At 33.3% G+C, this 278,020-nt stretch overlaps 8 protein-coding genes and 2 long non-coding RNA genes across 15 annotated transcripts; 5 read left to right on the top strand and 5 right to left on the bottom strand.

The window, feature by feature from the left end:
- Positions 1 to 2,320: 2,320 nt before the first annotated feature.
- On the bottom strand, positions 2,321 to 5,572 carry LOC111504497 (uncharacterized). Its single transcript, XM_074175385.1, has 2 exons — positions 5,035 to 5,572; positions 2,321 to 3,937 (listed from the first exon to the last, which is right to left on the bottom strand). Exons 1-2 carry the CDS (start codon positions 5,557 to 5,559, stop codon positions 3,746 to 3,748), a joined length of 717 nt encoding a protein of 238 aa, XP_074031486.1. The 5' UTR covers positions 5,560 to 5,572; the 3' UTR covers positions 2,321 to 3,745.
- Positions 2,967 to 4,816, top strand: LOC141482316 (uncharacterized). Of its 3 annotated transcripts, none has more exons than XM_074175388.1 (3): positions 2,967 to 3,102; positions 4,024 to 4,271; positions 4,377 to 4,816. In XM_074175388.1, exons 1-2 carry the CDS (start codon positions 2,967 to 2,969, stop codon positions 4,155 to 4,157), a joined length of 270 nt encoding a protein of 89 aa, XP_074031489.1. In that variant the 3' UTR covers positions 4,158 to 4,271; positions 4,377 to 4,816. The 3 variants fall into 3 exon arrangements, with proteins under 3 accessions (XP_074031489.1, XP_074031487.1, XP_074031488.1); XM_074175386.1 differs by having other exon boundaries at positions 2,968 to 3,102; XM_074175387.1 differs by having other exon boundaries at positions 2,971 to 3,102; positions 4,032 to 4,271.
- A 2,076-nt stretch (positions 5,573 to 7,648) lies between the features above and the next one.
- On the bottom strand, positions 7,649 to 92,161 carry Tgi (Tondu-domain-containing Growth Inhibitor). 3 transcript variants are annotated; one of them, XM_023163922.2, is made up of 5 exons: positions 92,000 to 92,161; positions 75,918 to 76,008; positions 18,682 to 19,023; positions 10,515 to 13,227; positions 7,649 to 8,620 (listed from the first exon to the last, which is right to left on the bottom strand). In XM_023163922.2, exons 2-4 carry the CDS (start codon positions 75,997 to 75,999, stop codon positions 12,941 to 12,943), a joined length of 711 nt encoding a protein of 236 aa, XP_023019690.1. In that variant the 5' UTR covers positions 76,000 to 76,008; positions 92,000 to 92,161; the 3' UTR covers positions 7,649 to 8,620; positions 10,515 to 12,940. The 3 variants fall into 3 exon arrangements, with proteins under 3 accessions (XP_023019690.1, XP_074031484.1, XP_074031485.1); XM_074175383.1 differs by lacking the exons at positions 75,918 to 76,008; positions 92,000 to 92,161 and adding an exon at positions 28,107 to 28,334; XM_074175384.1 differs by lacking the exons at positions 7,649 to 8,620; positions 75,918 to 76,008; positions 92,000 to 92,161 and adding an exon at positions 28,107 to 28,334 and having other exon boundaries at positions 10,417 to 13,227.
- An 11,235-nt stretch (positions 92,162 to 103,396) lies between these two features.
- Positions 103,397 to 119,050, bottom strand: Atg7 (Autophagy-related 7). Its single transcript, XM_074175382.1, has 12 exons — positions 118,589 to 119,050; positions 118,342 to 118,537; positions 118,175 to 118,285; positions 115,866 to 116,095; positions 115,601 to 115,813; positions 112,581 to 112,725; positions 112,349 to 112,504; positions 110,330 to 110,518; positions 110,064 to 110,231; positions 108,298 to 108,413; positions 103,650 to 103,947; positions 103,397 to 103,594 (listed from the first exon to the last, which is right to left on the bottom strand). Exons 1-12 carry the CDS (start codon positions 118,780 to 118,782, stop codon positions 103,556 to 103,558), a joined length of 2,055 nt encoding a protein of 684 aa, XP_074031483.1. The 5' UTR covers positions 118,783 to 119,050; the 3' UTR covers positions 103,397 to 103,555.
- A 7,480-nt stretch (positions 119,051 to 126,530) lies between these two features.
- On the top strand, positions 126,531 to 127,956 carry LOC141482351 (uncharacterized). Its single transcript, XM_074175450.1, has 2 exons — positions 126,531 to 126,660; positions 127,730 to 127,956. Exons 1-2 carry the CDS (start codon positions 126,531 to 126,533, stop codon positions 127,954 to 127,956), a joined length of 357 nt encoding a protein of 118 aa, XP_074031551.1.
- Positions 127,957 to 140,059: 12,103 nt separating this feature from the next.
- LOC111511867 (uncharacterized) lies at positions 140,060 to 221,643 on the bottom strand. Its single transcript, XM_074175381.1, has 5 exons — positions 221,373 to 221,643; positions 196,115 to 196,350; positions 190,626 to 190,811; positions 144,035 to 144,185; positions 140,060 to 140,664 (listed from the first exon to the last, which is right to left on the bottom strand). Exons 2-5 carry the CDS (start codon positions 196,341 to 196,343, stop codon positions 140,439 to 140,441), a joined length of 792 nt encoding a protein of 263 aa, XP_074031482.1. The 5' UTR covers positions 196,344 to 196,350; positions 221,373 to 221,643; the 3' UTR covers positions 140,060 to 140,438.
- Positions 174,584 to 175,603, bottom strand: LOC141482315 (uncharacterized). The gene is made up of 2 exons (XR_012465456.1): positions 174,845 to 175,603; positions 174,584 to 174,792 (listed from the first exon to the last, which is right to left on the bottom strand). It is a non-coding gene; the product is annotated as an uncharacterized lncRNA (long non-coding RNA).
- On the top strand, positions 180,889 to 202,055 carry LOC141482314 (uncharacterized). The gene is made up of 2 exons (XR_012465455.1): positions 180,889 to 181,055; positions 201,753 to 202,055. It is a non-coding gene; the product is annotated as an uncharacterized lncRNA (long non-coding RNA).
- Positions 221,644 to 236,032: 14,389 nt separating the features above from the next.
- Positions 236,033 to 256,181, top strand: LOC111514342 (syntaxin-1A homolog). The gene is made up of 7 exons (XM_023170579.2): positions 236,033 to 236,132; positions 236,182 to 236,220; positions 236,273 to 236,414; positions 243,100 to 243,425; positions 254,911 to 255,048; positions 255,408 to 255,518; positions 255,572 to 256,181. The coding sequence occupies exons 1-7, from the start codon at positions 236,100 to 236,102 to the stop codon at positions 255,650 to 255,652; spliced, it is 870 nt and encodes a 289-aa protein (XP_023026347.2). The 5' UTR covers positions 236,033 to 236,099; the 3' UTR covers positions 255,653 to 256,181.
- A 3,701-nt stretch (positions 256,182 to 259,882) lies between these two features.
- LOC111503770 (syntaxin) lies at positions 259,883 to 271,875 on the top strand. 2 transcript variants are annotated; one of them, XM_074175380.1, is made up of 8 exons: positions 259,883 to 260,015; positions 260,104 to 260,225; positions 260,274 to 260,312; positions 260,365 to 260,512; positions 264,770 to 265,095; positions 270,906 to 271,043; positions 271,147 to 271,257; positions 271,725 to 271,875. In XM_074175380.1, exons 2-8 carry the CDS (start codon positions 260,193 to 260,195, stop codon positions 271,791 to 271,793), a joined length of 864 nt encoding a protein of 287 aa, XP_074031481.1. In that variant the 5' UTR covers positions 259,883 to 260,015; positions 260,104 to 260,192; the 3' UTR covers positions 271,794 to 271,875. The 2 variants fall into 2 exon arrangements, with proteins under 2 accessions (XP_074031481.1, XP_074031480.1); XM_074175379.1 differs by having other exon boundaries at positions 259,969 to 260,225.
- The last annotated feature ends 6,145 nt before the right edge of the window (positions 271,876 to 278,020 follow it).

Genomic DNA, 278,020 nt, shown 5'->3' with positions numbered 1-278,020 from the left:
TATTCGGCCGAATCATTCGGTTTAAAAATGAATTTAGTTTAAAAAAACTAAAAAACACGCTTTTAAAGAAAGTTGAAAATATTTTTTTTAAATAAGCTATAAACAATAACGAACGAAAAATACTACCTAGTATTATTGTGAAAAAAAGCGACGGGCGCTAATACAAAAAATATGCCGCAAAGCGCCCACGCTTTTTTCACAATTATACTAGTATTTTTCATTCGTTATTGTTTTAAGCTTATTTGAAAAATATTCTCAACTTTTTAGTTCGATGTTCTTTAAAAACGTGTTTTTTAGTTTTTTAAAACTATATTTTTCATTTCTTAGTTTCGTATGCTATAAAAGCGTGTTTTTTAGTCTTTTTAAACTATATTTATTTCATCTAAACTTTGGGATGAATCAGCCGTATATTGTTTAGAAAAATGATCATTGATTTTTTCCGATTCCGGCTAGGGAGCCTGAAAATCAGCTACCAAGCCCAAAGCAGCAGGCGCGCAAATGAGGGTTACAAATAAGTTAAAAAAATAATTTTTTCAAATGAAGAAATACATGTAAAGTGAGTTCGAATTATATCAAGGAGGTTACGTACAGTGCCATCTGCCCGCGAATAAATCAAGCAATAATGTCGATAATTCTGTCAAAAACAGATCTCGAGCTTGAGAGTTTCGAACAAATAAACAAACATACATACATACAAGTGAAGCTAATAAAAAGCGCGTAATGTAATAAAATAAATGTTTATATAAGTTTCAAAAAGAAATGTGGATTCGATTGAGATTTTAAAAAATGTTGATTTTAAGTTTAAAAATAATATTGGTTTGAATAAAGTTTAAAAATAAATATTGTTTTGATTTGAGGTTTGAAAATAAATGTTGATTTGGAGTTTAATTGCTTTATTTTGTCATCTTTATTCAACACATTCTTTGTAGGATCACTTTGAGTTATAATACAACATAAATCTTACCTAAGAAGTTTCGTCTTTTAGTCCTATATCGTATCGTGTAGCCAAGAAAATAGAAATACCTTCTCGAACCAAAACCGAGTGATTCGACCGAATTCAAATAGTGAAAAAGATGTCGAATACGCCGGATAACGAATACTTACTAAAAGAATACTCGGCACAAACTATTAATAAAATGCGTCAAGTTGATGATCAAATTGTGATATAATGATAGGTTAAAATCCTCGAAATTACGAGATTAAAGTCGAAATTTTGAGTTTGAAGTCGAAATGAGACTTTTTCCTGAGAATAGTACAGCGAACTTGTCACGAGAGGCAGCACTAGTAGTAGGGACAAACATAAACTATTCACATGTAAACACAATGTTATTTATGTAATATTAATTTATGATTTAAAAATATAAATCTGATATACAAAATTATTTTGTGCTAGAATAATGCCAACAAAGCATTGCTGTTTTGCGAATTGTACGTTGGATAATCGATATCCGGAAGAAAACGTGTTTTTATACCATTTATAAAATGTCATATTAATGAGGTTAGATGTAAGAAATGGATACATGCTTCGAGGAGCGTGGATTTAACAGTGCAAAAAATAAATAAATATTCATTTGTATGCTCTAAACATGAAATGAATAATAAATTTTGATAGTTAATTACTTACCATCGATTGGAATGAGATATAACCTCAGTCGTTTATTAAATTATATTTAATTAAATTTATTTCATTACCATCTATATTTGATTCATATTTCACTCGGAAATAAATCTGAAATTCATAATTATTTTAAATTTCTTTTATTACAGTTAGAATCTACCGCTACTCTTTTACTAGAGTCTGTATACTAACCTGTCTATTAATTCACTTTTTTTCCCAGTTACTTTTAAATTACGGCATTCAAGCCAACGTTTTAATGTTACAACATTGTTATAAAGTACAGTTGCTAATTTTAGTTTTGCTTCAGGAACATTTTCTTCTGTTAAAAACATTCTTTTTTAATTGTACTTTACCATATATGTTTATATGAAGATTAGGCAGTGTTTGTCCCTACCGAACTACTAGCTCTGCTAGTGAGTGATTTTTCGTATTTCAGGAAAAAGGTTCATTTCGAGATTAAAGTCGAAATTTTGACTTTAAAGTCGTAATTTCGAAATTACGAGATTAAAGTCGAAATTTCGAGTTTAAAGTCGAAATTTCGAGATTAAAGTCGAAATTTCGAGATAAAAGTTGAAATTTCGAAATTCAAAGTCGTAATTTCCAAGAAACAAATAATAAAAATATGTGGCCCTTCTGTGCTTCCGTTGGCCATTCTGCGCTTCCGTACTTTGCAATACTGAGAAAATTATATTCCACTAGGCAGTAACTAAGGCCGCGTTTACACCGGAGTTATTAACACGAGTTTTTAACAAAAAGTTATGAACTTAACTGAATCGCCAAAAAATTTCTCATAACAAAAGTTAATAACTCGTGTTGTTAACAGAAAATTCCTTGTTATTAACAAGATTTATGTTATCCATCAAGAGTCGGTAAAGATCAAAGGAAATGTGTTATGTTTTGAACAAATGTTAAAAACAAAAGTTAATAGCCTCTGTTAGCGCGTTAACTTTTGTTAATAACAGGTTCCTCTCTTCCCCGCAACCCCTTCGCCCGGCATCCTGCTACACAGAGCGCGCCAGTCGCCCCTCAGTACCACCAACTACAGCAGCAGACGAAACACGTGGAGACAGAGTAAGGTTATAGTTTGTGTGTTTTGTTGCGATTTGGTATTTAGTTTATTGTTGACGTGAAGTGTTTTGTTTATTTTATTGATGGAAAATGAATGGAATCAGGAGCAAGTGATCAATTTGATAGATCTGTATCGCGAGAGCGTGTTGTGGGACCCAACCAATGCTGATTTCAAAGACAAAAACTTAAAAAACTATGCTTGGACAGAAATTGGCCAAGCTCTCCGCATGACGAAAGTTGAAGTTAAGAACAAGATGACAAAAGTGATAGGACAATTTCAATGAGAGAGCAAGAAACAAAAAAGTGGGTCTCGAACCAACGCAAAAGTAAAGTGGTTTGGTTACGAACATCTATTGTTTTTGAGGGACAAAACCGTGCCCAGATCAACGAGCGAGGTGGGCTTGGAGAGAAACGAGGTAAGTAAAATAACACAAATAATTATCTCGATATATATAATTCAATGCTACGTTTTATACAACAAGACACACTTTTCTACTTCTTTATACTGCTTTTGCCAAGGCACTAAACCCTCAGGGCTGTTAAGATACGCACAAAATTCATTCCTTACTAGTTTTGCGATGTCAGATGATTTTTTCGGTATTTTCTTTAATCTAAGTAGATTTTCTGATGGCAAACCAACAATTCGCCACTGTCCAGGAATTAGTTGTACTGTTGAAGGGTCCTCTTGATCAAACGTGCCTGAAGGGGTGTATGTCCCGTTTGACGACTTGCTTCGTCTCAGGAAGTTGTGTAGATGGATACAAGCCAACGCAACCTTTTTTGCACGATAAGGTTAGAGCAACAAAGGTTTTCTTAGTACCCTGAACACGACTGATATAATTTCGAACGCATTTTCCACCACTCTTCTACACCGACAGTGCCGATAGTTAAACACCCGTTTTTCACTACCTTTCTCATACAGCCCAGGATATGTTTTCATAATGGTTCGTTTTAATGGAAATGCGTCATCCGCGACGATAACGTATGGGTCGGGTAGGGTTCTTCTCGGTGAAGGGGTGGCGTTAGGTAGATTTATTGTATTGCTTTCCAAGAACTCGTTCAATTAGCATCGACCAAAGCTAGCAGGACGATACTGAAGAATTCTTTGTAGTTAAAGTAATCACTACTTGTATGTATTGGAGCTTGGAGCATTACATGCTTGCCGTCCATGGCTCCAATGCAGTGAGGAAAGTTCCAGAGTCGGAGATATTCTTTTGCATGGTGTAGCCATTCCTCAGGCGTGGATAGTACCTGAAAAAGACATCTTGGATTATTTTAAATTATTCATTCAAATGGATTATTTTAAATGATTAGTTGAATTTTTGAATTATTTTAAGTTTTTCAGCATGCAGAGGAAGATGAGGACAATCGGGAAACAGAAGATGAGGAAACAGAAATCACCCCAGCCCCGCCTCCCCTAGTCGGCGCCTCACAAGCCCTAGCAGCTAAGCATGCTATGGCACCACCCTAAGCTCCGAAAGCAGCCCAACCAAAAAAACGGAAAACAAACCAAATGATGGCTGAGGAGGCATATGGCGTTATGAATCGGCTTGAGAAGAAGATCGGAGAAAGAGATCACTGTGAGGTAGGAATATTGACGTTATAGTTATGAAATCGTTTTCAATACACAGTCATAACATGCCCTACACTTACCCTAAGAAGGATAAACATAATAATTCCTTTTTTACAGGTATTCGGGGGGAACGTAGCTTGCCAGCTTCGTCAAATAAAAGACCGTCGTTTGCAAATGGTTGCGAAACATCGAATCAATCAAGTTTTGTTTGAAATTGGTATGTCTGAGTTCCAACCGTCGGACGCAACTTCTAACCCTGGAAGTTTGCTAGAAGCAACAAATAGCCCCACGCCAAGCATGTATTCATCCGTGAGCCCGCATGACGCGGACCCTGAAAGTACTCAGCTCAATGCAACGAACATCCTCACTACAAGCGATTTCTGTAGCCTGCTTAACTTTACCCAACTCTAAATACTTGATTTAAACGTTTCTTTCTGTTCAAATACATTGTTTACATGTACTTATGAATGTTGTACACTTGTTTTAAGTTAACATAAATATGAAAGAACAAGGCTTTTGGGTTGTTTGATGCAATTAAGTAGTACCATGTAGCAATTATCAGCAAATCAGCAAGTTATTAGTAAGTGCGCAGTTGCGACACCTATAGGTGAGTAGACTAACTAGGTCGATAAAATAGTTTCCGCGTTATGAATAATGACGGTTTTGAAACTTATGTTTTTTGCATGTTTCAAACTAATATGCAAAACGACAGTTTGATGCATTATGCAAAGTGACAGTACTTTCATTTTAATATTCTGGTATGAAATTCACTTACCTGTACATTTTCTTCGAAGCAATCAATCAAACCATCTAGTACTTGTGGACTAGATGCAAACGAGTCCTCTGTAGCTAAAAACCGCAACGTGACCGCAAGTCTTTCTTTCACTGGAATGTCTTTTCTGTAGTTGGTGTCCTTTTTCCCAATTCTGTGCCCCAGTTGTCCGATCAACCACTCAACATCACAGCTGGTCATGCGGAGAAAATTCTTGATGCTTCCGTCGCACCGTAGCTCGCCTGAAAGAGGGTCACGATCGTCTTCTTGCAGATCATTTAACATATCACTCCCACTGTACACAGTCCTTGCTCTGAGTGACTGTTTCACCCAGTATCTTCTATGTCTCCTTTGAGAAGCGGTAGCCAAAACAACGCACGCAGCTGCAGCGAGCACCACGCCATCCTCTCGCACTATTATCTCACCTAGAAATGCTGGCTGTGCATGATCGTTGATTGAAGATGGCGGAGTAACTTTTAACTTTTGTTGATAACACAACTGGCAGCCAAAAGAAAATGTTATTAACATATGTTACTGACTTTTGTTAACATCAGTTAATAACAAAAATGTTAAAAACTCGTGTTCTTAACTCCGGTGTAAACGCGGCTTTATGAAAAAAATAAAATTACACTGTGTAAATCAATATTTAACTAGTCCAAAATGCATGTACTGGGTACATCTGTAGTATCAAAAATCGGGAGAATGTGACATCTCATATTAATGACATCTGATGGTTGAAAATGCTTAAAAGGCGAAAGTTGCATCAAATATATCTTTTTTTTAAAAACTATTTATTAAATGAAATACCAGAAGATTTGGCGAAAATGCCAATTACATGTACCCAACCATTCCACTATTTTTTATGAAAAATCGTTCACATATCAGACTACTATCACTTCCAATATATATCATAAATATATACTACCATGAATATATTTTTATCATTCCAAAAGACAATCTGTAAGACATTAACTTATTGTTTGTATTTTGTATTATCTTATAAAAATTGTGATATGAAAATAATACTGGTTGTAGTAGTAGTAGTAGGTAGCACTAAGATTTATTTTCTTTTTGACAAATTCACAATTTGTATAAGAATAGTCATGCTTATCCTAGATCATAAAAAAATACAGAAATACTAAAAAATTACAAAGAAAAGTACATAGAAATAAAAACTCTACATACACAACGTTGATATATTAACTACAGCTTATGCACAAAAGCAATAACTGTTGGAATATTCATCATGAAACTCAGCTAGTGAGTAAAAGCACTTTTCTAATAAAATATTCTCCAGTTTTTTTTCAATTCAACTGTGTTGACCGATTTGTGTTTTATAATCACAGGGAACTTTACTAAATAGTTTCAGGCATAGGTGTAAAGAAGCATTGGTTGTCGCTTTGTAGGTATTTACAACAGGGCTCATAGTAATCATTTGTTTGCCTAGTTTTTTTTTGAGTGAATATCTCTGATTTTTATGAAAATATTCTTGCTATTGAATATGTACAAACATGATTCCAAAATAAGTAGACATGGCAGAATGAGAACAACTAATTGTTCAAAAATTGGTCTGCACGATAGATTTCTTTTCTTTCCAGTAATTACCTATTCTAATAAGCATCTTCAAGCATCATTGAGTTGCCCCACAAACACAGTAGAAGCTGCTAAGCTGCGATACAACATTAATATTTGGGGACTTTTTATGATGCTTTGTTTACGATGCTTTGACAGTGACTCCTTCAGTCGAGGTTCTCATCTATAATGATTCCAAGGAATATCGTATTTTTTCTGTTTTTGACAAGTGAGTCATTGACTTGTATCTCAATTCGCGATCAAATTTTTTGCCGAAGATGGAAACGAATTAATTGTATTTTTTCATTACTGAACAGATCACTGGACCCACACCTACCTGATATGGCTTCCACAACATTGGCACATTTCGAGATGAGAATATAATCGTTCTTTTCAGAAATCAATGAGGATGTGTCGGTGGAAGCGTCAAAAATGCTTCATCAGTTTCTTATCGAAGATACTCTCTGTGTTGATAATAATCTACATCAATTAATAAGAGATTTTTTTAGTGAACAACCTGAGCAAATATAGGAAAACCTACTCAGGTCTCTGGATCTAGATGCATTAAACTCTTTGTTGAGGTGACCAAATTGACTCATCTCATTTACGATGACAATATTCAACTATTTTCAAATATAAGTAGAAACTGTCCCTTTTGTAGAAATTAATTCAATTTACACTAATGGCAATTTGTCGCGAGTAGAATAGTATACTTTTTATATGGCATATCAGGAATATTTTAAGATAAGATTAATCTGTGAAGGATATCCTGTTAGATTAGTATTTCACCTAATCCTGGATTGAAATTAATCTGTCTGGTGTAAACTTAATCTATTCAAAATACTTCTACCCTAAAACAAAAGTACTGACTCTTCACACATGTTTCGCCAATCTAACAGATGACTATAAATAGCATTATTGCAGAGCTGGTGAAATTTCGAATAATATGGGAAACAATACTTGATGGCCATTGAAATTTCAACTGAAAGTAGTCTTAGATTACCTAGTTCGAGGTTGATGGTGAAACTAGGCTTGAACAAAACACTTTTTTCAATACAATCGATGATTTATTACAAAAATGAATACATTAAATAATATATGCATTTGTCTGAACAAACACTTTTAAGTTACTCCTATTTGATCTAAATATAAATCATAAATATTTATATTTAACTAATAGTCAATATATACAGCAGAAAATATATACAAGAATTTCAGAAAAAGTAATGAACAAACAACTTAGGATTAAAGAAACTGGGGACATATAAATCTTCAACTTTCAGTGTGTTAGTTTCCTTTCACTTAATCATGCAAAGGATTCTTTTTAATATAATTTTTTATCAAAATTCCCAATGAAAATGGATCATTCATGTATCAAGCCACCTAATTAGACTTGATTTATTGTTCAGATATTTTCCAAATTCTGAACAAACAAATTTGGACTTAAAATTTCATTATTTCCAACATACGAAGTCATAAAAAAGAATATATCAATTTTTGGGGTTGAATACCCTAAAATAATGAACTCTATGGTCATTAGCATCACGCACTGGGTAGATTATGTTGATAACTCAACGTGCCACCTAGGCAGCATCATGGTATTTGCAGTACCGTTAACCAGAATTCAAGTAGATTAATTCTCTCACTAAATATCTGGGCAAAAAAAAATTATATGCAACGAAAATATGAATGAGTTCTGCAATTTGGTTACTTTCCAATGGTTATTATGAAGAATTATTTTAACTTTCAGTTATTTTTCGTTCAAAGATGATTGGCGACAGTGCCCAATTTCAATATTGTATGTGAATATGTGTTAAACGTATTAATTGAGGAACAACAGAATAATATAAATATCTAATTAGTAATAGATGTTTACAGGTAACTCCCTGAAATAGTTTGTTTGAAGGTGGTTGACAACGTTTCGTTGTGCATTTCATCAGTTCGGACTTCCGTTGTCTAATATGATATAAATTGATTTGAAATCCCTGAAAGAAACTAAAAAATATTAAAAAGATACCTTGAATGATATCAATAAAGTGGGAAGAATTACGAAATTTCTGGATCCAATGTGTTATTATAATCCTTGATGAATATTTCCAGAATGAAAGGGATTGGTTTGAATTTGACAGAAGGTATCCAAAAAAAGCTGATATCGTTACCATACAGTGGAATTCATCCTAATACTTATATTTCCAGAAACAGCAAACATTTTCTTCCTAGTTGAAACTAATGGCAGAGATTCAGCTTTCAATTGATGAGAAAGATGAAAACTGTATTTTACAGTCTTGGGAACCTTGGAATTCGTTTATATTCAGCCTGAGCTTATTCTTTCAATAAACAATCTTTGCAATTAATTTTTCTTTCTCGGAAATGATTTGACATAAATATTTCAAAACCCTGAGTGTCACTGTGTCATACTTGTCTGTTCAGTCTGAAGTTATTCCTTCAATGAAAAATCATTGCAACTAATTTTTTCTGGTCCAGAATTGATTTTTCAGAAACGTTACGTTAGGTCCAGAGTGAGTTGGTCTATTTGACCCTTCACCGAAACCCGCAAGGGTTTATTGTGGCTCACACCTATTCACACTCGACCAAATAAACCCAGCTCTTAGGTCAGATGATAAGAGTACGGCTCTGCCGAACTCTAAAAACCTGATAGATGCATATCATCATGGATATTTTATGAATAGTCTTGATATTTTTTGGACGACCATCAGATATATATTCAAAATATACAAAGTACATGTCCTCCACAAATACATACCATACAAATACCTCCTACGATCTTCTAAAAATTTCTCTAAAAATTTTACCTTTATATTCAAAATATTCAAGAGATATTATTTCTCTATGTTAATGATAATCTCTAATATTTGTCGGTTTTTTATTTGGGATTATTACATATGAGACCAAACGAAGGACTGTTTGAAATAGTACCTTTGTCTCTATTCAGGTATTAAAAACAGGTAGTTTTGCATAGGATCAATAACAGTTAGTAGACAGGTAACACTAACCCGTGTAGTTAGGTAATACTAACAGGTAGTGGTTAGGCCACTAGGATATAAAAAAACTAATGTAGTAGTAATAAAAATTAGTCATAATGATCTCCTGAGGACGCTAACTTGGTTATCAAAACGCGCGTCAAGAGACCGTAAATTTTTGTTCTGATGTTGGGAAAGTGTTTTCAATAGATTGCAGTGTGATATAGCCTATAGATGAAATCAGGCACCATGAGATCAAATTTAACAATGAGTCTTCTGTACAACACGCTGTATTCTAGATATTGTAACGTTCCTGACAAATTGATTCAAAAGTAAACAAAACTTCAAGAAAAAGTTAAAGAAATATATAAATGAAAATGAAAGGAAAATTTTCTCCCAACTATTTGAACCCTAATGGAATACAACCAATGTATGTCATTGAACTTATTTGTATTATTTGAATTGTGTATTCGTTATAGAATTTTAGCTGACTTTATATATAAGTTTTAGAGTTGTATATTTTTGTCTATTTACCTGTTAATTTCAAGGAAACAAGTACTTTGCACTTATCTTTAATCACTTGTTCACTTCATGCAATTGTATTATTCATATATATATATATATATAGGTATATATATATATATATATATATATATATATATATATATATATATATATATATATATATATATATATATATATATATATATATATATATATATATATATATATATATATGTTGTTTTTTACTTTAAAGCTAAAGTTAAACATGAAAAATTATTTGCAATGATTTTTTATAGCAGGAACAACTTCAGACTGAACATGCTTAACATAAACGAATTCCAAGCTTCCCGAGGGTGTAAAATATAGTTTTCAACTTTCTTATTTCTGGAAATATAAGTTTCAGGATCAACTCTACTGTATGGTAACAATATCAGCTCGTTTTCAATATCTCCTGTCAATTTCAAATACAACAAACCAATTCTTTTCATTCTAGAAATATTCATATATAATTCCAATGACACATTGGATTCAGCAATTTTGGTATCATCGTTGAACTAGAAAATTATTCTTCAAGTTGATCAATGGAAAAGTATTGAAATTTCGGGAGAGAAGGATACATTCTGGAAATGTTCTTATCTAGCCTATTGGCTCAAAGGATAAATGGGAAAGACAAAAAAAATCTAAATTCTATTTTTGGCTGCATCTTTTTTGTTTGCAGAAATATTGAAAATGTAAATTTTTGTCACAGGTGCCATAGTACTCCTCAACTTTGAAATTTCAAATGCGTACTTGTTTTTTCATAGCAATCTTCATATAATAATGAAGAACCAAAAATTATTATTTTTTGGTTCTTTCCATATATCCTCGGAACCAATAGAGTTAGTTTATTTTATGGCATTATTCAATAATACCTGAAAATAGATAAATTTGGTACAATTCATCCTACTGTCTTGCTGTTTAAAATATCCACATGTATAGACACGAATTTGATTAGCACTATACAGGGTAATTCAAATTCGACCAACAATGAAATCATGAGCTTGTTAAAAATGCTCGAAAAGTATCATAACCAATGTTCGAAATGATGTCTTTCCTCTTGAATACATAAGCGAGCTCGTCGTCTCCAATTAGGACAGCCCTAACAATATCCATTCTTCCGATAAACATGAATTGCGTGATGATATTTTCTCTAAGTTCACCCACTGTGTCATATTCTTGCTCTCCATAGATTCTGTTCTTTAAAGTGTCCCACAAGAAAGCATTAAAAATTGTAAGGTCAGGAGACCTTGCCGGCCACCTCACTGGTCCAGAATTTCCTGACCATCTATTAGGAAAGAAACCAGCAGTTGTTATATTCAACAAGGGGAAACGAATTCTTCGAATTCGTTTCTCAAGAACCAAAGATAGGTTTCCTCGTTCAAAGTATTAGAGAAGAAATGAGGTCCAAGTATTTTGTCGTTATAAATTCCAGCCCACAAATTCAAACGAAACCGAACTTGTGGTCTGACTTCTGTGAAGTGTCGTGGATTATTTTCACTCCAAAAAAGTACTTTCGTTGGTCCAAATAATGATTTTCAAGAAGTTTGTAGGGTCTACCCTATTCGAGAGCCAGCTACAAAATTCTATCCTTCTCTCAGGATCACATGGATATAATTTTTGTGGAATATGTATCTTACAATATTGCATACAATTTTTTAATTCCCTCCAAACGCTCGTCTGTGGCACATCCATTTCTGCCGAGACTTGATGCGATTTGGAAGGATCCGTATTTATCTAAAAAAGTACCAAAAGTAATTATACTTCTTCGAATATGAAAAGAACAATTATTTCACCTCGGCTAATAAGTTATTTCTAATATTTTGTTCTGCTTCAGTACTTCATTATTGGTTTTTGAAACACACCCTACTCCAAACTTCCGAATAATGTTCTATCCGGCTGTTGTCTTTCCGGATATAATTCAAAATAAGTTTGTGCTGTTTTCTTACTATTCCTATATAAATTATAATAAAGTTTCAACATATCTTGTTTATCTTCACTTGAGAACGAGGACATTTCGACTGAAGTATTTGTGCAAACTTATGATGTTTGATGAGTTCTGACAACTAGTGTTTATTACATAAAATTTTTCGATGGAGTCATGACCATCTTAGATGAAGTTGTTTTTTTAAATACCTGTGGTTTCAGAAGAGCAAATCATAACAAATTATACATCAATGAAACAAAATGAGAATCACTATTTTTCTGTACAAAAAACAACATGGCCCATAAAAGAAAGACAAACACGAAACGTCGGATAGTAAATCTGAACATAAAAACATGTAGCCGGAAAAAAGTATCAACGAAAATGTGTTTTTTGTTTTGAGCTATGTTGTCAAATAACGCTAAAAAAAATAAAAACGAAAATTCTGACTTTTCAGTTTTTTCCGGATATTTTCGGAAATACTAGGAATTTTCCAAGTTTCAAACCAGTATTTTGTTGAACGCAAAAAAACGCAACTTTGACCTAATTTAAACTTCGACATATCTCCTGTAGTTTAGGAGATCCCAATAGTGGGGTTCGAATTTGAATTACCCTGTGTAACTGAATATGTTTTTGAAATACATGAATCAGTATGTTTTGACTTGACACCAAGCACTGTAATTCAACCAATCACTTTCCGCTCCAAACTTCTGGTAATTTACTTTAGTGTTGTTGATCATAATTTGTTATTCATAATCGATAATAATATTCAATATAGACCCCAAGAATGAACATTTTCATCAAATCACAACACTATTGCCCTTATTTCATAACTAATGCAATTACTACTGTAAGACTATAAATATAGTAAATGTTATACAATTTCTGAGGTTTATATGGAAACGAGTCCATTTTCACTGGAACTAGTTTTCATTTCGGGCTCTTTTCTGTTTAATTTAGCCCAAGTATCGCCTAAAGCTTTGGCGAAATGATCGTCTACTGATAATCCCGTACTATCCATTAGTTCTATGACACTAGTTGTCGGAGAGTTTTCCACTTTAGGAGGAGACTTTGGAGGAGATTTTTCTTTGGAAGCGTTATTCCTGAAAACGGTATGGTAATCACTTCCTAAGGATCTTCTGAAATGTTCATCTATTATCGGGTCGCACATAGATATACCTGAAAAACAAATAATTCATTTATTACGTCTGCATGTGGTTAAGAAGTGAAAACATAGAAAAATTTCATCATAGTGTGTTCAGAGATTTGTGAGAATACTTCATTTTTTGTTTCACCCCGGTTATACTTGGAATGTGTCGTTTTGTGAGGCAGTTTGACTACTTACCTTCCAACATTAGGACAAAATACAGGACAGTGGAAACATTATTTAAAATATATTAACTCCTATTACCTCTGTAATTTTTTTCAAAATAAATTTTGAACATTATCTGCAAACTGAAAATAGTTAAGGCTTTTGTAGTATCAACTAGTAGTGTTTTGAAAGTTTCAAAAAAAGGATAGACGTCACGAAGTAAATTAAGACTTATTTAAGATTTAAAAGATTATATACCTGAAAGTACAATGTTTATGTGGGCATTTTTAGAAATCAAATTTTTGGAACATTTTGCATTGAAGGTAATCTAAATTGAAACATACCGAAATGTATCAAAGCTATTTCCCGGTTTTTTGGCCGTGGTCGGCAGATTTTCAAGCCTAAAGTTTCGTCTATTACTGCGGTAGACATTATAAGAGGCGATGAGGTAACGGTCGAAGTGCCAAGTTGTTCCCAATGCAGAAACTACTAAGTATGCTGGAATTTGTCTCCGGTTTTATATTATCATAGGTGTTTTTAAATTCTATTGCCCCTCTTTATATTCTTGGATAGTAATTTTGAGTTTTATCGAGTATTACTGTGTCTTCGAATGATATATAATGTGAATGCCTTCTTTGAGAGCATGCTCGGCTACAGCATATTTGTCAGAGAGACGGGTATCTATATTTTTTTTCGTGGTTTCAATGTAGACCGACTCAGCTACAAGGAATCCGGCATATCCAGGTTGTTGCTTAATGCTCAAGGGGGTCCTTAACTGGCCTTAGACTTCCTCTGGTAGTTTTTGTTGGCCTAAACATGGGGTTCACGTCGTGTTTTTCTGAAATTATTTCAGTCTGGTCTGTAACCTGCAGACCATGGCCAAAAAAACTGGAAAATAGCTTGGACACAGTTATCCGCGGGCGTGAAACTTTACATTCTTTGATCACACCAAAATGTATTTTAAGGGATGTACTGATTCCAAGATACTTATATTTGAGAAAAACGACTGACCCTGACCTAAGTTTTTGAAAAAATGATCACTCAAGAGGTGATTCTGCAGAAGTGGTCCAGTAAAATGACCAGTTAGATCTCACAACTTACAATTTTTTTGTGGGGATATCTGAAACCGATTATCGAGGGATACATTATTTTGAATAACTTTAATTTGTTGTTGATTATCCCTACAGAAGCAAAAGCAAATTATTAATTATTTTTAATATTCCATAATCATGTTTCTCGAGAAAACAGAATTTGGTAATATCTAAATTGGACCCTCAAAACAAAAATTGTTGTATTAGTTGAAATTTAATTTGAAACAAATTTTTAGATATTTTGTGTGAAAGGTGGTAACATAACCAAAACCAAGAATGAAATTCCATTCATTTGTTATTAATGCAAAGTCTTTTCAATTCGTAATATGTCAAGTCTGATTTAAAATAATTTATCGTCTGAAAAAAGTACTATGAAAATGCAAACCCAACTAGCAATTTTATATTTCATAATAGTTGTGAAAACATTTTGGAGAAACAAATTATAAAACTGTATTTCTCCCAGAAATGTTTTCAATGTTTTCATAAAACAGCTATAAGTAGAAAATTGGCACCGTTTCATAAAAAACATTATATTCTTTATTAATATTTCGTTAGGCCTTTCAGAAACACTACAAAACAGTTTTATAAACATTTTGGTAGTTATTATAGAATTTTTCTAACACTCTCAAAAAGTAGTTTCGTAAAGATACTTATAAAATAATCAAAAGACAATTTTATAAGAGTTTTTTAGTAGTTCCAAGTTAGCGTTATAAAAAATAATGCAGCCTAAAACGATAATAAAATAAAAAACTGTTCAAAATGTTTTCTTAAAGGCGCAAAAAGTGATTTTGTATTGGACACTAGGAAAATATAATAGATATCACCAGATGAAAACTAACAAATAGAAAGTTTGAAGCCATTTTTAATAATTTCACTTTTGTACATGTGAAACTGTTAAAAACATTGTTTATGCTTCCAAGACTGATGTTTTTAAGGCGAATGAAATTTTTTTGACAAATATATAGCCTATTATTAGAAAAATTTTGGCGCGCCACTGAATTATTCATGTTTCTGGAAAAAAATATTAATTATACAAAAATTCACTCTGTTAACGTATTAACTTTCTAGTTGCAAACTCAACTCAGTTTGTTCTAAATAATATAATCTTATAATATCTATGTACTTTTCAGCTGTAAATATCACCATATGTGCCGTATTTCATATTTTCAACACATCTAATGCCAGTATTCCGAATCGCTATTATTTTAACGTATTTTAGCTACTCAGTTACCCCTATAAAATTTTTAAGAAACACTTAGTTCTAGGAGTGATGGGCTGCGGCAGAGTCGCTATAGATTTCTACAAAAGTACTTATATGAAGATAGGATTACTCACGTATAGTTTAGATAGATATTATCAATCGGGATTTTTTGGCTAAGAATCTTCTTCCATCGATTATAAAGGCAAAATTTCGAAGGTATATATCGACGTATTTTAATCATTAATAACCTTTTGCTGTTTTAGCAAGAAACTGACATATTATACTTAATTACATGACCTGTAAAATCAATGTCAGCAGGGTCTTCGCCAAGGGAGGGATGGGGGGGAGCTTCCCCCCTGCTTTTTCGACTTGAGAAAAAGTTGGGAAATTTTGGGCCGTGAAGATAGAAAAAAATAATAGTAAAAAAATGAATAAAAATTAAAAAAAATAAAATGAGAGAAAAGAAAGGGAGAGGTAATAAGAAAAGGGAAAGAACCAGGAGAAGATTGGGATTTCCCAACATGCATAAGTTGGAGATCCCATACTTTGAAATTCTGAGTTGTTTAAAAACTTCAGAAAAGTTTAATTTCTCCCAAGTAAGACAATATTCCTGAACAGTCCACACATTTTGAAGTGACAATTTTAGAAAATTTCCAACTTTTCGCTGTTTTTTCGACTTGGAAAAGTTGGGAAATTTCGGGCCGTGAAGATAGAAAAAATAATAGTAGAAAACAATAAGCACAATATTGAAACACCTCGACACGTGTTTCGATCACCAAGTGATCATCTTCAAGAGGAAGATGAATCTTCTTCTTGAAGATAGGTAAAAACTTCAGTAATATTCATAACTACACCAAAGGTTCCAAACAGTGCATCATAAGCACAATATTATTTAAGTGTTGTTTCCTTTCATTTGTATTGAATATTCTATACATGGTGGATATGGTGGATATGGTGGAAGACCAAGGTCCTTGGTCCAAAGTAGAATAATTCCCATATTATCATTTTTAAAATTACCAAAATTTATTTTTGTTTGTGCATACCTTAACGAGCATAAGCATTCAGTCAATCTTTGGATAGCTTAGTAAGAAAATTAATATATTATAGTAGTAACTAATCCCTCGGCTTTCATTTTTTCGAAAGTTGGGAAATTTTGCTGGTGGGATTGTGAACATTTGGATTCCCTCCACCCCCTGGTTTTTCGTTTCGCTACGGCCCTGAATGTCAGCTGTTTTTCTTAAATGCTGCATGTTATTCTTGGCACCAGCTAATATATATATTCGTGGAAGCAATTTGATTTTTATAACAGTTGTTTTATTGTTTTGGAATAATAGTAGATATACCATACCATACTAGAAAGAAAGAAAGAAAGAAATGCTTTATTGACTACGATATGCACAATATACATGGGTAACTATGAAATAGTTGGGAAATTATCATTAAAGTGACAATATGGTATTAAAAACAAAGTTGTGTTTGAAAGCATTACAATAAAATACTTTCATTAAAGCTACAGGAAGCAGTTATAAAATAAGCTTGAAATAGTTTTATGAAGATACTACAAATCTCACAAAAAAGTGCTATAAAACTGCTACAAAACAATTCACTTTCATAGGAAAAATATGTTTTTAAGTGAGTTGTAAAAACGTTTCTGTGATAATTTCGTGACTAATTTATAACGGTTTTTAAATTTTATTTTATAAAGTGTTTCTATGACGAATTTATAAAACACTTTCATTGTCTACAACTGTATTGTGTTTGTCTAATATAATTAATCAACATTTCTGGCCAAATACCAGCAAAATTAAACTGTTTCAGCATCATCAAATTATAAAACAATTTTGATGGTTGTGAAGATATCTAATTCACCATCAAGAAGTTTTCTAGGATTTGAAATACTTCAAGAATATTTATTTATTTATATAGACTCGTCATAAAATTAGGGATTAGGATGTCATTCAACGTGAGCTGTCGAATATAAGCAATTCTTACTTTTTTTATATATCATAGATTCTTTTAGAAAAAATATGTGATTCCATTTCAATTTGGATAAATGAAGCACAATGTATCTAAATTGTATCAATAACACAATCCTCTAATATTTACATTGTGGTTTCTCCACATGGTACAACTTCCAGAAGTTTAAGAAAAACTACTCTCTCTGTTTCAATGAGCATTAGAGGTAATAACGTTCTAACTCACGGAAGTAATTAAAAATACAAATCGATGGTTAAGAAAAAATGCATGCTCATTTACTATAGTTACAATAATGTTATTAATTAATGAGAAATTCCAAGCTTATCCCTTTCGATTTCAGCAAATATTTTTTATTTGGTACTCACCCAAAAACTTTGAATGATATTTCGACCTTGAAAATGAACTCAAAAACCTTCCACATGGAAATATGAAAAAAATCCCAAATTTATTAAGCCCCGATTTAAACTTCATAGTCTTTTTGTTTGAAGTCTTTCTCTTAATTTTGGTCTATATAGTAGTCTTCAAGGACCGATCAATTAATACAGAATTATTTTAATCCTAAGAATAAGACCTGTGTCCGTCACACAGTGTTACCAATCAGAAGGTAATCAGGCGATTTGCGCACAATTTCTACCGATGTGGCTTATTCTACACAAATTTTTCACTAAATAGGTGTGCACCATTTAGCCAGATGGATAGTTTGGAAAGCAGCCCGCAAATACTAGGGCACGGCTCTCCGACTGGCAAACGCCACTGGCAAACGCCACCTCGACTATATGGCTAATTCAACACCGAACCCTGCAGCAATGTTTTGTAATATTTGTGAGTTGTCACTTTATGGACAATTCGTGCTGTATTGAACTGAAGTCGAATATATCAGTAAGTGAATTTCGAATATTTTCAACAGAACCGAACAAATCGTGGAATAGCTTGAAGAGAGAAAACGATTGACGAAATCATGGCATGTCTACATGAGCTTCAATATACATCCCGACATCGATGAATTATTAAAACAGAACTGATGGATTCTCGACTGAAAATCTGAAACTCACCCGAAGGTAACTCCTCCCTTGTTGGTGGCACTCCGTTGTGTATGACCGAAGGTCTGTAACTGGATCTGTATCCAGGATTGCTGATAGTTTGTGCATACGAAGGTGGAAGCCCTCTCTGCCTAACAGTCATGTCTAGTGGTGAATCTGGTTGGATTTGCGAAGTTTTGACGCCATTTGAGTTGGCGGCGTTAACTGGTAGATCATAACTGATTGGACTGGATGGATCCGCACCAAACGTCTCTGAATATTTGGGGTCAGATTTCCGAGGATATTCGGGTGGACGTTGCCGTCGCTCTCTCTTCCACTTTGTCGTGTGTTTCGTGTAGGGTTTCGTTCCATCATCTGTAGCAATATAAAAAAAATAGCAATCCTCTAAGAGATCTTATGGGATACTGAGAATCGAATGTATGTCTGGCCAAAAAAAAATAGATGTAAAGTATTATATTGTGTATACTAGTGGTTTTAGTTTAAAACTCCCTCTACTTGGGGGGCCATACTCGTGATACGTAAGCATATTTATTCTAATTATTTACCCCCCCCTTGTCAGCAAAAGTAAGCAAAGCTCTTACCCCTCCTCACATGCTTTCGTATTGTTGTATGCATTTTTCATACATAGGCAATGTGTGAGTTGCCATATATGTAAAAAAGTAAATACCTTCTGTTGATCTAAACCTCCCGCCCCCCATGTAACCATGTAACCAGTTGGTTATTTGAATCGTGGAGTAAGGTAGAATATATATCTACGTCAAATATTTTGACAATTTGGAAATATTGCTTAATTTGAAAAAAGTACACAATGCCTCACAATCTTATGATTAAAATATCATAAAATTTCAAAAGCTTTCTTTTGAATGTTAGTACTAACTGAATAAGCGGTGAATGCATCCATGTGTCCGAGACTTTCTTGTTGCTTGCCCCGTTGCTGACCGAATCAGGTTTTCAGAGTTTGGCAGAGCCGCACTCTTACCATCTGACCTGAAAGATCACTCACCATATAAACTAAGCGGCTTCGTTGAGAAGCTGGGTTTATTTGGTCGAGTGTGAATAATTATGAGCCACAATAAACTCTGGCGGGGTGCGGTGGAGGGTCGAATAAACCCACTCACTTTTGACCTAACCTAGCCATCCGAGTTACTTGATAAGGCTAGATGCATTACCGTCGCGTATTCTCTTAGATTTCAATGAATTTGCTATACTATTAAGAATAATGTTGTAGAATAAAATTAAAAACGTCTTATTATACCAATAAGTTTCGGTTAATATATTGAGAATTCTAAATACTACTAACGTACTCCAAGTTGACAGAAATTGTGCCAAAGTGATTTGATTGTATATACTCAGAAATATTTATGATTGAAAATTCTAAAGTAGGTACTGTTGTGAATCTTTCCCTAAAAAAATAACGCCTGCCGCTGCTGGTCGTCGTAAATCGATTGTGACTTGGGATTGTGAAATCGCGCTAAACTGGACTTGCACTTCGCGATTGTTCTAGATGCCGCGTCGCTTCGATAGACTTCTAGAGACTTCCCTATCGGCATCGAGATACTTTGTTTACCATACATAAACACTAACAATACGAAGATCAAAGAAGTCTAATTGACCGTGTGTGTTCTAATAAAGCGATAGACATTTGAGTATTAGTAAGTTTCTGTTAAAGTGTTTGGGTTGTACTGTCAGTGTAGCAGTGAAATTAATTTGAAAACGTAACATTACTTTACTGAAGCGCTAATCAATCATTAGCATGTCCAACTCTGGAGAACATTTTCTAATCGCCGGCGTTAAGAAGACATTTAGATTCAACAATTCGTGAAACATCATTAATGATTTTTTGGAAAAAAAAGTTTTTGGCTTTCTACTACTACATCTTGATACAAAAAATGTGGGAATCTTCCAAAGAAAGGAAGTTATCAATTTTAAAATAAGTAACTCTGTACTTGGATGTGTAGATCATGCAAAGAAGTAACTTTCAGACACAAACTGGAAGAAAAAGCCCTCCTGAAACAGCTACTTTCATATAAACATTGAATTACACGAAAGAAACATTGTTTCGAAACAAATACTTTTATATGAACACTGAATTATACAGAAGTCACTATTCTCTACTCAGTTTGTATTCCAAACATTCGTTATGAAATAAAATCAGGTAACATTCATAGGAATTCTACATTAAATGAATGGTAAAAATTGCACTTATATGGAACACTGACATCCTCACTGGTAGACATCGATGTTTCGCCGCAAGACACTTGCCTTAGGCTCATCAGTACCAATCTGGATATCATTATACGAAAAAGCACACAATTCATTCATGAATTACGGTTTTTATGTCACGGAATAAGTTTGATCTACTTATGTCATCGATGACATGGTAATGTCATTCATTCACGTATTTGATTAAATCCCAGCAAACAGGAATATTGTTTAAATAGAGAGGGTTATATTTTTAGGAGTGACTAATTTTTTGTATCAAGATGAAGTAGTAGAAAGCCAAAAACTTTCTTTCTCAAAAAATTAGTCACTTCTAAAAATATACCTCGGTTAATTTGGCAATAAGTTCAGCAATAATTCGTTTTTTTTATTCTCTTTCCCGAAACAGTGAAAAATGTAATTTGAAGGCATCATGAATATTTGAAAGGACGGAAATTATAGAAAATAGTAGAAACTAAATGAAAAATCCGATCAGGGGGCGGTATACCTCTGTCAACGTTTTAATCAGACACCCTGCCACCTTTATATTTTGTTATAGTGTTAACAAAAGGAAACGAAGAAATATAGCAGTGACGAAATCAAAAAACCGGCCGTCGGAGGCGGTACAGATCCAGCAATATTTTTATTAGAGACTCTGCCACTTTCATATTTTGGTATCGTATTAAGAAATGGAAATAAAAAAATATGTCAGAGGTGAAATAAAAAAACCGGCCGTCGGGGGCGGTACAGATCCAGCAATATTTTTATTAGAGACTCTGCCACTTCCATATTTTGGTATAGTGTTAAGAAATGGAAATAAAGAAATATGTCAGAGGTAAAAGCAAAAAACCGGCCGTCGAGGGCGGTACAGATCAAGCAATATTTTTATTAGAGACTCTGCCATCTTCATATTTTGTTATAGTGGTCACAACTGGAAATAAAGAAATATGGCAGAGGTGAAATCAAAAAACTGGCCGTCGGGGGCGTTACAGATCCAGCAATATTTTTATTAGAGACTCTGTCACTTTCATATTTTAGTATAGTGTTAAAAAATATTGCTGAACTTTATTGCCAAAGTAACCGAGGTTAAAATATAACCCTCTCTATTTAATCATTAATGAATATTTGAAAAAATATCATACTGAGTATGATCCTTGTGGTACACCCGACTACATCAAAAACGTTATTATTCGATATCTTTGCGAGCTGAGAGAGGAAATAACTTTCGTGAGAAATGAATCAAATTTGATCTAAAATAAAACAAGTGTCAACAAAATGCCCTTATTGAAAGGGAGTTTATCTGAATGAACAATAATTCGTCTGAGTGCGTAAACGAGAAACACAGCGCATAAATTAGTCATGTTCCTAGGTTTTTCATTAGAACTTCAAAAGTGATATGTTTTAATGATCTTCCGTGACATCGTTATAAACGTAAGATGACCTACGAAGGTTGAATAGAACAGGTATAAACGAATCGAGTTCCAAGACTTAATGGCTTCACTCTCGGCCACTCACATCCGACATCCTGTAATTAAAAATTGGAATTTCACAGTGGCAGTAGTAGCACACGAAATATTTTATTAAGTATGGGAATTGCAACAACCGGCGGTTAGGAGCATTATACGGATTAGCTGGTTCGAAAATGAAAACCCGTTAACAGTGCGCCAGAAAATCTTTATAACTGGTCATACATAAGGACAAAAATGTGATATTTATTGATAAAGATATTAATGAAAACAATTTTTACCGTTTATTCAGAGAGAATTCTAAGTAATCAGTGGATTAAAAAATTTTTCTCACTGCAATTTTTGACAAATCGCTGCATAAAATGCAGCGTGTCACATCAAGCTTCCATTGCATGACAAATTTCAAAGTGATATTTTGGTAAAGGCTACGACATCTACCCTTACGAAGATGCCATCTATGGGGTTGACAGAAGACTCCATCCTCGAATATCAAAGATAAACGAGGCTCTCCAAGGCGATCAGCTGCAAAGCCAAGCCTCGACTTCGATCGCCGAAAGAGATTCGTCCTCGGAAGGCAGCTAGATGGACCTTGGAAAATTCTGGCTGGTCGTTTTTAGGACAGTTCAGTGGTTCAGCCTAGAACCATTGATGAGACTTGCTGAGTCAAACCAGCGCTGTCTGGTGTTGGATCACAAGTCTATCTGGTATTTTGATGGTCACTCCATTCGAGATACAATAAATATATTCGTTGTTGTATTTGGAAATAGGTAGATTCCCTCACAAACCATCATTTATCGAATTTTAAGAAAGTTCGAAAAATGTGAATATGTTCAGAACTGCCAAAATTCCGATGAACCACGTGTAAAGCCAATAATTCAAAACCATCAAAACAGGGAAGCAATTAAATTAATATCAGTGACCGAATTGTCCGAAATATTTTGAAAAGGAATGGTTACCGTTTTTGTAAAGTACAGGGAATTTTTTTCGGCGACCACATTAGACGAATGGGATTTTGTTGTACCATGATGGAAAAATAAAATAAATTGATTCGTTTTTGAAAAACGTATTATTCACAGATGAGTTATCATTTTCTTCAAGCAAAAAACACAATTCATCCAATGTTAGATTAGTCTCGGGAAAATCAGCGTCTAAGTATTCCTGTTCGTACTCATTACCCAAAAACACTCCCCTTCTTTATCGAAAAGCGTATTCCAACATTTCATCTACTTCTTATTAATTTTAGAGACACTTGGCTGGCTGGATGGCTGTTCAAGTTACAATGCATGATCAGCGATACAATTTCTCCTAAATACGTTTCCTGGCCGATTGATATCTACACGTGGTACGATCAAATGACCTCCCAGATCACCAGATTTTTATCTCCGAGAAATTTCTACTTCAGTTTTCGGAAGTATAAATTTTTACTAGTTTAAAGAACATTTTTAGTTCATTTTTCAATTCAAATATGTATTTTATTTTCAAAGCCGTAATGGCATTTTTTGAGAATAGGATAAAAAATAAGTGAAAAAAATGTTTATGTTGAACGGTTTTATTGCATTATTTACGTAGTATTTACATATTTTCTTAGGTTACGCTACGCCCTACGATTTCATTATTTTTTTATCTGATCAATACCGTAGATTGCTGAGAAGAGTGGTGTGATGACTGCTACCTAGGGCCTTTCGAATTATTTTTCAGCTTTTAATGTTATGTACATCATTACTATCTTTTTTAAATAAAACCATTTTAAATAATTTTTTTTAATTATTTTTTTTACAAGTTTTTAGTTTAAAATGTTTATCTCCCCTAATGCTACATAGTTCTCAGCACATTTTCACCTTTTACCTTAACTTTGGTGGTGTATCGCTAATGATGTATCATTTTTTTTCCACCTTAACGCCACACAGTCCTCGACACGATACAAAATCTAGGCAACCGATTCCGAGTTGACAAAGTTTTTTGTTTAGTTTATATTAGATTTGCATCTTTTTCAAAGTGTACTATATTCTACTAGTCATTTGAAACCCATATTGATGTAAATGTGAAAAAATATGTAATCCGCCATTTTGTAGCTGCGGCCATCCCAATTCTAACCAGGATATATTTGAAAATTTACAGTGTCCCCATACATCTTTGTTGAGTTTATTGATTTGTTAGAGAATCATTTCAGTTATCTATTCCCACAACTTTTGGTGATGCAAAATGTTGGAAAAACTATAAAAGAGCAATGTTCAACAATCACATTTCTTCATCCGATGAATTACTTGTTATTGTTGTTTGTGAGAGTGCGGATTATTTTTTCCATTAAGTTTACAAACCAACAGTTTAAATGCTGGAAAACATCGACATCATGGATATAATGAAAAAATATTTTTTTTGACCAATAATTCCCATTTTTTCTATTATACATTCCAGAAATGGATAAGTTTGATTAATCGGATCACAAAAAAATAATGACATTTTTCCCATTCTGTCGAAAATAAATAATATACCAATGATGCAAACTAATAAATTGATGGATGTAGCCGTTACTACGTGGTAGGAAATCATAATGAAGAAAAGAGAATTGAAACTTTCTATGTTTTTACCACTTTTATTTGTAACTAACGTTACTGCAGTTTCGTCCTATAAGGACATTTTCGTCCTATAAGGACATTTTCAAACTTATACATCAAAGTAACAATGATTTATTACATTAGCCTTTATATAGCACCCCTGTAGAAAATAGTAGAGGTACTTGACTTGAATTTACAATTTCCAATGCGGATGTGCTAATTTGAAAACCGGTGAGTAAACTAAATCGATTTGATCATTCAACAGGTTGCACCCGCAATATTTATGCTTGTGAATTTCCAATGATTCTAAATAATTGAGTTTGTAACCCTTCCTTGCATAGTGCAAAATTTCCGTATCGTTTAGATTCGGGAACTTGTTGCATGCCAAGGAATGGTTTGAAAACGTCGAATCATTTTTTCTTAGTCTGAAGGATCTTTCATGTTCAGCATACCGTTTTCTGAAATTTCGACCACATTGCCCCACATAAACACCATTACACTCCGGACACTAAAGCTTATAAACTCCAGATTTCTCCAACTTGTTCACCTCATCTTTGACATTGAAAAGGAAATCAGATAACCTGGCATGTGGTCTGAATGCCACCTCCACATTGTTTTTTCTGAAGAATGTCATTCAAAGAATGACTTATCTACTTTTGAAACTATAGAGGCCTAATTAATTATTGTTTTGTTTCACAACTCTCATAACCCCTTTTTTGTACACCTGTCATTAAAAGTGACATTTTTATTGGTTTTAAGAGTAGTAAAAGATATTCACAAAGTAGCATGTAAAGAAATGTTGACACTAGTGTTAAACTAAACAAAACATAAGTTTTCAATTTTCAAGAAAGTTTTATTATGAACAATAGATATAGATACAATTAAATTCTGCTACAAATGTAGTATATACATTAATTACATTATTATTATTATTTATGAATATTACATGAGTTTTTTCCCAACACCAAGTCGCTATTTTTACACCTCGACACGTGTTTCGATCACCAGGTGATCATCTTCAAGAGGAAGATAAAACAGTTTTATCTTCCTCTTGAAGATGGGAAAAAACTCATGTAATATTCATTACTACACCAAAGGTTCCAAACAGTACATCATAAGTAAATTATTAGTTATGAACAATATTATGAAACATATTATGAAACTGCTAAAATTAATACCTTGCGATGTTGAAGAGCCTTGTGATATATTTGTTCATGGGCATTAACATTTACTTCTTGAAGTAATGCTGTAACGCTGGAGCTAGCTGTTGGTACTATTCTTTCAGCAATAGCCTTTTTATAAGAAATAGATTGATCGATGTAACCCTCAGCTACTGTTGTAGACTTCCATCCTCCGTGCTTTTTAATATCCGTTATATTTTCTCCTGATTCTGCTAGTTAAGAAGCAGAAGACCTTCCGAAACAGTGACCTGTATATTCCTTTGGTTCCGAGAGGTTCAGAAACTCTTCAACGGTAGAGGGCATTTTCCCAAAAGTAATTACCTATACCAACTTGATTGGCACTGCATTTATAATTCAAGTATTTCGGAAAAAACGTTGATGATTGATAATAGAAGGGCCGTAATGCAACGTATTCATTAAAATAGTCAATGTTTTTGCCAAAAATGCAATTTTGTACTTAGAATTTGAACAATCAATGATATATCCATTAATTTAATGTCTTCTATTGATGAATGGCACAGCTCTTTCCGCCGGCAGGCTCCGTATATTCCGAAAATAGTAGTAAGATTTTATGATTTTTTTGGGCCTATAACTTTCATTTTCCGCTTTAAGAATGCTATGACCTTGAAACATTTGCTTGTAATAAAACCATATTTAAAGAGCGCACTCGACTTTATCATTGAAAACTTGCTCCACATAGTTGCCAAGTTCCATATTTTTGATTTCTTTTCTAGATCGGCTAACGAGACGGTTTCGCTGAAATTTCTATCGACGTTTTTAAGTCTACACAAGCTAAGAAAATTAGAATATGCGATGTCGTACTGCTGAGCCGATTTTTTTAGTAATTGAAGTAATAGAAGCTCTTTTGCAGCCTCTTCAATATCGCAATATTGTTCTTCATTATGCAAGACATTAAACACCAGCAAGAACTTTAAACGCGACTTCGCTACGCTCATTTCGCAAACTTTTTCACTCACAAAATAAAATCTTACTTTCAACAATCATATCATAAATAGGTGCTAACTTAAAAAAGCTGTCATGTGTTTGAAATTACATTTCCATTGTTAAAAAATTTTATACTTTCCATTGAATTAAACTAAAATAGATTTTTTGTTACTTGTATCGTATTGTACTTGTATCAAAAAAATACAATTAAGTAGTTTGACAATGTAAACTATTTACTATCTTCAATAACAAGAAAGTTACTAATGACGTGCATCTAACTTGGATCAGCTTGTATATATTTTTTGTTTTTACTCTCGAAAGTAAGTTACGGCCACTACGACTCTTTATGGAACACTTCCTCTTCCACTTGAGGCAGTGTAATGGCGCCCTAATCTATTTCCTCACTTTCTATAATATATGGTAGAAAGTCAAAAAGGTTTTTTCCCAAAATGTAATCTTCCCTAAAAAAATATTTCTTTCTCAATACAAAATGATCCTATACACGGATTGAATTGAATAATTGCATTAATGTTTTTTCCATCCGGAACAGATTTGTTTCTACCGGTGACATAGGCAGTAAAATTTTTGCAAGGATTGAGTGTGTTGTCGGTCAAAGCTATCCAAAAAGATACCGATGAGGAGTTGAAGACTTCAGGTTTTCACAAGAAACTTCTAGAAGTCTACTTGGAGATTGAAAGTTTCGTTTGTAAGTGAAATTTGATATCAATACTTTCTCACATATTACGTCGTGTAAGGCTTCTTTGAGGGAAATCTGTTTCAATGCGAAAAACTGATTTGAGTGTATTTCAATGTTCGTAATTGAAAATAGTTGTTTCGTATGTATCTCAAAAAGTTTCAGTTTTTACTGATGTATTCATTTTTTCTTTTCTTCGGTAATCTACACTTTTTAGGAATATATACTGAGAATAGAAAGAATACCAAAATATTATTTTATTTTTCAACAATATTTCTAATATTTTTTAAAAAAGAACTGAACAATTATTTGAATAAACTATTATACAAATGCCAATTTAGGCACTTAAAAAAATATTCAAAATGACAAATAATAAATTTATAAATTATCCACAAACCTTGATTCAACCACGGTTGCCAAAATACGGTAGTCGCCTTCTCGTTTTCCTGTTCCTCAAACTTTTCTCTTACTCTCATCATCAATGAAACTCTGAGTAACTCTTGAATGAACTCCGGATCCATACTAGGTATCCCGACAGAAAAAAAACAAACGAAAGAAGAAATCGTAAATCAAGTGACCCGTCGATCACGAACAAAGGAGAACAATCAATTGACGCACTTATCACATTTTCATTATTTATTTACACACACGCGGCCATTGTAGCACTGCATCTAAAGAAATAGTAAGCGCGAAGAGATTTCATTCATAAGATTCTGGCCAGGTAGAGACGGGACAAGGCAGGTATCCGTAATTAGTTTTTTAACCGAGTCGGACGATACGTCGCTAAGTCAATGTTACGTAAAGGCTTCTTTGGTGTGGTGCAGCGTTTTTGACCAGTTCAGCGTTTTTTTTTTGTTTATATCGTACCAGTGGCGGAAGGAAAGGATATATGTTTATGAAACTTAGAATTAGTATTCCGCTTATGGATATTTTATTATTTTTAGCTCCGTTTGCCAAGAAACGCACTAACGACTGTATAAACGTTAGCCAAGCATCACATCACAAGCGTGTTTAGTAATTTGGTCACAATAGTATTATTTAATAGGCCAATATTGGCCGCCTGTTGGTCGGTGGTTCAAGCCCCAAGCTGAACGATCGATTTTCATTTCCTATCGTCCTACACGTGTTAGGAATCACACGTTAAAAGGTAAGACCTCGTTAGTCCTTAGCTCGCACAAGTTTCGACTTGCGAGAGTTGACGTTCGTAGGGGTGCGACAACTGATTAACGGAAAAACAAAAAAAACAGATGTATGTTAATTCGGATCAGTTGTCCTCATCCGATTGCGCTGAAATTTTACATACAATGTATGGATAGCCAAGTGACGTCATTCTTCATCCAATATGGCGGACTCCCAAACATGTTGAACTAAATATTTTTCAAGCATCCTTCAAAATAAAGATTTTGCTTGAAAGAATGCGAAGAAAATGACAGAATGACGGAAAACAAGATAACTCCCATACCAATTTTTGTCCCAGATTTACCTGTGTGAATAAACACGAGTACAATATGTAATTGATCATACTCTAAGAACGAAAAGATAAAGTAAATTTCTCAACAAGCTTTTGAATTATCACTGAAATTACTGTCCAGTACACATTAGATTGTAGTACTAATAATTAGTTTCCAATGATAGTTTCAAGGAACTTTCAAATTTAAAATTGAGATAACACTGAATCGATTTACGTTTGATCGTAGTATTACAATTGAAAAATTGCCTGTTTTGAGATTTTTCGAGCCCTTCAACTTCTAAGCACTATCTTCCTCCATAGAGTGGTTTGCTTTTTTTACGGGGAATGCCCAGTTCGGTAAATTATATAAGAAAATGGCAAAAAGTATGGAGAAGTAATAAGCAACTATAAAACGATAAATGTCGTAGTTTCAAGTGGAAGAACAATCAAATCTAATGGGATTGGATTCCAGATGAAAGAACATTACTGAGACTCAATATACTGTTCTCAACCACACCATTTTTCTGAAATCTGAAGTTGCTTTTTGATGGATCCCAGAAGTTTGCGATCATTGTTTATGATTGAGGAAATATGGAAATCGAAATTCAAGTTTGTTTCACAGATAACTTAAGACCTAAATGTTGAAATCTGATACCTATCATATCATGATATGGCATTTAACGTATAAATATGATCATACAATTTTAACAACACCAGTTGCAATAGTCTCTTTGGAGAATTGAGTATCAGCATAAGAGGTAATATATGACAGTGGAAACAAATGACAATATTATGGATACATTGAAGAGTAGAGACTTCAAAGTGAGAGCCTTGGGGAAGGCCAGATATTACTACCACTTTTCTGGTCATCAGATTATACAATCTAATGAGTTGAGTAATTTGACAACAGCATTTGAACGATCTTGATCGGACAAAGTTAACTGGCTCAAGATTAAAAGTTTATGATTGACCTTGTCGAACGCTTTGGAGAAGTTCGGGTAGTTAGAGCCTACCTTTAACCCATCTCCACAGGTAATTGATACATAATACAGGTAGTATTTTCCTGACTGCAATTAATATTGCTATAAAATGTTAGAAAATAGCTTGGTTATTTGGTATAGTTTTCTTCTTGTTTTATACAATCAGGTGATTTTTTGAGGTAAATTCGGTTTTGAGAACGAAAAGGGATATTTTTATATAGTAAAGCTGAATACTCGTAGGTACATTATTTTTTCAACTTATTTGATGGACAAAATTTTCAAATATAACTAATTACTGACTATATAATATGTTATTTTTTCCAATAGTTTATATTGATCAGTAACTTTTTGGAGTAAATTGTGTAACAAATCTGTTTCTGTGAAAAAATGCCTTGTCCGAACGGAAACATAAATGAGGTTGTTTTATGGATTCTGGTGTCTAGCCCATTTTTAAACACATACTATTCTCAACATCTCGTTCTCTCATTTCCTCATAACCTTATACGGATTGAATATATGTTTGTCTTATTGTTGGGAATTTTCTATTGAAGTTCAACACTCTTCTCGACGCGCGTTTTACCAATCAAGTTGGGGTCAAGATTGTATTGAGTATATTCTTTGAAATAGTTTTTTGTGAAATTGAATGAAGCTTGCCGATCCATATAGATGGTGATTTTCACAATGAAAGGTTTACGAAACCAAGACACATGTTACGTCATACAATAGCTTCTCTGAGCAGACAGTAGGGAAGCTATTGAATACATTTAATTTTTTCATTGGTTTTTCAATTTGTACATAATATTTATGAATAGGACGTGTAACAGTAGTATACTTCATGAAAATTAATAACACAATCCATGATAATACACGATTTGCACAAATGAGAATTGTTCAATTATCATCATGGATAGATTGTCTATAGATTCAGTTTGGTTTATTTTTATATTGTGGGAGGTTATTAAACCAGAAAAGCTGTATGAAGTAATTTGTGAATATGGAATGCCAGGCTATTGGTTTTGATCCCATGCCAGAAGTTGATAATGATCGGAGCTGATTTTTTTAATAAAGAAGCAATATCTATTGACAAAGTCGACACATACAATTTGACTGTAGGAAAGGAATGAGTTGTTCTCTCAAAATTTTTGTTTTTAGTTAGATTATTTCTTTTAAATTCCAATTTTCTTCGTCCCAGGTGATAGAATCTTTCAAATGGACTAGCCACGAAGCCATACATTACAGGCAGATATGTCTTAAAACGAAATACCTAAGTTTATTCACATTGAAATATTTGTCGGCACTAGCCCAAATCAAGAATGACGGAGGTATGCAGGGAGGAATGATACATTTTCATCTTTTTATCGGCCTTACAGTATATTTTCACCTTCCACAATCTGAAAAATCATGAAAATCGTAACACATTCAATAGAAAATAAAGAAAATTATCAAAGAACAATTCGTTCAGGCCAGTCTCAACTCCCTACATAGTAGGTTAATGGACTGACACCTATCAGAAAACAACTACTCCCCTGGCTAATACCACGAAGGGCGTTGGATTATATCCGACAGGTGTCAGTGCAGGATTCTTCACAGAAGTTATTCCTGCATATGCTGTTGGCGATACAACTGCCGCGATAGATTTTCAATTGTGGGAACACACTTGCAGACCGGTTTCGGGCTGTTTGGTCACTCGTTAGTGCAAGGTAGTGTATATCATCAACATAAAGTCGATGATTTCCGATAATTGAAAATCAAATTCCGTCAGAGTATCATTCCTCGAACTAAGCTGAAGCATACAAGAAACAACAGGTTTGTCGTCGCCCCATCTGTTGGATTATATCCGACAGGTGTCAGTGCAGGATTCTTCACAGAAGTTATTCCTGCATATGCTGTTGGCGATACAACTGCCGCGATAGATTTTCAATTATTGGAACACACTGCAGACCGGTTTCGGGCTGTTTGGTCACTCGTCAGTGCAAGTAGTGTATATCATCAACATAAAGTCGATGATTTCCGATAATTGAAAATCAAATTCCGTCAGAGTATCATTCTTCGAACTAAGCTGAAGCATACAACAAACAACAGGTTTGTCGTCGCCCCATCTGCCTGTGAACGAGGTAACCAATTGCATATCCGAAATTTGCCCAATTCCTCGTATAAGGAAAGAAAACTTTCACATATAGTCAGTGAGCATACTTGGAGACTGGCTATAAATCAAATTATCAAAGAACAATTCGTTCAGGCCAGTCTCAACTCCCTACACAGTAGGTTAATGGACTGACACCTTATAGTATCAGTCCCGAAGAAGCCATTGTATAGCTAAACACGTGTTAGGTTTTGTAAAATTGTTTAGTGAAAATCTCACAATACAGTGGTTTTTAAATACGTTTTCTATATAATTGCTTAGCTTTGTGAAAAATATTTTGTATTCACGCCGTAACTTATCGGGGCGAACTAAAAAGTTTGCCCTTTCTACAGCTCTAAAGTTCTCCATTACAATTTCCATATTTTTTTTTCAGTTTGTGGAAAGTGAACATACCCAAAGAAAATTACTTTCGTTCGAAATTTTCATGTTGTTTGGTTCGAAGAAATTTGGTGTGCCGCCTCTGAACTAAAGTCTGTATATGGTATTTATACCAGGCATGATTAACATCCATCCCGTACGAGTTCGTCCCACGGCAAAGACGGAGAGAGCGACTGTTTCAGCCCATTGACAAAAAATGTATAGGATTTTTCCGCTGCATGCAACTTCCTGCTATGAAATTAGTCGATTAGTGTTCCAAGGAAGGATGGGGGTCTTGCGAAGAATATTTGTCCAAAACGTATTAATGTTGTGATTGGTAATGACGCAATTTATTTTACTTATAGATATATACAGAAAAACACTTTATTTATTATAAAAATTATCCTATAGAATTTAAAAGTGTTGCGATATTTTTTCAACCACTCTCGCCTCGGGAAAAACATAAAAATTATTACAATAAAAGATAAAACTCATGGTTACATATCTAAGACAGCAGAAGAAAAGCTCAATATGATCTAGGTTGAATTCGTACATCAATATACGAGTATATTTCTATAAGACATGTTCTTCAATACACCCTTCATATATTCCACTGATTGATTTGATATGCTCAAGAAGAGTTCTGTTCTGTTCATCGGAATATTTCAGGCTTTTTAAAACTGAATGGTAAGAATTGTATAACGTGGTATTCTAAAAATATTTCCAACCCTACATCTTCTTATTAATCAAATTTTACATCCCTTCTTGAATACAATATTGAGTTCACCATCAAAACTATCAATATAATATTATTTATTGAAATATCCTTGTTTTTCAAATGCCGCTTTTTCAAAGTCAGAGAATTACCCTGGATTTTTATCGTAAGGACTTACTTACCTACTTTCTTCACTAAAATAGTCAAGAAAAACCATATTGTTCGAGCTTAATGGTATCTTGTTGGCTTCAGGTCAATTTAAAATATAAATGTTTTTGAAAAATCCTTAAGACGCTATAAGAGCGGTGCCTGTGCGTTCTCAGGGAGTTTATTCCTCAATAACGCAGTTCTCCAAATGAAAGAGTTCTTAATCAGTGAAGTTCGAGATGTAATGAGTTGAACCTCAAAACGATGAGCAGCCACAGTCCGTCGCGAACTTCTGATATGTACCGCTCTTGGTGAAATCAAATGTGTCAAGTCACACGATGAAAGGAAAAACCTCGTTAATCCTTAGCTCGACTTCTGAGGGTTGTCGTCCGTAGGGGTGCGAACGCTGGTTAACGGAAAAACCGATTTTAAACAGATTTTTTTAAACTTGAACACTTCCCGTGAAAGTATGCATAGAAGAGAGACAAATCCTCAACCTTTCTTCGATGTTTCAGACTATCAAGGTTGCAAGTGATGTACGCGTTTCCAATCAGGTAAATGGGTTTTTCTGGATGGAATCCAGCAGCTTCATGGTATGCTTAAGGGCGGAGCTCCATACAAGAGAACAACACTCCAAAGAAGGTCTGATCTGAGCTTTATGAAGCATCAAAAGTTGCTGAGGTGTGTACAGTTTTCTGGATCGGAACAGTGTTCCAAGATTTTGAGAAGCAGCATTTGCATTTCCAGCGACACGATTGTGCCAAGATATATTGGTGTTCATTTTAACCCCAAACAAACTTATCGAAGCAGAAGCATTATTATATTCGAATCGAAGACATTTTTCTCTTTGGAGAAAACCGATGCCTGAGTTTTCGTGGCATTGAATTGAACTTGGTTACTTTCACCCCAATTCGAAATAACCTCTAGATCCTCTTCAAGATATGCATCTTCCTGCTGCCGGTAAAGATGTGCATCCGCATCCAAATGGAATGACTAGACAAATGTGCTGTAGTCAGAAAAGCAATATATTGGATTTTTGTTTTTTTCAATAAGTCGTTGATATACAATAAAAAAGAGGATTGGAGACAATATGGATCCCTGGGGAACACCATGATGGTAAAAATATACGACGGCCACTTGCAAGGTACGTTCTTTCAGGAAGCTATCCGACACATAGCATCGAAGTTTTGCCAGCACACCCTCATGCCACACATGGTCAAATGCCTAAGAAATATCAAGCGCAACAGCCCTTGACTCTCCATGTTTCTCGATTGCGTTATTCCAAATATGGGTCACATACGATAAAAGGTCGCCTGTTGATCTTTGTTTCCGAAAGCCATATTGATGATTTATTGATATTATTATTTAAGGATATGGTGGTTGACGGCTTACTCCATGATTTTTCATATCAGTGACATCAAAGAGACTAGACGTCAAAAAGTAATTTCCGGCATTGTGGATTCTAGTGTGAGAATAGTGTTCAGCTAGTAGATTTGCTTTTTCTATGGCTGTTGTTTCAATGGAACCATCCGCTTCTATTAGTGGTGGAATTGTGGATTTTGTAAAGTTCTTTGTCTTCATTTATTCGAAGTTTGCAGCTGTTGCGAGCATCAACAAACCTAAATCGGTTTTTGGCACTGGAATTTTTACGCCTCTGCCGTTAGGCGAGATTTTTGGAGGCGATAGTTCGCTCGCAATTTTTGTTGAACCAAGGTTTTTCGTTAAAAGTTCGTTTCATTGATGATAGAATAATTTTCATGGATGATAGAATAACTTCGGTGACTTCAGAAATACAAGTTGATAGATCATTAGAGCTGAAACAAATATATAGAAAATTTCGGAAATGTCTTGCAGCAGATCTGTAATGCCAAACTTTGCGCGGCTTAGAAAAGTGTAGACCTTATTCGTACAAATTCGTTCTTGTGAAAATTATCTTTGTTTCGGATATTCAGAGTTTCCACAAAAAGGAAATATATTTACCTGAATTAGGATAGTCCTGGAATATATTCTTCATTTCTACACTTACATGCACATGTGTGCAAATTTGTAATAAAACGAAAAAAGGAAAACAAAATTACCAACACAATGAAAAACGTTAACCAAATCAAATTCGCAACTGACCCAAACAATCATCAAGTCGACCTGAGAAATATTTAGCCTACTCTATTGACCATATGAATAATAAATGATTGTGATTACTTCCTTTCTCACTAAATATGAGAAGGATAGGTATCCTTGCTCCAATAATTTCCTCGGCTTCATTTCAGGCGATTACTCTTTCCTTGTAGCTATCAATTTTATTGCAAAGTTAGTATACATCATCCAGACATAAAATTAAAGTTGTGACCTTAAGAGTACCTACTCTATTCAGTCCAATCATTGAAGTAGAAAATACGGTGATATTGTTATTTTACCAAACAAAACCATTTTGCACTAAAATTTGGATTCAACTTCTACAAACCTTCTACTTTGGAGTTGTGTCTCTACCGAGACTTGCTTCAACCCAGGGGATGGATGCCACCGTTGGGTGGGAACAGTTTTTATTGAAAATAAGTCAGGGAAGTGATTGACTAATTCTATGGAACTTTTGTTGTATACAGTTTTTTTTCCTGAAAATCAATACCTTTCGACTTATTCGCGAGGAACAGTGTCAGTTTTTCAACCAATACACCCACAGTTTTTGACGAATAACTAAAAAAAGTATTTTATCGCAGAAATAATTTCAAGTAAAAATGTAGCTTATGAAAAAACAAAGAGAATGGTGTATTTATAGTGTCTGTACACCCAATACAAACAGAAAATAGCATGTTGAAAGTAAGTTCTTATTCGTCGAATGCCAAAATTGAAAGTTTCAATGTCGAGTAACAAAAAAAATAATGCATTTTTCTGGGAGAACTCATAAATAATTTTTCCATGCTCTGCTCAAAAAAAAACCTTCGAATTGGTTCCTAGCATCAAAACTAAACAATTTTCTGATTGATTCGGTCGTTACTTAATGAAGATCCATAGTAATTTCAAAAACTAAACAAGTTATAACGCATATAATGGTGGGCCCTGTTTTTCTATCTACTCGATGAAAACAAAACCACCCCCTACTTACTACCCTATTTGATAATAATCGACACGATTTTAGAATTTATTGTATTCAAGTTCTTGTAATATACTCTGGAAGTGTGACCGGTTACAATGACTCAGTTTTGAAAAAAAAGAGCCTAAAGTGAAAAAAGAATTTTTGTAATATTTTTTTTAATAACTTATAAAATGTCAATTGCAGCATTGATGAATACATATTATACCTATATTTTGCGTATGATAGCTGGTTTTTGAATTATTTTTAAGAAAAAATTATTTGAAGTCAGATAGTTTTAATACTAGTCTTTCATTAAAAAAAATTAAGGTTTTTTCAAAAACTAAAAAAAAAGTGTTAATAAGTTTCCTTTAGGAAATGCATTGGTTTTTAGTTGCTTTACGTTGAAACTTACAATTTTACCATTTGACGAATAAGAATCAGCATTCAACAAGCTATTGATCCGTTTGTATTATGTCTGCAGGCACTTTAAACCCACAAGCCTTCTTGGTGTTTTTTATATAAGCTACATTTTCATAGATTTTTTTTTTCGATAAAATACTTAATTTTCGAGTTATTCGCGAAAAACTGTCTGAAAACCTGAGTTCTGTATCTATAGAGTAGAGAGGGTGAGTGTAGGCCCACAGCACTTAGGCCACATGTGACCCATTGATCATCCTCCCAACGAGTTGTCCATCCTGTCCTTTCCAGGAAGGTGGACAGGTCACTGGGAGACATCTCCCAAAACTTGAGTTGTAATTGGTTAAACAATTTACACTTTCACGCGCGTATGAAAAGTACTTCAGAAAAAACTTTATTGAACAAAATTTGCTTAGAATTAATCAATCTATCTATTCCAGGACTCCTTTCGAAAAAACATTTTCACTCCCGAGAAAGGGTAGCATTCACACCCAGGGTAAAAGCAACCCCCCGATACACGGTCAATTTTGAGTAGAGAATTTGCTGTTTGGCGAAATTATTCGGGAAAAGGCAACTGACTGAGATGATTGGAACTATCATGAAAGAAATACCATAACAACGTATTATTTCCGCCCAAGGCAAACCACGTATGGTTTGGGGGGTATAAAGCCTTTCACGAGGGTTCAGATTTTCGGAGTTTGGCACATATATATCGACTTTGTAGATCTTCGAATTCGGTGGTATGTACTGAAAGATGGAAAAACTTCTGTCGTGAAATTACACCAGAGCTATTACACTTTTTATCAACTAAGTTGGTGGTGAACTAATTCTGAATCAGATTTTCAAAAGCATCCAGGAATTCTAAACTTGCATCTTTATACAAAAAATATGGGAATCTTCCAAAGGAAGAAAGCGAGCAATTGATTTCAAAATGAACTCTTTACAAAGATGTGTAGTGGAACTCTTTCATATAATATATTATGTAGCAATCCTGTGAATGATATCTGATTCAATTCCATAACGAATGTTTGGAGTACAATTCGAATAGAAAAAAGTTTTTTTTTTGTATAATTCAATGTTTATATGAAAGTAGTTGCTTCAAAAAGGCTTTTTTTCCAGTTTGTGTCTGAAAGTTACTTCTTTCCATAATCTATAATCTATACATCTTTGTGAAGAGTTCATTTTGAAATGAATTTCCACATTTTTTGCATAAAGATGGAGAAGTAGAAAGCCAAAACCTTTCTTTCCCAAAAAATAAATATACTTTAATTCTATATATTATATTCCATTTTCCTATAATTTTTTTATAAGGGGACTATTTTTTTCGCCACTTATGAGATGACTCGGCCACTTGCAACTCCAGTAGAGGTTGACAATCGCTTCAAAATATATTAATGGTGTTGGTGTCGTTGTCTTTTTGAAGCTCATGAAATTCTTGGGAATTCAAGTGATGTAAGCTTTCACGTGACGTCACATATTAGTCACTTTTCCGAATCTTTTACTAAATTAAACTTTACAACATGGCGGATGTTTTTTACGAATTGTATACACTCCCATTTTCATTTCAATTAATATTATTACTTTTCATTTAAGTCTAGCAGTACAAAGCACCCAGATTATGGGCAACATATTTACTGAAATCTATAATATCAATACCGAAAGTAATCGAGAAAGCTACAGATAATTTTGAGTAATGGCGATTTTGATTATGATATTTATAACTAGAATTAGAAAATACAACTGGAACCTCTGGCGTGAAATCTATAATCTATAATCTTGCAAATAATTTGGCCTAAAACTAGTTGTTTTCTTGGTGCTTCTCGTGGAGTTGCAAGGGGGTACGGACTGCTCCTGTAGGGATTTTCGGAAATATATGGAAATCACACTAATCTCAAGCGACTGATAAATATAATGAAGGTAAAAGTAAAAAAAAATCACGGTACTGGATGGGAAGAAGACGCGACATCTGGTGACCTTCACCGTCACCAGATTCACTGCCCCTTGATTTTTTTCTGGAGGTACCTAAAAAGTAACGTACATAAAACACAAATAGCGTCGTTGGAGAATTTTCGAGAATTTTATGGGCTTTAAAAATACTTCTTAGTCGACATCAACACCATTTACATATTTTGGAGTCGTCTCATAAGCACCGGAAAAAATTGGATGGACCCCGGGTTTCTATATACCTAGGTTTCTGAAAAATATTGGAACAGCATCTGTTAACTGTTTATTTTTATTTGGCTGTCCTGTACCCTAAGAGAATCTCGCACTTTTAGTAATATAACATATATAGAAATATAATAAATAGTGCACGTTAGTAGGAAATTAGCCAGTAATTGCTAGATAGTGTTGTTAATAAAAGAGTGATCCATGGACTGCTTAGAATGGATCGTCGATCATATTTCTCATACTACACTTTATCATTTCCAGACTTCCGAAAGCATCCTAATTTCAAGAAATGATACTGAACTTTTTGGTCTACGAAATCGTATATGCTCCACGTTCTCATTGAAAATAGTTTTAATAGCTCAACATCCGCCATGCATACCCCTGCCGGGTGACGTGTTGAATGACACCTCATTTTAATGTGTGTTCATTAGTGCCAAAAGGATGTATGACACTGAACACACATAGTATCTCGGAACCTTCAAGATACCCGTTGACATCTCTTCGTAGAAAGCTTTATGGTGGTGAAGCGCGGCTCCGTCCTATTGGACCGACCTCCTTTCTCTAACTACTTGTGGGACCTTTTATAGGCCATCAAGTAATAAAATAATCCGACCATGAGCCAACAAAAGAGATGGATGTCGACCAAATTACCCCAATTGTCATCCCTGTAACATCGGATGAAAATCAAGAGCCTAGGAGGTTAGATATTGAACAGCATGTCTCATGAATCTGTATTGAACCAAATTCTTGATCAACAGAAACAAAACCTCCGTCGGGAGAGGAACCAAACTTCCAGCACTTGCTTCCACTAAAACGATGATTAACACACAGTAGAGGCTAAAAAACCCTTCATGGCCGAATTTAATGTATCGTCAGGAATAGCTGATTTATAGAACATCTGACAACTTCCAATCAACTGGAATCTCGTCAGTAAGCCATTGTGACTGCCGTAGAGGATATTGTAGAAGATGGCCCTCAGGTCCATTTCAGAGCTTCATATTAATTACGGCATGTATGGCTACACCTTATATACCAGGATCGATAATTTTTGAAACAAAAAAAAAATACAGTAGAATGAAACCCATTAGAAAAGGAGGGGAATATGATAAAAATGAAAGGAAAAATAAATTACGGGCGATCTGAGTTCGGGAAGTGGGAGGGGGTGAGTTTCTAAAGGGTAAAAAAATGGTTTATCTCGATTTTCGGCAAAACTACAAGTCCTATGTGAAAAAGTTAAATGACAAAGTTGTAGGTGATAAAAAGATCTACAACTTTTGTATTCACAATTTTTTCACATAGTCTCAAAATGTATGTAAAAAATGTAAATAACCAAGTTTTTGATTTTTTATTTTAATTTTTTTCAAAAAAAGCACACAAACTTTGAAAAAGCTGATATTTTGACGCGAGAATTTTCGATTGAAAATTAGGGTGCTTTTTTGTTATTAAGTCAAAATAAGGTGAAAAAACAAACATTTCTATTCAAATAAATTACAGTGTATTTGGAACATAAATAGATAAGTTTTCACCAAATTTCGTAGAATTTTTTTAATATAAAAAAAAAACAAAACCTTTCCATAGGAAATCGACATAAACAATTTTTCCCATTTTTGAAGGCTTCAGCCCTAGTCTATTAGAGGATCAGGAGAGCGTCTTCTTCTGACTGGTGTGCAGAAGATCTATCTTCCAAGCCACACATTTGTGTTGCTTACCTGATGAATAGATCCACTCAACTTGGACCTACCTACCCTGATTCAACATTCATCACGATCATTTTCATTTTTATTAATTTAAAAATTGAAACAATTTATGTTAGGAATCACACACGTTAAAAGGTAAGACCTCGGTAATCCTTAGCTCGTACAAGTTTCGATTTCTGCGTAGGGGTGCGACAGCTGGTTAATAGAAAAACAGATTTAAACAGATTCATTCAGTTACGGATAACTCTCCACGCCTTTTCGTTTTCATTTATTTTTATTTCTTTCTACTTTTCTTCTGTTGTATAACGTTTTTTCACTTATGCCCTCCACGATGTAACAATATTTACCATTTAATTTTCTGATATGAGTATCGTCGACATACATATTTCTACCATATTTCTACTATATTAGTTTTTCCATTTCGGTTTCTGTTTTTTTTTTGGTAATATTATTCATTGTTGTATGCTGTCTACCACTCATTTACAATTTTTTCCAATTTCATTTTGACTCTCTCCAATATATCTGTCCTCAACTGACATTTGCTTGAAAACAAAATCTAATAAAGAGGAATGGCTATTATTCCCTGAATAACAAACTCTTATACTGAACACAATTTTTATTTTTTCAGATTGTGGAAGTTGATAATTCTCAGAAAGATCCATAGAAAACACTTTCGTGATCGTAACATTATTTTTTCTAAACAAAATAATATTTCACCACCACCGTGTTTTTGTAGCTGTGGAAACTTTTTTCTTAAAAGATAAACATTTATCAGAATTATAATATAAACATCTTCGTTTCTCCTTAGAATCGATTCTGTAAAAAACGATGTTTTTATTTCATATGTACATTTCTAAAGAAATCGAAACGTAAGCAAATGGCGTAATGAAGAATTACTGCGACGAAAATTTTAATCTGATAACTAACTTCTACAAATTTACTTTCATTACATAAAACTCAACTGAGGTCAACGTACGAGTTGTCTGGCTGATTATTACAATGACATTCATTCTTGTAGATCTCAAATAATCTCCAAGTCATGCTAAGATTTTTTTTTCAGAGATAACTTTCTAACGAAAAGGTACTGTGAAGATTTTAAGAGAAAGTATATCAAAAAGAAATTTTATAACATTTTGAAAATCGTAATACGTAAAATTTTCTGAGGTTCTTTGAAATTTTTTTAAAATCGATAGTATACTATGGATTACTATTTGAAAAAAGTATTCTGATAATCTGATAAGTTTGTGTCAATTTTTCGTTTTTTGCACGAATAAACTGTGTCAGACGAAACTTCATGTTAGGTTTGAAAAGTTGAATGGAATGGCTCAAAAGGTTATTTAAAAATGAGACAATTGTCCCAAATTTGTTAGTTATAATTTTCTGACCAAAATTATAAATGCAAATGAAAACTTGAATGGTACCAACCGTTCCATATTTATTTTGGGTTCAATACAAATTCGGAGAGATTAGTTTTCGAGAATGAATAGTAACAAATCTACTGCTAAATATGAAAATGATCTGGCATCACTGACCGTATAGTACAAGGAAACGATATCTGTTTCTGTCTGTCTATAGTGCAACCTACCTTCCAACAGTTCACCTTTAATAATATAGTTAGGGAGTTAACTAATTTCGTTATTCAATAATCATTTCTGATTATTGATTATTAATATATATATATATATATATATATATATATATATATATATATATATATATATACAGTGTGTCCAAGATAAGGATCCTAAGCATGGGAATCTCAGTACCTGTTGGAGATACAGCTTAGGTTAAATTAGGAAAAAGTTGTGTTCTTTAAAGCTTATTTACATGCCGTTTTGAAACTTGAAGAATTTTCATGGCCTGCTGAGATATTTGGGAAAAACGAGAATTTGACAATATCAATTTTATTTTTTTCTGACTTTATTTGAAAAGATATCAAAAAACGAATAACACTTTTTCATTGGCACTTTCAAGGTACTACACGATGGTATTTTTAGTTTTTATATCTGACGTTTCGTTTTCAAAAAACCATCATCAACTTTATTTTTTTAAATAGCCCGAAAAAAAAGTACACCCTGTATCTGATTCCATTTTTTATTACGAATTCAACGATGTAACACATGCCATTGTTTTCTTTTTAGTTTAAGGGAAAATTGCATTTTTTCTATTTTTAAAATGTATTTTTAAGTAGGTTAATAATGATTTTTTTAAAGTAATGAAAACAACAAAGAAATTAACGCATTTTTTATTTAATTCAAAGGAGGTGTTCAAACAGGTTTCCGTTATTTTCCAAACATAAGTATGATCTTCTAACTGTAGAACTTAAAACATTACGTAACATCTCTGGTGTAATACTGTTAAATGCGACAGTTACACATTCTCGTAACTGCTGTTCAGTTTCAAAAGAATGTTGGTAAACCCGGTTTTTAACAAAACCCCATATGAAGAAGTCTAGAGGAGTTAAGTCAGGGGATCGCGCTGGCCAAGACACTTTACTAAAGGTTCCAATCCACCTTCCAGGAAATCGCTGCGAAAGATACTCTCGAACTTGTCTAGAATTATGTGCAGGAGCACCGTCTTGTTGAAACCAACAGTTATTGACCTGTGCCAGAGGTAAATTATCTAAACAGTCTTCTACATAGTTTTGCAATAAATGATGGTATCGTTCGGCGGTCAAAGAATTATAGTAAAAAAACGGACCTAGTATTTTAGTTCCTAAAATTGCACACCACCTATTAAACCCAAAACGTTCTTGATGTCTTGATATTTTCTTAACACGCAGATTTTGCTGAGCCCAGTAATGCGTATTGCGGCGGTTGAAGATACTATTATTAGTGACCATACTTTCGTCGGACCATATTATTTTTGAAGGGAAATTATAATCTTCTTCACACGCGCGTGTATACCATTCGCAAAAATTTCGGCGCCGTTCGAAATCCCCTGGTTTAAGTCCTTGGCAAATCCTAAATTTATAGGGGTGATATCTATTTTTACGCAAAATAAATTGAGCTGTGGATTTGGCTACTCCTACATTATTTTCGATTTGCCTAGTTGATATTTCAGGGTTCTCAATAACTGCTTGTAAAACATTATTTTGGGCTTCTTCTGAAGATTCCTTTTTTCGAGATGAAACAGGCTTTTTAAATGAACCATATTCTTTTAAATTTCGAGCCAGCTCTAAGAAAATGGACTCACATGGCTGCTTTCTTTCTGGATATGTATTAAGATACATTGCTGCTGTATTTACAGTATTTTTGTGGCACAAAATGTAGCACGTTAGCATGTCAAACTTTTCTTCATGGCTATAATGCTCACCCGGCATATTCGACGATAATAACACAATATTATCTATTCAACAATAAACAATAATAACGACAACAGTAACAATAACTCTAAAAACAACAACTCGACAAACAGGCTAACAACAACGACAATTACTATTTTATCGTGTAATTAAATAATATTTGACAGGCTCGGTGACAGGTATTTACGTCAAAGCATTTGTTTGCAACGCCTACTTAAAGATTTTTTTAAAATTGAAAAAATGTAATTTTCCTTTAAACTAAAAAGAAAACAATGGCATGTGATACATCGTTGAATTCGTAATAAAAAATGGAATCAGATACAGGGTGTACTTTTGTTTCAGGTCATATAAAAAAATAAAGTTGATGATGGTTTCTTGAAAACGAAACGTCGGATATAAAATCTAAAAATACCATCGTGTAGTAACTTAAAAGTGCCAATGAAAAAGTGTTATTCGTTTTTTGATAACTTTTCAAATAAAGTCAGAAAAAAATAAAATTGATATTGTCAAATTCTCGTTTTTCCCAAATATCTCAGCAGGCCATGAAAATTCTTCAAGTTTCTAAACGGCATGTAAATAAGCTTTAAAGAACACAACTTTTTCCTAATTTAACCTAAGCTGTATCTTCAACAGGTACTGAGATTCCCATGCTTAGGATCCTTATCTTGGACTATATATATCCTTATCTTGGATTATATATATATATATATATATATATATATATATATATATATATATATATATATATATATATAATCAATAATCAGAAATGATTATTGAATAACGAAATTAGTTAGCTCCCTAACTATATTATTAAAGGTGAACTGTTGGAAGGTAGGTTGCACTATAGACAGACAGAAACAGATATCGTTTCCTTGTACTATACGGTCAGTGATGCCAGATCATTTTCATATTTAGCAGTAGATTTGTTACTATTCATTCTCGAAAACTAATCTCTCCAAATTTGTATTGAACCCAATTTAACCTAAGCTGTATCTCCAACAGGTACTGAGATTCCCATGCTTAGGATCCTTATCTTGGACACACTGTTTATATATATATATATATATATATATATATATATATATATATATATATATATATATAAACACACTGTACATATATATATATATATATATATATATATATATATATATATATATATATATATATATATATATATATATATACCTTTTATGGACACATTGGGGTCGCAATCTGGCATGAACGCGGTTGATCGAAACCAATTTGACACATTGGGACCATGGACCCAATGATTCCATGTATTTTCTAGCATAAACGCGTACTATTGGGATCACAAGGCGGGGCTAGGGGCGGAGCTTGATTAAGAAAAATTAATATATATTCTACACATTCAGACCATTTAATGCTGCGTTGCCAAATGGTCCAGTGTACGTGTATAATTAATTTTGAGCTATCATTACATATTTATGAAAATGTTAATGTTGCTTTCAAACGAAGATGATGATATTGCATGAATAAAAACGTTTTTGATACAAGGTTTTATAAAGTCGCGACATTTGTTTTGCTATACAATAGCTTAGTCAGGTAGAGATGATTCCTGCTTGAAAGCTATTTTGTAATTGAGAACGTTTTATAGTGAAAATCTGTCAGTGAACGGTATCAGTAAATTTTGAAATCAATTTTCATGAAGTATCGATCAGTTATATTCAATTTTTGTTATATTCACAATATTGGAACATTCATGCTGTTATTCTTGAATGATAATTTATACATTGCTAAACACAGGTTGTCGTCGAGGATCCAGTGAAAAAAGTCAGTTTTCATCTCGTTTTGGACAAATATTGTACGTGAAAAACGAAATGTCGAATTTTTTTTTTCAATCTTTGAAATATTGAATCCTATCATACACGTTAAAAACTTTTTGGAGTAATGGAGTAATATGTGAGTAATTGGAGCTTTTGTTAGGATATAATATCCGTATCCAATAAAAACTGATAGTAAATGACTCTGATCGCCCCTCTTAAATAAATATTTTTCCACGAACTAACTTATACTTGATCATATTCCGACAAAAGCAGTTATCGCAGGAAGTAATATTAATTATTTGAAAATTGCTTTCAGCTGTAACATAATTTTTGAAAGGTTTACCTTATTTTTTCATAGACATATCAATAATATAACATTGTCACATACGTACCGCGTGAAAACAAATCTATTAGATAAGTCAAAATAATATCAAAATAAGATGTATTTTAGGTGAATGGTAGGTATGTGGAGAGAAAAGTTTTCGGTCACCGGAAATTGTCCGTGTTTTGAATTTTCCACCCTATATATTTTAACGTTGTTAAAAGAATACTTCATTTATTTAGAGTCATATTTAATATTCAAACTATGTGGATATAATTGAACGTAATCTAACCTAAGGCCTCAGGTGATACCAGAAAATTACAATCGCAAAGTTTTAGTGACAAGTATGATAGATAGAAATAAGACAAGTTGGCAAAATTACAGGGCAGTGTCTTGTATGGTGATAACTGGTTGACAACCACTTTTCGGAAAAAATTGTTTTTCCCTCATTCCCAACTATCATACTAGTCACTAAAGCTCTACAATAAATTTTTCGACATCATCTCAGATAGTTAGCGTTCGATCAAGGCCATCTAGATGCAATGTTGAAAGTGGCTTTAAAAAATTAGGCAGTGGTAGGACTTTATAAAGTTTCACATTCCAATTTCTCAAAGTCGTTAATGAAAATTAACGTACAATTTGGTATAAAACTTTACCTCGGCTAGCTCGCGTCTAATTGCATAAAATATTTTTTTACAAAGCGAAAATAGGATCATGAAAAAATTTAAATACATATTGGAGGCGGGGACAAAAGGTCACTTCAAGTTCACTAAAAAACTGAGATAACATAACAAATAAAGTTCACAATAATGAAGAGTTTCGATAAATCGTGTGAAATGGAGAATATATTTATACTTCCAGTTGAAAAGTGGTTTCAACGATGTTGTAATATATTTTAACTTATTTATAATTCGTACTATGAAAATTATATTTCAGAACCATTTTCTCTCGTGCCAAACTGACAGCTTTTTATTTATCAAAAAACTATTATACCGTTTCCTAATAATCGTTTTCTATTGCGAAATCGGCTACATGCACAATGAATAGGAACATAAATGCAAATAAATGACTTATGATGCAAGTTAATAACGTGGGACTATGTATACAACATTTTTAAGTGGATACGTTAAGAATTAAATACATAATCACTACAATACTTGCTTTTCGAAGAATTCGAAGCAAATGTGACAAATCAAAAATAAATGAATTACATTTTTATAATCTACCGCTCAATACATATACCTATCTAGGCAGTGTTAAAAAGTATACCTGTCTGTCGATTTGGTCGGTTTTCAATTTTTGGATTTTTTGTCGATTTTACAACTTTCCAATTATTTTTTTAATTTTCATCGATATATACACTTTTTAATAAATTTTCAACTTTTTTCGACTTTTGTCATTTTGTCATCGTTTCAACAGTTATTCGTTCATTTTCATTTTTTTGGCGGTAATACAATCTATCGTCTATTTGAATTTTTTTTAAATTGGGAAAAAATAAAAAATCGAAAAAAGATTAAAAATCGCTAAAAAATAGAATAATCAACGGAAAATTGACGAAATGAAAATTGGAAAATCGACAGAAAACTTGAAAATCAACAAAGAATCCAATAAATGAAAAAATCTACGAATGATTGAAAATATCGAAAAAATGTCAAAAAACTACCAAAAAATAGATGAAGGGTTGTTTGATTTTTGAACCGTTTCTTATGTTTGGTCGGTTTTTCAAATTTTTTATTTTTTCTTCATTTTCTGTTGATTTTTCAATTTTTCTTCGATTTCAAAGTCTTCGTTTCTCGTCAATTTCACAATTTTCAACTTTTTGTTGATTATTCTATTTTTGAAGATTTTGAATTTTTTTAATTTTTCATTTTATCAAATCGATAAAAAAAATGAAGGATCGAGAAAAAAATCGAAATGATAATAGTGATCAACATTTAAATACTTATAATCAGCAAAAAATCGAATAATTGAAAAACCAAGAGTCAAAATAAATCGAATGAAATATCGAAAATATTGACGAAAAATCAAAAAGTAAATAAGAAATTGTAAAATCGGCATTGTTTAGTTTATTGTCGATTATACAATTTTCCGTCAATTTTACAATTTCTCTTCGGTTCAACAATTTTTTCACCGAGTTGATGATTTTTCATATCGATCTCCCGATTTTTCCGTTTCCGATCAGCTTTGTCAGTAAGTTTATACCTTGGACAATAAAGTATATTTGACTTTGACTTTTCGCCAATTATTCGATTTTTGACGATTATTTGATGTTTTCAGTTTTTCAATTTTTCTTCATTTTTTTGAGAAAATCTATCAAAAATCGATAAAAAATGTAAAATCGAGTATAATCAAAAAGTTGAAAAAAGACAAATAAATGAAAATCAATAAAAACTCTTTGATGAATTGTAGTCGCCGAAAAAAATGTAAAATAGATGAGAAATGAAAAACAGGAAAACGGACTATTGTTTTTGATTCATTTTTATGTTTTATCGGTATTTCAAAATTTCACTTTTTTGTTTTTTTTTCTGTCGATTTTTCCATTTTTGTCGATCTTACAGCTTCTTAATTTTACGATTTTCCAACGATTATTCGATTTTGATGATTTTGCGAGAAAATTGATGAGAAATTTGTCAATTGACGAACAATTCTAAAAAGAGAAAAAACCAAAAGGAAAGAAAAACAGTAAAATCGATAAAATAATTGAAAATTCTACATGAAATCGAGAAAGTGACAAAAAATTCGAAAAAAATTGGCGAACAATCGAAAATGAAATGGAAAATTATAAAATTGAAAACCCGACCAAAAATTGCGAATATTTGAATGACACACATGACAGTGCAAATATTTCAGATGAAGTACTCTTCAATTTATTTGCTACAGCAGCAACAATCACGTGATATATTGCAATTTTATAAAAGTTTTTTCACAAAAATGTTCATAAAGTTTTTATTGATTTAAAGAGTTCTTCACGTGTTTCGTCTTAATTTCCGTCAGCCCTAATAATTTAACAACCACAACTTTTAACCTAATTACTTTTGCCATAGTCTTCTTCCAGCTGTTGCCAGTTCCATCAATTATTAGAGAATATTTGGTTTTTTTAACATCACTCACGACATTCTCTGAGTCATAATTTTGAACTCATTTTTCAAAAATATCATATTTTGCATTCTTATCACTCAAGCAACTAAATAACTGTTTTTGGAAGACTGAACATTCGTGAAATTATTGTAGGCGGGGATGTCGTGGAACGTATCAAAAACACCCAGACTAATGGTCTAGAATTTTGAAACCGAATCTCTAGCTGAAGTTTTGAATTGATCCCTAGTATGGACTCATCAGTTATACCTGATCCATAAAATTTATCAGATCAGCCATCTCTAGTTCAATTTGTGATCTGTTTTCAAGAACACTTATTGTTTAGTAACCTCAATATGAGTCCAAAAGAAAGCAGGTAATATCAGTACAATAACCTCTAGAGACAACATGTACCTTGAACAAATGAACACGAATAAATTATCGATGGTTTTGATAACGCGGTCCACACAGTTTTTCTAAGATTTATAGTGATTCCTTTTTTTTCTTTCAAATTACATACCTTAATTAACAATATTTTTTTATCGACATATCAATTATGTCTCATTGTCACATATGTATTAGGTAAAAACGAATCTATTATAGGTGAGTCATACCTACAATTTTTGGTATATCAAAATGAATTTTGTTTTAGATAAATGATATCTGAATAGGAAAATTTTCACTTTTCGGTCACTGTCGGTTTCACCAGAAATTGCTTTGGTCTCGAATTTTTCACCTGATATATTTTAACATCTTTTGGATATTTGTGATAATTGGATGGTGGTGAGCAATAATGTGACTAATGTGATATTGTGACTAAAGGGCGTTTTTCGTTGAATTTCAGTTTACTTCTAAAGGTTTTTTTAATATTATGAAATTGACAAATATTCATATTAGGTATATCATTATGTTTTGCAAAACATACTAAATTTAATAAATTTGCTACTCATCGTTAAAATTGCAGCTGCTGATATTTTGTGAGTTGACAAATTGCTTATCCCGAACTTGCAAACTCAAATTTGAATTAGATACTAACAATTTTAAGTGGTTATATGCCTACTACATTTTTTCATTGTTGTCAGAAAATTACAATTGTGACTATTTTTTTGACAAACACTTTCCAAAAACTCTTCGAAAAAATAATTTTTTCCTTATTCCTTCTCAGATTAGTTAAAGTCCGATCTTGGCGATCTAGTTGCAATAATAAAGGTGACTCTGAGAAATGAAGTAGTAGTACTTTTTAAAACTTCATATTCTGTTTCCTCAGAGAAACTCGCATATTATCGGGATAGAAGTACAACTTTTCTACATTGATTCTCCTAGTAGTTACTAGGGTTATGAAAACTGAAATTATGGACAATTGTTATCAACATGAATGAATAAATTGAAAAAAAAACTATTTTTCAGCATGAAATGAAAAGTTTTTGAGGAGTGAAAAATCGAAAACTTGAAGAAAAGGTGATTTCTATTTTTTTTACCAAGATTTTTGGAACAGAAAAATTTAAAAAAATTCAATGTCTGAGGTTTCGTATAGAGAATTTCCATGTTTATGAATTAAATATCACATTGGCCAAGTAATTTTATCTGACTACAATAGAAATAGCCAATGTCCATCATTTCAAGTGAAGGAAATACTATTTTTTTTTTGCTAAAGTCAAGTTCTTATATTAATTCAAGTTTTTGAATAACGTGGAAGTTTGATACGCTCTCCTGGAAAGTCAGGATTCTATAGAACCAAGCCATCGATTCAATCGGGAGAGACTATTCTGATAATAAAAAATTAACGAGTCTTGGATAGAGAAATAAAATATCTATGAAACGATGTATCCCCGATTTTGTTTAAAAAAATACTCTATAGTGTCCTTGTGGCAACAAGTGACGTTACATAAAAGTGAACCTATTTTACGTAAATTTTGTCAGACCTTGATATCTAGTCCCGTTCAAAAGTTAAGAGGGGTAGTCAGTCCATTTACGTACGTGCTGTATATACAAAAATTTCGTAGTCGTCTGTAGAATATTTTATTCAAATTACATAACATGATGCAAAACTCAAAAGTACCAAAATTATCCAAATGAAATAAAAACATTTTTGAAAAATATATCCTCCGTCATCAAGAAAGTAATTTGAAATTCGAAAATTAAATGCAATATTGATGTTGAAAATAAAATTTGAAAACATCTGTTACTACTTGAACTAAATAAACCAAAAATATATTTCCTGTTTTTCAAACTCAAAAGTTCAACATCACTTCTAATATTGGTTATGAACAATTTTCAAAGCGTGCTGTAAATGTGCCACAACCATTTCCGGAGTTCTTCTTTGTAATTGGGGATATTTCTCTATCGCTTCGCAAATTCTTTTGCGGCTTGGATATACTCCCTTCTCAACGTCTTCTCCAAACAACTCTACAAATTTTTTTTTCAGGAGTCGACCAAGTTCGTCAGGACATTCCTAAAAAAAGTCAGTGTCACAACTCAATTTTCCGAGGAAAATTCAAATCCATATGTTAAAAACAAACTGAATAACTATTCGGAATTCAAAATACAGAATGAATGATTTTTTATACCAAGAGTTCTATTTACATTCAAAAGTATATGTTTTATTCAATTTTTCCTAGTTATTAGTTTCAAAATTTGCTTTTTTGTTCAACTTTCTTAAGTAGTATAGGAAAAATTTTTACCAGATGTCATTCGATTCTGAATATCATTTAAATGATTTTTCAAAAAAAAGAAAGGAGGGTTTAGCTTATGTAAATATATTGAAAACTGATGGAGATTTTTCAAATGAAAAAAAGATTTTAAAATAGTTTCCTCAATGAAAGTTTCACAATTTATTGCAATTTTGCAATTAGTTATGCAATAGTAAATTAATCATGTTGTGCTTCTGGAACATGAACATTGCAAGTGTGATCATTGTATAACTTTGAATTTGCGATTTTTTCTTTCCCAACAGCTAGTCTTGAAAGGCTTCAAAATAGATTTCCGTTGGAAAAACCAGAAGATATTATTTTTTAGTGTTCTATTGATAATTTATGTAATTGAAAAATTTGAAATTTTTATTTATCGTCAGATGATTTTTTTCGAATATTGCTAATAATCTGGTTTTGTTTTGTTTTTAAAAAATGGAGAATTATTCTTTTTACTCACCATTCCGCATGACACATTAGATTCCGAAAAACAACATTTCAAATATCTTATAAACCCAAAATTTCAAATGAAAAATTCCAAAAATCATTTTCATGTAGCTTCCAGTAAACTGATGCCTGATTACCATCTCTTTTTTTTAAATCCTTTTCGCAGGATACGTGATATATTCCATCGGTGAATCTAACGAGGTAATAAACCATCACTGAAAAAGTTTAGAACATTGCCGTCTATTTACTTTTTAACTTAATTAATAGAAAAATGAACTTAAGGAATAATAATTACATTAAATAAATACATCCTTTTTCACTAAAATACTTACTGTTTGTTTGTTTGGAAACAGCACTCTCAACACACTTTTTTAATATCCAAGAATATTCAGTAAATGGTTGAAAGGAATAAAAACGTAGTGTGTAACTTCAGATGTACAAGAAAACTGAGATAAAGTAATATCAAACAAAGTCATATATATCACATTGATGCAGAGTTTCAAAGAACCGTGTGAAATGGAAAATATATTTATAATTTCATTTGAGAAGTGGTTTCAATGATTTTTCAAAATATTTGAACTTATATATAATTCCTACTACGAGAATTATATTTCAAAATCAATTCCAGGAAGTAACGTCGTCTGCACGCCCAACTGACAAGTTTTTTTTTACCAAAACACTATTATGAGTTCTTCCAACAGACAACATATTTATGTACCGTTTCCTAAACATTATGGTTTTCAGTGCAGCCAGCAAAATAACTAGGAACGCAATGGCAAATAAATCAGTTATAACAGCGGCGGCTCGTCAGAGGAGCAAGCGAGGATTAGCCTCCCCATAAAATTTGAGGCTATTCATCGCAATTAATTAAAAGATATCGACAAATAATTATGATATTTTTTTTCTAAAAATACTTGGGTATCATTATTTTACCATTAATTTTTAATATAAAAACATAGTATGCCCAGAAAACTTCACTCACTACGTAGTACGTACCTCACTGTATTCTGCCTCAACAAACCTCAAACGCACAGCACATGAACGAATAACGAAGAAACCATCAATCCGAAATAATAAATGCCATACGTTGCAAGGGAGCCAAGCCTCCGACCAGTTTAAAAAACACAAGCTCCGCGAAACCGATCCAGCCAGCGACATACGTCCCGATTTGTAATTTTAGTTGTAGAAATGATAGCGTTAGAGGAGGCTAGCCTCCAGTTGGTCTTCGTTAGTGTTAGACTGCGTTTGATGGGACTGAAAAATATTTCGGTAAATCGTTTTAAGTTTCTCAATAATATCTGTTATTTGTGTATAAAACAGGCAGTATTGTATTATAGTAGTGCTTTTTGGTAATATTTTTAATGTGTTTTCAAAGTGTTTTCTTTCAATTTCAAGGTGATTTCATGTTTTCACTTCCCGGTAAGTTTTTTTTCCATTTATTATGGGTAAGTTGGACGAAATTAAAAAATCTGACGATATAGTCGATTGGTTGCTGAAAAATAATGTTAAGTCTTCATTTCATAATAATACATTTCACATTATTAAAACTCTGGGAAGGCCTCAACCAAATTTTATTTCAATTAAAGCGTCAGATAATCGACAAAATCGAGGATTTAATATTAGTTGGTACGATAAATGCGATTGGTTAACCGGCTCCATTGAACGAGAAGAACTTTTTTGTTGGCCCTGTGTTTCATTTTCCGTACAAACCGAATACCAAACGTGGTCTAAAATAGGATACTCTGATTTAAAAAATTTACCTGGTTCTACAGAAAGACATTTTATATCTAAGGAGCATATATTTTCGTCTTATAAGTTAAAATTGTTTAGCAAACAAAATATAGCAACAGTTTCAGATACTGCTCAAAAAGAGGCCATAATTTCTTTTGATAATCAGGTTAGGGAAAATCGGTCGAATTTGAAAAGTTTTATCGATATTACGATTAATTTGGGTTCCCAAGAATTAGCTTTTCGCGGACACGATGAAACCTAAGATTCGATTAATCGTGGCAATTACAAGGAACTTTTAATGTTATGGGGCAAATATGGTTTACAATTTGGCACTTTTTTAAACGGTAGTGTTTTTTCGGGCACCTCAAAAACCATCCAAAATAAGCTTATAGAAAGTGTGGCATATATTATTAAGGAAAATATAAGCAAGGAGATTGAAAATTGTTTCTTTTTTTGCATGGGAAATTGATGAAACTACCGATATTACCTGTACATCACAGCTTTCAATCGTTTTTAGATATGTCAATGATGGGCGCACAGCTGACGATTTGTTTAATTTTTTAATTCGTACGTGTGACACCTATAATTTTAGGCAAAAGTTAATTACGCAAACCTATGATTGGGATGCGGTCAAGACCGGCCATTTAAATGGTTTACAAACTAAAATAAAGTCCATAGCTCCTCATGCCCTAAATTTAGTTTTAAGTAAAGCGTGCAACAACATAAAAGATTGCCGCGTATTATTTTCAAGTTTTTCTGGATTTTCGGCATTCTTTTCAAAATTCAGCACAAGAAGCCATGTTTTCAATGAAATATATGGTAGCCGAATGCTGCTACGCGTTGAAATTCTACTTCTAGAGCAGTAATTTCAGTGCCTTCAAACAAAGACAAATTGATTGATGTCTTTGATTTTATCCTAAACAGTGACGATTTCAAAACTGACGACCACAATCTTAGGGAGGCGAGAGGTTTCAAATATATTTTAAATGATCACAAGTTTTGTTACTTGTTAGAAATATTTAAATCAATATTTCAACATACCGATGTTGTTTTTTCTATTCTTCAAAATGAATCAACAGATATTAATTACTCGAAACAACGGTTAAACAATATAACAGAAATTTTGATGAATTTTAGAAATAACGATACATTTTTTAATAATATTTCCGAATCAATTGATTTAACTCTCGAACCGACGGTGCCGAAAAAAAGAAAAACCAATTAGACTTACCCAATGAATGAAGAAAAAATGAAAAACTAAAAAAATGGAAAACTCGCCAAGAAATCGATTAACCGACGAAAAGTCTAAAACTCAATGAAAATTGTGAAATCGACAAAAAAGTGAAACATGTTGGATTTACATTCTTTTTTATTTTTCAAGTTTTCGTCGACATTTTTAGTTTTTGTTCATTTTTCGATTATTGGTCAATTTTTCACTTTTTCCATATTTTGTTAATTTTAAGTTTGCTCGATTTTACGATTTTTTGTCGATTCGATAGTTCTTCATTGATTTTTCAAAAAAAAATTAATGAACTAAATTTCATAAAAATCAAATGATCAAAAATCAAAGATCTGTTCAAAATCTGTTTTTCCGTTAATCAGCTGCCGCCTCCATACGAACGACAACTCTCAGAAGTTGAGAAAGATAAGGACTAACGAGGTCTCACCTTTTAACGTGTGATTCCTAACACGGTTGCAGAATCATTCCAGCTTCAACCAGATAAATTCTCTCGAGAAAAATATCTGGTCGAGGCGGGAATCGAACACACGACCTTCCGATGTGAAAGAATAAATCGACAAAAGTTTATAAAACCTACTAGATTCGAAAAATCAACCAGAAGTCGATTTTTGGCGAATTTTTTTTGTCGGCTTTCACATTTTTCTATTTTACATTTATATGGCGGTTGCTCAAACTTTTGTCGATTCTTTCATTTTTATCGATGTTCAAGTGATTTTTCAATTTTCGTCGATTTGACAATTTTTATCTATTTTTCTCTTTTATCAACTTTTCGATTTTTTTTTTGACGATTTAAAAACTCTTCTTCGACTCGGAAAGTTTTTATTGATTTTGAAAAAAACTTGAAGAAAAATTGAAAAACAGGAAAACAATGGAAAAATCTTAAAAAAATTAAATAATCTGCGAAAAATCGAAAGATCACTGAACATTCACAAATTTTTTTAATAATCTATAAAAAATTGGAAAATCGATAAAAATAGAAAAAAAAAACAAAAACTGAATTTCTCTTTTTTCTTATATTTTACGAGAATCAAAAATTGAGATTTCAATGGCAATAACTCAAAATTGAAAGAAGCAAGCAGTTGACTTGTTCCCTGTCTTACATTCCCTGCTTTATGTATTTTTCCTTTGGATATTGAGATCCTCAAATCTTTTCAAATGGAAAAATGTCACAAACATTGTGATTTTCTTTCGATATTCATTTGGTATTTCGAAAGAACGAAAAAAAAAAAAAGTAAAATAGATAAAAAATTGAAAAATGGACGGAAAAACTGAAAAATTGACGAACACTAGACATATCGGCAAAAAAAAACGAAAAATAAATGTTAAATTATAAAATTGACAAAATATTGAAGAATTGAAGGATCGGAACGATCATAAAATAAAAAAATTGACGATATTTATATTTTTTCGGTTTTTTATTTTTTTTCAATTTATTTATCAAAAATAGTTGAAAAATATTTAATGCGCCAAATATTGTGGAATCGACATAAAAATGATAAATCGAAAGAATTGAAATGTCCAGATAAAATATAAAAATTGAACAAAAGACCAAAAATCAAGAAATTGGTGAGAAATTGTCGAATTCACTTAAAATTTCAAAATGGACAAAAATTGAAAAATCCACCAAAAATTGAAGAGTAGACGATTGACAACTTTTATTGAACTTCTGATTATTCTTATTCCTTCATCTCCAAATTTTTCGTCAATTTTACAATTTTAAATTTCTCGTTGATTAATTATTCGAGTTTTTTACGATATTTCAATTATTTGTTAGTTTTTCATTTTTTCTTCAACTGTTTAAAAACATGTCTAATCGTCGAAAAATTGTTAAATGAACAAGAAACGAAAAATCACCAAAAAACGAAAAATGGAAATACGATAAAAAGTTGAAATTGAATGAAACATTTAAAAAAAATAAAATATGAAAAAATGGAATAATAAAAGAATGAAAATAAAAAAAATTGCAATTATTTTGACATGTTTTTCAAGTTCAAAGGATCACAAAATCCAGAAAAGAAAAATTTACAAAGCGGTGAATATGAAACAATCAGTTCCAAAAATTGGAAACAATTCAACTGTAGTTGTAATGGATGCTTTTCATTTTGAGCCACGCCATAGAAATCTCAATTTTCGATTTTGTTGTTATTAGAATTTTTGGAATTTTTTTTTTTCTATTTTCTGGCGATTTTTCAAATTTTTGCCAATTATTAAAAATTTTTTACATTTTTTTTCATTTTTCATTTTTCAAGTCGACGGAGAATTGTTGAACAGAAAATCGAAAGGTTGAAAAGAGACGAAAAACCGACGAATACTGAAAAAATTACACAAATATGAGGAGTAGCTGGAAAAATTATTATTGAATAGACAAAAAATTTAAAATTTGAAAACCAACAATGGATAAAAAATGGATCAAAAATTGACTTTTGTATAATTTTTCGTATCTTTAGTAGATTTAACATTTTTCAGGAAGCTCCTCAAATTTTTGTCAATTTTTCCTTATTGATTTTAAAATTTTTCTTGAATTTGTAAATTTTTGAATAATCCCTCATTTTTATACCAAAAAGAGATAGAAAATGTTTGATAATGAAACCAAAATGAAAAAAAAAAATTGAAAAATCATTCAAAAATGATAATAAATAAAAAATCGACAAAAATTTGAGGTGGCTGAAAAAATGTAAAATAAACAAAACATTCAACGACAAGCAGTAAAATGTATGAAAAGTCGATTTTTTCTGGTTTATTTTTTCTATCAATATTTCAATTTTCTTCATGCATCTATTTCCTGCCGATTTTTGATTTTACAATTTTTTGTCGATCGATTTGCCAATTGTCAATTATTTCTTTCTTTCTCTTTTAATATTGCCAAACAACGACAAAAAATTGAAAAACAGAAAATTTTCTCAAATATCCATTTTTCAACACTTTTTCTAAAATTGAAGGAGAAATGAAATCACTACACAGAATATTGAAAAATCGTCAAAAATTCGAATTATGGAAAAAAGTCTCATTTCTTATTTCTTCATTTTTTCCTCTTACATGACTGAACATAGCAATTAACAAATAACTAACCTAGATAGAGAATAATAAATAGACAACAATAAATATTATTGAATATAACTGGCCAATATTTGATGAAAATCCATATTAAAACTTATTAATACAGTTCATTGTATGATTTTCACTAAAAGGTATTAATAACTCAAAAAATATATTTTTATAAATCTCTCCTGAATGGGAGTATGTCATAAGATATCTAATCTACGTGGTTCATTTAGATAAATTACACCCCACAGTATAGCACAGAACTAAGTTTTATAAAGCTCCTCTCATGCACGTTTTAAAATGTGAACTTTTTGCACGCCACTGTGAGGTACCAAAAATAAATAATAACATATAACTTGAATTGAAGGGGTTATATTTTTTAGGAGTGATTAAATTTTGGGAAAGAAAGTTTTTGGCTTTCTACTACTCCATCTTGTACAAAAGATAGAGTAGTAGAAAGCCAAAAACTTTCTGTCCCAAAAACATATAACTCTGGTCGAAATTGCAAAAAACGTGCAAATCGTCAAAAATTCATAATTTGGTAGGTATTTCGAACCTTTCAGTAGGTTTGCACGTACTTGTTGCACGTAAATTGTTGAAAATAATTGTAGTTTATTGGATAAAAATGCAAAAACGTTCAAATCATAACAAAGAACTCAAGAAATGATTGAGTAAATTTGCAGCTTTCAGTTTGATTTGGAAATCAATGTTTTTCGCAAATATAATTTTTTATTACTCAAAATATATATTTGGCTCTCTGCAAAATTGCAAACAAAACAAAAACTACGTGCAGTTTGATTATGCTGTCATTTGTTGGAAATTGGAAGCACCAATGTCATTTCACCTTGATCACCTTGATAGGTATAGTAAACGGATATATAATGTTTATAACTTTTCATTTCATTGTAAATATATAGACTTTATCAGCACCAATCACAATCGTCGGCCTCTGATCATCTGTTGGTACACTGACAGGTAGGTATTTGGGGTTAAAAAAAGTTATTGATATTGTAGTGACTATTGAACAATGAGAAAAAACTTATAATAAGAGTTTACGAGATACAGGGGAAACATGAAAAAGTGCAATTTTTTTCTCTCGAGGCCTTTTTTTAGTTTTTCCTTCATGAACTCTTCCACTCATTGAGGGTTTTTTTCACCGTTCAATTTGTCATCATTATACACAACTTTCATTTCATTCAACCGACTTTCTATTTTCCACCGCTTCAGAGATCTCAATATGTATAACATATGTCTCAATATGTATAACAATATGTCTGCTTTTCCGCCGTTCGTTTCTTTCCATCATGGAAAATTTTCGATTAATTTGTATGTCTGTATTTTGGCTTAATTAATTAACAATTTGAGAATATTTTATGGAATTAAAAGTAAATCAAGCAGTGAAAGTATTATTATTATTGTTAGTGCGATAAAATGAAGTTCTTACTGAATATATTTCCAAAAAAATTTAAAAATTATTATGTAATTAGATAGAAAAGGTTCATTTTGAGAAAGGGTCGCAACTGAATATTCTTTAAAGGTCTTCTATTTATCACTCACGAAAGTGAGTGCAAACTTGCTCAATTATTCCTATGGTAATGGAGGTTCTTTGTTAGATTTGTACGTTTTTTGCATTTTTATCTAAGAAACTACAATTATTTTTAACAATGGATTTTTTAAGTGTGTTCCCATAAACGCAAGTACGTATAATACCTACTAAAACCTTCGAAGTATCAAATCATGCACTTTTGCCGATATGCACGTTATATGCAATTTTGACCATAGTTATTTATACGTTATTGTGACTTTTCGGTGACTAAAAAATGTTTGGTATGTCACAGTGACGTGCAAATTCTTAAAGTACACTTTTTGTAATTATAACACATTTGTGCAAAGTTTCAGATCGTGCAATTATTTTCAATTCCTAATCCCCATTGACTGGCCTATTGTACACTTTCATAGGTATATGTCAAATCACGACATGACTGAAAATTACTGAAATTCTTAGACGATCCGAACTTGTATTTCCGAGTAAACTAGTCATTGTGATATAATCATAGGTCTAGAAATCACAATACGTGCCTATTTTTCATACAGATCAAAATAAAATTATATTTAGGTACTCGCCAAAACACATACAAACACACAAAAACTCACAATGGCTATAGCTTAGCAACCAAATAAAATATAAGAAAAAACAACTCCCATAATAGGGTGAGGGAGACAAAATGATGTATTAGCAAATTTTTTTTCATGGCAACCCTCTACTTGTGATTCCTTATTTAAAAGCTGTTAAAAAATGTTCTTCAAAGCCCTACAAAGCTACATTCGATGTAGTAGTTTTTGGTTTATTAAATGAAAGGCTTTTTATTTAAATTGAAATTTTATTTTCTATTATTAATTCAAGAATTTTAAAAAAATATTCTTATCACCATCGTAGTATTAATATTAAGTATTATTTTTGTTTCTTTGCACCTGAAAAAATTTGTCTTCGTTAATAATAAGTGAAAGTAACAAAATAGGGTGTTTAAAATATTCGTTTCTGAGAAGTATTTTCGTATTGCATTTTTTACTTTAAGACGGGAAACGATACTCTTATTATTAATACATTTGATTTTTATTTCCATACGTTTCACAAGAGAAACAACAACAATAATGTACACAACAGCTGAACGGGTGGAAATGATTTTTATTTATGGTAGAGAAGGTCAGTATTTGTTGAGGACAACTACAGTATATAACCAGATGTATCCGGAGAGAAATGTAAGTCACGTGTACATTCGCCAACTGGTAGCAAAATTTCTAGAAACTGGTACATATAAAATGCAAATCTTTCTAGAATTTGGTGACGCTGGCCCCTACAGAAGAAATGAATTTTGTGAAATGATGACAGCCAGAATTATTGCGGAGACTCTGCTCATCAAAAATATTTGCTTTAGTGATGAGTGCACTTTTTATTCAAATGGGCAAATAAATAAACAAAACTGTCGCTACTGGTGTGACGAGAACCTACGACTATTTGGAAGATGCAATTATTGGTCCATTATTCATAGAAGAAAATTCAAATGGCGGAATGTATGCTCACATGTTAGAAATATCTATCGAACCTCGGATGGTTCATGAATTAGAGAATCAGAGAGACATACACAACAATTTATCTTCAAAAGAAAATTCATTATATTTTTAAGAGGATGGGCCACCTCCTCATTATGTAGTTCCAGTTACGACAATGGTAAGATAATAGTTATGCTAATAAGTGAATTAGAAGAAGAGGTCCTATTGAATAGCCTCCTTGATCCACGGACCTATCTCCTCTCGATTTATTTCTCTAGGGCCACCTAAAATCTGTTGTTTTCAAAACTTAACCTGACTCAATAAAGCAACTGAAGGAAAAAATAATCCAAAAATGTCAAGCTATTTCTAGAGAAACATTTGCCAATATAAGTCGAATGTAGTTTTGTACAATTGAGAAGCATTTCTTAAGAGCTTTCAGATAAGCTGTCACAGTTGGGGGTTGTCATTTAAGAATATAAAGTTGGGGTTCCTGGGAGGAAGGGTAAGTGAAAACAAAATAGCTATTACATCATTTTGTTTCCCCCCTCCCTATTATAGAAGTTGTTTTCAGCGATTTCTTATATTTTATTTGTTTGCTGAGATATAGCCATTGTACGTTTTCTAATTGTCACCCTGTGTATGGGTATATGATAAAAAACGTAATTTCCGTTGACTGGTATTCATAGTCCAGTTTCATTTCAGTAAAAACCGATTCCAATACTCAATATAACAACCCAGTATTGAATCAAGTAGTGTCACAATGCAATTCTAATGATTGGCCAGACAATAAGCTGACTGAAATTATTCTTATACAGTAGTTTGCAAAAATATTCATAACGAATTCATCAAGAAGTTAATTTATTACAGAATAATAAAGGTGGAATAATTTTCGAATCAATATATATATATCAATATTTTAATTCAACGGAAATGGGGATATGAAATAAAAAATATAGGAAATTTACACATTGGGTCCATTGATTGATATGGCAACACTGCTAGACCTCAATCTGTAGGTTTTCTATCAAAACAAAACTATAGTCACGCCCCTTCGGCAAGGAAGGGGAAATGACCCCGAAGATCCTAGAGTAGGTATATATATATATATATATATATATATATATATATATATATATATATATATATATATATATATATATATATATATATATACAGTGTGACCCATTTAAAATGGAACCACCCCTGTAGAATGTGCATTTTTCAATCAATCTCAATTTTTTTTTATTGAAATATTAAGCATGAAAAACTGTATCTTGACACTAACTTTCACAATTTTAGTTTCATTTCCAAGGCACTCTATGGTTTTTTTTGTTTGTCAAAAACGGCAAAAGTTTATTAGGCAATTTTTGTTTTCAAATTTGACTACACCACTGGATTCGTAGTCGTTATAAATCAAAACTGTCAAATTTTCATTAAAAAATATTTGTTAACAACGAAGTTACAACAACTTCAATTTTGGAAACAAAGTATTTGTTTGTAATTTTTATTCAGATTATAGACATATTTGAGATCTGACAACACTGTCATCACCAAGTAAAACACCAGTGAATTTGTACAGTGAAAATCCGAAGTCAACAGCTCAATGCGTTCTACAGTTATAACTCCTGAAAATATGGTAATGTGAGAGATTTGTGATGCAAGCGTTTTGTAATAAAAATCTGACTACGCCACTGGATTTGTGGATAATATTCCCTTAAAATCATTCATTTGAGTGTAGGTTACGAGAAGTGTATTCTAGAATAACAGAAAATTAAAAATTCATTTTCAAGTTATGCAGTACTTAGTACATTCTTCCGCATAGCCGCTAAAATCAAATTGATTTAAAGCATGGAAATCATTTATTCAATAATAAAACAGAGAGCAGGACAAAAATTGTTCCCTGTAAATTCTTCATAACTCAGCTAAAACAATCTTTTAGAGGAGATATCAATAATTTGAGGAAGCTGAACTCATTATGCAAATGTTTTATAATAAATCAACAGTAGGCTGTGATTTTGACAGTTAATCATAAATAAAATAATAGTTGTTAGTTACGTGCATTTAATAATGGCTTTGCAATTATCATTAGAAGAAAGAATTGAAATTGTGAGCATTTCTGGGGACAATTATCATAGTGAAAGAGAAGCAGCTAGGATATTTAATCACAGACATCCAAATCGACTTCCCATTGACAGAAGCACCGTCAGAAAAATTAACAAAACATTTAAAGAAACCGGTGCAGTCAGCAAACATATTTTAAAAAATAATCACCGAAGAAGAAATTTAAACGAAGGTGAGGTTTTAGATTATTTTAGAAACCACCCAAACAGAAGTTTACGAGTCGCCAGTTTGGATTTAAACTTACCGAGAGAGACTATTCGACGATGTCTTGAACAAAACAAAATGAGAGCATTTAAACCTAAATTTCTTCACTCTTTAAAGGCGGGTGATGAAGTGAAACGTATGGAATTTTGTTTGTGGGCACAAGGCGAGTACCTGAATACAAGAAATTTTTTAAACTGCATAATGTTTAGTGATGAAGCTTCTTTCAGCACCAATGGGGTAGTTTCATCGCAAAATGCTCGGTATTGGGCTACGGAAAATCCGCACTGGATCATAAATTGTAAAAGTCAATATTCCGAAAAAGTTAACGTTTGGTGTGGTATAGTACAAAATAGAATAATAGGTCCATATTTTTTGATGGAAACATAAACGGGCAAAATTTTTTGGAATTTCTAAATAACCAATTATCGGACGAAATAGATGAAATGCCTCTTGCGGAACAAGTAAATTTATATTTTCAGCTCGACGGCTGTTCCGTGCACAATTCGAGGATTGTTAAAGAGTGGCTAAATAACCAGTTTCCAAATCATTGGATAGGACGAGGTAGTGACTTAATTGAATGGCCACCTAGATCGCCTGATCTAACAATATTAGACTTTTTTCTGTGGGGTATTCTGACACAAAAAGTATACAGAACAAGACCAACGAATCGAGCTGAACTCATGCAAAGGATACGACAAGCTTGTGCCGAAATTACAGTTCAACAAATAAGAAATAGTGTAAACAATATTCGGAAGAGATACGATAAATGTATTGAACTTAATGGAGGTTTGGTAGAAGCCACAAAAATTTGAATGTTTAGTTTTAAATCAATGTTTATTTTAGTATCAGTTTTTTCTTAATGGCAATTAATTGTTGAATAAATACTTTGAAACTTGTTTGTATACATTTTGTTTTCATCAGCTATAGAAGAAGGTAGAGTAAGTTCAGAATCTCATAAAATGTGATTTTCCAGGTGCGCTGTTACAAAAGTACTATTATTTATTATTGGGAAACTTCCAAAAAGCTTACAAGTATGACCATTAATACTTCAAGATTCTATCAAGATTTGGTAAAAGCGCAATTGGGAGATCCCATGACATGAGATTCTGAACTTGGTCTACTACTGCGTAACTTGAAAATGAACTTTTAATTTTCTGTTATTCAATTATTCAATTTTTATTTTAATTTTCACTTCTCGTAACCTACACTCAAATGAATGATTTTAAGGGAATATTATCCACAAATCCAGTGGCGTAGTCAGATTTTTATTACAAAACGCTTGCACCACAAATCTCTCACATTACCATATTTTCAGGAGTTATAACTGTAGAACGCATTGAGCTGTTGACTTCGGATTTTCACTGTACAAATTCACTGGTGTTCTACTTGGTGATGACAGTGTTGTCAGATCTCGAATATGTCTATAATCTGAATAAAAATTACAAACAAATACTTTGTTTCCAAAATTGAAGTTGTTGTAACTTCGTTGTTAACAAATATTTTTTAATGAAAATTTGACAGTTTTGATTTATAACGACTACGAATCCAGTGGTGTAGTCAAATTTGAAAACAAAAATTGCCTAATAAACTTTTGCCGTTTTTGACAAACAAAAAAAACCATAGAGTGCCTTGGAAATGAAACTAAAATTGTGAAAGTTAGTGTCAAGATACAGTTTTTCATGCTTAATATTTCAATAAAAAAAAATTGAGATTGATTGAAAAGTGCACATTCTACAGGGGTGGTTCCATTTTAAATGGGTCACACTGTATATATTGAACATTTGGGTTAAAATCTTTGAACGGTTAAAGTCAGCCGGGTTTACGCTGAATTTGAAAAAATGTAAATTTTTTTGTTCGGAAATAGATTTTTTGGGGTATAACATTTCTAGTAAAGGAATTCAACCAAATCAAGAAAGGGTACAGGCCATCGTTGATTTTCCGGTCCCACGAAATATTAAACAACTGCAAGCTTTTCTTGGAATCGTAAATTTTGATCGAATGTTTTTTGAAGGTTTTTCTAGCTTGGCTGAGCCCCTACACTGGCTGTTGAGGGAAAAAAATAAATGGTGTTGGGGCGAATCTCAACAACGTGCGTTTGATGATTTGAAGGAGACGGTTAAAAAGCGGATATTACTGTATCATCCGGATTTTAAAGAAATGTTTTATTTACAAACCGATTCCAGTGACTTAGGTTTGAGAGCTCAACTTTTCCAAAGAATTGAGGGTGAAACCCATGTAGTGGCTTACGCCAGCAGACTTTTATTACCGCGTCAAAGGGCCTACGCTGTGTCGGAAAAAGAAGCTCTAGCGATTATTTTTGCACTCACCAGATGGAAAGTTTATTGGGCAGACATTTTAAAATATTTACTGATAATAAGACTTTAATTTATTTGAAAACGTGTAGGCTTTTATCCGCCCGTTTAACTCGGTGGGCATTGGCTCTTCAAATTTTTTACTTTGAAATTGAATATATACCGGGCGCACAAAAAATGGTAGCGGACTATCTATCTCGAAGTCCTGCGGAAAGACTGCCTGTCCCCCCAGGAAAGTGTTTTAAATTATTATCCCTTGTCAATTTCCCGGAGCACATAAAAAAGAAAATCGCCAATATATCGAAGTTTCAAAATGAAGATCAAAAACTTTCTTTGATTATACAGAGTGTACGTCGAAAAGATAATAAGATGAAAGATATATTATATTCAAAGACATTTTATTATTGAGGCGAAGTGATAATGAGCACCACTTATTATGTATTCCACAGGAACTGATTCAGCTCATCGTTAACTGTTATCATGGAATGTTGGGACATTATGGTGTGTTTAAAGTATGGACAGCTCTGCGCAGACACGTTTGGTGGCAAAATATGCATCGGGATGTTCAGTTCCTGAACTGAACACGACGGCGACAACCATCCCTGCATTCCCGATTTCTATTCGTCACCGTAACATGACTTCAAATTTAATTTTATGACTCTTCAGCCAATCATAAAACTCGGTTAATAAAAATTATCCAATACGAACCGCCAAGTCTACAGTCCACGTGGACTAGTTCGCTGCCAGTTCATTTTTATGTATTGGTATTTTTTGGCCTTTGAGAGTGCCGCCAACTTTAAATGTGCCCAATATTTACTTCGACTATACCAGTATGGCCCGACTTCGTGCTTCACAAACACAATATAAAAAAGTTGATATAATTCAGCTGATAACACAAGGAAGTTAGTCAGGTCAGGTAGTTTGTCACACATTTCAAATCTGTTAATACCTTTTTGAACAATGGAAGTCCAAAACTCTAACATTGATTAATTGATTACTGTTCCAGTTCTAGCCAATATAAACAACCAAAAACAGATTTCTCGTCTAGTCCTGGATTACTGTAGGTCGACCACGTCAGGGTTCATCTTCGAGGCTGAAATCTCCAGAACGAAATTTCACAAACTAACGTCGAATAGTGCGTTCATTAACACTATCATTGCCAAATACCTGGTTAATTATTCGGGCTATTTTGGCAGCGCTTTGGTTCAATTTGAATTCGTAACGAAAAATTGACCAAAAATCGCTTAACGGCATCATATACAGGGCTATTCAAATTCGTTTCTGTACATGGGGATTTCGTAAACGATAAGAGATAGAGTGTCGGTTAAATTGTGGCAAAGTTGCGTATTTTAGAGACCTATTCAATGATGTCAAAAAATCGAATATAGCTCTTTTGGTTCTGGAGATATACAGGAAAAACAAAAAAATCCAAAATTATTTTTTTGCCTATATCTTCTTTATTCGCAGACATATCGAAAATCTGTCCACATTTTCCTATTGTCACTTGATGTGGGCTATCAGAATATGTCCATGAATCTTTTATAAGGGGGTCATCTGACTTGGGCCACCCCCATCTTTGAATTTTTAAATACGGACATGTATTTTTTGTTGTAGTTTTTGGATCGTAGACGTTCACTTCATACTGAAAAATTGAATTTTATTTTATATTTGAGGTAATATTTGATTATAATGGGATGAATTATTCCCTTTCAAATTACGGTCCTGAAAATTGGTTGACTGAGTTAAATAAAAACACATTGGCAACTTTTACATCTCCCTATGTACCATAGGAAGTTTTTTCTTCATTTTCAGGTACCTATTCATTTTTTTTCATATTTCCATTGCTCTGAGCGTTTTCTACAATGAGCTTTGAATAAGAAAACCTTTTATGATTATCCGAAACATACCTACAACAAAAATATATTATATGTGTTTTGATAGGCAGAAAAAGAAATGATAGCAATAATAACATCCAAAACTAACACTATAATTGTAATGAAAATTGAAATGAAGTAATTTATATACACAAAAAAATTAATGGCCCAATAAATGTTCGAATTGGAGTCCTTCCATTTCGAGACAAATACTGGGCCAATGTAATGGCCTGCAAGATCAACAGATCTTACTATTTCGGACTATTTTCTATGGGGGACATTGAAAAATAGGATTTACGCTGGCAGAGAGATAGAAAATGTGGAAGACTCGAGATTGAGGATTTTGAATGATTTCGCAACAATGCAGCAAATAATAAGGGCAATAAATAATTTGAAAAACTGGGTTCAAAAATGTCTCGAAATGGAGGGACTCCAACATTTATTGCGCCATTGATTTTTTTGTTTATATAAATTACTTCATTTCAATTTCATTACAATTATAGTGTTCTTTTCGGATGCTATTATTGCTATCATTTCTCTTTCTGTATATTAAAACACATATAATACATTTTTGATGTAGATATGTATCAGATAATCATAAAAGATTTTCCTATTCGAAGTTCATTGTAGAAAACGCTCAGAGCAATAAGGAAAATATTAATAGTTACCTAAAAATGAAAAAAAACTCTCGAAAAACTCTACGGTACATAGGGAGACGTGAAAGAAGTTGCTATTGTGTTTTTATTCAACTCAGTCAACCAATTTCCAGGTCCGTAATTCAAAAGGGAATAATTTATACAATTCTAATCAAATATTACCCAAACATCCCGAAATATAAAATTTAATTTAATTTATCAGTAAGAAGTAAACGTTTTTTGTATCGTTGACGATACAAAAAATATAACAAAAAATACAGGTCCGTATTTAAAAATTCAAAGATGGGGGTGACCCAAGTCAGATGACACCCTGTATAAAAAATTCATGAACATATTCTGATAGCCTACATCAAGTGCCAATAGCAAAATGTAGACAAATTTTCAATATGTCTGCGAATAAAGAAGATATAAGCAAAAAAATAATTTGGGATTTTTTGGTTTTTCCTGTATATCTCCAGAACCAAAAGAGCTATATTCGATTTTTTACATCATTGAATAGGTCTTTAAAATACGCAACTTTGCCACAATTTGTCCGACACTCTATCTCTTATCGTTTACCAGATCCCCATGTACAGAAACGAATTTGAATAGCTCTGTATAATAATAAGCTATAACAAGAAGCAATAAATTAAAATTTCCAAAAAAAAATTTACAGCATCAATCTACAGAGTACAAAATTCTCTATCTATCAGTACCTATATACCATTAATATTTATTGAGATATGGGGCTACAAAAACACGACATTTAAACAGACAAAACTTTTTGAAACAATCTAATAGTTTGAAAATCACGTACAATCTTTTTGATATCAGTTCTGAAAAAAGAAAATTAACTTCAAATTGCATCGCACTAGCTGTCTCTTTCCTACGTAGACGCGAAATTGTATGTTGCAAGAAGAAAATTGCGTGAATGTAAAGCGACCTTAACAATGATAATTTAGGTCAGGGTATTACAAGGCAAAGTTGTCATCGCCTATTGGTGGAGTAAAATATGAAAGAGATGATGATTTCGAAAAAGGCTGAAAGATTCTGTATTGCGACATAATAGTACAACATTTTTGATACCAGGTCTGAAAAGAAGTAAAATTTAAACTTGCATCGCATTAGCTGAATATTACTGGAGTCTTTTCCCAACACCAAACCGTTATTTTAACACCTCGACACGTGTTTCGATCACCAAGTGATCATCTTCAAGATGAAGATCAAACTAATCATACTAACAAAGTTATCCTTATTTATACCATAGATACCTCTTCTAGGTACCTGCTTCTTGAGTGTCTTGAATTAATTTCACAATATTGCCTTATCTAATACTCTAAAATTAATTTTACAATGTGCCCTTATGTAATAGTCTAGTAAATCTAATAATTAAAATATTATTTTAACAAGCTATATAGTATTAGCTGTTTCTTTCCTTGCATTCGCGCCTGCGTACACGCGAACTTGCATTTTGCAAGAAGAAAATTACTTGAATATAAAGCGACCTTCATAGTGGTAATTCAGGTCAGGGCAAAGTTGTCATCGCCCAATGGTGAAGTGAAATATGGTAGAGATGATTTCAAAAATGCTGAAAGATTGTGTATTGCGACATGCCCGGTTTTTCAAAAGTTGATAATTGAGAATCGACAGAACATACCTGCATGACACTCGCATTATTATCTATTCTAATTTTGTGCATTCTTCCATGTCTGTTGTAAATTCAATGGAAGACGCTACGTAAAAATGTACCTCTGTATCGCTTACAATGGTTGAATTTGAATTGCAAATTATGTTTAACGAGCTATCTAAGCTTAATTGTCATTAAGGTTGCCTAGTGACTGTGACTTTTCGTCTGTACCATCGACTGGGTTCAAGATCAACACGTGGCTTAAGGAAGAAGCTAACAAATGTTCAAATATAAAATATTTAGTTAATAGTCTTCATCGTTTTTCAATATTTGTTTGGATTGATAGACTTCGTTAGTTATTTTCATTCAATGTCTTAGTGACACGTACTTTAGTGACACTTTATTGTGAGATTCACAAAATCGCCATACGTGCTATACACACTATACAATAGCTTTTTTTCAGGCTTGTTTAGTACTAACTAAATTCAACCGACTGAAACGCACTACAGTAAGTAGAATTTAGTTAGTATTACACACGCCATATAGTTTTGGGATTTTGTGAACTGTTTAGTAAAAATCTCACACATAAAATGTTACTTTGATGTAGTATTATAGATTTTCATCAAGTATCCGTCAATTTCATCACATAACATCAGTTTGATCAAGAAAAAAATGTCGACAAAAATAGGTATAAACTTTTGAAAAAGAAAAGTTTTCGCCTTCTACTTCTTCATTTTTATACAAAAAATGTCGGAACCTTGCAAAGAAAAGAAAGAAGCAGAGTCAAAAATTACCTCTACACAAATATGTGTAGATCATGCAAAGAAGTAACTTTCAGGCACAAACTGAAAGAAAAAGCCTTTTCGAAATAGCTACTCTCAAATAAACATTGAATTACACGAAAGAAAAATACTTTCGAAACAAGTACTTTTATATGAAAATTGACAGGATGACATTCACAGGATTGCTACGAGCAACGAAAAAATTAGTCGAGTTCCGTACACAATGCTGTCTTTTTTGGACCTGTCGAGCACAAATGAGGAGTACCGTGTTAGGAATCCCACGTTAAAAGGTAAGACCTCGTTAGTCCTTAGCTCGCACAAGTTTATCAACTTCTGACAGTTGTCGTTCGTATGGGGGCGACAGCTGCTTAACGGAAAAACAGATTTTAAACAGAATACTCCAAAACCGGTGCGTATAGGTGATCACTCGAATGATTTCATCGAGGTCCTGCTAAATTAGAAGCGCCCGTATCAATTTCCTCTATGAGAAAACTTGCACAAATGTTTATAACTGAATTTACGTCGCTATATTAGCAAAGGAAGAAGTTATTTTCTGGCAAGCACTTGTCATATGTCCGGAGAAGTGAATGTTTCTAATTTTGTTTTGAAATAATTATTTTTCTATTACGCATATACCTACCTCTCCCCAATATTTTTATTAGACTTATATAGATAAATTAAATAGTAAATAAACTGTGTCATCACAATTTCCTCTGTAACTTAACAACAAAATGTTTCATGATTGTTTTTGTGACAAGGATGTTTCAGATTGGAAAGAATTTAATATTGAACCATGAATACGTCAACAGTTCAGAAGAGGAAAAGTAATTCAGTATTCTTCAAAAATTAGAATAATGGGCAGTTTATGCAATAATTTGTTTAACTTGTAATGTTCAATAGATTACTGAGTGAATTTCAAAAAGTGGAGAGATTCCAAGTCACGTTAGTTCACGACGTTTCGATTGTTAGTATCTACAATCGTCTTCGGGTGATGACTGGACTGATTCCTCCGAGAGATGACTATTTATAGGTCGTTCGAGTACTTTCACTTATCCCCGCTTTCCATTTTCCGCTTCACTGGTTCCGTGGGAGATGACCGTTTTGGCGGGAGTTGGCCATTTTTCGCTTGATGATGGGTTTCCATATGTTGCGTATTTCTACGCTGGCTTGGCTGAATACGTTGTTGGACAACATGTATGCCGCTTCCTTGAATTTTCTCCCAAACCAATATTCCTCTCTGTGCAAGATCTCAGCTTGGGACCACTCGATGTTGTGTTGATGGGTCCAAACATGGTCTGCTATTCCTGATTTGCTGGTTTCCCCTCGCTGTGTGTGTTTCTTGTACTCGGCAATGCGAACATTCAATGGCCTCTTAGTTTCACCAATATAGGATTTTCCGCACTCACAGGGTATCTGGTAAATGCAATTCTTGGAATCGCAGTCCGCGTTTGGTGGCCTTGTTTTCGTGAGGCTGCTACGGATAGTGTTACCGGATCTGAAGCAGGTTCTGATGTTGTACTTGGAACCAATTCTTCTTATCCTCTCCGATAATCCTCTGATGTAGGGAAGTGCAAGCACTGGTTGTGACGGCTTCTCTTCCTTGCGAGGCTCCTGCTGTCTTCTAGCCAAAGTCTTTTCTACCATCGCTTTGGAGTAGCCATTCCGTTGAAGATCATCAAGACTCTATTAGACCGTACTTTTGGGCTCTGTAATACGAAGGAAGGTATCGAGAAGGAACTAGACATCAAAAATGATCTTCAATGGAATAGCTACTCCAAAGCGATGGTAGAAAAGACTTTGGCTAGAAGACAGCAGGAGCCTTGCAAGGAAGAGAAGCCGTCACAACCAGTGCTTCCACTTCCCTACATCAGAGGATTATCGGAGAGGATAAGAAGAATTGGTTCCAAGTACAACATCAGAACCTGCTTCAGATCCGGTAACACTATCCGTAGCAGCCTCACGAAAACCAGGCCACCAAACGCGGACTGCGATTCCAAGAATTGCATTTACCAGATACCCTGTGAGTGCGGAAAATCCTATATTGGTGAAACTAAGAGGCCATTGAATGTTCGCATTGCCGAGCACAAGAAACACACACAGCGAGGGGAAACCAGCAAATCAGGAATAGCAGACCATGTTTGGACCCATCAACACAACATTGAGTGGTCCCAAGCTGAGATCTTGCACAGAGAGGAACATTGGTTTAGGAGAAAATTCAAGGAAGCCGCATACATGTTGTCCAACAACGTATTCAGCCAAGCCAGCGTAGAAATACGCAACATATGGAAACCCATCATCAAGCGAAAAATGGCCAACTTCCGCCAAAACGGTCATCTCCCACGGAACCAGTGAAGCGGAAAATGGAAAGCGGGGATAAGTGAAAGTACTCGAACGACCTATAAATAGTCATCTCTCGGAGGAATCAGTCCAGTCATCACCCGAAGACGATTGTAGATACTAACAATCGAAACGTCGTGAACTAACGTGACTTGGAATCTCTCCACTTTTTATTTTTATTTTCTTTTTTCATTTCTTTATTTTTTATTTATTCAATTGCTCTATTTTTACTTGTATTTTATTTCACTATTATTTCATTTCAGGTTTATTTTGGTTAATATAATTGTTATTTTCAGCTATTCATTTTCAATTCTTCTTTTTTAGTTGTTTCAGGGATTTCAAATCATTTTATATAATAGACAATGGAATTCCGAACTAATGAAATTCATCATGAAACATTGTCTATCACCTTCAAACAAGATTACTGAGTGTGCAATCAATTGATGTATTCATAGTATACCAAGTAAACTCTGAGATCATTTCAAATTTTTCAATTAATATTAGGTGATTGGGAATATCATGTTTCAGAAAATACAGAAAAAATAATCATTTCAATATAAACAAAATTTGAAATATGGATTAAATATATCGCATATAGTATATACTGGCTTGTCAAAAAGCATAAAACTCAGTTATTAGGGGATGAAATTATTATAAATGAAAATTGAAAGAAACGGTGTTTTCGCCTATATGCAAATATATGGAATTTATTCATCAGTTCGGACTTCCATCGTCTAATATGATATAAATTGATTTGATATGCCTGAAAGAATCTGTAAAAAAAATTAAAAATTCCAAAAGATTAACTGAAAAAAACAATTTTATTAAGCAAAAAACTGAAATTACAATGAAATAATATACAAGCAGCAACCAAAAAAATTGAACTATTAACACGAGCTAAAAAATTTAAAAAATATTATTAACAAGAAATGAAAATTAAAAATTAAAAGATTTCAAGCGAAGTTATTTCACGACGTTTCGATTGTTAGTAACTTGGTTTAGAATCTTTTAATTTTATATTTTTATTTTCATTTCTTGTTAATATTTTTTTAAATTTTTTCAGCTCATGTTAATAGTTCTTTTTTTTGGTTCTTTTGGTTGATGCTTGTATGTTATTTCATTGTAAATTCAGTTTTTTGCTTATTAAAATTGTTTTTTCAGCTAATCTTTTTAAATTTTTTAAATTTTTTTTACAGATTCTTTCAAGGATTTCAAATCAATTCATATCATATTAGACGATGAAAGTCCGAACTGATGAAATGCACCACGAAACATTGTCAACCGCCTTCAAACAAACACGGAATTCTCCTATATAGGAGAAAATATTGAATAGTAACTGTCCCAGATGTGAGTCTTGTGGTATACCAGATGTATTTGATTAATCGACAGACGTGAAAAAATCAATTGATAATTAATTAGGATTATGAATATTTTATTGACAATTTTTCAAATGAGTGGATAAGTCGAACGAGGAGAAGAAAGTATTATGGTGAAACCTGATGTCAAAGGATTTAGATTACGGACACGCCAAAAAAGTGACTTTAATATTTTTTATATTTATTGCAATTGTCGTAGAGACCTTAATTTTTTAAATAACAAAATACTGCTCATGTTAAGTGCTGATAATATAGCTTTCTATAGGGAAAGTAATTTTTAAAATGTATGCAAACAAACAAATCTTTTCTATTTATGATATTGATTTATATTCAACTTTTGAAAAGGGGGTGAATGAATTAGAAGTGGTGACAATATTGATGCTTGCTCGTACACTGCATTATTCTGACCTTGTTTCGAAACGAATTCTACAGTAAAAAACTTCTGATCAGGTTTCCGATCAAGTCTTCAGATTTCGAATGTGAATATTCATAACCATATGGATCATGAAATCATGCAAAAAATGTAAAAAAATAGTTTATTTTTGATGGTTTAATTTTATTAGGAAAATGTTGGAACAGTGTGAATTTTGTCTAAATTCGGTGCTCCATAAAGGACAAAAAATTACATTTTCCGTAAAAGCCACTAATCCTAGAGTTTCTTTCATGAGGAACACAAATAATTGAAAATATAAAGGGTGAATAATGTTATTATGAACCCCTGAGGATGAACATTTTTCGGATCTTCGTGTAAAACAATCTGGACATTTCTCTTAGTCATTTTACTTCATGGATGAGTTGCAATTAAATCAGTAACGAACGTCTACGACCTCATATTTCTTCATGTCAACAGGAATCGAAGACAAGAGAAAAAATAATCTCGTATAAAGAAGTCAAAACCCAGGATACGCTTCGTGCAAAACTTAATAACGAACGTTAAAATTAAACTGCCAATGAATCATATGAACAAATCTTTCAAAGAGTATGTATCACCCTATATATTCAGTTGTTGTTTCTGAAAATATTCGGGATCCATATATCTTGTGGCATCGTTATTTCAATTTGTGTTTTGTTTTTACGAATTTTAAAATATATTTAAAAATGCTCACCTGAAGCAGAAAACGACTGATTTTCCTGTACCATTGTGGCAGCTCTCGAGAGGACATCCAAGGGAGATTCTCCGCCCTCCATCTCGTATTACTGGAATGTGAATGATAAGTTATCAATGGTACATTCTTGATATTCGATCAAATATTTATAACGAAACTGATAACGTAAGAATTCCGAATAGTAACAGATTCGTAAAGTCATTGCCGGAACAAGATAGAAACATAGAAATGATTGAATAAAATGAGGATTGATTTGACTTATTTCGTTTTAATTGAATAAAACTGACCGATACTTGATGAAAATCCATATTGAAACTAATTAATACAGTTTATTGTATGATTTTCACTATAAATGGTTTTACAAAAACCGCGACACGTGTTTCGCTATACAATAGCTTCCTCATGCGTAAACTAAAAGTTACTTCTAAATTACAACCATTTTATTCCCTAACACATACTCATATGCCTACTTTCTAATGAAAAGATGAAACATGTATTCAATAACTATATGAATGAATTTTTCGAAAGCACCATAAATGTACTTTACTATTGTTACCTGGAAATGAACAGATTCAATAATGGCGAATTAATATTACTGGAGTTTTTTTCCCAGTTCAGTTTCAGTTTGATCGTTCATAAGATATTGAGAGGTTTTGAATTTGTTCATTTCCATACTCTCCAACAGGTAGAGTTTAAAACCTTTCTTCTGGAAATGGTGGGGCTTGTATTCATAGTTGAACTCATGTCCCTCTGTGAGTGGCATATGTTGAATTTATTTTTCCATTCTGAAAACTACTTTTGTGCTCCTTTATGCGGGCTTTGAACGTTCTTCCAGTTTGGCCTATATATAACATCGGAAATGACCCACATGATAATTTATACACTCCCGATTTTTCTGAAACTGAAATTTTATGTTTGATATTCTTACCGTTCATGCCTAAGTTGTTATTGAACGCAATATTTACACCTTTGTTGTGCAGAAAATCTGAAATATTTGTAGTGGGTTGGCCTGAGTAGGTTAAGGTTCTGTAACTTTTATCCTCTTCTCTTCGAATTGGGTAAACTTCGTTTAAAGCTTGGCTGGCACAAAATAGCAGTTTTCAGCAGTATGATCCACAGACCGATAAATGTGCCCTTGTCAGAGGCGAATTTCAATAAAGAACTGAACATAATAAAACAAATAGTCGTCAACAATGATTACGATATCAGTCTAATACATTCTTTATTATCAAAAAAGTTATACAGCCCGGCTTTGAAGGAAGTTTACCCAATTCGAAGAGAAGAGGTAACAACACGTTTGTTTGAAGGAGGTTGACAATGTTTTGTGGTGTATTTCATCAGTTCACTCTTCCGTTGTCTAATATAATACAAATTGATTAGAAATCCCTGAAAAAAATTAAAAACATAACATCAAGTGGGATCAAGCTGAAATCATCCACAAAGAGGAACCCTGGTTTGGGAGAAAATTCAAAGAAGCCGCGTATATGTTGTCCAACAATGCATTTAGTCAAGCTAGCGTAGAGATACGTAATATATGGAATCCTCTAATCAAGCGAAAAACTACTTACTCCCGCCAAACGGTAATCTCCCGCTAAAACCAATGAAGCGGAGAGAGGAAAGAGGGGATACGTGAAAGCACGTGACCTATAAATAGTCAGATCACGGAGGAATAAGTCCAGTTATCACCTGAAGACGATTGTGGATACTAACAATCGAAGCGTCGTGACGTAACTTGGTTTGGAATCTTTTAATTTTAATTTTTCATTCTTTGTTAATAATATTTTTTAATTTTTCAATTTTCAGCGTTTATTAAAATTTGATTTTTTTATTTTTTTGGTTGTTGCTTGTATGTTATTTCTTTGTAATTTCAGTTTTTTGTTTGATAAAATTGTTATTTTCGGTTAATCTTTTTAATTTGTTTTCAGGGATTTCAAATCAATTCATATTATATTAGACAATGGAAGTCCGAAATGATGCAATACAAGAGGATAACAGTTATAGAACCTTAACCTACTTAGGCCAACCCACTACAAATATTTCAAATTTTCTGCACAACAAAGGTGTAAATATTACTTTCAAAACCAACAACAACTTAGGCATGCACATTAGGAATAACTAAGATAAAAATTCAGTTTCAGAAAAATCGGGAGTGTATAAATTATCATGTGGGTCATGTCCAATGTTTTATGTAGGTCAAACTGGAAGAACGTTCAAAGCTCACATAAAGAAACACAAAAATAATTTCCAGAATGGAAAAATAAATTCCACATATGCCACTTATTTAATCACAGAGGGACATGAGTTAAACCATGAATGCAAGCCCTTCCATTTCCAGAAGAAAGGTTTGAAACTCAACTTGTTTGAGAGTATGGAAATAAACAAATTCAAAAACTCTCAATATCTTATAAACGATCAAACTGAATTGAATAATTCGCCATTATTGAATCTGTTCATTTCCAGGTAAAAATTCGAAAAATGTATTCATATAGTTAGTGAATTCATACCTGACCTTTTCAAGTAGATTCATTTATTAGAAAGTAGGCATACAGTAGGTAATATGTTAGAGTATAAAATGATTGTAATTTAGAAGTAACTTTTAGTTTACCCTAGAGAAAGCTATTGTATAGCGAAACACGTGTCGCGGTTTTTGTAAAACACGACTGTGTATTTTGTTTTATTAATGAATTGAATAAATTAACTTACTTACTTTATAGTGAAAATCATTCAATAAACTGTATTAATTTTTTTTTTAATTTTGTTTTACTATTGAAAACAACAAATTTCTCAATTTGCCCACGAGATATCACATTTAAAAGATGCAAAAAGTAAGAGACCAAGGCAAACCTGAGATACAACAAACTAACAGTAAAAGTTACGGGTTGCGAGACAAAAAGTGACACAAAAGTTTCAGAAATAGAACAGTTGAACACCCAAAGAGGGCTTCGTTTTTTTTGCCAGTATCCCAAAAACTATTGCAGATTTTCAATATCAAAATAAAACATCTTCAAAACGAAAAATTTAATAAAAAAAGTCCCACCATTGACATGTCTGGTAATTAATGGACATCTACGTTCTGGAGTCGAACAATAATTTTCTGCGAACGAAAGGTTTTGGCTACCTACAAAAAATGCGAGAAACTTTCATATTAATTTCAGATTAAACTCTGATTAATTCCATAACGAAAGTGGGGAATACAAACTTAATAGGAAAAATTGTTCTTTGTATAATTCAAGTGTAATTCAATGTTTATATGAAAGTAATCTCTTCGCATGATCTACACATCTTTATAATAAAGAGTTTATTCTGAAACAAAATGCCTTCTTCCTTTCATTGAAAGATTCCCACATTTTTTGTATCTATGCTTAAAATATACCCCTTCCAATTTAAACAAGAATAAGACAATTGTCTTATTCCGAAACATATACGTCTGCTATTGAGAATGACAGTGTTCCATGTAAGTGCAATTTTACCTCATTTACATGTGTAGCAATCCCGTGAATGATATCTGTTTCAATTATATAGCGAATGTTTGCAGTACAAACTGAATAGGAAAAAGTATTTTTTGTATAATTCAATGCAAAAGTAGTCGTTTCGAAAGTACTTTTTCTTTTGTTCGGTGTTAATATGAAAGTAGAAGTTTCGAGAGGTTGTTTTTCTATTTATATCTGAAGTTACTTTTTTGCATGATCTACAATTTAGTAATAAGTTTATTTTCAAATATCAATAATAATAAGTTTATTGCCCATCAAAAAACAAGATAATAACAGAAAACAAAATACAAGAGAGATGAAAATAAAAACACTTTGTATTTGATTGCAAATGGCTTTTGGTTCAGACCGCGAATTTGCATTCGCGTCTGCTCTTCCAAAAATGCCGAAAATGTATAAAAGTAAATAAATGAGGGCTTGAAGAGAAGAAAAGAAAATAAAAAAAAGGCAAGGAAAGAGAAGGTAATATAAAGATATAGATATATGAATAGCTAAAACCTGTTTCAGGATTCTCGCCGCGGACCTAGTTATTCTGAATGCTGAACAGATGCTGCTTAAACCTACTTTCAAAAACAGTTCCTGACATGTTAAAACGATTGTTTTCCCATTTATGAAGAGAATTTATTGTGGAGTAGATATTATAGCACTGTATTTTTACGCAAATTCAGGTCATGGATATCTGTTCTATAAGACAAATGTTCATATAAGTAGGGAGGATTCCTATATTTGAATATTTTAAAGAATATGCATGTTGCATGAAGACGATATAAGTATACAGCATGAATCACGGTCGATGGTAGGTTAGACGTTTCTGGAAAACGCAAAGCATGTTTTTTCTGAAAATGTCACCTCTTACATTTCCTTACCTGTTCTATCGATCTTAAATATTTTCCGCATTGCGGCGTTGCCACTTCTGTCAAAAAGTCCTAGCAATTATATTTTTTTAAATAGAACACCCCGTATATTAATACATTTTTGGAATCGCTCTAGTATTTTAATACCTTTTTGTTTATAATGTCCTATACCTATCTCTATCTGTTTTCGAGATAAAAAATAAATTGTGCTAAATATGGTCCAAAACATAGCCTTAATTGAAATTAAGTACATCAGTACTCTCAATTCATGAAAAGTTGATATTTTGATGATAGTTTGGACAAACTCGAAATATTCAAATAACACCAAGAAATCGACTCTATATCATACAGGACATGCTAAAATTACTATTATTTCCATTGTGCATAAAAGTAGTCGAAAGTTCATTTTTTCAAATGAAACCCCCTGTATATTACTCGATAAATTGAAAGATGGTGAAAAATGCTTCAAGATGATATACATGTCCCTATACCTAAATCCTCAAGTTTTCTTAATAAAGCCGTTTTTGTGGAAAAATAGTTATTCACGTTTTACCTACAAGTGTTGAAAGTGGCATTTTATTTTGTGAGTGGGGAAATTTGTATGTACCATACAAATTTTTTACTGCTGATAATAAAAAAATGGGATTTGAACACACGATCTTTGGATTACAAGCCATATGTTACAACTACATACGCCAAGTCACGTAATTTAAAGGAGGATTATTGGTTAGTCCTGAAGGACTTTCTACAGTTGGACTGAATACTACTTCGTCATCGTCGGTAACTTCACAGGGATTTAATATTACCAATAGCACGAACTGCATTTGTGAACTTTTCTAAATGATATTTTGGTAGGTGTTCTGATTGAAGTGTTTCTATCAAAGAGATTTTCAATAACAGTTGTACAAAAAAAAATGTTTGAAGAATTTGATTTCTAGGTAGCCATGGAAATATCAAGCTTATGACAGTTTGGTGACTTTTATAAGTAATTGATAAATGGTTATTGAAGGTGTTTCAAAAAATCGCCAAAAATGAATGCAAATATTGATTATTCAAACGAAGTTCTTATGAAATTATTTATTATACACGGACAGTGTGATCAAATCATTTCCAAAACTTGTAGAAAATTCAACGAAATGTATCCTGAATTAACACCAATGAACGAGAGGAAGTTTGTAAGATTACAAACTAATTTCCTTAACTATGGCTCCATGTTAAAAGCGCCTTCAACATTACCAAAACCTGTTACTTCAAATGAGGACAATACTGTTAACGTTTTGGCATATTTTTATGCATATCCAGAAGCTTCCATTCGCAGTGCAGAAAAAGATTTTGGGTGTATCACATGCTTCAGTACAACGAATTTTGAAAAATCACGGAATGCATCCGTATAAATTTACCGAAGTTCAAGCTCTAAAAGCAGAAGACTTCGAACGTAGAATGCATTTTTGTGAATACACAGGAAGATCGGGAATTTTTGGCAAAAATGATTTGGAGCGACGAATCAAAATTTACGAGGGATGGTATTTTCAATAGAAGGAATAAACATTTTTGGGCTGATTACAAGACTCATGTTACAAAAGAAATGGGCTTTCAAGAAAAATTTGACCTGAATGTTTTCTGTATTCTGAAGAACAATAAAATTAGCTCTTTTATTTATGAAGACACACTGAATGCAAAGTGATATCTCCAAATATTAAGGACGACTGTAACCGATTTTCTTGAAAATTTGCCTATAGAGGAATATAGGAATTCGTGGTTTCAACTGGATGAAGCGCCAGCTCATTCCACCCAGAAAGTTTCCAGGATACTCTTCGACGATCGTTGGTTTAGGCGTTTAGGGCCGTGGGATTGGCCACCGAGAACACCCGATCTCACGCCACTTGACTTTTATAAATATACTTATTCGTTCTGTAAGCTACTTTATGCATTCTTTCTTCAAAAACGGGCAATATTATTAGTTGGTTCACCCAAATATGACAATGTCATATAACTGACGTTATTGCCTGTTTTTGAAGAAAGGATGCGTAAACGTAGCTAAGAGAACGAATAATAGTCTAAGTAAATTAATTGAAAACAATAAAGACAAAACTTCGGTGTCGGATAGATCAAGAGTATATAAGCTGACTTGTGGCTCTTGCCCAAAACTGTATATTGGCCAAACAGGGAGAACATTTTCCCAAAGAATTTAAGAGCATAGAAGTAGTTTTGTAAATAGAAAGACCAATACCACATTTGCAAACCACCTATTAGCAGAAGGACATGATTTCAATCATGAATACGACGTGTTACATTTAGAAGAGAAGAGTTTGAAACTCAATCTTCTAGAATGTTTAGAAATCAACAGATCCAGGAATTCGGGTAATTTACTGAACGGTAAATTAGAATTGCATAACTCCCCGTTACTAAATATTTTTTCAAATGTGGAATTCTGGGACATAAGCTCAGGTAATTTAATTCATTACAAACTTAGGTATTAATTAGGTAATTTAGGTAATAATTAGGTACTTCAAATTGTAAAATTAGGTATATTAAGCGTTGCATATGTAGAATATAGTTAGTAAAGACACATCCGAAGAAGCCATTGTATGGCGAAACACGTGTTACGTTTTTGTAAAATTGTTTAGTGAAAATCTCACAATAAAGTGTTTTTGAGTATCTTTGTTATGGATTTTCATCATGTATCGGCCAATTCCATCATATAACCTATTTCGATTTCATAAGCTATTTCTCAAGTTACCCTACACTTGTAGCCAATGCAAAATATTTGCTTCTTCTGGCCCAAATCTCAAAATACCCATAAAAATTTAGGAAATATTACTAACCAAAATCATTACCTTTAACTTGAGAAAAATCAAAGAAAATACAGAGTAGACATTCAGGTTAAACAAAATCGCATTAAAATCGAAGAAAAATAACGAATGTAATCCAGAGCGTCGTTCTTTAGATGCACTACAAAGAAAACCTCTGGGGGGAAAACTTCTGGCCCCATCTTGATAAGGTACAAATTATCCCTTCTGTTATGAAGGGACATATACATAGTCAGTTGAGCCATACTACTGCAACTGTTATATCGAAGCTATGTTTACCAGGGCTATGTTGCATATGAACCAATTTCAACTATCAACGTCAAAGTATACTGATAACCCGCAACAGAACTTGCACAGAAATGCTGACCACTTGAACGAAGCAAAGTGTGATCATATTTGAAGCATATCAACTTCGAAGGCAGAACTTCCGGACTGACAACAATCTTGATGAATAAGTAATATTCTAATTTCGAGCACCAACCCGGTGGCTGGCACAGTTTATTTGCCTTGCCTTACACAAACAAAGTCAAAGTCACGGACCGCATCGGAAAACATCACAACACAAAGACGATTTACAAACCAACTTATCGACTATGCAGAAACTATTAGATGAGCCAATGACAAAAAAGAGCCTCTGAAATCCGCCACTTTTTATAGGATTGTCTGTTCCTGTGACTCAGTTTACATGGGATCTATCAAACGCATCGAAGTTTTACTTCTCGGACTGACAAAACTTCCATTGAATCTTTAATAAAATATTCTCATATTTTTGAAAACTATCTCTAATAACGTAGATACACCCCAAGTTTATAAGTATGAATTGTATTTGCGAGGCTCTTGCGAAATTTAGTGGTATTTGTAGTAGACGTCAAAGTGCAGCATGTTCTGAAGAAAAAAAAAGTCAAACAATTTATTGACTAGTTTGCTACGTTACTACTATTCTACATTTTTCAACTTCGTTTTTAGGTAGGGTTAGCCGTTGATGTTGGTCAGATTAATTTACCAGTTCATGTCATCCAAAACAGGGCTCTTGTGGATACTCATATAGAATATTCCTGTGAACGAAATGTACACTTTCTGAACCTTGGTACATTCAGAAGTTACCGAAATTTCGAGGCTAGGCATTGATATTTCTTGCTTTTACTGTTAGTGTCTTCAATTAACCTGTGATAGTGTTTAGTCTAATGAATTTAATCAGTATTGCCTCAATAAATAATCTCCACAGGGTTCTAACTATTTCTTACTGTTTTTTGGGTATATAACCTTCCACAATCTGAAAAATATACAAAGCTAAATCAATAGAGAATCTGCTCAAATGTAATGTAATAAATGGCAAACTGCGTAATATAAATCACTGAAGAATCAAGTTAGTCAGAAACTTGTCGTATTTATAGTTTTTGCTTACAAATTGAAAAAAATTAAATTTCTATATTTAACTTTCGGAAAACAATCTTTTTCCGTTTTCCAAACCCAAAAATCACTTTAAAACTTTCGCCTCAAATTGTAAATCGTTTTAATTCTTTTGACATACGTCCATATTACGCAGAAACCTTTTTTTTTTTTGGATGAACTCATCAGTTTGTCCTTCATTACACTACAGCAATTTCTCTATTGATTTAGCTTTGTTTATTTTTCAGGTTGTGGAAGACCATACACAAAAAAAACAGTAAAAAGATTGAGTCCTCCACAAAAAAAAATCTTTCAAATACTAGTTCTAACTATAATATATTAGACAAATGAATATTATTCAAAGAGTTCAAACACTCTCAGAAAAAAAAAAGGGAAAATCCAATTTTCATTTAACTCTGCGGTGCAGAAATGCAAATAATTTTTCGAGCATATTCTTAATCTACAAAATCCTCTGGAAACGATTTTCCCCCCAAAAATAAAATGAAACAGTTTGAATGTAAAATACACTTGAATAATGAATACTTTTTTCAACTTTTAGCGTTCTCATTAAATATTTATGTTGAGTTGCCTGATAACAAAGAACTTTCGTCTCTTTTTTTAAGGTCACGAAAAGTCGGATATATCCATTGAAAATTAATATTGTACAAAGCCATATACGTTCAAGTCTACGTATGGGGATCTCTTGAACGGCATAGAGAATAGGTTACATTATGGCAAACTTTCATTTTTTCGTGAACCATTGAATCATATCAAAAAATATACTTTTGTTTCAGAGATCCCTACTATCCCTACTAATATTATAAGTGCGAATGTAAGTTTGTTTGTTACGGTTTCGCGCGAAAACTACTCAACCCATCATCATGAAATTTTGTACACATGTTCTTGGAGGTATTAAAAGTAACATAGGATACTTTTTATTGATTTTTTTTTATTCAAGATGAAAAAAATTAAAATTATTTATTTTTGTTACATATTTTAACATTTGTTGTTGCAATTCAATAAAACATATTTTGAATTTTCGAAACTTTATCGTATGTAAGTTAAGTGAGTCCGAAAATTCAGGGAGTTAAATCATTATCAAATAAATTAATTTTTATTACGGTATTGATAAGCACTGCAATGAATGTAATTCTTATTGTCTTTATGTACCACAGCTGATTTTCAAAAACTTCATCAAAATTCACACCTGAAATGTGTTGATATTACAATCAGCATAAGTAATATCTTAGTTTTCAGTCAATTCCATAGATGATGTCTTCTTGAGAGATGAGAGAATTGAGTCCAACAACGCAGTCGTTGTTCAGCCTAGCACCCTTGATGAGACCTACGTCAGGTCTGATAGTAGATAATGAATGCTTAATTTTTGGACTCAACCACTGAAAAATATGACCAAATATGAACCGTGTATTGTATGTTATTCGAAAAATTCACCTAAATAAAAGATGACGGCAAAAATTCAGCAGTGAACTGGCACAGTGGTAAAAAACATAAAAAGTTTCAATTCTCTTTTCTTCATTCTGAAAATAAATGATAATGTTAGCCCTTTCATAACTAAACACCACTGTAGGTGATAAGAGAGCTACTTAACTCAGCTCGTTAACGGAAAAACAGATTTTAGCAGATTTTAATTGAGTACCTGAATTTTATTTACCTGTGACAATGTGGGTATGCTAATTTGAAAACCGGTGAGTAAACGAGATCGATTTGATCATTTAGCAGACTACATCCGCAATGCTTATGCTTTTGAATTTCCAAGGATTCCAAAAAATGAGTTTACAATCTTTGCTTGCATAGTGCAAAATTTCCGTTTCGTTTAGATTCGGGAACTTGTGATTACATTCCAAGGTATGGTTTCAAAACAGCGAATCATTTTTACTTCGTCAAAGGACCTTTCATGTTCAGCATACCGTCACTATTACACTCCGGACACTTAAGCTTATAAACTCCAGATTTCTCCATCTTGTCCACTTTATCTCTGGCTTTAAAAAGGAAATTAGGTAACCTGGCATGTGGTCTGAATGCCACTTCCACATTGTTTTTTCTGAAAAAACCCGCAAATTGTCTGTGTTCTTTCACCAAAATTTGTTAGGGTTACAAATTTCTTGATTGATGATTGTTTGATCTGGGAATATAATAATCTGCACGTGAATTTGTGGCTTTGTTTTCTGACTAACTTCTGGATTGCGTATGCGTTGAAACTATTATTACGTCCTATCTGTATCATTGTTTTGATTTTGATATCTAGGCAACGAGAATGCTCTGTGCAACATTAAATTGTAGGCTGCTAATTTATGACTGTCGGGATGGAAAGAATCACTTGGGATTGTAATGAAACAGATTAATTTCTTAGACCTAACCATTACACATCATCAGAATAAATTTGAGTTCAATGTATTCAGAAAACCGAGCTATACAGATATTACAATCCCAAGTGATTCTTTCCATCCCGACAGTCATAAATCAGCAGCGTGCAATTTAATGTTGCATAGAGCATTCTGGTTGCCTTTATCTGCCAACAATCTAGATAGGGAAATTAAAACAATTATACAGATAGGACGTAATAATGGTTTCAACGCAGACACAATCCAGAAGTTAGTCAGAAAACAAAGCATGAAATCTACGTACAGATTAATATACCCCCAGATCAAACAATCAGAGATTAAGAAATTTCTAACTCTAACATATTTTGGTAAACGAACAGAGAAAATTGCAGGTTCTTTCAGAAAAAAACGTGGCATTCAGACTACATGCCAGGTTATCTAATTTTTTTTTGATGCCAAAGATGAAGTGGTCAAGATAGAGAAATCTGGAATTTATAAGCTTGTGTGAGGAGTGTGACAGTGCTTATGTAGGACAATGTGGCCGAAATTACTCAAGACGGTATGGTGAACATGAAAGGCCCTTCGTACTACGTAAAAATGATTCGACGTTACTTATACTTGTAGTGAGCTATTATAGTCCGCTTGGTTTGACCAACACAATTTTCATCTCAATCCTAACAGCTTCTTTCGTAAATTCCAGACTTTTCCTTTTCCATTGTCTTGTCTTTCGGGTTGCTTAACACTTATTGAAATGTACCAGCAGTTTTGAAACCTACTTTCATATGCAATTTGGAGCAGTCCGTTTATTTATTTTGTTTCTTTGTCTTTCTGAAAAGTTGAGGATTTACGAAGACACTATCTGAATTTTTCCAATCAACTAATTTGAAAGATACCTATTTTTTTACTCATTTACTTGATTACTTATTTTCGATATCTTATCTTTCTTTGCCGAAGAGGAACGTGAACAACACAAGACAATGTAGTCTCGCCAATTTTTGTTGTAGACAATGGTGGGAGCTGCCAGGAATATCTATAAGTATTAGTCTTTTTCCTATAAACATCAAATTATAAAGCCTCATCGGCGTTTCTTATAACTAGAACATCCTAGAATTTTCATTTGATACGTGATCTTTATATTTGGGGATCTGTTGCCGAGAAAAAACACAAAATCATCCACGTTGCTTCTATTCGTGTCGAGAATGGCAAATACATCATCCGCTTATCGAATCCAAATCCATCGAAAGTGATCTGAATTTTCTCTTACTTCCATTAAAAATCTGCTCATGAACAAATCAGCCATTACAGGAGGCAACAGGATGTCCATTGTCGTACCCTCATGTTGTTTGTAGCAAAACTTCTTTGAGCTGAAACTTGTAAGTATTCAATCCTACAGTACCAAAAATATAGGGTATGCGAAAAATCTCCAAACAAGGCAAGTCGGTGCATCTCTTTGTATCCGCAACACAGTTTGACTATCGTTGATTCACAATAATTCGCCAAGTGTTATTTCCATTATCAAACACTATCGAATATTTGAAGGGTCTTTTAGAAATCAATGCATATTGTGGTGAAGAAGTGGAAGAGCCCACACAAATTTGCATGAAACAGAATTGCATTTACATACAGTAACCCGTTGTTCCCTTTCATGGCTAACCTGTTCATGAGCGAATTTTAAATGGAATGATATATTCAACATTTTCGACACGCCTCAAAGACTCACGAGAGGACGATGGTAGTCGCCTCCGCTGGTGTTAACAGGTGGTTCTCTGTCTAATAGAGCCTCATTTCAGCATTCAGTCTAAGACTTCCCGCTTCCTGCTGAGGCTTGCGCAAGATTTATCGAGATGTTGCGATTCCGATACCTCATATATAAGTGTACTAAGTGGATGTTACAGGTTTATCACTAGCCCCCTTCCCCTGAAAAAAGTTCATGAAAAAACCAGGTAAGGGTAATTCTGATATCACGAGAATACGTGAATTATCCTATCCAGCTGTTTCATGAGCTACGCGCGATCGCATTCACGCCTATCATGAAGATATCGAGCATTTCATAAACCAGCCCGTGTTTACGGGCTATTTATGAAAGCGTCGTGACGTCCCTCGTCAGCGGGCTTTTCAGCAGAAACAACTTGAAGAATTCATAAGACAGCCTCCTGATATGTTACGTGACCGTCTCAACTTCTACCTGATCTAACAGATCATTCAATCTCAAATACGGACCACCTTATTCTGCAGCGTCTCGAGTCTCCGCAGAGAAGTCCTCTTTAGGCTGCAGAATACGGGACAATCGAACAACATAGCTGGTCTTATTACTTGTTTGTAAATTAGTAGCTTGTCAACACTAAGCTTCGAGTTCCGTACAATGAGCGGGTACATGCCTTTAGCCGCCGGACCCGCTCGTTGGATCGCCAAGATCAAATGTTCCTGAAAACTCAGGGGCCTATCCAGGATAACTCCCAGATATCGCGCGCTCCTCTGCTCGTCAACGAAGTTACTCTTGACTCTCAACTTCCCGAAGATCTGCACGTTAGTAAATTTCTTCGAGAAATTGACGATTTCTGTTTTGTTAGGGTTATCCCCGATTTTATTACGCTCGAAGTACGTCACGACCAACCTGTCGAGGTGTGTGGAGTACCAGTCCAACTGAGGATGCCTATGTACTGAAAGGCATTTGGAAATAAAGTATATATTGTGTAAATTTTATTACTTATTATTTTATTAATGATGTTATTAATTTTCACCAAGAACTACAGCTTGCCAAATGTAGGAAGAGCTTTCTGAATTCCGTTATGGTCCCGCCCACTAGCTGTGCGTTCGTTAGAGGACTATGAGAGCGAGAGAGACAGAGAGAGAGAGAAATAATTCTCAAGTTTCTTCCTAGATTTGACAAGCAGTTTATTCAAATTTTTTTTGTTTATTACCCCGAGTATCGATAATTTGACGATCATCAAATGAATTATAATTTTTTATTAAGAGCCATGATTGCTACTCGAATGGACACAATTCTGATTATCTACCAGTTCTCTTTGTATACCACAATTTATTTAAAAAAAATTCACCAGGTACTTGAATGCGTTGATATAACAAACCTCTAATATTTCCAATGAGGTTTTGCCATTTCGTACAACTTCCAAAAACTTATTATATCTAGCCCTCAATCCGGTTCTCACAGAACAGGAGTCAGGCAGTAATAAAAAATACAGGTTATTGTTTTAGAACAATGAGCTGATATTAACTTCGATAAGAAAATGAATTCATATCCCGTAATCAAAAGCTCACATGAAGTTTTCGAGAGAAGTCGCATATTCCAGAAACCAATAACTCCGACGAATTCTTAGTTTTCAAGATATTGGAGAAATAAACATACGTATCTGATGGTGGTGGTAGATATTTTTCAATTTGATGAATTTCCACAGTAACATTCATAATGTTTCGGGAATTTCATATAAGCATCTTATCATATTAAGTGAGATCCAAGCAGCAGCTCATTTTTCTCAAACATCAATTCACACATATTTTTATTACCGGTTGGAAGTTCAAGTTTTAGGTAGTTGTGCAATAAAAAAACCTCATTGGAAAATTGGAGTTTTGTGATATCAACACATTTCAAGTTTTTTCTGTGGTATATACAAAAAATTAAAATTGCTCCCATTTGAGTGATTATAAGGCCAGTAATAAAAATAATAATTTATTTGATGATTATCAAATTACCGGAACTCTCGAAAGTATCGACAAAAAGTAAATTAAACGATATTATATGAACATAACCGATCCAAAAATTGCTACTGTAAGTACTTATTTGAAATGTCAAGGCCCCAAGCCTGACAACAACATGCATAAAAATTCAATGATCATATTTTGATAAAACAATAAAAGTTCAATTGGAAAAGTATAAACAGATTTTCAATATCTCCAATAAAAAAGATACAATAAAAAATATGAAGAAATTTTTGGTTTTCTCAGTATATCTCCATAACGAAAAAAGCTAGTAACCAAAAATAGACAAATTTGTCACAATTCAACCGATTCTTTATCTCTTACCATTTACGAGATCCCATACATACCCTCGAATTTGAATAGCCATGTATATTGATAAAGTAGGAAGACAGTAGTTATTACCAAAAAAGTCTTGGAGAAGTTCTTTCCATAAAGAATCTTTTCAATAAAATTCAATTATAAGTGCCTTCACAGACTCTGTTTTTTTTTGGAGATATTTACCTTTTTAGTTTTTTGTGTTGTCAGGATATAACTTCAAAATACTCAATGCAAAAAAATAGAACAAAAAACAATTGCGATTTACAGGTCGTACATAATTCAACGTCAAATTTGACAATGAAAGAACACAAACACTATTTTATTCCCAGGCAAACAACGTTATTAACAGTATGAATTTTCAAGACAACATTCTGAAAAATATGTCAAGACAATAGAAATAATATAAAAATAAAAGTGAAAAATTTGTAAATACTTTTCCAGTTGTTGTTCCCGCAATTTTTTAGTTCCAGTAGATTTTTTTTAATAAAAATGTCACTTTCAGTACTAGTCTGAAATTTTGAACAACCTTCTGGTGAATTTACATATATAACTAGTTATTTATCATTTTTGTTAAGAAGTTCCATAAAATGTTTGCTTCTTTTCTCATGACATTATTTTTATGATTTATTACCTTTCTTTAATTGCCATATAAAACGGTAATATATTTATAATCGAGTTATTCTGAGATTATAAATTTGAAAAAAATACACATAAGTGCATGTATACAGAACTTTTTACGTATCTACCAAAGCAGATAGATTTTAACAATCGTATGCGAAATTGGGGAAATTGGGGTGACCCCAATATAAAAATATTTGAAATTCCATTCAGCATAATTGTCAACAGAGAGTTACTAGGTCGGGCAAATGAAACACTAAATATAATAAATTTCTTCCGCTAATCATTTCACGGAAAAATTGTGGACAATAAAAGAGTCTCCTATTAATATTTGAAAATTCAAGGTAATTATTATTATTGAAGAAAAGTATACTAAAAAATTAAATTCAAACACTCATTTCCAGAACAGAATAGCACTGTTCAACATCTTGGTAAGAATCAGTATGATATGAATAAAAAAATTGCACACAGAGGGCAAAAAACCATTACACCCCTAAAATCAATACCCTCACAATTCAATCTAATTTTGAAGTACACTCCACTAACCTTTCGAGTTCTCTTAAATGATCACTAACCAATAATTCATATGAATGCAACTTGAACAATCCAATTTTCGTTTTTTCACAATATAAACTCACTAACAAGCAAAACTGTTAAAAGAATTTGACATTTCGGTCGAACCTGTGAGTTCGGAATGCATGGAATGTCAAATATTTACATTGGCCACCTACCGCAAAACTTGTGAATATAAAAGTCAGGTTCACAATAGCCTAACAATGACTTTGTGAATAGCGTTTTTACGAGGACAAAGTAAGACATGTTATGTTATACTTCACAAAACTGTTGTCATAAAATTGAATCTCCAATGTGGTGAGGAGATACTTCCATAAATACTATCAGTTTCATCACTTGCACCAACATCTAGTGTGATTCAGGTTTTTCAGTCGGTGGCAAAATCATTGATGCTGCAGGCTGTAGAGAATGAGAAGGTAGTTTTGAAAATTTCAGAACGAGAATATGACCATCGACAGAAATGCGATATCAAAACTTTGATCCGTTAACTTTCCTACTTGGTTTATATAGACGAAGAAATGTCTACTGTGCCGGATGCCCGAATTTTAAATAGGTAAATTCATAACGCGTGAAAATCATTGAATAACTACAGAAATACAAATAAACCAAGGGAAACAACTGTTACGAATGTTCCTCAGATTGCCCTATATGTTGATATGTTGATTGACTTTCATATGATTGCAAACATTATGCTGATGCTATATTCACGGAACCGATTTTTCCCAAATGAACACAAGTAGGAACCTCCTTAATTTGTAAAGCGAAATAATGGTTTTAAAATTCAAGACTTGTAACCAACAAGGTGTTCTGAAACTAATCTACTCCAAATAGCAACAAACTTCACAAACCATAAAATTATCTGATACTATTAAGTGCTTTCGAGTTATAATCGATGAAACATTGAAATTTTCCTATCTCGTGAATTATTTTGCCAAAAAACTAAGTAGAAGATGTTATGGATTGAGAATTTTGGACAAAATTACAAATACTTCTATCGCGAAAACCTTTTAATATGCCTATTACTTCTATTCTAGAGTTTGATATGGGATCTTTGTATGGATGCTATATTGCTAATATTTTTATTATTCAGAAAAAAATTGGCCTACAATGAATCATGTGTCACTTAATTCCTCACTATACTTGCTCTATATATTTAGGAATGCATAAAATTTCTTTCAAATAATAGACGTTACTTTGATATGTACAAAATTAATTATACATTCAACACCAGATACATTGAAAAATTTAATATACCATATCATCATCTCTCCTCACTAGAGACAGAAAATCTATATTAGTGTATAAAACTTTATATTCATTTAGCATCAAATATCAAATCTAAGCAACATTCTCGAACATAAAAAACCTTTGAAATTACTGATTCATCTGGAATCATACTCTGTTGAAGAATATTTTCAAAAACTTTTGAATCAAAAACCTACCTGACAACTATTGTTTATTGATTGGCTGTTATATTATTGTATGTACTACCTATATGAAATAAATTATTGTTATTACCTAAGTATAACCACCAGGTCTCCGATATGCAAAAAATAATTGATATTTGTTCAGGTGAACCTCCTATTTGATTCGTTTTATTGAAAATATAATGCGAATTGACCTTAATTATTTTGAAAAATTCTGCAAACATTACATACTGTATTTCATTTTTGTATTGATTGTTGGCTAAAAAATTATTTGCAAAACTGAAATTAATGAACATTTTGGACAAAAAGATGATTCATTCGGGATATTACAAAGCTCCATGGCTAACAAACCGCTTTGATGAATTTGATTTACCTCAGCTTCGCTGAAATCATTATTGCTAACGTCCTAGTTTGAGCGTGCCCCCAAAACACACTTGCCCTGTTGAGCTGCAGAGTTGATTGATTAGTATTGCTAAGTTTAGAGAGATTTCCATATTTGTCAAAAAGCAAGATATGAACAATTGTAGAATAGAAGAATATATTTATTTATTGAAATATTATATAAAACATATTACTAACATACAAATTGAAAATAATTATATAAAAGAACTTAAAATGTAGATATAGTTCAAAATTGAAAATAAAAATTTTAAGTTTGAAAAATAACGATATAGGTATGCTATTAAAAATACATTGCAATATAGGTGCAGCTCCAATACAATGATAAAAAGCAGACTAGATTTAATTTCATTTGATAATTTATTGTATGCATCAAACCCTTTGAAAAATAAAGAATTCATGGCACTTCTCCTATTTGTTCTGCATAAATGCAAATTAGTATGATTTCTTGTGGCATATTTGTGCTGTTCTGAATTTAACCTAACAAATTCAGAAAAATATGATGGTGATAAGTTATTCAGAATTTTATATATAAATGTCATAGTTGAGCAATACAACCGTACAGAAACTCTGGTAACCACCGCAAAGTTTGTAACATAATTCCGATTTCAGTGAATCTATTCACTTTTAGAACAATTCGCATACCGCGATTTTGAAGTTTTTGTAATTGAGATGTTTGATTTAGATTAAACAAGAAAATAATAGAAGCACAGTAATCAAAATGTGGTTGGATAATCGCATTGTACACAGTAATTTTAGACTGAGTGGATAAATTACCAGAAATTCTTGCAAAGAAATATAGTTTCTTAGATATTTTTTTACATATATACTTAATCGAGTTGGTTGCCAAAAAGTAATAAATTATCTAACTGGAATCCAAGATATTTGATACATGACACAATTTCAATGTTTTCATTATCGATTTGTAGATTTATTTCATTTAAATCAAGTTTGTTTCATTTATATTTTGTTGTAATAATCATTCGTTTAGTTTTCATTTTATTCAGTTTGAATTTTTTTGCCATGAAGTACTCATTTACATCCTTTAATGCGACATTCATTTTATCAATTGCTTTATCTAAGCTTGTATCGTAGCATGCCAATAGTGTATCATCTGCAAATAAATTTATAAAATTAACTTTTATAAACAAGTTAAGTATAAGGTAGAAAGCAGAGGTCTTAAAACGCTACCCTGAGGCACACCTATATGTATATCCAATTCCTGTGAGATATTATTTTAAACTCTGACTTTTTGCTTTCTATGGGATAAATAGAGTCAGATAACCATTGATAAACATCACCATCAATGCCATAACCTCTTAATTTTATTAGAAGAATATTACGATCAATTGTTTCAAAAGCCCTCTTCAGATCAAAGAAAAACAGCTATTACAAACTTATTGTTATTAACTTTTTTTTTGAATTCAGATAAAGTGAGTTGTAATGCGGATTCACATGAATATGTTTTACGAAATCCAGATTTATTATTTATTAAAATTCTTTTTTTCTCAACATGATCAAGTACCTGCTTATAAATAGTTAGTTCAAGAATTTTTTCTATAGGCGGTAATGTATTTATAGGTCTATATTCACTGATTGTATTGCCTAGCTTTTGAATGAGAACTATAGTAGTAACTTTTAAAGGATTTGGAATTTTTGGAAGTTTGCAGAGAAGTATTTACAACGTTTAAAATTATATGTCCACATGTTTCAAAAATGACTTTGAGCATTTTGGAATTTAAGATCTCATGAACATCGCTTTTGTTGTCTAGGACTTAACAATTAGACGTAATATTCATTCATTGTTAATATGTGAAACTTGGAAAAAAATTAGGATATCGATTATAATTATTGAATTTCCAATCTTGAACATTATCTATACTATCAACAATTTGCTGAATACTAGTAATGAAGTAGTAGTTAAATATTCGTTTACTATTTCAGTTTTATTATTAACATCTGGTGAAAGTTTTGGCATTTCATGTTTATAAGCTTTTTTTTTCTTGTAATTGATTTAATAAATAATATAACATAGTATCCAACAAGCATATTCAGGTTGTGAAATCATGTAACAGTTGACAAAACAGGTACCTACATGTAAGAAATTAACAAAAAATAAATAATAATTACACAAAGAAACTTTCCCTCGGTTATCTTAAAGATGCGATTTTGTTCCATCCTTTACATAAAAGAGGACGTATGCTTCTCCACTCACAAGCGATTTTGGTGAAATTGGTGACACATGTGAATCGTTGTATTTGTGCCACGCGCCAGTATACGGGTGTCTGCAGTATATGCTGTATAATGTCCTCTGTTAGTTGTCCCACTGTGATTTAAAAGTGCATATACATTATAACAACAGGTAGTCACATTTTCTGCTGCAAAATTGTCCATATCCAATCCTTCTAGAGGAAATTCGATGACATCATTCAATTTGCCTCTACTTTCCGTTGGAGAGAATCTTTTTAAATGTATTACTAAAATATGGGGAATCTTGTGGATTGATAGGGACTTGGTGCATTTTCTCCTTTCCTTGCATTTCGAAAATGTCGGTTTTTCATTTCCATCCAAAGTTTCTTCTCTTGTAAACGAATCCAAGCATTGCCACAAACTCAATTGGTCGGTTCTTTGTGGTATGGAGAGAGACAAATCCCAGAAAGGATCAAATGTTACTGATGAGTGTCCACAGTGTGTGCATTTCATCGTGGATTTCAATTGACCAACGAAATTATCTACAATCTTAGAGTTATGCATCCTCAAATTTGTGAGCCATGACTCTTGTGTATTTCGGCTGTCGCTCAATTTTTCGTCAATCTCCGTTAAAATTGGTTAAGGTTTCTCATCAATTATATTAACGTCTTCATGTAAACCTTCTAAAAGATAACGAAGAAACTCCTGGGCGTCTTGATGGGAATTACCCATGAATCGAGGAGCAAAACTTTGAATCTGATTTTTTAAAGAGGCTGTATTTACTACTTTATTAAATGAATCTTCTGACCACAACTCCTTGATGACTTCTGCAAACGCTTTGATTAAAGCACCCTTCATACTAGAAATACTAGTATTGATATCTTTCATGAATTAATCCTTTTTCAAATATTCCAATAAACATCTCGTATTTGATAAACATTGAATCACGCTGTTCATGAAACAGGTGTTACCAATATTTTTTAAACCATTTAACCCAAAGGTTTTGACTGAAGAATTTATCACTGAACAATCCGAAATAATTCTTTGAAACCCATTTGAGAATTTTGCTGAGAGAAAGTATTTTTTCCATTTCATTTTATTTTAATTGAAAGGGTTATATTTTTAGGAGTGATTAATTTTTGGGAAAGAAAGTTTTTGGCTTTCTACTACTCCATCTGATACAAAAAAATGGATGAGAGAATCTTCCAAAGAAAAGAAGGAAGTAATCAATTTGAAAATAAGTAACGCTATACATGGATGTGTAGATCATGCAAAGAAGTAACTTTCAGACACAAACTGAAAGAAAGTCCTCCTGAAACAGCTACTTTCATATAAACATTGAATTACACGAAAGAAAAAAATTCTTTCGAAACAAATACTTCTATATGAACACTGAATTATACAGAAGATACTTTTCTCTATTCAGTTTGTATGTCAAACATTTGTTGAGGAATAAGAATCAGATATCATTCACATGAGTTCTACTTTGAATGAATGGTAATAAATTGTACTCACATGGAACACTGTCACCCTAACTGGTATACACCGGTGTTTCGCCTTAAGACACTTGCCCTAAGGCTCTTCAGTACCAAATTGGATAACATTACCTATAGAAAATAATGTTATCCAATTTGGTACTGAACAAATTGATTACTTCCTTCTTTTCTTTGGAAGATTCTCTCATCCATTTTTTTGTATTAGATTTTATTTCAATTTCATAAAGTGGTTTGTTATTACCTCTCTTTTCTTTATAAAATTGGTTTTCAGGAAACATGTAAATTTCATCAAGTTTTTTGGAATCAGGAAGAGTACCGAAAAACGAAGCTGCATTTCCCCTTTGGATGGCTATACTAATTTTCTGAATGAGAAAAGATGTGGCTCTTGATTCGTGGGTTTCATCGGTTCCTTTTTTTCCAATTTCATTGATGGAAGATAAGGCTTCAGAGCCAAAAACACCAAACGTTTCAACAGCTATATTGGGCGAAAGATATAATTATTTTCCAAATTCTGATATTTTCGTAGTTTGGAACTTTCTCCTAAAGAGGCAGCAGCACTGGCTTTCGCAGAAGTAGCAGAAAGATGGCAAGTTGCTAATGTATCTACACAAGTAAAGTCCCAAACAACAGATTTACCATTTTTCCATGGAACAAGCGTCATACCATCTGGCCGTTTTCCGTCGTCTCGACTTGTGCCTATGGGTTCTGAAATCGCAGGAATTTTTACTAAGTTGAAGCCCTTTTGATTAGATCATTAATTGCTTAATGGCGAGATAAACGACCAGCGCCAAAACGGCAGCTCAACCCATGAGTACCTGATTCATCCACAAATGCACCACATTTACAAAAGTGTTGAACACACAGTGGTGTACCAAGTCGAAATCCGATGGCAAGTCTGAAAGAGTCGTCATCCAATAGAGTCCCAAGTGATGCTACAGGAACAGCATTTAACCAAGCACCAGATTCTTTCACAGTTACTGCGAGAAGAGGAGCCTTATTTCTTAAAGTGTCAGAAGTTTTCAGTAAAATACTAGTTGCTTGATCTAGTAATGGTTTATTCCATGCCCTCTGGTTTTTCATGTCTTCAATTTTCATTGTTTGGCCAGTTCTAGATTCCCAAAGAGATTTTCCCCGATCAAAAACACAATCAGATAGTGGCTTTGGGTATTGTAAGATGATTTCTATCAGATCGGAAACACTGCAAAATGAGGACAGAAATGATGGCAAAGCAAGTGAAGTGGCTGAACGAATTCCTAATCCTCCTCTAGAAACTGGAAGTGATGCCTGTAACCAAGTTTCTTCTTTGATACGGTTATTAGCGATGAGTTCCAGCATCCTTCTTAATTTGTCATCGATATATTGTAATTCCTGTTCGTCAAGTAGGACTGCACCTCAAAATACGATAATTTTGGAATGGCTAATGAATTCTTCAATAAATGGAATGCGACATGTGTCCTGACATGACACGAAGTGATTGTAATTTTTCTTCCAAACAAAATTTTAAGGCATCATCAGATAATGGGGCACCAAGAAGAAACCAATTGGGTTTTTCAATCACTCGTATACCAGGAGCTATTAGGTTAAATTGATCGATGATGTTAGGGTCCTGTTTATCCAGAAAAATGAGTTCACATTTCTCGAAATTTAGTTCAAATCCCAGGTCTTTCGAATGACTTATTGTGTTACGAAAATTTTCTAATACCACATTTGCTTTGTCACCAATTGAATCATCATCCAGATACCAGCCGTTGCATTCAGTGGATATTTTAGTTATGATATGATGGATAGAAAGACAGAACAATAGTGATCCAAGTGGATCTCCCTGCTGTACTCCTTCTTCGGACATTATAATTTCGTTACCAGATATTAAGAAAGAAGGTTCACTGTACCATTGTTCAACAAAAGGGTATATGTCTGGTATGGCGTTAGCCACCGAATGTAACATGAAATTCCTGTCTATGCATGCATATGAATGCATTCTTAAAATCAAGTTTCAGAAAAACTATTTCAGCATGGGCTACTGCCTCGCAACCACCATTTTTTCCAAATCCAAATTGTTGGGGACGAAATAGATTTGCAAGACTTTCTCGTCTTTTTCTTTAAAGCACCATATAAAATAGGACGTATGTCTTGATGGATCTTTCCAGAAAGAAGCATATTGCAAAGGTTCGTGAAAGAATTCAAAAGATGTTCGCCACAACTACCGGAACTATAGCTTAGCATATCTTGAATATGGGACGGAATATGGCAATGAATCAAGACCTCCACAAGAACCGGTGCGAAAAGATCTCACTGCTCTGAGAACATTTTTGCGCTTGTAACTTCCAGAGGACTATGAGAAGTTGTATACTGTCCAGAATTGTATAAACTTTTAGAAGTTTAATTCTTCCAATGTTGCAGCATCAAATTCAGCAGAACTATCAGTAGAATAGATAAATCTAACAGCTGCTGTTATATCACCGTCAGAGACTTTCGAGAGTATTTGTTTTTTGAGGATGTCATTATAATTTGTATGTTTATCAGAAATTTTGCCATAACAATTAGTCGATTTCGTAATTTTATTATTGAAACTATTCAAATTTTTCTTCACTATTGTTGTGATTGAAATTTTTCGATTATCTTCAGTTCTCTGAATACTGAAACTTTCATGAACAAACATGAGCAAATTTTTCCAAGCAGTGAAAGAATTCCTGGATACACATTCGTTAATAAATTTTGTGAGGGTGATTGCAGAGAGTAACCTTGCAGCCTTCGGAATACGTTTAATAGTATGAATATTTCTTCTCAAATTAGTTAAAAGGATATGAAATGGAACTTCTTTGTTTCCAGGGTCAGATTCTTCCTCGAAATCATTATCGGAATTGGAGTTTTCATAGGAACTTGTAGTATCGATTGATTTAGAATGAACTTTTTGCATGTGGATTTTCAACCCTCGTATTTTGAAAATTTTTCTACATATTAAACATTCTGCTTTGCCACATAAGTTGAGAGTTATTTTTATACATATCTACTCTATCGAAGAAGTATTGTTCTTTTTTAATAAATTTACTACTTCATTTCTCTGTTTCTTAAATTCTTTCCATTTGACATTTCTATTCACCCCAATAGTTTTAATAAAATCCTTACATATCTGATCACGTTGTTTTATTTTATTATGAATTTCGTTGTCAAACCATAGAATGTTACTTTTATAGTGACATACTTGAATTGGTGTAATTTTATCGATAACTGATTGACAGTTATTGAGTAAATTGAAATCTACCTATGACACTAACATCTGTTAAATTCAAATTCCAATCACATAAAATTAAATCTAATTTTATATTATCCAAATTTCGCTCACTAAGGTTTCTATATTTTTTTATAGAAGTGCTTTCATTTCGTTTGTTATTTTTGAGACAAATAGATATCAATGAATGGTCACTTATTTTAGGAGTAGGATGGACAAAACAGTTCGCACAATTATTATTAGTTAGTACATAATCAGAGTCTCACTGTTATTAGTAATTCTGGTAGGATCCAGTACTAGTTGATCAATTCCATATTGCTAAAAAAATAGATTTGATTTTTTTCACATAAAAACTGTTATTCAAGAAATCTAAATTAAAATCTTCTACAAGAATGCAAAGCTTGTCATTGACAAAGATGTCATCTAAGATATTTTCCAGGTTTTCTATGAATGTAGAATCCGAGCTAAATGGAGAATGATAAAGACAACTCACTAACCATTGACACACACCAAAATTTACTCTTATGACCTTACACCAGTAATTGCCTTTTAAAATGTAAATCTTCTTTGTTGAACACTATACTATATACCATCCTTCACATAAATCACAACACCCCCGGTTTGCCGATTTGTAGAATGCAGAGTAATATAAAATGTTTATTTGAATTTGGTAAATTTTATATATGATATCAGTAAAGAGGTGGATATAAAGGTCCTTTATTGTTTTTTTTGTTGTGAAGTAATATTTTTGTTTACTATGGTTGGTTTATTGTTGATAAATTTTATTGTTTTTGAATCGTCACCATTTCTTATGAACGTTTCAAGTTTGGCTTTAATACGTTTAAAATATTTTTGTTGAGTTTTGGTTTGGTCTATCAGAACAAATTCTGATAGCCCAGAATTTGTTCTCTCTAATTATGAATTATTGGTCCAAGTCTCATTTCTTATTATATTCTTTATCAGATCGATGATATGATAAAAGTCAAATCATGTCAATATTTAACCTTAATTGGATTGTTTGATTTGTGTTTCCAATATCTCATGTATTGATATTCAAGCCTCCTGTTTTTAGTTCTTTCAAAGTCCAAAAATAATTTTTTACTCCTTCAAAATTATTGTACACAGGGTGACGTGTATTTACGACGGCGTAATGATGCCAGAGCAAAAAATTTTAGGAACTATCAAATGACAGATAATTACGATGGTGTAGAAAAAAATGTAAATTGACACTTCTCAATCTATTAAACTTGGAATAATGGAAATTATGAATAAGGTAAGGTAAGGTTGTGTTATAAGAGAAAGCCTAAATTCGTATTTCCTAATAACATTATAGAAAGTGTAGTTTAGATTAAACTATAAATTGAAAGATTGAAAAGTGTCAGTTCATATTTTTTAATTTCTCTACACTGGCACCATTACAATAAAATATGTATTCGCCATTCTGGTATATACATTACAACCTTCAGGAGCAACACATAAACACATCTACCTAGCTAGACCAGCAAGCAACCTGTAATGTGAGAATTTTGAGTGGATTGGAGATATCAAATAACTTTGGAACATTCAGTTTCAGACCGCACTTTCAATTAATGTAATTGAAAATTAAAAATTATTACTTTCACTATGTTACTTCTTTAGATTTGAAATCTGGGTTGTGTATGTTGACATTATTATTCTCCACTTCATGTGTTTTGTATACGATCAATATAAGGAATCATGTACTTGGAAAGGGTAAAAGTTTGATTCTTTCATTAATATTAATTTTGAGAAATTTCTGAAACAATAAATATAAAAATTTGGTCTATCAAGCACCCATTATTTTCAGCTTTCTAGGGGTCGATTTTTTACAAGGAATTTGAAAATTCTCTTGTATAGGATATATCTGAGAGAGATTCACATTCAGAATGTTATTTGAAATATTGTTTTTCTGTGAATCCGAATGGTCATACAAATATGGTGGGTTAATTTTTAAATTGGTAATTTTTTTTTCATGTGTGTCTTACAAAATTCGCACTTTTAATATAATGTCTAATTAGACTGTCATTGTTAATTTTTTAAATTATTTATTCATTTCAAAATGGAATCGTGTAGCTAAACATGTGTTGTGGTCTTGTAAACTGTTCAATGAAAATCATACAATAAAACGTTACTTGGATATTTTAAATAATAAATGAATGAATGTCATTCTTATATCATATAAATCTAAAAGTGGTTACTTTCAATGCATTTTGAACATATATATATATATATATATATATATATATATATATATATATATATATATATATATATATATATATATATATATATATATATATATATATATTTTTGAATAACTTCATTAATTATTACATTGAAATATACTACTTTGGCTATATTTGATTGAGTGCAGTTATATTGTTGTTAACAAATGCAGAAGTACATAGAATGGTTACTGTCATCCTTTTGAAATTTGCATAGCAAGTGTGATCATTTGAAGTTTTATACAACTTATCAACTGGGCTTTCAATAACCTTTAAAAATTGGCAAATTAGATGACAAAACATGAGTTACAAACGATTTTTCTTAATTTCAATTGTGCAGATATATTTTTATTGTTATTGCTTTCGAGAAATTTGATACAACACAAAATACTTCAGATATTTAATATAGCAATTAATAAACAATTAATATTTTGATGCAACATCTGAACTTTAAATAATTGCAGTTTCTAATTATAGAAAAAATTAAAAACTAATTCTTTTAATAATGTATAACTTGGTAACATGTACATTTTCTGCTGCTGGGTTTAATCAACAAAATCTTCATCTTCGCTAAATTCCAAAACCTGAAAAAGAAGTGTGAAATTTGCCACCCTATTCAATACCCTATTCAAATCATACATCACCAAATTTGTTTTCCAAGAACATATCTGGCATAAGTGAAATTTCTTCTAGGTGTTTCGAACTATCAAAAACCTTCAGAAGAAAATCTATGCCTTTTGTCTTATATTCTTTTATAATCATTTCAGAACATGCCACACAATTCTTATACTTTGGAGTGGCAGGAATGATTTGATTAACAGGTGACAGAAAGCCTCTTATGGTATGAGGAACAAGACCAAGAATTGAGGAATTTGCGCCTTCAAGATCTTCAATCTTACTTTTAGGAGACGTACTGTAAAAAGCGGGAGCATATAATCTGAAAAAAAAAATTAACAGTAGTAAATATCCGGATAGGCGGCAAAAAACCTTATTTTGAAGAGAAAACATCCAAAAATAATTCAAGTGACTGAAAAAAATAAGGACAATTTCAAACTTATACATTAATGTATAAGTTTGAAAATGTCCTTATAGGACGAAACTGTAGTAACAACGTTAGTTACAAATAAAAGTGTTAAAAAACATAGAAAATTTTAATTTCCTTTTCTTCGTTAAAAATTAAAAGATTCCGAGCCAAGTTAATTCACGACGTTTCGATTATTAGTTCGGACTTCGGGTGATGACTCATCACCCGAAGTCCGAACTAATGAAACCGCAACATAAACTCAAAAATAAAGAATCCCCAGAAAGCTTTAATACTATATGAATGAATGGGGTGCTTATATATTGGATGTTTCATTTATAAAATATAAGTTTGATTGCCTTTGCCACCCAATGTGTGAGAAATTTATTTTGAAAAGTATTGATTGATATTTACAAAAAAAAACAAAGAACTTTCGTTAACTTCAATCTTCAAAGGCGTGATCAGGCGATATTTTTTTTGAAATTTATTTTTTCAAAACTTCCTATATCTTTAAATTTGATACAGTAGTCAAGAAAAAGTATTAGAAAACCTGCAAAAAAAACCTAACTATACTTTTTCACTTTCATCACTAAAGTTTCATTGAGCAGCTAGCACGATTTTCATTAAAAACTGTTTTTTAGCCTGTCTAAATTTCAGTATTTGGAATTCTATGAATTTAGAATTTTATTTATTCATCACTGAAGAATTTACATATACATGTAAGAGAATACATATATACATGCAAAAAAATTCATCGGACTAGTCACAAGGCAATAAAGAAAAGTCAGAAATATACAATTTGGAATATAAAAAAATATACATACAATTAGATTAAAATTCTCTATAATGTAGCAACTGAAAGCTCTTCAATGTATGAGAAATACACATACGTTTGGATTAAAACTCTCTACAATGTAGCGTCTAAAAACTCTTCAATGGAGTAAAATGATTGATTTATTAGATAACGAGTCAGATTATCCTTCAACACATTTGCACTCGCTGAGTTTAAGTGCGGGAATATTTTCATCAGTCGGTTATAGCACCTGATTCCTTGGTATATGTGAGAATCCTGACCAATGCTCAATCTTGAGTATGGCTGGTGGATTCTCTCACTATTTCTCGTATTGTATTTGTGTGAATCACATCTTTTACTTAGGTTATTTTCTTCTACTTTGACATTGATGATAATCAGAAGAATGTAAAGTGAAGGGGCTGTTAAAATTGGGAGTTGTTTGAATATGTTTCTACAAGAGGTTCCACGAGCTACGCCAGCCATACATCCAATTATTTTCTTTTGGATGATGAAGACTTTATTTATATGTACTGAATTTTCTCAGAAGATCAATCCGTAGCTCAATGCAGATTGTACAAGTCCAAAGTACGCTAATTTAAGTATGTTTAATGATATTGTGCCCTTGAGTTGTCTGATAATAAAGCAAATTGTTCTCAATTTATTTGTTATATCATTAATATGAGGTTCCCATGTCATTTTTTTGGTCTATTTTGATATCCAGAAATTTAATGAAATTTACCTGTTCTATTGATTTATGACTCACTCGTATTAAAAAATTCATATCTCGATTAATATGTTTTGTTGTGAATACCATAAAGAATGTTTTTGTAGGTTAACTAATAGTCCATTAAACAAGCACCATTTATGAAAATCATTGCCACAAATGCTTGCTCTGGTAACAGCAATTTTTAAATCATTATCTGATATGAGAATATTAGTGTCATCAGCATACATGACAATTTTTCCAGCATTGGGACATGAGTACACCATATCATTGATAAAAATTATAAAGAGAACAGGTCCCAAGATTGATCCTTGAGGGACACTAGTATTTACAATTTTTTATGTTGATGTATTTCCACCTAACACTACAATTTGTTGTCTCTCTCTGAGATAAGATGCAAGCCATTCATTTGCGACTCCTCGTACACCAATCTGATACAGCTTATCCAATAAAAGATTATGGTCAACTGTATCGAATGCTCTAGTCAGGTCAAAGTAAAGTGCAATGGGATTGTATTTGTCGTTGAGAGAGTCATATATGTTTGTACAAAAATCGCCTATTGCCGTTAATGTTTATTTATTTTATCTGAAACCGTTTTGACAGTTAAATAATATGTGGTGGTGATTTAAAAATTTGTTGATACGATTATTATATGCCATGTCAATTATTTTTGCTATTTGACTCTGTAACCAAACATTACGGTATTTTGTAACATCATCTTTTGATCCTTCAATTTTGAAAATTGGTATCGACTTGGAGACCTTAAGGACCAATGGGTACTGTCCCGAAATGAATGATTCATTTATTATATGAGCCAATGGTAAACTTATTATCTCTTTAACATGACGCACACCTTTCCCACATATATCATCTATTCCAGAAGCAAATTTCTTAGTTGTCTTCATTGTATATTCTTCAATCTCTTGACTGGTGGTGGGAGAAAGAAAGAAACTGTGTTCATAATAAGGAGATAGTTTCAATGTATCAACCTGTGGTTTTGGACAAGGTATGTCCATGAAAAAAGTCACTTAGAGCATTACAGATTTCACTTTGGTTCGATATTATTCTGTTGTTTATAATAAGTTGTTTCACTGTGTTATTTGTTGCCTTATTTTTCGACTCATTGATTATTTTCCAGCTCTCTCTAATTAAATTTTGTGCTCGTTATAGTCTGTCGTTGTTATAAGTAAGTTTATTTTCCTTCACTATTTCATTGTAATAGTGCTTCAAGATTTTATACCTTGTATGTACTATATTGTTAGATGTACTCTTCACAATTTTTGACATCTCACATAGCATATTATGAAGCTCTTTCAATTCGGAAGAGTACCATGGATTTTTATTTTCACTCAAATGGAATTTTCGCCAAGTGAAACCGATGTTGTAGTGATATAGAAGTTGTTGAATTTATTATCTATATTTGATGAATTAAATGTGTCTCCCCATGTTTCTTTCTGTAGTAAAGTTTTAAAAGTCATTAGATTATTTTCTGAGATATCACGTTTGAATATTACTGCATTTTTAACTTTTTCGTAATGTATATAAAACTGACATATTTGAAAAGTATGATCAGATATGTGATTTTCTTTAATTATTTGTTGTTCAACGTCTAAATTTGTGAACATGACATCAATAGAAGTGAAGCTTTTGCTGGTAATTCTTGTTGCATGATTGATATGATTAACCATTCCGAATTCATTGGAAATATTGACTGTTTCTCTGGTATTCACCGAGTCAGTTAGGAAATTGATATTGATGTCACCACATACTACCAGGTAATCTTTACCAGTGTATATATCACATATTAGATCATACAGAAATTACAAAAAAATTTTATCCAATTTGAGTCAGATCTACACATATTACAGCAGCTTTGAAGTGCTTTTCTATATTACGATGAAAAGTCACGACAGAAACAGTCTATGAGAGAAAAGATATTTATTATGCTTTTAATAAACATAGTTTTTGGCACTTGAATATAGTATCTCACAGTTTTTTGCTTAAAACTATTTAGCTTATTATTTTGCTCATAATTGTTCATTCATTTATTTTTAAAAACAGTAAGCGTACACACGTCTATTGACTAAAGTATGAATAAGCTGTTACCCTGAAATACTTTAATGAACCCATTTAGGGAAACTGAGTCAGCAAAGAAATAGCAACCTCTCAAATAAAAAAGTGGTAAACAAATCTTTGGAAGATAATCTAACGAAACACTTTTTCCACATACCCGAACTATAGCTAAGTTGTAATTCATTTGAAAAGAATTAGTTTTAGTCTGAATTACAGTGAAATATTGATGCTAACTTGGTTGAATTATCTACAGTTTCTGGTATAATCTGTATGAAGATTCAAAAAATTTTGAAATCCCATAAATTTCATGTAAATAAAATCCATCTTGTGCTAAAATTAAATACAAAAATTTCAGTTAAAAGTTGAGAAAAAGTAATTTTCTTAATTTCGACTTGTCATTAACTTAGAATATATCTCAATATCTAATGCATCAAATTTTAAAACGTTGAAAAGAGAAATCGATGACTTTTCAAATGAGGTATGGCTTGACCCCCAATTCCAATTGAGATTTAAGGATTGGATTTTATCTGTCAAAGTGTTGAAAGTTAAAAATATGGTCAAAAGATTTCCACCTCCAGTAACATTCGAAGGGCTGGGGCATTTTTTTCAAACACTATGAGAAATGGTCGATGTATATCGATAGGATATGTTCATTTTATATAAATGACGCACTTACCCTTCTTTGTGTTGTAAAATGGAGACTGCTAATTCTACTGCAAGAGCACCCGCTATTTGTGAAACACCTGGCCTTGTCACAGTACACTGTTGGTCTAATGTTCTGTTTTTCATTGACTGAAAATAAATTGTTATTACTCATTTCAGTGGAATTGGAAAAACTTTCACAATGAATAATGTGCAGAAAGTATGTTCTATGAAGATGTGTTGATTTAATTTTTACAACAGTGTAAATGGTCCACAACATTTTTGAAAAAAAAATCAATAAATTCTGAGTTTGAAGTCATTGCTGTTGAAAATTAATAACAATTTTCATCACATGCCGATTTTTTTCCCTGAATTTTGTAACAAAACTCGAAAGAAGAACTGTTTTAAAATTTCAAAATTGGCATGTATATTGAAAATTGATTGGAGTAATAGATATTATTTGGATCTCTGGAATGAAATAAGAACAAATTCAATTTTTTTTGAAAAAGCAATACTTTTATTAAACTTTACTTATATCATATTAATATTCAGCTGAATATATTTTTAGAGAATCAAAAGCTCATATTAAGTTATCAAAATGGCTTTAGAAATAAGAAATCTACTTCTACAGCAATTGCCGATTTGCCCTATACTTTGAGCTCAGCAGGGCATTTACAACAATAGGGAACAAGCACGTTTTTTTATTGTTTCAACTAATTCTGTGGTCCTCATATATATCAAACTGAAAGAAATTTCTTCTAAATTCTGTTTTCTTCAAAATATTCAAATTTGAAAATGGTGTACAATTTGACATCGATTTGACATTGAATTCAAATAACTTCTTCTCCCAATCGTTAGCACCATTTGTGGTTATCTGATGAACAATCAGAAAAGCCTCACTGAGGCAAAACTAATTATTATCAATAATCATACAGTCGACTACAGTAGGTAATGATGAATTATCAATGACTATAAAAAAATTACTTCATATTTCTACCTCATGAAAAACAATAATGATTAAACAATCTTTAGAGATCATTTAATATTCCAATTCTGACAACTGAAAGGTCCCCTCAGTGAAAAATTGGAACTAAGGGAATTAACGATCTGTTTGACCACCAGATGCCATCAGGGTATGTTTTTTATCAGGTCTGAAAATTCAGCACTTTCAATTTTATATTAAAAAGAAATTGAATAATTATTTGTAATTCCAAGCACTATTCACAGTTTTATTGGAGGCGATATATTTGTTACATTCAAAATATTTTGAAAGTGAGGCTTATGCATGTTCCCTATTGAATATGAATATACATTTTCTAGATAAATTTTACTGCATTGGAGTTGAAGGTGTGGCAAACAAATATAATGTTGAAAAGGGAAATTAGTAGCCATGAATCAAAGAGAGTCTCACCCAAGAACAATATATATTAGTAGTACCATATTGATCTTATCTGGGTCCAGTTTAATTCATCAATCAACCAAAGACTACAAAGATTTCAAATTTATAGTAATGAAAATTTTGGATGTTCTGGTGGGTCGCAACAAAAGTTATAAAAACTCGCGGTGTATCTAATTATGATAATCACAGAATTGTGATTTAGTAATGTTGGCAACCTAATGAATTAGGAGTAAGAAAATGATCCAAAAATTTCTGATTTCCGTTTTTCTTAATAGACTAAACAAGTAAGATATTTATTTCAAATATATAAAAAAGATCTTTAAATTTACTCCCCTTCTGATTTTCAAGATATCTCAAATAATTTTTAAATGAATGTTTCAAGTATGTTGTTAGTTACTCACATTTCCTGGAACAGTTACATCATTACAGAAGTAACATCCTAAATCTGCTCCGTTGATTGCCAGGAAACCATTTGGATGTGGTATATCCTGTTGATATCCATTTTCAATGTGAATTCCGTGTCTCATGACTAGATAGGCATCAAATCCCAAAGCAGCATTTATTACTATCTGAAAAATACTGAGCAGTAAACATTTATAAAAAAAAACTATAAAAACATTGTATCATCTGTTACATTTCTGTAAAACAACCACACTGAAATGAATACCTTTTGTTGGGCACTTCCTAACAAAGTTGGGAGCCACCTGCTTTCTCTTGAATCTGTTAATAGAAAAATAACATCATGATCTGCTATCAGTTCGCTGAGTTTTTGAACACTTCCTATAGTACTTTCAACCATACTGTCACCAACAGTGTGACCTGGCATTGGAATGGTAATTTGGAATCCTTTAGCATTCTGAAAACGTTCGAAAAATTATCGTAATGAACATTAATAACTCAGCGGAATTGAATATTTCTGGAGTCATGATGAGTTTTTCACTATATTAAAATCATAGAGATCTAGATCAAGTTTCATCATCTGTCTTTCAGTGAGAGGAACACAGATGAAATAATTCAATTAAATTAAATCTATTCAATTTTCTTATGACTTTCAGAGAAGAATGGTCTTCACTTTTACTCAACATTCCACTTTCAGAGATCACTTTTTTTGAATATAACATATTTTTTCATTATTTGTTCTTAAACACACTAACCTAAATCACTAAGATCTGGTACTTTTGTGACCTTACACAAGAAATTCAAGACTTTTTTGAAGATCACTAGAAACGTCAGTTGATCTAATAACTGCCGAGAAAAGATTTTGGAAACCATATGTTTAGGCAAATAACCTACCCACACAAGCTGAAGGGAAAATTGAACACTTGAGTACTACCAAATATACTTGCAGTTTTTCCCATTAGTCCTTTGAAAAATTATGATTTGTTAACATCAGATTTTTTTATCTTCAACACGATTTCAAGTAGTCTTTTTTTATGATGCTTCATTGAGAAAAGTTAAACAAAATGAGTCTAGTCATTCAGTCATTCAAATCGTAATATCCAACAAAAACTTTCATGAGTAATTTCCCTTTTTTCACAGACTCGCTTTTTTCCGAAATTCAGTACATTGTCAAGTTCTTGAATATTATAGGCAAATTTAATGAATATCATAATACTACATTTCAATAGCCCCATCCTAAGGTCATTTGTAAAAACATCTTGTGTACAGCTACTGTGCAAAATAATTCATCACATCCGATTATATTTGGAAATGAGTTCAATAACCAAATATTCTTATTATCATAACTTAGAATAGACTTCAAAATGTTGATCTTAAATTACTATTGATATTCGTGGAGTGAATACTACAACTAGATTAGATAACTAAAAATCAGCTATTTCAGGGAAAACTCAAATTAATGTTTTTTCACGATTTTGGTAAAATATGGAGGCTTGATTAAATGTCATTTTACTCCCGTTTTTAAATTTTATTATTTTAGCACTAAAAATATTTTTGATGTTGATTTATATATATATAATGTTCAAATATAATATTTTATGAAATAATAATGTTTTTGTTAGTTTCATATTCAATTTAGAAAATCAGGCTTGTGAATGAATAGATTATTTGGGATCTATTATTGTTAATCGTGCTCTAAAGAAAATAACGCCGGCCGCCACTGGTAAACCAATTGTGACGTAGCTAAGAGCGCGCGAATGTATGATGTTGGCTGACGCTCTAGATGTAGCGAGAATAATGCTACCGACTTCGATGGAATTTTGGCGAATTTTCCACCGCATTCGATTACGATATATAAAGGCTAGCCACGAGCATATCGACAGTCAAGTGGAAGTTACAGTGCGGAACGCGAAGCGATCTAGTAAGGCGATAGACATTCGACTTATAGTTGAAGTGTTTGTTGTATTTAAAGTGAAATAAAGTTAAGTTTGATTATTGTTTAGTGTAGTCAATTATTGGTCAACCCACGGGGAAAAACGTAACAATATTGACAATAATGCACTGCAAAAATTGTTTCATTTTACAAGAAAAAGTAACAATTTTAATAAAAACAAACAAATCAATATGTTGAACAACTAGCACCTGTAAACTGTCTCCAACAGTTACCTAGTTGTAGTATGTTGTGCACCTAACCTAATGGAATTTTTCTTTGCAGTTATCCATATTTTGACAAATTTATAATTACCTAGTTGTAGTACTCACCCCACGATATAATTATGCAACTTACCACTCCAGGAAAAATCTTGCTCAAGTTTTCAGCTGCCGCCTGTGACTTTGGCTTCATCTCAACAGAATCCTGATGAGTAAATAAACTTTGTCGAACTGGATTTGAAAAAGACACAGTCGAATTATCAACAAATGTGATGTGCCTCACACCCCATCCCTAGAAATATCAGATCAATACTTATTGAAAGCATGGAAAAAAAAGTTTTGATTGAAGAAATGTTGTTTGAACTCACCAAAAGTGTCCTAGCCACAGAACAGCCCAGAGTGCCCGATCCCAATAATATGCATTTGGTTTTCTTCAATTTTTCTAGATCAATTTCTGGCAAATTACTCCATTTCATCAGTTTGAGATTCAAATTAACAGAGTTTTCAGAAATGCTGAAAAAGATCAGATTTCAAAATAATCTTCTTTATTTTAACTTTTATTGTACTTCAAAATTACAGTGTATTATTCCAATTTCTTTTACTTAAATTAGAGAGAATCGACAACATTTGTATATAAAACTAAAGAAGTTCTTGATTTGAGTATATCAAATAAATATAACGTAACTTTGGTACAGTATGAATCTCATAGAATCTAAATCACGAAAAAGACAATTGAATGATATTTGTATCTGATGAATTAGAACCGATCTTGGAAAAAATAAATTCTACTCTAAGGTTTTCTTGCACCTGAAAAAGCAAATGCGACCCTGAAATCAATGAAGTCGCCCCGGAGCGCCAATTGATTTTCATTGTTGTTTTTATTTTTATCGTTGTTTTACAATAAAATTCAGAGTTATTCAATAAAATAAACTATATCTTGGATATTAAAAACATGATTGCTTCTGAACATAATCCCGAAAAGTTTTTACTATTTCAAAATACTTGCTATGACATTCAATATACAAATCCCAACCTTTCTTCAATTCAAAGTGTTTTTGAATAACGAGGAGCTGAAGGTGAATTTTAGAATAGGGTATCAAACATTTTGGCTGCAGGCTGAAATACCCGAAAAATAGCCTCGCCTCGCGACAGGCCCTGCACCTTGTGTCAGGAACATCTAGCCACTGCAACTGCGGTGGACTAAGGTGTTGAAGACAACATCCTGGCAGGCCATGATGAACCCCCCAGTTTCTGACTTCAGCCCACTCGACCTAAGAAAAGTGAAAGTCAGGCGCTTTGATAAGCCAAGGTCTTCAATGTTATGGAGAAGACCCTTTGTGTTTCTGTAGAAGTGAGGTGAGCGGCTTTTTTATGATTCTTTTGCTAAACAGGTTCCTACTCGGTGACAGACTTGTGATCACCTCGTTCAGTGTCGAAAACTAAACCGAGTTTATCAGCTGCTCGAGCAGCTGCCCTAAAAAGAAATGGTCCAATTCCTGCTCTCTCATGGTCGCGGACCATGCAGAGAAGGGGATCCGAACTTCTAGCGACTTTACAGGCTACATCCAGTACCATTCTATCATGTAGACACTCCAAACTCAAAAGTCCACGGCCTCCCTGTTGTCGGGGGAAGTACAACCGTGGAACGAACGATTTGGGATGCAGACTCCAATAGATATGCATCATTTTTCGCGTCTTTCCGTCGAATTACGCCGAATCCACTTCACTACTCCAAACGAGTTGAGTAAGATTGGAACAGCAAGCATATTTGTTGCGGCAACTTTGTTTTTCCCCGACAGTTCCGATTATTAGATCTGTCCGAGTTTGTGCTGAAACTTATTATTATCATTATTTTCACCGAAGTTTGCGCGCTGGTCAGGCCCTATCCTCCAAAGCCCCGACACATTCGAGAGGGCGCACCAGCATTATCAGCCAACGACTCACTACTTTGAGGTAAGTGATCAAAAAAGACAGCCTTTAACATCTGTCCAGGTAAAATTTCTGCGTTAGTGCAGCAAGCCGGTATGATTTCATGATTCGAGAATAGAGAGGGCATCATTCCACCAGAGACTCTAATAAACAGAAGAACAACCATGTTGACAGAGTGGTCTGGATAGAGTCTGCGGAGTTCGTAGAGTAATTTTCGATATTTTATCCGTTTTTCCTCCTCCTATTATTAGATCTAATCTTCGCATTTTTTGTGGAGTTTCGGGAATATGGTAGAAATGTAGCTGATAAAATAAAGTTTGGGAACCTCTGTTGTAGAGTACTGAAATTTTTGGGTTACTCTTATTGGGATGGAATTCTAAAGATTTAGAGTGTGCCCCAGAATATTAAATAAGTGTTACTGATATTCCATAGATGATCTAACTTGAGCTGTATAAAGTATCAAAAGTTTGTGAGATATTTACAACTTTATATTTTGAAGTAGTATTTTATGTTTCTGTTTAAGCTGCTATTGATATTTTAGCAATATGACTGTGCCCAGACATATTTCTATGCGATATTACACCAGAAAGTTCTTTCATTTTACTATTAATGTAAGTTACAAAAAGAATTTGAAGCTCTATAACTTCTGTTTAATTATCTGCGAGCGCTTTCGACAGCTGGTCATGTTGTCATCCTCTAGGCCCTACTCTATCTGAACGTGTCATCCTGTTGTGTGTCCTTTTATACGGTCCGAACACCTCAATACAGGTACTTCAGGTACTTTAGGTAAACTTGCCTGTATTTGGATTACATCAGGTACTATTCTTTGTGTTGGATCTTCTCTCAGGCAAGTTCACCTAAAGTACCTGTATTGAGGCGTTCGGACCGTATAAAAGGACACATAACAGGATGACACGTTCAGATAGAGTAGGGCCTAGACTGCCTAGAGGATGACAGCACGACCAGCTGTCGAAAGCGCTCGCAGATAATTAAACAGAAGTTATAGAGCTTCAAATCCTTTTGTAACTTACATTAATAGTAAAATACTGAAAATAAAGGAAAATTAGTTGCATCATCCAAAAAAAATAAAATATATATACCACTTGTTGTCAAACTGGACACACGTGTGCTGTGTTTGGCAAAACAATATATTTTGATTTTTGTTATCTATATATCAAAGCCAATTACACAATAATGATATTATGTTAATTATTATTACAACTAATTACACTGGGTCCGGGGTAATCCAACAAACATTTTGCAGAATTATGTCAGATTATAAAGTACTGCCTAAGACACCTTCTATGTATAGTCCAAAATTTGTAAAATAGGAGTACCTTGTAATCTAATAAATTACACGTTGGGCATAATAGTGGTGGCACGGATTAGGCAGGAAAATTAAAATTCGTGATAGTTTCCATTTATTTCATAGCTTTCCACTTCACTATTTTGAACTTACACTGTAGGATCTAATGAATCCTTCATATTCGCTAATCTTGGTCCCATCTTGTTTCTTTCATTTTTTTCCCATCCAACCCACATAAAATTTGAAGTTGATTCCAAAGATGGCATTTTCAATTTATAATGAATGCTATTCTTGCAGCTGATAAGAGACTCATGTCGGCTTATATTGAGAGATATAAAATTTACTACTTCGTTCACTAAAAAATTACTGAAAGGCTATATGAAAATTGAGAAAGATATATGAAGATCAAAAATTTTACCATTCATTCAAAATAAGTAAAATGTAATTTCGCAATTGTGATCCAACTGAATTATTGTCATGACTAATGTTGAAAAAAACGAAATAATTCTCATGGACATCTTCAGGACAAATGTTTTTGATTTGCTTTTCTAGAGAATGAATGTGCACTTCATTGTTTTTCCTGGTTAACAAAAAATAGCATTTGTTTTTGTCGTCCAGTTTCTTGTACTCCTTATAGATTTCAGCTATCTGAAAAATGTAAATCATGAAGGAATTAACGTTGGCAATGTGAATAAGAAACTTAAACATTTTTCTTATAGAAGCAAGTAGGTAAATTTGCTCATATAAAATGGATGTAAGTAATCGTTGAATTTTGAAGGTAGATTTTATGAAATTCAATCGACGCAACATATCAAATATATCAATTTTCTGATACACAAAAAACATCAAATTACTTTGATACAGGTAGCCTAAAAATCTAGATACTTCATGTCTTATAACCATTTGCATTTTCTACTAAATAATACTCTGGAAGAAGGTTCTGCAGCCTCAAGTTTACATGTGTTTTAAATAAAACCTTGCTTTGCAGTGAAAGGTAGAGAACGAATCTCGTTGGCTGATGATGTCGAAGCTTGGGTTTGCAACTTAGCACTTTGGGGGCCTCGTGTATCTTTGATATCCGATAATTGAGTTCTCTGTCGATTCCATAGATTGCGTCTTCGTGAGGGAAGATGCCATCGCCCTTCCTTACTTAGGATTGTCCTTCAAGGACAGTTCATTCCAGCAATGCATTTGTGGTTCAGTACTTTCTTTATAATAATAATGTTTATTCAACAAAGAATTGACAACATATAAGTTTAATCAAATAAACGTATGTACTCACAAAGCAGATGATTACACGTGCGAGAGAAAGACACTACTTAAAAATTACAATAGGGACAATTATTATAATAAAAAAAGAATTATAGAGGGTGTTTATTAAACATGCGGCAAAAAATTAAGGGACTATGCCTTGGACTATTCTAAGGATATTTTGTCCTTCGATGATTTTTGATAGGGCGCTTTGTTTCGAAGATATGGGGCGAAAAAGAATTTTGACAATAACAATTTCCGTAATTTTAAAATTAATAACGTAGCCAAAATGAAAGTATTGCCTGCTGCACTGGACCTACCGAATAATAAAAAATCTAACAAAAATCCATCTGTGAATTGTATTCAACTTTTCCAAATGATTGTCATTCACACCACCCCAACCTGTGATGCTGTAGTTGAGCTGGGTTCAAAGGCGTAGTAGAGTATTTTGAGATGTTTTATATCCAGAAAATCTTTCATATATTTAAATCTAAACTTCTTCATTACACGTTTTATTTGTAGGTCCCATTTCAGATGTTGATCAATTACGATGCCTAAATATTTAATTAACTGAACCTCGGGATTCTGACAGTTTTGACCGATTATCAGAGGTCCCATATCAGGAAATCCATTCGACTATGAAGAGAATGGTAAATACTTGGTTTTTTCAAATTTAGTGTCAGAGCATTATATCTGAACCATTTCTCTATAATCTAAAAATCATCTTCCACTTATGACTTCAAGGATTTCCATAACTTAGATTCATAAAAAATAGCAGTGTCGTCTGCGAAACTCAGAAGTTTGCCTTTTGTTTTTATACTTGGTAAATTATTAATGTCATGATCTATTGAATAACTTTTCAAAATTTTATGAATGTTACTTCTCATGTCATGGTTTTTCATTTTTCCAGTAATTTCATATGGCACACAGTATTTGTGTTAAGAATCCATTTCATAAGTTTATGTTTAGATGAATATTATTTTTCATCAATTTGAATGGTGGAGGCAATTTGTTTTATATTTTTGGGCATAAATAGAATACAATTATCTATCGAAATGTTTTGTCATGTTTCAGGATCATGTTCTTCAGGTATGAGCTCAAGTAATGATTGGTGAATACTTACAATTATTCTTTGGCAGTATAACTGTCTCACATCAAGTATTTCGCTCAATTAAAAAAAAATCTAAAACGTCACTAGCAAATTACTTCACATTCAAGTTTGTTAATATAATTTTTCCAGGTGAAAAAAAAGAAATTCTGAAGTTGACTTAATTGCTGCTGTATGATTTCTCAATGTAAACAAATAGGAGCATTCATAAACCATTCCTTAAAGAGTGTGGTGTATGAACTCTCTCATTGATTTTCATCATAACTTTCTTAAAGTTGAAGATAAAATAAAAGTTTGGTATATGAACTATGAGCTCTTGATATTGAAATAAACGAAATATAATTCAAATAATTTTCTGAGGTACTCACCTCATCATCTGAAAATGTACTTGTTACTGGGCAAGAGTTGACTATTTTGACAATTAATCCCTGTGGAACAGGGAAAGCGAACCAGTAATAGTAGTGAAATTTCTTTAGATCCTATAAAATTGCTTGTTTAATTGGGAGAATATAAATATTACAACTATGTTTCTTACAGCAAATGACAATATTACGAAAGAATTCAACACAGAAGGGTCTTCTAGGGCCTCACCATTTTTAATTTTCAAATAAATGGATTTCCCTTCATTGTTAATGAGTTCCATTTTATCACACTCCCTGAATTGCTCCAGAGTATTTTTATTGAATAATTTTCCATGAAAGGGTAAGTACATGTTTTGTCCTATAAATTCCCTGAAAATGCTTATTATTTCAAATAGGTAATATGAATATTAGCCAACTTACGAATTGAAAGATGTACTATCTACTTCGAGAAAGGAGGTCGGTAATATTTTGTTGGACAGGATGGTGAAGTAACCCCAAACATGTTTCTCTCTTTCATCTAGTTTGTACACCTCTAGTTTCAACTCCGAGAGTTTATTCCAAAAACTTGGATTTATGGACGAAGCAAGTGGAATATAAGAAAGGTTTGAAGTCATTTTATCACTTTACGATATCACAGTAGTAAGGTAAAAATTTTTCAGTTTTTGTAAATGTAAATCCACTTATATCATGTCCATGGTAAATGATAAAGTAAACATATGTCAAGTCATAAAATATTCTGTGGCCATAAAGCGATTTACCAAATGTACAACTGTTAATTACCAAACGCATTAAAACAATCTTTGTAGATCCTTGGTTATAAGTCGTGAAGTTATAAAATAACCCTTGTTTATGTCAGTGTTTCTACATAGACTAATAGATGAATGCAAAGTATCAATCGGTGGACTTACCGAAGAATTTGAGAACTCGCCTTGTTTTCGAGTTGTCAACTGTCAGTATTGTTTCATACTACACCGATCTCAAGAGTTTTCTCACAGAACGATTTCGAAATTATTTGGAACATTCTTTCGTGTGCAACGTCATACAAATCGAATCGCAAACATGTTTGCTTTTGAAAGTACGTCGTCATTTTCACAAAACGACTACATAACCATTACAATGATTAACTTTTGAATGAAATTGAAATATATATATATATATATATATATATATATATATATATATATATATATATATATATATATATATATATATATATATATATATATATATATATATATATATTTCAATTTCATTCAAAAGTTAATATATATATATATATATATATATATATATATATATATATATATATATATATAACAAACTTCATTTGAAAACTATATCACAACATGCTTCGCTAGCACAGTAGCTTTTTCAAGTGATTTGAATACTTCAAGTTGTTCTTTCATTAATATTTATATACTACAGGTAACCATAATTGAGACTACCTCCAAAAAAATTATCTAAACCTCTACCTAAGGTACCTGTTCAATTATGATCACCTGAAGCATATTAGGAATGTAGAATTTTTTAGTTTATTAATTTTCATTACTTCCAAATGATTCAGTTTCAAACTTTTTTTTTCTATGTGCAAAATTTCGAACTCTTCGTTAAAGATATGATTTTCTTCTAGAAGATGATTTAAATATGTTGAATTTGTTTTCTTACTTATATAGCTCGTATGATGTTCCTGGAGATTCGATTCCTTAATGTTCTGCCAGTTTGACCAATATATACCCTAGGGCACGTTCCACACTTTAATTTATATACTCCTGATTTCTCGAATTTGGATGTTTTGTCTTTATTATTTTTAACTAACTTTTCCGCAACGTATTACTTGTTCTATATGCAATTTCAATATATCGTTTCCTCAAAAATGAAGCTACTTTTTCCGTTGGTTGTCCAAAATACGTTAAAGCTCTATAATTTTGATTATCTACCTTATCAATAGGAAAAATGTCTCGAATTGCTTTTGCTTTTGCGTAGACTTTCTTGGCAAGTATTTTGTTTATTAATTCGGCTTCAAACTCACTGTTAACCGCAATTTGCTTGATGCGATCATAATTGAACAGGTACCTTAGGTAGAGGTTTAGGTAATTTTTTGGAGGTAGTCTCAATTATGGTTACCTGTATTAATGTAAGAACAACTGGAAGTATTCAAATCACTTGAAAAAGCTACTGTGCTAGCGAAAAATGTGATATATTTTTCAAATAAAGTTTGTGGAAATGTAAATAACCAAAAAAAGTACTTGATGAAAATACTGTGTGAACGCAAGCGAGACATAAGTGGAACCATCTATTGGTGTGATACCCAAGTCAAATTGCCAAGTTTTTATGTCAGTGTTGGTGGGTTGACCAATAACCGACAACTGCGGTAGCAGAAATTTGGGAAGCTAACCTGGAATGTCATCGGAAAACGAATCCACATGTTTCTAAACATGATATGAAATCGAGAAATGTTGATGCAGTCAAGCTGCTGGAAAATAATTCCATGAAAATCAAAAGATAAATAGATAAGTACTATTCTGATCATTCCCATATAGTCTAATCAACAACTTCAAAAACATGAGAAATAGAGATAAAGGTCCTAAAATTATGAGCGATAGCTCATTCGAATCGGAATCACCTCTAGAAAAATGTTTTTGAAGGATTTTGGTGCAGGTAAAAAATTGAAATTGTTATTAACAAAATAAGATAAAAAAAATGGTATTTAGTTTTTCGTTATTAACTCAAAAAATATTAATATTTGAACAATTTTGCTCGTTAAAGAGGAGGAAATTTCCGATAAAAAAGTCCCGACTCCCAAAACTCTAGCTCCATTATTTATAATTTTAATTTGACGTTGAAAATAGGGTTACGCGCGGTTGTTACGGCATGCGCGCGCTGCCGCAAAAGAGAGTTTATCAAAAGAAATAATTTTTTTTTTATAACATAAAATGTCATTTCAAAAATTTGAAAAAAATCTAGTATCTTCTTAACACTTGAATGAATCGAATCCAGCAGAAAAAAAAGTATTATCACCATTTTTCAAAAAGTTATTCAATTGTTAACTAACAAATTTTTTCCCAATCTCCGTTGGCATAAAAAATGGGATAAAAGGTATAAATAATTGGCCTATAAATTTTAAACTTAGTGGAGCCCTTTTGATATACAGGGTCCTGCAACAGTGGCGCGGTGTTCCATATCTCTATTTAGGAAACAGATAGGAATCTAAATTTCCATAATATTACCTTATTACTCGAGCTCGACAAAATAAAAATATTGGCGGTCACACAGGGTGTTGATTTTTTTCTGGGCGGATCCCAACTGTGTTTTTTCAAATGGCAACCTATATTTTTTATCGTTTTTTCGGTTTCTACATAGAAAATGAAAGACACTTTATGTATATCTTCACTTCGAAAATATTGACGGTTTTCGAGATATCTAGCACGACAGGTTTTTTTTCAATATTCGTCACTCAGAATATTTGAAATTATAAGGTTGTGCCAAGTCCAATTGTAGTTTTTTTTGGTCAAATATTCTACAGTGGTAACTCTCTCAAACGATATATCTGAAGTCGACCTGTGATATACAGGGTATGAAAAACCGCTTGCCACATATTGTAAACAAAAATTTGCAGAATCTTCCTTATTTTAAATGGAACACCCTGTATATTATTGATCCATAAGAAGCGACAACAAAACCTCTACAAATTTCAATGAGTATTTCCTATGGCTAGGTTCAATAGTTTTTCTTAAAAAAGCATTTTTTTCGAAAAATGGTCGTTCTTCCTATTTCTACGCCATAACCTCGATGAAAGACTTTTTTCAAAGCGAAATCCATCTGACCACTGATAAGAATGTATGAAAGATATCTTGTTTCAATTTTGTACATTATAGCGTGTCCTATAGTTTTTCTTATTTTTTATGTATTTTTTCTAAAAATGACAACTCTCTATTGTATCGCCATAATATCAATGATTTTTTTACTGTGAGATCCATATGTGACGGCTGTGATCGAGATATATATTATGTTTATAACACATTTATTCTCTAAATAGAACACCGTGCAATTTCTTCATTTGATGCATATTTTTTGTCCAAGCCTTTCCTTAAAATATCGCCCCATGCCTAAAATTACCTGTTGCTAGATAAACAAATTTTGAATTACACCGCAAAATGTACGTTCTTGAATAATTACAATAATTTCAATAATCTCAAAGTTTGTGCCATATTTTTTCGGTCTAAAACAACCTTCAGCGAATAAAATAAAATTAAACGATTTGTTGAAACTGGATGTATCAATTATTCTAAACATGAGCGCATCAAGCCAGCTACTAATGAAGATAATGAATTGCAAGTTCTTCTTGCTGTTGAAGATGATTCTAGTAGGAGTGAACGACAAATTGGTAAAATAGTGGATATAAGTGAGAAATCGGTGCAACGAGTTTTGAAGAAATATCGCTTTCATCCATCTCATACTACTGTACACCGATTTTGAGAAAAGAGTGAGATTTTGCAATTGGGCCATGGGAAAAATTCGTCGAAACGAATATTTTTTCAATAACATTTTATGGTCGGATGAATCGACATTCCATAAAAATGGATTTTTGAATCGACATAATTACCATTATTATTCGACAGAAAATCCCCACTTATTGAGACAGTGGACTATCAATATAGGTGGTCGATAAATGTCTGGGGAGGTATCATTGGAGAATATGTAATTGGTCCAAACTTTTTTCAGGTACATATGAATGGAACAATGTATGTGCACCTGCTCACTGTTCGGCAGAAGTGAGAGATTATCTAAATGAAGTATTTCCCAATAAATGTATAAGACGGAATGGGCATGTACAGTGGCCCGCTACTGGATTTTTTCTTATGAGGATGCATAAAAAAATATGGTTTACGTCGAGCCACCGAGCCACCTAGCCACCAGCTTCTTCCGAAAATATGCGACTTAGAATAACGAATGCTTTTGGCAGCATTACACCAGCTGTCTTGCGCAGGATAGAACAGTCTTTTTCAAACATAGACTTCAGCTCTGCATTCAAGAAAATAGAAGACATGTCGAACATATTTTATAAAAGTTTCATTAGCAACCGTCATTAAACTCTTTCTTTTTTAGTTTTGTAGTTTATCAGTTGACAAATTTAAATATCTAGAACTTAAGCCCTGAATAATTCTCAGATTTGATGAACCGCTTGTTCATCAAATCTGAGAATAAATCACAAATAATTTCTTCATCTGATTATATGAAGCAAAGTTCATTACTTTCAAAATAAACATTTATCATTGTTATGAATTTTAACCCAGTAAACCACGCGCTTTATTATAAAGCCATACATGAATAAAAATCTAGTAGGTGGTAGAAAAACTGGCCTCATTTCCAAAATCATTAATAAAAAATTAGATTTCCTGTAGGAACTATTCAAACAGAATACATTTTCACCTGAAATGATTTATTTTATAAATATATATAATATTCCTCCGATTATCAACTAAACCAACCGCCACTGTTTTATGGTCCAACTTACTTCAAATGCAAACAAACTCTCCATAACCCCTCATTACCCGCCGCCACCCCTCGCCCATAAATTGTACAGAAAAGAATAGTACGATATCTGCTTCAAAATACATGAATAGTATTGGTATAGGCATGGCAACTCTATGTCTTATTATTACTCTGAGACCCGTTCAAATATACCAAATTCCAATATGTCATCTGCCAATTGTCACTCTCACCAGTCTCACCACAACAAAATTATCTGTTGGTATTTTGACATTTGGTTACCAATTTTTGAAAAACAGGGTTTCCATAGACAAGATAATATGGACTGGTCGTGATGCCACTTTTACATATATTCCTCCTGCGGACCACTCTGTTACAGTTTCCAAAATTTTCACATGGAAATAGGCATGACGTAGACATCATGACGTTGAATCTGATATCTGTAAGTGACGTAAATGCCAGGACGTGAACCTCTTCATCTTTTTTTAGTTGTTGGATTCATTTTTCTGTCTTCAATTACCAGTCCACATTTTTTATTACATCACGAAGTATTTCAATCTACCCAGTTTTTTAGTAGCATCATAATAATGGTTAATTTTAGAACTTTCCTCAATAATTTCTTCATTATTCCAACTTCAAACTCAAATTTGTTTTCTCGAGATTTGACTTGGAAAACCCGACTTCAAACTGTGAATAATGTGGATTGTAAATAAAATCAGTTCAGGTTGGGTAATAAAGAAGAAAACATTTAAATTCTGCGATTCAACCCTTCCAAACCATAGGTTCTAACGAGCCTTTTTCCTGAGAATAGTACAGCGAACGTGTCACGAGAGGCAGCACTAGTAGTAGGAACAAACAATAAACTATTCACATGCAAAACAATGTTATTTACGTAATATTAATTTATTATTTGAAAATATAAATCTGATATAAAAAAATTATTTTGTGCTAGTATAATGCCAACAAAGCATTGCTGTTTTGCGAATTGTACGTCGGATAATCGATATCCGGAAGAAAACGTGTTTTTATACCATTTTATAAAACATCATAATAATGAGGTTAGATGTAAGAAATGGATACATGTTTCGACGAGAGTGGATTTAACAGTGAAGAAAATAAATAAATATTCATATGTATGCTCTAAACATGAAATGAATAGTAAATTTTTCTTAGTTAATTACCATTGATTAGAATGAGATATAACGTTAATCGTTCATTGAATTATATTCATTTATATTTGATTACATTTATATGATTACCATCTATATTTGATTCATATTCCACTCGGAAATAAATCTGAAATTCATAATTATTATTGTTACAACATTCTTATCCTTTACAGTTGCAAATTTTAGTTTTGCTCCAGGAACATTTTCTTCTGTTAAAAATATTCTTTTTTAATTGTACTTTACCACATGTTTACATGAGGATTAGGCAAGGCAGTGTTTGTCCCTACCGAACTACTACTAGCGCTGCTAGTGAGTGATTTTTCGTACTTCAGGAAAAAGGTTCATTGCTTATTATTTATTTCGAAATGGAGTTGAAATCAACCAATCATATTAAATACTGTCAACAATTCCACCCAAAAGTCAATATCAGTATGAAATTGTCACAGTGGAAAATATTGTTTTATCTCCGTGCGTTCCACTAAGCCCTCACAACGATCAAAATGCTCCTTTAACCGTTCCACATAATAACCGCCGTCGTTGTGGTCGCCTCGAAAACGCCACTTATGACGTCATTACTTTCGCTTGCGGCAAGCTCACAACCAAAGAGTACACCAATTACCTGCACTCTTTGCTCACAACGACTCATCTGAAGAGGTGGGTAGAAGTGGACGTTGAGAATATTTTGGCGTATTTTTTCAAATATGACATAAATGTTATCTGCCATATATTTGATTATAACAACGATAAAAATAAAAATAAAAACAACAATAAAAATTAATTGACGCTCCGGGGCGACTTCATTGATTCCAGTGGCACATTTGTTTTTTCAGCTGCAGGAAAATCCGGAAAAACCTGCAGCACCACATCATCTGAAGATCTTGATCGACCAATGTCCTCCCTCTTATAAAGCAAAATGTAGCGTGTCTCCAGAGGCTCCAATAGATTCAATGCATCGCCAGAACACTTCGTGACACGACTATCGTCAAACTTAAACCAATCCGTTTCGTCTTTGACCAAGGCGCAATAATGACCAAATTCAACGCCAGAACCACAGTGAACAAGGAGTGCATGAATATTATAATAGTGGTCTGCTAGATTGAAATGTTCGAACCTTCCAAAGAGTTTCTTGCTTCCGTCAGAGGTTGAGTCTTGTTTGAAGATCATCAGTGTTATTATTAGATTGACTGGTGCCTCAGCTATACTTGTTTCCTTATAACAGTCAGTTCGGCGCATGTTTGGCAATACAGTCGATCATCACCTGTTAAAAATTCCATTTTCAGATGATTTAATAATAAGCTTTGCACGTACTGGTTATTAGTCATATTAGGAAAAGCTAGATGAAGTCATTCGTAATTCATTTCTAATTTCTCAAGTTATCATTATTCAATCTCATAAGTAATCAATATAATAACTTACACATAATGAAGTAAATTTAATAGTAGCATTTAAGGTCTATTCACATTATAGTTCAGGTCACGCTCAGCTCACACTTCACTCAAGCCGCGGTCAAATATTATTACTTGCTTTTAAACGAGACTATTCATACTTGGCGCTTTGCTCACGGTACGCTCATGCTCATTGCTTTCCACGGATATTCTGAACGGACTGTGAGCGAACCGTTGTGCTAGTATGTACAAATGACACTAAGTCGGTGTGCATTTTTCCCCTGAATACCTTGTGTTTCTTTGAGTTAGTTAGGCAAAATGGATGAAAAATTAATAGAATTGGTTAGGAATCATGAAGAATTATACAATATGGGCGACAAATTATACTTTGACACAGCACTGAAAAATAGAATATGGACGGAAATTGCAGAGAAATTAAATGAAACAGGTAAATATATTGGAGTTTCTTTAATGCAAAAATAATTATGATGTAGATACGTATCCATACAAGTATAATAAGATCAATTTATATTTTATTTATTTGCCATGGAACTTTTCCAGCTTCTGTGTTAAAAAACTGTTTAAATATTTCCCTACATTGAAAAGCATCTTCGCCAGCATTGCCTCCTTGATTTGGCAAAGAAAAGAACTGAGACTGCTCTTCTCTACTCTCATCTGACGTATCTATCAGCTGAACCACAGTTAAATGATGCACAATCCCGCAACAAATTATGTAAAATACATGTAGTTAAAATAATTTTGTCGACATTTCCTTGATTTGAATGCAATTTTCTAAAATAAAGACGAAACTTTTGAGCTAATATTCTAAAGCTATTTTCCACTATACGGCGAGCGCGGCAGAGACGGTAATTAAAAACACGTTTTTCCATATTGACAATAGTTTGAGGTTCAGGATATGGTCTCATAATATTCCTTTTCAAAGGAAATGCCGAATCCCCTATTATTCCTAACTTTGAAGTAGCACATATTGCCCCATCGCTATTTTTGCCTTACGATCCTATGTCAACGGCAATAAATTTGTATTGCGCGTCAACTAGTGCCAACAACACTACCGAAAAGGTGCGCTTGTAATTAAAAAAATTCGATCCACTATTTGGAGGGGCCACTATTTCGATATGTTTACCGTCTAGTGCCCCTAAACAATTAGGGAAATTGCATAAGTGTCAAAAATCATTGGCGATCGCTTTCCATTACTCTTTGGTTGGCGTCGGTATGCATTCTTGCAGTAAATTTGATATTATTGCATTGCAAACATCCCTTACAATTTCGTGGACGGTGGAATGGCCGAGGCGATAACTAAAGGCAATAGTTCCTAGTGAGTCTCCTGTTGCTAAATATCTGAAACGAAATAAGAATAATTGATTTATTGGTTGTTTAGGAAAATGGTGAAATTATTTTTAATTTATTTAAATTAACTTTTATTACTCCGACAAATTTACCTCTCATAATAATAATAAAAAGTTTATTATTAGATATCATTTTTTCATTATTTGCAGCTGATAAATGCAAGCAAAGATGGGAGTCACTGAGATCAAAATTTAGAAAAATATGTAAGGCGAATGGAACTACGACTGGTCAAGCCGCCAAGAAGAAGAAAAAGTGGAGGTACGAGGATGAAATGACGTTTTTGTTGCCGCACATGATGGATGAGGCCCGGGTATCGTCACTACAAATACACGATGGAACAGATGAGGAGAATATTGACGGTAACGATGAAGAGTAGGCTGAGGCTGAGGCTGAAATAAATGATGTTCCTGCAGCGCCCAGAGAAGTCGTTCAAAAAAACATTGAAAAGAAAAGAATATCCAGAAAAAATCCTTCAAACACAGAATCTGCGAGTTCAACACTCATGAATTTATTTTTTGACAGTATTAAGGCCACTGTACGCTCCTTTACACCAGCGGATTTCCATACAGTAAAAACTACCATTTTTAATGTAGTATCAGAAATCGAACGAAAATATTTGTTTCCGGCCTCAACTCAATATCATCATTTTGAAACATATTCAGCATCGGACTATAATAGTTCTCTTCCTCTTCGAAATTTTCAGTCTACTACAACAGGTTTCAATAGTAATTATGTAAATCAAAGCCGTCCTCAATCAAATTCCTCATGTACGCAAACATCTGTACCTACACCCCTATCCTCCGCATCCTCTTACTACGAACATTTTTCACCTAATTCACCTCTTTAGGTAAAACCAAGTTTTTAATTATGTTATGTTTTGTTAAGTTCATAATGTAGTTCGTTTTGTGTAATAATGATATATTAATAAAATTATTACTACCTAAACAGAATTTTTTTTAGAAGATTCAAATGACTCAAAATTAAAATCAACATAATAATATGATTAAATATAATCATGCATGTACTGCATGAGTTTATTTTGTAAAAATAATTTTGTGTTTTGACTTACCTTAAGCAAACAGCTAATTTCTCTATTGGTGAAATGGACTCACGAAATGTACTATTTTTTTTCGCTATATCGCTATTTAAAATATATTGAAAAGTATATTTGGTCATACGAAAATATTGAAAAAATTTAGTTTCATCATCTGCAAGACCTCTATACAAAGTAAAAAATTCTCCTTCCGTTTTTCGCTTTTTTAAAATTTCGTGTACCCATATTGCCCTGCGTTTTTTGTTTTCGTTTCGGTTTTCCTCCTCTTCATCATCCAAACATACAGCAATAATAGCTAAATCAGCATTTGAGATCTTTTTTAACATTTTTGATATTAACTAATAAAAAATGTTCTGACCAGACTGGATGTTGATCGTTCAATGTGAATAATATACATATTCTTGATTGTGACCGAACGGTGAGCGAACCGAGACCTAAGCGCCTAATATGAATCGACCTTTAAGAGTGCAATTAGACATGACATTTTAAAAATTTACAGTGTAATATGTTACAGAAAATAAAGTACCTGAAATGACTTTTGAATTCTTCATCTGAATAACGATAAAATACATTCTCATAATACGTGGTCTAAGCTTTCGGTTATCACGATTATACTTTTGTAAAGATGCATTCCACTCTCCATCTAAACTAGATTAACTAGTTTCTGGGCACTATTGCGACGCATCTACAAATTCCAAATTGCCGTATGAGACATTTTGATTACATTCAAACTCAATTTGTTTCATAATTTATACTTCTTTTTCAATTTGCAATTATTGAAACTTATTATTGAGGTTTACGTAACCTCATTATAACTTCTACTACATTTTTTCAACTTTGTCAGTTGTAATTTTTACATGAACGCTCAAAATGTTCCACAATCCATTCCACTTGAGTTTACGACAGTACCTCTCGCAAGCAAGAGAAACGGGAAGAGCGTGATACTTGTGAGCGTGATCTAGGATGGACGTGATCCAGGAACACAAGGATCAGTGATACTTGTGAGCGCTTAGTGGAACGCACGATCTATGGACTACACCAACTACCTCAGAGTAACAAATATTACTCTGAGCCAACTACTAACAGTGCGTTCCACTAAGCACTCACAACGACCACGCTCACGACCACGGTTTTTGCCGTTCCACTTGGTTCTGGGCGTCACAATCATTAACTCAAGTGGAATGGATTTTGGAGCGTTTTGAGCGTTAATTTAAATACACATGGCGCGTTTAAAAAAACAAAACAGAAAGTTGATGAGGTTATGTTACAATTTGTAAGTGGTATCAATAAGTTCTATTAATTGTTGGTTAACATGATTTATTGAACAAAAATTATGTATATACTTTAATTTTAGAGGAGTATTTAACTAAATTCATGTTCGTATATAATAAAAATGCCTTTTACGGTGGCAGTTGGAAATTTGTTGGTGCGTCGAAATAATGCTCCACGAAGTACTAATTTGTCCAGCTCAGATGAAGAATGGAATACAATTTTACAAAAATATAATCGTGAAAAACGAAAACTTAGACCACGTATTATTGATTACGATAATGTAATTACTCGTTATTCAGATGAAGAATTTAAAAGTCATTTCAGGTAAATTATTTTTTATCACTTAATACACTATAGATTTTGAAAATTTTACTCATGGAATTCTTTATTGATCTCTTTAGACTTTCAAGATGTACATTAAATTATTTACATGAGCTGATACTGTAACTGACATCGTCACACATTTAACGTAAACATCAAGATTATTGTAAAATTTATTATTTTTCCAGTATACCTTCACTTTCGTGAGTTTCAGAGTTGAGATCACCTGTATTCTCAGTATCAAGACATTCTTCATTGCTAGAATTATTGTTAAAAGCATCATTAGATAAAGAAAGGTCGTTATCAACATTAGTCGATGTCGATGGTCCTGATTGTTGATTGAAGGCTTTTGTTACTAATTTTGTAGCAAAAACTGTATCTGAAATCAAAATAAGTTTCTTTTGACAAATATATTTTTATTGATAATTAAAGTTGTTGATTCATCAATTTAGGTTATGTTATTGACAAATGATGAAAATATATAAATTGCGATAAATTATAAACTGCAATTATGCTTAATAAGCTTCATTTAACAATAATATTTATCTGTTAACGCACGTTCAGCATCTGCAGGAGAAAGTTTGAGATCCACAACAGTATCTCGTTCGGCACAATAGAACGATATTGTTGTTGTCGCCATGTTTGCTGCTTTTTGTTTTAAAAATTGCGCTCAGTTTCTCAAAACGCTCACATCGGCCCACCTCTTGAGATGGGTCGTCATGAGATAGGCGTGAGCATAAGTAATGACGTCATTAATGACGTTTTCGCCGCGACCACAACGATCGCGGTCGCCATGTGGAACGCCTGAATGAGTATTTTAGGCGTTGTGAACGCTTAGTGGAACGCACTATAACTACTACCACATTGTTTACTATTCTTTGCTATGTGCTACTACTACGGACAGTTCATTTTCCACACCCTTAAGGTTTGTTCTGGTTCTACGAAATTCAGGTTCTAGGACGTCAGGATCATGCGAAGTTGATATAGAGCCTTCTGGTTTATTAAGGATAATTTCGGATTGATGAATCCTCTGTTCTGATTTCGACTGCGAAATGACCCTAAACTGTCTTGAACCCTCCCGAATCGTTCTTGCTGAACTGTTCCCGTTGCTCATGCGCATTCATGTGGAAATTTGTTTGGTCTATTTTCTAGGATGTTTTATTATTTATTTGATTTAAATAATTGATGATTGAGGTTAGATAACATTTGAACTGGTTACAAGGATACACTACATAACAAAATGGACATGATCAACAGTATTTCAGATAGAACCAGAAACCAGAACAATTTATTTTGAGTAGTGGGCGACTAGAAGATCGTGAGAGTTGGGAACCCTGACAAGCGATTGCAAATCATGAAAAAGAGGAGTTTTTTTTCTGCACATTCTAAAAAATTTCTAACATTTCTTGTTAATTAGTTTTATACTTTATGATTCCAAAAATTCATTAAGTTTTGATTTGGTGAAGTGAACCTACCTACATAAAATAAAAATGGATCCGGTGACGAAATCAATTTTAACCAATAAAATCGGTAATTTCACTCTGGGGAAAACAAACTGGTTAGAGTTTGAGGCTCGTATGGAAGATTGTTTTGAAGAAAAGAATGTTATAACCCCCCACTTCAAAAAAGAAGTAATTCTGGATGTCATTGGAGGAAAAACCATGAGAATTCTTAAAGGCATCATCAAACCACTGGATATTCAAGATGTGGAGGTTGATTATGACATGATCACTAAAACACTAGAAACATATTTCTATCCAAATCCAAACAGGTCCTTTTATATAACAAAATTTTTCTTGCGAAAACAAAAGAGGGGGGAAACATTTTTTCAATTTGTCTTGAACTTACGTAAGCTGATGCTCAAATGTAGTTTCGGAAAGGGTCAACATATAAAACTCAGAAAGCAGATATTGCAAGGAGTTGTTCCAAGACTCAAAGAAAAATTCACCAATAGTTCTTCTATACCTTTATCTGAGATATTTGAAATAGGGCTTTTATGGGATAAAAAACAAGCTGGTATAGTTGATCGGCATCCAAGGAACCATAAAGCAAGAAAGAATAAAACTCCCACCTGTTTTAGATGCAGCATGAGTATAAGCAAAGAACATAGTGGTGAACCCTGTCCATTCGAATGGTCAACTTGTTACGGATGTGGTGTTAGAGGACACCTCTCTATTGCCTGTAAATATAAGGAATTCATTTGTCACAATTGTAAAAAACAAGGACATGTTGCTAAGTTGTGCAAAGAAAAGAAAACTAATAACAAAAGTGAAATTACTTCTACAACTTAATATTCCATTCTTCATTGTTATGAATGTGATAGATAATGACAAATGTACCATTTTCAATGAACAGTTATAATTTTAATATTTGTGAATAAGCAGTTTGTTATGTATATCTTTGAGAAATATAATAGAATTTTAGGTTTTATGTATTCATACTTCTGATTCGGAAAACTTTTATGAGAAATGAGTTATCCTTTAGAAATGAAAAATACTTGGTTGTCTTCAGGCACAGTATACTATAGTTCAGGGATGCGGACATGCATGAATTTTGCAGAAACACATTTTTCTTTGAACATTACCTTGACTATAATTGTTACTATTGAAATAAATTCAAGTTGCATCCCAATTTATTAATAACGGAATTTTTAATGACTAAAAAGTTTATTCTGGACTAGCAACATAGTTTCAACAGCCCTCACGAAAGTGATTGTCTCTGGCTATGAAAAAGTACTTGAAGTATCTTTTCTGTTTGATACTTTTATCATTTTCTGAATGTGTTTTCACTTTGAAAGTAGGAGGTATTTGTAACAAATATCAATTTTGGAATTTTATTAAAACCTCATTTAAGAATTTTACGAATGAATCAGAATAATATGCAGATGTCAACCAATATTGCAAATTTTTCAAAAACTTTGAGATATTCAAAATATTGTTAGAGTACCTCCTGATCATTCTTGGTGACGATATCTTGGAAGTGGTCTTCATTTTATAATTCCTTGTAACTATTAAATAACTGTGTTGACAACAAAACTTGTCAACATATAGCGGATCAATTGAACTTTCTAATGTGTCATTTAACCCCCTGCCTCATATGTGTAGAAAAACTATTTGAAAATGATGTTTCTGTCTGTCTATAAACAAAAAAGTAAGATGGTGTTATTTTGATGTTTCATTTGATAGGTAGATTTGGATCTTCTGGTATAAAATGTATCTAAAGAAAACACTGTTTCCATATCAGAATAGAAACAGGAAAACGTGCGTCAAGAGACGATGTTTTTTGTTTCGGTGTGGGGAAACATGTTTTCTTTATATCGATGATTGATTATATTAATTTCTACTCCTGATAGATTTGAATAATCATGGTATCAATAATAGTGTTTCGGTTTGAAAGAAGGAGATATTTGTATAAATAACAAATATTAATTTTCGCAATTTATTCAAACCGCATTTGAGAATTAGTGTTCCAGTCTCGTCTTCACTGAGGGACAATATTTATAAGTTGTTTTTTCAGAAACGTACATTGGAAAATAAAAAATTAAAAAAGTGAAATACAGGTTTCCTAACTATGGTACGAAACTTCACTGGGTGATTCTTTAGGTCGTTTTAAGAAACAAAGTTGTTATGAACATATGTCCGGAGTTGCTTCGTTTCTGAGATACAGGGCGTTGAAGTTTAAAAAAAACGGTATTTATAAAATATTAATATCCTTACATCAATTTATTTGAAATTTTATACAGTTTTTTGAAGTAGTAAGGCGCCGAACTGGATTGAAATTATTAGATCCAATGGCGTGTCAATGGGCACCACAGTCAACAATATTGGGAAAAAAAACAACGCCACTGATTTTTTTATGTAATTTTGAGTTATTTTAGATTAAAGCAACTAAAAATACAACTTTTTTGTCTCTTGTGTCTTCATATCAAGCTTCGTTTTCGAGGAAAAAAAATCACTTTTAAAAACTATCCACATAACAACATACACATAAAATAAAAACCAAAAGTAAATAATAAACAATTTCGACCTTAAAATAAATGAGCAAAATGTCTACCTTCTGATAAAATAAACGACTGCAATTGATTTGTCATTGATTGTCATGACACGTTCAAAAATATCTGGAGTATTCCTTATGACATTTTAATTGTCAATTATCCGATTCCTGAAGTCATTCACATCTAGTGCAGGAGTTTTATAATCAAGAGCCTTTAAATAGAAATCTAGAGGATTAATATCAGGATTGCGAACTGGCCAATTTTGAGGTCCTTCACGTCCAGTCTAGCGATTAGGGTAGGTGATGTTGAGATGCTGACGAGCAAAAACACTAAATCTTGCTGGTAGAAAGAATGGGCCAATTAGGTAGTCACCAATCATTCCTACCTAAACGTTAAGCGAAAATTGTTGCTGAAAATGACTTTCTCTAATAACGTGGGAATTTCCGTCTGCCCAAATATGGTTATTGTGAAAGTTCATAATAGCATCATGTGAAAAATTTGCTTCGTCTGTAAATAAAATATTTGGTAAAAAATTATTATTGTGTGCCATCCTATGAATCAACCACCTGCAAAACAATAATCATAGGTGAAAATCCCGAGGCAGTAGAGCTTGGACCTGTTTGTATGTGATTAGGTATAGTAGATTTCTTTTAACAATTGTCCATACGGTTTGTCGGCTGACTTGCAGCTGCAGTACAATGCAGTGATATAGTAATAGGTTTCTTTTTAGAGCTGTCATACGGTTTTTGGTCTGACTTCCAGTTGCAGTGGAACCTTCCTGATACTATTTGAAGAATCTTCTTTTATCGCATCAACTATAGCTTCAGACGTAGTCATAGTTTCTGGTCATCTACCTTCTTCATTTTTATTAAAAGTCCCAGTTTCGCATAATCTTGGATGTATCATTCTAAATGTTTCAGCACATGGAATTACTCTGTCCTGGTAAATTCTTCGTGCTTTTCGCATTTCCATTTGCTAATTCATAAATATAAAGCGCATGTCAGCAATTTTAGCGTTAGTAAAATTATTCATGATAGAATCACTGCTGACAACTCTGACTTTCACGGATACGACAAAAACTATCACATTCAGCTGGTCTCCAAAGCAGGTGTTCATGATATGCAAAGTGGCTTCAATTTTTATTCTCGAAAACGAAGGTAGATATGAAGAAATCCCAAGTGACGAAAAAGTTGTATTTTCCGCTGATTAATCTAAAAAAATTAACTGCAACAAGTCAGTGGCGTACTTTTTTTCCAATATTGTTGGCTGTGGTGCCCACTGAGACTCCACTGGACCTAATAATTTCAATTTAGTTAGGGCTGAATCGGTGTAAGGATATTTATATTTTACAAATATTTTTTTTTAAACTTCAACGCCTCGCCTCTCAGAAACGAAGCAACTCCGGACATTTGTTCACTAGAACTTTTGTTCTTAAATCAACCTAACGATTACCCTCTGAAGTTTCGTACCGTAGTTAGGAAACACCTGTATATTTTAGGTGCTCACTGATTAAATTGAAAGGTGAATATTTTTTGAGTAGAAAGTGATACAGCTTACTACTTGGTTGAATAATTGTTTAAACTGATTATTCCATATAAAGATGTTTGAAATGTTCCTGCACATAAAAGATGAGTCATTTGTCGACAATTTTTGGATGCAAATCTTGTGAAGACCCTTATTGTGTCCTATAGATGTTGGTTTTCAGGTATCTACACAAAAAAATCAATGAGCAAGAAATCTGGTGGACGAGGACTAAATTCAATATAGACTTTTCTCCTAATTCAGTATCGTGAAATGTGGATCTGATAATAAAGGTCATTTGTTGTTTCAGCAGGATGGTGTTTCTCAGCTTCATACCTTGACCAATCATCAGTATTTAGAACATTTTACAAGCCACTACTACTATTTCTATATAGAAGATTGAATACCTTTTGGGGCCTTTTTTCGTGTCTGTCATACAGTAGCCATTCTGATTTATCTACTTAGAATTCGATTGGGAAAACATTTTATACTCTGACACGTATTTGACAGAAGTACTATTGGGTCAAATATCGCAATGACGTGGAAGAGTTCAAACGATGCCACTTTTGTATCTTGAAGAAAGGACCTGTATCGGGAAAACCAAGAAAGGAGGAGTAAGTCCACGAGAAATCATCAGAGAAGGATACTTTTTATTTGAAATTATAAGAAGATTGCGGCAATTTTCTCTCGATTCGAAATATGCAGTCTTTATAAATTGAATTACACTTTCATGCTCATCCTGCAACATATTCTTAAAATCTTTGATATACAGGGTGTCCCTGGACTTCCTCTTTTCCTCTCGGGAATGTATAGATGGGGTCAAAATATCACCAGTACTTCATATAACTTTTTTTCCTAAAATCCTTCGTTACCAAGTAACGGGCCCTCGAAGTTGCAAAATGAAAAATGTTTTTCTTTGATAACTTTTCAAGTGAATATTCAAAATCATCCAAATTTTGGTAATTGACTAAACAAACGAATTCCTTCGATGAGCTTTCATGCAGGAGTCAGTTGTTTTGCTACAAAGTCAGGAACGGACTACCCCCGATGGTCCACACCCCAAAACTTTGAAATGACAGATATTTTTCAATATTTTTCAACAAATTAAGGTTACTTGGACAATTTTATGAATAAAAGTACTCGTGTGGAAAGTCGATCGGAGCAACGAGTCTTGATAAAAATGTAGTTTCACTCGACGACATCAAACCCAAGTAACCTTATTTTGTTGAAAAATATTGAAAAATATCTGTCATTTCAAAGTTTTGGGGTGTGGACCATCGGGGGTAGTCCGTTCCTGACTTTGTAGCAAAACAACTGACTCCTGCATGAAAGCTCATCGACGGAATTCATTTGTTTAGTCAATTACCAAAATTTGGATGATTTTGAATATTCACTTGAAAAGTTATCAAAGAAAAACATTTTTCATTTTGTAACTTCGAGGGCCCGTTACTTGGTAACGAAGGATTTTAGGAAAAAAAGTTATATGAAGTACTGGTGATATTTTGACCCCATCTATACATTCCCGAGAGGAAAAGAGGAAGTCCAGGGACACCCTGTATTGATTTATGCTTTCATGCTCATCGTCCAACATATTGTGTTATAGGTATGTGATAATTCTGTTTCTGTGTGTTTTTCCGTTAACCAGCGTTAATCAGATAATTATATAGGAATATTGACGATCGCTTTTTCTGTTTTACAGTGGTAACTTTCTTCGTTACTTATCAAAATATTATTTCAACTGGAACACTTTAAAAGCAATAAAATCTGAGTCTCATTTATTTTAAACTTTATTGTATTTTCTTTACATATTAACAATCTGTGTAAATGTATTGTTTTGTATATTCAGGAATAAATAATTGATGGTGATATACTCAACCTAAAAAAATTATTTATGAAATATTATGTACAATGAATGAGTGAAAATAAATGTTGCTACATATAAATACCTACATATAAGTGAACTTATATCCAGAACTTCCAGGAAGATTGTTTTGGTTCTCAATCTCGAAAGATATCTTTTCTGAATGTGACATTGGTTTCATTATATTCATTTAACTTGTTGAAATTACTAGGTACATACATTTGTAACTTGTGACACATACTTACCTATCATCCATTTCTCTTTTTTTCAACTCTTCCATTTTCAATACAAATGCGCTACAAAATGAACACAGACCGTTTAAATATTGGTTGTAATTAAAAAAAAATGAGTTCGTACATATTGATTATTTGCATTTGTTAACTTTCGACTAAATTGCAAAAGTTCTGTACCTACACCTATATGTAGCTTCTTCGAACTTCCTCTTATGTTGATGAGTTCAAATATGGTCTGCTATTCCCGATTTGCTAGTTTCTCCTCGCTGTGTGTTTCTCTTGTGCTCGGCTATGCTGACTTTCGATGACCTCATAGTTTCAGCGATATAGGATTTACCGCTCTCACAGAGTATCCGGTGAATACAATTATTGGAATCTCAGCCCGCGTTTGGTGGCCCGGTTTTCGTGAGGCTGCTACGGATGGTGTTTTCAGATCTGAAGAAGGTTCTGATGCGGTACTTGGACCCAATTCTTCTTATCCTTCCGACAATCCTCTGTTGTAGGGAAGGGCAAGACTGGTTTTGACCGCTCCTCTTACCTGAGAGGCTCTTGCTGTTTTTTTGCCAAAATCTGGTCCACCATCACATCAGAAAAGATCTTCAACGGAATGGTTACTCCAAAGTGATGATGGAACAGATTTTGGCTAGAAGACAGCAAGAGCCCCATAAGGAAGAGAAGTCTTCACAACCAGTACATATACGGAAACACCATACGGAAACACCTCACGAAAACCCGGCCACCAAATGCGGATTGCGATTCCTAGAATTTCATTAACCGGATACCCTGTGAGTCCGCATTGCCGAGCACAAGAGAAACACACAGCAGAGAAACCAACAAATCGGGAATAGCGGAGCATGTTTGGACTTTAGAAAAGATCGTCGCTGTTTTGTTTTCTTGTTGACCAAAACTACTTGATTACAATTTTCTTGAATTTTTCATTTTATTTGTTAAAAAACTCTTATGTTTATGGAATAATTTCATTTTCTCGATGGAGAATCTTTTCTACAGTCTTCAAAGAATCTCTCTAAAAAGGGTGAAAATCCAGGCATAAATTTCAAAATTTATTGAGGTTTTTAAGTAAATCTTTAACTCGAAAAAACTTATTAATCACCAAAAACATAATTGAAAGGAAAATTGCCATACTTTTTTCCCGGCGGATTGTTGTTTATCCAACTTTACAGCAAGTAATCAAATTTTTGTATCCGTCAATATTCAAATTGAATGAGCTGAAACAATTTTTTGTTGAAGCGCCAGCATCGGGGGCACGTGTCAGAGCCGAAGCACTCGTTTCATCCTATTTTCACCGCATTGTCAAAATTATAAATATTAGGGCTTCAGTTCCGAGAGATTTCAAAAACATTTCTTCTTTTTGATAATATTTTCAAAAATTTTGAATATCTTCATTAGTTTTTGCTATAGTATTTATAACTTTTGAAATAGGTATTTATTTTGGAACTGAATAACTTTAGGTGAAATTATTTTGGGTGAAATAATGAATTAAATTATCGTTTTCGGAGAAGGCGACCTCAAAAGTTATGAAATGGAAATTATAGATTAGACTAAAACTGTAGAGTTGAAAAAAGTATTAACTTCTATATTTTCTGACTAGTATTTTTGTAATGAAAGAAACATTTTTATCTCATCATCATTGCTCAATAATTTTCATTATTGCAGACATTGAAAATAATAAAACTGAAACATATATGCCTCTATACCAAATGGAATATTTTTTTCTACGATGCACTGTTTCTGAAATACAACAATATATCAGGTATTATTCCCGTTTTGTGACTAAAGTAACTCCAGAAACAAAAGTGATCAAAACTTTGTTCCTGATAACAAGTTAGTTATTCTTCCTCATATGGTTTAAAAATGGCATTGCAATGACCAAATCGTAAGATATACAAAATTGTCTCCGTACGTCTAGATGATTTGAGGGTTTATACTGTATGTTGCGATTCAAAGGTGTGAATATAGGAGAAATGTTGAACAAAAAAATCCCAACACGTATATTATTGTGAATTATAGCCTCCCTTATAGTCTTCAGGAACGTATAGATACAGAGGGGCAAATTCCCAACCAAGGGAAAGTTAAAAATCCTTCAGGCTGTTTATTTAATAGGTTTGACTCACATGTATTGTTCATTTGATATGGGGATCACTGATTGTCCCAAGATTCCAGAATCACTAGACCTACATCATTTCAACAATAAATAAAGCAATATCTAGCTAAGAATGTATTCATGTACAGCCACTGTTATTAATAAACGATGTCATATTGGGTACCTACTCTACAATCTTGAACAAGGATTGATCATTATGTTATATGAAATTCACAACAACACAACCAAAATTTTTGTCCCATTGCTTGTTCCTTATTTGTGAATAGGCGCTATGAAACAGGCCTGCAGCCTGAAACATAACTGATATTTGTTTTCTTTTGAATACATGAAATACCAATCAAATCTAACTTTCGATAATATTGAGAATAATGGAAATGATAAGCTTTTTTGAAGTTACCTAAATTAATCTAATAATAATATAAATTCCTATTCTTATATCTCAAGGGTAATTGCCATGATGAATTTGAATGATTATCAGTATCAGTTATACTTCATATATTTATTTAAATTATTCCAACTGCGGGAATAATCTATTTTTAAATGTCCGTATTTGCTGAAACTAAAATTCTGTGGTTTGTTGACTCTAAGATGGTTCATGTTTCTTCCGACGTCATCATATATCGGTAAGGATGAATCTTCTCCACTTTGGTTATCTTCCAATTTACTGTAGAGATCGGGCTTGGAAGAGGAACCATACTGGTCGTTACTGTAAAACAAAAATTGAGTGTTTACTGCTCCATAGAACGTATATCAACATTTTGAAAAAAAAACTAAACTAGATTTAATTGTCAGGCTTGTATGGAACAACAACTGTAGGTGTATGAATAACTTGCTAATATATTTTGTTCACGAAATGACGTATTTGGTAGTTTTTATTTCGATTTTCAGTTGGATTTGAACTAGCCTATTGTAATATTATTAAAAAAAATTAGCACTGCAGTACAACCTCGATCCTTATCTGTAAATTTATTTATATATCGGTAACGACTTGCATTCTCTATGTAGATAGATATAAATTATCAAGATCTGTTTGCCTTATCAAGGGCAAATTCTGTTTCCAATGAGGAGAAACCTCAAAACTGTGGTTCAAAATAGGTCATCTATATAAGTTGCATATATCGACTTCCAAGAGACACACAGTGGAGGACACTGATTTCTCCATCTACAAACATTATACAGTTTTCGCAAATCAATCAGCCCAATAACACAATTTTTATTACAAAGGCTACAATAACCAGCGCTTTCATTCAGATTATAGGCAAACCAACAACGTGTCCTGACCAAGATGGAGAATTTGCTGCTCTTCTATAGCTAACAACCAATCAAGAGCTTTACACACAAAGTAGTTTAGCGCTACACATCTCTTAACAGAGAAAATTTTCAAGTACATTGCTCTCAACACTGATATAATTAGGAATCCTTAAGAACACTGAGTTAGACTTGAATTCATATTATCGAGTATAATAAAATGAATGGTATTGGTATATAATAAAATGAATGGGAATTGGTAGTGAGAGTGCTCTCTTCAGTAAAGCACCCTGTGATATATATATATATGAACTATCAGTTACGTTTTTTATAACACGTCACTCTTAACACTGTTGTTTTGCCTCTTTTATTATTATTATTTCAATTGATAAAACATCATATTTCAAAACTCATTATCCTATTCCCGATGAAGACAAATCCAAAAACACAAAAATCATAAAAATTGGTCCAGCCGTTCTTGAGTTTTTCTATTATTATTATTATTATTATGTTTTTTTTCACATTTACCCAACTTTTAAACCTTCCCTGGACTTCCACAAATAATTCAAAACTAAAATTAGCCAAATCGGTCCAGTCGTTTTCGAGTTTTAGCGAGACCCATGAACAGCTATTCATTTTTTTACACGCTTTATATTAGCTTCACCTGTATGTATGAATGTATGTATGTATGTATGTTTGTAACTCTCAAGCTCGGGATCTGTATTGACAGAATTATTGACATTATTGCTTGATTTATTCGCGGGCAGATGGCGCTGTACCTAACCTCCTTGATATTTCTTGATCTATTCGCGCGCTGTTCGTAACTATCGACATTATTGCTTGATCTATTCGCGCTGTATGTAACCTCCTTGATAGGTTGTTGAAAAGAAAATCAAAATAAATAATTATAAGTGTTAGCGAAATTTTGTACTACAGATGAAATATTTAGATATTTAAATATTTTCAATTACCCGTGATTTAGGACGGAAAAAAGTTTTGAACGAAACGAAAGATACATTTTAAAATCTGATTCTATTATTTGAAAGCAAACCAGAATATGGATTTCAACAATGGAAACGTTATCGTAAAATGTAAACCTAAAAATTCAGTTATTTAAATATTTCATAAATATAGTTTAAAAAACTAAAAAACATGCTTTTATAGCATATGAAACTGAAAGGTAAAATATAAATATAGTTTAAAAAAACTAAAGAACACGCTTTTAAAGAACATCGAACTAAAAAGTTAAAAATAAATATAGTTTGAAAAAACAAAAAAACGCGCTTTTAAAGAACATCGAACTAAAAAGTTAAAATATTTTTTTTAAATAAGCCTAAAACAATAACGATCGAAAAATACCAGTATTATTGTGAAAAAAGCGTGGGCGCGTTATGCCACATTTTTTGTATATCTAGCGCCCACGCTTTTTTCACAATAGTATTTTTCTATCGTTATTGTTTTAAGCTTATTTAAAAAGAATATTTTCAACTTTTTGCATCGATGTTTTTCAAAAGCGTGTTTTTTAGTTTTTTTAAAACTATATTTATTTTTATCAACACGCTTTTATTAGCTTCACCTATATGTATATATGTTTGTTTGTAACTCTCAAGATCGGGATCTGTATTTGACAGAATTATCGACATTATTGCTTGATCTATTTACGGGCAGATGGCGGTGTACGTAACCTCCTTGATATAATTCGAACTCACTTTACATGTATTTCTTCTTCATAACATACTAAAAAATGAAAAATAAATATAGTTTAAGAACTAAAAAACACACTTTTAAAGAAAATCGAACTTAAAAGTTAAAAATATTTTAAAATAAGCTTAAAACAATAACGAACGAAAAATACTAGTATTATTGTGAAAAACGTGTGGGCGCTTTGTGCCATATTTTTTGTATATCAAGCGTCCGTCGCTTTTTTCACACTGATACTAGTATTTTTCGTTCGTTATTGTTTTAAGCTTATTTAAAAAAATATTTTTAACTTTTTAGTTCGATGTTCTTTAAAAGCGTGTTTTTTAGTTTTCCAAACTATATTTATTATAGATATATTAGATTAAAGTGTGTATTTATCTGTGCATTAAGCACGCGTATATTCGATATGTCTCAAGGGCCAGCAAATGTAAAATCTACTCTCTTGGTAAATTAAAATTTATACAATTTTCATAGCATATAACATTTATTTTAAAATTGATTATTAATCAGTTTTAATTTCATTCTTATGGAAAATAACGGTCTGAAACACTTGCTTGAAGATTAAATTTCATTAAGACTAACAGCTGATAGCGAGTAGCGAATCAACGTTTTTCTTATTTTTTATTAACCGAAACATCAATAACTTAATGAATTAACTGATTTTTTAATGATTGTGGAATTTGTATTGAAACATTTATTGTTGTTTTTATAATTTAGGATCTTTAGTAATATATTGAAATAACTAGCTAAGATTCTTTAGTTCACTAGCATATTAAAGCCACATTGGAATATTTTCATGTAGTTATATTTTAATCAAATAATTTTTATGAATATTTTAGTACCCAACAATCATCACAGGTATCACAAAATATTGTTATTGATTTTTTACATCTGCCAGCCGTCCCGTGACGGCTTACAATTTTTTTTATTGTACATCAATAACCTATTGAAAAAGACCACATAAATTCAGTATAATACTTCGCTTATGCCTGCTCACATCTTCATCGATACGTAATATGTCAGAGTGGGATCGCTTTCTGAAAAGGAGGAGCTAAACTTCCCTTATCCCGTAAAAACCCTGTTGAATACTTTTGACGTTGACAACTAAAGTTGAACTGACAACTTACCCAAAATCTCCATAAGAAAAGCTCAGACTTCTATCTTTCTTTGGTTTCGGATAAGAAATAGGCAAAGCAACTCTTCGAAATACTCCGTTTCTGTCGTAAATTCCAAAAACTGGATTATCTTGAACTATTCCCTCAGCGTAAGGGCTCACCTCTGAAATAAATGTATAACTATTGACTGAATTGGGCATTTTATATTTTTGAAAATGCAAGGTGATAAATGAATTTTTTCATTATAGTTTCCTCATGGGCTTATGAATAAGTAACATTACAAGTACGTCGGAAGAATAAGTGAGGGTAGGTTTGGGGATTTATAATATTCTCTCAGTATGTACCTACATTCAAAATGTAGGTATATGAAGTTCAACGCGTTATATATCAGGCGAAATAATTCCAATAGACAATGCAGCTTTTTATTAGATAATAATTCTCAGTTATAATTCATGCATTAACGTGTTACAAAAAAACTACAATTAACTACTACACATACGAGTAAAAGCAAACTTATATTCAGTATTCAAACAGGTAAATACATAGAGAGCTTATATGACATTTATGTGAATTTTTGAACTAGATACAGGGGAGTTGGCATGGACTTGAATTGATTTATTGACCGATTCCCGCTATATAGGGTGTTTATTAAACATGAGGCCAAAAATCAAGGGACTATTCCTTGGTTTATTCTAAGGATATTTTGCCCTTTGATACTAATAATTTTGGTAATTTTGAAATCATTAACGAAATAAAAGTATAGCGAACTACACTGGACCTACCTAGTAATAAAAAATCTAACAATTCCGTTAGTAGGTACCTATCATCAACAACATTCCGATTACTAAAAATAGCTGCAGATATTCAATTTGCTGGGTATAACGCAGAAACGATCCTGGTGTTTTTGAAAGAGTTCAGGAGTCGATGTGGAGATGATTGGATTCTTGCATTCGAGCGGGGTAAACGGGGTAGACTAAGAAACATTACATGTAATTTTTGGTAATAAGTTGTTACTGTCGAAATCTTTTTTCGCTATGTATCTTCGAAACAAAGCGCTCTATCAAAAATCATCAAAGGACAAACATATCCTTGGAATAGTCCAAGGAATAGCCTCTTAAATTTTTGCCACATGTTTAATAAAGACCCTGTATAGGCGAATTCCATTCCATTCCATTCTGGCGAATATTATTATTGATGACGTTACTAGAAATCATTTTGAATATACGTTCGAATACGATTGAACTTTAGAAAACACCCACAATATGAATGCTGGCATCATTAGTGAAACATTTCAAGAGAAACTCTAGAACCGTAACTTTCGAAAAAAGATCAACTGGTGAATTGCTTTCTGATATTTCTTTATTACATATGAAATGACTTGGTATTTCTAAATGATTTTATATCGGATTTAACTTATCAAGTTGTTATTCCATCGATATAATCTTCAGTTAGAATTTTCAAATTTAAGTTGGAATCACAATATTTTTAAAGTTAACCATGTATTTGTATATTTCGATTATTCTGTTTTACATATAGGTGGGTTTCCTATAGAATTTTGAAGGATCAGCCAAATCCAATTGAAATCCATCTTAGATATTTTCGTAAATACTTTTATCATGTAAACAGTCTGAAAACCTCAACACATGTTGAGGTTGACCGAGTATATTTTATCGGATAAACGAGCATAGAAAGTGAAAGAGTCGCTGTATGTAAAGAGAACTTGCTCATTGGTACTCGTAGATGTGTAACGCAGGACTCCTTACAATGTAAACTTGAAAGCTTAACCTCTTTATGCCCTGGGCCTAACACGGCAAGGCATTTATTATAATATTTCCTGAGATTTTCTGGCGTTTGCTCAGATACCTTGCGACACCCGACATAAAAGGGGGAGATCTGGAACAACTGATACCACTCCCCCAACAGAACCGGTCACCTTCAGAAGGGGTATTTTTCAGAGCGATTCCCTCAGTTTCCTTCTTTTCTGCATCTCACTATTGCTATTATCCATTGTGCTCAGAAAAAAAACTCCATCAGTCCATAAGGGTCGTCGAAAAGTACACGCAGACTACCGATATGGAATTCGTGATAGGCAAATGTGCAACAGCTCCTTTCAAGAGAGAGCCATACGCCGATTACGGAGATGATGTACACCTCGTAGACGAAAGCATCCTTGACTATCTGAATACCAGAGAGAAGAATACTTAGTCGGGTTGGAACAACGCCAACCACAAAAGGGAATCTCAATAAAGAATTTTTTTCGCGGCAGGTTTAGCACAACCTCCAACAGATCTGGTCAAAAGAATTGTCGCGGAAGAACAAAGCTGCTGCTTCAAATATGTTAGCCGTTCTGATTTTACTTTATTTCTTCGAAGTAGTGAGATGGACTCGGGCGGAGCTGTATCAACTCCACTTAAATACCTAAAAATTTATGTAGGTATTTCTAAAAAAGTTTGCATCTCGAATCGTCTCTCCTGCAAGGTGACCGGGCGCTTTTGAGTTTGGTATGGTACTGGATGGAGTCTGTAAAGTTATCCGAAGTTCGGATCCCCTTCTCTACAAGGTCTGGGACCATTAAAGACAAAGAATTGAATTTTTTTTGAGGCAGCTGCCCGAGGGATAAATGAACTTGGTTTAGTTTTCGACAGATGCCCACAACTCTGTCACCCCGTTGGAATCCCTCAAGCAAAAGGGCTACATAAAAGCCACAGAGATCATTTTACTTCTGTTACTACACAAGGAAAATACATGAGGTCTTTTTGAATAACACTCAAGATTTCGTCTTATCAAAACACATAACTTTTGCTTTCATCAGGTCTAGTGGGCTGAAGTAGTGAACCGGTGGGTTACCTTGGCCTGCCAGGATGGTATATTTAATACCTTAGTCAACCATAGTCGCGTGATGGGTATACAGGTTTCTGAAATCAGGCGCAGGTGCCTAAGAATCTCGTTCATTTGATGTCCAATATATCATTATCGACAAAATATTGTGGGTTCTAAGAAATGCAGAGTTTATTAGAACTAGTAGGCAGACACAAGCAAATAAGCTTAATGTGGTCATGTTTGACCATGAAGGTAAAAGATATTCGTCTTGGAGTTATCAGCTTCGAGTGACAATAACGTCCGAGAAGAGAATGAAAAACAGGTGAAACATTTTTTATTCAAACTCTGCTGACTCTATTAATATCACTCTTTTGAGATAATTGTTTGGATTTATAGGAGTCTTCATTGAAACAATCCTCTTCCTACTCTCGAACCTGCCGAATATATCGCCTTTACTAAGGTAAAAATCTTAGCCGGGCAACTGCAAAAGGCTGTATGTTATTCTTGGTCATTGATTATTTTGATGCCAATCCGCCTCCTTTGTATCGGAGCTTCGGAAAAGGGGCCAACCGTCGAAACCTTTCTAATAATAACCCTAGGTCTGTAGATTCTACTATATTGAAACATGATGTGGATTGGTAAAGTGTTCGTGTGAAAATTGTTGTGCAATTTGTTGAGTGAATTAACATCCATCCGATGGTTGTTTCGGATATTCTGCTACTTCAAACGAGAAAACGGTTGAATTTAGCCATAAGATAAAAAAAAATATTAATTTTAGGACATCTGCTCGGATAGGAGATAACGAGAAAATTTCTGTTTTCATTTTTGTATAAAAAATATTTCAATGTCAAAAAAGGCCAGGAATCATGAAATAAAACGACAACAATAGTCGAATGTTTGATATTAGTGAAGAATGTTAACCATTATCTTCCATTTTCTGAAATTGCTCAGTCCATTGCAATTTGATTTCGATGAAGCCATTATTATTTGTGCACTTTGGTTTAGAACTACTTTCTCTTGGCATCAAAACGAATAAATGCGAGTAATTACTACAATCTCCGTTCTCATTTATTAATATTTATTATTGAGTGGTAGGTAGTTTTTATTTATTATATTGCACAAGACAAAACTGGCAGCAAATAAAGACTTCATAACTTCCTTGATAACTTTCAAAGCAAATCAAATTCATTACCGTGACAAACCAATTGAGTTCCATTTATATGTTTAAAAATGCTGGATAATTTTTTGATAACTATGATAACTCATAAAATTTTCAAAATCCTAGAAATCGGATCTGTTTTCTAGTATATTTAGAATGGAAGGATACAAAAATAAGCATGGGATAATTTTTTTGAAATTTTTGAAGGTATTTTAGAAAATTTTTTAATGTAGCAAAATTTTCTAATGAATGAATGATCCTATAGAGGAGAGAGCTATTTCTATCTGCTTACATATCATTTATTAGTGATACTTGGCGGGTAATGGATGCCACTTTTAAATTATTTGGACTTTAGCAAAAACATTCTGACTAGGAAAGGGCGACGACATCTCAACTTACGAAGACGCTATTGTGGCATATATAGAAACTGAGGCATACATGCAAAATGTTTGTATTATAGTGTCATTGAATTGCTTGTTTTCAGTAAAAGGTACAGAAAAACACGATCGTTGTCAAGTCTTGACTTTCTGAAGTACTGCTCTTGGAAGCCTCGTTTATTATGATACTGTTTATGGTTACAGACTTATGTCGAACTCTGTCTAAAATATTCATAAAACAAATTTTGTTTTTCTATGACTATTGAAAAAAGCGTGAATCTCGTGTCCATTTTCTGTTGAGTAAGAAAGCAAACTCACTTCTCCAAAATAATCAGAGATGCTCAGATTCATAACTCACTACCTTAGAGGCCAATCACAGATGAACAAATTCATAACTTCACACCTGTGTTTCAATTGTTCTCAACCGCACACGGACACGGACCACATATTTGCAGTTGAGGCAACCACAACATTGTGGCTACGTTGACTGCACTTCGCGGTTGACCGAACCACATTTTTGTGGTCGACTTGCGGTCATATAAACCGCACTTGCAGTTGAGGCAACTGACATCAAAAATTGAATGTTGTGTGACCAACATCTGGTGCAAAAGAAATCGTCTTGTCTTAAATACTAAAAAAACTGAGTACGTAAATTTTTATTCTAGATCTATGCCACAAAACCTGGTTATACCAAATGTCCATTTTGCAAAATGTGTGAGGCTTCTTGGAACCCATCTAGATTGTGACCTAAAATTTAGTTCACATATAGACCATGTATGTTCTCAAATAAATAAGGCTTCTTATATGATCTTGCAGGTGAATTATGTGCTAAATAGAGAGGGACTTCTTGATATGTATTACGCTTTCGTCTACAGTCACTTAACTTATAATACGGCATCGTGGGGAGAAGCATCCGACTGGAACAGAGTTTTCTGTGCTCAAAAGCGTATAGTGCGGTTGATCTTCCACTTAGATTATCGGGAAAGTTTTAGAAATTGTTTCACTGAAAATAAAATTTTGACTTTTCCGTGCATTTACATTTTGAAATGTGCCACTTTGGTCAAAAGTGTTCAAGAGGAGTTTCAACAAACAATCAGTAATAGAAACAATAATTTGATTGTACCAATACATCGTACATCATTTTATGAAAAATCACCGCACTATTACGCACAGTTGATCTGTTCAATTCACTACCAAAACCATTACAAATGTTGAGAATTTATGAGGCTTTCAAAACTGGCGTTAGGAGGTACTTGGTGTCGGAAGGATTTTATAGTGTGAAAGGATTCTTAAACAGGTAATTTTGCCCAATTATATTTTTAAATTGTTGGTAATGTAATACTTCTGTGTTATTATTTATTCAACAAATCATAATTTTGTTTTTTGTATATACCTACATATTTATGTGTTCCTTTATGAAATTTTACTTGTGAGACGTGCCTATGTACTTTGTATGACAAAGGGTGAAAATAAATGACTATGACTATGTACGCGGTTGGGTACGACTGCAAGTTTGTGGTTAGTGTACGGCGGATGTCGCGATGGCATCTCGGCGGAGATCAGCAGTAAGTTGACTGCAGAAGTCTATTTTTGACTTTTGTGAACGCCCGTGTACGTGTAGTACAGTATTTCTTATGGGCGGCTTGAGTTCGCTGGAACGCGACTGCAATAATTGTGTGGTCGATCCGACCGCAAAATGTGGCTCGTGTACGGGCGCTCTAATTCAAAATATTTCACAAACGTCAAACCCAATCATTGAACTGGCAGTTTATTTTAATATATAGGGTGTTCCAAATCAAGTCGGCACCATTGCCAACTTCGTCAAATTTCTGGAAAATGAGGTATACAAAATAAAACATAATAATGGAGATGAACTGAAAAATTATATTGAAACTATAAATAATAAAATTGATGGCTAAATTGTGTTGAATGCAACACTTAGTTCAAGAAAAGGGCCCAAATATGTGTTCAACGAAAAGGCGGTGTTTCTGAATATTTACTCGATATTTTATAACTCTTTATTTGCCAAAACAAAGACATTTTTTGTACTAGTGAAAGAAATAAATATTTCCACATAATTCACTCATTTTCAACTTTAGGAAGAAAGGTGATATGAGATTTGTTGTTTGGAATGTTATTACGAATCGATATGCATATGCTATAAGGTGTTCCAATAAAAATAAATATTATTTCATGAAATATTTTGAAAACGCGACTGTCTTTTTTTTGTTTTCGGCATAGAGAAGGCCATTAAAATGCTAATAGTTTGCCCATTTAACCGAATTCGTAGCATCAATAATAACAGAGTTGCCAATGGTGCCGACTTAATTTGGAACATCCTGTATATAGTTTCTAACAAAAAAAAACTAGATTGAGAACGTGAACTCGGAAAGTAAAACGAGTGTACCTTACTAGAAATTTGTAATGCGGTAAAAATATTGATATTTTTCAAAAATTCGTCACTTGATAACAAAATGCAATGACTGCACTTTTTCATTTCACAGACGGAAACGGATTTGGTTGTCGAAACTCACGTTTTTATAACACAAGCGTGCTATCCGGGAAAAAAATTAATAAATTTAAAGCAAAATTTAACCCAATAAATAACAATTTTTTCAATACTGTTTTGGCGCCTTTGTAGGTAGCCTCACCAACATTTCAAAGTTTGTGAAATTTTCTGAGATTGACATTTTGAACGGTGAGCACAAGAAGAACTTGCTAGATTATAAGCTTATAACAATTCAAAATGGCGGAAATTTCAAATATTTTCATTGCGTCAAAATCACACATGAATATTTCTTTCAGTGCCCTTTCCACACGGTGAAAATGTTTGTGCAGAAAATAATATTTTTTGCGAGATATTGCAAATGTTCGCAATTAACAAGCAAAATAGTTCGTTAAAACTATCATTCCAGACGCATCCCAGAGGAGGTTTATTTACGAATTTCATGACCTTTCAAATGGAACATCGATTTTGTTAATTGGAGTGACTATACTGGTAACTAGCTGTCCTATAACTTCAAAATCAATCATACCAACGTAATTATTTAGTTTAGGGACACAGCAAGCTGCAAGCAAAGTTTCAAACGGACATTTTGAAAATGGAGTCAGTGATAATGTTTTATTACTTTCGAACCTTACTTTACGGCGCGGTCGAAACCTCTCAACTGGTAATTTTACTGCCTTCTCAATTTATGATCAAAATTTCTTCTAATTTCAAAGTTGTGTTCCTTTTCATGTATACAGACAGCTGCCTGCAGAGTTTCAAAACGAAATTTTAAAAATAGAGTCGATAGTGAAACTATCCTTAAATCTGCGCCCCTCCCGGCTTTGGCGCTCCAAAAAGTTTAACGCTTATATTGACCGTTTGAAATAGCCTTTTTGCTAATATGCATGGCACATTTTTGTGAAAATTTCGGGCATAAATGTACATAAATAAAAAGTTGGCGAATTGGTTCCTGATCGAGTACACACACATACAAAGTAAATGTGTGTTTTCTGTTAGCTATAAGAATATGTTGGTTGGCATTATCATGGAGAAAATTTCAATGAAGCGATTTTCTGTTTCGTGAATTTTATGCCTGGATGAAAAATGACTGATATAAGCCCCTGGGATGCATACAGGACGTCAATTTCAACCATATATTTTGCTAGTTATTTGCGAACATTCGCTAGATCTTGGAAAAAAATATTTTTTTGCACAAACATACATACTAAAATACATACTCATGAAAAATTTCAACCCTGTAGGTGCAATCATGGCGAAATGAAAAATATTTGAAATTTTTGACATCATGAATTTTTTATTGCTTATATCTGGCTAATAGAACCAAGGTCGATGATTTTTGAAAACAAAAAAAATTAACAGTAGGATGAAACATATTAGAAAAGGAGGGGAATATGATAAAAATGAAAGGAAAACTGAATTACGGGCGATCTGAGTTCGGAAAGCGGAAGGAGGCGAGTTTTTAAGGGTAAAAATGGTTTATCTCCGGCAAAACTGCAAGTCTTATGGAAAAAGTTAAATCGGAAAGTTGTAGGCAACAAAAAGGTCTACAACTTTTGTATTTACAATTTTTTCACCTAACCTCAAAATTAATGTGAAAAATTCAAATAACCAAGATTTTGGTGTTTTATTTTTATCCTTTAAAAAAAATCTACGAAATTCAGTGAAGACTTACCTTTTCATGTCCCAAATACACTGTAATTCATTTGATTCAAAATATTTATTTTTTCACCTTTTTTTGACTTACTATCAAAAAAGCACTCTAATTTTCAATCGAAAATTCTCGCATCAAAATATCAGCTTTTTTAAAAAAAATTATGTGATTTTTGTTCGTCGAAATCTCTTTTTTCTGATGGTTAAAGAAAATATACATTACTGTAGTGAATGTTCTCAGAAAATGCAAAAATCGAAAAAAATCGAATTCGATTTTTTTAATCATTATGTATAATTTCATAAAAAAATGTGATAGCTGCAATTTTATTGAGTTGAAAATTTATTTATTAAATTCTAATTATATCATGTCATAGAAAATCTCATAAAATATAAACATACATGTAAATCGTATTATTGAATTTAGATACTTTCTACATTCTACATTCTGTTTACGTTATTGATTATAATATTTCTGAAAACGTTAATCTTGTCATTTATAAATACCTTATCTTGAATTTTATTAACTTTTTCATTTTTACATTTATAAATAGATTTGATTAATTTCAATCCCTTCTTTTAAATCTTTTTAGCGCCTTATAATGAATTTATGATACTTTTCTTTCCTTTTCCGGTAAATCCAAATGTTGTATCGCAACCAGAAAAACATTGCAGAAATGCAACAATATTTTTGAAGGATTCATGTTAAAAACTATTAGACGTGAAAAATAGATCTCCAGAATCTGGTTTGAGAAAATAAATGTCATGATTATTTGAATTTAATCGATTTTAAAGGACCAAAAGTTCAATATCTTGACTCACAACAATGACACTTTCATTCGTATCTCTGGCAATTTCTATAGAGGTCTTAATTATGTCAGCATCAGCATCTTCTTTTATTTGTTCACAGAAAAACTCTTGTGACTGTACTCTTTTCATTAAAGTTTTTATTATTTTGTCCTTGTTTTTCTCGTTAGATAATTTTTTTTTCAGAAATTGTATTTTTGTGTGGTTTCGATAATCAAAATCTGGAATATTGTCTGAGATTTGTCTATGACTACGTTCTCCTCTTCTAGTAGAAGTAGTTGCTGGTACTGTTGTGACAGTAACTGATTTTTTAATTTTGGGGTAACCATCAAAGACAATATAATTTCAAAAACTACACCTCACGATTTGATCTCCACAAACTTTATTTGAAGAATATATCACAACATGTTTCGTATGCTTCGCTAGCTTTTTCAAGTGATTGATAATGATAAATTACTTGAAAAAGCTAATGTCTTAGCGAAACATGCTGTGATATTAATGAATCGAAGAGGTTTTGTATTAAAGTGTATAATTTTTAAAATTCTTGCAAAGCGCTTTCGACTTTCGTCATCATCAGTGCTCACTTGTCAGGCAACATGAAGTATCAAAATAAGTAAATTGCACATTTGTAATATTTGACTTATATAAAACAAAATAGGCTTATAGCCAAGAAAATACATTTTTGGATTGAGGCCATGTGGTTCGGTCAAAGTATCATATGAAGAAGACCGAACCTCATGGCCTCAATCCAAAAATGTATTTTCTTGGCTATAAGCCTATTTTGTTTTATATAAGTCAAATATTACAAATGTGCAATTTACTTATTTTGATACTTCCTGTTGCCTGACAAGTGAGCACTGATGATGACGAAAGTCGAAAGCGCTTTGCAAGAATTTTAAAAATTATACACTTTAATACAAAACCTCTTCGATTCATTAATTCAAATAAGTCTATTCAGCTTTTCCAAATCTTTTTATGTTGTGATATATTTTTCAAATAAAGTTTGTGGAGATCAAATCGTAAGGTGTAGTTTTTGAAATTACTATGGACATCAAGTAACGGCCGAATCAATCAGAAAAAAAGACTATATAGCTGCTTGCTGCATAATTTTTTTCTACATTGCACAAATATTTATTCATGATCTCTTCCACAACTTCATTTTTCTGCCAAATTACTTTGTGCAGTAAAAATCCACCGTCCTTCAACATGCACTATGCCGTCAGAATGCGTTGGTCTATTCACACTCACAAATAATTCGTAGAGTTGAGATTTTACATTTTTTCTGTGAAAAAGGTACAAAGCTCATATTGTAAATAAGTTCCCATATCTTTTTTTGTTTCGGGTAAACAAAGAACCGAAACAAAGAACGGAAAGTCATATACCAAATAGCGAACGTAAACGGATACACCCAAAAGACAATAGATAAACAAGAAAACAGAATCAAACAAAAAATACAGAACAAGGATCAAGCGACCCCAACAGACAAAACAACACAACGATGGACAGCATTTACGTACGTAGGACACCAAACCAAAAAACTAACAAACGTCTTTAAACCACTAAACATCAACATCACATACAAGCCAAACACGAAGATAACACAAAAAATAAACAACTATGAAAAAGAAGAAGACAAAGACCAAAACGGGATATACAGTATACAATACTCGGACTGCAACAAATTCTATATCGGCCAAACCAAGAAAAAACTGATTCAAAGGTACAATGAGCACAAACAGGCATACATAAATCCAATAGTATATAAATCAAACCTCGCAACACATACCATACAAAACAAACATAATTTCTCCCCACCAGAGAACATAAAACTCATAAAACAAGTGAACAAGGGAAACCGCTTGGACATTTGGGAAAACTTGAGCATCCATAAATTTAACAGTCATAAATCACTTATCGAGGAACAAGTACAAATCAATACACAACAAGACCTCACATTCAATATATTAAACAAAATCGGAAAACGAATCCATATGTTTCTAGAAATGGCATTTCAGGTTAGCTTCCCAAATTTCTGCTACCGCAGTTGTCGGTTGATTGGTCGAACCACCAACACTGACATAAAAACTTGGCAAGTTGACTTGGGTGTCACACCAATAGGTGGTTCCACTTATGTTTCGCTTGCGTTTACGCAGCTATTTTTATTAAGAACTTTCTTGGTTTTTCTCATTTTGTCTTCAATCGAGGACCGCCTGCCCGGTACTGACATGCTCCGGGTTGCCAATGTACCTCTCCGGAATATTAATTATTATATATATATATATATATATATATATATATATATATATATAATAATTGCCCTCTATATATATATATATATATATATACATATATATATATATATATATATATATATATATATATATATATATATACATATATATATATATATATATATATATATATATATAATATATATATATATATATATATATATATATATATATATATATATATATATATATATATATATATATATATATATATATATATATATATATATATATATATCTGTGTTTCTGTACATGGGGATCTCAGTTAGAGTATCAGTTAAATTGTGGCAAAGTTGCGTATTTTAAAGACCCATTCAAGGATGTAAAAAATATTGAAAATCTGTCCACATTTTGCTCTCCGCACTTGATGTAGGCTATCAGAATATGTCCATGAATCTTTTATACACGGTGTCGTCTGACTTGGGCCACCCCCCATCTTTTAATTTTTAGATACGGACCTGTATTTTTTGTTGTAGTTTTTGTATCGTCGACGTTCACTTCATACTGAGAAATTAAATTCAATTTTATATTTCGTGATGTTTCGGTAATATTTGATTATAATTGTGTGAATTATTCCGTTTTAAATCACGGCCCTGGAAATTGGTTGACTGAGTTAAATGAGAACACAATAGCAACTTTCACATCTCCCTATGCACCGTAGAGTTTTTCAAGAGTTTTTTTTTCATTTTTAGGTACCTATTCATATTGTTTCCATTGATCTGAGCGTTTTCTACAATAAACTTCGAATAAGAAAACCTTTTATGATTATCATATATCTACATCAAAATATACTATCTGTGTTTAAATAAGCAGACAAAGAAATTATAGTAATAATAAATAATGCAGGTGTCTAATATTTATGTTTCAATCTAGCAGTTAGGATGTTATGTTGTTTATGTTTCGCTGAATTATTTTTGGTGTAACGGCTGATAGTTAATGAAAATCCATACTCAACACGTCTGTTTGTTTGAATACCCCTGAGGAAGCTTTATTGTTTAGTAAAACACGTGTTGCGGCTTTGTAAACTGTTCAGTGGAAATATTACAATAAAGTGTCACTTGAGTACCCTATATTCTTTTTATAGAAGTAAAAACTTACTCTAGTAAGTTGGAATATCAATCTTTAAACGAGTATGACGAGGGACATTCAAAGTACTTTTCTTCAAAAAACTGAAAGTGTGAGAGATGAGAAATTGAAGTATATGCCTTTTTTAGCGAGTGCAGCTATAAAAGCAATTAGTCTGAATCTTCAAAAACTGTCTCTTCAAATTTCAATATTGTTATGATCTTTGGGAAAAATAATAAGATTTACTAGTTATTTCATAAACGCTTACAAAGGAATGATAAACATAGAAATAAATTCGCCATCAATGTTCGTCCCTGCAGCGCAATTATTAAAAGTTTTTATCTATCACATATTTTAACCTAGGTTTCTGAAATCAAGTGATATTGAGAATATTTTTTTGTAATACTATTTGTTTGGCTTAATTTCGGCCTTAGAATTACTATTGGCTCTGAAATATTCACACTAATGAATCTGTGTGGAATCACTTCTGTAAGTTTGTACTCGAATACTGTAAATCGTTATTTGCCTTTTTGAAGCCAGAAGATATTAACAGGTCTTAAATTTCATTCGTTTCTTTAGAATGTGTTGAAAAGATAATGTTATAATCTTCTGCCGCTATGAGATTTGCGGTTTCATATTAATACACATGTCTAACGGGCATTAAAAATATTCAAAAAAATTCATCATCCTCCAACTTAAAAAACAACGCGTCCATTCATGGAAGACAGTGAATATTAATCAATTTCCTATCATGGTTCGATGTGATGAAAACTGCTTATGAATTTATTACGTAACAAAAAACTGAACCAGCAAGGTAATAGCTCTTATTAAAGATGAATAAAGATGCGGTCGTGTCTGATGGATATCATTGTGAAAAAAAATCGTTTAATTTGAAATTAGGCTAAACAAAGGAATTATCCTAAGCGATTCACTTTTTAAATACAACCTTCAACGTAATGATAAATACTCAAATTTGTTGATGTTTCTTCATGTACGATGAATAATATATTCAGCAATGGCACAATTATTTCAGATGCCATTAAAGAGATGGCGGAATTAGTTGAAGTATTCTGAACTTCAGAGCTTTAATGTTGAATTCAATGCCTAAAATATTGGGGCATTGGCATAGAGGCAATGTTGCAACAGTTTAAGAATGAAGCGAATCAGCGAAGAAAAAACTGCGAGTATACCCATAGTTTTTTTCCAATTCTGAAGATAAGGGCAGATCTTAGCTTCCAAAACGTAAAAATAAGTATCTGTTTGTATAATTTGTTTGGAAGTGATTGACAATGTTTCATGGCGATCTTTATCAGATCGGACTTCCATTGTTATGATTCTATGAAAAAACAAATGAAATTAGAATGAATAGCTAAAATATCAATTATATTAGTAATAAAATGGGAAATGAAAATACAAAAAAACGAATAAAATAATCAAGATATAAAAATGAAATCATAGAGTGAATAAATAAATGAAAAAGAATAAAAATTAAATGATCATTTAACTAATATGACTAATAACCAGTCCGTGCTAAGCTTATTGTTAAATCATCTGAAAATGGAACTATTAACGGGTGATGATCAACTGTATTGCCAAACATGCGCCAAACTGGCTGATTATTATGAGAAAACAAGTATAGCTGAGGCACCAGTCAATCTAATAATAACACTGATGATCTTCAAACATGACTCAACCTCTGACGGAAACATCAAACACTTCAATCTAGCAGTCCACTATTCTAATCTTCATGCAGTCATTGTTCACTATGGTTCTGGCGTTGAATCTGGTCATTATCACGCATAATTCGAAGACGAAACGGACTGGTTTAAGTTTGACGATAGTCGTGTCACGAAGTATTCTTGCGATGTATTGAATTTATTGGAGCCTCTGGAGACACCCTACATTTTGTTTTACGAAAAAGAGGACATTGGCACATCAAGGTCTTCAGATGATGTGGTGCTGCAGGTTTTTCCGGGTTTTTCTGCAGCTGAAAAAGCAAATGCGCCACTGAAATCAATGAAGTCGCCACGGAGCGCCAATTAATTTTTGTTGTTTCATAATTTCATGATTTGTATTATTTTCTCCTTTAATAAAAAGGTAACTAGTTTAGTGATCCAATAGTTTTTCTGAAGAAATGTTGAATAATTTACCCTTTTTTCATTATTTTTCTTTCTGTCATTGATTGAAAAATAGATACCTACCACCTTTTCAGAATCACGGTTTGAGCCATTCGTTTGTTTCATGTCGTTTGGTGTTGGTGTTGTCTCGAAATTTTGGTTGAAACAAAGGGTTTTATTTTCTAATATGCCTAATGGTTTTTAAAATAGTAATATTAATACGAAGAAACTACTTTCCGATGAGTAATTTGATTAAGAACTCATTATTTTTTGTAAAATTAAAACAATAATAGTCGTATAATTTTCTGATTGATTCGGCCGTTACTTGATGAAGATCCATAGTAATTTCAAAAACTACACCTCACCTCATTTGATCTTCATAAACTTTGTAGAGATCAGATCGTGAGGTGTAGTTTTTGAAAAATAATCGTATAAGTTTTGTGGGAGGTATATTTATGAAAATTAATTGTTATAGGGTCCTGAAGAATAATTTAATTAAATTAGAAACGTCGGCAAATTTTTTTTTAGAATTGATCATGTTACCTAACCTCTTTACTCATTTTTATTCTTTTTTATTTTGTACCTTGTTATTTTTTAGTTTCATTGTATATTCATTTCTCGTTTCATTGCTCAATATGGTTGATATTTTAGGCATTCATTCTAACTTTATTTGTTCTTTCATAGATTTTGAATCATATATTAGACAATATGGAAGTCCGAACTAATAAATTTAATCTGTAAAATTTGCTCTCTTTTTGGTCAAACAAAATCATGAAATGCGATAACTTATTGATGAATAGAACACTTTCCTCTGTGAAAAATATATTTAATTCACTCAATAGTCCATCGGGGTGGACTAAAAAGTTTGCCCTTTCTATACGTATGATGTTCCCCATTACAATTTTCATATTTTTTCAGATTGTGGATGGTGAAATTATGTAGATACGTTATATACAAAATTTCGTGTGTGCTATTCGCCACTTGGAAATAATGTGAAAATCACATTGAACCGTATCAGTTAGCTATTCTGTCACTTGTCACTTCACTGTAGGTTAATGGACCAATATCTATCAGAAGACAACTGCTCCCCTGGCTAATACCACGAAGGGCGTTGGATTATATCTGACAGGTGTCAGTACAGGATTCTTCACTGAAACTATTCCTGTATATGCTGTTGGCTGTTAACAGCCCGAAACCGATCTGCAAGTGTGTTCCAATAATTGAAAATATATTGCGGCAGTTCTATCGCCAATAGCATATGCAGGAATAACTTCAGTGAAGAATCCTGCACTGACAACTATCAGATATAATTCAACGCCCTTCGTGTTACTAGCCAGGGGAGCAGTTTTCTGATAGGTGTCAGTTCATTAACCTACAGTGTAGGGAGTTGAGACTGGTCTGAACGAATTGTTCTTTCAGATTTCAGATTTATAGCTCTTCAAGTATGTCCACTGACTTTATGTGAAAAAAAAACTTGCAGATTTGTTTTAGCTATATGTATTCTTCGACTACTTCACCACTTAGACTGTTGTGCCTGAGAAAATTCTCAAATATTCAATAGTTTTTGGTATTGGAATACTTGAGAAGTATTTTCTCCTCAAGTGAAGAAAGATACGATAATGAGAAAAATGTTATCAGGGACACAGTTGAAAGCAGTAGGTATCCTTTGAACCTAGTCTATCAGTTGATTCGGAAACGTAAAATCAGGGAGAGTCTTCGTGAATCTTAGACTTTTTGAAAAGACTGAATCTAATTTTATTGTTGTTCTATACGAACCAAGATTCACTAATGGATTGGATAGAATTTTCAATAATCTGTGTACAAAAGTAGTTTTGAAAACTGCATGTTCACTTCAGCAAATGTTGATAATAATGAATTGTTTATTATTCATCAGTAAAAGAAATGTATATAGTAATAATTGATTATGAGAAACACCACTAACTCCGACAGATCTGGTCATTGGAACTGTCGGGGAAAAACAAAGTTGCTGCTAGAACATGTTCGACATTTTGATCATACTCTACTCGTAGTGAAGTGGCTCAGTAGGAGCTGTATCCCCTCGACGTATAGACCTGAAAAATGCTTCTCCAAAGGAGTTTGCATCCCAATTCGTCCGTTCCACGGTTGTACTTCCCCCGACAACAGGGAGGCCGTTGACTTTTGAGTTTGGAGTATTTACAAGACATAATGGTACTGGATAGAGCCTGTAAAACATCAGGAGTTCGCATCCCGTTCTCTGCGTCGTCGGCGATCATGAAAGAGCACAGGAATTGGAGCATTTTCATTCAAGGCAGCTGCCCAACCGGCTGACGAAATTGAACAAGGTGATCACAATTCTGTCACCGAGTTGGAGCCCATTCAGCAAAATGCCCACATAAAAGTTGTTGCACATAAAATTTTTGTAATTTGTAAATGGCTTATTTCAATCAAGTTTCTGTTCTCAAATTGATTACTGTGAAATGACCTGAACAATTTTTGAGTTTTCTGAAATAATTTTAACTCTGTTAATTCTTTGATTCTTTTGGATGTTTCATATTTTCAAATCTGATTTCGTATTTTGAAATAAACTTGAAAATATTTTTCAGCTTTTTGAAACTGAATATAATTTTTACTTCATGAAATATTGAGTATATTTTCTTGAATATTTTTGGCTTTTGATAAAGACTTGCTCTCATGTGGAACCTTCCGGTGAATAATTACAACTCTGTTCTTGATATTCGGCTCTTCCATTCTTTTCACGTGAAGAGTAACAAGCTGTCCACAACAAACCAATCTAATGCAAACGGATCCGTTGCAATTTTTTTAGGTACCCTGAACTGTAAGATACCAAATAGCAGTACTCAATATGGGTATTAATTAGTCAGAGTTTCATTTGCTCAGAGAGCTCATATTTTAATTTATGAAGTGATTTCGATAAAAAAAACGATAACTCATAATTTTCAATGACGTATTTGTTGAATGATGAAGGGCCAACAATAATTATACCAAGATAGTTATTCGAGTCGACTTATTGCGATGATTTCATTGTAAGAAAGACTGGAATTATTTTGTACTTATATCAGTTTGCTCTACTCGCGATCTTGAAATATTTAGAAATTGTTGAAGATTGAAATGAAACATCTGCGTGTTGGATACGGATTATTAGATTATTTAATAACGAATTAATTTGTTACAATTATCTGCTATAGGTAATCGTAATCAGTGGTAAAGACGTTCCGTTACATTTAACATCTATCTGCAATGAACCATTTATCAACATTCTCATTTCGAGTTTTCAGTAGAAAATTATGTAGTTTCTTTTGTATAAAAATAAACATTTATCACAGTGATTAGCAGTTTTATTTCGTAATGTTTCCATCGATGGATATAACACCGACTGAATTTCTGTTTGATTACCGTGTAAGGAAGTAGTTGAAAGACTATTGCAACGATAATTTCCGTTGAGAAATAATACTGTGCAGTGTCCAGGTTTTGAAATAATTAATTCAATCGTTTATAGTTCTATTTTATTGTGAAGTGATGAAAATATTATAAATGGTAATAATCATATTTCTTTGTTATTTTCAATAGTTAATTCTGTTTGGCTTATGTCATAGATATTTTTCAGCACGATCACAAAAAACCAATAAATGAATTACCACAATCGTGCATTTTGTAATACAAATCATGAAGTATTTCATCAGTAGAAATTCACGTATTAATCATTTCAAATGAAGAACAAGTGAATTAATTAATTTCAAATGAAAATTGAAAAGTTGATAATTTCATGAGCAAATTAATGTGAAAAAAATCAAAAAGTTCCAACAGTACATACAGGGTGAATCGACCCTGACTATTGAGATCTCCTAAACTACGAGAGATAGGTCGAAGCTTAAATTGGGGCAAAGTTGCGTTTTTTGTGCTTGATAAAATACGATTATGAAACTTGGAACATTCCGAGTATTTCCGGAAATATTCGAAAAAAAATTAAAATTGGAATTTTCGTTTTTCTCTTTTTCTAGCATTATTTGACAACATAGCTCAAAACCAAAAACAAATTTTCATTGATACTTTTTCCAGCTACACGTTTTCATGTTCAGATTTACTATCTGACGTTTGTCTTCTGGCAATCACCATCAACTTTTTTTTTATTATGGGCGCCATATTGTTTTTTATATAGAAAAATAGTGCTTATCATTCTGGTTCCATTGATGTATAATTTGTTATGATTGGCTCTTTTGAAATCACAGGTATTAAAAAAACAATTTCATCTGAGATGGTCATGGCTCCACCGAAAAATTTTGTTTAATAAACACTACTTATCATAACTCATCAAACATCATAAGTTTGCCCAAACACTTCAGTCGAAATGTCCTCATTCTCAAATGAAGAAAAACGAGATATGTTAAATCTTTATTATAAATTGATAGGAATAGTAAGAAAACAGCCCAATTTTATTTTGAATTATATCTGGAAATACAACAGCCGGATAGAACATTATTCGGAATTTTGGACAAACACTTGGCTGAGTACAGTGAGTTTCAAAAACCAAGAATGAAGTATGGAAGCAGAATGGAACAAAATACTAGAAATAACTTATTAACCAAGGTAAAATAATTGTTATTTCCATATTCGAAGAAGTATAATTATTTTTGGTATTTTTTTAGATAAATGCAGATCCTTCAAGTCTTGGCAGAAATAGATGTTTCACAGATGAGCGTTTCGAGGGAATTAAAAAAAGTGGTTTGAATTGTTATAAGATACATATTTCACAAAAATTACATCTAAGTGATCCTGAGAGAAGGATGAAATTTTGTAGCTAGCTCTCGAATAGGGTAGACCCTACAAACTTCTTGAAAAACGTTATTTGGACCGACGAAAGTACTTTTCCAACTGTGGTGTTTTAATAGAAATAATGAGCACATTTGGAGTGAAAATAATCCACGACACTTCACAGAAGTAAGACCACAAGTTCGGTTTCGTTTGAATTTGTAGACTAGAATTTATAATGACCGAATACTTGGACCTCATTTCTTCTCAAATACTTTGAACGGGGAAACCTATCTTCAGTTTTTAAGAAACTAATTCGAAAAATATATGGATACGTTTCCTCTTGCTGCTGGTTTCAACATGACTGGTCTCCTCCATACAATAAGAGACCAGTTAGCGAATATTTACACTAAAGATTTCCTAATGGGTGGTTAGGAAATTCTGGACCAGTGAGGTGGCGTGCAAGGTCACCTGACCTTACAGTTTTGGATACTTTTTTGTGGGGCACTTTAAAGAATAGAATCTATGGAGAGCAAGAATATGACACAGTGGGTGAACTTAGAGAAAATATTATCACGCAATTTAATTTTCAGATTTTTTTTTAATTCAAGGATATTGTTAGTACTGTTTTTGATTTGAGACGACGAGCTCGATTATGTATTGAAGAGTAAGGCCATCATTTCGAACAATTGTTGTTATACTTATGATGCACTGTTTGGAACCTTTGGTGTCGACTGTTTTAATTTTCCTCTTTGAACATGATCACTTGGTGATCGAAACACGTGTCGAGGTGTTAAAAATAACGATTTGGTGTTGGGAAAAAACTCCAGTAATATACTTGTTGTAATACTTCTTGTACATTTTTAACAAGCTCATAATTTCATTTTTGGTTTTTGAAACGTACCGTACTAAGCCAATAGTTTGTCCAAAATTCCAAATAATGTTCTATCCGGCTGTTGTCTTTTCGGATATAAATCAAAATAAATTTGGGATATTTTCGTACTATTCATATGAAGTTGAAGACGAGATGAAATAAAATTCGAAGAAAATATCTTTGGGAGAGATTTGTTTTTGGAAAAGAAAGGTTTCTGTTTTTTTTCTCCATCTTTATACAAAAAATATGTGATTGCAAAGGCTATTTCTCAAAAGCTTGGAGCACTGTTTCGAACTAGAAAACTGTTCACCTCAGCAACTTTACTTTAGCTTGCACAAGATTCGACTTCTGAGGGTTATCGTTCGTAGGGGTGCGACAGCTGGTTAACGAAAAAAACATATTTTAAACATTTTTTAAATCTTACTAAAGAAAATATTCTTCCGAAACAACTACTTTTATATTAACATTGAATTATACAAAAAAACACTTTTCCCTATTCAGTTTGTACTCCAAACATTCGTAATGGAATTGAATCTGATATCATTCACAGGATTGCTACACAATATGGTATATGAAAGAGGGGCAAACTTAATGGCGAACGTAGATGTTTGGGAATAAGACACTTGTCTTATTTCCACTTCAGCACCAGTCTGGATTATATTAAAAGATGGATCACTAAACTCATTCATAACATTACGAATTAATGTCACGGATGAGTTAAATCACCTCATGTCACAATGACAGTACGTAATGACGCTTATTTTATTCGATCCCAGCCATAGTAATCTTGTTTAAATTGAAAGGGTTATAGAAGGGGTATACTAAAAATACTAGTTTTCAGAAGAAAGCACTTGTTTTCAAAATACAATTTTTACAAAGATGTGTAGATCATGTTACTTTCAGATACAAACTGGAAGAAAAATTCCTCTCGAAACAACTTCAATATACCTAAACATTGAATTACACGAAAAAAAAAAGTACTTTCTTTCTTCTTTGGAAGTTTCCCATATTTTTTGTATGAAGATGCAGAGGTTGAAAGCCAAACCTTTTCTTTCCCAATATAGACATATTTTACAAGTCCAAATACATAATAGACAGAATTATAACTGACATTGAAGAATATCCTTATAGTTCGTTGTAACAAACACCTTGTGCATTCATTATAATTTATCGGTATTCGACATTTCTTCCGATAGTTGATATAAAAACTATTTGTTTTTCACGAGGAAACTTCAATTTTCATTCTAAACAAGAAAGCTTTGAACAATCAGCAAAAAAATACATTCAAATATTAAAAAATATATTTAGTAATTTCAAATATTCTGATAAAAACAGAAGAGAAGCTGATAATAAGAGTTAATTTTTTTATGACACAATTCAGCAGTATTGATTAGAAACTATCAGGTATTTAAAGATATTGCAGGTCTCCTTAGAACTAATAAGTAATGTTACAATTGATAATATTTCCATTAGACGCATTTAGGATAGAGTGGACGTTGAGTATTGAAGGTTTAATACAGAATTTCTAAATATTAATTAATGACTGTTCAACCTTTGTTGTCTAAGTACAAAGAATAAGAGATTTTCATTGAGGAATTACTCGTTTTCTTCACTTTGTTTCGCCACTTTCACTATGTTTTTAGGTATGGTTTGACGACCAAACGCAAGTCAATGAATGTTTGTTTATTGTACCGTAAAAATTCAAATGAATGTTCTTCGTCTACTTTCTCTAGGATGAACCAGTCTTGATCATGAACAACGTTTTTATTTGTATCGGAATGCCATCTTCTATCACTATTAATAATTTTATTATTTCGGTAATAAACACTTTCGTGTTAAAGATTATATAAATTGTACAATTAAATGTGGATTTTTGACAAATTTTACATCAAATAATCATTAAAAGAAATAATGAAATACTTAGATACTTATATACCACCCAATTTATTCAATTTTTAAACTGATGGCCACTTGCGTCCATAGATTAATTAGGATTGTGTCTTCATTCCGAAATGATTAGACGGCAATCGTCGAAACTTCTTTGACAAATATTTTCTGCAGATGCTAGTTAAGTTCTATATATTTTACTTTTTATATACACTCAAAAATACATCAAAGGACGATAAACCTGGAAACCGTAGAAAGCATTCAAGGCTGCGTATTCCTCCAATCTAGTGCTGAGGAAAATGTTGGTTTAAATACTGACCATCAATTGAGGTATAATTGCGTAGGCGCTTGGTTCTGTGTTAGAACATCAAATGACCAATCCACGGAACTGATTTGGAACGCAGCCTCCACGCCCACCAGGTTTGTCACCACTTAATTGTCACCTATGCTTGTCTTCAAGAGAGAGTGTACAGGAAACTTTTGCTTTCTGACATGTATCTGAACAAAAACTCCAATCAGCAGCCACGATTATTAATACTTCAGTTGAGAGAGGCCGAAGCATCTGTAAAATTTTTTTCCAATCGATATTTAGCTATGTCTGTTTTCACATTAAACAATGGCAGTTATTAACATAGGATATGAATTTTTTACGTAATTTGTTTATCAAATTGTTTTAAACAAATAGAGAAATTCAATATTTTTGAAAAAAAAATGTATGCTATTTTGTTGTCTAGAGATAATGAAGATTAAAAAAAAATTCCTAATTTTAATTTATAATTTAAAATCGATTTTTTTATATTTCGATTGTTTAAATAATTAGTTGAGATATAATTTTGCTTTTGAAAATCATAATTCACACTTTTGAATAGTTTGGCAAAAAAAAATTTTTATTTATTATTTGATTTATTAGTTTAACAATTTGTTATGAAGATATATTGACCAACGTTATATCTGAAGCAGAAAAAAATTATTAAAACAGCTATATATGAAGAAGTGTCATAACATTATTTTTATTTATTATAATAGATATTAGAAAGTATTATAATAAATGAAAAAAAATTTATGGTACTTTTTTATATATAGCTGTTTTTATAATATTTTTCTGCTTCAGGAAAAAATATAACGTTGGTCAATATTTGTTAATAACATATTGTAAAACTAATAAACAATTAAATAATGAATAAACATTTTTTGCCAAACTATTCAGAATTGTAAATTATGATTTTTAAAAGCAAAATTATTTCTTGACTAATTATTTAAACCATCGAAATATAAAAAAATAGATTTTAAACAATTAAAATTTAAAATTGAGATACTTTTTTTTAATCATAATTATCTCTCTACAACAAAATAGCAAAAAAAAATGTTATCAAAAATATTGAATTTCTCTATTTGTTTCAAACAATTTAATAGATAAATTACGTAAAAAATGCAAATCCTATGTTAATAACTACCATTGTTTAATGTGAAAACAGACATAGCTAAATATCAATTGAAAAATAAATTTTTATCAATAATTTTCAGATATTTCATTTTGCAATAGTAAAAAAAAATTATAATTAACAAATTAGAATATTTTTATGAACTCTCATCGCAGGATCGTATGAAGTATATATATAAAAAGGGCTCCACGAAGTTTAAAATTCATAGGCCAATTATTTATACCTTTTATCTCATTATTTATGCCAACGGAGATTGGAAAAAAATTTGTTAATTAACTTTTGAATAACTTTTTGAAAAATGGTGATAAAACTTTTTTTTCTACGGGTCTCGATTCATTCAAGTGTTAAGAAGATACTAGATTTTTTTCAAATTTTTAAAATGACATTTTATGTTATAAAAAAAATGCCGCGCGGAACCCCATTTTCAACGTCAAATTAAAATTATAAATAATGGAGATAGAGTTTCGGGAGTCGGAACATTTTTATCGGAAATTTCCTCCTCTTTAACGAGCTTTTTTCAAAATTGCTTAAATATTAATATTTTTTGAGTGATTAACGAACAACTAAATACCATTTTTTTAAAATTTCATTTTGTTAATAACAATTGCAATTTTTTACCAGCACCAAAATCTTTCAAAAACATTTTTCTAGAGGTGATTCCGAATCGAATGAGCTATCGCTCATATTTTTAGGACCATTATCTCTATTTTTCATGTTTTTGAACTTGTTGCCTGCACACTCTCACAGACAGCGGTAATATTTTTGCCAGATCTTGCGTTTCGTCGACTTACGGGTGTTAATCGATCGTTTACTGAACTAGTGGACTCAAATTTATGGGCGAAGCGCGCGGTACGTTGCCTGCGTTTTTGATAAAACAATTTTATCATTTGCACGTGTTGTCGAATGCCATGGCGATTTGGCAAAACAGACTGAATAAATGACACATAATTTGGCATATGTAGCTTCAACAAGATGGTCGTTATCAATCGTCAAAATTCGGAAATCCATGTTGGAAGACTCGTTACAAGAGGAACTGTCGTCAAAGAAGGTACCCCTGTATCGCGTTTGAAGAGACACAAGTGCTAGGTAGAAAACAAGCTGTTATCCAAAAATTCTAAGGAAGGTGATGGTAATTCAGAAACACAGGAACAATTTCAACGGAAAGGAAGAGGGGGAATTGACAGTAACAAAGTTTGCTTATCTGTCTTGATTGCACATAACTAATAGGAACGCCTACCATGAATTAATTCAAATCGGAAACCCAAAACAAAACTGTATAGTGTCAGCTGTGGGGATAACTAGAGCACTATTGCCTTTGAAATATTAAATGTAGTCATATACAAAAGTTCAGCCATAAATCCTGCGGATCACTGACAATAAACCCGGAAAATAGCTTCGACACTTATTTGTTGTATAATGCGAGTGGCCATCAATAAACAAACCACTGTTAACAATGGTTGCGAGGTAGATATTATTGACTTCACTCTCTGTGAACCAGGTCTATCTGACTTCAAGAAACGAGGGTAAGTGACATAGAAGTTCGACATACTTTGGTGAACCAACAAATAATATCGCTCGTTTCTACTAGCACATAGAATGTATCGGGGCTTCGGGGGATAGGGCCTGACCAGGGCACACTAGGGTGAAAAAAAAAATAATAATAATTGGTTGGTGGTCATTGGTTGATTATGCTGGCGCGCCCTCCCGAATGTATCGGGGCTTCGGGGGATAGGGCCTGACCAGTGCACACTACGGTGAAAAAAAATAAAATAATAATAATAATAATAATAATAAATAAGCAGGGATGGCCACTAACATCCTTGGCCTTTGGTGAGTTGCGACACCACTTACCCGAGCAACTGGTGCAAAACCGGACCGGCAGCCCAGGCGCACCCGGGAAGGAGAACTCTATTCTCCCTCCGGTACCGGCCGTGGGTCCACAGGGCTAACCACCCGGTGGACCCAACACTTGGTTCCCAATAATCAAGGAAGGGGCTCCCACAATCGACCCGCTCGGAGGGGTCAGAGGCAAGGTGGTGGGGCCCAAAACGATGATTTGCCTACTGATGACAACCCTGGCAATGAAAACGGACGTTTTGAGTGGACGCATGAACTAAGAGATAGCCTTATGCATTGCTACGAGAGTAGTGAGCCCGCGCGAAGAGGGTACATGGCGAGATTACATGCTCTGTGGTGTGAAACACATCCGGAGCATGCCGCCTTTTCCGCCCAAAACCTTAGGGATTACGTATCCTATCTTCGGCGGCAGGGCTATATAGCTCCTTTCCAGCCTGCTAACGAAGTGGTAGAAGTGGCAGTTCTACCACCCGTTGGCACGGCTGGAGAGGAGACTAGCACCATACCACCAATGGAGACGACAATCAGAACACGCAGGGCGTTCCACAGGATTAAGCCCCTGAAGCCACAAGAACTGGCTCGTTTGGATGCGGAGGTTCATAGTGTTCTAACAGAAGAGGCTGACATCTGGCAAATCAACACCGCCGTATATAACGTCGTCCAACCGCTTTCCGAATCGGAAGGACGAAATCCCGGCCTTGCGGTTCGGAAGATTGAACGGCGTATACACAAGATGGAGGCTAAAATCACGTCGGCGAGACAACACGCGTCTCGTATCCAATGTGTGATGGATTACAGGGCAGCCAACAGGCCTTTCACGCCCGCAGTGCGGCGAATAGCCGCCAATCTACGACGTATCCATCACACTTTGAGCCAAGGCGTGCTGCTGCCACCAAACAGCACTGCCTTGATAGGATACGAATGCTAGTGGCTGCTAAGAAGTCACTAGTGAGGCGAGCGAGAAGTATCGCGGAAAACCTTAGGTTCCGCGATACTTCTCGCTTATTCCAAGAGCCTCCACGTGTTGTGGATAATCCGCCGAACGCTGATCAGGTGGAATCCTTCTGGAAGGATATCTATGAACACCCGCAGCCACTCAACTTAGACACTCCAGCCCTAGCGCAGTTCGAAGCTTTCAACAGAGAGCTTCAACAGCCTGAGCCAAATGAACTGCGCAACCCGATAACCCCGGATGACGTTCGAAGGGCCCTCGTTGGTTCCAAGAACTTTGCTGCTCCAGGCCCAGATGGGCTGAACACTTATTGGTGGAAAAAACTACCAAGTACCCACCACCATCTGGCCAGAGTTTTCAACTCATGGCTCGATGGAGAGCAGCCGATTCCGGATTGGTTTGTCGAGGGGCGGACCGTTCTTATCCCCAAAAGCGGAGATTTGTCGATTCCTAAGAATTACAGACCGATAACATGCTTGAATTCGTGTTATAAGTTGTTTACAAGCATCTTATATACACGAATACTCACCGCAGTTGACCGAGTGTTCGAACGGATATATGAGCAGAGAGGGTCGAAGAGAGGAGTCGCTGGATGTAAAGAGAACCTGCTCATCGATAGATGTGTAACGCAGGACTCGATACAATATAAGCGTAACCTCCCTATGGCCTGGATCGATTACCGTAAGGCATTTGATACAATTCCGCATGAGCTCATCTTGCATTTGCTCAGATGCCTTGCGGTACCCGACAACATAGTGAGATGCATTGAACAACTGACACCACTTTGGCGAACTCGCTTCACCATAACATCTGGTCAAGCAAGAGTTCAAACAGGGTGGGTCACTTTCAGAAGGGGTGTATTTCAGGTTGATTCCCTCAGCCCCCTTCTATTCTGCATCTCACTATTGCCATTATCCGTTGCGCTCAGAAAGACTCGAGGGTATAATTGTGGCACCCCCGGAAACCGGAGGCACAAGGTCACCCATCTGTTTTATATGGATGATCTTAAACTTTATGCCTCTGGAGAGAATGATCTCCATCAGTCCTTGAGGGTGGTGGAAGAGTACACGCATGCTATCGGTATGAAATTCGGGATAGACAAATGTGCAATGGTTCATCTCAAAAGAGGACGATGCGTGGACTACGGAAAGGATGTGCAGCTCGTAGATGGAAGCATCCTACATCATCTGGATGCCGGAGAGACGTATACTTACCTCGGGGTGGAACAACGCCACTCACAAGAGGTAACTGCAGTGAAAAACTCTCTCCGCGGCAAGTCTCAGCACAAACTTCGACAGATCCGGTCATCGGAACTGTCGGGGAAGAACAAAGTAGCTGCAACAAATATGTTTGCCGTTCCAATCTTACTCTACTCGTTTGGAGTAGTGAAGTGGACTCGGGAGGAGCTGTATCAACTCGACGTAAGGACCCGAAAAATGATGCATCTCTATAGGAGTTTGCATCCCAAATCGTCCGTTCCACGGTTGTACTTTCCCCGACAACAGGGAGGTCGTAGACTTTTGAGTTTGGAGTGTCTACATGACAGAATGGTACTGGATACAGCCTGTAAAGTCGTCAGGAGTTCGGATCCCCTTCTCTGCATGGTCCGTGACCATGAGAGAGCAGGAATTGGAGCATTTTTCCTTAGGACAGCTGCTCGAGCAGCTGATGAACTCGGTATAGTATTCGACTCTGAACGAGGTGACTACAACTCTGTCACCGAGCTGGAACCCGTTCAGCAAAAAGCTCAGATAAAAGCCGCAGAGATCACCTTACTTCTGCGGAGACACAGGGATAAGCCGATGCATGGGGTCTTCTTCAATAACATTGAAGACCTTGGCTTATCAAAGCGCCTGACGTTCGCTTTTCTCAGGTCGAGTGGGCTGAAGTCGGAAACTGAGGGGTTCATCATGGCTTGCCAGGATGGTGTCTTCAACACCTTAGTCTACCGCAGTCGCGTGATGGGTATAGAGGTTCCTGACACAAGGTGCAGGGCCTGCCGCGAGGCGCCCGAGACCCTAATGCACTTGCTATCAGCATGTCCAGCATATGCGGTCTCGGCCTATATACATCGACATAACGCGGCCCTAAGAGTGCTATATTACCATCTACGGCACTCTTACGGTATTGACGAGACATCGGTGTTGCCCTACGCTCCGGGGGATATTGAATCCGTTGTGGGGAATGAGAAGTGCCGAATTTATTGGAACTATTCGTTCCCCACCCTCAGGCTCATACAAGCTAATAAGCCTGATGTAGTCCTTCTCGACCACCAGACCAAAACGATATTTGTCGTGGAGTTTTCAGCTCCTGGCGAGACGAATATCGTCAGAAAAGAGGAGGAAAAACGGATAAAATATCGCGATTTTCTCTTCGAACTCCGCAGACTCTATCCAGATCACTCTGTCAAGATGGTCGTTCTGATTATTGGAGTCCTTCTCTACTCTCGAATCTTAAAATCATACCGGCTTGCCGCACTAAGGCAGAAATCTTAGCCGCACAGATGCAGAAGGCTGTCATTCTTGGCTCACTGCGTTTGCTCAGGGCACATGATTCTCGGACCCAATGATCACTTACCCCACGGTGTGGGGAGTGGTCATTGGTTGATTATGCTGGCGCGCCCTCCCGAATGTATCGGGGCTTTGGGGGATAGGGCCTGACCAGCGCACACTACGGTGAAAAAAAAAATAATAATAAAATATCGAGATTTTCTCTTCGAACTCCGCAGACTCTATCCAGATCATTCTGTCAAGATGGTTGTTCTGATTATTGGAGTCCTTGGTGGAATGATGTCCTCTCTACTCTCGAATATCAAAATCATACCGGCTTGCCGCACTAAGGCAGAAATTTTAGCCGCACAGATGCAGAAGGCTGTCATTCTTGGTTCACTGCGCTTGCTCAGGGCACATGATTCTCGGACCCAATGATCGCTTACCCCACGGTGTGGGGAGTAGTCATTGGTTGATAATGCTGGCGCGCCCTCTCGAATGTATCGGGGCTTCGGGGGATAGGGCCTGACCAGCGCAAAAAAAAACAATAATAATAATTTATTTTCCAAGAGACAAAATGTTGAATTGGAATAGTCAATCAAGTCTAGTAAAAAGGAAACATACAAGGTAGATCTAACAATATCACATTCAGAGCAATGGAATACAAAGACTTGCCGTTAAAAATATATAAAAACATAAAAAAATGCAAAATATAATAGAAACATTAATGACACTATTCCTATGAGATATCTTCTGAAAAGAATTCATCTGTTGAATAAAAAAATCTTCTAACAAGTAATTTTTTTGAGTTGCTTTTTGAAAGTCAATAACGAACAGTTCTTTAATTCATTTGGTAATTTATTAAATGCACGTAGGCCATTATTAGCAGGAGAGCAGAAATGTACTCTATTTTTACAAAGTGATTTTGAGAAAGAGTATTTACTTGATGTATATAAGAATTTTTCACTAAACTATCTCTATTCTTGTAAATATAGAGGCATAATTCGAAAATATATAACGATGGAAGTGTTAAGATTTCATATTTGCTGAAAAATCTTTTACAGCTCTCGGTTCTAGGCACATTCATGATGCACCTGGTAATTTTTTTTGTGCAATGAAAACTTCCTGAGACGTGGTTGACCATCCCCAGAAACAAACACCATGGCGCATACGACTGACTCTCCACTTGTAATATACCATCAGCAATTGAGCATGTGTAAGTATCAAGAGTTATCAAGTAGTTGGTGACAGTAATTGTAGTTCATTCAAATCATGAGTATATCTAAGAAGCACTATTTCGAATTTAGATTTATATTCAACACACCTATAGAAGTTATTGTATGGTGAAACATGTGTTTCGGTTTTTTGAACTGTTTGAGAGAAAATTTCACAATACAGTACATCGTGGATTTTCATCTAGAATCGGTCAATTCCATCACACTCCTACATTCTACATTTTTTTTTTCAGTTTCTTCATTTAGTTTTTTTAATCGATATTGAATGATAGCGATAATCTAGATCAAGGTACTGAAGTAGTTTTTATTTTGCAAATTTCGGTCCATTTCATTCAAATGAAAAAATACACAGGTTGTGCATTTGTTTCAGAATTTTTTTGCAGAATTAAAGTATTAGTCTGTCATCGATCACGATAAATCCGAATTCCATATCATTTCAGGAGGCGTGATTCAATGTATGCCTAAACATAGAAACGAGGAAGACAGCGTTCTTCTATAATTGAAGTGAAATTAACGGTAGATATGGACATATTTTCTGTTATTACCTTTAGAGGTTCAAATGAAACTTTTTGCCCAACAATTTTCATGAAATCTTCAGTTAATTGCCGTTTTCGCTTTCTAAATACAATTCACGTCGTTCACGTTGACTAATTCATCGAACGTCTTCTCTTCATGATATTTTCATGAGTATTACTTTCACTCTAACGTTATGTAGTTTTTTATAATTTTTCTGCTCTTTTCAATCACTGTCATCATTTTCATGATTTCATTCTTTATTTGTTTTGATAAACAGTGCATGCAGCGATCGACTGAAGTATATTTGAGTTAACCTACATTGAACTATACAGGGAGGTCAAATGAAAACAAAAGAGACTGCATCAACATTTTAGAAAAAAACTGAGAGGATTGGAGGTTCGAATTATTCTTCAAAGAGACGCAGTCATTTTTGGCTAGCTGAGATAAAATTCCTGTCTCTTCGTAACACGAATACCCAAGAGAACATTCCTGTATCTTCTTGATAAGAATACCGTTTCACTTGACGAGACAAGGCATATTCCTTTGTGTTGCCTCAACTTTTCTTGACGAAAAAACGTCATTGGTATTCGGAATTTGCACTAACCGAAAAGCTTAGCAGTTATTAGTTTTCAAAGATGTGCCGAATTGACATTTCAAATGTCAATGCTGAAGCCAGCAGGTAGGTATAGTCGAAGTAACCGGTATTGTGACTATAAACGTATCGGCGAGCTCAAAAGCCAAAAAACCAATACAAAGAAATTATGTCGCTGCCATCTAGTCCACGTGGACTGAAGAATTGGCGGTTTGTATTGGATAATTTTTACTAACCGAGTTTTATGATTGGCTGAACAGTCATAAAATTAAATTTTAAGTCATGTTACGGTTACGAATATAATGCGAGAATGTTTATACACTTCGTGTTGTCAATGTTCAGTTCAGGAACTGATCGCGATTTGAGTTTTGAAATTCGATATTGGTGCAGTTATAATCATTACTTATAATTTTTGTTATCTGTTTGAAATGTGACGTCCTTGGACAAGTACTAATAGAAATAAAGAGTGTGTTAACAACGCAGACTTTTTCCTGTGTAGTGATTCCAATAGCAATGGTGAACAATGCGAAACAGAGATGCTAGTGAATAAGATTCGGATGCATTTGAATATTGAGACACGGAGAGTCTACATCTCAAGTTTGGTTTCGAGGGAAACAAACTATCACAAGCAATAACAGATTTGACCGAAATTCCTTTCTCAACTGTACGTAAAATAGTCAAAAACAAATCTTATGAAGACGCGATGTGATATGGGATTACCAAAACTTTTTAAAAAACAATATATGACTGTTACAAAAGCAATGAGATTCCTACAACTCAAATCATAAGGAAGAAGCTGAATACATTCTGGACAAAACTCTTGAAAATTGGATAAAGAAACTAGGATTTAGATTTTAAATAATGAACAAACGTCAAGCAGTTATGGAAAGTAGAAGAATAGTGGAATTGCGTAACAAATACTCAAAACAAATAACTGAATATAGACAAGAACAACGGCAAATTTTCTATTTGGACGAAACTTGATATGACACTCACGACACAGTTACCAAAGGGTGGACTGATGGTTCGAGAATGTATACGCCTAACATGATTACAAACAAAGGATCGCGACTAATCATTGTGCATTGCGGAGGGAGTAAAGGATGGGTTCCGAATTCTTTGAAATTATGTGGAAAAAACTTGAGGAGTGCAATGTTGATTATCATAAGAACATGGAAGCTAATATTCTTGAGGAATGCTTTGAAAACGCATTGATTCCAAATTTGGATGAGAATAGTGTAATAGTTCTTAACAACGCTTACTATCATTCGCGACAGCTCATCAAAGTACCGAATGAAAATTAGAGAAATATATATATATATATATATATATATATATATATATATATATATATATATATATATATATATATATATATATATATATAATATATATATATATATATATATATATATATATATATATATATATATAAATATATATATATATATATATATATATATATATATATATATATATATTTATATTTATATATATATATATACAGTGTGACCCATTTAAGATGGAAGCACCCTTATAAAACTTACATTTTTCAACCGATTGGAATGTTTTTTTTTTGTTAGGTAGATATTCAAAAAGTCTATTAGGACACCAAATATCATGAATAAATCTCAATTTCCAGGGCCAACTAATCTTATTTTTCAAGGTCAAAAATCTAAAAAAATTACTAGCGATTTTTTTAGAAGAACTCTGACTACACCACTGGATTTGTGACATTTTCAAATGGGTAACATGTAAATTACGTTGAAATGCGTCAATCAATAAAAAAGTTATAAAGGAATGAAATTTGAAAAATATGCCGTTTAATCAACCCACCAATTCATGTTCAGGAATTTTATGAAAATTCTGAATACACCACTGGATTCAGGATGTCTTGAAATATCACTGGTCACAATTTCATCGAAATCTGTTCAGTAATAACAAAGTTATAAGGGAATGAAATTTGAAAAATATGTTGTAAAATGAAATTTTAACAACGTTCTTATTACACCACTGTTGATTATTGAAAAAATTATTGGGGTGATTATTGCAATGTCGTACAATTATAACATCTGAAAATCATGATGGTAAAAATAGTCTATAGGTATTTCTCGAAGTGGAGTGGATACATAAACAAGTACGATCAGGAGAGAACTCCTGGTTGATCTTCATGAAAACAATTTCAACAATATAAGACAAGTCTAATGTACTCCCAATAGAAATTATAACGAAAAAAATATGCAATGGATAATGATTATTATCATTCCAGTAGGTAACATCAGCTGTGATTTCTTCCTTTTGTTGAATAGCAAAAAATGAGATTTGCAATTTTAACTGCCTGTTATTCAGAATGCATTAATGAAATAAACAAGTTAGCTGTGACTTACAGTTTCTCATTGCGCATGAATTGTCATTTTGTTAAATTGTCATTTTGTTACGCACCATTAGTGAACTGAATAATTTATGTTTCAAAATAAAAACAGATAATGGCTCAATTGTCAATTCAAGAAAAAATCGAAATTATACGTCTTTCCGGTGATGATTACCAGAGTGAAAGAGAAGTAACTAGAATATTCAATGAAAGACACCCAAATCGTCCAGCCATAAGTAACAGCACGGTACATAAAATAAACCAAGTTTTCAATCGGACTGGAGCAGTAACCACATATATTTTAAAGAACAATATACGAAGAAGGAACGAAAATAACCAGACTATATTAGATTACTTCAGAAATAATCCAAATAGTAGTTTGAGGGATGCCAGCTTAGATTTAAACTTACCTAGGGAGAATGTTAGGCGATGTCTGAAGAAAAATAAATTGAGGCCATTTAAACCAAAGTTTTTACATACTCTGGCACTAGGTGATCAAGAAAATCGATTGGAATTCTGCTTATGGGCCCAGGGCGAGTATCTTAATGACAGGCAATTTTTAAAGAAAATTTTATTTAGTGATGAAGCTAGTTTCACAACAAATGGAGTGATTTCATCACAAAATATTCGCTATTGGGCCACTGAAAATCCTAACTGGGTGATAAACTGTAAAAGGCAGTATTCAGAAAAAGTGAACGTTTGGTGTGGAATACTGAATGAAAGGATAATTGGACCATTCTTTTTCGACGGCAACATGAATGGCGCAATTTTCCTACAATTTTTAAGGAATGAATTTTCGGACGCAATAGATGAACTTCCCCTTGCAGAAACAAGAAATTTATATTTTCAGTTAGATGGTTGTTCCATACATAATGCGGGAATTGTGAAGAGTTGGCTGAATCAAAATTACCCTAATCGTTGGATAGGAAGGGGGAGTACATTAATTGGATGGCCACCAAGATCGCCTGACCTTACTTCACTCGATTTTTTCCTTTGGGGTTATGTTACACAAAAGGTTTACAAATCACGACCAAGGAATCGAATGGAACTGTGCACCAGAATTCAGCAAGCTTGCGATGCAATTACTCCACAACAATTGAGGAATACTTTAAAAAATATTCGTAAGCGATATGATAAATGCATTGAATTGGATGGAAGTTTGGTGGAGGCCACCAGAATATGAATTGCACTCATTTATTTTTCAATTCGGTATCTTCTTGGTTTCTATTTTTACATTGATTGTGAATAAAAGATTGTTTTCCGCTAGTTTTTAGCAATTAGAAAAATGTACTTACAGTTAGTTTTTTGTAGATTCATTTGAAATTATTGACACTAAAGTTTGTTGTGATAAACTGATTGATTGATATGGTTCGACATACATTATGAAATGAAATTGATTCTCCCATAAACGTTTCATGAATTTTATTTGAATAAATAATATTTTGTTGAATATTGCCCCTAATCCAGTGGTGTAGTAAGAACGTTGCTAAAATTCCAGTGAACAACATATTTTTCAAATTTTATTCCTTTATAACTTTTTTATTACCGAACAGATTTCGATGAAACTGTGATCAGTAATATTTCAAGACATCCTAAATCCAGTGGAGTATACAGAATTTTCATAAAATTCCTGAACATGAATTGGTGGGTTGATTAAACGGCATATTTTTCAAATTTCATTCCTTTATAACTTTTTTATTGATTGACGCATTTCAACGTAATTTACATGTTACCCATTTGAAAATGTCACAAATCCAGTGGTGTAATCAGAGTTTTTCTAAAAAAATCGCTAGTAATTTTTTTAGATTTTTGACCTTGAAAAATAAGATTAGTTGGCCCTGGAAATTGAGATTCATTCATGATATTTGGTGTCCTAACAGACTTTTTGAATATCTACCTAACAAAAAAAAATCATTCCAATCGGTTAAAAAAAGTAAGTTTTATAAGGGTGCTTCCATCTTAAATGGGTCACACTGTATATATATATATATATATATATATATATATATATATATATATATATATATATATATATATATATATATATATATATATATAGTTAGCTTCCTTGGAAGGTAGGTTGCACTATATCATTTACTTGAACTATACCAGATAGGGATTTGAGAAATATCGTTAATACTCAAAAAATATTTGCACCATACAGCGTTTACAACTTCTAATCGAAATTCAATTCAGTATATCTTTGAAAATACTATACTTAAACATTGTATTATATTGGTTAGCTCAGCAGTGATACTTGTTGTTTACGAATCATGAATAACTTTGAATTACTTTGTCCTGGTATAGGTTCTGTTAAAACTCTTCCGGGCACTTGATCATTCTCCCAATACAAAAAGACGACCAAAAATCTGCTTAGGAGCATATTCTATTTCATATTCTTCTTCATTTGTCCAAAAATCAACAAGTATCCATATTATCAGTATGTCTACTATATCGAAGAGGTATCAAGAACGAAAACAAAAATGTTCTTCGCAAATTGTGTATGAGAAAAAAGGCGAATATTTATAATGTTACTTTTTTCTCGCCTTCTCTTGTCGAGAGAGGACTACATTGTTTTGTCTCATTTTGACCAAGATGACCAATCTCTTGTTTTGTTGAGACACGAATTCTCGAGCAATAACCATAACGGTCACCAGATTTGGGACCTTTCAATTTCTTTATATGAAAACACAACTATTGCCTTCAGAAGATTTTATCTAAAGAATTGTCGATTAGTAGGTAATGTTAAATAATTATGAAAAGCCTTCAAAATATGTTATATTCACAAAACGAACAGACGAAATTTCAGAATTGAAAAACTCTACTCTTCTTACACTCGTTTTGGGAGCAAGAAGAGAGAAATTATGAATGTTATCAATTTTCTAATCATCGATCCTATCAAGATATCTATACATTGATGAATGCTAGGATGCCTTTTTGTTTCAAAAAATTTTGCATAAACAGTTGATCTGACATTGTTGCAAGATTGTGCTAATGGTCAATATTTCTATTGATTTTAGACACCAATTGAGTCTTGATGAATAATGTTGCCAATACTATTAATTTTCCTTAGAAACAAATAAGTGAGGTTATTTCAAATAAACCGCGGAAGTTGACTTCGTTGACATACTAGGATTGTGTCAAATTTGAAAAATTATTTTTACTGATGATAATTTCGTTCTGTTGTTGGATATGTGGAATTCTAGGTGAAATGAGGCGATAGTGCTTTCTATGTGGGTATTTCAAAAGTGATGTTTCAAGAATAACGTTACATAAGGTAAGGACAATTTGTAAAATATTCAAGAAACAAAATGAACCATGAAGGTACTAACAATAGACGCAAAAGAAAAATGTACATTTCAATATTGATGAAAGGACAATTTGAGTGTGTGAATCGAAATATAAGAACAAGAGATACGTATGATTCTTCAAAAAAATTGAACGTAATTTCTGTCTACCATTAGCCGATCTATATTGACGAATATAGATATGATTTTGAGTTTTTTCTCACTAATGTTCAGTATTCCAGCCTACCAGTCCGGATTTTATTCTTTTTAATCATGACTGAGCCTATGGTCTCAAACTATTTTCATGTTTATACTAAATACCCATACTTCTATCTCACCATTTCATTTATACGATACGGAAGTAAAAAGTCCTCTCCAATTTTACCTTTTGAACGGGATAAGATATCAAGGAATAAGGAAAAAGTTACGTGAAAAAGCATTTTTAGTACTGTTCTATAAAAAAAACTGCGGCATTATTTTTTCTGAGAGGCGAAAGGTAATATGTCTTTTAATTCTCTAAACACACTGTTTTATTTTTTGAAATCGAATCAGCAAATAGTACTTTTATATTGTTTTTGAGAATCTGTGAGAATCTTCACCCCAAATTATCCGAATAAATGTTCAAAATGTTTATCATTGCCTTTCAGACAATAATTAGGTCTGTCTGCATATTCATTTCTTATATTTTGAAATATTTCCGAAATAAATTTGTTACGGACACCTCTTATTCTATGCACGAGTTCAGGAATGTACCTGATGTAGGAATTATGAACTTTCTTGAATTGGCTGGTTGAAGATGGACCATACAAAACATACCTAAGCATAATTGAATATGCCATAACCCAAACCAACTAGATTTAGATTCGAACGAAAACTGTGGAGTTCTCTCATTGGATCTGAAGAAAGCATTTGATACTGGTAATTATAAAATTCTTCTGAAAAAAATGCATAATATAGGTATCCAAAGTTTAGTTTATAATTGGTTTCAAAATTATTCAATGAATAGAAAGGAATATGTCTATATTGACGTAATATTTAATTTCAAAAAATATAATATGTTGGGTATTGCATGGATCGATACTTGGACCTGTTTTGTTTCTTATATATTTCAATTCTTTGGTTACAGTAAATTCATGTTGTAAATTACAAATGTTTGCTGATGACACCACTTTAATTTACAATGAAAATACTGTATAAGAAATCAAAATTAATATTTCAAAAGACCTTGATCAAATATATTTATGACTTCAATGCCATAAAATGTTACTGAATTTTCAAAAATCTTCATATATGTTCATATCAAAAATGTCTCTATCAATTGATTCAATAATTCAATAATGAATAATATTAAATACACTCCTAGTGCTAATAAGTGAAATAATAAGAAAGAAAGCAGCCTCCGTAATTGGAATTTTATTGGAAATAAGGAATCTTGTACCCCTTAAATACCTTAAATTGATTCATTTTTCATTAGTATATTCAAAAATTCAATATCTAGTATCAGTATGGGGATTGGCAACAAATTCCTTATTGAAACCAAATAAAAAACTTCAGAACAAAATTATAAGGTGTATATTCAAGTTGAACTACAAGGAGCTTATATTCAACTTGTGTGAACTAAAAAAAACTATCAGATCTGTCATCCTTACATAAATTGAAATTATGTACCTTCATTCATTTGGTCGAAAATAAACTGAAACATTTAAATCTCACTTCCAAAATCAATGGTGACCAACACAACCATTTGACAAGATATTCAGGCAATCAAAATTAATGAAAATGAAAACAAATATTGGTCAAAATTCCATGTAATTTTTTATTTATCAAGTTTTACAATAAGCTACCGAATGCTTTGAAAAAACTGAATGAACAAAAATTTCAGATTAATTTGAAAAAATATTAATTGTTTGTATAGGTATATTTTCTATTGTGTATATTTATATGTATATGTATATGTATATATATATATATATATATATATATATATATATATATATATATATATATATATATATATATTACAATGTAGGTTTTCACGGATGGTAGAATGTGATGTGTTGTTTTTCCGGGTGTTCATCCGTTGTGTACTATTCGATAGTCGACGTTTCGCCATCATCTCAGATGGCATTATCAAGACGAGTTACTGCTTCACTTCGAGAGGTGTAACTGATGTTAGGTTCTTCGGTTGGCTGCCCAGACCGAAAGAGAGAATTTCCCTAGAAAACCAAGGAGTATATAGCATCACATGCGAGGACTGTGGACAACAATATATCGGTCAGACCAACAGACGTATATCTGCCAGAACCCAGGAGCACAAAAACTCGATAAGAACAAAACAAACCTCCTCTGCCCTCTTTCAACACCATCTACAAACAGGTCACAAGATTGATTTTGAGTCCACATAACAGATAGCACAGGTGCAAAACCCAAGAATTCGACAAATCAGGGAAGCTATCGAAATCGAAAAGCAAGGCCTCATCAACAAAAGGGATGACTCACTAAACATCCCAAGGATTTGGAAAACAATAATTAAAAACAACCACCAAAGACAACCACAAATTGATAATGAACCATCGCAGGTAGGAGAACCGCCAGAAGCCATTAACAACCCTCAGGTAGAAAAACAGGAAGGAGAACTACCAAAAGCCATCAACAACCGTCAGGTAGGAAAACAGGTAACAAATCCATACAACTTACGCAAGCGAAACCATATAAAAACACCACAAGAAGAACCTAACATCAATTACACCTCTCGAAGCGAAGCAGTAACTCGTCTTGATAATGCCATCTGAGATGATGGCGAAACGTCGACTATCGAATAGTACACAACGGATGAACACCCGGAAAAACAACACATCATATATATATATATATATATATATATATATATATATATATATATATATATATATATATATATATATATATATATATATATATATATATATATTTACATATATTCATACAAACATACAGGGTGTTCTAAATTAAGTCAGCACCATTGCCAACTCCGTTATCATTCCGTTATCTTTTCAACAGCCTTCTCGATACCGAAAACAAAAAAATGACAGTCGCGTTTTCAAAATATTTCATAAAATTTTTTCAAATGGAACACCCAATATTTTATCATGCATTTCGATTCGTTAAAACATTCTCAACAAGAAAGCTTATATCACCTTTGTTAGTTGAAAATAAGCAACTTATGTGTAAATATTTATTTATTTCACTAGTACAAGAAATGTCTTTGTTTTGGCAAATAAAACCTCAAGATTGTCCAAATACTCAATTTTGGTGCTTGTACGGTGTTATTACTAACAGCTTCTGGAACACCGAAGAATAATAATCGACTTAGCTTTTATTTATAAACTTATTATATACTGTTTCAATCTAGTATCAATGATTTTTTTCACGTTCCTCATAGGAACACTAGAAACAGAAAATTACTTCAGTCCAAATTTCAACACAAATTTGGACAAATACTCCCCAATTACGAGAATGTGTGATTCTTTCAACAAATACTGTAGTAACGTAGATGTTTTCTCTATTACGTTGAATTCGTTTAAAATAACTATAGAAAGAATATTCAACACATAGCAAAAATAGTTAATAATTGGTTAGTACGTACAAAATTTATTAATTCATCAATTTTTATTTTTTCTTGTATCTGCTGACACCGACTATCTTTGTGACCACAGTTATTAGTGGATGCTTCTATGGGTATTTACCTGTTTGTATCCCAAATTATGAATAAATAAATAAAAAATAAATAAACACCAAAAAAATGGAGTGGGATTTGAACTCGTGAAACCCGTGATCATCATGTCGTACCACTCATTTGACACCATTGAGTTATTTGGTATTAATTTACAAAAGGACAATTTCCATCTTAAAGCCATTCCCCTAGCCGTATTTATTTTGTGAATCAAAACATGTCTTTTTAAAATACTACTAGTTTGCCCATTTAACCGAATTCGTAACATCAATAATTACGGAGTTAGCGATGGTGCCGACATAATTTGGAACACCCTGTATATGTATACTTTTTTTTTTAAGTTCATGTTATAATTTTTTTTGGACTCTGTTCGTACTTAGTTATGTTATAGTTAGTTTTTAAATTATTGTTTTTCCCTACCATAAACACTGTATGTTTCTTGGGATATCAAATCGTTATTATTATTATTAATATTGATGCATAACACAAATTTACTTTCACCTTCGTGGCTAGGTAATTTTGGTGTTCATTTATGATTTTATGCGAATAATATGCACGTCTAATAAATTGATAAACGTGACTTTCCAATGTCAAGTCCATATCTAAAATGACGCCCACGCTTTTGGCTTCTGGGATAACCTCAAGTGCATGATCATTCACTAATACTTTCACAGATTTCCAAATATCATTTCTAAGGCTATGGGTCTGAAAACAATAACATTGGATTTACTACAACTTACATTCAAGCAGTGATCCTAAACTCGAAACTAAAAACATGCAAAACATAAAAAAATTAGAAAACATGCAATTTAACTTCCACCATGATAAGGTCTCGATGGGCATGCAGTTATGCATAATAACAAATTTCCCATTGATAACGGTTTATACTGAGTGGCTATCATTCTATCTCGTTAAAATGAACATAAAGAATAAATCTTTATACACCTCTAAAAGTCAGTCGAGAATTATTTCTGAGACCAGCTATAAATCACTCATGTCGATATATCGTTTTGAATTCTCTGGTATCTCATTTTTTAGATAAAGATCGATTAGGATATCGACTTCGTTAAGTATACCCGTTCTATATTTCTTCAGCTATTAGGAAGCAAATGTTCAGCACCCTTGGTAGTCTTAATAATTTGTCAAAAAGTATCGAACTATTTATGGTCCACTCCAAGTTCAAACAAAAAGTCATAAAAACAAATATATTGAATACTACATGTAGCCTGCGATTTAATTCGCGTGTATAGTTCAAGTAAAAGATATAGTGCCCCCTACCTTCCAGCAGTTCCTCTTTAATAACACACACAACGCGGTACTCACCGCTAGACTCTGTTGGTCACCGTAACATGACTTCAAATTTGATTTTATGACTCTTCAGCCAATCATAAAACTCGGTTAGTAAAAATTATCCAATACGAACCGCCAATTCTTCAGTCCACGTGGACTAATTCGTTGCGGCATAATTCCTTTGTATTGGTTTTTTTGGCCTTTGACTTCGCCTACACCTTTAAGATTACTATATCGGTTACTTCGACTATACCTTCGATTGAAATCTATTTTCCAGAAAACTACCAGGTCGAAATGGCGATCTATATAGACATTTCTGGTCTATCAAACCGAATATTTGAGACATGTTCCTTGTAGCGAGCTGTTGCAGTCCGCTAACTTGATCAACATACTTTTTATCGCAATCCTCATAGCTCATTTCGTAAATCCCAGACTTATTCTTTTTCGACGTTCTGTCTTTCGAGTTGCTCAACACTCGTTGAAATACGAGCAGTTTTGAAAGCTTTTTGTAAAATGAAAATATATAGATTTAGAATCAATTATTTGTTAGTAAATGGAGTATGCGTGATTTAAAAGAAGACAAGTTTTGCAAATAAAATAATGTATAAGCTAGACGAAACAGAACAATAGGATATGTTTAAAGAAAACTGTTTGTTTTCACTGGAAAAATGTAATTTTCAAATAAAATAAACTCAAGCTTGCTTTGAGTTTATTTCTTATAAGCTTAGGCCGAGAAAAGCGATAATGAATTGAAAAAAATTATCAACTTTGTAGAAAATTTTCAACGTCTGTCTCTAGACGATGAAGAGCTGGATTTCCTGCATAATGATTTGAAATTTGATTTGGGCTCTCCAAAAAAGTTTTAGAAGCTGTTTTGGTTTGAGTTGAGAGTGCAATTTAGCGCTTGCCACAGATACATTGGAAGGTTTTGTTCGTGAAGCTTGCAAAAAGCAAATTACTACTGACATGAAGGAACATTATCTAGAGAGTAAAATAGCAAAAAAATCCACCGCCTGAGATGGTTTCACATGTGGAAGTTCCACTCAAGAAGTCTAAAAACCCGATTACATCGGATTTGGACAGAAGTTTACGAGTATCTAATCATACAGTACTTACCAAAAATAAACGGGCTTCGAAAAATACATTAGCAAATAAGTGCCACCAATTGTATCATTCATATGTTCTCCTACATATAAGATTACCAAATGGCTAACAGAACAGTTCAAACTCTATCGATTCCGCAATTCCCTTTGAGTGTCGAAAATTTACACGAATTCATAGAGGTAATCAAAAACATAAGGTTGCGATTTGAATTAGTTCATTCGCTAACTGTTTTGACAAACTTCACGTGTGTATGACATTGGACTAACCCGTTGTCTCTTTTCATCGCTAATTTGTTCATGGAAAGATATGATGAGGAAGGAAAAGTATAGTTGAATTACTTTCCATGGACTTGATTTCGATACGTTTACACGAATAGGAGCAAGGTAGATGATTTTTTGTGTCGTCCCAACAACAAATCCCCAAATATAAAATCCATGTTCGAAATTAAAAAAAAAGAATAGCAACCAGTCCTGGATATTCTAGGAGAAACCGAAGGGGGTATAGTATTTGATGTATTTGAGAAGAATACTAGCACATTCAGATATATCCCTGAAAGCTCCCACCATCGACTAAGTACTACAAAAATGGCAATATTACATTTGTTATACATAGACTGGTCAATTCTTTCGCGAAAAAAAGTTATCGGGGAAATAGCTGATAGTAACGGACATTTTTCAATCATAGTAGATAAGGTAATTAGGAAACAAGAATTTATAGTGTCTTCGTAAATTTTTGACTTTTAAGAAAGACTTAACATTTATAAATCTTTTATAAAAATCAAATTACACCAACGGATCCGAATTTTCGAAATATTGAAAATGGAAGCGGTTTTCAAAACTACTCATACACTTCAATTTTGGACAATCCGAAATACAATCCGATAGTAAAACATTATTTTTTTTTCGAAAGCTTTTTGACAATAGCTGTTCCAATTCCACAATTACACCAATAAACGTTGCCAAACATTTACTAATTTTGGCATATTAGGTATGAACCTATTATAATAGGTACCCATCTCTAAAAAAGTTTTTAACTGGGAAACTGGTACCGGTATTTTTTTTATTGCTTCCAATTTTTCTGGTAATTTGTGTATACCTACCAGCTTTATCTAACACTAACCGTAAACATGAAACACTTTCCTCAAAAAGGGAAACATTGAATTTCCAACCAACGCCCGATATATCCAACGCCCAACGAATATAAAATATTTCCATTGAATAAGAGAATTTTTCGATAAGATTCAAAAAAATTATGAAGAATCTTCTCTAACAAAATCTAATTTAAGGTATTTCGTTATTGTGAAGCTGACAACCAAACTGTAAAAAGTATTAAAATCCGAAACACGTACATGTCGGCATAAATCTATTAACGTTACTTCACTTCTTTGGTAGTCACAAAATGTTTTATCTGCATATCCACAAGTTATATTTCCAGAAGTCACTTTGGAGTTGACATTTAGTTGTTCAAATGAACCCCAATTATTAGGTTCTAAAATGAGATCGTTCTCGAAATTTGTAACGGATATCGTATACAGTGTGTAAAAGCCAAATTCAATTCAATATTTCGGTTACTGTACATACTTAAAAAAATCGAAACACGTCAAATGTGAATTTTAATTTTACATTCTTCAACGTAAAAATGCCACCCCTACCTTCAACCCCCGTCGAATGAATGAATCATGTGGTTACCGAAATTCCATAAAATACACTCAAAAATTGAAATGTAATGCAAAACGTAATGAAATGTAGAATACGAAAAAGAACTATGTATCTTAACGAAGTAGATGCTCAAAATGTTCGCCGCGAACGTCTTGGCAACTTCCTAATATCAAATAAAACTGTCTTCTAACATTATTTAACATATCAGGCGTGACCGACCTAATCGCAAGCGTTATTCGTTCTTTTAAGTCATTCAAATCTGAAGGTTTATTTTTGTACACATTGCTCTTTACATATTCTCATAAAAATAAACCTGATGATGAAAAATCAGGTGAAAGCGCTGGCCATTCAATCGATCCTCGCCTCCCTATCCATCGATTGGGAAATGTTGTATCGAGGTATTGCCGAATATTAACTTGGTAATGTGGTGATGCTCTATCCTACTGAAATCATATCGTATTCACTGGAACTTAAGGGTTTCATGGATCAGGATATAAATTTGCTAAACTTAGAATGACATAATTTTGAAGTAGTGCTAAATAATTATCGCCATTCAAGTTGCCCTCAATGAAAAAGGGACTAATGATATGGTTTCTTACAATTCCTGCCTACGCATTAACTTTTTGAGGGTATTGCGTGTGTTCTTCTCTCATCCAGTGAGGATTTTCCGTTGACCAGTAGCGGCAATTTTACCGATTAGCATGACCGTTACGAGACAAAGTACACTCATCAATAATGGATGATATTGCTATCCAACATGTCTTTCATTTGTTCTTCTATCAAAATCGTATTCCATGAGCTCCTGAGTAGCCATCATTTTATAGAGATGCATTTTATTTTTTTTCTAGTCGATGTTTGGGTTTTCCTCAATCTCAAGCATCACATCTAATTTGAGTTCAACATTTGGCAGCTGTTTTTTTATCTGCCCCACATGACCAAGCTTGCGAAACTGCTTCTCTATTGATATATGGGCAGTAAATTAGAAAATTTCTCATGAAAATGTTATGTTCAGGTTTTATCGACGTAACCAATCATTTGTAAAACTGTGATTTTATGCATTTCCGTTAATCTAACCATTTGTCAGACTTCAAGTTAACGAACTTTAAACTTAAATTAAAATACTGACAACTGATGTAACATACAAAACAAGTTGACAAGACGTTTTAAACTAACGTTGCTACGGAAATTATTTAGTTTTTTAAAGGATAACATCTAAAAAAACATTGCTATGGTTTTACTTTCTTATTATCAATACCTCAATATGAAATAAGTTTTGAGTACATTGCAATGATTTTTGAGTATATTTATCGAATATCGGTAACCACATGATTTTAATTTAATTTATCTTAATTGTTGCAATAAATTCGAAAGCAATAATATTTTTGAATAGAGAATGAAGAGACCTTTCGAACAATATATCACAAGCAAATACTTCCTATTTAAAAAATCGGGGGTTGTACCTGTCATTCGACAGGGGTTGGAGGTAAGGGTAGCATTTTTTCGTTGAAGTATGTCAAATTATAATTTAAATTTGACGTGTTTCTGGATTTTGTTGAAATATGTACCGTAACCGAAATAATGAATTTATTCCATTTGGCTTTTACACACTGTACACTCGTTCTATTTATCTTTCACGCATTTACTTTTGTCAAAGATTTTAAAATACTCACATCAGACTGAAGAACGCTCACTTGTTAAAATATCACATTGAAAAATATTCTACAATTTGATAAACATTTTTTCATTTCTATTCCTTGTAATTTTACGAAAGGTTATGAGAGTGTTCACGTATTTACCTGGCTCGTATTCTTCCATTAGTCTTTTTCGAATTGGCCACTGCATTTCACTGGTGGCTCTTCTGTTTTTTCTCTCATAGTTCTGAATTTCTTCTATGTCAGCATAGTTTTCTTGTTCACTCAGAATTGATTCGAAATTACTGTCTTCTGTCAAGTAAGGTGCCTGTTTTGATATATAAGGTGGTCCTGGAAATATAAGAGAGAACAATCAATATTCTATATAGTTTATGAGACAGCAACAGTTTAGAACAGTTCTAAAAAAATTTTTCTCGCAACTTTTACTGCAGATTAACAACTCATAGAATGAGTTAAATGATATTGTTATGAATAATTAGGGTTTTGGAAAATGCAACTGAAAAATATGGAATGTATACAGGGTTTCAAATTCGATCCTCACCATTGGGATATCGGAAACTATGAGAGATACGAAGATGATTAAATTGGGACAAAGTTGCGCATTTACCTGACTAACAATATGCGGTTGAGAAAGTTCTGAAATTCCGAGTATATCCGGAGATATCCGGAAAAATAAATTGCAGTTCTACATTGCCACATTCTCCCTGCTATTTAATGGTGTTTGCAGATTTGATATCCGACGTTTCGTCTTCCGGCCACCATCATCAACTTTATTTTTTCTTATGGGCGCTACATTGAATTCTTTCTGGTTTGAATAGAACCAGCCTTTAACTTTTCAATGATGTATTATAAGTTATCATTCTTTTTCGAAAAATTGTAGATATTGAAAAAAATGAATTCTTATCATAATAGGCTTTGACTTTGATGTTTCTAAATTTGACTTTCAATTTGTTACAATCAATGACATTTTGTTATTGTAGGTACAATTCATTGAATTTTTGGTGAAAAATGGCTTTCACGAATGAAGAAAAAAGAGATGATACAAATTTATTACAAATACGATAGAAACAGTGTTAAGACATCGGAAATGTATTTAAACATGTATCCCAAAAGAAGACAACCACATCGAACTATGTTCAAGTTATTGGATCAAATTCTCATCGAGTTTGGTTCATTTGAAAAGCCGAGGAAAAAATACGGAGACAATAAGATAGACATTGTGTCCTTTTCAATAAAAACTAATAATTTGCAGATGAACATGAACCCGGGGAAAACTACACGTCAAATTTTCTCCGAAGTGAGTAAATAAATGGTCATATAAGTGCTTGGAGACATCTTAAAAAAGCGGTATAAAATGTTAAAAAATAAACATATCTCAAAAATTTAATCCAGGTGATCCCGAAAGGCTATTAGAATTTTGTAATTGACTAATAAGAAGACCTGATTTTCCTGTTTTCCTGGAAAATGTAATTTGAAGAGATGAAAGCATTTTTACGAATTATGAGATATTTAATCGAAATAACGAACACATTTGGAGCATAAACAACCCCAGACAGTTCCGAGAAATTCGACCTCAAATGGGATTTAGTATCAATGTGTGGGCAGGAATTCACAAAGATAGAATTTTGGGTCTCATTTATTTGACGGAATTCTGAATGTTGAAACCTATCACCAGTTTTTAATGTCGATTTTCGAAGACTATTTGGATGATCTACCTTTGACTAACTATGGATAGGATGTAATGGGCCGGTGAGGTGGCCAGCAAGGTATCCAGACTTAAGTGTTATGGATACATTCTTATGGGGTAAACTGGAAAATAGAGTTTGTGGTCAGAGGGAATTTAAAAATATTGACGACTTTCAACACAGCATTGTTGGAGAGTTCGGAAGATTGAGGAGGAGAGAAATTAATCGTGCAGTGAATAATATTCGAAGAAGGGCCCAGTTGTGTTATCATGAACAAGGCCAACATTTTGAGCATTTGCTGTGATTTACTTTTTTTTTACATTTTAGTTAGGTAATTATTGTTTTGTTCAAAGTTCTATTTCCATTGAAAATGACACAATGTCTAATTTACCTCATACACACCTCATTTATCAAATTTTGATTGTTGATTCTGTCTCCGCATTTTTTCATTGGCTATTCAAACGAACCAAACTCGGTGAGATTTTGATCCAATAACTTGTTTTAAAACATTTACGATGTCCTAACACTATTTCTATCGTATTTGTAATAAATTTGTATCATATCTTTTTTCTTCATTCGTGAAAGCCATGTTTCGCCAAAAATTCAATGAATTGTACAATAACAAATTGTCATTGAGTGTAACAAATTGAAAGTCAAATTTAGAAACATCAAAGTCAAATCATATTATGATAAGAATTAATTTTTTTCAATATCTCCAATTTTTCGAAAAAGACTGATAACATATGAAACATCATTGGAAAGGTAAAATCTGGTTCTATTCAACACAGAAAGAATACAATGTAGCGCTCATAAGAAAAAATAAAGTTTACGATGGTGGCCGGAAGACGAAACTTCGGATAGCAAATCTGAAAACACCATTATGTAGCAGTAAAATTGAGCCAGAAAAAAATAAAAACCATTTTCCGAAATTTCTGTTTTTCGGATATCTTGGAATATACTGGGAATTTCATAACTTTCTTAAGGGCATATTGTTAGTTAGGTAAATGTGTGAATTGAATGAGTTGAATAAGAAACAATACAATTATTTGTAATATAGCCTACTGTATATAAAAAATAGAAGCATTTAATAAATAATTATGAACATAAATATAATATTAAATTACAGTACTTTCATAGGTATATTTGAGTGAGAAGTGCAACGGTATAGAAAGAAAGTATAACATATTTTGAACCTAGGATAACTATTGTCTTTATTTTTTTATAAAAATGTTGTGAACGATGTCCCTATTAATATTGAGAACATACTTTTTGAAGATGTTTTTGAGTAGGTTAATATTATTTATTATATAAATGTAGGTCTTGTACATGTCCGGTAAGAAGTTGAAGATTTTCTCACTGTGGTATTTATATGAGTGTTGACCAATGATTTTTTTTGTTGCGTTCACTTGTACATCACCCTTTGATTTGGTGCGGATATTATAATCGTGTCTAATTGGTCGAAGTGTCATTTTGTTTTTGTAGATATACAAGATTAAGTTGTACATGTATATTTGTCTGATATCGAGTAGCTTCGAGACAATGAAGATTTGATCTAAAGAATAATAATTTTTTGTGGTACACGATTTTGAGTATTTTTCTCTGTAGTACCTACTTCAGCTTTCTTAAAGTGGATATCAATAATTGAAATAAAATTCAGCTCTGCATAATATCGGTTTTGGTTTCCATATGCTTGGATATTGACTATACGTTTTTGGATTTTTTTTAGGATTTAGAGTGCGAGTATGTGTATTCAAGTTGTAAGTTTTGATTGTTTTTCATTCTCGAATAATGGTTGCATGAGAAAAGCGAAGCGATTGTTATTTTCGGCGAAGCTAATCGCAATTATCATTGAGGCTGTGAGAATGTTCAAATCGCCCTATTGATAGACATTATTTCAAATAGTGGAAACATTATATAAGATATGAGAAATATCTGTTTTTCGAAATTTCTGTTTTTCGGATATCTTCGAATATATTGGGAATTTTAGAACTTTCTCAACGGCATATTGTTAGTCAGGTAAATGCTCAACTTTGCCCCAATTTAACCATCTTCGAATCTCTCATAGTTTCTGAGCTCCCAATGGTGAGGATCGAATTTGAAATACCTTGTATACAGGGGATGTTGAAGAAAATATATAATTTGAGTAAATCAAAATAGGGAAAGAAGTTACAAGAGGAAAAGCTGAAATTACATACCGGTTCAATGAATACTTCGTGTTTACGAATAAGCAAAAAATACGTTTAGGAATTTATGACAAAAAAAAAGTATGAATTAGAAGAAATAGGATCATGTATACGACACCTGATTAAAAAAATTAGATTTTCATAATGAAAAATAAATATTAATTGAATTTTGCATCTTCCAAATTCTTCAAACCCATACTTTTAGTTTCAACCTTTGAATTATTTTATAATTGATTATTGAATTTGCATGCATGTTATAGTATGTTTGTGTATCAAATTGAATTCATACCTACTGGTGTTGTATGTTGAACGTTTTTTCATCACGTTGTTTCAAAAGTTTTGTCCGATTTCATGTTATGTGTTTTTGTAGCTTTATATCTCGATAAATATTTATTTCACTGTGTCGTGGTGTATACTGGTCGATAGAGAATTTTGTGCTTCAAACACTAATGCTATTCATTTTTTTCAAAGTTATATTTTTACCTCTTTTCAGCTTATTACTATATGTCGTTGAGCGATGTTCATCCAATTTTTCTCTACGATTTCGAATTGAACCAAAACACTGCTGAAATAGCCCGAAAAATTAACCAGGCATTTGCCGCACTGTTCGACGTTGGTGTGCAAAATTTTTTTCCGAAGTTTTTAGCGTCGAAGATGAGCCCCGAAGTGGTCGACCTACATTAATCCAGGACGAGTATTTCAGGACCCTGGTGGAGATTGACCTATTACAAACGGTGCGTGAGATGGTGGAAGAACTGTGCATCATCTCCCATGCGGTTTAAAACGTCGGTGTCCACGTTTTGACGATTGACAGAAATTGTCACGTTTCGAAGTCTGTTCTTTGCTTTTGCGCAACTAAAACAATCCTTTTTTTTGGATTGGATCGTCACGTGTGATGAAAAGTGGATTCTCTTCGACAAAGGCAGACGTTCAAGATAGTGGTTGGATATCGATAGGCCACCCAGAAACTTTCAAAAGGCGAACACACACTGAAAAATTACCATGGTTACTGTATGGTAATCAGCGCCTGGTGTGATTTACTATAAATTTCTGTAACCGAGCCAAACTATCACCATTGTGAGGAAACAGAAGAGATCCGATCTTGCTTCACGACAACGCTTGCTGCACGTTTCACAAATCACCGTTCGAAAATTAAACGAATTAAACGTCGAAGTTTTGCCTCACCTACCATATTTCTTAGACCTCTCGCCAACCAACTACCTTATTTTCAAGCACTTCGATAAATTTCTCACCGGTAAAACCTTCGCCAATCAGTACCAGGCAGAAACGGTCTTCGTCAACTTCATCGAATCTCGAACATACGATTTTTATGCCGACGGAATTGATCGTCTTGTGTGATTCAAATGGCGCTTATATTGATTGAATTTGATAAGTACTCACTGAGATATAACAGTTTATAATAGAACTAAAAAAACGGACAAAACTTTTGAAATAAACAAAATCTATTATATATGTAATGCACTCGTGATAATTTGGTTGGTTATATGTACATAGGAATATTATAATTTTGCAAAAAAATGTATTGCTGTTATAAATTGTTTATTCACTCAATCTGAACACAAAATTATTGTCTGAGTGTTTTCTAGAAATTGTACCCACGTAGGTACTAGTCATTAGACTTCAGTGGTTCTGAACCAGTAGAAACTTTATGATACGTCCTAGTTTCATTCAAAATAAGTGAGGAATGATACATTATTCTTGATTCGAAAAAAACTCCTAAATAACTGAATATTCTCGACTTTACCTGGTTTCTTTTTTCCTGGAATAAAATCAAAAGAGTTCGTTGCTTCTGCGAATTCTCCACTACTACCACTGGGACCACTAGGGCTAGAGCTGAGTTCCATGGAGTCCAGGTGTTCTCTTATATAGGCATAGTTTTCCAAATCCCAGGGATCGATGTATCCTTCTTTTTCTTGAAAAGAATCATCTGTATCATTTTCTACAGGGCTCCAATAAAATGAATCGCCTGGCATACTGAACCTGCAAAAAAATATGGACCTAATATAATGGGCTTATAGTACGAAGTAGGATAAAGTAGCTTAGTATAAAGACTAAAGATTCTCTAACAATAACGGAATTCTGTAAAAGGTGTGTTAAATTAAAAAAAAAATATGATTTAATCATCAGATGAACATCAGGAACAAAACATTCGAATAAATCAATAGGATTAACATCGTAGTGAATATTTGTGATATAGAAATGGAAAAACCGAAGGAAAAAAGCAATACTCCTTGCACCTTCTGGAAGGTGAAATGGTTGAATATAACTAAGGTAATGAACACTAACGAAATCATCGAGTAATAAAAATACCATAATAAGTGAAAATGGACAACGTAAGGTAACTTGCAGACAGGCGTTGACTGAAAAAAATTGTAAATCTCCCTTGAAAAATTTAAAGGGGTAGTCTTAGAAAAATTCATAAATATATTAATATTGAAAAAAATAAATTGAGAAATACTTAGCGTAGGAGAAACTACATAAATAAGTACCGTTGCAAACATTTCCACTACATATAAACTCTTAAAGACTGAGGGCGGATAACAGAAAATCAATAAATATAGTTTAAAAAAACTAAAAACTACGCTTTTAAAGAACATCGAACTGAAAAGTTGAAAATAATTTTTTTTGAATAAGCTTAAAACAATAACGATCGAAAAATACTAGTATTATTGTGAAAAAAGCGACGGGCGCTTGATATACAGAAAATATGGCACAAAGTGCCCACGCTTTTGTCACAATAATACTAGTATTTTTCGATCGTTATTGTTTTAAGCTTATAAAAAAAAATTTAACTTTTTAGTTCGATGTTATTTAAAAGCGTGTTTTTTAGTTTTTTAAAACTATATTTATTTTTAACTTTTTAGTTCGATGATCTTCAAAAGCGTGTTTTTTAGTTTTTTAAACTATATTTATTATTTTGATTTCTTTTGAACAACCTATCAAGGAGGTTACGTACAGCGCCATCTGCCCGCGAATAGAACAAGAAATATAAAGTATATTACATACAGCGCCATCTGCCCGCAAATAGATCAAGAAATATCAAGTAGGTTACATACAGCGCCATCTGCTCGCGAATAGATCAAGCACTAATGCCGATAATTCTATCAATACAGATCCCGAGCTTGAGAGTTACAAGCAAACATGCATACAATGTTACATACATACATACATACAGCTGAAGCTAATATGAAGCGTGTAATAAAATAAGAAAAAAAGATAAATATAAAAAATTGGCTACACTTGTTCAGGCAACTCGATTTCTACGTAGGAGTGCGAAAAACTAACCTGAGAAAGAAACAAAAATTGAAGGCACTAGAAAAAAAATGAAAATTATCATTTGATTAAGTGAAGTAAAAACAATTTTACATTATCATACAAAAGTGGGGGGATAAATCAGAATAAATAAGAGAATTTCTAAATCTGAGAACAATCACTGAATAATAATAGAGTCAAAGAGATTTCAGACCGATATTCATTTCGAAAAAAAATCTATATTTTACGAGCAATGACAATTCGAAAAAAATATTTTTGAAACAGTCTCTTCGTCGGATGATTGGACAATATGAAAGAACTGTTTTTAAGTTGATAAAACAGTTTTATGCTATTAACGATGTAATGATTCCATTGTATTATCTCGGTATTACCTCGTTAGTAGTCTCTTTTTTTTAGAAAAATTGCCATTCATACATACATTTATGTATGAATGGTTCACCCTTAATTTCATCTCTCACCTCGGGGGAGCAACCCATTTCAAAAAATTCAAATAGCATGGGATATTGAGTGAGAGTTCATTCGAAACAAGGTTATATTCCCTATTCAAACCTGCAAAGCGAATGAAATTTGCTTCATTTTGAGGATGTAGAGTGTTAGTACGGGTATTCAGGTTGTAAGTTTTGATTGCTATTCATTTTCGAATAATAGTTGCATGAGAAATGCGAGGCGATTGTTATTTTTGGTGAGGCTAATCGCAATAATCACTGATGAGGCTGTGGGAATGTTCAATGAACGTTTTCCAAATCTCCGTATTGATAGAAATTATTTCAAATAGTTAGTGGAAACATTTTATAAGATATGAGAAATCTGAATACTGATCAAAGAATGTAAACTTTCACGTTAGGAGATAACTATGTGAAAGCCATTTTCCGGGTGTTTTAGCCGTGGTCTGAGTTCAGAACAACGGGAGCACCAACTCGAGCACTACGATTGTTACCACATTGTCGTTGAAAATGTCTACCGCAAAAGTAGACAAAACGTCAGCCATAAAAACCTGCAAACTACGGCCAAAACACCGGAAAATAGCGTTCACGCACTTATCTGAATACTGTTTATGAAGGACGATGGATCGGTCGCCGAGGATCATATGAAATTGCCTCCAAGATCATCAGATCTAACCCCCAAAATCTAGGGGTTATCTAAAACCAAAAGTATACGAGACTTGATGACCCTATTCAGAGGTGGCGTGCGCGGATTATGGAAGTGTGTGCAAAAATTAGTGAAGAAACTTTGCAAAGCGTCAGAGCTGAACATTTTGAGCATTTATTGTAATAAAAGAGAAGTTTAGTGTTAGTTTAGTTGCCTTCCTTCTTGTGGTATTTTGTTATTTTTAAACATTAAAAGCTCAACAAGTAATGAAGCAAATGTTAACTTTTTTACGCAGTTGAATGGAGAATAACACATCCTTCAAAAGGTCGTGCAATAAACAATATACAATAAACAAACAGATTTTCTGTCAGCTCTCCAAGATGAAACCTGGCAGATTGTTTTAGAGAAACTCTGTATTAATTAAGTTCTTCCATTCAAATATCTTTTATTTTAATCTATTTTTTCCGCTTGAGAAATGTCGCATTTACAACCCAAAGAGTAACTGGGTCTCTAACGAAGTGAGAGCATCTAGCGAAAATTTGAAAAATCTCTTTACTCTAAAAAACACTTATCCAGAATTCATTGGAAAATATATAATGGCAAAAAAAGAACATTCCAAACTCATATCTGATACAAAATGCTTGTATTATTTGAATCAAATGGTGGCTTCCGATAATCTCACAAAAATGGCTTGGCGGGTGATAAATAGTATAACACACTCTTCTACAACTATGAAAATTTTTCCTTAATACATAAAGGTGAGGTTGTGAATGATCCTCACAGAATATCCTGCCTTTTTAATGATCTTTTCATCACTACCCCGAAGAAAATAATTGGGGAGATTAAAAATAATAACCTATCCAATAATCACATCAATCATCTTACAAATGTTTATAATTCTATATTTCTTGAGCCTTTTACAGATTATGAACTGTTACCTCTCCTAACGAATGAACTTAAGAATAAAAGTTCTTTTGGACCCGATGAAATCCCAATGTTCTTGATCAGAAAAAGCTTGCAATACATTATTTATCCTTTGACTTAGTTAATCTGTCCTTTAGTACAGGAGTGTTTCCCGAAAAATTGAAGATCAGAAAAGTTGTACCTGTCCACAAAATATCGGATCCATATCTTCTATAGGCCCATCACTGTTCCATCTAGTTTCTCAAAAATATTTGAATACCTATGTAAACCTACTACATTTCATTTGAGAGGCATAACATTATCTCCACGATTCAACATGGGTTTCGATCCAATATGTCCACTATTACTGCTGCGACAGCTTTTTACTCAAAAAATTTGGAGTACATCGAGGCTGGTGAATACCCTGCTGAAATATTTTGTGATCCCAGTAGTGCATTCGACTGCGTCGACCACACGATATTATTAAATAAATGATATTCATATGGAGGAAATGCTCTTGACTGGATAGAGTATTTCACCAGAAACAGGAGTCAGTTTGTTTCGGTGAATCATAGATCTGAAAATAGTCATTATAAATGTATTTCAAATACTCAAGTTTTGACCATTGGAATACCTTAGGGATCAGTGTTAGGACCGCTATTATTTATATTATATTGTAATGATGTTGGGGCCGCGGTTGCTGAGAATACGTGCGTTATGTATGCAGATGACACATCACTTCTAATTTCGGGCAAAGACGACACAATTTTGAAAGAAAATTGTAACACGGTGTCAAATTATTTGGTTTCATTCTCGAAAAACTTTATTAGTACGGTTTCATTAAAGGCAAAAAATCTTTTCAAATCTAGAAATTGAAATTAATGAGAATGAAAACACACTTTATTTATCCGATGAATGTAAATTTCTGGGACTCATGCTAGATAATTGTCTGAACTGGAAGAGTCATTGTAATAAACTGATAGTGAAACTAAGTTCTGTTTCGTATCTGATACGAAATCTTAAGCCGATATTAACCACTGAACAGTTAGTAAATCATTACTATGCACATATAGAATCTAGAATCAGATATGGCATTTGTCTTTGGGGAAGCTCTCCATTGGCTCCAAATGTATTTATTGCCCAAAAAAGATTATACGGATTTTAGCATGCGTTAATCAGAGAACCTCCTGCAGAGATTTTTACAAACATTTGAAAATTTTAACTTTCCTGGATATTTTTATTTTTGAAATGTGTGTATTCATTCACACCAATAAGTCGAAATATGATCGCATTTCATCTTACCATAATGTAAATACAAGAAAGTGCAATGATTTTTACATAAATACCGTCAAATATAATATAACTGCTAACTCATCTCTTACTTGGGGCTAAAACTTCATAACAAACTGCCCGACTCGTTGAAAACTACCGATAGAATTCAGGTTTTCAAAACCAGCCTTAAAAGGTTTTTATCAGAACATAATTTTTATATCATAGATGCATTTCTCAATCTTCCGTAATTTTATTTCTCTATTACATTAATTTAATGAAGCTGGAGTTGAATGAAGTTGATATGTTTTGTATATGACAATCTTTCATGTATGTTTGGTTTAATTTTACTCTAAGTATTATTTTCTGTATATGTACAAAATACTATTTGACCTATCCTACAGGATTAATAAAGTGATTTGATTTGATTTGATTCCAAATGAGCTATCACTTATTACCCGATTCTATTTGAATTTTTCGCTAGAGTTGCTTTCTTCCGGTAAGGGATACCATTTGGTGATAAATAATCATATAAAAATATACATTGTAGAAATCAAAAATTTGAAAGTATGTTCATCGTATTTTTGAGAATATATTAAGAAACGGGGAGGCGGTGGTACAAAACTGCTTTATTATTTAATGCACATAAGTGTAAAAATAAAATATTTGAATTCTAAGTATTGGATTATTTATTTTGAACAGAGCTATTATCATTATCATGTATGGTTTTCAAAAAATGCCATTCGAAAAAAAAAATTGCCAATTCACCGATTTTGTATCGCATTCTTCGTCAACTGTACCTATACCCTATTAGGATCACATATCGTAAAAGTAGAGTCGTTTTCCAGATAAAAAGTGAATGGCCATGATCCACTTTCCTAACGCAGCTTCCATGGACTGATGTCAATGAAACGAGAACAATCGATAACCATTAGATATATATCTTCCCGAGGATTATACGGTATTACATAAGTATTAAGGAGTTGGCAGATTTGTGCAAGTAGCGTGGGAGCCCGAAATACTCGTGTAACGAATTTTCATCTTACCATTGTTCATTCTCGAGAAGTAGGTAGTCAAAGGCATGTATTGCATAAATGTTAACAAATTGGTTCATTGTTTTTGCAAGTGTTATAATAAACTGTATGTTTTCAGTTATGTTTAAATATTCATGAAATTCCTTATCAATGGCCCAATGAGTATCTAGAAAGAATTCAAAATGGACGAAAGCGTTATGTACTTCCTCATTTCGTCGTTGAGTTCTTAATTAACGAAGTTTCCAATTCCACCGGATGTACGTTTCTTTTTGAAATTGAAACATTCATGATTTTTACGTTATAAAGATTTCGATAATTGATATCTTTATATGAAGGAGAATGATTTTCTCTTCTCATTAACATTTATCTTAGATTAATATTTTGAAAAATTCTGATACCTAATTATGAATCCGGCTCATTTCATTTGATGGAATTGGCTGACAATTGAACGTATGAACACGCCTGAGGAAGCTATTTTATTGTGAAACATGTGTTGTGGTTTTGTTTACTATCAAAAACACTTTCCCAACACCAGAACAAAAATTACAATCTCTCGACGCGAGTTTCGCTAACCAAGTTAGCATCCTCAGGAGATCATAATGACTAAATTTAACTACTATGTTAGTGTTTTTATATGCCACCACCCGTTAGTAGTACCCAACTACACTAGCCATCGTCCATCCTGTCCTTTCCAGGAAGGCGGACAGGTCACTAGAAGACATCTCCTTTATATCGGCAGGTGTAGGCCAAGACTCGCCGAACACACACTCTCTTTGGCAACCTTTATATGTCTCACGGTGGCCCTCGCAAAGGTTTTGGGAGGTGCAGCAACATTACTGTCGTTGCGCGGCCTCTTTAACCTTCTTGGGGTTCCCTCCGTGGAGGGCACAAGTGAGGGAGCTTTCCTGCGGGGGCAGCCGGTTCCTTGCCTTTATTCAAGGCGGAGCTCTTGGCGCCTGCCGCAGGAAGTGCCCTTGCTGTTGGAGGTGGAGTGGGAGAGGAGGAGGGTGCACTTATAGTTGCTGCCACTCCTGTATCCTTCGCTCTCTTTCTCCTTTTGGCCTCGGCGCCGCAAATGCGCTAACGCCTTGGTCATTGTATTACATCACTAGGTGATCTGCTATGTCCAGCCTCATTCCAAGCGGTAGATTGAGGTGGAAATTTCTGTTCATCCTCAGCCACCGCCTTAGATTGAGGTGAGCACTTCTGTCCAGCCTCGGTATTGGTTTTTGTTTCTGTTATTTCTGTTTTTGTGTTTGTTTGATTCAAGTGTGTTCCCACGAGTAGCAAGGGAAGAGTTGGTCACGTCTGGCAGAGCCACGCATTATCAGAGGTAGACTGATTACAATGAGGTTTCGCCCAGTTCCCCAAGGGGATCGTTCGTAACCGCATATCACCCTGCGGCCATTCAGCTGTCGGCACGATTCCCTACACCTTAGTTTGGGTAGGCTGGTCCACGGTGTCATCTTTTGTGAAGGCTTTTGGGAAGTTTTAGTTCTCCTCATCCTACTTATTTCTGCCACTGACCAGGAGTCCGTCGACCCCGTCCGTAAGGCCACATTAGCTTCCCGGACAGGGCCTCCAGTCCCCTGGCCGTTCCCTTATCCGCCACCTGGGGACGCGCTTGATAGGTATCCCAACCCACGGGGAACTACTTTTTCAATACCTCTAATTCGTTATGTATTTCATCTATGTTAGTAACTATCCTCTAACATTTATCTTTTTTTTATTCAGAATTATTACGTATAAGACCAAACAAAGGGCTGTTCGAAATAGGACCTTTGTCGCTACTCATAGAACGCATTCCGCACTTTTCGATTTCCAAGCTGTCGAAGGCATCCAGAAACCTGTTGTCATGTACGGGTCTTAACAGTTTTGAATATTTTTCACTCATTTTATTGTCGTTCTCTATGGCATATTGAGTGATACTAGATTTCTCCTTTCTATGAAACCGAACATGCGAAACATGTTCCCTTTAGCGAGCTAATATAGTCCGTTTGGTTTGACCAACATATTTCTTACCACAATCCTCGCAGCTTATTTCGTGAATTCCAGATTCTTTTTTCAACGATTTGTCTTTCAGACTGCCCAACACTTGAAGTGTTCGTGCAGTTGTGAAATACACTCTTATATTCCATTTTTTAATGTTCGGACCAACCCATTGGTGTATTTGGGTTCATATGGAAGCACTATGAATTTATTCGTCTTTTCGAAAAGTCGAGGCATTACGAAGATACTTCCTGAATTTTTGTTATTCAAGTAATTATCAACTATATTTGATAGATACCCGTTGCTTTCAGTCACCACCCTAACAACATTTTTCTCTATCTCATACCTTTCTTTGCTCAGGGTAAATGGAGAGCAGTGTATGTACAAGAAATTATAGTCCCGCTTTTTTTGTTGTGGGCAATGATGGGAGCTGTCAGGGATATACCTGAAAGTGCTCGTATTCTTTCTATATACATTAAACCTATTCCCTTATTGACATTTCTGATAACTAGTACATTCAGGGTATTTCTTACTTATTTTTAATTTCATACGTGACTATACTTGCAAATCTGTTGTTGAGGCAAAATACAAAATCCTCTACCTCACTCTTATTATTATCGAAGATGACGTATCGGATCCAGGGTCGTGCAAAGTAATCAAACTTTTGCCTTGCTTGTATTTCAAACTGCTCATGAACAGAAAATCTCACAATTGAGTGTTACTAGAATAGGGCTCATTTTGTTTTTTTCAGTCTGATAGTATCGAGTCCTGGGTAGTTATGTTAGAAAAATATACATGGGAACAGGAATATGAATGTACTAAATTAAGCCTCTCAACTATTCAAATTCGACTGAGTAAATCCAGCTTCCTGATGAGGCTGATTACTTTATTGGGTCATTGATCTTTCAGGTAAACTAGCAAGAGAAACGTAGAGAACCTGATTCACAAAGTATGTGCCCCGTACCAGGGCCTAAATTTTTTCATGAAAAATAGTCCATTCCAAGGTTGACAGACACATTTTCCTCAATATAGTGAGGATCTGTGCAGTGGAGAGTTTGCAACTACCTTCGCCAGGTAGACGATCAATACAAAGGTGTGGCTTGGGAAGTATGCAGGGGCGCATTTCCCATGGCAGTAGGTTCCCAACTTTACCCAACACCCAGAAAACGCTCTTTTTATTCCCTAGGTAGTCATACTGAATATATTCCAGTTGATTGGTAGATATTGAGGTTGTGGAATGTTCGAAGTGAAATATTCTCATCTTGATGCCTGCAAAAACTCACTTCTATAAAATAATTTCTACGTCAGCTATACCCGACGATACATTAAATAATGTCATACAGTTTTTTTTGCTGTCCTATCCTAATGCTGCTTAATAATTTGGTGCAGATACATAAAATATCCTGCTCTTGAGGAGACGAATGCAGGTCCATCACGACTGAACCCCGCATTATCATTACAAGGCTTTCTTCGATGAGAGGGGGCTTGGTATCTCGAAGGTTACGTTAACGCAACTAAGTGGGATGGGAGCCATACATCCTTTCGATACACAAACCTTAGGAGGAAGCTTCATTTGGGATAACTCTTACCTTCACGAATTACATCTCACCTGGTAGGGATATTCTAACGTCTCCTGCCCAAACGAATTCCGGGCCTCTAAGCAAATATCTTGTGAAGGCCCCTTTCGGTCTCAACTCAGCCCCTTTACGTCAAACCCAAATATGAGTGTTTGCCTTAACCATATCACCTTTTTAAGGGTTTTTTCTTAATTTAAATCTTTTTACATAAATACAAGTAGACTGCTGTCGTTAAATATGTAAGTATATAGACTACTGTTAATATATACCTAGTCTTAATTGTTGTTGCCTGAGCCGAGGTCTGAGCCCCTGGGCATTTGCCCCCTCTCTGGGCGGGTCTGCCTGCGTCTCTTATACCGATAAATGATTCTATAACGTCAACGTCAGTCAAAATATGAAGAATTATCTAAGAAAGAGCAGTACATTAGATATTTGTAAAGAAGCAGCCAACAAAAGTCTTTGGACGCGTAAATGGTTTTGCATGTGGGTGACCGACAACCTACTGTCGGTCCTGGAACGGAGATAGGTATGTCCAATCAATCAAATAAGCAGCTTTTGACAGAATCTAGAATTCAAACTACTATATTTCGAAAATAGATGTATTAAAGGTCAACAGTCAAGACATCACAGGCATTCCTCGAGATGTCTTATGTTTGTTCGCAGTTTTCAGCATGTGGTTGTAGCGTGTGATTGAAGGTGAGAAAACAGGCAGACCAACATTTTCCCAAGCTACGAAAATTGTAGATAATTATGATAAGGATAATACTTTTTTATGTCATGTTCTCTCAGGATAAACCACCATTATAAAAGAATACTTCGATAAAAAATGCGATGATAGATTGTTTTTTATTTCTCCAATTCGAATGAGTTTAAAAATACTTTTGATTTGCCAATACATCCAATAATAAAAATTGAAAATTAGAAATGAAACCACTATCGTGGTTTCATTTCTAATTTTCATTTGTAACTATCGTTACTGTAACGATAGTTACAAATAAAAATGATAAAAAACATAGAACGTTTCATTTCTCATTCTTCATGATGATCTCCTACCACATAGTAACAGCTACATCAATCAATTTAATAATAACAAAGTGAGGAATAAATATGGATCTGTCTGTAAATGCTTTCTATTTATTTACTTGGTTTTCGTGCCAATAATCATAATTGAGTTGATCGTTATCAAGCAGCCCCATTTCTCATGAATGATCAATAAGGAATTGGTTCTATATAACATATAATTGTGAAATGAATGTAATGTTTTCAAACTTTGATCAGATTTTTTCATTTTTGTTCTACATGGCTCCTCCAAATATTGGTAGGATCAAAAATACTAATTGATACAGTTCTGCAAAAGCATAATTGGTTCCTTGTTTCACAATTATTATAAACAATTTGTGATTAACTTGAACTTTCACGCAATCTTTAAATAATAATTACCAAGCAATATTAATTCTTGATAGTTTCCATTATATATTTCGATGGAACACAGGATCCAGCTGGAGGTATTATTTAATCGATTGGGTAATGACACTTTTATTCAACCTGATAATTCTTGTACTAATTTGACTCAGGATTCGCTGTTTAAAGATATTTTCTAATGATATATATGAAGGAAATGATTCCTTCAGAATAATAAATACATCTTTGTGAATAAATTCTCATCTGCTAGATGTAGTTCTTCCTCGACCAACTTGGAATTTTTGCATGATTCAATTTTTCAAAGATATAAAAGTATTGGCCGGCGAAAATATAAAATTACTATCACCTGATAAATATTCGAAATTGTCAGAGACGTTTTTCTGAATTTGAATTCGATTTTCACGCTCGTGACAGAGTAAAAAATAAAAAAATAAAGGATCTACTGTGTTACGATCTTCGTTCGGGTCTGAAGGCCATCGTGGTTTGGAACTGCATCCTAACGTTTCGCCAGCCCAAGTGGCTGGCTTCTTCAGAGGTCTATTCATCCTGATAGTTCACCGATGATTCGTGATTTCTAGTTCGTAAGCTGTATTTATGTAGTAGCCCGCCTTTTTCTAGTTGGTGCGTTATTATTGGCCGAAGTGTTACATTGCGTTGCACTGCTGCCACCTTAGCATCTTTGGCCGAAATGTTATTATCTGTTACATTGCGTTGCACTGCTGCCACCTTAGCATCTTTTAGTATGGGATTCCAAATCCGATTAGGCGTTATCGCCTCCTCTTTTCTGTTGTTCATGGATTTCTAGGGTTTCCCGTACAAGCCGACTGTGGTATCTATGATTGGGTGCCAGTAGTTTCACATCTTCAAACAGTATCTTATGATCTCCTTCACTAAACGCGTGTTCCGCTACTGCCAATTTTTCTATTTGACCTAATATACAGTTTCTCCGATGTTCATTCAGTTGTACCCATGGTATACATGGGTATACGGTATACCCCGTATACCGGTATACGGTATACCCCCGCCGCTGATAGTTGATCTCTTTTGTCTTTCGCAGATATGAGGCTTTGCTGTATTTTCCTGGTGGGCTTGAACATTGTTTTTATGTTTTGCTTCCTCAGGATTTTTCCGATTCTATCTGTAACCCTAGGGATATATGGTAGAAACGCGTGTGCAACCGTTTGAGTTTCCTCCCTATTTTGAGGTCTTCAGTTTGATGGCCTTGTTGATCTCGGTTACACTGTATCCATTCGATCTCAAATCCACTTGAAGATGTTCCAATTCTTCTTGTAGGTGTTCCGGTTCACATATTCTATAGGTATGTTCCGTCAGGGTGTTGATGATTCCTGCTTTCAGGTTAAGGATCACTGATTTTTATTGTTCTATATTGTTGAAAATGAGTTTTGATATATGAATTTTTTGTTGAATAAAGAGTTTACAGCATAAATTTATTGAACATATATTCGTAATATTAGCGTTAATTTATGTTTTTTGAATTTCTCAAGTTTCTGGAGATATTAGTGTTTTCTCGTTTTCAGTTTCGTTCGACCCGAATACAATGGACATTTTCAACTTATGTCAAATACAAATATTATTTGTTGTTGTAAATATATAAGACACTGTATAGTATATCGTCCGACAATCATAAAATACAAGTATCACTCTCCTATCCCCTCAAAACCGCACTCGTAGAAGACAAGATCTAGATGTTACGCAATGTAACCATAAATACCTGACTCTTTTGGTAGTTGTTAAATGCAACGCTAAAAAATCGCATACCTTGAGGCGTGCGTTGTGGTATGTGGTATGTACGTTGTTTCTCATTCTAGTTGAGTTGGCGTGAAAGTGTGTTAATTACTTTGCTATTCATTTATTAATAATACACCTTTGGGAGTATTATTCTAGTCAAGTAATAGATTTTCACAATCACAAGTTGAACTTTTCTTTTGTGTGTGCAAATTTGAATCCTTTTTCGCAATGGAAAATAAATTTATCAAAATTTTATTTAATTTAAACATACATTGTTTTTGCTTCGAACCGTTTCGATTGTACGTTATTTGTATTATTTGTTTGTCAGTAACAACCACTCTGTTGAAGAAATGAGCAAATATGTCATGAAGACGGTAAGATGGACTCAAATCTTAATTTTTCCATCTATATCAGACTTGAATCAGATAAATAATTTGTTTTCCTTTGTCAATATTTTATTTTAATTTTCTATTTCATTTCAGTAAATATAATTGAAAATATATTTCTACTCTAAACATTAAGATACTTCGATACTTCGTACTGAAACCTCTGGCGTAAAATGAATCTATTGAAAACATTTTCCCAACATGACTGGTAATAATGATCTCCTGAGGACGCTAACTTGGTTAGCGAAACGCGCGTCGACCGTAAATTTGTTTTGATATTTTCAATAGATTAAGATACCTTTCAAACTATTTTTTTATCATTTATCACAGCCTTCTATTGTCTTGTGCATAAACATATATTGACGTTAATGAATATTACTGGAGTTTTTTACCAACACCAAATCGTTATTTTTAAAACTTTGACATGTGTTTCGATCACCAAGTGATCATCTTCTAGAGGAAGATTAATCTTCCTCTTGAGGATTGATTTGATATTATAAATGCATATAGAACAAGTAATACTTTGGGAAAGTTAGTTAAAAACAATAAAGGCAAAACATCCAAATTCGAGAAATCAGGAGTATATAAATTAAAGTGTGGAACGAGCTCTAAGGTGTACATTGGTCAAACTGGCAGGCCATTTAGGAATCGAATCCAGGAACATCATACGAGCTGTGTAAATAAGACAACACATTCAACATATTCAAATCATCTTCTAGAAGAAAATCATATCTTCAACGAAGAGTTCAAAATTTTGCACATACAAAATAAAGGTTTGAAACTGAATCATTTGGAAGCAATAGAAATTAATAAACTTAAAAATTCAAACATTCAATGAATGACCAACAAGTTCAGGAAATTTTTGGAGGTAGTCTCAATTATGGTTACCTGTAGTATATAAATATTAATGTTAAGAACAACTTGAAGTATAAATCACTTGAAAAAGTTAATGTTTTAGCGAAACATGTTGTGATAGATTTTTCAAATGAAGTGTAGTTTTTGAAATGTATGAATATATACGCTGTCTGTTCAAAAAATATGGTGAATTTTCTTTCTTCTCAAAAAATATTCATTTATTCATCAATTTCTATTTTGTCCCCTTCAAAACAGCTCCCCTCAGATATAATATACTTGTATCAGCATTTTTCCAATCCTCCAAGCAGTTTTGATACGCACTTTTTGGTAATGTCCTTGAGCTCTCTCAGCGATTCGGTTTTTATCTCCTAAATCGACGAATAACGTATCCTTTCATGGGTCTCTCCGATCTTGGAAACAGAAAAAAATCACAGGGTACCAAATCTGGTGAATACGGTGGCTGAGGCATGATTACGGTGTTGTTTTCTATCAAGAAATTACGAAGAAGCAATGAAGAGAGAGCAGGTACATTATCGTGATGCAAAAGCCAAGAATTGTTTTTCCACAATACCGGACGTTTTCTTCGTATTGCTTCTTGCAAGCGGCGCATAACTTCAAAGTAATACTCCTCATCAATTGTACGACTATGTAGCAAGGACTCCTGATGCACTACTCCACGGTAATCAAAGAAAACCGATCGAACTTAGCGTCCTTCTTTTGCTGTTGGTTTCCCTGGGCTCTTCCATTGGGACGATTGGACTTTGGTTTCTATTTTGCAGTAAACAATTAAAAGTACAGCAGAATTAAAAGTCTTGAAATTCAAAATGAATAATCACCTGTGTGTGGAATCTAACGAAAAGTAGTGTGTTCCTATCATGTGACTGCCTAACCAATGTTGCCAGTATGCAGCTGGCCTGAAAAATGTGCAGTTTTCACCCAGATATTTATTTGGAATACAATATTTGTAAATTATTTAAATAAATTTCATATGAATTTATATAAATATATAAATAATAGATAATTCATATATTATTTATATAAATTATTCATGAAATAACTGTTTCACTAGAAGTATTATTGTATTGTGATTGTTTTTTTAAAATCTTTTTATCAGATTCAATTATTTATCTAACACGTTTTGTAATTACTTTCTGTTATATAAAAAATATTGTAGAATAGTTTGATGTATCAGTAACTGATGAAGCTACTGTGTAGTGGAAAGCATCTTGAATAAAATTTACTGAGAAAATTCTATAATTATTATCATAAATAATGTTATTAATTTTCATCGAGTAACGGGTCGGAGTATTCATAAAAGATAAGTTGAAATAAAAATACATATCTAGCTATATAACGAATGACCACATACCCCCCCAGTGATGGGAAGTTGAATTTTTCACAATATTGAGAGCGCGATTAAAATTTGACAGAAAACAAAACATTCCAGCAAGTGAATGACGCTATACTTTAACATATGGAATAAGTTGCTTGAAATTATTTTCCTAATCCGTTTTATATCTACTAATATTTTACGGCCTTCACATAAAATAGGGTTTTTACCTAGTTCCAGAACCCTTTTGAAAATAACGGAAATGGAAATCAAAACCGTGCGAAAACTGAAAAGTTGTAGATTTGATTGTGAATTTACTTTACAGAAATTGGAAATTGTTTTTCATTAACTGCTGATGGAAGCACAAACACTATATTTTGGTTCAAAATATCAAATATTTCCAATACCAACGAAAATATAAAAAACTACCAGAAAGTAATTTTATTGTACTTTTATAAAAAAAAATAAAAAAGTACAATAAAATTGAATGTATAGAAAATTTTCTAGTCAGCAATTTTGCTAAGAAAATTTCTTGTATTCCATGTATTATTTTGAAGTGGCATGAATTCATACTCTCAGAGATATAGATAAAACTTCAATTTTACGGTTACATATTCATAATTTGGAAGTTGAGAATGCGAACGACATATAAGTATCTATAATTGAAGAAGATGAAGCAAAAAAAAAGGATTTTGGAATTTTCGATTTTTTCCAACAGCCAGAGTTGTTTTTTTGGTATCATTCAATAGTATCCAGAAATAGGCGATTTTGATACTCAAACCTACTCTCTCTCTCACTGTTTTCGAAATCTCCATGTTTAGTCTTTTACTACTAGTGAGACGAATAGGTATATCTCTTTTGCAAATGCGATGACTATGACTTTCCTATTAATCGAAATTTTTTTAATCAGAGTTGTTTCATTCCAGAGAGTTTTTCAAATTGTATCGGGAGTATTTACATAGTACGGTATCAAGTCTTTATAAACAACTCATTTTTCAGTATCAGAAAAAAGATATTTTTTCTGAATAACTAGTTGACCAGTTCATTGCCGGTTATGCAAATTTTATGTTTATTGTAGATTATTTAAAGTAGGTACTTCATTCATATTATTAAAAATAACGGGTTTTATGTAATTTAATATTTTGTTAGGTTGCTACGATACGTAGTCCAGTGCTTTCCAAATGAAAATATTTTCCTATTGAATTCTTTGCTATATTTGGTCGTTTAGATGTGATCGGGGACACATGTAAGTGATTCCCATTGAAACAAATTTTACATATTTTGTAAACATATAGAAAAAAGGGTTTGAGTTTGGCGTGCGAGAGTATACCTATATATTGAGACTATTTCCAGAAATGGAACAGGCATTATGCTTATCAAAAGGTTTGCACCATATTACCCATCAAATTTTATTCCACCATATAAATTATTTCCATAGGGTTTCACATTTGATGCCAAATCGAAATAAAATCCAAAAAAAAACTCAAAAAAATCAGAAAAACATCGGTGGAGCCGTTCCGGAGAAGTGCGGCTACAAACACTATGACACGAGATTTTCATACATTGGATTAATTTTTCGATAAAAATTATTCTTCATAGGAGTTAATGCATTTCCTAGAACATCTGATCGTCAAACTTTATGTATTTTCATCGCTCACAAGGGATGTCAAAAAATATTAATTTTTAGGAAAGAAAGTTTTTGGCTTTCTACTACTCCATCTGATACAAAAAAAGGGATGAGAGAATCTTCCAAAGAAAGGAAGGAAGTAATCAATTTGAAAATGAGTAACTCTATACATGGATGTGTAGATCATGCAAAGAAGTAACTTTCAGACACAACTGAAAGAAAGTCCTCCTGAAACAGCTACTTTCATATAAACATTGAATTACACGAAAAAAAAAACTCTTTCGAAACAAATACTTCACTTTCTTTCAGTTTGTGTATGAAAGTTACTTCTTTGCATGATCTACACATCCATGTATAGAGTTACTTATTTTCAAATTGATTACTTCCTTCCTTTCTTTGGAAGATTCTCTCATCCCTTTTTTTGTATCAGATGGAGTAGTAGAAAGCCAAAAACTTTCTTTCCCAAAAATTAATCACTCCCAAAAAATATAACCCCTTCAATTCAAATTAATTTTTACTAAATACTGTTTTTTTTTTCAAAATATAGAAATTTTTACTAAGATGTGAAAATCACTCCCTTATAAAGCCACCCCAATTGAAAATAATATTAATTATTTCACTATCCACTTCATTTGTTTACTTGTAACATGCTTTAGTTTTGAAAAAAATTGAGCTTGAGTTGTAAAAAACATTTTTGGATTTTCGCAAAAATGGCCTTTCCTTCAAAATAACTACTAAAATGTTAATGATACGAGAAGTATAGCTATAATGTGTATTTATGAATGTTCTATGAGACTTTACAGAAAAAAATACACATTCACATTAAAACTTTTAGTTTTGGCGTCTGATGAATACGAACCAACTAATACTCCGTTTGTATTAAGCCTATAGACTATCAACTCACCATTATTTTTGTTTTTTTTTTTTCACTAAGAGTTATTCTTTTGATAAAATGCATACTGAAGTTATTCGAAAACCACTAATTCTGACAGTCAGCAGGGTCTTTCTAACATCAGTTCACAGGGAAATAGCATGGTAACTACAGTTGCTAAGAGGCCCACTAGCAACTTCAAAATCGATTTTTGCAAGATCAGAGGACTCAACTCAAATATAAACTCAGTGCACCAAAATCTGCAAATAAATAGTCCTTATATTCCAAAGAAACCAAAGAAACCAAAGTCAATGCTTCAACAAACCCCGTCAATTTTCTATATCCCTGCTACTCATATGCTGCGTTTGTCGACCACCAAGCGATTTACAATATAGGGCTCTATTCTCTTCACTTGCAAACATCATTGACTTTCTGAAAATCAATCATCCCAGTGTTGAAATTTCCATATTCAGTGACTTCAATGTCCACAATATCGAATGATCGAAGATCCATCTCTTTGTGCCTCTGAAGTAACGGAAGTTATTCTATCATCCATGGTTGCATATATTCCTTTTTCATTGGAACGAACTTCTAACGGCAAACCTTGGTTCAACAAAAATTGCGAGCAAGCTGTCAACTCCAAAAATCTCGCCTATCGGCAGCTCAATATCAACAAAGCATTTGGTCCTGATGAAGTGCCCATCATCGTACTCAAAAAGTGCACAAACTAACTCGCACCAGTAGTTCGCAGACTTTTCAACTTGGCTTACGAGAAAGGGGTTTTTCCTTCTTGTTGGAAGATTACTCGCGATCAACCTATTTCCAAAAAGGGCAAGAAAAATCTTATAAATAACTATAGACCAGAAGCTTTGCTATCAGTGATATCAAAAATGATGGAAAAAGCCATGAAATACCATATCCTTGAATATTTGGAAGGCTTCAATATCTTGAGCGATCATCAATATGGCTTTCGTAAACAGGCGGCCTACTATCGTATGTCACCCATATTTGGAATAACGCAATCGAGAAACAGGAAGAGTAAATAGCTGTTGCGCTTGATATTTCCAAGTCCTTCGACCGTGTGTGGCATGGGGGGTTAGCTGGCCAAACTTCCATGCTATGGCTTGTCGGATCATTTTTATGTATGGCTCATCAGCTTCTTGAATGAACGTTCCCTGCAAGTGGCCGTCAATGGAAATCTCTCGAATACTTTCACCATCAACGCTGATGTTTCCCAGGTATCCATATACTCTCCAAGCCTCTTTTATTGTATATAAACTACTTATTGGAAAAAACACGATTTCAATATATTGCTTTGCTGACGACAGACACCACACTTCTTGTTTCGTCATTCCATTTGGATTCCAGGGGCGGAGATCCATACACGCACTCTAAAGTTCCTAGATTCCATCCAGAAAAAAATCCTACTTTATTTATCCAATTCTGAAGAGTTTCGTCACAGCAGCTCACGTTATGGCCGGAAGTATTCAATTTCTTCCTTATGATTTCAGTTGTAGACATCTCATTGCTTTTGTAACAGTCGTATATTATTTTTTTCAATGATTTTATTATATCAACATCTAAAAGTTTTGGTAATTCCCTATCAAATCGCGTCTTGCGTTCATAAGGTTTGTTTTTGACTATTTTACGTACAGTTGAGAAAGGAATTTCGGTCAAATCTGATGTTTCTTATAATAGTTTGTTTCCCTCGAGATGTAGATTCTTATATGCATTGAAACATTTTAAACACATAACAATTATAACTGCACCAATATCGAATTTCAACACTCAAATCGCGATCAGTTCCTGAACTGAACATTGCCGACAAAACGGCGATACTCATCCACACATTCTATTCGTTACCGTAACATGACTTTAAATTTAATTTTATGACTCTTCAGTCAATCATAAAACTCGATTAGTAAAAATTATCCAATACGAACCGCCAATTCTTCAGTCCACATTGTTTATAGAGAGATGAGCGCCAATACAAAACAAAACCTCAATAATGTTTGAGTATTTGTTAACTCAACAACTTTACACGGTTAATTAATTACTGACAACATAGCAATTCTGAAAATAATATTTGTTACACAATACTAACCTAAAATGTTATTTGATTATCTTGATTTTCGGAACATCCTATGACATCAGATATTTACTTATGATAATCTACAAACTAATAACAGCAATTCTACTTGAGAAACCGTCACTGTACCATTGACATATTCAGTTCCAAGGCTGCCACCTAATCATTAATTTTCAGCGCTTGCCGCAGTGGGATGAACATACTGGTATTCACAATATTTATTCATTATGAAACTGCCGCATCTAATTTCATATTCCGTTCGTCTTCACATGCTTCGCAAGTTATTGTTAACTGAATACGAGCCACAGATAATGCATGGGGGCAGGATGTTGGAGTTGTTGGTACTTCTTTGTAAATAAACCATTTCCGTCACGTACAAATATTTCAATTTTCCGCTTTTGGTACATGCTTTGTACGCCTTTGAAGGATGACCCGTTCTGCAGAAATCGCAACACTATATATATTTTCACTATAAGTCAGAATACAATTAAGAAAGTGTTACAAAGCAATGCTTGGGGGAATAGAGTACCTACCGCATTGGTTGACATCGAACGTTCCTATAAATTTCACAAACCCCACTAATAGACTGAAAGTTATTGAAAAAAAATCTTCAATATGCTATGTTTTCAATGTGACGAGGGTACAATGAATATTTTTTTATATGTTGCAATACTGTAAAAATGGATACTATGAAATCTATCAATGTTCATAATTTTCAGTCTAGGATTTTTTACAGCAAGGTCAATTAAAATGTTTCTACGTAATAATCTATTCCAACCCCGAAATGTAAATATTCCGGGGATATTGCAATGTATTATTGTTATCCTCGAGTTTATTGTAGATCATGACTTGACTTTTACGAAGCAAATCCCCTTTAGTTCCGAAAGGCAGGTCTCACTATCTGATATTATTTTAACGAGGTAAAATGGGTAGATACTCTTTCTTCTTCGGATCTCAGAGGCCAATCTCAACCTTTAGTTGTTCAAGTTTCTATGATCAAAATTTTTCTTTCATGACTCTTTGGGAGTCCATACAAAGATTGCTACTCTCTTCGCAAAAACATCAGCTTTTTTATTTCCTTCGATCTTTTTGTGACCTGAAGGTTACTTGATCAAGGATGAAAGGCAAAACTGGAACCTCTAGCGTAGAATGAATCCGAATAGTAGCACTTTTCAATCATCAGAACTTCAATACACTTCCTCACGTGTGTATTATCAACCAAGTTGGCGTCTTCAGGAAATGAAGAAAACTTACTTGATTTCTCCTTGCCAGTTGTCAGCGAGAGGTTTTGCAATGACAAGTCACTTAGTGCTGCTCAGTTGTCTGATCAACTATAAATAATTGCGCTAGGAATGCCTGTTTCGAGACATTCAGCTAGACACCAACTCATTTAGCTAACTTGAACTCATCAGTAAACCATACTGCTCCTCCTCCCGTCCCGAATATTTATGACCACTTTCAATCGCGAATCTTCATGGGTCACACAAGTATCTTGCTTTCATGTTAACTCTCTGGAAAATCCTGAAAACACTGATTGCTTCTTCCGATACATGAACATGTTATGGTAGATGATCCAGCATGACCTCTAAAGCAGTTGCAGAAACTTTTTCTGTGATTTCTAAATAGGCAGTCATGAGAATTTCTATAACTTACAATAGATATGGGAGGAAACTTTTTTAGTATTCCCATAGAAAAAAAAAACAAAATGATGAATAACTTGGTACAATCTGTTTCAAGTTCCAAGTGATACAGTTATAAATATTTTGTCAATTATCATAAATATAAGTAAGAAAACTCTCAACTTGCTTATCCAGAATAAATAAGGGTCCTGACGGTGGTCTATTGCAAATCCAAGCTTCGAAATCGACCACACAATCAGTTGCTTGCTATCTTTTCCTGCAGCTTTCATCGCAAGCAGACAATTAGAAGAAACTTGAAGTGAATTTCTCCGTCGACGATCGACTCTTATTCATTCTGAGTGAACAAGGTTTGGATTTTTTGTTGAATCGGTAGATGTCGTTTATTTAAGCAGAGAGTTGCGTGCTTAATTTTACTCAGATGTGTTTTTTAACCTTGCATTCTTGGTTCAGTCTAGCACCATTACATGCCAGTTCGAAACATAAATGGTTCGTTTTTGGGCTCTGGTTTCGTCTAATTGTCATTCAAATTATTCATTCAATATTATACAAGGAGCGTATAAAATTGTGAACTGATGCAGATCACCCTCGGTAAATCATTAATAGTTTAGCAGAACCACTTTTCCTAGGTGTTAAAAATTCAAAATTGTGAAAATATTTTACAGTAAGTAATCTATTTTTTCGAATTACAATACCTTTTGTATGAGTAAAAAATTGGATTTTCCAAAATATTGTTATAAAAATACTGAATTTCCGAGAATAATCTCACTTCTGTTGAACAATGTTGGAATGGCTAAAGTAAAATTTTAATGTTACGAAATTTTTGTGCATATTTGGCATTGAGAGATTCTACGGTTAGGGAGAATTCATCGTTTGGCTATTCTCAGAAAATTATAATACAAACTCTAATCACTCATATACGTAGTATTGAAAACTGGTACGATTGATGAAATCATTGACAAATCTAATTTTTCACACTTTTTTAATGATGTTCAAAAAAGTTTGCATGAGACATTCCTATCAAAATTTAATTATTTTTTGAAAAACTCCTTTTTCAGGATAATATTAAATCGATGACATTTGAGCTATGGACTTACATTTTGCATTTACTCATATCCCTTCATGACCGATGAGAATAGTTTTTCAAATGCCATGAACAATTCGAAAAAAGATGTACCTATATGCACTTGTTTTCAGTTCTTATAAGTAGGGCACAGAGTCACTTATCAATTACTCATAATTTTTGCTCTTTGCTAGATGATAGTAATGATAATAATAATAGTTTTTTAATGATGGTTCCATACAATTACAACCAATCAAATGGCAGTATTCAATATCTGCGTATGATAAATCATCGCAGAGACTGCTCCTCCATCCAACCGTAAGAACAAAACAAAAAGAAAAAAAACAGTATATTATCAAGAACAATGCAAACAGTATATACAGTAAAGATGATATATGAGAAGGCAATATGGTAAGTGAAAGATCCGCGAAATATAGAGGTTTTATGTTGTGGTATTGTTAAATGTGTCCTGAATCTCAAGTTAAGATGGTGTGCGTCAGTTCTAAAGGATATTTTTTCGAAAAGATGAGAGATTTTTTTGTTTTAAGGAGTTTCTGAAAGAATGTCGCATAATAAAATGTTCGTCTGGATTCTATATTCCACCAACCCACATCTCCGAACAGATGTGAAATATGTTTTCGTTTCCTCGTACCCCTAATGAGCCTAATGCATTCTGAAACTTTTGGATTTTAAAACTGTCACTTTTTAAAATTCCTGAAACATACACCACGTCTGCGTTGTTGGCATGTGAAAGAACTAAAGCATCGCAGAGTATAATTTTACTTTTTTTATTCAGAAATGCTCTGTTAGAATATATCATTTTCAAATTTACATAACTCCGTTTCAGAATTTGCGAAATGTGTGGTTTGAAACGAAGACTGTTGTCAAGATATAGGCCCAAGTTTTTTGTAACTTCTTTCAAGGAAAGTTCTGTTCCATCTATTACAATATTTATCAGACCAGAACAACAATTTCTCGCAGCTGTTCCACCAGAAAGCATTACATTAGATTTAGATGCATTAACAGATTTTTATTTAGATAGGTAGTTGACAAGGATAATAACATATAGGGATCGGTATTAATTTGCCATAGGGCCTCGTTAATTGAATTCTCGTCGAATTCCATGTACAGGTGAGTATCGTCGGTGTAACAATGTGTATAAAACAATCAATATAGGGCCTATTGAACCTTGAGGAACACCGTTTTCAATTTGTATTGAATCAGAGTTTTCGTTATTATACACAACTTTCTGAAAACGATCGCAAAGTTAACTCTTTAGTAGTGCTACAGCATGCATTGAAAACCCTAGGTAGCGAAGAGGAGCTCATGGTGTATGCGATCCAACGCCTTAGGATAGTCCAATAATATCAAAAGACAAAGTTTGTTGTCATCAATAGATCTGTGCACATCATCGACAACTTTCAGAAGGGCAGTAGTACAACTGTGGTCAGGTCTGAACCCTGATTGACACTCGTGTAGTAAATATATCGGAGTCGTTCAGATAATCACGAATCTGCATGTTCAATTTCTTTTCAAAAACTTTTGAGAGCGCACAAAGCATGCTAATTGTCCGGAGATCGCCAAAACTTTCTGGGCTAGAATTTTAGGCAAACGGAAGAACATTTGCTGTATGCATTACGTACAGTCAAGAAATATTTGACATCATACATGGTGTTGAAACTCAATATAATTTTCAAATGGCAGCTTGGTATGGCAAGCGCGATAGTTCGACTCTCTCTGTCTTTTTGGATTGCAATGTTCTAAAGGTCGTTGACATATATAAAATACAGTGACCTGTTTCTTGTTGAAAATTTGTCTATTCAAACAATATCCACGATAATAAGACAATTTTCCCACTAATAACTTTTCTGAAGACAAGTTTCGCTACACAGTAGCATCTTCAGTCAAACTGGTACATTAAAATAATCACCAATGCATTTTATATTTCATTAGTTAATGATGGCCATTCTAGATGACCGGTGGATTTTAAGAAAAAGTACCTAATTAACATATCATTATAATTCTAGGTAAGCCAGGTAAAATTCAAACAGTAAGTGGTTAATGATAGAAATTTCATGAAAATGCGTTCAATTGTGGTGAGTGATTAATTTCTTGTTGGCCATTTGATGAGGAACTTTTATTGATATAAAAGGATTCCAGCGGGTTCTATTTTTATCCCTAAGTTTCTTTATGTCGTAGTTTATATGGAAATCGTAGTTGTTCTCTAGAAGATGACACGCATATGTGGAATTGGTATTTTAGTTCAAAACTTCTTCTGCGCCTTGAAATTCTCCTTTTAAAATTTCTAGACGTTCTTCCTATATAAACTTTTGGACACGGTCATTTGTCATTTGTCTACCCAAAGTGTTACCAGTCTTATATGCTATGTTAGTGTTTCGATTAGTTAATAGTCGTTCAATTCTTTCTCATGATTTATCTAGATGTAAGTACTATTTTCGATGTGCGGGTAAAATATATTTTTATTGAGACTGTGAAGAACCATGCTCGGGTTAAAATTGCTATTTACTGCAATATGTTTCATCAAATAAAGTTCTTCATTGAACTTCTCTGTGGACTTCGGGATACTGAGGAGTCTGTAAATCATGATATAGTAAGCTGCTACTTCATGTTGATGAAGGTGATTAAAATGGTTGTTGCTAGTTGTGTCTAGGTTTGTGATAAATTGTGAAACAATATTTGTTGTAAATTTTGGTAATTGCAAGGTCTTAAAAGTTTGTCGAATGGTTGGTTTCTCTCAAATTCAAAATGATATCGAATTCAAAAAGAAAAGCAAAGCACTGATGAAAAATTCAAACAAAACATATATCTTATCACCTACCTTCCCTGGCAAAAATCCCAGTCACCAAAAAATTTAAAGAAGTCCAGACAGTTTCAAAACACTCACGTTTCCGATAACTAGCAAAACCACTTTCGATCTCCTGCACAACAATCACAAAAAAAACTGTAATTCCCTTCACTTTCGAAGGGGGAAATATGCGCGTATCTGCATTTTTCAAAGAAAAAATCGTATAAGCGGGAACGACGATGGCCCGCGGCAGAATGAACGGGCTCTTTACTTTTACAATTTTCAGGTCTTCAGCGCAGCCCGGAGTAAGACAGTCTGTGGTTAGAGAAAGCACATGTTCTCTAGCAATGATCCTCCGTAATAAGAAAGGTTGCGTAGCTTTTGCGCCATTGGACGATTTGTTCCGATTAGATACTTTAACGTAATTTCGCGGACCATATAGCGTCTGCCAAGTTGGTTTTTGATTTGTAGTTGTATATGGACTTCCCATATGTGTAATATAATATTGACTCGTTGTTAATGACTTCAAGCACAGTTACCGTAAAGCGTCCAACTTGTAACAGTTTTCTAAGAAGGTGTAGAAGGGTCACATATTGAAAATTCCGAGTCTGAAGTCGAAGTTTAACAAAATTCCCAGTTCAAAGTCGCAATTTTCAAGTAACTCAAAATAAAAATTGGATATGATCAGTGGCACTGGAGTATTTCTTTAGCATTATTTTGTCAATTTTTGGTAGAATGGTGGAAAAAAAATACAGTGTTCCAAGTCAGATGGTAGATGCCTATCATGAAACATCTTTCATTTCATGAATATTTTCGAAAAGCATCATATTTGACTATCTTGCAATACAGTAAATGAAAAAAATACATTTTCTGTATGAAAATTTCATCATGAGTTGGCAAAATACCCACAAGAGACTTTGGTTCGTTCGAAAAAATTATCCTCAGATATTTCTACTGAAATGTTTTGTTTTCGCAAAAGCTTCTGATCACCTCTTCTTTGTATTATTCTTGAATAGCATTCAAAAATAACCTCATTATCGTAAGTTGTAAGCTCAAAGCCTCAAAATCTTACAAGACTAATTCCAATCACAAGTTGCTTTTCTTCTTCATCATTTAGATTTTTTCTCGTAAAGGAGCGCACGCATGGTGGTCAGTAATTCCAATGGAATTTTGAAACGTATCATTACTATAATTCCTGTAGAATCTGCTTTCCAGCACTCTCCAGGACTTTCAAAGCATGTTGCAAGTCACATCCACCAAGTAGTCCTGTGAAATAAAATAAATCTAGATAAATTCTTGTTCATATCATATCTTCAAATATTTTGAGTCGAGTTGCTTTTACGGTGCTTTCACGTTTTTCTTCCATTATTCTCTAAAAAAAAATTAATGTACACCGGCAGGAATCAAATCTAGATTTAATATTTTTTTTGTATGTGAATGTTTTAACCAATAAAAATATATTTAAAAATTGATGAAACAATTATCATATCAAAAGGCAAAGTGAGGTGGATTTTATTTAAAAAGATAAGTCTGTATCGAACCCTGCAACCTGTTTGACATCACAATGACAGGCAATTTCATCAAACATTATAATTTTTTTCTCAGAATTACTTATGCAAGTTTAAGTTACATATTTTTTTCTCATTTATCTGCATGGTAAATAAGCTTTTGAATCATATAAAGTGTGTGGTGTAATTAATTGATGAGTTTGAATTGATAAAAACTTTTTATCAAGAATATTTTTAAAAATGATTTATTTTTTAGTTATCGCTGAACATATTTCTCAGTCTATTCATTAAATTTTATGCATCAATGCTGCATGTTCTGTCTCTACAGCATTCGTTCGAGCACCTCTAAACTTAGGGATATTTTTGCCGCACAACAACTCTTCAAAATTAGTTTCACACCTATCTTGTTTTCTTACATTTTGATTTTTTTCACGCTTGAACCTTTTCATTCGATATGCATATTATGGGGGTACATAAAAGAACATAGTCCACCATTTTTGGGAGTCCGACATATTGACTTTAGAATGACGTCATTTTTTTTTTGTTTTTTTTTCAGAAAATCCTCCATTTTGGACAGTCTGCCATATTGCATTTGGAATAACATCGACTTATATGTCGTATTCTTTTCAGCAAACTCTTTCATTTGATACCATACCACATGGTGTAAGAAAAACTCGGCTGATTATGCATTGTCATCCACACTAAACGTGTATGCAAAAATTAAATTCAATGGGGAATGTTCCTCCACTCGAAAATCAAGTAGTTTTCATAAAACAGCTCTAAAACAACGCATTTTAAACTTATCATTTCAACCTTTTTCTTTAAAAAAATATTTAAATACTTAAAAAAGAGGAATGAAATAATGCATTCAACATTTAAAGGCATTCGTTTCTATTTCACCATTTGGCAACATCAGTTATAGCTAATAAAGGACAATGAATATGTTACCTGTATGAGACAAACAAAGATGACATATTTCAGAGGCGTGTTGTTCTGTTTACTTATGTTCCGAGTTCCGAGACATTCTGTGACATATGCCATTTTGTGCACCTAACCTATCTTCCTCTATGTAAATAAATAACAAAACAACTGTTGTTTATGTGGCTTGTGGAGGTGGTATCGAACTATAATTTATATTTTGCCTTAATTTTCCTTTTTTAAAGTAGAATACTAGGTACGTATAAATTATTTCAACTTGATATAGGCGCTGTTGCCAATATGTGAATTAGAAACAAATCCTTTTAAAAATTGAAACCCAACATGAAACATAAATTTGAATACTTTTCGAAGTGAATTTGAAAAACTCATGAATTAAACTCAACTTTATTTTGTTCAAACTTGCATTTGCTGTAATAACCTAAATTGAGGAACATTCCCCAATGGTTGAGGATGCAAGATCTCACCCGAACTGACATTGTTAAATACTATACTCTGCACATCTAGGCAACAGAGTGCTCCAAAACATTATCATGCATGGTGCACGTGATCTCCCAGACAAGGCTGCTTGCACAGAGTCACACTATAGAATATGAATTTTTTTAATAATATGTGGCTGGGTATAGGAAATGTCATTTTGAAAATTTTAAGCTTTAAAATACCGTATATGTACACACCACCGGCGTTGAAACGTAACTGAACAATCCGAAACTGTACCACGAAGTCCTCCAACCGATCGCAGTTGAATCTAATTGGCCAGCATAAGAAGGCTTGTTTAATTTACCCCATAGTGATGTGTAGTGATCATGCGTTGATCACGCATCTATCTTTGTTTGGGTTACTTTGTTTGTTGGATGAATAGAGTTTACATATGTACATAGAAAGCAAGGTGAAAAAGCTTGGAAAAACGTAGAAGTGGCATGGGCTTCTACAGACTGATGGCAGCGATTTTTTAAATATAATACGACAGCTAATTATCCTCTTTATGTTAAGTTTTCATTTTTGAAATAACCTAATCATGTTTTGTCAAGTTATCATTGAATTGATTATAATTTTGTTTCCGAGTACAATTTAATTTTTCATAAATCATTCTTTGGATATAACAAGTCTTTTTTTGTGAAAAATTATAAAATTAATCATTTGTTCATCCGCTAAAAAAACTCAATGGAATCAGGGCATTATTTCTTATCATTATCAGGTTCGATCAGCTGAGAGATGCTGAAAAACGACCGCAGGTGTTGTCGGTTATTAACCAAACCAGTAGCCACCTTCTGGCTATGTTAATTATTGGTAACCACCAAGTTAGTCGCGTGTTCGTTTATCTTTCGAAGGCTTTGCTGGGATTTCTTTATCTGATAGAATGTGTCCATTAATGGCTTGTTAGTAACTCTTACTTGTTTTTCGGAAAATTGAACAGGCTAGCTCAAGTAATTCCTGGAAGAAGTTTGAATAATCGCTGCAATTTGAATTTAATTAAACTCAAATTATCAAATCATTGTGCTTTCAAGAATTATAAAGGTCTATTTTTCATCGCAATAGCGCATCTGAATGGACAAAGAACACAAATAGAGGCTCAAAGGTTATTCTGTATAGAAAACCAATTATCAGCCGAGAAAAACAGAAAAATAAATAGAAATAAAAATTACTCTAAAGTGAAAAGAAAATGAATTGTGAATCGAAAAATAAAAGATAATAACGGTCAACAAAATATCATGAATATAGAACGTAGACTAACAATGACAAATGTAATGATGTTTCAGTATCTACAATCGTTTTCAAATGATGAAACTTTTCCGACAATACATAATTATTTGAAGGTCGATTTGTTGCATGGTTTTTTCCTTAACGGAAAAAGGCAGCTCACTTTCGTTCATAGATTGCTGAGGAAGGTGGTGTGATGACTGCTACCTAGGGCCTTCCGAACTATTTTTTAGCTTTTAGTAAATTATCTACATCATCATTATCTTTTTTTCAATAAAACCGTTTAAGATAAAAAAAATTCACTCACTTTTTTGATATTTCTATCCTCAGTATACAATTTGGAACACCAAGCGACTTGTATTTGATACGTTTGAATGCATATATTAATTCTTCGTTGTGTGCAAGAATGTTGATCGCAATTTTTTCGAGTTTCCAAGTTAACTATATCGGTATCGTGCTCTGTACAGGACTAATGTATATTGATATTCTTGTTTTGAATTTTTCATTTCATGAGACTGGAGCTGTGCAATTTATGACTGTTATACATGCTCAACCATCCTGCCACCTTCAGTGTATGCGATATTTTTCTTCTTTTTATATCGTTCATCATCCGGCAACAAGTTCTCAAATGTCTGAATTCGACGTATATCACTACAATTCATACATTAAACATGCTTCAGTGGTATTTATTCCACCATGGTTTTTGAGTGAATTCATTTGAAACTCGATGAATCGAATATACAAACTTTGGAAAAAATTTTTTTCAATGAAATTTGAAATTCCTAATAAAATGCCCAAGAACAAACATACACAAGGTGACAAACAACAACGGAACAGGGCCTTTATAGATCACTTCTTTCCGGTATTTAATAATAATATCGCCTTTATTATTTCATAACCAAAACAAAAAACACATCATAACTTATATATTCAACTCACAATTGAAATAAAGGGCGAAGTTCATCGTCCGTAATGAAATATATTACGGAAAATGTTCTTCCACTTAACCCTGAAAAGGGAATAAATAAAAAGAAAAACAAAAATAAAACTGTGATTGTTATATTTAATGATATTATAATATAAATACGAATAAACACCTTACAAGATATCAATAAATTGATTTAATTTCAGTCTAACAAATAGTCTTTATATTTAGTTTTGAACTTTGTGAAATTTGATTTTTTGAGGGGGTTGGGGACAAAATTATACTTTCGACAAATTTGGTACCTGAAAGACCGCCTGAACACTTCTGTTTTGAATTTTGGCACTGCAATTATATTTTTATATCGAATAGTTAGGTTTTGGATGTCCGTACGATATGTGATTTTCCTATGAAGATATGAAGGTTTTTTTGTTTCAATTATTTTATGAAAAAAAACAGACAGCGTGAAGCTTATATGAGATCCTGTGTACGACCAATACCAAAAATTTACCTAAAGCACGAGTTTTGAACTTTTTGAATCTTATTTTTGTATTGATTGGTTAAACATGGGCCATAAAGAACATAATTGAAAACTGAAAGCACCAAAGATTCACATAAGGACTTTTTCACATAATAAGGCAGAATATGTCGGTTACCATAAATGATTTTCAATGCAGACTAGGCACGTTGTAAGAGTTTATTTGGAAATTTTTCAAATCTCAGATCTACATTCATCAAAACACCAAGATTTTTTGCTTCACTAACAATATCTATATAGTGGCTCATTTCGAATGTAGTATTCACAGAGTTATTCACTATGAAACGGTGAAATCTTGGACCAAAGATCATTACATTTGATTTCCTAGGGTTTATAAATAAACAGTGGTCCGTTACCAATTCAACAAATCTATTTACATATGCATTGTCAATGCCACAAGCATTGTCTGCCATTTTCGCTGGAAAGCTGTGTTATACTTGAGTATCATCAGCATATAAATACGCCTGACGAGTGTGAAGAGCCTGTAGTAAGTTGAATGTATATATAGAGAACAATAAAGGGCCGAGTATGGATACTTGAGGTACCCTTGATTTGAGATATAAGATATCTGAGTTGTATTCTTCTATACTAATCAGTTGCTGTCTATTTTTCAAATAGTCCGTCAATTATGCAAAAGCGTTGGCAGAAAAACCATTATAATCCAAAATGCTTAAGAAAAGATTGTGATTAATAGTATTGAACGCCCGGCTGAAATCTAGTAGGACTAACACCGTACATTTGTTTTCATCTATTGCTTTCATTATATCATCCGCAATATGTAGAAGGAAGGTGGAAAAACTATGCCCTTTCCGAAATCCCGATTGAACAGAAGGCAACAGAGGATTTTTGACAATACAGGCAGGATACTGATACCCCTCAAATCTTTAAATTCCATTGGATTTTGTGTTTTAGGTAGAACTTTCACAATGGCTCTTTTCCAGATAGTTAGGCAGATAGTTGCACTTCCAAGAGAGTAAGAGTCACCCCAAAATAATTTGATGGCTTTGCGGGTCTAGTAGAATGTTGTTTAAAAAAATTTGAAATTATCTTGAGTAGTCTTCAGGTTTTGGAATTCCATCTATCTTTGTAAATAATTACATTTCAGAATTTCAATCTGTTAAGGTGCTTAGTTGAATAATTGTTGAACTTTTCTGAAGATGCTGGTTACCGTGGAGACCATACTATGCTATCACTTCTGTCGAATTGCATTCATCATATTGTTGATTTAGATTAACACTTGTAACGGCAGTGGATTGGAAGAAGAGATGGCATTGAATGGTCCCCAGAGTCACTATATTTGTCGCCCCCTGATTTTTTGGATTACGAGTGTCTTCGAATCACTTCGGACATGCTTCGAAATGTGAGAGAACATTAAATACAAAATATTTATTATCGTATCCCAAAAATATGATAGAACTGACCGATACTTGATGAAAATACATTATAACGTATTCAAAAAACACTCTTCAGTATGAGATTTCCACTTGAAATTTTACAAAATGGCGACACGTGTTTCGCTATACGATAGCATTTTCTGGCGTCTGGTATATTGTGACGTCAGAAGATGCTATGCTATAGCGAAACACGTGTCGCGGTTTTGTAATTTTCGAGAGGAAATTTCACATTAAAGTGAGTTTTTGAATATGGTATCGATCCCCAGTTCCAACATTCAACGAACTAATAGGAATTGGTCCGCTGAATACATTTAAATTTCAACATGTGATTTTTACAAAACTATACGTCAAATTTGTGAATGTGAAAGCTTCTGAAATGATCCTAAATACAATTGAAACATGTATGATGGAATTGGCCGATACTTGATGAAAATCCATTAATATTACATTACTTTACATTACATTACATCTTTAAATTTAAATAAAACGAAGTGTGTGTGGGATATCATCGAAATTTTGTATTCGTTTGAAAGACCTATTGATGCCATTGTGTGGAATATATGTCCGCCATGGCTTCTCTGGATAGAGCGCATTCGAAACATCCAATTTTCCATGACTCTGGCGCATAAATTAGGCTGAATATAGCATGGGTTATGTTGGCTTTGAGGACCGCTGTGGTTTGTGGCTCATTCGCATACATCTGCGACTTGAGAAAACCACACAAGAAAAAGTCCAACAGGGTCAAATCGCACGATTTCGGTGGCCAGTTCACATCACCTTCCCTTGAGATGGCCATATGTTCGAATCGCTCGTGGAGAATATTCAATGTGGTATGAGCTGTGTGGCACGTAGCCACATGTCGTTGGTGTCCAGATCATCGACTTCAGGTCAAAAAAATTGGTATCATCGATCTATAGTGCTCGTCGTTGACAGTTATGGCCTGGCCAACGTCTTCTCAAAAAAATAAAGTCCGATGACGCCGCCAGCCCAAAATTCACACCAAACATTGACTTTTTCGGGATGCATTGGACGCTTTTGGATCTTATGTAGATTGGTATCATCCTATATTCGACAATTTTGTTTATTCGCGTACTCATTCATTCAGAAATATGCCTCATCGCTGAATATGATTTTGCCAAGTTGTGGTCTGCGAAAGGCCGAATTCTGGTGAGCGCGCGAAATCGACTGCCTCGGATGTTCTTGCACACGCCGCAGTCTGTGCATCGCCGCACAGACTGCGGCGATGTTTTCGGCAGATCTTGCGTTTTGTCGACGTACGGGTGTTGGTCTATCGTTCACTGAATCAGTGGACTCAAATTCATCCACCACATTGCGAATAGTCCTCCCGATAGGACGATTATGGCGACCGTAAAATGGGCGAAGCTCACAATACGTTGCCCGAAAAGTATACTCATTTTGATGAGACAATTTCATTATTTCCACGTTTTGTTGAATGCTATATCCGTCCATGGTGATTTGATAAAAAAAACTGAATAAATGACAACTAATTTGACAGATGTAGCTTCAACAAGATGGCCGTTATCAACTGTCAAAGTTCTGAAGTCCCTGTTGGAAGTCCCTACTCATGTATGAACACGTTTAAGACAGCTATTGTATAGCGAAACACGTGTTGTCGTTTTGTAAACTATCCAGTGAAAAATATCAGAATACAGTGTTCCGTTCTTCCGCAGCATTTACCCTTGCAGAAATCACAAAATTCCGAGTCGTATTCCTGCTAGTCAATTGACATTAACATGAAGAGATCTGTAATCCAATTTTTTATCCAAATAGAAAAATGAACTAATAGTTATTTATGTATCAAGGGAATTAGGAGGGCCTTAATTACCGATGGCAAAGTTTGCGTCCCGAGGGCCTCTGGCCCGAGGGACAGCAATTGCCTGAGGTTATTAAGGCTCATTAATTCCCGTGGTACATAGATAATTTTATTTCTGACCGATTTCAATAAAATTTTGTTCATTTTTGAAACGGAAAAATATACCAATTCATTACCTTCCCGCTATATTTGAATCAGGTACCGTTGATTATAGTAGAGTTTTCTTGTTGCTAGGTTGTTGCTATGTTACTTGTTTATAAACAGAACTTTGTTATCAAGCTGTGTTTGCGGTGAAAACGTGTTTTCTACCCCAAATATAATGGAGGATATTTTGAAAAAGCTGAACAAGCAAGAGAATCATTAATTCCATCGAAAAGTGAAGCCGTATACCAAAAAGAATACAAGATATATCTGGACTGGCTGACACGGAATAAATAAAATATGGTTCAGTTTTCATTTCTATTTATTTTTACTTGTGAAAGGTAGAGGGAATTATAAAATCTATAATGTCCCAAGGGAGTTATGACCCTCTTTATTGATAGCGTAACTATGACGATATAAGCTTATAATATCCCGGTCAGAAATAAATCTATTATTATACACATAGGTTTTATTTCATTTTAATTTCAAGATGCAAATCAATCATTTTGCATAGTGACTATGATGGTAATATATGCAATATTTTAGAAATAATAAGTCACATACAGATATTTTTTTTGTGAAAAATAACCCTTAAATTTTCACGTATGAAAAATATTTTCTAAATATGACAATTTTAGAACATAACAGGGACGACAGAAATTTAAACTGTCAGTCGCATAAGTTAAAAAACATGTATGACGTCAGAAGAGGTTTATAAATCTGAGGGTTGTTTTCGCTATCAGCTGGGTAACGCTGCATCAGTTCCTATCATTCCATATTGAGTGTTGAGATAATGAAAGTTTTTTATAATGTTTGTTTATTATGGAGTGCGTTCGAGTTAATGAAAATTGAATAAAATTCAAATTGTGTGATTTCACTGTTTCTCTGAGGTTATTCATTAATGAAATAATGGGTTTTTTTTGTAAAAGTAGCCAAAAGACATTCCTAAAAGCACATTTCTTGAGCACAAATGTAACGTCAGTCAATCAGAGTGTGGAAGGATGTAAAATTTGAAAGGATTATAAATAAAATATTTCCAGTAAGTATATTCATTTTTGTTTGGAAAATACAGGTGAAAATGTTGTAATGATGACAATGTTTATCATAATTCAAATTGAATTTCACCTATTTATCATACCTACCTAGTTCAATTCAAAATTTAAAAAAACATCTTCCAATTATTCTTGAAAATGGATATTCTAATATTGCTTTTTCTTTATTTTGTTATATCACGGTTAGTAAAAATATGAAAAATCTCTGAAATTCGAGAAAAACATGATATTAATTTCTTTGAAAAATTTCAAAAATGGTGTTGCATTTCATCAAAATTTTTGGTGTTGCAAATGCTTCAATTACTGAAAGGAATTTATTCACTATCATCATTGGAAGAATTAGTCGAAATGACTAATATAAACATCTATTTACATTCATCAATCAAGCCATTTAAAAGGACTTTCCATTTCAAATTTTAATAATTAACATTATGAAAGTTAATGTTCTTGCATTTTCCTCATTAAACTACGTCTGGCGTGACATTGATATTTAATTTGAATATAATTTTCGGAGAAAGTTATTGTGTAAATAACTCGCAAGTCAAGGTTAGGTGAGTTTGTTTACTACCATATGTCATATACATGGATTTTCTAATAATCTCTGAACGATGACAAGCAAGTGATACGGGATTGTTTAAGAATTTGTTTCTGTACCAAACAATAAATTAAAATTACAGTTGAAATTATTGACATTGAATTCAATGTTACATAATGTGAATGAATGATTGCAAATAGTTGCACTACGAGATGTTGTAGAAGAAGTGTGGAATATAGAGTTTTGAATGGGTTCTCGTAAAAAAATTGATTAAGATAAAACATTTCAACATACGTATGAGAAAATCAAATTTCTAGATGAAATTTCGGAACTTTCATCTCTCACAACATACTTATATAGTATACAGTAGTTTCTGGTAAATGCCTGCCGGAAAACAATTATCCGGTTAACACCTCGCTGTATATTTGTATCCGACATACATTTATGGAAGATGCCTCACAAAGGATAGTCTCGTAAATGCTTCTCGTTCATCCAACAGCAGCAACATATTTTTTAATAAAAAAATACATTTATTTTTAATCGACTTTTTTGGGTATTTTTCACCTTCCACATTCTGAAAAATATAAAAAAATTAAAATGGAGAACGTTATACAAGTATAGAAAGGGCAAACATTTTAGTTTACCCCGATAAGTTACTGCGTAAAATCAAAGTATTTTTCACAAAGAAAAATTTTCTATTCATCAGTAACTTGTCGTATTCAACAATTTTGCCTATCAAAAAATTACTAACAATTAATACTTATCTTCACGTTTCGGATGCCAAAATATGCCTCCGTCTTCAGAAATGGACAAAAAATTCTAAGATATTTGCAGTTATTCCTTTTGATTATTTATTTCTCTCTTTGTATGGTCGTATAGTTTTTAATTGACTGTATAATTTCCATTTTCTATTTTCAATTAACAGCTTCACAAATTCAACACCATCCAACTCAACAATTACCGACTCAACATCCACCGACACCTTTCACAACTAACGTTATACCTCACATTTCAAGACTATCTGGAAAAATAAGACGATTTGGAAATAGGTATGATGTTAGAACTACTTTCAAAACAAAAAATACACTGAGATCTATACTCATACATACAAAAACCAACAACACTGAAGAAAAAACAAAAAATTGTATTAATGAGATACCTTGTTCTTGTGGTGAAAGTTAAATTGGTGAAACTTCGAGACCATGAGAGACGTGAGAATGAACATCGAGATTATATAAAAAATAGACAATTGACAGGACCTAAACTGTCAACACACAGACGGTGAACATCGAGTGGAATGGAACAAGACAAGAATGATTACCAATGAGCCTCACTCTAAGAGACGTAAGCTAAAAGCATCAGCGTATATTCTCATATCTTGACAGAATTGTATTTCAAACAACTCCTCAGAAATAGACCGTACTTGGCTATCTATCTTTAAGAAAAATTTAGATAGTGGCGAAATGACAACAGACTGAGGTCGGAAAGCACCTTGTATTACATCGAATGTTTCAGTTATCAGTCAACGACATTGACATAATTTCATATTTCAAAACTCCCTTAACATCTGTCGAAGAAGTAGAGAAATAAATAATCAAAAGGAATAACTGCAAATATCTTTGGATTTTTTGGTTCATTTCTGAAGACGAAGGCATATTTTGGCCTTCAGAAGGTAAAGATAAGTGTAGCAATTTTTTTGATAGGCAAAATTGTTAAATACGACAAATTACTGATAAATAGAAAATGTTTCTTTGTGAAAAATACTTTGATTTTACGCAGTAACTTATCGGGGTGAACTGAAAAATTTGCCCTTTCTATACTTGTATAAAGTGCTCCACGCAGAACTTAAAAAAAGCATGTGCGTTCCGGGACGCCCAACTGAATAAGTGATGACTTTAACTAATCTAAGTTGAACTATTTAATATTGAAAAGCTTGGCTTGTTACTTTAATTTTCTGTACATTAATATGATAATATAATGAAAGGTTATTTAATAATAAAATATTTTATTGATTATTAGCCAATTGTTACTTTTGTAGAATTAAACAACACTGAGCGTCTGTCCGACTAGAGAGGAGGACCCTGCCTTCAGAAATACCGCGAAGTGAGTGTCTGGGTTTATAATGGACAATAACTGGCGCCTGGAATCCTCCTAGAACTCCGTCGATGAGTCCAAAAGAGGGATGATGTAGGTGCTCATACTGAACATTTTCTGTAAATCAAACTGGGAGAAGTGATATGAAACTGTATTATTGTTATCAGTCATCGTACACTTTCTCAATCTCTATAAAATTAGAAGTGTTCTGAAGAAATTATTGAAATCTCGTTTTATAACGTTATTGATATTCCATGCTGTGTAATTTATGGTACATAAAATTGAATTGGTTCTATAGTAGTTGTAGTGTTTTATGTTTTCAACATGAGATAGTATTCAAACCGATATAGTTATGGAATGATACTAATTATTTCCCTCAATGCATAAAAACGATGAAACGGTTGAAGGTTAGGCAGCGTTTACAGAGTTTTACAGCGATTCCATGCACCAGACCTGTTTTACTATTGAAATTAACATTAATCGATACTCAAATTTCACATAAATTTCAACATTTGGATTTTGACATTAAGTTTTTTTAATTTTTAATATAGTTTCCTTTTTCTGGAAATAATGTCAAAATATATTCCTCATACACCAAATCCAACAAATTTTGCTTATAAGCAAATCGGCTCCCTACCAAAATATAGTACCTATGTGAAAAATCGATAATATGTCGAAAATGCAAGCAAAAAGTAAACCAAGAACTACATATTGTATTTTGATTATGTTATATTTCATACAACTAATTTCAAAGGATTAAATATGGCGCACTCGGGATATAACCCTAGATAAGATGTATTGTGAATATATTCTCAATCTACAAAATTCTCTCGAAGTGATGTTCCTAAAATATTGATAGAACAATTCAAATATTAACCAAATACTCGTATGCCTAACTCAGATACATTTCGAATGATCCCTACTTTTTTGATACTTTTACCCTTTTCATTCTGGTGAAATATGTATACTATTGGTTAACCTGATAACAAGGATGGAATAAACATGATTTTTTAACAATTTCATTTCAAGGTCACGATAAGTCGAATATCTCCACTGATGACGCATGTGTATTCTTTTGTCTACCCAATTTTAAGCACAAATGTTCAGATACAAAGTTCCTCAAAAACATTCTCGCTTGGAGAAGCCATTGTATAGCGAAACACGTGTCATAGTTTCTTTCAAACCCTCGTAGTGAAAATCTTGCAATAAATTTTGTATCGCATATTATTATTATGGATTTTCATCAAGTATCGGTCAGTTTAACCCAACTAACCTTTACTCAAATACCGTTTTTGAATATTTAGGTACATAAAAAAGGGGTGCTTTCAATTGAATTCAATTAAATTTAATTACATACTGTTTCGCTATACAATAGCTTTCTCAAGCGTACGAAAAAGCCTGAGGTAGGTAAACATGTGTTGCGGTTTTGTGAACTTTACAGTGAAAATCTCACGGCCTCCACACCCGGAAAATAGTTACATGGTTACTGGTGTGTTGCGATGTTGAGAAATTTTTTGAAACGATCATCACAGTATTAAATGATTATAATGTTTTTCGCTGCCATAGAGTCTCATTTCCTGTAATAAATTGTAAAAATTTGCTTCTTTTTTTTTCGATTACTTTTTCTTATTCAGAGTTGCTTTTTCTCCTCTTCGAAAAGAGGAAAGATAATACTATTAAATTTATTTCTCAGCTTTCACTAGTTTTTGATGTTTGTACTCTTTTAGGGTCAGTAAAAAACTGAATACCAAAATAGATCCTTGTCAGAAACCATTAAAATATTCCGTGTCTTTGTGTTTCTTGTATTTAAATTTTTTCCGTCATCCAAAAACAGTTTGTTCTCGCTAATAATAATTTCATTAAATCCATCAATCACAAAACTGTCAATCTTGGTCATCATATTTGTCATAAATTGTTTTCGTTTTTCTTCATGGGAGAAAAGTTAAAATATTCGGATGAATCTTTTCAGCCAATTGAAAATTTGTATATTTCCACCAATCAGTGGAAATTCAGCCTTATTTGTAGAATAATGAATGCACTAGCAAAAGATAACGAATACAATACGAATCGATAGATAGGTACTTATTCGATGCGCATATTCTAATATGACTAGAGACAGGTTAGGAGAATTGTTGACGGTAATACTTTTACATCATTCAAAACGTAAAATTTAGATTCTTCTTGTAGGTCCGAAACCAAAATGTTATCTTACAGAAAACTGAAAATGTAAGTACTTATTTATTCGAGGAATAATATTCACAGGTACAACATATTTCAGGATGTAACTGAATTAGAAGATTTAGGTTTGCGGAGAACATTCGAAAGAACTAAAATATTAGAACATCTCATAAGTACTGTTGAGAGAAACATAGATGATGTGCGCCAAATCAAACGATATGATTTGGGAACCAACCACAAAGGTGAGTGTAAACTTAACTTATCAGTTATCTAGCAAGTGGTGACTCACAGTAACAACAGTATCATTGGCGGAACTAGTATTTTAGATTTTCTATGAGTCTGAACAAAGTCCAAGAATGGTGATTTTTCAGTATAGTCAGTAACAAAACTGATAATAATAATACCGACCAGCAAAAGACCCATATGAAAGCCGCAGAGGTCACTTTTTCCTGCGGCAATAAAAGTATAAGTCAATGCATGGGGTCAACAACATTGAAGACCTAGGCTTATCAAGGCACTTGACCTTTCCTCAGGTCGAGTTGGCTGAAGTCAGAAACTGATGTGTTTCTCATAGACACCTGCCAGCATGGTGTCTTCAACGCCTTAGTTTACCGCAGTCGTGTGGTAGATATAGAGGTTTCTAACACAAAGTGCAGGGCCCGTCGCGAGACGCCTGAGACCCCCAATGCACTTGCTGTTAGCATGTCCCACATATGCGGTCTCAGTCGCGGCGCTAAAACACATTTACGGCATTAACGAGACACCCATGTTGCACTACGCTCCGGGGTATATTGAATCTTTTGTGTGAAATGAAAAGTGCCGAATTTATTGGAACCATTCATTCCCCACCCTCAGTTTCATACAAACTAATAAGCCTGAAGTAGTTGTGTTCGGCCAATAGGGCGTCGTGGAGTTTTCAGTTCCCGATGAGACGAATATCGAGAAGAGAAAGAAAAACAAATAAAGTATCGAGATTTTCTCTTCGAACTCGGCAGACTCTATCCAGACCAGTCTGTTAAGATGATTACTCTGATTATTGAAGTCCTTAGTGAAATGATGCCTTCTCTACATTCAAATCTCAAGATCATGCCGCCTTGCCGAACGAAATCTTGGCCGGACAAATGCAGAAAGCTGTCATTATTGGCTCATTGCGTCTGCCTATGGCACATGATTCTCGGGCCCAATGATCACTTAGCCAACGATGTGGGAGTGGTCATTGGTTGATAATGCTAGCGCGCCGTCCCAAATGTATCGAGGCTTCGGGGGATAGGGCCTGACTAGCGCAAATTCAGGGAAATAATAATAATTATAATAATGATCAGAGAAAACACTGAATATTCAATGTAAGATACTACAACTTGATACATACCCGTCCAGACCTAGAGATGGCGGTAGTTTTTCGAGTAATATCACATTATTAGAAAGTACACAATCTAAAAAGCATATGTTTCAAGTTTGAAGATGCTGCGTTGTTCAGTATTTGTTTGGCGGCCATCAATAGAGAACGTTTTCGCGGAATTTGTGAAAATGGAGAAAATTTGTCATCGTTCTGTGGTACAATACTTTTATTTGAAAGGCCTCAGATCAATCAATATAAAAGCTAAACTGAATTCTACTCTGGGTGAGTCTTCTCTTACGTTTACAACAGTAACATTTTGGGTAGCAGAGTGTAAACGAGGCCGTACAAGCTGCCAAGACGAGCATCGAAGTGGTCGGTCAAATGAGGTGACAACTCCAAAAACTGTGAAGAAAATCTACGAAGCGGTACTGAATGATCGTCGACTAGAAGTGCTCGAGCTAATAGACTCAGTAGGCATTTCAAAAAGTGCTGTACATCGTATATTATCTGAAAATTTGGACATGACAAAGCTGTCTGCAAGATGGGTGCCGCGTTTGCTCACAATAGAGCAACAACAGTGCCGTGAAGATGTTTCAATTGCGTGTTTAGTGAAGTTTCACAGCAGCAAAGCAGAACTCTTGCGTAGTTTCATAACCATGGATGGAGCATGAGTCCATCACTTTACACCCAACTCAAAAAAATAATCAAAATAGTGGACATTTCATATGCAGGCAAGGTAATGGCATCGGTTTTTTTGGATGCGCGTAGGATAATTATCATTGACTATTAAAAAAGGTAAAACTATCAACGTCGTCACCTGAAATTGTGATAATCGTATCGTCAGCATACGATATGAGCATCTGTGATAAATTAAGGTGAATCATTTACATAGAGAACAAATATATGATGGACTTGATGAAAATCCATGACGTTTTCAAAAAACACTTTCCTAACTCTCAGTTAGGAAAGACACGCCCGAACAAGCCATTGTATGGCGAAACACGTAATGCATTTTCGTAAAACTGTTATGTGAAAATCCCACAATAAAGTGTTCCATGAATATATAATAAAGAACAAAGACAAGTGGTCCCAAAAACTATACTTCTGGTACCCCCATTTGAAATTCTTATGACTCGGATTTTATGTTAATACATATCACCATCATTCTTCGGTCTTTCATGTATGGTATAACCTAATTGAAATTTTGTTGATAACACTGAGTAATGATAGCTTGATGGCTATAATCTCAGAGCACACCGTAGCAAATGCAGCGAAAGAACATGCTTGTTGTTATCAATTTACCGAACGGATATTCATACAGTTTTCTCCACTGGACGGATTGATTCACGATCAAGATTTATGTGTGTAATTAATTCCTCAATGTTTTGTGTAAATTGTTTCGAATATATCTATTGAAAACGCTTCCTCGCCAGAACAAAAATACAGTCTCCTTAAACTCCATCGATGATACTAACTATATTAGCAAAACGCTCAAGAGAAACTATTTCTGTTCTGGTGAGAAAAAAGGTGTTTTCATCGAATTCATTTCACGCCAGAGGTTCCAAATTTGACTTATCAAGTGGTTAAAATATGACGCTGTTAACCGTGCGGAGCCGGGGAAATCAATCAATCAATCAATCAAAATATACTTTATTGTCTAAAAAACTCTTGTTTTGTTGACAAAGTAGAATATACACGTAATACACCTAATACAAAATTTAGGCAAAATACACACAATTATGTAAAATATAAATAAAATAGAATAAAAATAAAAATGAAATTGGTATATAAACAAGCAGTATATAAACATATACATTTATCAATTATACATTTTATTCAATAGAATAAGTGTCAATGAATAAATAAAATATCAATCATAAAATGTTATTTGAACATTTTGTCAATTTTACGAATTATAATTTAACAATCTAATCGAGTATATACAGTACCCGCAATCAATTACAATTTCACTGGAAGTTGTCATTGTAAAATTCTTGCAAACTATAATAGGGTCTGCTCGCGAGAAGTTTTTTTGTGTATTTTCTGAAGCTGTCAGTACTATCGTAGCTATTTCTAAAATGAGACGGTAAGTGATTATACATTTTAACACCGTTATAGGAAATGGAGTCCTTTACTAGGGATGAAGAAGGCAATAGTAATTTAAAATTATTTTTAGATTTTAGGCGAGTGCTATGACACGAAGAAATATATTCAAATTTTGACCTATGTTTCTGTATAAGACACGCAGTTTCCATTACAAAAAAAGCCACAACTGTCAATATATTTTTTTCTGCAAATAACTGCCTACATGAATTGGGCGGGCCTAGTTTGAACACATATCTAATGGCTCTCTTTTGCAGTTTAAGTACTGAATCTAGCAGACTAGAGTTACATACCCCCCAGAAAAGAATGGCATATCTCAGTTGAGATTCAATTAATGCATAATATGCGTTCATAGCCGTGGCAGTACCAAGTTCCCTTGAAATAATTCTCATTGCATAGCACCCTGAGGAGATTTTATTCTTCAATTGGTTGACGTGTGCTTCAAACTTCAATTTACTGTCAATATATAGGCCCAAAAATTTTGTGCAGTCTTTATTTTCAATCTTCTCATTTTCTAGAGGCATATCTTCTAAAGTACATTTGAAAGTTAATATATTTGTTTTTTTTTTATATTGAAAGAGAGAAGATTCGAGTCGCACCAAGACTTGATTACATTAATATCTCTGCTTATCTTATTATTCAAATCTTCAACAGTTTTACTATGCCATAAAATAGTGGTGTCGTCAGCAAATAAGGTAATTTTTCCAGAAGTATTTATACACAGTAAATCATTGATATATATATATAAGAAAAAGAGTGGGTCCCAAAACCAATCCTTGTGGAACTCCATAATCTATATTAATATATTTTGAAGTTATATCACTTTTTACGACTTGACTGCGCCCAGTTAGGTAGGATTCGAACCAATCCAAAGTAACTCCCTCACAGCCGTAGTAATGTAGTTTCCGCAAAAGTATTTTGTGGTCTACACAGTCAAAAGCCTTTTTTCGGTCACAAAATACTGCTGCAGCTACATCTCCGGCATTTATATCTGAATATACTTCATACAGGAAGGAAAAAATTGCATCTTGGGTGTTCTTTTTAGCCTGAAATTCAAATTGATTTTCTTTGATGATTTTATGAGCAATAAGGAATTAATAGAGCCTTTTTTCACTAGTTTTTCAATTATTTTTGCTAGGGTCGGGCGAGTTACTAGTTAACTACAAACTACGATTTGAAAATCAACCACTAGTAGAGAAAGACTTACGAACATGATTATAGAGCAATTCCGTGAGGAATGTTTTGAATTTTCGATTAGACAGCTCCATGAAATTCGGTGGTGGATAATTATATTTTTTTCACATCAGTATCTAGTAGTCCGTTTCGCCTTTGTTCGTAGTTATAATTTAATAGCTTGAATACTTCATTAATTGTCTCAAACGAATTTTCATCAGAAGAATGTGCCAACATACTTGTTTTCTGTCTTGCAATGAACAGAATTTGACTAAAATTATCCGTTTGTGTAAGCATTTCTCAACTTTTTGTACTCACACATAATTGAAATCTTCAGCTTTTGAATAGAAGCCAAGGGAGAAAACTTCAGTTTTTGTAATCTTGAAGATCCAAATATTAGTTGGAAAATATTTCTTCCAACTTACTGTTTTTGAAAAATATTCACTCGAACTTGTTATAACCTATCTGCTGTCACCAATGTTACTAATAAATAAGTACAAACATGGTACACTTATACAAATTTAACAACTCCAATAATCCAACATTGAATCTAGTACTTAAGCTACACTTTAAAATCATCACATTCATTAAACTTATCCACTGCGTTTTTTCTGCTTACCTTCATCCTGTGTCCAAGGTGAGGAAGACCAGATGGGAAAAAGTGAGAAATACATAGTTGATTAAACCAGGAAAACTTTGCCACTTTCAGAGCTCATTTGAAGACGTTTAAAAATTTACTGATTGAACGATTATTACGATACACCAGTGAAGTCACCAGAAGCCATTAGATAACATCCGAATGATTTTTTCTGGTCCATATAAAAAATTTAAAGAGGCTATGGTTTCTCCGAGATGAAACATCGGCTTGGTAATTTGCAAACGCTATCTTGTTCAGCTTCAAAGTTGACAATGAGAAAGTGTTTTTATTAAGTCTTTTTCAAATAACATTTCTTATAACCAGAAAATGAAAATCTCCGGAACTAATCGAAATCTCCCAAATTTTGAAACAGCATTTAAATACGATCTATTACGATTACGCCCGGCTATGGCGAAGAACGCTTACTGCGCAACCTCTGTTGCAGGCAGCCAGTGATGCAATTGAACTCAGGTTCGTGTTTAATAAACCCTACAAAATACATATAAAACAAAACACAGAGTCAGATGCTACAAATGCAATACGCATATATTCATATGGCTCAAAAACCAAAGATGGCTCAAGATGTGGAGTTTATTCCAGATCACTAAGCTTAAGGATTAAGTGGGGAATGGAAAAAAAAACCAGCGTGGTTCAAACAGAACTGGCTGGTATCTCAATCGTCACAAAAGAAATAACCAGGAAAGGAATTTCTGGCAAAAACATAATAATCTGAACTGATAGTAGACAAGCCCTATTAGCCTTGAAGAGACAAAGTGTTACCTAGGGGCTAGTACTAGAGTGTCACCAAGAGTCAGCCAAAGCCTCGGTAGATAATAACATTATCCTGAGGTGGGTTAAAGGGCACGATAAAAGTAAAGGTAATCGCATTGCCGACTCCTTAGCCAAGGAAGCGGCTGGACTAAGAATGTTAGGACCCAGGGATGGAATCAAAGGATGTAGTTTTGTCAGGATCACCCTGGGCGACTCTGGGAAGTTGGCGCCGAAGAAATATCTGGCGATGACCAGGAAAAACCTACGCTTAACAGTAGGATTTCTAACTGGCCACTGTCAACTAAGGAAACACCTCCATAGTATGGGGCTAGTGGACACACCTCTATGCAAGACGTGTGAACACGAAGATGAAACTGTCAGGCATGTCTTATGCGAGTGTCCTGAGTTATCATCAATAAGAGAGTTCGGCGAGTCTTGGCCTACACCTGCCGATATAAAGGAGATGTCTCCTAGTGACCTGTCCACCTTCCTGCAAAAAACCGGATGGACGATGACCTAGGAGGAAAACTCGGGAGGATGTTCAATAGGTCACATGTGGCATAAGTGCTCCCCCTTCCTACTGTACATATATAGATGAATAAGGTCTATAATGGGCAACATTTTCATAATTTAACTGATTTTGTATCTCTCAAGGTCTTCGATCTTTCATTGCTGGCCCTTCTTTTCATGGATACATAGTACAGTACATTTGAACATTTTCGTGAATTTCTGGTATTCTTTATATTTATGGTGACTGATATCCGAAACCATGGCGACGATTGACGTTATTGGTACATTAATCGAATTGCGAGTTTCGGGGAGGCAACTCATTGAAAAGTTTCCCTTATCCGTTTTACTTACTCCATAACAAACGTTTGATATTCAACTTGTTTCTGATCCACAGATCTTGACGACAGAATCGAAAGAATATTCGTAACCAACACCAGTATTTGTCTTCAAATAAATAAAAAATTAAAAGATTATGCAGAAGAACTCAAAACTACTTGTGCAGACTCTACCGACGGAAGAATAAAATTTGTGCAATACAACACACTCAGAAATAGATTCATAAATATCTTCAAGCAAAACAATGCCGAATTGGAAAACTTCAGGAATATTCAGAAGGCACATTTAGAGGCCCAACTCAAAGCGAAAGGAATACGAATAACCGATGAGGAACTAACAGCCATCTTAGAAGAGAAAGCAGACTTGAAAATCTTCACAGAGAATGTAAGTACACAATTAGGAGCGAATACGGCTTATTGAGCAAATATAGTATAGTTCTTAAGTATCATTTTGCAAAATTGGAGATCACCTTTACAGAAAGAAAGTGGTGGTGTCATTTCAGCCAAATTGTGCAGAAAATATTTTAAAAATTATGAACAAACCAATTCAAATTATTCAACACCTGTACAAATGTATATTAGTTTTGGATACGTTTTGATATGAATAAACCTCCTCCAGAAATAGAGCGAGTCAAGCAAGTAACTGCTTGTCATCCCAACCCGATTCCTTTTAGGGTGGTTTGTTCGAAATCACAATCATTGCGTTATTTATCAAAACGGTGAGGAAAACATCTAACTGAATTAATATCACTGCACAACAAAATCGAACTTTTTTTGTGGCAAGAGATTTGTCACCTGTTGCTCATTATTTTAGGCTCACTTATTTCAAATCTACTCTCTAGTTCAGGAAATACGGGTAGGTACCCCCTTAAAATGTACTCTCTATTTGACTGTTGATATTGCTATCGTCAACGTCTTACTAGTTTGTTTCTTTTTTGCAATGGCTTCGTCTAGAAGGACCTGTGTATAGATTTTGTCACATTTGTAGCAAGTATACATTCAAAAAATTCTCTTTACATGTGTCGGACTCCATGAAAAATTTCTAAATGGGATACTTTCAATGGCCATTGGAAACAAACAACAAGTCCTGGATACCGAATATAGTGTGTAAAGCGTGTGTGGAGTATTTATGATTATGGAAAAATAACAAGAGATATCCCTTGATTCTCAATAGTCTTATGATCTGGCGTGAACCTTCGAACCACCACGACGACTGTTATTTCTGCGTCGTGGACATAAAAGGAATTAACCACCTAAATAATTCCAAGGGGGTTTATCCTACTATGCCGTCAGTTACTAGATCTGTCCTGCGTTCAACTGACACATTGGGACCCCAAACAAGTACACTTCAGGTATGTCCGCACAAAGTTGTTTAACGAATGGAGGAAAGTGACACAAGCTGCGAAGATAGTCGTAGCGAATTTGAAGACGCCGATAGACCAAGACCATTCAACCAAGAGGATCTAAATGATTTAATAGGAGATCTCGGATTGTCCAAAGCTTCATCAGAACTTCTAGCTTCTCGATTGAAAGAAAGAAGTTTGGTCACCAAAGAAATGAATGTATCATTTTACCGTATCAGGAAAAAGAAATTACTTCCTTTGTTTTCTAAGGAGGGCGATTTTGTATTTTGCAATAACATTCCGGGATTTGTGGTTGAAATGGGATTAAAAAGATACCACCCTAATGATTGGGGTTTGTTTATAGACTCGTCAAAATGCAGTCTTAAATGTGTACTTTCACATAATGGCAATAAACTTGGCTCATTGCTCATTCAACCAAAGCTAAAGAATAATGTTCCACAATATATCTGGTTTTAGACAAAACTGAATACACATAACACAACTGGCCATATGCGTGGGCCAACAAAGCGTGTATACGAAATATCCGTGTTTTATTTGCTAGTGGGACAGCAGAGCTAAAACTGAGCATTGGACCAGAAAGGATTGGCCGCTTGGACACGAAATAATGTAATAAACCTAGTATCTCGGTAACGCATAATATTACTTCCTTTACACATCAAACTAGGATTGATGAAACAGTTCGTAAAGGCACTACACAAAGAGGGGCAATGTTTTCATTATATGTCCAGATCGTTTCCAAAATTGAGTGGACCACAAATTAGAAAATTAATAAATGATGTAAATTTTACTGAAAGTATGACAACTGCTGAAAAAATACCTGGAATGAGTTTATTTCGCACGTTAAAAACTTTTTGGGAAATAAGAAGTGCGTCGACTTTCCTGACCACGTCAAGCAGTTACTATTATACTTTCAGTAACTTGGATGCAACATAGCCACCTTGATCGATTTCCTGAAAATCTTGGAGATTTAATGGAAGAATTTTTCATCAGGATATTCGCACCATGGAGGAGCGCTACCAGGGCTATTGAAGTGCAAGTATAATGGCTGACTACTGTTGGATCATCCAGAATAGTAGTAATACTCCTACTAATTCAAGAAGAAGAAAAGAAAGTTTTATTCTAATTAGATAGTAAAATAAATTGTTATGTGACGGAAAACCATGTTTTTTGATAAAAATTGCTACCCTTCATATCTCAAAAAAGTAGAGCTGCTAGCAAAATTCTGAGTACAGGTTTTAGTCAGAGTAGAAAATGCAGCTAGATCCATAAAAACATTCCTTGCAACAAAAATGCTGTTGTGCAGTGTAATATATATATATATATATATATATATATATATATATATGATGAGCTGTTTTCTCGGGTTTCGCTCCGTGTTCTGTGTATTTTCTCCCCATAAGGATTATTTTCACAACGTTTCGGCAAAGTCTTATTTGCCATCTTCTGGTGGAGTCTGGTTTTTTCAACTAGACTGATTAATTCGAACTCTGTGTCTCAATTTATAGGGATGGATGTTTCCCTTTACCTGCGTTGCTGCCACTACCTGTGTTTGCTCGACTACCTGTTTTGGTCTTATTACCTGAGCTGCCTCTCCTGTCTTTGTTATTGTACCTGTATTGTCATGTACCGAGTTTTGCCTCTGGAGTTGAGCAGTCTGATTGCTTGTGCACAGAGTTCGAATTAATCAGTCTAGTTGAAAAAACCAGACATCACCAGAAGATGGCAAATGAGACTTTGCCGAAACGTTGTGAAAATAATACTTATGGGGAGAAAATACACAGAACACGGAGCGAAACCCGAGAAAACAGCTCATCATACTTTATCCGTGAGAATCTTCGAGTTAACATATATATATATATATATATATATATATATATATATATATATATATATATATATATATATATATATATATATATATATACAGTGTGACCCATTTAAAATGGAACCACCCCTGTAGAATGTGCATTTTTCAATCAATCTCAATTTTTTTTTATTGAAATATTAAGCATGAAAAACTGTATCTTGACACTAACTTTCACAATTTTAGTTTCATTTCCAAGGCACTCTATGGTTTTTTTTGTTTGTCAAAAAAGGCAAAAGTTTATTAGGCAATTTTTGTTTTCAAATTTGACTACACCACTGGATTCGTAGTCGTTATAAATCAAAACTGTCAAATTTTCATTAAAAAATATTTGTTAACAACGAAGTTACAACAACTTCAATTTTGGAAACAAAGTATTTGTTTGTAATTTTTATTCAGATTATAGACATATTTGAGATCTGACAACACTGTCATCACCAAGTAGAACACCAGTGAATTTGTACAGTGAAAATCCGAAGTCAACAGCTCAATGCGTTCTACAGTTATAACTCCTGAAAATATGGTAATGTGAGAGATTTGTGGTGCAAGCGTTTTGTAATAAAAATCTGACTACGCCACTGGATTTGTGGATAATATTCAATAATTTATTGTCGACTCATCCAATATAAAGAATAATTGAGTTTTTTCGAGTCTCTCAATATACACGCCGATTTTTTTAGCTGATCCCGCTATTGCTATCTCAGAAACGGTAATACCTACAAGGTTGGTCGAATTCAACAAAAATGTTCTATTTTGGGAAACTAGAATAATGTCTTTTCAGATCGAAAATCTGATTATTTTTGAAATATTCGCCATAAACTAGAATTTCTGGCGCCTCCATTTTGAATTTTATAAAGAAGGCAGATCACCTTTCATTATTGTTCCATATTTGTTATGATCTGATATAGACCAATTTGCAATGCGACGTTTCGTTCATTAGGTTCCATCATCAACATATTTTTTTAAATATGGACCTTTCCTTTTATTTCCATAATCACTGAAAATAAATCCACAAATAACGGATGGTTTAACAGTAATATTCATTTTCACTGGCAGCAAAAAATCCCTTCATACAAATTTCCAAGAGAGATATGGAGTTAATGCTTGGCTTGGTGTGCAGGACACCAAGATTATAGGTCCCTACTTTTTTGAGACGCCTTTGAGAGGGTAATTACATTTAGAGTTCTTGTCGGAGACTCTAGTTGAGTTGTTAAATTATTTGCCTTTGAATAATCTGGCATGATGAAGCTCCGCCACATCGCAGAACTTGATACGACTATAGATGCCAGAACGATGGATAGGAAATAATGGCCCTATCAAATAGCATCCACGTTCACCTGACATGACCCTTCTGAACTTTTCATTATGTTTCATTAAAAACAAGGTATTCGCCCCAACACTTGGCAATTTTGCCGAATTGAAAGAAACAATAACAAGACCTTGCATGGCTATAACTCCACAAATGCTGGTAATTCGCCATAAAAACAATAGTTGATTTTTTTTTGTTTGTTACACGGTATATTACATGTTCTTCCGATATGTGGAGTTTATGTATAGCTTTGAGTTCTAGAACCAAAAAATATTGGTCCCCACTTTTTTGTAAGGACTGGGAATTGTATGTCCATAAAGTGATGATGAGAAACACATCGGGAAACATTTGTATTGTAATACATATCTGAATTTGTTATTATAGTGGCTACAAAAATCGATGACGAAAACTAGATCCGTATAAAAAAATAAGTTGATGATGAAATCTAAATAACGAAACGTCGCGTTGAAAATTGGTTGACATCAGATTATAATAAATATGAAACGATATTGAAAGTTCTTCTGCTTTTTTGCTAGACTCAACTGTCCTTAAATAAAACAAGGAAAACAAGGGCGATGACATATTCCCCTTCGAAGACGCCATCTGTGGGATCGACAGAACTAAATCCTTGAATACACAACACAACAAAGTTTTTGTTTCGGGGTTGAAATTAGATGATTTTAATGTATTTCCACGTGTTAAAACCAAAAGTGACCATAAAAATTATATATTAGCTCTTGTTTTCAAGATATAGTATCATTATATTATATATATGTATATTGAGTTTTCAAAAAATGAAATATTTCATCACCAACAGTTGGTACACATGTTTGTTTACATAACACCCCTCTCATCAGCTGTTCTTAAGTAGTAAACATAACCTATGTGAGTTTGTCAATTGTACGCACGTGGTTGCCATTGAAATTATCGTGTGAAGTTGATTTTTAAATTAATTTAAGTGCTGATCTGAAATGCCTCGAAAGTGTGTGAATTCTGTCGATAGCTTTTGCTATATATGTGGTGAAATAACATTTAAGGCTCAGAAACGTAAAATGACACCTATCGTTAAGACAGCCTATGAACATTATTTTGGTGTGAAAGTTGGGGACCAAGATAAATCATGGGCTCCTCATATATGTTGTAATTCTTGTTCCGTCATATTGCGAGAGTGGCTGAAAAATAAAAACCGGGCAATGGCTTTTGCAGTACCTATGGTTTGGCGTGAGCCTACCAATCATACAGACAATTGTTATTTCTGCTTAACTCCTCCCATTAAGCAAGGTTTATCTATGAAGAAAAGAGGAACGGTTAAATACCCTAATCTCCCATCTGCTCTTCGGCCTGTACCACACTCAGACAATTTTCCAGTCCCTTCTCCACCCCAAAACTATGAAATTTTAGAGGAAGGTGATGAAGACTGTTTAGAAGGAGCAACCATCCTTCTACATCCTATGACCCTGATTTTGAGGTAAGCGATAGGTCTAGTGATCCGCACAGAATTAGTCAAGCAGAGTTGAGTGACCTTATGAGAGATCTTCGCTTGTCTAAGGAAAAGGCTGAGCTGTTAGGGTCAAGACTACAACAGTGGAATCTTCTAAAACATGATGTGAAAATATCTCAGTACAGCGTCAAAAAGATTTGCTTCCTTTTTTTGAGAAAAAAGAAAACCTCGTAGTTTGTTCTGATGTTAATGGTTTGATGGACTGCTTGAATTTGGATCACACACCATCTGAATGGAGACTGTTTATAGACTCTTCAAAACTAAGCTTAAAAGCTGTACTTCTGCATAATGGAAATCAGCTACCCTCTATTCCTATAGGTCATGCAGTTCACATGAAGGAAACGTATATAAATATGAAAACACTTCTGTATCTGTAGAGTAGGGAGGGTGAGTGTAAGCCCACGCACTTAAGCCACATGTGACCCATTGTACATCCTCCCGAGGAGTTGTCCTCCTAGGTCGTCGTCCATCCTGTCCTTTCCAGGAAGGTGGACAGGTCGCTGGGAGACATCTCCTTTATATCGGCCGAACACACACTCTCTTATTGACGATAACTCCGGGCACTCGCACAGGACATGCCTGACAGTCTCATCTTCCTGTTCACACATCCTGCATAGAGGTGTGTCCACTAGCCCCATATTATGTAGGTGTTTCCTTAGCTGACAGTGGCCAGTCAGAAATCCTACTGTAAGGCGTAGATTTTTCCTGGTCATCGCCAGATATTTCTTCGGCGCCAGCTTCCCAGGGTCGCCCAAGGTGATCCTGGCAAGATTACATCCTTTGATTTCATCCCATCTCTTTAAAGATTGAACATGGGTGTAACAATTGACTAGTTCCGCAATTGTCGAAGTCATCAGGCCACTCTCCAATGAATCAAATGTGAACAACACAAGTGGCACATCTGTGGTGATCTGAAAGTCATTGCTATACTCCTAGGAATGCAATTAGGGTTCACCAAGTACTGTCTGTGGGACAGTCGGGATAGAAAATCTCACTATAAAAAAATTAACTGGCCTACACGAGACCTAAACCCTAATGAGAAAATGTAGTTTACGAGCCTCTTGTAGATCCTAATGTTCTCCTTCCCCCATTACATATTAAGTTGGGTCTAATGAAAAACTTTGTGAAGGCCATGGACCAGGAAGGACAAGCTTTTAAGTACTTGAGAGCAAAGTTTCCCAGGTTGAGTGATGCTAAAGTCAAGGAAGGCATCTTTATTGGGCCTCAAATCCGTGAAATCGTAAATGATCCTGCTTTTGACATGATTTTAACAGGAAATGAAAAAAGAGCCTGGGAAGCCTTTAAGGGGGTTGTACATGGGTTTTTAGGTAACAAAAGAGATGATAACTTCACAGCATTGGTTAAAGAACTTCTTCAAGCTTACCACCAACTTGGATGCAACATGTCCTTAAAAATTCATTTTCTTCACTCTCATCTTAATTTCTTCCCACAAAACTGTGGAGCTGTGAGTGACGAACATGGAGAAAGATTCCATCAAGACATTGCCTTAATGGAACAGAGATATCAGGGCCGTTCGAATGAAGCAATGCTTGCAGACTACTGCTGGTCTGTGTGTAGGGATGCTCCAGAAGTGTTTTATAAAAGACAAGCTAAACGACAGCGATCTTACAATGAATCGGATGGACTCAATTGAAATTTGGTGGTACAAACTTCTTTTATTTGTCAAAACACTAAGAATAATGTTTTTTTTTATTAATTTTGTACTTAAAATATTCTAAAAGAAACATAACAATATTGTTTTATGTACTTTCACTTTTCACGCATAGTATAACTACTCTTTAAGATTAAGTACTGTGTATCTCAAAAACCACAGCTAATAAAAATTTTTCATTGTTATTTTCGTTTTTATCACCCCAAAATTAGTAGAAATTGACTAATTTAGTGTAGGAAACATTAAAAAAATATTTTTTTGTTGTGTTGTGATATCAATGATAAACAAGACTCCTCAAGGCAGTCAGTTGCAGAACCAAGCTTCGACATCGGGCGCCACGCCGTCGAGATTCGTCATCTGTCGTCAACTGTGACGACAACTGTGTCGTCAACTGTGACGATCCCATAGATGTCGTCCTCGTAAGGGGCGATGTCGTAGCCGTTGTTCCCTCTTTTTTTGTTCAACTGAATTGTTTATAACTCCTAAACTATTTTTTGTGCAATTTGGCTCAAATGGTGAATATTGTGAAATTGATTTGTAAACTGAATTAATACTATTAGATATCTCAGGAAGGTTTTGATTCCACTGTATAACTTATTTGTTCCAAGTTTATATTGGTGCTTTATTGTGGTGCATTAACTGTGCAACATATGTGATATTTTTGAAGAAATTTGAATATTGCTAAAAGTTACTGTATGTTTGATAACCATATCAGATGCACTCAGAATGGCATCAAGTCAAATGCCAGACAGGGCATGTCAAAAAAAAATAATTCATTGAAAAATAAAGCACACAAAAGAACAAGAAAATTTTATTTGGAAAAGATGTCGAAAAATATGCTCAAATACAAAGTTGTATCACCATTCAAATTATTATTATTTTTACTATAATTTTGAGTTATTTCTGTATGACAAGTTCATTTCTAAAATTCATTTGAATTTATAGGAATATTTCTTTAAAACCACTAATTTCAAGTCTGAAATTTCATTAGTTAGGACTTCCATTGTCTAATATAATATAAAATGACTTGAAATTCCTGAAAGAGTCCATGAAATTGGAATGAGTAGCTGAAAATAACAATTATATTAACCAAAAAAACTGTGAAAAGAAACTACGATTGCAAGAATTCCATTTAACGAAAACCCTGCGAGTGCGAAAAATCCACAAGAAACACACACAGAGAGGAGAAACCAGCAAATTGGGAATAGCAGAGCATGTTTGGAATCATCAACATAACATCAAGTGGTCCCAAGCTGAGATCATCCACAGGAAGGAAGCGGCGAAGCAGATAGGGGGAAGAGAGGATAGGTGAAAGCACTCGAATGACCTATAAGTAGTCATCTCTGGGAGGAATAAGTCCAGTCATCACCCGAACATCGCAAAGAAGAGAAGCCGTCACAACTAGTGCTTGTACTTCCCTACATCAGAAGATTATCGAAAAGAATAAAAAGAATTGGATTCAAGTACAACATCAGAACCTGCTTCAGATCCGGAAACACTATTCGTAGCAGCCTCACGAAAACCAGGCCACCAAACGCGGAATGCGATTCCAAGAATTGCAGTTACCGGATACCCTGTGAGTGCGGAAAATCCTATATCGGTGAAACTAAGAGGAATGTTCGCATTGCCGAGCACAAGAAACTCACACAGCGAGGGGGAACCAGCAAATCTGGAATAGCAGAGCATGTTTGGACCCATCAACATAAAATCGAGTGGTCCCAAACTGAGATCATACACTGGGGAAAACATTGGTTTCAGAGAAAATTCAAAGAAGCCGCATACATGTTGTCCAACAATGTATTCAGCCGAGTTAGCGTAGAGATACGCAACATATGGAAACCCATAATCAAGCGAAAATTGGCCAACTCCCGCCAAACGGTCATCTCCCACTAAACCGGTGAAGCGGAAAAAGGAAAACGGAGATAAGTGAAAGTACTCGAATGACCCATGAATAGTCATCTCTTGGAGGAATTAGTCCAGTCATCACCCGAAGACGATTGTTTAAAAAAAATCTGTTTCATATCTGTTTTTCCGTTAATCAGCTGTCGCCCCCATACGAACAACAACTCTCAGAAGTTGAGAAACTTGTGCGAGCTAAGGACTAACGAGGTCTTACCTTTTAACGTGTGATTCCTAACACGGATACTAACAATTGAAACGTCGTGAAGTAACTTGGCTTTAAATCTATTAATTTTAATTTTTTGTTTTTATTCAATTTTTAATTGTTGCTTGTATTCTGTTTTATTGTAATTTTATTTCAAGGGTTTTTTTTATTAATATAATTGTAATTTTCAGCTTTTCATTTAAATTTTATTGATTTTTTTCAGGGATTTCAAATCATTTTATATCATATTAGACAATGGAAGTCCGAACTAATGAAATTCAATTTAAAGTATTTGGCAAAGATATATAAATATGCGATTTTGCAAATATTTCTCCAACAACGCGAATGCATTGGTTAGGTGCATATGCAAAAACTCTGAATCACAGTAAAACAATTGTTTTCTAATTGTTATAGAGATGTTTTAAATAGAACAGATATGTTAACAAAACATTCCAGAACTATCGCACAAAGATACTTTGCAACAAATTAATAAATACAAAACAAACCAAAACATCTGATGAAAAAAATTATAAGGGGCGTTTCTGTGTGTCCCCTTTGCTTTAGATTGATTACATTTTTTGCTTATAGAATATGCCTAAATCAGATCACAATACACCGGCAAGAAAATTTCTCTAAAAAACATTATGTCTTCAATAGTAGTGAAGGTCGATTCTAGACTTTTTGTCCCTATAAGAAAAATTCCACTGTATAAAGTCTGGGGAACGAAGAGATTATCGTTGATGGATATCTCATCTTAAACATTTACTAAGAAATGCACTATTCAGCGTTTCATAAACTACTGGATAAGGCAGGATATCCATGATTTTAGATTCATAAAGTGTGGCGTTCTAGTAATCTTATGTTACTGAAATATTCATCCAAGCGAACTGAAAGAGGAACATTTCAAGGAGATATTAATTTTATTGGGAATAAGCTTTTTCGCTTTCTACTTATCCATAATTGAACAAAGAATCAAGGGGAACTTCCAGAAAAATAATAACTGCAAGAAAAACTTTCCACATAGAAATGTAGAACAAACACATAAGTTTCTTTCAGATACAAAGTGTTAAAGAAAACTCTTTTGAAACGACTACTCCCATATGAAAATTGAATTACACGAAAATCACTTTTTCCCATTCAGTTTCAACTACAAATGGAAATGAAACAGATGCTATACAGAAATGCTACACAGTGTGTGATATGAAAATGTGTTGATATAAACTGTCATTTACATGAAACACTACCATCCCCAATTATTTACTTCGAAGTTTCGGGACAAGACACCTGTATTACCTCATCAGCGACGTTTAAAATACCATAATTCGAATTTCATATTCAAGTCCGATTGTCAGTTAATGGTTCTTAATAAGAAGTTATGAAAATAATAATAGATAATAAATCGTTATGATGTGGGAAAAAGAATGAACAACCTAATATTCATTATGAATACAATTGTTTAATTGATTTTGACTAAGTGTTTCATCATTTTTGTAGCTTTTTATTCGTAGCTTTTATTTTAATTGAAAATCGGACTCGAATATGAAAATTGATTTCTGAACAACTTTTTCAAATAACTTATTTCCGTGTTTTCAACGCGAAGCAAAATATCGAGAATTTGCCCTTTTCGCGGGATCGTAGCAGGTCCGTTAGTCCGTTAGTCAGGTACCCTATTGGACAAAGCATTTCTTATTGAAGACATTCAACAACATATGATTAGGATACTGAAAAATGTATGTATACGGGAGTAATTCAAAAGTTTCCCAAAAATAATAAATATTGGAATTGGAAGACATAACTTTCTGGTTTGAAATACCTAACTTCAAATTTAAATTCATTGATTATTTTTCGAAATGAAGGTACTTTATACTTGAATGAATTCCAAAAAAGGAAATTGTACGACAATCTTCCGTAACAAACCATCCATTTTTACTGAAATGAAGAGCAGAATGTGATTTTAAAAATTTCGCTAGTGAAATCGGGAACAGGCTTAAAAACACTTACTTTCGTTTACTTTTGTCTCATTGATTATATTTTCTTTAGCAGTAGGTCTTTACAGATTATTGAGGAATCTCCAGAAACTGAAAAAAGCTTAGCGGACATCGAGGAGCAGTATCGGCAATGTTTGAAAATAGGACAAACACTGAATGAAGTTAGCGATTTATTTATACAAATGGCCATACTAGTAGATTCACAGGTGGGTAAGAAAAAGTAATAACCAATGTTAAAGCTTACTATCATGATGATAATTTTTAGTTATTATTCAAGACAAGAAATTGACGTGTATTTATTCTAAGTACGAAAAGTTCTACTAATATGTATAAAATGATTTTTTTCTACGAGAAAACAACAATAATTGAAGAAAAAAATACTGATTATTCAGTTGACTTCATAGTTCATAAAATGCAATACTTATGTTGAAAAAGTATTCATGGTGTTGACAAATATATTTTCGAATAAAAGTTGATATTAATTTTCGTAATCATGTCTCTTAAGTCACAACGGAAATAAATAGTATCGGAAATGTATATACCCATCAGATTATTCATTTTTCAGCATGACATGGTTGATAGAATAGATTATCAAACAGAACTTGCCAAAGAGTTCGTTGAAAGGACTCCAAGTATACTGAAACAAGCTGCGAGGAAAAAGAACAGATTTTTTAAGGTAATTTCATCTTGATTTGGGAATCCTTTGACCGATCTTTGCTTTATTTTCAGTGTAAAGTTTATTGTCTAGTTGCAGTTATCCTATTGGTGATCATAATTTTCGTAACTATTTTCAAGTATTTCGAAAAATGATTAGTTGAATAAAAATGTTCAATGATTATTTATTGATGAAAATAAAATAGTTTTGACTGAATAACTCATTATTGAGCTCCCTAAAAACCATGATCTCGTGTTCCATTTAGAACTATAGAGTAGAAGAAATAATACATGTTTTGTATATTTGTGAACATTTCGGTCCTTCTGTTATCTTCCTATATATGATGCTTTCATAAAAAATCTAATACTTACTAGATTGAGCAGATATTGTTAGATACTTTTCCTAGTGTTCCTGAAAATTCATAACGATATGGCTATTACATTCGACGTACCTACTGATGGTTTCTTCAAGTATTGATAAATGAAGGAAAATGTACTGCAGTCGGTATTCCTTTAATCACTTATTTTTAGTATAACGTGAAGAAAAGTGACCGTTCTATTACTAGAATAAGAAGAAGAATTCGACAATGTATTGAATAAGAGAGCCTTCAGTTCGAGAATATGAATTTTAAAATTTATGTTGATACTGTTTTATGTTGATTAAATAATTTCATCGAATCATTGCCTTTTTTTCTCGATTAGGAAATCAATACGGACAAGACAGAAAAACAATTTATTTCCTGGATGAAATAGTGAAATAGAGGAGTTTCCTATATGAGAACCTACTTGAATTATTATTGGTAATGCAAAAATTCTCCAGAATTTATGAAATAAACACGTGAGCACTAGAAAGTTGATAATAATCAATATTATTTGGGCCATGAATCTCAATTCAATCAATAATAATAGACACGTGTTGATTCAAATTATTCCCATTCAAATGTCTCCAAAAGACATATTCTCAATTTTCAAAAAGTCTAGTGACCGATTTTTTTCGTGCGTTGCTACATATCTTCAGTAGAAAGAGGTTTGGTCAGATTTTCAACAACATAATAATGAATTCCATAATATACAACTCTGACGCCATTTAAGGTTTTCTGTAATTTTGAAGTTTTCGAGATTCTATCTGTTCTTTCAGGACTTTTGTGGTATCTATTTCTTTCTCCAATATTACCATAGTTACGATTGGTATACGATTGTTGATCAACTCAATCAGATTATTAGGAGTATGTCAAAATTAAAAAAATATATTGTTGATTTTGATCACACCACTGGCTACACGTAGCTTTGTAAATATTTATGTCAATATTACGGCGTAATGCGTCGTCACTGAAAAAAGTGTAAGGGGAAAAATTTAGAAAATATGCCATTTAAGTATCCCAGCAATTCCTCAAAATTCTAAATACTTCACTGGATTCATCAGGATACGGTTTAATAATGTGCAGAATTGAGGATATTGTCCGAAAGTAATCAATATCTCAGTAATGCAGTCCAAAAGTAACCGCCTGTATTATTCCTGAAAAATTTTTGATATTCAGATCACCGTTTCATAAAATTAATATGCCACACAATAAAGCAGTGTATAAATCAAATATTCAGGAGTAACGTTATAGGACGTGATTGGCATTATTAACAGCCACCTTGATCATCCGATTTAACGTCAATAGACTATTTTATGTAGGGTTATTTGAAGCAAAAAGTTTATTGAAGTCAACATCTCACTAACATTCAGTATTTGGAGAATACAATCAGATAGTGCTGTGCAAAAAAAATTATAAGGTCATTGATTAAGTTCCAAATTTTCAGTCATACTGTAACATGAAATTCATAACGGTTACATTATTTTGACGGTTTTCAATTTTTCAGTTGTACTTTTTGAATAGAAAATGTATCTTTTGTTACTTTCTCAAATAAAGACTTCGTAACACTTCTGTCTAATTTCCAAAAATAATGAAAATTGACTATGAATCTGATCTGCATGACTTGTTACTCATGAAGAAGTAAATATGAAATTAATATACTTTTAATCAATTTACTTTTTCTAAATGAATCGTTAATCATCAGAAATGACAAAAAATTGTCCTAGATTGATGAAGTTTGATATGGTTTCATAAAATTGTAAAAGAAACAACTTTTTCAAATGACCTTTCTTGGAATTCTGCGGAGAAATGACATTTAAGGTTTTTGTGACAAAATGTAAATTTTACCAGGCATTGAGTAATTCTGCAATTTATAGTCACATAATGAAGAAAAGATAATTGAAACCTTCAATACTTTTTAACACTTTTATTTGTAACTAACGTTACTGGGGGACAATGTGGTCGAAATTTCCAAAAACGGTATGCTGAACATGAAAAGTCCTTCAGACTAGGTAAAAATGATTCGACGTTTTCGAACCATTCCTTGGCATGCAACCACAAGTTCCCGAATCTAAACGATACGGAAATTTTGCACTTGCAAGGAAGGGTTACAAACTCAATTACTTAGAATCCTTGGAAATTCACAAGCATAAACATTGCGGGTGCAATATATATATATATATATATATATATATATATATATATATATATATATATATATATATATATATATATATATATATATATGTATATATATGTATATATATATATATATATATATATATATATATATATATATATATATATATATATTTATTGATTTGACACCTTATATTTTCAAAACTAATGGTTTGTTGACTGGGAAATTTCATTCAGGAAGTGGAGGTAGATAATTACAGACAGGCTGATAAAAAATGAATTGAAGTATAACAGTCAAACATGTAATTCATTACTATACTATATCCGTTATTCACAAGGAAAGCTTATTTTGGAATGGCAGGTACTACCTGGCCAGGAGGATAGGCAATCATGCATACAACAATGAATACAGGTAAGTGCGTTGGATTCTTTCGAAGGGTTTTCTACAGGCGACACTTTCTAATTTCTTATTTTAGTAATGAAACCGAACTTATTTCGCAAAATAGTATGTCTATGGTCGTTTTATACTATTGCAGGCCCAAATCACGACGCAAAATTCGCCAAGTAGTGGTCTGCGAAAGGCCGAGTTCTAGTGAGAGACGCGAAATCGAATGAGTCGATTTTTCCTGCTCGCTCTCACAGAGACCCGCGATGTTTTCGATAGATCTTGCATTTCGTCGACGTACAGGTGTTGGTCGATCGTTTACTGAACCAGTGGACTCCAATTTATCCACAACATTGCGAATAGTACTCTCCGTAGGACGATTATCGCGACCGTAAAATTGACGAAGTTGTCGAAGTTCGGAAGTTCCTGTTGAAAGACCCTATAATTTACATTGATTTGATATCCATATCTGTTCTATAGAAATGCTGAATTGCCATTTTGTGGTGTCCTCCGTATTGAATTCAAAATGGCGAAATCCATGGCATTGTCACGTGTGTGTAGTATTCCAGATCAATCGGTCGAGATAAACTGTTTCCAAAGTCAGTTTCAAGGATCGTCGAAAAAAGATAACTAACAATATTTACAGTTCAATAAAATCTTGTTATAATAATAATAATAAGATTTTCTGATTGATTCGGCCGTTTCTTGATAAAGATCCATAACATGCATGTTATTCACTACGAAAAAGCTACTGACTATTCCTTGGACTATTCTAAGGATATTTTGTCCTTTGATGATGTTTGATAGGGCGCTTTGTTTCGAAGATATGGGGCGAAAAAGAATTTTGACGATTCTGGTAATTTTCAAATTATTAACGTAGCCGAAATAAAAGTATAGCGTACTGCACTGGACCTACCAAGTAATAGAGGCCACCTAAAGTCATTAGTTTATACTACTCCAATGGAAAATGTGGAAGATTTGAGAAATCGGATAATTGCTGGGTGTAACGCAATCAAAAACGATCCTGGTGTTTTTGAAAGAGTTCGGGATTCGATGAGAAGAAGATTGAATTCTTGAATCCGAGCGGGTGTAGTCATTTTCAACAGTTCTTGTAGATTAAGAAACACTACATGTAATTTTTGGTAATACATTTTTTTTCGCTTCGTATCTTCGAAACAAAGAGCCCTATCAAAAATCATCAAAGGACAAAATATCCTTAGTCCAAGGAATAGTCCCTGAAATTTTTGCCGCATGTTCAATAAACACCCTGTATTTTCGAATATAAAGTTTATGGAGATCAAATCGTGAGGTGTATGTAGTTTATGAAAATAATAATAAGAGTTTGTCCTATGAACCCATTTCGGTTATTCGTTGCCTACCACAAGCATATACGACGCGAAATCTCAATGCAACAAGAGTCATTTAATTTTTCTATTTTATGATTTTTCATTATATTTTTGAATAACAAACTCAATCTAGTCATTCACATTTCATAAATGTTATATTAATTACGGAGCTGTCTTTATACATTTCCATTAGTCATTCGTAAGGTGGAAACTATAAACCTTCATTTCTTGTAAACAATTACGTTTTATATACGTTGGCAATAACAAGCAGATAGTACTCGTAAGAGTAGGTAGGTACTAACATAGGTACAGATTAACAATGTTCAGCAATATTTTCGAAATTTCCATTTGAATCATGTTATTCTGTGTATTCCGAAGCATCATCAATTCAAACACATATACCTATCCAAGATACCGACGACAATTTGATAAGATATGCAAATATTCAACGCATATAACATTCCATTATGAGTAAAGATAGGTTAGGTGAATTGTTGAAGGTAAAATTATAATTTATTTTTAACGTCCAACTCACAAGTGTTTTTCAGGTTAGAAATAAAAGTGAAGTCAACATAGAAGTCGAAAATGTAAGTAGAACAATTTTTATATTATGTTGTCATGACACTGACTAATCTACAGGTACCGACGACAAACGGAGACGTTAATTTGAAAAAAACATTCGAGAGAGCTGAGGTGATAGGCCAATGGATAGAGCGGGTTGAAAAAAATGTAGATGAAATACGGCAATTCATTAGTAAGCTAGATGACTTGAGTTTAAACCTCAGAGGTAAGTAGAATAATTATTGTACTAGGTATTCGATGATCCATACGCTTATACTTTTCGCCAGTGGCGGAACAATTGTTTTGCATACAATAACTTCAATACATAACTTTCAATCAATAATAATGGTGAAAGAGTGAATTATTCTTGGTAGGTTATAAATAGTTGGTTATCAAACAAATGATTTCTCGGATTTTCCAGTAAATTAAATGTGCTGAAATTTTTCTGGAAGTGAAAGTAAGGTACATCTAGAACCAGTGAAAAATTAATATGTATCAAAAACTATATCACAAAGTATCTTAGGTTAGTTCCTGATATACCACAGCCGTGGTGTGACAGTTGGCAACGCCGCACACCCATGAATCTGATGTCTTAGCATAGAATACTAAGCAATCTATTCTGTGGTCACATATTGCTAAATGCAGAGCTAGCAAATGATGTGCATTTTTCAGAGCATTTAAATGTTTTTCATGAAATAACAAATCAGCTTCGTAGAGAAAGGAACAAGAAATTATGTGCTGCCTAAAACTTGATCACTTATGATCTGAGTTAATAATAATCATCAGCATTGAAAACACATTTTTTGTCGTGTCTTCTCCATTCTCTTGATCTTCGATTCAGATCTTTCTCTCAGATGTTGTTTCATCAGAGATAATGATAAAGATTTCAGACGTGTGTGGAATTATTCCTGCTATATTCAAAAGCTGAAAAAATATTGCTAAAGGCCATCTCCTAGTTAGTCTGGAAATGGACCACACATTTTATCCACAGTATGGACACCTCCTTTATAACAATTATAATCCATGATGATTACTGGCTAATCAGTTCTAAGATTGAGTGTCGAATCGTTGCGCATGGTAGAAAGCAAGATTACATCTTTGTTCTTCTTTGGTGATTAAAACACAATGGGCTTATCTTTTTGGAAGCCGAAAATTGATAAAGCAACCATTCTTTTTCCATTCGGTAAGAATTGTAAGGTTAAATCACCCTTATTTTTTATATCAATAATCGTTATTCTATTTTCCAAAGGTTTTTTGGATTATGGATAACTTGTGTAACAATTATCACAGGTAAAATTTCTGTTTTTTCCTCCCCAAAGTGGGTTTAAAAGAAGGTGGATATGTTCAAAAAATCATACGGACTATCTGGCTTTTGATCACAATCAACTTTAAAATTGCTGACATGAAAAGTTTTGGCGTCACATGAATTGAATATTTTCAGTCCGTATTTTGCCGGTTTTTCTTTTGTTGTAGGTACTGAGAGAAACTACACCTTTTTCTGTAAGGGAGCAGCATTTCATCAACTATTTGTTCGCCCAAATAGCAATTATTCTGTCAATTGTCCACAAAACGATCAATAGTGAATCGAATGGCAGCAAGTTTATCAGTATTTTTTTTAACGCCTCTGGCACTTTCATTACCAAATCTGATAGAGGTTAGCAATGAAAAACGATTACAACTCATACCAGCTCTGAATATTTCCGAACCTGTGCCTTCAGTTGTCCATTATTCGAAAAAATCTGTATTGTTTTGTTTTTTCACTTCGGCCAAATATAATAATCCTATGTATGCCAATATTTCGTTTCTCTTGGCTGGTCGTAGTTCATTCGTATTTTTCCAATTTATATGTTTGTACAAATTACAATATTGTCAATACTATCTGCAGGGAAAAATAACTTGTAAGCATGTTTCACATCAGTAATGTTTCAGGGACAAAATTTTAGGAAATATCCTTTACAATATTTTCGCAGATGTCTAGAAGAATTCACTTCTGAGTGTTTGTACCACCTCATTTCATTATTTTCAGAGAAAATATTTTCCCATTTCCTTTCCTGTGGTTTCCTCTTCAAAGTCTGAAGCAATTATTACATTTCGTTTACTCCTTTCTTCATCTGATTCTGTGCTGTGATCACTCCTCAATCCTTTCACCCTCTGATGTATCACAATTTCCTTCTTTAGATTCTTTAAATATTACTGGAGTTCTATTCCAAAACCAAACCGTTAGTTTTAACACTACGACACGTGTTTCAATCACTAAGTAACCAAGTTCATTAAGTTACAGTTGAAGAAATGCTGATCCCTTACAGATTTAAAGCCAATTTGTCATGGCGTTCTTCAGGGTATTGCCCTCGGCCCGTTATTATTGATCATTTATATGAATGACTTATGTAGCTTTATTTCACCAACAAAATGTGTTTTGTTTGCCGACGACACAACTCTCATATGCTCAGACAAATCACATATCAGTTTACCTCAAATGATGGACAGAAATAAAAACTTAGCATGTGATATCCTCAAACACCAGTGTTACTCTAGGAGACAGTGTTAAGTTTCTAGGTATTCATATATTGATGCTATACTCAGATGTCAGAAAAAAAGCCATGAGGATCATGGCAAAAGTAGGATATAAGGAACACTGTCGTCCTCTTTTTATTCAATTTGAAATCATGCCACTTCCGACATTATATATATATATATATATATATATATATATATATATATATATATATATATATATATATATATATATATATATAAAACAACACACGAATTTGTTGTGCTTATCCAAATAATTTTTTCTCATTGATAATACCTTATCCACTCGATATCCTTCTCTCATGTTTGATTTGTCTTGGACTTGTTAGTCCTTGTAATATATATGTATGTAATATATATATATGTAATATATATATATATATATATATATATATATATATATATATATATAAAAAGATAAATAGATATATATATATATATATATATATATATATATATATATATATATATATATATATATAAAGATAAATAGATAAGTACTATTTTGATCATTCCCATATTGATTTCAATTTAAGAGCCACCGGTAGATAGCTGTTTCAGCCTCCTCAGTACCGGGCAGGCGGTTCTCTATTGAAGACAAAATGTGAATAACCAAGAAAATTGAGACATAAGACATATAAATATTTGAATTTATACAACTGTCTCCATCCCTCAGGTAAATCTTTGGATTTCAGAAATTTAAAAAAATATAATATCAAGAGATATCTTCTCAACCACTTCTACACAATCGAAGATTGTTGTAGCTGGTCAATTAACAGTTTTCAAAAATGATTCATGTTGTAAAACCGTCATAAAGCCTGTTCTTATGTTTGTTGACCTTTTTATATTGATATTTATAAAATTTATTACTTCAATCTAGAGACGTTGTTGCTCATTTTAAGTGTCTGACATAGTACCTAAATTATATAGTATATATGACTTGCCATAAATGTATTTTGTTTATAAAGTGGTCAAATAAATTACTCTACTCTACTCATCTTCGAAAGGAATATTAAAATAAGTCTACATACAATATTGGCAGAGATACCTCTGCTAGGTACCTGCCTTAGGTTAAGATCCAATTATAGGTTATATAGCCACCAACATGCATAACGGCATCTATGATTGAATGATAGAAATAAAACTGGCGTATTTTCACACCGGCGCGGCGTGAGTACTCAAAGCTTGAAAATTCAATTTCAAACCTTTTAGTTTAACAAGCGTTCAAAAAGATATTCATTTGTTTCCATATATCGATAGAGGTTTTGGGACACTCCACTAGTCCTCTTCGAATGATCCATCTAGCAGCAAAGGTCACATTCAAATACTAAAGAAGAGAAGAGGTATAGTATAGCTACCGGACTGAGTCATGGCCGGTGGGAGAAATCGTATCTGCGTAAAGTTTGGGTTGGTGTATGACAAAGAAAGTATTAGGAAAAAAGGAAAACAAACTTTTGTTTGCAATTATACGTAGTACGGATTGAGGGATAAACAATAAATGGATATTGAAATGCCATTTGGGTTCTTGTGGATATATAAAAGGCAAGCTCACTGGCCATGACTCAGTCCGGAAGCTCTAAACAGTTCCACAATCGTTAAAAAATAAACTAATTATCATTGTAAAGGTTACTGTGTTCAAGAATGTCCGTCATTGCCAGAGTCAAAGTCAAGAATATGTCAATAAATGAAGAGTTTATAATTCATTATAACTATTTTCAAATATTAAAGATAGCAAATATTCCATTTATTCGAATTTCAAATTTTAGATTCAGTCTGTGCGATTTTTCATACACCCACTACTAGAAATTGAACTCGTTTCGTTTTCATTGACCTACCCTGTTCAGTCATTTATACAGGTAATGACTGTTCTCAACAAAAAATTGTTCATTTTGTATTTTTGATTGTACCACTTCCAATCGATAGTTAAACAATACATTTTTCTTTTCAGATCTTAATGATAAAATCCAAAGCCTCTTCGCAAATAACACCAGCATATGTCAAAAAATTAATGGAAAATTGAAAGAATTCGAAGAAGAACAGAAAAATACCAACCCTGATTCTGCCGAAGGAAGAATAAAATCTATCCAGTACAACACACTCAAAACAAGATATATAAAAATCTTCAGGCAGAGCAATGCTGAACTGGAAAATTTTAGGAATATTCAAAAAGCAAATTTGGAGGCACAACTTAGAGCCAAAGGGATACGAGTGACAGACGAAGAACTTGTATCTCTCTTAGAAGATAAGACCGACATTCAAATTTTCACAGAGAATGTAAGTTTACGAGTATGAAGCAAAAATCTCAAAATCGATTTTTGAAGGAGACCTAGACCTACGGGGTCATTTGAAAAGTATCTCTTCGAATAGCTATTAGGCGTCATATTGTGGTGTCAATCTATAGATTGAAGGTTCTGCCTATTTATAGAACTGTTCAGAAAAAAAATACACGCCTTACTGAAAAAATGTTTTCAAGTCCTTCTCATTGCGAATGATGCGTTTTTCATCAGAAAGGGGTTGATAGAACTAAATTCTCTTCATTACGTTTTCATTTTCTTTCATTACTTTTGGATGAAATCATCTAAAAGAACAATTTGTTGAGGCCAGTCTCAACTCCCTACACTGTAGGTTAATGGACTGACCCACATCAGAAAACAACTACTTCCCTGGCTAATACCATGAAGGGCGTTGAATTATATCCGTCAGGTGTCAGTGCAGGATTCTTCACTGAAGTTATTCCCACATATGCTGTTGGCGATACAAGCGCCGCAATAGATTTTCAATTATTGTAACACACTTGCAGACCGGTTTCGGGCTGTTTGCAAGGTAGTGTCTATCATCAACATAAAGTCGATGATTTCCCATAATTGAAAATCGAATTCCTTCAGAATATCATTCCTCGAACTAGGCTGAAGCAGACAACAAACAACAGATTTGTCATCGCCCCATCTGCCTGTGAACGAGGTAACCAACCGCATATCCGAAATTTGCCCAATTCCTCGTATAAGTAAAAAAATCACATATAGTCAGTGGGCATACTTGAAGACTGGCTATAAATCAAATCATCTTAAGGAACAATTCGTTTTATGTTTGAGCTAGTTTCTTCATAACTTTATATATGTTTTTTCGGCTCTCCTGAAAATCTAATGTTTATTATTACAATAGGAGCATAGTTTTTCTATGTTGATATGAGTTGTTGTTTCCATGAGCTCCAATTTCAATGAATATTACCTACTGGAGTTTTTTCCCCAACACAAAACCGTTATTTTAACACCCCGACACGTGTTTCGATCTCCAAATGATCATCTTCAAGAGAAAAATGGTGTTGGGAAAAAAATCCAGTAATATTCTTTACTACACCAAAGGTTCCAAACAGTGCATCGCAAGTCCAATTTTAAATATTATTTATGATGTTGCTTCGTCTACTAGCCAACTTTTCATATTATTTGAATGAACATTTAATTTTCGGTGTTTGCATGGTGATGAAATACTGATTGGAGAAGAATTTCAATATTATCAGCAGATTTGAGATAAATATAGTTACATACCTCAGTTGTTTCAATTATATTGGGATTATTTAATTCGTTCCATTTCTTTATGTTCTGTATGTACTCTATATATGATGGTGGTATGGCTGGCAACACTTTTAGGACGTCTACTGTCTGTGGTAGTATTTCTATTTAATGAAAAATCTTCTCCCACATAGCGTGACTACACTCTCTCAGAGAGAATATTCTATTTTTTATCGACCTTTTTTGGTTAATTGTTACCTTCCACAATCTGAAAAATATAAAAATTATAATGGAGAACTTTATACAAGTGTAGAAGGGCAAACTTTTTAGTTTACCCGATAAAAAACTGATTTTTTCCTCCACAAAAAATTACTTTCGTTGAATAGAATATTCTAGTTCTGGTATGCGATAGAAGTGTTTCTATTCGATTCATTTCAAGTTGAAGATTCCGATTCAACTTGCCAAGTTGGCCATTTGCTCTCCCCTTACATCACGTATTAACTACATTGAAGGGTTGATCTTACTCCAGATATCAGTATAGATATGGAAAGCGATTCATGTTTTGCGGTTCGATGAATGCAATCAGTCAATTTTCTTTTATCGTATCCTTCTGAAGACCGACCAGCATTTAACTATTGCGCTCTTTTTTGTGATTGACTATAAACCTGGAAGACGATAACTACCACATTAAAAAAACAATCCAATTCAACACTTAAAAAGAAAAAGTGGCGCGTTAGTACACCAATGGTTGAATTTCAGCTAGTAGTGTACGAATACACTAGAAAGATCAATCTATAAAAAAAAGTTATCAGTTACATTATGGTGAAATACTTTTAATCGTACAGCTCAGTGGGTTCTTGAAAAAATAGTATAAACAGATAAATAAATTTGAATATACTTGATGAAAATCAATAACGTATTCAAGAAACACTTTATTGTCTTGAGGCGTGTCTATATGTATAGCTATTGCGTAGCGAAACAAGTGTTGCGTTTTTGTAAAACTGAGTGAAAATCTCACAATGAAGTGTTTTTTGAATATAATAACTTCAATAATTTTCTCAAAAATTACCACTTAAAATATTATAAACTGATATACTAATTCACTTATTACTATCGTACTGACTGCCTCACTGAAGGGCGAAATTTCTAGAATATTCGTAATCTCCGCCCCTGCGAGGACCTTTTCTCGATTACTTCCAGTACTATACAGGGTGAGTCAACAAGATTTCGTCGGTCCATTTCTATCAGAGGAATCAATTTTTCGAACTGCTCATTTTCTTTGCAGTCATATCAATAAATACTATCTTTTAAAATTAGTTTCTTGCATACTGGGTGATTCAGCCGAGCGTGGCCAACCAAAAAGTTATATTATTTTCAACAGAACACCCAGTATATGAATACGTCATTCGATTCCATATATTTTAGCTCTCTGAGGAATTTTTGTTTCCGAATTTCCATTACGGCATTGTCAAGTTATTCCAGAAAAACCTATTTTGCAGAGAATAATTTTTTAATGCACTACTCGCATGTCGACAGCAATCAGGTGGATTTTGTTTAGAAATAGTTAGTCAACATCACTATGATGATTTCTGAAATCTCAACTTTCGGAAACAATATATAGGGTGCTCGGTAAAACAGGCATAATTCAACTTTTTCAAATGTAACATCCTATATTTTTTCTTTTGTATGAAGTGTTTCAACATTTCAACTCATTTTTTATCAGAAGTATACTATACGAAAAACTGATATTTTACAAATTATAACCAGTTTTATTTATTGTTGTAACCACAAAAAATGTATTTTGTTTCCTGAGTATTATTAAATTTTTTTTCGAATATTCAGACTAATCGCTAGTACATTAGCATTTTTCATACCATCTAGTGATAGTTATCAGTGGTTCCAACGATAAGAAATGCGTAAAAAACCTAAAGGATATTCATATTGCTTTTTTCTTCAACAACCCAGTCATCCATGACTGACATCAAAAAATGAATCTCGGAATTTGTCAACAACGCCATGTATTGAAGTTTCTTTCGCGTATAGATTAAATCATTTTCATTATGAATTCTGTATTGGAAGATATGGTGCAAATGGTCTATGCTTTGGAGGAAAGTGACGGAAACTGCTTCCTTCCATTTAGGATTTACAAAGAGAAGTTCCCCGAAAGAAGACAACCAGATGAAGAGGCATTTCAGGCTCTAAAAACAAGATTTGAAAGGACTGGTTATGTCAATCACGAGAAGTTCGAACATGCCTGCCCTGTAACACATGAAGAAAATACATTTTAAATTGCTCTTCACCTTGTTGAAAATCCCCATATGAGTACCCGAGACCTGAGCAGGAAATTAGGATTTCTCAAACCAGCAAGCGAATTTCATCCTGACCATATGCAATTGTTGCAAGAAGTAAGAGGAAGAGATTTTGAAAAACGTGTTCAAGTTTGCCGTTGGGGCTTAGAAAAGATCAATCAGAAAAATGATTTGTTCGTCTTATTTTTTGATGACTCATAAAAATGGAACGGTGAATCGGCATAACATGCATTATTATGTAACGGAAAACCCCCATTTTGTTTGTTGCCTGAACCATCAACAGCGTTGATCACTGAATGTTGGAATGTGGCTATAACAAGACGGTGCAACACTACATTTTAAAACGGCCACCCAGTTCACACGACCTAACCAAAATGGATTTTTTTTTATGGAAATATATCAAATGTCTACCAAACTCCTCCAACATTTACAGAAGACATGAAACGAAGAATCACTAGAGTTTTTAGAGAAATCCCAGAGGATATTCTGGAACGTGTAGACATTATATGTTGCAGAAAATGGTCGCCATTTTGAACATCTTTTGAACTCATCTATTCAATAAAAAATTTTGGCGTTATTGTTCATATTGAAAAAATTTTGAGTAAGTGAACGTAAATAAATGAATTTGTTATGGTTACAACAATTAATAAAACTGGGTATAATTTGTGAAATATCTTGTTAGTCGTATAGTTTACCTGGGATAAAAATATAGTGGAATGTTGAAACATTTCATACAAATGAAAAAATATTGGGTGTTCTCTTTGAAAAAGTTGAATAATGTCTATTTGAAAATGAATAAAACTTGACCGGTTTCACCGAGCATCCTACATATTGTTTCCGAAAATTGATATTTCCGAAATTATTATAGTGATGTTGATTAACTATTCCTAAAAAATCCACTTAATTGCTGTAGCCATGCGGGTGATGAATTATAAAAATATTGTCTGCAAAATAGTTTTTTCTGGAATAACTTGGCAATGCCGCAATGGATATTCGAAAACAAAAATTCCTTAGTGAGTTAAAAAACATGGAATCGTATTCATATACTGGGTGTTTCATTTGAAAAATATTACTTTGGTTGGCCACGATCGGCTGAATCACAGTATGCGGCAAAATAATTTTAAAATTTATCGACATGACTACGAAATAAAAAAGAGCAATTCGAAAAAATGTTTTCTCTAATAGCAATGGATCGAGGGGATCTTGTTGACTCACCCTGTGTAATAGCATTCGATAAATTCCTACACGGTGACGTTTGCAACAAACTTATCAATGAATTTCTTTAGTTCGGAGTTCCATTGTCTCATCATTTAAAATTATTTGAAATCCCTGAAAGAACTAGGTAATAAAAAAAAGAATTAAAAATGAATAGCTGAAAATATAAATTATATTAAGCAAAAAACCTGAAATGAAATGATAGTGGAATAAATACAAGGAAAAATAGAACAATTGAACAAAAATAATAAAAATAAAATAAAAAGTTGAGAGATTCCAAGCCAAGTTACTTCACGACTTATCGATTGTTAATATCCACAATCGTCTTCGGGTGATGACTGGACTAATTCCTCCTATGACTAGATGAATAGATGACTATTCATGGGTCATTCGAGTACTTTTACTTATCTCCGCTTTCCTTTTTCCGTTTCACCGGTTTAGTGGGAGATGACCGTTTGGCGGGAGTTGGCCATTTTTCGCTTGATGGGTTTCCATATGTTACGTATCTCTACGCTAGCTTTCCTGAATACATTGTTGGACAACATGTATGCGGCTTCTTTGAATTTCCTCCGAAACCAATGTTTTCCCCTGAGTATGATCTCAGCTTGGGACCACTCGATGTTATGTTGATGGGTCCAAACATGCTATTCCTGATTTGCTGGTTTTTCCTCGCTGTGTGTGTTTCTTGTGCTCGGCAATGCGAACATTCCTCTTAGTTTCACCGATATAGGATTTTTCGCACTCACAGGGTATCCGATAATTGCAATTCTTGGAATCGCAGTCCGCGTTTTATGGCCTGGTTTTCGTGAAGCTGCTACGAATAGTGTTTCCGGATCTGAAGCAGGTTCTGATGTACTTGGATCCAATTCTTCTTAACCTTTTCGATAATTCTCTGATGTAGGGAAGCACAAGCACTGGTTGTGACGGCTTCTCTTCTTTGCGATGCCCCTGCTGTTTTATATGATATCAGACAATAGAAGTCGGAACTAATGAAATTCTTCATGAAACATTGTCAATCACCTTCAAACTGATAGATCACTGATATTTTCAGATAATAGCAGAAACTCAGGAAGCTAAACGAGTATTGGCAGACATCGAAGAAAGGCATCAGCAGTTACTGAAAATAGAACAAATGCTGATTGAAGTTAGAGATTTATTTCTTCAAATGGCCATTCTTGTGGATGCCCAAGTACGTATCCAATATAAACCCGAAAAGAATAAAGATTTCTGTTGAATGTTATTTTTTATATCTCTGTTTATAATTGAAAAAACATTATATATTATTTTTGCAGCAAGAATTAGTTGACAGAGTTGAATATCAAGCAAAACTAGCTAAAGAATTTGTTGGAAAAACACCTGGAATATTGAGGGATGGTCTGAACAAGAAGATTAAATACTTTAAAGTAACTAACTACGTTCACTTTGAGGGTGTTGCTCTACTTGAAATTTGATAGCATTTGATTGTAATGATCCGTGTTTCCTACCTCATTTCAGAAGACTTCTAATGGATCGGAAAAATTATTAAGAAAACTCTGAACTATTGAAATATCTGTATTTTTTTACTCTGGGCTACTTTGAGAATCGAATATTAATGCAATATTTTCAATTCAAAGTCCTAATATGTCACTTGTTATCAATGCCAATTATCATTAACAAACCGTATTTGCTCAAGGATATCAGTTTTTTCTGTGTGGTTCTGTTGAGCCTATTTATATATTCTCTTAGGATAGATTTGGGTGATTCAATCCAAGTCCGACAACTAAATTTATCTCCAGAAAATTGGTTCATGTGCTATCTGATCAAGTAGATCACTCTGTTCTTTAACTTATGAGTTGCAACATCTATTTATTTAATACATTTTTCATTTCAGTGCAAGATTTACTGTGGAATTGCAATTGCTGTGCTGATAGTCATAATTCTGATACTTCTATTCAAATAGTTCAAAATCATTACTTTTGTTGTATTCAACTTGTTGTTCCTTTCATAATAACAACGTTCGAATTAAAATATTTTCAAATTCACCTACTCATCAATAGATCTTTTTTATATTGTGGATGTTTGAGTATACCTAGAGTGAGAACATTGTCAGTCATCTCCATTACTATGAGAGAGAGGATATTGGCAGATCAAGATCTTCAGATGATGTGGTGCTGTAGGTTTTTCCGGGTTTTCCTGCAGCTAAAAAAGCAAATGCGCAACTGGAATCAATGAAGTCGCCCCTGAGCGCCAATTAATTTTTGTTGTTGTTTTCTAATTTCATGATTTGTATTTCAGAATGATTATTATCAGTAATTCATTACCTTTTCAACAGACAAACAAAAGTAAAATGGATATTTTCGAAAAGATATTATCGTTGGAAATATACAGGAGGAAGTCAATTTGGAAAAAAATCCATACTTAATGGTAATTTGAAAAATATGGAGGAACATTTCCACTTTATTTGCAAAAAACAAATTAATTCAAGCCCTCGTAGTTCAATCTCCAATGCAGGGAAGATGTAAAATTGAAGAAGAATAAAACCTCGCTTGCAATCAGATTTCAGGTTATCATTGAAATTAAAATTATCACATTGAATTTCCGTTCATTAGAAATGGTCAAAGTGAAACATTACCTCCAACAAATTTTATCCAAGGGGAACTGAAAGGTAGATTTTTTTTCTGATGGGACTGCACAGGACTTTATTTTTGGTTTCTTCTTTCAAGAGATTCTCAAAGTACTGAATCAATTATTTTTTTGATATATTACTTTATATTTGAACACAATCATGAAATACAAATCAATTCAGAGAATTGAGTTAAAAAAAAAGAGAAAAAAAATTATCTTAAAGGTTCTGCTTCGTTTCCTCCTGTTCATAATAGAGAACATATGCCTCATCACTCACAAGCGATTTTGGTGAAATTGGGGACCCGTGTGATTCGTTGTGACACTATATGGGTGTCTGCAATGTGCTGTGTAATGCCCGTTGTAAGTAGTCCCACTGTGATTTGAAAGTACATATAGATTATAACGATAAGGAGCCACATTGTCTGCTGCATAATTGTTCCTATCTAATCCATCTGAAAAAAAGTCAATGGAAACAATCAATTTGCCTCTGAATATTTCCGTTGGAGAGAATCTTTTTGAATAAATTACTAAAATACAGGGAAACATAGATTATAGATTGATAGGGACTTTTTACATTTTTTTCTTTCCTTGCACCTCGAACACGTTGGTTTTTCATCTCCATCCAGAGTTTCCTCTCTTGTGAAGGAATACAAGTAATGTGACAAACTCATTTGGCCAGTTCTTTGTGGTATGGAGAGAGATAAATCTCAGAAAGTATCGAAGGTTACTGATGAGTGTCCACAGTGTGTACACTTCATAGTGGATTTTAATTGACCAACGAAATTGTGTACAATCTTAGAGTTATTCATATTCAAATATGTTATGATAAATAATAGATCATTATTATTATTATTAAAAATATCTCAGCCAGGACTCTTGTGCTTTTCTGCTGTCGTTCAATTTTTCGTCAATCTCCGTTAAGATCGGTGCGAAAATTGTTTACCCCCCTACAAAAAAGAATTGGATGATTTTCATTCAAGGAAATGTTGCGCATTAGGAGCGGCATGTCTTTTTAATGATAGACATACAAATCTTTTTGAGATATAAGATTTTTTGTCTTCTACTTCTTCATGCAAAATGTGTGTAAAACTTCTGAAGAAAAAAAAAGCAATCAAGTTCAAAATTAACTCTTAACTAGTATCTCCTGAAAATATATCTCGTTTTAATTTACATCCAAATCGTAATGTAAGTTACAGATATGTTCTTGATTAAGTGGCAAAGTTCTCCGAAACAGATTTGGTGAAAATACAAAAAGAAGTGAGCTACGAGTATTGAATAAAGAATCGCAAATTGGAGTTTTGTGAATATTTGTTGCCGACCTCATCAGCTCCATATAAACAGACAAGAATGCCACGCGAGACTAAGAAAGTTACTGAAAATATATAATTTCAATTTCATGAAATGTGACACTGGATTTGATGGAAGTATACAATTTCATGTAACCAGATCTAACTCACTCGACATCATTCTTGATTTTATACCAAGTTGTCATAATTTTCGAGGTTTTTACAATGACCATAAAAAGTAAAGATATGGCAAGTTTTCTTGGAAATGCTTGAAGATACTATCTATCCTCCAAACACTCCCGAAATAGGAGCCCAAACTGGTGCAAAAGGTAATTTAGATATATAAAAGCATTTCATTAGTTCGGACTTCCACTGTCTAATATTATATGAAATTATTTGAAATCCCTAAAAGAATACAAAAAATTAGAAAAGGATAGCTGAAAATAACAATTATATCAAGCAAAAAAGCACTGAAAAGAAATTACGGTAAAAATAAAACAATTGAACAAAAAATTAAAAAAATTAAGATATTCCAAGCCAAGTTACTTCACGACAAATCGATTGTTAATATCCACAATCGTCTTCGGGTCATGACTGAACCAATTCCTCTGAGAGATGAATATTAATGGGTCATTCGAGTACATTCACTTATCTCCGCTTTCCTCTTTCCGCTCCACCGGTTTAGCGGGAGATCACCGTTTGGCGGGAGTTGACCTTTTTTCGCTTGATTATGAGTTTCCCATATGTTGTCGTCAACGTATCTCAACCAGACTCGGGGTTTCTTCTGGGCTTCTTCAATGGCCAGAGTTTCAAACCACTCCATATATATATATATATATATATATATATATATATATATATATATATATATATATATATATATATATATATATATATATTGGCTTGGTGAGTGCGGAAAATCTTATATCAGGGAAACTAAAATGCCATTGGAAGTTCGCATTGCCGAGCTCAAGAAACACACACAGCGAGAAGAAATATGCAAATCAGGAATATCAGAGCATGTTTAGACCCATCAAGATGACATCGAGTGGTCCCAAGCTGAGATCATACACAGGGGGAACATTGGTTTCGGAGGATATTCAAAGAAGCCGCATACATGTTGTCAAACAATGCATTCAGCCAAGCTAGCGTAGAGATACGCAACATAAGGAAACTCATAAACAAGCGGAAAATGGCCCAACCCTTGCCAAACGATCATCTCCCGCCAAACCGGTGAAGTGGAAAGAGGAAAGCGGAGATAAGTGAAAGTATTACCTACCCATAAATAGTCATCTCTCGGATAAATTAGTCCAGTCATCACTCGAAGACGTTTGTGGATACTAACAGTCGAAACGTCGTAAAGTAACTTGGCTTGGAACCTTTTTTTTATTTTTTGTTCAATTGTTCAATTTCTACTTGTAGTTTATTTCACTGTAATTTCATTTCAGGGTTTTTTGCTTTATTGTTGTTATTTTCAGCTATTCTTTTTTAATTTTTTTTTTCATTGGTTTTTTCGGGGATTTCAAATCATTTTATATAATATTAGATAATGGAAGTCCGAACTAATAAAATTCATCATGAAACATTGTCGATCACTTTCAAATAAACATACAAAAGCATCTGTTTTAAATTTTGATTATTCTAGTGAGAAACTTAATTTGCTCTCGAATTATATTGAATTCAACTCCCTCAAACAATTTAATAATGTAAAAAATTACCAAAATCGTATGCTCGATTTGGTTCTTTCTGCGGATAATAATTCAAATATCTGTGAAGTCACTAGAGATGATTTACCGTTCGTTAAGGAAGACGCTTACCACCCTGCGATACAGGTAAATATATTAATTCCTAAAAGCTTGCAATGTATTGTGAATACCGACAAAGTAGATAAGTATAACTATAGAAAAGCTAACTTTGATAGAATGATCGAAATTATTAGTAATATAGATTGGGGTAAACTATTAGCGGAAAGCGATGTGAATATAGCTTTGGAGGTGTTCTACAATATTTGGAATACCATCATAGCGGAATGCGTCCCAAAATATTTAGCAAAAAAAAACAAATGAAAAATATCCAATTTGGTTTTCGAAAGATATCAAGGGCTTGTTGCGTGAAAAAAATAGGTATAGAAAACTCAAATCTATTTCAGATTATTATAATAATAGGTTCAAAGAATTGAAATTTATGATTAGAAAAAAATATTGAGCAAGGCATAAAAACTGATGTTTATGAATTTTGGAATTATGTAAATAGTAAAAAAAGAAACAGAACAAATTTAGGTAGTTACGTATATAATGATGAGGTCGTACCAGAGGAAAAAACAGCAGATGTATTTGCAAACGTTTTTCACTCCGTTTTTTGTACTGATAGTGCGACATATAATTATGATACTTTGAATGATGTTAGGATTTGTAACGAATATTTTACAGTACATTCGATAACTAATAGCGATTTTGATGAGGCATTAAAAAGATTAAAACCCAAGAAGGCAACGGGTACTGATGGGATCCCTCCTTATATATTGAAAGGATGTGGTGATTGGTTGAGAACCCCTCTCCTACACATATTTGATTTAATCATCAAATCAAATATTTATCCTGGTGTATGGAAAACTTCAATTACGACGCCTACATACAAATCTGGAAACAAAATGGACATTAAAAATTACAGAGGTATATCAATCATGTCTTCACCAGCAAAATTATTCGAACATATCATTTTTAAGAAACTCAGTGTATACATCAACAAATATATAATACCTCAACAACATTGATTTATGAGAAAAAAAGTCTATCAATACAAATTTATTTGAATTCAGTAATAAAGCCTTCAAAGTTTTAGATAATAAAACTCAATTAGACGTTGCTTTCACTGATTTTCGAAAAGCTTATGATCAGGTTCATCGTGATATTCTGATAGAAAAGCTTAGTAAATATGGAATTTCAAGAAACTTTCTAGAACTAACGAAAAAATATCTTCAAAATCGGTTTTTCATTGTCAAACATAATGGAAAAATTTCAGATAAATTTCCAGCTAGGTCAGGTATACCACAAGGATCAAATCTAGGTCCACTTTTATTCATAATTTTGATCAATGATTTACCATCAACCCTGAAATATTCGGACTGTCTTCTTTTTGCTGATGATTTGAAACTCTTTAAATCAGTGCAAACAGTCCGAGACTGTACATATCTGCAAAGGGATATAAATAACATCTTAGACTGGAGTTTGAAGAATAAATTATACTTCAATCTCAATAAATGTTCAGTCATCTCAATAACTCGCATAAAGGAGCCAATCATATTTAGTTATGAGATTGATGGTGTGGTTCTTGAAAGAAAAACTGATACTAAAGATCTTGGATTGAGGTACCTATAATACACAATTCTCATTTGCTGATCATATAGGAGATATTATGAAATCTGGTAGTCGAATGTTGGGTTTTGTAATCCGACAAACTTCTTCATTCTCTAATATAGACATTATTAAATTACTTTATTTTTCGTTAGTAAGACCGAAATTGGAATTTGCTTCTATTATTTGGTTTGCGGAGTACCAAACCTATATGAAAGAACTAGAGAAAATTCAGAACAAATTCTTGAGGTATCTATTTTTTAAGCGATATCACAGGTGGCCAAACTATAACTCAACAAGGTCTTTGGACCTACGACATGAATTTAAAATATTATCTTTAGAACAGCGACGCCAATTATCAGCAATGATATTCATGCATAAACTCTTGAATAACAACATTGATTCTTCAGAAATTCTCAGTATGTTACCATTTCACGTACCTCCTCATCGCACCCGATTTTCGCTCATGTTTAATATTCCAACCGTAAGTACCGCAACGAAAGCACCACTAATATCCTTAATAAAGTTAGTCAATAGTTTGAATATATCAATAGATCTTGATTGGACACTTTCTCAATCAGCATTCCGCCAAAAAATTTTGGAAAATATGTTAAATTTACCTATTTAAGCAGTATTTCCCTCTACAATTCTGGTACATATTTTTTTATTTTATTATTTTTATATATTCATAAGTATTTCAAGGATTATATGAACTTTAATTTTTTTATCCATGTAATTAGGCTGTAATAGCTTGTGTGGATAATAAATAAATAAATAAATCTCTCACAGTGTTCATTACTTAATTTCTGCTTCACAGTGGAAAAGTGAGAGATTAGGATACGATACACATTCATTGTTCTGATAGTTAAATACTAAAAAGTCAACTCTTCCTTGCGAAGTGTAAACCAGTGCTAGTGCACACT

This window comes from Leptinotarsa decemlineata, unplaced genomic scaffold (genome assembly GCF_025532065.1).
Source record: "Leptinotarsa decemlineata unplaced genomic scaffold, Ldec_3_MD MMD2_tig00001019_RagTag_RagTag, whole genome shotgun sequence".
Taxonomy (NCBI): Eukaryota; Metazoa; Arthropoda; class Insecta; order Coleoptera; family Chrysomelidae; genus Leptinotarsa; species Leptinotarsa decemlineata.
The sequence above is the reverse complement of the archived record's forward strand: the minus strand, read 5'-3'. Positions and strand labels throughout refer to the sequence as shown.

Coding starts and splice junctions, on each gene's coding strand:
- LOC111504497 (XM_074175385.1), bottom strand. CDS start 5,559: ATGTTAATAACATTTTCTTTTGGCTGCCAGTTGTGTTATCAACAAAAG. Junction 3,938..5,034: donor GCTTCGAAGAAAATGTACAG/GTAAGTGAATTT, acceptor TGTCTTTTTCAG/GTACTATCCACGCCTGAGGA.
- LOC111511867 (XM_074175381.1), bottom strand. CDS start 196,343: ATGCCAGGCGATTCATTTTATTGGAGCCCTGTAGAAAATGATACAGAT. Junction 190,812..196,114: donor TCCAGGAAAAAAGAAACCAG/GTAAAGTCGAGA, acceptor TTATATTTCCAG/GACCACCTTATATATCAAAA. Junction 140,665..144,034: donor TTTTCTTATGGAGATTTTGG/GTAAGTTGTCAG, acceptor TTTGTTTTACAG/TAACGACCAGTATGGTTCCT.
- Tgi (XM_074175383.1), bottom strand. CDS start 28,230: ATGGATCCGGAGTTCATTCAAGAGTTACTCAGAGTTTCATTGATGATG. Junction 19,024..28,106: donor GCAACCGTGGTTGAATCAAG/GTTTGTGGATAA, acceptor ATATTGCTACAG/ATGATGGAACGAAACCCTAC. Junction 13,228..18,681: donor AAGGGAGGAGTTACCTTCGG/GTGAGTTTCAGA, acceptor TTTGTTTTTCAG/GTATATCTATGTGCGACCCG.
- Atg7 (XM_074175382.1), bottom strand. CDS start 118,782: ATGACTTCAAACCTTTCTTATATTCCACTTGCTTCGTCCATAAATCCA. Junction 118,538..118,588: donor GATAGTACATCTTTCAATTC/GTAAGTTGGCTA, acceptor AAGCATTTTCAG/GGAATTTATAGGACAAAACA. Junction 103,595..103,649: donor TGGAAAACAAATTTGGTGAT/GTATGATTTGAA, acceptor CTTCTTTTTCAG/GTTTTGGAATTTAGCGAAGA.
- LOC141482316 (XM_074175386.1), top strand. CDS start 4,200: ATGATGGCTGAGGAGGCATATGGCGTTATGAATCGGCTTGAGAAGAAG. Junction 4,272..4,376: donor GAGAAAGAGATCACTGTGAG/GTAGGAATATTG, acceptor CCTTTTTTACAG/GTATTCGGGGGGAACGTAGC.
- LOC111503770 (XM_074175380.1), top strand. CDS start 260,193: ATGAGTAAAGATAGGTTAGGTGAATTGTTGAAG. Junction 260,513..264,769: donor CTTGAGTTTAAACCTCAGAG/GTAAGTAGAATA, acceptor TTTTCTTTTCAG/ATCTTAATGATAAAATCCAA. Junction 271,258..271,724: donor AGAAGATTAAATACTTTAAA/GTAACTAACTAC, acceptor TTTTCATTTCAG/TGCAAGATTTACTGTGGAAT.
- LOC111514342 (XM_023170579.2), top strand. CDS start 236,100: ATGACTAGAGACAGGTTAGGAGAATTGTTGACG. Junction 255,049..255,407: donor CCATACTAGTAGATTCACAG/GTGGGTAAGAAA, acceptor TTCATTTTTCAG/CATGACATGGTTGATAGAAT. Junction 255,519..255,571: donor AAAAGAACAGATTTTTTAAG/GTAATTTCATCT, acceptor CTTTATTTTCAG/TGTAAAGTTTATTGTCTAGT.
- LOC141482351 (XM_074175450.1), top strand. CDS start 126,531: ATGGATGAAAAATTAATAGAATTGGTTAGGAATCATGAAGAATTATAC. Junction 126,661..127,729: donor AGAGAAATTAAATGAAACAG/GTAAATATATTG, acceptor CATTATTTGCAG/CTGATAAATGCAAGCAAAGA.